The sequence below is a fragment of the Perca flavescens genome, chromosome 9 (genome assembly GCF_004354835.1).
Source record: "Perca flavescens isolate YP-PL-M2 chromosome 9, PFLA_1.0, whole genome shotgun sequence".
In the NCBI taxonomy this organism is placed as follows: Eukaryota; Metazoa; Chordata; class Actinopteri; order Perciformes; family Percidae; genus Perca; species Perca flavescens.
The window spans coordinates 4,859,524-5,145,389 of record NC_041339.1 but is presented as its reverse complement, the minus strand read 5'-3'; the positions used below and the strand labels follow the sequence as shown (position 1 = coordinate 5,145,389).

General features: G+C 43.9%; 16 protein-coding genes across 28 annotated transcripts in view; 6 read left to right on the top strand and 10 right to left on the bottom strand.

Moving 5' to 3' along the window:
• Positions 1 to 28,475, bottom strand: part of trappc8 (trafficking protein particle complex subunit 8) — a 32,556-nt gene extending 4,081 nt beyond the window's left edge. The window contains exons 1-28 of one of the 4 annotated variants that reach the window (XM_028587115.1): positions 28,186 to 28,475; positions 25,584 to 25,793; positions 23,841 to 23,942; positions 20,184 to 20,273; positions 19,838 to 20,012; positions 18,314 to 18,467; positions 18,127 to 18,226; positions 16,818 to 17,080; positions 16,084 to 16,199; positions 15,850 to 16,000; positions 14,973 to 15,073; positions 13,974 to 14,079; positions 13,449 to 13,580; positions 12,344 to 12,568; positions 12,127 to 12,232; positions 10,938 to 11,132; positions 10,185 to 10,363; positions 10,026 to 10,100; positions 8,740 to 8,845; positions 8,331 to 8,488; positions 7,383 to 7,816; positions 5,420 to 5,576; positions 5,239 to 5,335; positions 4,455 to 4,523; positions 4,309 to 4,367; positions 2,458 to 2,661; positions 2,043 to 2,144; positions 794 to 933 (exon numbers count right to left, since the gene is read on the bottom strand). In XM_028587115.1, the coding sequence (XP_028442916.1) occupies positions 794 to 933; positions 2,043 to 2,144; positions 2,458 to 2,661; positions 4,309 to 4,367; positions 4,455 to 4,523; positions 5,239 to 5,335; positions 5,420 to 5,576; positions 7,383 to 7,816; positions 8,331 to 8,488; positions 8,740 to 8,845; positions 10,026 to 10,100; positions 10,185 to 10,363; positions 10,938 to 11,132; positions 12,127 to 12,232; positions 12,344 to 12,568; positions 13,449 to 13,580; positions 13,974 to 14,079; positions 14,973 to 15,073; positions 15,850 to 16,000; positions 16,084 to 16,199; positions 16,818 to 17,080; positions 18,127 to 18,226; positions 18,314 to 18,467; positions 19,838 to 20,012; positions 20,184 to 20,273; positions 23,841 to 23,942; positions 25,584 to 25,793; positions 28,186 to 28,342 (4,163 nt within the window). In that variant the 5' untranslated portion in view covers positions 28,343 to 28,475. The remainder of the gene's footprint in view (positions 1 to 793; positions 934 to 2,042; positions 2,145 to 2,457; positions 2,662 to 4,308; positions 4,368 to 4,454; positions 4,524 to 5,238; positions 5,336 to 5,419; positions 5,577 to 7,382; positions 7,817 to 8,330; positions 8,489 to 8,739; positions 8,846 to 10,025; positions 10,101 to 10,184; positions 10,364 to 10,937; positions 11,133 to 12,126; positions 12,233 to 12,343; positions 12,569 to 13,448; positions 13,581 to 13,973; positions 14,080 to 14,972; positions 15,074 to 15,849; positions 16,001 to 16,083; positions 16,200 to 16,817; positions 17,081 to 18,126; positions 18,227 to 18,313; positions 18,468 to 19,837; positions 20,013 to 20,183; positions 20,274 to 23,840; positions 23,943 to 25,583; positions 25,794 to 28,185) is intronic. The other 3 variants (XM_028587116.1, XM_028587117.1, XM_028587118.1) reach the window with 3 other exon arrangements.
• Positions 28,476 to 32,918: 4,443 nt separating this feature from the next.
• Positions 32,919 to 37,006, bottom strand: commd2 (COMM domain containing 2). The gene is made up of 6 exons (XM_028588028.1): positions 36,692 to 37,006; positions 35,672 to 35,749; positions 35,199 to 35,281; positions 35,039 to 35,113; positions 34,805 to 34,903; positions 32,919 to 33,279 (listed from the first exon to the last, which is right to left on the bottom strand). Exons 1-6 carry the CDS (start codon positions 36,756 to 36,758, stop codon positions 33,076 to 33,078), a joined length of 606 nt encoding a protein of 201 aa, XP_028443829.1. The 5' UTR covers positions 36,759 to 37,006; the 3' UTR covers positions 32,919 to 33,075.
• Positions 37,007 to 38,149: 1,143 nt separating this feature from the next.
• On the bottom strand, positions 38,150 to 48,753 carry lmnb2 (lamin B2). Its single transcript, XM_028586968.1, has 13 exons — positions 48,314 to 48,753; positions 46,364 to 46,500; positions 46,101 to 46,257; positions 45,138 to 45,263; positions 44,757 to 44,855; positions 44,151 to 44,222; positions 43,931 to 44,056; positions 43,607 to 43,827; positions 42,599 to 42,836; positions 42,411 to 42,518; positions 41,087 to 41,206; positions 40,893 to 40,970; positions 38,150 to 40,024 (listed from the first exon to the last, which is right to left on the bottom strand). Exons 1-13 carry the CDS (start codon positions 48,527 to 48,529, stop codon positions 39,989 to 39,991), a joined length of 1,734 nt encoding a protein of 577 aa, XP_028442769.1. The 5' UTR covers positions 48,530 to 48,753; the 3' UTR covers positions 38,150 to 39,988.
• Positions 48,754 to 52,657: 3,904 nt separating this feature from the next.
• LOC114562006 (uncharacterized) lies at positions 52,658 to 53,694 on the bottom strand. The gene has a single exon (XM_028588218.1). It carries the CDS (start codon positions 53,641 to 53,643, stop codon positions 52,996 to 52,998), a length of 648 nt encoding a protein of 215 aa, XP_028444019.1. The 5' UTR covers positions 53,644 to 53,694; the 3' UTR covers positions 52,658 to 52,995.
• Positions 53,695 to 55,468: 1,774 nt separating this feature from the next.
• pde6d (phosphodiesterase 6D, cGMP-specific, rod, delta) lies at positions 55,469 to 72,916 on the bottom strand. Of its 2 annotated transcripts, none has more exons than XM_028586548.1 (5): positions 72,622 to 72,916; positions 63,527 to 63,615; positions 62,047 to 62,172; positions 59,330 to 59,435; positions 55,469 to 56,717 (listed from the first exon to the last, which is right to left on the bottom strand). In XM_028586548.1, exons 1-5 carry the CDS (start codon positions 72,669 to 72,671, stop codon positions 56,636 to 56,638), a joined length of 453 nt encoding a protein of 150 aa, XP_028442349.1. In that variant the 5' UTR covers positions 72,672 to 72,916; the 3' UTR covers positions 55,469 to 56,635. The 2 variants fall into 2 exon arrangements, 1 of the variants encoding a protein (XP_028442349.1); XR_003693280.1 differs by lacking the exon at positions 55,469 to 56,717 and adding an exon at positions 61,807 to 61,909 and having other exon boundaries at positions 59,351 to 59,435.
• Positions 72,917 to 78,029: 5,113 nt separating this feature from the next.
• On the bottom strand, positions 78,030 to 82,674 carry rpl36 (ribosomal protein L36). Its single transcript, XM_028587349.1, has 4 exons — positions 82,567 to 82,674; positions 81,534 to 81,628; positions 78,329 to 78,463; positions 78,030 to 78,157 (listed from the first exon to the last, which is right to left on the bottom strand). The coding sequence occupies exons 2-4, from the start codon at positions 81,624 to 81,626 to the stop codon at positions 78,068 to 78,070; spliced, it is 318 nt and encodes a 105-aa protein (XP_028443150.1). The 5' UTR covers positions 81,627 to 81,628; positions 82,567 to 82,674; the 3' UTR covers positions 78,030 to 78,067.
• Positions 82,675 to 85,421: 2,747 nt separating this feature from the next.
• lrrc40 (leucine rich repeat containing 40) lies at positions 85,422 to 104,078 on the bottom strand. Of its 2 annotated transcripts, none has more exons than XM_028588447.1 (15): positions 103,839 to 104,078; positions 101,335 to 101,516; positions 100,974 to 101,047; positions 100,535 to 100,664; positions 100,325 to 100,448; positions 100,093 to 100,232; positions 90,270 to 90,442; positions 90,064 to 90,154; positions 88,900 to 88,945; positions 88,361 to 88,445; positions 87,921 to 88,028; positions 87,664 to 87,771; positions 86,572 to 86,649; positions 85,681 to 85,866; positions 85,422 to 85,593 (listed from the first exon to the last, which is right to left on the bottom strand). In XM_028588447.1, exons 1-15 carry the CDS (start codon positions 103,981 to 103,983, stop codon positions 85,488 to 85,490), a joined length of 1,776 nt encoding a protein of 591 aa, XP_028444248.1. In that variant the 5' UTR covers positions 103,984 to 104,078; the 3' UTR covers positions 85,422 to 85,487. The 2 variants fall into 2 exon arrangements, with proteins under 2 accessions (XP_028444248.1, XP_028444247.1); XM_028588446.1 differs by having other exon boundaries at positions 88,361 to 88,463; positions 103,839 to 104,077.
• Positions 104,079 to 105,163: 1,085 nt separating this feature from the next.
• Positions 105,164 to 106,761, top strand: smim24 (small integral membrane protein 24). Its single transcript, XM_028587613.1, has 3 exons — positions 105,164 to 105,227; positions 105,537 to 105,645; positions 106,605 to 106,761. The coding sequence occupies exons 1-3, from the start codon at positions 105,164 to 105,166 to the stop codon at positions 106,681 to 106,683; spliced, it is 252 nt and encodes an 83-aa protein (XP_028443414.1). The 3' UTR covers positions 106,684 to 106,761.
• A 24,541-nt stretch (positions 106,762 to 131,302) lies between these two features.
• On the top strand, positions 131,303 to 167,616 carry nfic (nuclear factor I/C). 5 transcript variants are annotated; one of them, XM_028586654.1, is made up of 14 exons: positions 134,519 to 134,753; positions 134,855 to 134,910; positions 136,252 to 136,422; positions 136,531 to 136,707; positions 144,053 to 144,236; positions 147,533 to 147,607; positions 148,545 to 148,619; positions 149,461 to 149,593; positions 150,053 to 150,174; positions 154,013 to 154,126; positions 155,112 to 155,269; positions 155,796 to 155,970; positions 157,224 to 157,312; positions 160,151 to 160,261. In XM_028586654.1, the coding sequence occupies exons 1-14, from the start codon at positions 134,735 to 134,737 to the stop codon at positions 160,169 to 160,171; spliced, it is 1,569 nt and encodes a 522-aa protein (XP_028442455.1). In that variant the 5' UTR covers positions 134,519 to 134,734; the 3' UTR covers positions 160,172 to 160,261. The 5 variants fall into 5 exon arrangements, with proteins under 5 accessions (XP_028442454.1, XP_028442452.1, XP_028442453.1 ...); XM_028586653.1 differs by lacking the exons at positions 134,519 to 134,753; positions 134,855 to 134,910 and adding an exon at positions 131,303 to 131,772; XM_028586652.1 differs by lacking the exon at positions 157,224 to 157,312 and having other exon boundaries at positions 134,354 to 134,753; positions 160,151 to 167,616.
• A 1,149-nt stretch (positions 167,617 to 168,765) lies between these two features.
• Positions 168,766 to 187,361, top strand: sass6 (SAS-6 centriolar assembly protein). The gene is made up of 16 exons (XM_028587374.1): positions 168,766 to 169,063; positions 175,030 to 175,090; positions 175,227 to 175,306; positions 175,401 to 175,505; positions 176,169 to 176,337; positions 177,147 to 177,224; positions 177,382 to 177,501; positions 177,622 to 177,813; positions 180,663 to 180,857; positions 181,508 to 181,597; positions 181,895 to 182,074; positions 183,156 to 183,237; positions 184,931 to 185,034; positions 185,186 to 185,265; positions 185,362 to 185,453; positions 187,041 to 187,361. The coding sequence occupies exons 1-16, from the start codon at positions 169,002 to 169,004 to the stop codon at positions 187,091 to 187,093; spliced, it is 1,743 nt and encodes a 580-aa protein (XP_028443175.1). The 5' UTR covers positions 168,766 to 169,001; the 3' UTR covers positions 187,094 to 187,361.
• Positions 187,362 to 199,706: 12,345 nt separating this feature from the next.
• Positions 199,707 to 207,642, bottom strand: ahsg1 (alpha-2-HS-glycoprotein 1). Its single transcript, XM_028587611.1, has 7 exons — positions 207,445 to 207,642; positions 205,362 to 205,472; positions 204,778 to 204,862; positions 204,175 to 204,323; positions 203,769 to 203,873; positions 201,131 to 201,208; positions 199,707 to 200,560 (listed from the first exon to the last, which is right to left on the bottom strand). Exons 1-7 carry the CDS (start codon positions 207,640 to 207,642, stop codon positions 199,940 to 199,942), a joined length of 1,347 nt encoding a protein of 448 aa, XP_028443412.1. The 3' UTR covers positions 199,707 to 199,939.
• A 7,635-nt stretch (positions 207,643 to 215,277) lies between these two features.
• On the bottom strand, positions 215,278 to 223,573 carry LOC114561943 (leucine-rich repeat-containing protein 24). Its single transcript, XM_028588117.1, has 7 exons — positions 223,392 to 223,573; positions 221,853 to 221,939; positions 221,415 to 221,606; positions 221,070 to 221,238; positions 220,097 to 220,359; positions 217,360 to 217,935; positions 215,278 to 216,370 (listed from the first exon to the last, which is right to left on the bottom strand). Exons 1-7 carry the CDS (start codon positions 223,557 to 223,559, stop codon positions 215,951 to 215,953), a joined length of 1,875 nt encoding a protein of 624 aa, XP_028443918.1. The 5' UTR covers positions 223,560 to 223,573; the 3' UTR covers positions 215,278 to 215,950.
• Positions 223,574 to 229,389: 5,816 nt separating this feature from the next.
• Positions 229,390 to 238,717, top strand: dohh (deoxyhypusine hydroxylase/monooxygenase). Of its 2 annotated transcripts, none has more exons than XM_028587668.1 (6): positions 229,390 to 229,514; positions 230,304 to 230,410; positions 233,482 to 233,649; positions 234,034 to 234,110; positions 236,468 to 236,723; positions 237,867 to 238,717. In XM_028587668.1, the coding sequence occupies exons 2-6, from the start codon at positions 230,305 to 230,307 to the stop codon at positions 238,175 to 238,177; spliced, it is 918 nt and encodes a 305-aa protein (XP_028443469.1). In that variant the 5' UTR covers positions 229,390 to 229,514; position 230,304; the 3' UTR covers positions 238,178 to 238,717. The 2 variants fall into 2 exon arrangements, with proteins under 2 accessions (XP_028443469.1, XP_028443468.1); XM_028587667.1 differs by having other exon boundaries at positions 230,211 to 230,410.
• Positions 238,718 to 240,087: 1,370 nt separating this feature from the next.
• Positions 240,088 to 248,283, top strand: rsph4a (radial spoke head component 4A). The gene is made up of 7 exons (XM_028588112.1): positions 240,088 to 240,281; positions 241,496 to 241,718; positions 241,954 to 242,223; positions 245,192 to 245,641; positions 246,816 to 246,960; positions 247,790 to 247,907; positions 248,015 to 248,283. The coding sequence occupies exons 1-7, from the start codon at positions 240,193 to 240,195 to the stop codon at positions 248,244 to 248,246; spliced, it is 1,527 nt and encodes a 508-aa protein (XP_028443913.1). The 5' UTR covers positions 240,088 to 240,192; the 3' UTR covers positions 248,247 to 248,283.
• Positions 248,284 to 251,174: 2,891 nt separating this feature from the next.
• Positions 251,175 to 273,027, top strand: lonp1 (lon peptidase 1, mitochondrial). 3 transcript variants are annotated; one of them, XM_028587815.1, is made up of 22 exons: positions 251,175 to 251,783; positions 252,692 to 252,780; positions 253,951 to 254,070; positions 254,166 to 254,331; positions 255,939 to 256,052; positions 256,208 to 256,269; positions 258,646 to 258,775; positions 259,830 to 259,913; positions 259,995 to 260,063; positions 264,884 to 265,035; positions 265,783 to 265,921; positions 266,033 to 266,211; positions 266,625 to 266,712; positions 268,360 to 268,482; positions 268,839 to 268,955; positions 269,156 to 269,296; positions 269,479 to 269,644; positions 269,733 to 269,819; positions 270,106 to 270,233; positions 270,461 to 270,625; positions 272,430 to 272,614; positions 272,703 to 273,027. In XM_028587815.1, the coding sequence occupies exons 1-21, from the start codon at positions 251,259 to 251,261 to the stop codon at positions 272,583 to 272,585; spliced, it is 3,000 nt and encodes a 999-aa protein (XP_028443616.1). In that variant the 5' UTR covers positions 251,175 to 251,258; the 3' UTR covers positions 272,586 to 272,614; positions 272,703 to 273,027. The 3 variants fall into 3 exon arrangements, with proteins under 3 accessions (XP_028443616.1, XP_028443615.1, XP_028443617.1); XM_028587814.1 differs by having other exon boundaries at positions 272,430 to 273,027; XM_028587816.1 differs by lacking the exons at positions 251,175 to 251,783; positions 252,692 to 252,780 and adding an exon at positions 253,674 to 253,696 and having other exon boundaries at positions 272,430 to 273,027.
• A 7,733-nt stretch (positions 273,028 to 280,760) lies between these two features.
• Positions 280,761 to 285,866, bottom strand: part of LOC114562219 (tumor necrosis factor ligand superfamily member 6) — a 9,672-nt gene continuing 4,566 nt past the window's right edge. The window contains exons 3-6 of the mRNA XM_028588562.1: positions 282,510 to 282,755; positions 281,874 to 281,916; positions 281,696 to 281,755; positions 280,761 to 281,604 (exon numbers count right to left, since the gene is read on the bottom strand). Coding sequence (XP_028444363.1) covers positions 281,192 to 281,604; positions 281,696 to 281,755; positions 281,874 to 281,916; positions 282,510 to 282,755 — 762 coding nt within the window. The 3' untranslated portion in view covers positions 280,761 to 281,191. The remainder of the gene's footprint in view (positions 281,605 to 281,695; positions 281,756 to 281,873; positions 281,917 to 282,509; positions 282,756 to 285,866) is intronic.

Below are 285,866 nucleotides of genomic sequence, written 5' to 3'. Positions count from 1 at the left end.
CCCCTGTGTGGGCAGCATCCCTAACCCTCATAGATCTACGCTGCTTAGCATTACATCGAGCTGTGTCGTGTATTTTGGCTAATTGTATTCCAAGCTGGTTCGGTCACGTGTTACCTCCTCTTTCCATCTTTTCCATCTTCTAGTAAAGATGTGGACAGAACTGGAGCAGCTAACCTCTGATGGCTTGGCCCGTCAGGCCAGGAGAAAGTGTGAGAGCATTAAAGGTGCCCCTGTCACACAAAACCGTTTTTAATGGCACTTTTTGAAATAGGTTATCCATATGTCCAGATGCGTTTGTGTTATGTTGTGAATGTGAAAATGAACTGCTACCTCCTCTGTCAGCTCTAGCCACTGAAAAGAAATACATGGAGAAATCAAGCCAATTACAAAAGCTTGTCAGTCTGACATCATATTGCCTGAGCTCATTGCTATTCATGAGATCGCCCAGCAGATAACCAGGCTCTCATTGGCTAGCTGTTAGCCAATCAGAGTCAAGCAGCTTAGCTTGTTAAATATTAATGAGAACTGGCACAAATTGAGCTGAATCTTCCTGCAGGCTTTCTATACCACCTTAGAATGTCTTGAAGCAAGCTAACCAAGGCAATTTTTCCACAAAATTTTTTACAGAGTACATTGTAGAACTTCAGACATTACCACAAAGTAATGAAATACATGTGGCAGGGCACCTTTAACAAAGTCCTCTCACAGGTAAATGTAACCCTACATGAAAACTTTTGTAAATGGAGAGGGACCCTTTTTTTTCCAGAGAGACATTTCAGGGTGCGTGTCTCACCTGTCCTGGACAAACGGGTGTGTGTAGATCTCGGGGTAGTGCAGGTTAGTCTTGATGAGTTGGGACAGCTCTGCAGACTGCGGGACGGCCGGAGGAGGGAGTTCTGATTTAAACTTGAGCAACACCATCTCCTGAGCTTCCTGAAACCCACACACACTCAGAGTTACAGCCAGACAGCACATCATCCATTCATTTTTCAAAATAAAACCTGAGAGGTGCCGATAACACTCTTATTTAGAGACAGTCTCCTCTACAGGTGTGTACAGCGGTGTGTCTGACATCTCTGGGGGAAGTTATGCTGGAGATCATGTACAGACAGTCCTCTGATCTGTCACCTTATATTCACTTAAGCATTATTTATTCACCTATGGTAGCATGAACTCTTGCTTAAATGTTGAATGGAAACACTGCTGAGTTTCCTGGTTGCATGTTAATGTTAGAAAATAAAATCAAGTGGCCAGTTAGCTCAGTTGGTAGAGCAGGCGCACATATTTAGAGGTTTACTCCTCGACGCAGTGGCCGCAGGGTCGACTCCGACCTGCGGCCCTTTGCTGCATGTCATTCCCCCTCTCTCCCCCCTTTCATGTCTTCATCTGTCCTGTAAAAATAAAGTCCTAAAAATGCCCCAAAAAATAATGAAATGTCTTTTGGCGACATAAATTAGGCCAACACAACAGATTGTGCAGCCGAGCCAGAGGTTTATATCACAGACAGGCATGTATGTCTCTACACAATTTTTTGGGCTTTTCCGCCTTTCATTTTGAAAGGACAGCTAGGTGAGAAAGGGGAGAGAGAGGGGGAAGACATGCAGGGAAATCGTCACAGGTCGGATTCAAACCCTGGACCTCTGCGTCGAGGCATAAGCCTCTCAGTATATGTGCGCCTGCTCTACCCACTGAGCCAACCCGGTCACGTTCCATGAGCAGATTTGCACATATTTTAGTACGAGGCCTTCTTCTCTGAGCGGCTCCTGTTAGCCCTCATCATACTGTTGATACACGCTCCACACTTCCTGTAATTGTTTCAAATTAAAAGCCTTGTAGCGTGGCGCGGCCACACAGAGTCCGTTCAGTTCCTAACACGTGAAACATTGCAGGGACATGTTGACGGCTGCTGCCGCTGGAACGTCACTACAACATCCAGTTTGGCTGATACATGAACACACAAACACTGTCTGTGATCCACTAATCAATCTATTGTTCAATTTATGTATTTATTAGCCTTTATTTCAGCACAACTGTGCGTGTACCTCTTTAGGAGTAAGAGAGCTGGCCTCCTTGCCGATGCTCTGCAGCGCCACATGGAGCTGGCCCTCCAGGATCAGCTGTTTGTTGTCCTCCACCACGTAGGCCTGAAAACACACACACACACACACACACACACACACACACACACACACACACACACACACACACACACACACACACACACACACACACACACACACACACACACACACACACACACACACACACACACACACACACACACACACACACACACACACACACACACACACACACACACACACACACACACACACACACACACACACACGTCCCAAGACAATCTATTTAATTGTGTGGAACAAGGGTCTTGAGCCCAAACAGCAGCCTGATCAGGCTGTCCTCTGATCTGATGGGCACTGCGCTCTGGGTACGTACCTTCCAGATGACGATGATGTTGAGGTCCAGCTCGTTACACTTCCTGACAATGCTGCTGAGGTCAGCGGCTCGGTCCTCAGCGGGGACACACTGACTCTGTCTGCTGCAGGACGTCCTGGACGGCGCCTCGTCCGCTCGCTGAGACTCGGAGGGGCGACAGCCCCGGAAGAAGAAATCTCCGCAGGGCGTGGAAGAGCTGATGATCTGCCGGGAGACAGCAGGGAGCTGACAGACAGCCTTGACCATGTGCTACCATCACCTCATCTGCATTTTCTACGTCTCCCCGATTGCATCTAACCGCCCCGTCTAGACCGCCAGAGCATCTGACCGTTTTTTATTCTACGCTCTCATTTGGATCTATGCACTGGCTCTGCCAGGCTCCGCCCCTTCTAACCGGCACCGCCCACAAGCCCTGCCCTGTATTTCCGGCCCCATCCCTTCTCACGGTATAACCCCACCTGAAGCTTTTATTTACGCTTTAGGTCTATTTTTCCAACAATATACGTATATAATGTGTATATGTAATAGAAACGACGTAGATGCCCAATAAAACTACTACTTTACTACATGACTGCAATTTACTTTATTTTAGAGTTTTAGCATTTGTTTTATCACTTTAATTATTAAACTTTTATCATCTTTATTTTCGTATTATCCGACATTGCTCGGATTTTATTGTTTGCATCTTTTATCCTTTATTGCTGTTTGTTTGTCGAGTCGGTACTGTGTAGTCCTTAACGTGTAATGAGGTTTGAAGCGTATGTCCACTCTCCTTTTAAACTTTTTTAGGGAGGGGGGTCTGGACGAGGAGTAACACAAACCCTGGCTATAATCAATACTTTTATTTCAACAATGGATCCCATGATGACGTGTATGGTAAAAGGTGCATCTTGTAGTGATGACGCCACAGACAAGACAGGAAAAGCTGTAAAACCACTTTGGTCAGCAGGTAGACCCAGTTAGAGACCAGCTGGAGAACATTTAGCAGCTAAAAAGAGTGAATACTAGATGCATCAGGTAGACATAAACATGACTCCAAATGAATGCTAGTGTTGCTCCATGTCTGGCTGATGTTTTAAAGTGCTCATATTATGCTTTTTGGCTTTTTCCCTTTCCTTTATTGTGTTATATATCTTTTTTGTGCACGTTATAGGTTAACAAAGTGAAAAAGCCCAAAGTCCACCCCAAAGGGACTTCCCATCTCCAACAGAAAACACTGTTCACAAACTGCTCCAAACAGCTCTATTGAAGTCCAGCCTTTACTTCAGAGACAAACGTGGTCACTTTGTAACACACGTTATAATGCTCACCTAGCTGCTAGCATGGCACGCCCTCATACTCTGCTTCTGACTGGCTAGTAGTCCTTACTTAGCTACTGCCCATGTGCAACTCCCAACAAAGACAGGACAGAAGTGAGATGCCTCACTCTGTAGCTAAAACAGAGAGCTCAACACACAGGGTGAAAAGAGGAGCAGCAGCAATGTGCAGTACAACAAAAATATGGTGTTTTTTGAAAATGTAATGTAAACCTATTCTGATATAGCCTCTAAATACAATTATGAACCTGAAAATGAGCATAATATGAGCACGTTAATGGACCGAGAGCTCTGTTATTGCAAGATGAAATGCTTGCACAGAGAAAAGGTGAAAGCGCTTTTCGAGATAGAGTTACCTGTAATTTAGTTTGACAGAGTATGAAGGGGAACCCACAGAGACAGAGCAAACTCCGCCCTTTGTCTGATAACTGAGCTCCAAGGATCAGGTGACAAATGGCAACTAACTATAGGTATCAGAGTGAGAAATACATTCAGTCTGACAAACTAAACTGACAACCCGTCGCTTTCATCTTACCCGTTCATTTCCCAGATTCAGGTCTGCAAAGGTGTATTTCTCTACGGCGTCCGAGGTAGCTAGAAACAGACAAACGGGCGAATCAGCACTTATTCAAAAAACCTGAATCTGATCAGAGCAGAGTGATGAGCTCGTGTCTGAAGTACCTTGGTGGGGCTTGCATCGAGTGGCCCTGAAACACAGCTTGGCTCTTTCTCTGCTGGTGAGTTTACAGTCTGGAGGGGAAGAGGACAGACAGTCAGACAGACAGAGAGACAGACAGACAAACCGACCTACGTAGATCTAGATCTTTACAAGTAGCGGAACACAGGGCTCTGTGAGGGAAGACTGGCTCCTCATGTTCAACACACAGCAGAGTGACAGCAGGCAGGGGACAGGCAGACTGATCTCATTAAGTGGCGTATGTATGACACGCCAATTCGTATGCGATTTTGGAGTGTTATCAAGACGCGTAATTGTTTTGTAGCGTTTTTATCAACGCCATTTGGCCTCCATTGACCTACTTTAAATGTAAATTATCGTCATAGCGAGTAGTATGAAAGGACAGTGGTCCGCAGAGGGAGGTTGGTTAGGGTGGCGGATGGGTAAAACCCAGGACTTTCACCCAGAAAAGCCAGGATTGCGTCGCATTGCGTTGGGATTGCCGTTGTTTTGTTTTTTGTCGTTTATTAAAGCCTTTCCCAATGTTCTTTCCCTAAACCCAACTTTTTTTTTGTAAAAAACCACATACGTGGTGTGTATGTTTACATCCGCTGTATACACCGTAGACATACACGTGGAAAGCTCAAAATGCGTACAGATAACACGCCATTTGGCTTTGGGAAAGTAGCGTGCATGTTTACACAAATGCCATGTTGGGACAGGGGAAAATCAGCTGCTACCGGCAGGACTGCTGGACACACTGAAACAGACCATGACAGACTCACGCACCTTTGTCCTTGGCCGGGTTGATACACCTGTGGAGGCGCCAGTGTTGACTGCTGCTCGACACCTGGATGATGTGGAACTCGCGCACGCCAGCTTCACTCTGCCGGCCAGAGGACGCAGATTAAAACCTGACAGCAAAGCAAACAGCGGCAGACTTGTGCGTGTGGCGGGCTGCGCGTCTCACCGTGTTGATGTTCTCCACGTCGACAAAGACCAGCGTTCCAGCGCCGCCTCTGTCTTCTACGCCGTGGTGTGGAGGGACGCTGCTGCGGCAGGCCGACGCCTGCACACTCAGGGAGCGGCTGGCACAGATGAACACGGTGTGACGCAACACCCGATGACTGGACATGAAGAGAGAGGACAAAGAGTTAGAGAGGAGGTGACCAGCGGTCTACCCATGAGGGTCAGTGCAGTGTGCATGAAGAGACATGGTGTCACTACGCTCCTAGGCGTCCAAGGACCTTGTTGCGTTTCCACCGCAGGGACCAGGGTCGAAATTAAAGCTTTTCGACCCTTTTAAAGCTCTAGCCTCGCGCTGAAGTCCCGTGGGAATTCAGTTGTTGCGGGGAAATGGTAAACAGTAGTGTGCAGACAACTGAATTCCCACGGGACTTCAGCGCGAGGCTAGAGCTAGCCTTCAGTAACGCTATTACTGTGCAAGCCATAGGCATCATTTGGACCGTTTCCATGTAGTTACATAGTCACTGATATGGTCATAACCACTACAGTGCTCAATTACCTATTTTTGAGTGAACGATGGAAAAAGAGGAAGGTGACAGTACCACCTTTGAATTTAAACGGTTTCTTCACAATGTCTGAGTTGAAAACGCATCTTGTTGTCACGTAAGGGCCCTGTTCATGTTGCACAGAAATTTTAATTGCATTTTGTGTCTGTTAAGAGGCACAAAGGCACTCTTTAGAACATGCCCCCACAACTGGCATTTTAGCTAACTGGGAGCTCTGGCCATTAGCTGCAGCAACTCTAGTTTGCTAGCACTGATTTTGGTCGTTTTTTTTTCCTATTGACAGTACTCTGTGAAATCTAGCGATCGAGATTCAGGTAAAAATCGGCTGGATTTCTCCTTTAAGTTCTAGTGGCCCCCCAAAAAAGCCCCTGATCAGAGGGTAGTATTTTGTGAAAGTACAGGAACCACAGATGGCTCCTGATTGGTCAAACACACACAAAACAAGGAAGTAGTCTCATATCGACGTATGACCATTTTAGGATGAGTGTAAGGTAGTTACGACAGGCCCCAATGCAAAAGAAAATAAGAAATTATTCATTAAAGTAAACAAAAAGTTTATTTATAGTTTATGTAGAATAAGCATAGGACTGTGTTATAGATTGCTACCGACTATTTTACACCCCCAAAAAAATAATACCATCACGGAGATGGGTTTGGGTTTTCGAGGGCGCATACAGCACATCGCATCGTTTCTCATTTCTGAACACAGGCATATTGGGAGGGCCCTAACGAGGGGGGAACATTTCTCTTTGTGTGCTAACACTAACCCCTCATTTCCACCAACTGCGGACCGGCTCCGCTGCGTGACGGCTCTGTCCGGATTTGTTGCGGAATGGCTGCGGCCATGACTGACAGCTGACGTCACGAGGACCCACGAGATCTCGCAAATTCACGTAGAATAGAACCACAAAACCAACACCAGTTAGTTTCCATCCAGAGGAGTAGAGGGGAAACAACTCTGTGCCGTGTTTTCAAGGTGTAGTGCAGGGAAATGCGATCATCCGTGAGCATGGTGCATTTTATTTTATTTTGAATTAACCAGATGTTTTATTTCGTTTCTGTGCTCGACTTCCGGTCCGCACTATCTGAATTGTGCTGAATTGGTTGAAATTGGGGGTAAGAGTAAAGTTAGGCTGCTTTGTGTTCAGTGCCACTCACTATGTGTGACCCTGGTCCTCAGTGATACTCTCTGTGCTGGACCTGTGCACGAGCTGAAGCATGGGTACGTTCCTGCAAGGGAAGTGGGCTCTACGATTGGCTGAAGGCTGGTCAGGATACATACGCGTATAGATCTCCTGTTATTAAAAATGCTTTATTATGGAGGTGTTCCTCTCTGTGATCCAGGCTGCTGATGTTTAAGGTTGCTACCTGTAAACCAGCCCTCAGTTACTTCAGCGTTACCTGATTCGGATTCCTTTCTCTGTGCTTTCGTAGTAGAACAGGAAGTTGATTTCGTGGACTCCCTCCTGGTCTGGTCCTCTGAGCCAGAGAGGCAGCTGGGTGGACTGCCCCGGCTGCAGCGTGCTGCCATCCTTGGGGATGTCCATCACACCGGACGGCTGGCTGAAGTCCTCCGCTGAGACCAACATCTCGGACGCGACGGAGCCTGGCTCGAGCGCCGTGGCCAGCGTTTTGTAGGCCGAGCAGTTTTCAGCCGAGGTCGGGCTGAGGGGCGTGACGGGCGTCGTGGTCTGGCTGCCGAAGGTGAAGAAATCTGGGTGTGTGGACGCCACCCGCAGGCCGCGCAGAGCAACGCTGCTGACGTTACAGAACTCAACGTAGGCCTTCCTGATCTCACCGCACAGCAGCGCCGTGGGAAACTGCAGGAAGAAGACCTGACACACACAACACCCACAACACACAGCACACAGACACACACTTTGATTTATGTTTGGCATTTGTTTTGGTGACGTCACAGACAGAGGGTTGTAGAGAATGAAAATGAGACAAATTTTCAGTGACATCATGTGCACATTATTGTAAGAAAAAAACAATAGATAATAGTTCATAATAGACATTATGGGAAAGAGTTAAGATCATCAAGAGTTAAAATGATCTGAATGCTAAACATGAAGCTGGAGCCAGGAGATTTAATGCTTCCTACTACATTAATCATTACACATACACACTCAATGCTAAAGTCACGATCACTGCATTATTATTATTATTTCTTTCCTGATCTTGATGATCTCTGAAATCCCACGCCATTACCGGCCAGCTGGAAGCATGCTTTACTTTCTTAATGTCCGACAGCGTAGGCTAAGTGGGTACAGTTGTATTCTGTAGGAAAATATGAGTCGGAACCAGACTGGGCTCAGACTGGGTCTCTACAGTGGTGTTCAGTGGTACCTCCATCAGGGGCATGGGTGGAGTTATGATGGGATCCAGACGCAGGTCTAAGCCATGTCGAATCACCATCTTGTCCTCTTTGGTCTGGTTGAGGCGCGGGCCGCGGATCTTCAGGTCCTGTCTGCCCCGAACCACCATGAGATCCAGCATCTGCTGGCCTGGAGACAGGAGGACGTCCACACTGTGGGTTAGTGCCCTTCTTTTTAACTCGGGCTTCTCTAAAACATTTTTTTAACCCGACACAAACGAAAGAGAGTTGAAAGAACAGCAGGAAGCAAGACAACGTGAGTCAACATTTAGGAAGCAAAGCTACAAGTGAAGGACATATGACTCGTGATGTATGATGTATGGTATCGCCTGCCAGCTGAGAGCAAAGCAGCCAACAGGAAGTGACAAATGTGCGCCTGACCTTCAGTGCTGGGAGCCGTGTCTCCAGGGGACGCTGCGGCCAGGTTGTACACCACGCCCACAATGTGCAGCTGGCCAGTGGCGTGTGGTAGCAGCCGGAGTCGCGCCTGGGGTCAAAGGTCAAAGGTCACAGGACTGGTAGCAGAACAACACACCTACATGTTTGTCCAGAAACAGTCCACTTCATTAAAAAGAGATTTTTTTTTAGTCTATTTTAATGATCTTTGTGCATTTTATAACCAATGTGAGCGAACACACACACACACACACACACACAGTGCGTTTCGCTATCTTTGATAGATCAAGATTCAGGTTTTTGATGTTTGAGCTACATGTCAGTCGCCACAGCGGACCAGAGGGTGTCATGCCAAAAACTGCCACCTACTGGCCAGCAGTCATAAGTGCAACACATCTCTCAAAACCAAAAAGTGGCCGACAGACGGTCAGAAACGTTATGGTTAGAGCAAATCTAGGGTTAATTCAATACGACTCAGGAATATCTTGCCAATATTCTACAGTACAAGACCCTTGCAGGTAAATAAAATAATAAAATTGGTAATTTTCAACATTTCACACTGTTACTGCAGCTCTGTGGTTCTTGAAACTACTTTGTCTGCGCTAACTTGTGTGGCTTTAAATCTTATGTTAGTAGATGTAACTTGCAGCTTTTGTAATAGAAAAAATATTTTGTGCAGATGGGAGTCTCTATATGTTGTGTAATGACAGACAGGCCTGCAGGACCCCATCTGAGTCAATAAAGCATCAGAAGATGTTAAAATATGTGTATTAGTTTTACAACATTAAATATATATAGTATAGTTTTGACAAAAAGTAGTTTCTTTATTGGAAAACTCAAACATATGCGGTCTACCTGAGTGGAGGTTTTAAAAAGGTTTTTTTCATTCCTAGAGAGGAATAAAAAAACAGAAGTCCTGACTGAGTCATAAATACTGCCTCTAAGCCTCTAGCAATCCACTGCTGAATGTTTCCTGCAGCTCCTCTCACTGCGCCTGCAGCCCTTAAACAGGAGCCTGCGCATCGTACCACTGAAAGCCAAAAAAAAAATCTGTTCACTATGCTTCCAAAATAAGGTCAGGGTGAAGTCTCAGTACTGACCTGCTGCATGGAAATAAGTCAGACATGCCCAGACAGTTTGAGTGAACAGCTCACTAGGACATAAAGGAGCAACTGGAACGCCACTAATCAATCTATAAGAGACAACTCCTAATAACACAATGCAGTTAACATGCACACAGCCTCTGCAGACACAAACAGCCGGAGCCTCACCATCTTGGTCTCCTCTGGCCCCAGGAGAAACTCCACGATGATCTCAGTGGCGACCACGTCATCTCTTTGTGCCATCTACAACAGGAAACAGATATTGAAGGGATCATGGAAACTTTAGTTTGTTAAAGCATCTGTCCATCACAGTGGCCAGGTCCCCACCCCGACAGACACCGTCTCCTCGTTGGTGACGGCCTCTGCTGCCGACCAATCCGTGGTCCTGTCCTGCGACGGAGACGGAGACGCGCCGTCGGCAGTGAACCTCCAGAGGAGAGACAGGTTGGACAGAGCCAGAGGCACCTTCAGAGGGTTCCTGAACGTCACCTCCACAATGATTGGCTCTGCGGAGACAGAGAGGCGCAGCAGACGGTCGACATTGGTTAGTGTGCTGATGGTGCAGAGTAGCATTCAGCAGCAGGGATACACCGAATCCAGGATTCGGCTTCGGCCGAATATTGGGCTTTTTGACGGGGTTTAGTTTCTGCTCTCAGTTTCAAACCCTACGCTTGCGCTACGCTGGTCGACGTAATGACACCACCGTTGATTACGGGAAGGTGTTTTACGTAGGTGGACCGTTCAATGCAGTGGGCTGTGAGAAAGTGAAAATGGAACTTGTGATCAGAAAAAGTGTTGTTTGGCAGCACTTTCAGTCAAAAAGTCATGTTCAATTTGCAATGCCGATGTGTCTCGTGGTGGCAAGGTCACAGTTAAAAACTTGTGTTACAGTTAAAATAAAATAAAATGAAAAATACGCAGCTTTGGACATTGTTTACTTTATTAATGTGTTTACTGTGTTAATGGACTGAGGATGGGAGTAGGATTCGGCAGAATCTTAACCAGCGGATTCGGTATTCGGCCGAACCCCAAAAATCGGGATTCGGTGCATCCCTACTCAGCAGTAGTTCCACCTCTTACCCTCGGCCACAGCCAGTGGGTGGCGCAGGTTGTCTGTCTGGCTGTTCAGGCAGCACTGGGTGGGCTGGAAGTTTGCTGGGACAGTCCCCCTGTTGGCGGAGGCCACAAGCTGCTCCTCTAGGTGGCCCCACATGGCTGCCGTATCCTGGTCATACTCCTGGTCCAGGGACACGTGGGTGGCTGCCTGCTTCTCCCCTGCACACACCAGCTCATTACAATCAACAACGGAGCATTAGTGGCTCAATATCTTGTTTTTCCCCTCTGTCACACTTACACATGCACGAGTTAGAGAGACCCTTTGCTCAAAGGCCCCTCAGTAGCTCATAAATAAGGTTATCTTGGTCAGGCATTGCGTGGTATATAAACTGTACCACATTACAGGCTGTCTGCACACTTCACCACACTACATTTAACACTTGAGACCTCTTAATACCAGAGTGCAAGAAGTTTAACAATGGCCGACAGTGGGGACAATATGGCCTGATATTATTATCTTATCAAATTTCTATATAAAGTATAGCAAATGGATAGCATTATGTGTAGCAACAACTTTTGATGATGGAATTTATTACAGTAATGCCACCTGGACCAATCTAACTGCGTGTCAATCACTGCTCATGCACATGCAGGGCTTTAGCAGAAAAGGGGGAGGGACTGAGAAGTTGTCGATGTTCAAATTTATTTATTTAATTTCTACCTACAGCACCTTTAACTTGGCTGTGAATGAACTCACGGACACCGCAAAAAGGGCTTTCTTTGCCATAGTAAATCAATCATGGGACCCAGTGCATTACATGTCAGGGAGGTCAACAAGACTGGACTAACTGGGACAAACGTCCTAATGAAACCCCGGATTCAGAGTTCTATAAAAGTCTCCTCCAGATGCAGAGAAAAGCTCTGAGCTCTGCATGCAGAGCTGAATTAATACCCTTTACTAAAGAAACACGGTTCTGCCCAGAGAGGAGAGCTTGTGTTCTCAATGTGACAGAGAACAGTGGAGACAGATGTCAATGTGAACGTCTTAGAGATCAACACATGTCAGACAGCTTCACCCTTCAGGTCGGGACTCTTTGAACTTGGAGTATGTACTTTAAGCAAATGGTGGAGGTTGATATGAACTAATCAGCACTATCTTCTTTGGATGGAGTCGAGCTGGGAAGAGATCACAGATGACCGATCACCGCGTTACCTTCTGCAAGGCGGCGTTCATGTCCGAAGTAGACCCTGGTGGCTGAGCTGTGGATGCAAGGCAGAGGCAGCTCTGGGAGGCTGTCTGCATCCCCCCCCATCACACTCTGAAACACACACAGACACACAGTGCTTCTTAATCTGAGCAGGAGGAGGCGTGTAGATGCGAAGCAGAAGAGTTTTGAGAATGTTACCGACACAAAAGTAGACGTTGTTACCTTATAAACGTAGAGATACTCTCGGAGGAAGGCGCCCTGCTGCGTGGCCGTCTGCCTGCTGTCATTGGTCAGGATGTGTCTGAAGGCTGTCACCGCGTTCTCCGGCTGGGACAGGGTGAAGGACTGCCGGCCGATGGTGAAGTTGATGTGGTCCTCTGCCAGGGACCAGCCCCGCTCCTTGTACACCTGCATGGCCTGGCAGTAGCAGCGCAGCGCGTGTCTCCTCTGCATGCAGAGACAGAGGACAGGCCCAGGGACAGGACACATCAGCCAGGAGCAGAAGATGCGGAGACAGGCCCAGGGACAGGATGCATCAGCCGGGAGCAGAAGATACGGAGACAGGCCCAGGGACAGGATGCATCAGCCAGGAGCAGAAGATACGGAGACAGGCCCAGGGACAGGATGCATCAGCCGGGAGCAGAAGATACGGAGACAGGCCCAGGGACAGGATGCATCAGCCAGGAGCAGAACACACGGAGACAGGCCCAGGGACAGGATGCATCAGCCAGGAGCAGAAGACACGGAGACAGGCCCAGGGACAGGATGCATCAGTCAGGAGCAGAAGACACGGAGACAGGCCCAGGGACAGGATGCATCAGCCAGGAGCAGAAGACACGGAGACAGACCCAGGGACAGGATACATCAGCCAGGAGCAGAAGACACGGAGACACAGCAGCACAGGAGGAGACAGGACGAGAAAAGTCTTGTTAGGAGACCCCATTGGTCAGGTTAATAGCAGATGACTCCATATTTTGTCTTTGTGAGCTTTTAGCTAAAAACCGGAACTGGACCAGAGCTGTTCCAGGATTCCTCTCACGTATTGCATCTAACACTAACAGTAAATCCCAAAATCCCCAAAACTGCCCCATGACTTCTGAGTTCTTGGTTTTTCCCATAACCTTATCAATAATGTCAGGGAGATCATAAAAGCAGGAAACATTTCCCCCACTTTTAACTCCCGTAGAGTGTGGGGAGCATGGTGATTGACTCAGGAACTCAGGGTTGAATCAATAAACATAACAATATAAAGCTAACACAAACAGAGCTGGGATAGCATGGTATAGATTCACACATTCAGTAGATCAGTGACGGACCAAAGGCTCACCTGTCCCGCTTTGCTGAAACGATGACCAGCCAGGATCATATGGAAGGCAAACTTGCGCACCATAGGGTTCCGCATATTAATAAAGCAGTGGGCAGCCTGTTCCAACAGCAGAGCACTGCGCAGGTCAGAGTCCTACACAAAAAAAAAGGTCCATGCTGAATTAATCTAATGCAATTTTACTCCATAATTCTAATGTTATTGAATGATAAGGTAACATATGGAGATGCTCAGTCTTCTGGATTTACCATACTCCGGTCATTACTCTCATCTGTCTTGCAATGCATGATGGGATTTATGTCTTGGATGGCAGCCATGGATATCACACAACTTTGTACATTGCATTGTGGGATCATTTGTGTCCACTACGTGAAGGTGTAACGCCACTGTGCTACATAACGAACTGTATAGTGAAAAGTGAACTATTTATTAGTAAGACATTTCAATGGAACAGCGCATGTGTCAGTTGTGCCTGTGCACATGAGAGTACTGGAGCAAAGTGCAGTGCAGTGTGCAGCGTTTGCTTACCTCGCTGGTCATCTTGATGAGGAGCGTAGCAGCCTCCGAGTATTTGCCCTGACTCTTGAGGATCTCAGCACTGAGTAATGCACAGCGCTCAGCCAGCACCATGTTCCTGTAGAGGGCAGAGAACATACCAACACATCGCTCAACTAAAAGAATACGCTCTCTCGTGTCCGTATTACTCTGGTAGCTGTGGCGCAGTAGAGCCAATCATGTGCCTAATGTAATGCACATTCTGTCATCCAACGCTGTGTGTCCTCAGAATGCAACCTCAAGTGAGGACAGCGGGGTGAGCTCCACTCTGTTTGGATATGTGCGGCTGTCTTTTTAACTTTTCTTTATTAGCCCTCACCCCCCTCCCTCAAGAGGCTTTGCCTTTTTCCAGGCCGCCATTGTAAATAACAATGTGTTCTTAATAACTTGCCTGGTTAAATAAAGAAAAAATGTAAAACAGCATTTGGAGCCATTTTGTTTCCAGCTGGGCCCTGATGTGGTCCCCCCCAAAGTTAACTGGTCTCTGGTGAGGAGCCATACAGTACAAAGTACGGTTAAAAAATGACTAACGTGATTGGGTCAGAAATATCAGACAGAGCCGTGTATGCCACCTCTGACCCAGGACCAGGGGGGGAGGGGGAGTGGTCTTGCAAGGGTGACCTGATCAGGTACAGCCTGGAGACCGCTGTGTTTCTATTCCATTCATTCAGTAACAGTTTTAACATTGGCAGGTGCTCAGATGGGATCTATGAAGTCAAACTGTAGCTGAGCCAGGGAAACCTGCTGCCCAGTCAATGTGGTCCTGGGTAACCAATCAGGAGAAGACTAAAAGGGATTTACACTCCAAAAAGAATGCAAATAGACATATTAAACTTTCATTAAGGCGCACAAAGACAGATTCACAATGGCGAGCCTCTAAGTGCCACTGTATTATCACAGCAGCCTGTTAGACCTAACCCTAACCTTACACTGAACCAGCTGACAGAGAGACTTGGTGTAATGAGGTCATACTTGCAGACATCTCTGTACGTCTGGATGGCGGTGTCCATGTAGTGTGCTGGATACGGTCTGGGAGCTCCAGGCTGCAGGAAGGCTGACACTGCAGCCATTTCCTACACAAGATGAAGGGACACAACATGAGGACAGATGGAGGAATGAAGAAAGACGTCGTGATTCAGTCCACTTGCAGGTTTTTACAGAGCAGTAGTGTTATCTGTTAGATAACACAATGAAACTGAAGCACCACTCTGTTGCACTATGGTGCTGCTGTTGCCCTGCAGCAAGGCGTCATGTCGATGTGCTTCTGCCTCCCACGTGTAGCTGTGCTGGCTGTGTATTGTGCAGGGAGCGCAGGTAAAATGCCTTTCAGTATCGAGCAGGACTGTCGGAGAACTGCAGCTGCTGACCAGGAGACACACAAGTGCCTATTTTAAACTGGAAGGGACTCATTTGTGCAAAACGTGGTGACTACTGCGCTCTCTGTGCTAACTACACTATAAGCTAACACACTCAAACGCAGGCTATCCCATGACTGCAGAGGATGCTGCACCTGGGCTGCGGAGCACTCAATCCTCCAGCAGAGCAGGCTTCTTCTATCACATGGGATGTGCTGACACAGCTAGTGTGACAGCATCCTCTATTTTGGATTCTTCTTTAATACCTCAAGGGTTAGCACCGTCAACAAAGTTTGCGGTTGGTCAACTGCAACATTTGTGTGCCAAAGTTAGACTCTACGAAATGAGACAAAGTTTTGACACACTGGTCCCTACTCTCTGACAACTACAGGCTTCTTCCATCTGCAGATCAACTGTCTGTTAGAGAGGCCTGCTAACACGTGGTCCTCATAAGGACAGACAGAAAGGTGTGTGTGTGAGGTGTGTGTTCTCACCAGTGCTCCTGCGGCATACAGCATGGCCTGGTCCGACAGGAAGTCCTTCTTGGCAGTGTGGTAACAGCTGTAGGCCAGCTCGTAGTGCTGCACCAGGAAGCACAGGTCGGCCATCTTCCTGATCTGCAGCTCCGGGGCTTCTGGGGGATATCTGCCATCACAGACGGGAAAGATCAGCCAGCAGTGTGTACAGTGTTCACGGTGTGGAAACACAGATGGAAGTGCGATGCTTACAGAAGGCCACAGGTGCTCTTTGGCTCACTGATGCTCTTCTCTGGAACCTTCCCTCCGCCAAACCACTTCTTGGTGGCCGTGAACAGCGAGCGACTCAGCCCTTTCCTGGAGACCAGCTGGGGACAGAGAGGCAGGGGGGCTCACACACTCTACAGGCTATTACTGGAGCACTGTGCGTGGAGAGCTGTGGAATCTGGAAATCGTACGTTCATGTCCATTGCACCCTGCCGCCGCTCTCCTGGCGTAGAAAGACTTGTGAGGTGGAACTCATTCATAAAAAGCGGTTCGTACATTCAACACGTTCACATTCTTTTCCACGTGCGTGCACTAACCTGAATACGCACATACGGCTCCAGGTACAGTTTCACAACTCTCCACGTACGGTTGTAAATAATATTGCAATAATGCCGCCATAAAAGCCCTCTGTCCTCGCGGGTACTCAACGTGAGGGTTCAAGAAAGGCTACATAATGGCCACGTGGCCGAACCACACCACAAAAATAATAAACTTTCATTTGTAATTCAATGTTTTAAAAGTAGTTTTTTTTTTTTTTTTTTTTTAAATATCCTACTAACGAACAGACAAAGAAACAAAAGCAACTGAAAATATGAAAAAGGCAAAAACTGTTCAAATGTACTTTGCATAGTTCCTAAAGTTATTACACAGTTTTGTCTGCAATAAATCCTCCTTCAACTTTATGCTCGTTGTGGAGGCTGCCGTGTGGGGAGTTGCACCTGGTCGTTGAGCTGTCGGATGTTCTTCTCTACGTGTGGCAGCAGGCCTCTGAAGGTGAACTCCTGGATGAACTGTCTGATGTGGTCGTGGTCATTCAGGGTCAGACAGGCGCCGTGGCCCCCTGCGCCCACCGCCGGGCCCTCTGGCTCTCTGGCGCCTCTCTTCACCTCAGCGTTAGCAGCGGTGAGGGCGTGCAGGCTCCCCGAGCTGCTGGCTGGGTCCAGCTGCAGAGGATGGCTGTCCAGGCTGGGGGACGCTCCGTCTGCCAGGAGACAGGGAAGAAGCTAAGCTCACTCGCTCACAGAGAGAGAGAGACCTGTGGTGTTCAGCCAGCTGTCAACCCTGGGCACACGAGGTCACACTAAACAACACTGTTTGACTCAGAGTGTGTGTGTGTGTGTGTGTGTGTGTGTGTGTGTGTGTGTGTGTGTGTGTGTGTGTGTGTGTATAAAGCTCTGCTTAGAGCTGCAGCAGGTACTGCTATCATTGTTGGGCAAACATTCCATTATAATCTTTCAGCATATTGTTATTCAAGTGTTCTGAGAGAAAACTAGACTTTTTCAGGCTTCAGAAAATCTAGACGGGAAACTTTGGCCAATCATAGGTCATTTCAGAGAGAGAGAGAGAGAGAGAGAGAGAGAGAGAGAGAGAGAGAGAGAGAGAGAGAGAGAGAGAGACCAATGTGGATTTTTTAGTGCCGATACCGGTTTTTTTTCATCAGCCGATACGGGCTGCCGATTTTCTTGAGCAGATATTTGGAGCAGATACTGCTTTTGCTCCCTCAATTTACATCATAAAAATGTAAACCCTGCCACACTGGATTTGTTTTTGGAATCTGCTCTGCCATTTCTTTAAAAGATAATAATAAAATGAATTGATTTCTAATTTAAGACCATCACCGGCACTCTGCTAGTGGGGGGAGGGGCAGTGCATGGTCTGCACGTGAACTGCAGAGTCTCCAGCAACACAGAGCTGCCTGTGGATGCCTGTCTGTAAATAATGCCGGGAAAAAAAAACTAGCGGCGAACGCAACTATGTGCGTATCGGCCGATGACGGTACACGTAAAAACGCAAATATCGGCCCGATATATCGGCCGGCCGATAAAATCGTTCCATCACTAAGATAGAGCGCTCCTATTTGCTGTTCTACACGTGAAGACAGAAAGGGGAGAGGAAAAGGTCTCACTCTGCTTCAAAATTCTGCCGTTGTTTTGCTTTCTACCCACTGCAGCTTTAAATAACTTCCCCTTAACGTTTCAGTCAGCTCAGAAGTGCGAAGCAGAGAAGCCAGAGTCAGGAGTGACGGACCTTTCTCTGTTGGGTGCTGGCCATCCCCCTCAGCTGCACTGATGTTGTTCTCTACAGCAGCAGCAGCGCTCCCAGCTGCAGCTCCTTCGTCCAGCACGTCCTGCAGGCAGGGTCACCATGTTAACACACAACACGGCGGACACGGGTCAGTCTCTGCGTGTAGCAGGGAGACGCAGGGAGGGCCTACCTGGTTCTGCAGAGTGTTCCTGTGCAGGTACTGACTCCAGGGGTCTGGAATCTGTTCATCTTCTTCTGCCGAGGACGTACGAGAGTTCAGTTTCAACAGATAGCAGCCCTGATGACCGTACCTCTGTTTCATGTCCTCATACACAGAGTCAGCCCTGGAGGGGAGGGGGATGAGAAACCGACCAAGACCACAACATTAGCCTTTTTCATCCACCCTAGTTCTTTTTTTTAAACCATTAACCATTGTCGACTCATCTTTAACACTGCTTCTTTTCTTATTGACTCATATTAAAGTGTTCATATTATGCTCATTTTCAGGTTCATAATTGTATTTAGAGGTTATATCAGAATAGGTTTACATGGTTTAATTTTCAAAAAACACCATATTTTTTGTTGTGCTGCACATTGCTGCAGCTCCTCTTTTCACCCTGTGTGTTGAGCTCTCTGTTTTAGCTACAGAGTGAGGCATCGCACTTCTGTCCCATCTTTGTTGGGAGTCGCACATGCGCAGTAGCTAGATAAAGACTACTAGCCAGTCAGAAGCAGAGTATGAGGGCGTGCCACGCTAGCAGCTAGACGAGCATTATAACGTGTGTTACAAAGTGACCACGTTTGTCTCTGAAGTAAAGGCTGGACTACAGTAGAGCTGTTTGGAGCAGTTTGTGAACAGTGGTTTCTGTTGGGGACAGTAAGTCCCTTTGGGGTGGACTTTGGGCTTTTTCACTTTGTAAACCTAGAACGTGCACAAAAAAAAGATATAGCCTCCTGAGAACCGAGGAAAATCTTGTTTTTCCTAATCAGATTTTTTTGTGATTCCATACCTGTTTAAGGTTAAAAAAACATCTTACAATTTAAATTTTTTTATTTTTATTTATTTAAAGAATGTCCACTGTAGTGGACAACAGGATCATTTGAGTACGAAAAAAGACAAATTTGGTAGGGTTAGGGTTAGGGTTAGGTTCATGTATTATTTACATGAAGATAGTCCTGATGTCCACTATAATTGACATTCATAAAATGCCAATTTTTCAGAAGATACATAATGTAGTTTCTATCAGAACTCAATATATGATTCCTAACACCTTAATGAACAAGAAAATATATGATTATCATAGTAACAAAACCATAGACTAATAATATTTGACTCATCTCTTATCTTTCCATAAAATGTGCTTGTTCCTATGCTGTCCATTTTGGATTGAAAGAAAGAGGCGGTTCCCGGCCTCCCAGCCAATCAAATAACACATCACTGAAAAGCCCAGGATGTCCTCTGTAGAGTACAGCAGGAATTAAGAGACATGCACAAACGATTCCAAGGAGAGGAATGAAACTCAAATGTCCACTACAGTGGACATAAGTCAATTGGCTGGGTCTCAGGAGGATATAACACAATAAAGGAAAGGGAAAATATGAGCACTTTGAATCAAGAAGCAGCTGAAACGGAGAGTCCAGTCAGTCACGGTTCTTCGACAGAGAAAGGAACATACAACATACAACATGCACACAGTGGCGCTGCGTTCGGTACCTCTGCTCGTCGCCCTCGCTCATGTCGTGCAGTAAGACGTAGTACTTGAGCGTGTTGGGGATGAACCACTTGGGGTTGGTGTACTCTCCGCTGTGCTGGATCCTGTGCTGCTCCTGGGAGAGCTTGAGGAACTGCTCCACCGGGACGGCCTCTGTGGAGGACACCACTAGCAGGCCTGGGGCGCGGGGGGACCGCATGTCAAGGAACACACACACACTCCAATACTGGCCCTACTCCACAGGAAATGCTTCACATTATGCAACAACAAATGTCATTTTAACTCAAGAAACAAAGCCTTCATGTGGTACAATAACAGTATTTGTTTGGTGCGCTGGCGGAAGGATACAGGCGAGGTAGTGATTGAGAAACTCGTGGTCGGAGGCGGGCATCGATTGCAGGAAGTTCTCCCTGTAGGCTTCGAACCAGGGCGTGGTAGCTGCAAACACACGGACACAATGACACGGAGGACTTCACCCAGCACGCGGTCGCACATTAGCTGTGTTCAAAACCGTTCCCCATCACAGAAACAGTTCCCTACAAAGTGTGTTCGCCATTTTTGTAGTGGTGTTTGAATACTCACGAGGTTAATTTCATTCACAAAATAGTCCACTAGAAAATACCCACAATGCACAGCTAATTTGAGTGTACATACGATGGTCCCTACGTGTTACTCCCGTATCCCACAATGCAATGCGGCCGTGTTAACCCGGAGGAGAAGAAGAAGAAGCAGAAATCACCATAAAACTGAAAAGGAAAAATGGAGCGGCCTTTCATTTCTAAATAGTGGGAATGTAACATGCAACATATATACGACCTTTTACCATTCTCCTGAGAGCTCGCTTTGTTGCAGGGACGTTTTAGAAGTATTTTGGTTTCGGTTTGTTTACACGATGCCTCCGTCACACCAATAACCCGGAGCATCTCCTGACGCAACAATACTTTCAGTAGGTGTCCCAAATCTGGTTTGGTCGGTCCCTATATAGCTCACTATTTAATAAACACTATATAGGGAATAGTGAGAGAGTGAACGAGGAAACAGTTTCCAACACAGCTTTTGTGTCCTACGGCAGGTTTTCCCTGTTTAAACTTTGATTTCCCACTTTTGACGTGTGGCCACCATCTTGGCTACGGCATCATTAATGACATCACAAAGACACAGGTGCTCAAGTTGCCGGCCATCCATTCCCTGTCCTCTATCTACCATCTTACTATGCTACTACTCTACATCATGCATCCATCCATCCCTACTCTAGATTGGGGGGGCAACTATAAAACCACAATCGCCGGTTGAGCATGGTAACTTCTCCCCTTCAGCGAGCCTTTTGACCCAACCTAGCTGAACAGGACCAACTTCTTAAAGTGCTCATATTATGCTCATTTTCAGGTTCATAATTGTATTTAGAGGTTATATCAGAATAGGTTTATATGGTTTAATTTTCAAAAAACACCATATTTTTGTTGTGCTGCACATTGCTGCAGCTCCTCTTTTCACCCTGTGTGTTGAGCTCTATTTTAGCTACAGAGTGAGGCATCGCACTTCTGTAACCTTTTGTTGGGAGTCACACATGCGCAGTAGCTAGGAAAGGACTACTAGCCAGTCAGAAGCAGAGTATGAGGGCGTGCCACGCTAGCAGCTAGACGAGCATTATAACAGGAGTTACAAAGTGACCTCGTTTGTCTCTGAAGTAAAGGCTGGACTACAATAGAGCTGTTTGGAGCAGTTTGTGAACAGTGGTTTCTGTTGGGGACAGTAAGTCCCTTTGGGGTGGACTTTGGGCTTTTTCACTTTGTAAACCTATAACGTGCACAAAAAAAAAGATATATAACACAATAAAGGAAAAGGAAAAAGCCAAAAAGCCTAATATGAGCCCTTTAAACGTATTCACAGTCCTGCCCCAGTCCTTCCTGATCTGTAAAGAGCTGCAGAGAGACATAGCTTAGAGGAGGGAGTGAAACCCATACTGCACCAATGTTTGGTTTGAACTGCCTGCTTCACAGGGCTTTCTCAGCAAAAGCACAAGTTCTCAGTAGAGATGAATGATCTTCATCACAGCTCTGTAAGTCTCCTCTCCGATTCCTACAGGATCTGCAAACACCTCAATCCCTTTTTGGTCTGAAGCTGCTGTCAGGGCTATAAAATTGCTTCAAATAATCAACTCTCCAGTTAAAATGGATCTTTGTTTGAGTGATCTGATATCGATTGGTAAAATGCAGAAATGGTTCTGTTCACCATGGATACGTACGTGGGCGTCCCACGGTGTAGTTGTACAGTTGTGTAATGGTCTCTCTGCTCTCTGGCGTGTTGATGACTGCTGTACTCTGTTAATGCCTGGCATGTTAGTCCTGGTCAGTAAAAAGTCCTTCTTGATGTAAACATTAACCTGCTGCATTATATAAATATCTGAGGGTTGCTTCTTGCTTGTACAATTTACAGCAGAAGTTCTCCGACAATCTTTTATAGCCAAGAAAAAAACCTAACTGGTATCCAATCGGAAATGTAATGGAAATCGGGACCTTGTGGATTGGAATCAAATCCATCTGGAAGTCATTGGGCATACCCAGCCCGCAAGGGATCAGGTGAACCGCCATCGGTTCATGCACAGTGCAGTGCAGATACCTTACCATACGCAAATGTTTTATTAGAAACCTGTGGATATGTGCTCAATATCGGGAACTACACAGTCCTTCCAGAAAAATGCAGAGTTTTTTCGTGATTCCTTGATTATGCGGCACGTTTTCCTAAAAAATGCGATGGAATATGCGGGATATTTATGCAATTTTATGCGATGAAATTGCGGGAACTTGCAAAAACTGCGGTTTGATGAAAAAGAGAGAAAAAAAAAGTGATTCCCCCAACACCCTGCTTTTCGATGATGTTCACGTCGCCTAATTACGTCACTTCATAACGTTCCCATGGCAACAGGGGAAAATGGCTGCTCGTGTGAAGTAAACGCAACATTTTTCAACTTTCTGTTAAGATATATGACTTTTTTGCAACGAAAATGCGGGGATTATGAAAGCATGCAAGCTCCGCATATTTTGAAATCTGCAATTTATGCGGCAAAAGTGCGGAGTATTTGAAAAAAAATGCTGCCCCCGCATAAATATGCGGACTTTGGCCGATTATGTATTGAATTATGCGATTGCATAATCGCGTTTTTCTGGAGGGACTGACTACAGCTACAGGACTCTGTACAGTCAGGTGATGAGTAGAGGAAACACTGGGGAAAGTAGGTTGAGGGGCCAGATGCATAAGACTCTGCAGACCAGAATATGCATAGCTATACTTTTCCTGGTTCTGTGTTATAAATGTGAGTCACACGTGCCTCATTCCCACAGGTAGCTATGCTATAGAAAAGCCATCAGTTTGCATATCAATACTCTAGCACTCGTTGTATATACAGTATTATATTCAGGCTGTGTATAGTGTCTGTACCATCCATTTATCACACACACACACACACACACACACACACACACACACACACACACACACACACACACACACACACACACACACACACACACACACACACACACACACACACACACACACACACACACAAATAAAAACAGCAGTGAGAAGGTCAATGATTAACACAGTTCAAGATCAAATTAAGATATCATGCACCCGGGGGAAATGATGGCTCAAATGTTAAAACAAAATAAGATATTGAATCTCCTCCTGATCATTTCCCCTGCAACTGGCTGTGGTAAACGGTGTGCAGCTGGTCGGAAGTCTGCGCCAGGCGCTGCATCCTTCCTTTAGAAATACCACTTTAGGTGTGGGAAACGGTGTGCGCATGCTTTGTGTGTGCACACACGTGGTTAATACATCTGCCCCCTCCCCCCCACCCACCCCGAGGTCAGATATAAACAGTTATCATTTGATACAAGAAGCACCCACCACATTGTGACAGAAAGCGGAGAGACAGGGCAGCTAGATGGAAAACTAGTAGGAGAGACTACAGCTAATCCACACATGAGCCGGAGACAGTGGTACCTGGGATACCTGGGATACCTGTGTGGTGCTGGGAGGTGCTGACTTCCAACAGTGTTTCTCTCCAGGCACTGTACCAGGGTAGGCTAGCTTTAACAGAGTGATCTGATAGGTGGAAGCAGACAGCCAGGGCTAATGTTAGCATGGTCTCTGCATTCAAAGTGAGAGCTTACAGATAATCACCAGGGAGGAGAAGCATTAGGAAACCATGTTACATCAACTCTTACAATGTACCTTGCAGAAACGCCAATTGTGTCATTTTAATTGAAAGTAGGGACCAGAAGGAAAAGTAATGGGTCTGCAGATTTCACCTTACGCAGATTCTATTTCACATACAGTATATTCATGTCATTTTCATAAGGTCATACAATTCCATACGTGTTCATACATCTGTTTTTCTAATCTGTATTTTCATCACAGCGAAACTCCAACTGGTGTGAACATGGTGACATCACTGAAAACAAGTCCAGCTGGTAAAGAAAGACGAGCGGCGTGACCGGCTCTCACCCAGCCAACAGTCTGTCCGTCTTCATCTGGAGCTAAACAAGCTGCGTGTCACTGACTGTCTCAGAGTTACCATGCTTTCAATAAGTTGTTAATAACAGTTATTGATAAACAGGCTCCTGTACGAGAGCAGTTACCGATAAGTATTAAGAAATTGAAGGAATGGAAAGCCAAAGATATGTGCTTGAGCTGTTTTATTAGCGCTGTCACTGTAGTGCAGTTTGTCCACTAGAGAGCATAAGGATGTTCCCTGAAGGCGAGGTGACCACTGACAGAACAGTGTCAGAGTCTGTGTGTGGGTCTGTTGCGCGACTGTGTGGTACACTGCTTTTGTCTGTGTGTGTGCTTGTTTGTTTGTTTGTTTGTTTGTTTGTCTATATTCGTGGGGTCCAAAAACCGGGAGTCCAGTATACTTGTGGGGTCCCGACAGCTTTGTGGGGCCAAAATGCTGGACCCCACAAGTTTAAAGGGCTGTTTGAGGGTTAAGACTTGGTTTTAGGATTAGGGATATAATTAGGTTATGGTTAGGGTGAGGGTGAGGGTTAAGGTTAGGCCTTTAGTTGTGATGGTTAAGGTTAGGGTAAGGGGCTAGGGAATGCATTATGTCAATGACGGGTCCCCACAAAGATAGTGCACCAACCTGTGTGTGTGTGTGTGTGTGTGTGTGTGTGTGTGTGTGTGTGTGTGTGTGTGTGTGTGTGTGTGTGTGTGTGTGTGTGTGTGTGTGTGTGTGTGAGAAAGAATATCACTACGCTCATCACTCACCTCAACTACTGTAGCTGAGTGGTGTGTAAACCCTTGCTAACTAAGCTCATGTGACACTGATCGGTGAACAATTCTAGCAAGAACCACCCTATTGTTGTCTGCCTTGTTAGCAGAACACTCTAAAACAGGCCTTCTGTTAATCTGTTGCTAAATCAGTTCCCTAGCATGCCAGGAAGCGAGCTAATATCATTTTGTCTCAGATTCTCTGCAATGGAGATCAGTCTGCACGTAGCCCCTCCTTCCCGATGACATCACGCACCTTGTGAGATTGGTCAGGGACCAGCGTGTAGTCTGTCATCGTGTCAGCTAAGTCACGGCAAGAATGCATGACCATGAATCCCCTATTCATCTGATACAGTGACCATTCTAACAGACAAATACACCGCGTAGTCCTAACTGGGCATTGTGTTCTGTTAAGACATTAATATAAGCAGATTTATGGTCATCTGATGATGGTTCCAGCTTGGGGGTCCTTACCACTGAAGCTGAGGTCATAGTCTCCTGCCGTGAGGACGTTGGTGGCAGCGCCCTCCTGTGGCTGGCAGGACAGCACCACGTCGTTGAGCAGTCGCCGCAGGGCGGGGCTGGAGGCAGCGGACGCGGGGGTGGGGCTCGTCACCACGTTGTTGACACAGATGCGCAGGTTTTTCACAACCTGCACCTGGTTATTGGGGTCCCGGATGTGACCTGGAGAAGAAGAACGCAGGACATTTATTTATGCTGTCAGCAAAAGAGGTTTTAAGACATGTTTGCACACCACTTGTGTGTATTTCCCCCCCAAGCCTCCGGAAAAGACCAGAGAGAAGTGTGAAGAGGTCAAAACTGCAGTAACACACAGTAGTATACAGAACTCTGTATGTCACAAGAACCCATACTTTGTTACCAAGTCAATGCCAAAATCTCCTGAAAACGTGGACGTGCTTGTTTTCCGACAGCACCGCAGGTACAGGAAAAACCTACCTATGTCACCGGGGGATGCAATTCTTCCAGACCTGACAGGGCAGTCCATACTAGGGCTGGGCGATATGGAGAAAATCAATTACCACAATAACTTTGACCAAATACCTCAATATCGATACCGCAACGATAGTGTAGTGTTGACTATTGGTGCTTTCACAAAATAGTTACACAATGAGATTTTTAATAAATAATCATCAGTAATGTAGATATAATGACTAAGTGGGTAAAGGCAAATAATACAATAGGGACAACAGTCTGGTAAGTTCAGAAAAGTACATCACTTTACTGTAATGCAGCTTTTAAAACCAGGAAAAGGCAACACTTATGCCATATTACGATATTCAAAATCTAAGACGATATCTAGTCTAATATCACGATATCGATATAATATCGATATATTGCCCAGCTCTAGTACATACGTCTACGAGTGTTCTAGTCTTCCGTTAAATGCCGAAGAACAAGAATGTCTACCAGCACGGAATAACAGTGAATAGCGCATGCTCTCTGTGCACGCCATGGTGCACACAGACGGCTTGACCGCAGTCAGCCTCTGGCTTTATCATAATGCTACTCCGCCAACGGATTTTATGGGTTTACATGCCACTGCCACTGCTTTTCATACAGAGCCTCGTCTGTCGTCTCTCATGTCCAGCTCGATCTCCACAGAGCTGCAGAGATACCCCACCTGGCTACCCCACAGATGCATTCTGGGATAGGAGAACAAACTCTCTGGGTTGTCTGCGTTTCTTTAAACCAATCACAACGTTCGTGGTCGGCGCTAAGCTCCGGGCCATCGACGGTGGCTCTGCTAAACAGTCTCTGGAAGGAACTCGTTTTGGTGGAACATATGCGCCACATACAATATTAAATGAAGTTAACTATTGACACAATACAGTAACGTGAGCTATTTAAATTAGCTGGATACATGGTTAAACCTCATTGGCTCTTACCAGTGTATCTCCGTGTGTACTTCGTCCACAGCAATCCCACCGATCGGTCCCAAAACGTCCCAGTTAGAGAGGAAATGCCGTAAACATATTCTTTGTATATCTTTACAATCATTCCCCTAAAGAACCAAGCAGGCCTTTCTTGTTGCACCATCCAAATTTTCTTCTAGACTTGACATTTTCAGCATTTAGCCAAAGCAAAAGAGGGACATCTGGCGTGTGTCAATTATCCTGGAAATGTACTTCCGTTGATCCAGACTACATAATGCCTAATGTTAGCTATAATCGCTGATATTATCCAACATAAGTGCTCAGTTCCAGCAGACCTCTGCATAACGTCAGATAACTTGAACTAGCACGGTTCTATGTGGGATGGGATTTATTGGTTTGCTGTTTAGAGTGGCATCGAGAATCTCTTTCACTGGTATTGGTATCGACTGCTGGTATACGTGCAGTTTAGTGACCCAAATTATTTTCCAAAAACACCCAAATGATGAGGGTCTTATTTGAGACAGGTTGCCCTAACCCTAACCCAAACACATGTTAAACAGGTGGTTTAGCAGGTTCATAATTATGAGGAATTTGGGACACTAAACTGCACGTATACCTCGACGGCTAAACGTATGTTATTATGGTGACAGAACAACTGGATCGTGTGACCGGGGGTCATGGTCCTCGGGACTTCCGGACCGTGCCGCCGTGGCCTGAAAGCAGCCTGTTGTTGTTGCGGTGACACGGCGGCTGGGCACTATGGAGTCAGCCTGAAACTAGAGCCTGGTAGCCGAGTGACGGCCTGACTACTTCACCGAACAGCACAACAGCTAGTTAGCTAGTTAGCTGCCTGTGTGTCCAGAGCCAGAGGCTCAGAGGTCCGGGTGTCCGTCTTTACCTCTTCCGCTCGGTCAAGTCACACTCCAGCCTGCTCTGCTAGCTCGGCGCTAACTAACCCACCGCAGCTAAAGACCTATGCTAAAGACGCTTCCTCCCTCACTGACAGACAGTTGGGAGACAGACAGCTGAGAGACAGACAGCCCTGTGTGTGTGTGTGTGTGTGTGTGTGTGTGTGTGTGTGTGTGTGTGTGTGTGTGTGTGTGTGTGTGTGTGTGTGTGTGTGTGTGTGTGTGTGTGTGTGTCTGTGTGTGTCTCTCTCTTTCTGTCTTTTTCTCTCCTACCTTCGGACGTCAGTCTGCAGAAAGGCCGCAGCAGCTCCGCGAAGCCCAGCTTGTTCTTGCGGGTCACTCTCTCCGCCTCCTCGCTGCACAAGACGGCCACCATCGGGACGAACGAGTCCTGCACGAACTCCTGCACCGACTGAACACATTGGGCCATGATGTCGACACCAGCTAACACACCGAAACCGAGTCAACACCGCTCCTTCTCTATTCGCAGACAGCAGCCATGTTGGATTCAGCAGGCGACTTCCTGTAGAGCTGAGACGGATCAGCTGATGCTCATGCACTTCCTTTTCCTCTCTGCTCTTTTTTTTTATTAATGAAGTAGAAAATGTTCAACAGCATAAGGCCAGTAATGTGTATCATCGTCAGCAGGAGGCTCAGTAGACAGCAGACACATCAATGGGAACAAACTATAAAAGTAAATATCTATTAGCCTCCTCTGATAATCCTAAGGCATCAGTAGCCTACATCCGGTACACTTCTTTTCCATATGCTACAGTGATGCTTGCAGTGTTAGTTCTGTCATAAAGAGTCCTAATACATTTATGGTTAAAAACATTTACCCAAAATAAAAATAAATTCATTTTGTATCCTCCATTATGATTTATTTATGTATGTATTTAGCAGGGCCAGTGGCCATTATTCAGTTTGCACCTCAGTGTAAATGTAAGACAATGAGCTCATTTCCCTCTGCGGTCCCTAGGTAGGTTATTACCTGCTTATTACCCAGTTATTACCTACGGCCTTGCGTTATAGATACCACAATACAACACCATACAATACATTTATACCAAACCATCCAATATATGTAAACACCAGGAGGTATAGAATCAGAATCAGAATCCGTTTTATTGGCCAAGTATACTTACACAAGGAATTTGACTTCGGTAGGTGTTAACTCTCTATACATTCAACAGATAGACATGTAGTACTAAACATTCAGTAGACAAATAGAATATAGACACATACTGTACGATAGGGACAGCAATATACATATAGGCACACATCAACATAATATACAAAAATACAAATAGGACCTTTTTTATCAAGACAAACTACACACAGAGTGGGATGTAAGGTGCAAAAAGTAATAGTACAAAGTAGTGTGCAAGATGCATATTGGAATGATAAGTATGTAATGTGTAGAGAAGTGGGTGAGTGGCCAAAGTGGGGATGACCCCACTTATCCGCAGTTCAGTAGAGTGATGGCAGTGGGAAAGAAGCTGTTCTTATTCCTGGTTGTTTTTGTGCGTGGGGATCTGTAGCGCCTGCCAGAGGGGAGGAGGTTAAAGAGAGTGTGTGCAGGATGTGTGGGGTCTTTGGTGATGTTCTCTGCCCACTTCCTGGTTCTACCAGTGTACAAGTCCTGGAGGGAGGGCAGCACTGATGCGAGGCACCAGTGATTTTTTTTCAGCTGTCCAAATTGGGTGTTGTAGGCCTAATCTGCGTTTGTCCTGTTTTGTGGCTGCCCCAAACCAAACGGTGATGGATGTGCAGAGGCAGTGTAGTCTCATTACTCATGATAGCAGGTTTGGTTTGCTCTAAGCATCGTGTTCAGTTTCTGTGTTCGGGTTAGGTGGATGGGGCTCTGACTGAGGACACGTCTCCACTGTCCACACAGTCCCCTCAGGTCCCTCTGCATCATGAACTGACTCCTCAGAATGTTTCAAACCATCAAAATAAACTTGTTGTACTTCAGTTCTGTGTGGCAGAGCGCGGTTTGGCCTGGAGTTTCACCGAGACTCTGTTGATCTCTATTTACCCATCTGTCTAACCCAGATGCAGGCAGTCATCCACTGTCTTCCATATATTCATAGTTTTACTTAGTTTAATATCCTGTGTAACATGCACACCTCAGTATTTTGGCCATAGTTGTAATGTGCTGCCACAAGAGTGCAGTCTACAGCTCATATTTCACACTTTTTCAAGATCAGCTGTAAAGCAGATGCTTTGGGAAATAAATGAAGGATCTGGAAGCTGCTCAACACTTTCAGAACCGGAGCTGTGTCGTCTACTTGGTTCTCAAAGACAATCAAGGTCTCAATATCTCAATTTCTAATCAGGACTGAGAGACTAGACAAGTGATGGTGAAACAGGGCAGCCTTGTTTTATTCCACCTGATAAAGATATTGAGCTATAGTGTCATGATAAAAAGCACTTAATTACATTCCTGAAATTCTGAAAATAAAAAAGATGTTCTGCATGTCGAAAAACTTTATAAAATATAATATATATTCTCATTATGTATAGAAGGACTTTATTATTATTGAGTGTAGGACCAGACAACATGCTGATGTGTTGGTCAGCCATTCATAAAGCCTGAGGGAAGAATGTGCTGCCTGAAAAACTACAGTGAGCAGCTGGTTTAGGAAGTTACAGAGCCGGGTCCTCTGGTCCTTTAGGTCGCTGGACTTCTGCAGGATACTCACTGAATCTGTGTCATTATTCATTATAATTTATTATTAAGACAGAACAAATCCACTTATAGGCCACTCTTCACTCTCTAAAAGAATGTGCTCTCAGCACCTCATTTGAGATATATATATATATATATATATATATATATATATATATATATATATATATATATATATATATATATATATATATATATATATATACACACACACACATACATACATACGTATACACACTACCGGTCAAAGGTTTGGGGTCACTTGGACATTTCCATTCCACTCCATTATAGACAGAATACCAGCTGAGATCAGTTGCATTGTTTTTTTTAACCAGGGCAGCAGTTTTCAGATTACATTATGTGCTTACATAATTGCAAAAGGGTTCTCCAATGTTTTCTCAGTTAGCCTTTTAAAATGATATCAGATTAGTAAACAGAATTTGCCTGTGGAACATTGGCTGAATGGTTGCTGATAATGGGCAATGTAGATATTGCATTAAAGATCAGCCACTTCTTTCTACAACAGTCGAGAAGCCTTTTGCAATTATGTAATCTGAAAACTGCTGCCCTAATTAAAATGGCTGGTTACTAGCTGCTTTTGCACAGTCGACCTATACAATGGATTTTCTGGGTGAGCGGCAGCGTCACACACACACACACACACACACACACACACACACACACACGAGAGTGATTGGGCAGTTAGACTGGTTGGACCGAGTTCCAAGAAGCTGGGAACCAGGAAGCTCCAAAGTTTAAACCAAGGGGGTAAGCTTCGCTTCAGAACGCGAACCTCCGATGGCGCCATTTTGTTGCTACAAAGCGATCGCCTCCTGTTAGCATTACACTGACCGCCATTATTTTTTTTACGTCACTTGACTGCGAATAACTTTACATCTGAAGCGTTTAAAGACTATTTGTCCATTGTTTATTTATAAAGAAACACAACAATGTATAAAAGGCTCCATTACCTTGTACCTCACGTTATAGCGCCGTAGCAGACGCTTTTATAAAAATAGGCTAACGATTGGGTCATAACCACTAGACTTACTGTCACACAGTAGAGGAATTACCGTATAGTACAGGAGAAGCTCGCAGGCAGTTTCGACTTACATTAGCTGTTTAGGTTTAATTACTAATGTTAACTAGCATGTTATTTAGCAATAATTAGCCTGTGCTTATGTTATCTCCTTACATATACCTACACTCTCCGTCTCTGTAAGATTGGAAATGATTGAGATTTCTCTTGGCACAGCTACCAGAAGACTTACAACTTTCAGACAGGTTGCTCACGTCACATTTACGTTGTCTCTCTCAGTTGGAGGCTGCGCAGTAAAGCAAGAGATCACCGGAAAAGTGCTTCTAATAGCCTTCACTGATCTCCGTCCAGAACAACGGGGTCTATTGGTCCATTATATATATGTCAATGGTTTAAACCACAGCAGCCTCCCGCCTCAGTATTAACCAATTACAATAGCCTGCACATGTTGGACTGTGATTGTTGAAACTGCATTCTTTTGGGGCGAGGAGAGACATAGTAACAGCAAATCCGCTGACCGTGGCTTCTCAAACCTGAAGAATCCTCGTATACAAGTTTCTATTATTATTCCAGCTTTAATAAACCACCTAAAATGAGAGAAGTCGTTTGTTTTCTGTCCTAACTGACCAAGTGGACCGCGTCAGATTCCCACTGGCTTGATGTGGAACTAGGCTGGCTCCGCCCTCCTACGTACTTAAGCTAAATTGCTAATTTTCCTTCAGTACTAATTAAGTCTGGGTTCTGAATATCCAGAAGTTAAAGCCCGAGCAAGAACAATCTTTGCTGTGTTTTAGTTGGTGACCATAATGTTGTCATTATGGGTTCGGGAAAAGTTAGATTTTCCAGCTCGCTCCGTTAGTGGTGAAGGAGTTGGCTAAGGCTAACGCTAGCGATGCCAATGCTAAATATAAGCCTTGTCGGTCTCCCCTCTTGTTGCACATGCGCATGACATACGTCCCGACCAAACGTTAGTAATTGGTTACGGCAGATCCAGAGTGGCTCTGGGCACAGCCCATAGTTTTAAACTCCAACAGAGTACCCGCCTTCAAGGAAGTTAACACTTGTCAAACATCCATGTTGTCAACTGAGAGTGGCGAGAAATGTACGAGAGTCTGGTAGGACCAGGCTAATGTGGAACCACCAACACTGAATAAACGGCTCATTGTCGCGCAGTGCGCCAACATGAGTTACATAAAGGGCATGAATGACAAACATCGGTCACTGTTCATCCTCTTACGTCGGCACAGCTGGCTTCGACAAACCACAAGGATGGTGTTTGATCTTGTCTGACACTTTATTTACAACGTCAACGTTAGAAACCTTATGTACAACACAGTCAGTACCATCTGCCACATATTGGGGGGGGTTTGAAAAAAAAGCCTAGTTTAAATCAACCCTGCCTAATGTCTCCAGGTACGAAGGCAGCGATTGGTTATTTGATGTTGCGAAATATGCGGCGAGCGTGGCTGGTTTTCATGGCGGCCAGAGCGGCCTCCAGCGTGGAGATGAGGTGCAGGAGGGAGCTGGGGTCCGTCTGGAGAACGCGGCTGCTGCAGCCACCGTCACCCCCGCCCGCCAGCAGCAGACGCATCGTCACCGTGGGAACCACTTGCTGACGCAGCGGACGGCTCGCCAACTGGCAGGAAGGAGATGAGAGGAAATATCAACCCTGATAAAAACGGAAAGATAATAGCCATACCGGGGTCTAAATATGACTGACCCTGACTTCACACGTACTGATGGTTGAAAGGGATTCTTAACTTAAAGGTCCCATGACATGGTGCTCTTTGGATGCTTTTTTTATAGACATTAGTGGTCCCCTAATACTGTATCTGAAGTCTCTTTTATATAGACCTTATTTGTCCCCTAATACTGTATCTGAAGTCTCTTTTATATAGACCTTAGTGGTCCCCTAATACTGTATCTGAAATCTCTTTTATATAGACCTTATTGTTCCCCTAATACTGTATCTGAAGTCTCTTTTATATAGACCTTAGTGGTCCCCTAATACTGTATCTGAAATCTCTTTTATATAGACCTTATTGTTCCCCTAATACTGTATCTGAAGTCTCTTTTATATAGACCTTAGTGGTCCTCTAATACTGTATCTGAAGTCTCTTTTATATAGACCTTAGTGGTCCCCTAATACTGTATCTGAAGTCTCTTTTATATAGACCTTAGTGGTCCCCTAATACTGTATCTGAAGTCTCTTTTATATAGACCTTAGTGGTCCTCTAATACTGTATCTGAAGTCTCTTTTATATAGACCTTAGTGGTCCCCTAATACTGTATCTGAAGTCTCTTTTATATAGACCTTAGTGGTCCTCTAATACTGTATCTGAAGTCTCTTTTATATAGACCTTAGTGGTCCCCTAATACTGTATCTGAAGTCTCTTTTATATAGGCCTTAGTGGTCCCCTAATACTTTATCTGAAGTCTCTTTTATATAGACCTTAGTGGTCCCCTAATGCTGTATCTGAAGTCTCTTTTATATAGACCTTAGTGGTCCCCTAATACTGTATCTGAAGTCTCTTTTATATAGACCTTAGTGGTCCCCTAATACTGTATCTGAAGTCTCTTTTATATAGACCTTAGTGGTCCCCTAATACTGTATCTGAAGTCTCTTTCACGAAATTCAGCCTTGGTGCAGAATTACAGCCACTAGAGCCAGTCCCACAATGAGCTTTCCTTAGGATGTGCCATTTCTGTGTCTGTAGCTATTGAGGAGGAGAGGGGGGGGGGGCAAGGTGGAGGGTGGGGGGTGTGGCCTTGACCAACTGCCACTTTGCTCGTTTGAAAACCATGATGTCTCTCTCTCTCATGGGTGGGCCAAATTCTCTGGGCGGGCAAAGCAGAGAAAGGGGAAGTAACCTTCCTCCTTATGACCTCATAAGGAGAAGATTCCAGATCGGCCCATCTGAGCTTTCATTTTCTCAAAGGCAGAGCAGGATACCCAGGGCTCGGTTTACACCTATCGCCATTTCTAGCCACTGGGGGACCATAGGCAGGCTGGGGGAACTCATATTAATGTTAAAAAACCTCATAAAGTGACATTTTCATTCCATAGGACCTTTAAAAACAAATTAATTCACAAACACTACTATTTTTCACACGTGTACTACATTCTCCATTGAATAATAACTTTGCACACACACACACACCTGAACGTCCAGTCTCCACTCCAGGTTGTGGTAGGCCGGCAGGTTGGAGGGCAGCTGGCTCAGGATGCTGCGGATCTGAGCGTGGTGCTGCAGGTAGAGCTGCAACACACACACACACACACACACACACACACACACACACACACACACACACACACACACACACACACACACACACTGAGAACACTGTTTGCTAACACTAACAACACACACCAATGAAACAGAGTCATATACCTGTAACAGGATCTGGTTCAGCTCCTCACCGAACCCCAGAACCAGCACCGAGTCCAGGAAATCCACTTCAGAGATCTACAGGAACACACACACACATATTATAGCTTTTGGTAATTTGTGTGTGTGTGTGTGTGTGTGTGTGTGTGTGTGTGTGTCACACCATGTGTTTGGAGCTCTCGGTCATCAGGAACATCAGGCCTTCCACTCCGTGCTGCACCGTCTCCACGGGAACAGACAGCTTCCCTGAAAGCAGACGCTGGTCACATGACGGTTCCAGTGATCATCATTAGCTGCAGAGCTGACTCTGAATCAGCTGGGAGCGTCATAAAGCGTACGGTGTTCAGCTGCAGCCTTTTTGTGCTGCTGTTCAACTCTCTGCTTTATATCAAGTATATATATATATATATATATATATATATATATATATATATATATATATATATATGACTTTGGCTCCCTCTGCCTAACGATGGCCACTGAATACACACACACTGTGAAAACACTGCGGTCCTGCTGTATACGCAGTACCAAGGGTTTGACACCACATTGTCCTGACTGGTCCACCACTGCTGTCCACATATGTCCACCAGTGTGGACCAATCAGCTACTGGGGAACGAAAGCTGCGGTCTTACTGGCTGCCCCCTCGTAGATCTTTGGACTGGTCCCTCTCCTCAGAAACTCCAGCGCGATGCGACCAAACTCTCCCACCACTGAGGACAGACAACACATGTGTAGGACACATAGATCAACATCAACTTCTACTGCCTGTTTTTCATTCATTTCTCCGCTTTCGTGTTAAAAAAACAACAGACAAAAGGCAGAAATCTTTGAATTTCAACAGTAACAAAGTCAGCCTGCTAGCAAGGGTTAAAGGACTTACGTCTCAAAAATTGTCCATGCTTTTATCAGCTGATTCAGGACGCTGCTGAAAGTGGATCACATCACTCCAGTTCTGAAGTCTTTACACTGGCTACCTGTCTCTCAAAGAATTGATTTCTAAACACTACTGTTGGTTTATAGGTAGGGCTGCACAATGAATCGCAATTTTATCAAAATCGCAATATGGACTAGTGCAATATCCAAATAGCAGGGGGGGCGCAATATTTGTTAAAGGCAAAATATGAGTCAAACCATTCTAAAATTAAGTAGTGTGGTGCTGCAGAAGTATCCCGGCCTACAAATCCTATCCTACAGACTAAAGAAAAAAAGATAATGATACAAAAATGATAATTCCTTCCAATATCGTGAATCATATCGCAATATCAGTCAAAATAATCGCAAATAGATATTTTCTTGATATCAGCACTATTTAGAAGAAGCAGATCAGAAATAAACCGTTCGGTGCTGCATTCTGAACCCTCCAGACCTCTCAGGTGGTCTGGGTCAGGTCTGCTTTCTGTCCCCAGAGTCAGAACTAAACAGGGAGAAGCAGCGTTCAGTTTCTATGCACCACATATCTGGAACTAACTCCCAGATAACTGCAGGTCCGCTCCAACTCTCAGTTCTTTTAAATCATATTTTTTTTAGACTAGAACACCCGATGGACAGTGTGTGTGTGTGTGTGTGTGTGTGTGTGTGTGTGTTTAATCAGCTGACAGTCAGCTGACAGCCCACATGTGCTCCTGGTCCTGGTCCAGAACAGTTTAACTGACCTGCGGAGTCAACCTTCGGCAGGAAGGAGAGGTGCTCCTTATGGTCTTCAGACAGGACCAGCAGCATCCTCAAGGGTCCAGCACAGTCCCGAACACACCAGCACACTCCAGGACAATCCCGAACACACCCAGCACAGTCCAGCACAGTCCCGAAACACACCCAGTAGAGCCTCTGGACCCTGGTCCCGTTCAACAATAGTCAGGAGCAAACAGATCCATAAACCCGGAAACCCTCTGGAACCGTTCTTTGACCGTAGCTTTCCTCCTCCTTCTCCTTCTTCTTGTCCGGTGTCATCTTGCAGCCTGCTGCGGTGCTGCCCCCTGCTGGACCGGATCAGCAGAGCAACGGGACGTGGAGAAGATGATTTATGTATCGGTCTGTAGTCTTCAAGCCATACCGTTCTGTCACCGATAACTTTAGTCATTTTATTCTTAATATTGGTAAACAGTTTCAGTGGGTAGCCCCAATCATGTAATATAGTATCGGAATAACATTTTTACCTTTCAGGCGGCTGATTTATTACAACGCTGGTGATGCCATAGTTTTGATGGATAACGTAATAAAGTAAAAAGAAAAAAAAGAAAAATAAAGTTCTGTCTCAGAAAGTAAAGTGTGCAGTACTGTTAAGAGTCGTCCCATGACAGCAGTGGATGGAGTTCAGAGAGGATCCTGTGTCCGATGCAGGGGTATGAAGTCTAGTCAAGTATATTTCATCCATAAATGGAAATTACAGTGCTCATACCAGTCTTAATGCCCATATAAAAAAATAGAGCATAAATCCAATCCAATATACAAAACATACAGTACAGAAATTATAAAAATGTACGTTTAAAGTGCTTGTTATCCTGTTTGATAGTCTGGAGGTATAAAAGAGAGAGCATATACCGCTCAGTTGGGGTCACATGAGGCCTGGGCAGAGGATCTAAACTCTAACCTGGAATTGGAGTGGTTTTTAGTTTTACATTAATGGGACCCATAGCAGCAGATTAAGGAGGAGACAACGGACTCAACAAAGGACCTTTTAGAAAAGGGCCATCAGGGTCTCGTCCACATTAAAACTTGCCAGCTTCCTAAGGAAATACAGGCGCTGCCGGCCTTTTCTTGCAAAGCAAACTAGTATTTGGCTCAAAACTTTTCATCAATAATGTACTTAATACTACCTAAATACTTGTACACTTTAACACTTCAACACACTTTAATTAGCTGAGCTTGTATACTAGTTTGTAACAGTGTTCCAGGTTTAATGCTTTGTACCACTGTGAGCATACTGTAACACAGCAGCATGTGGATCATGGCAGCTCAACGGTCCCGTGTATTAGTATTAATAACACCACTGACATCAAATGTGTATATGTAAAACATTTATTGTGTACAAAAGTAGTTCAACAACACAATCATGAATAAAGACTCACATTTGGCATGCCGCCCTCCCACAACCACCCACCCACCCACCCACAACCCGAGCATTAACACTAGGTTAAATGAAATATCACAAACAGCCTTGTCACATTGACAGTCCCTCCAGAAACATGGGAAACTGATTTCAGTTATGTTTGCACATTTCATCTCTGCTGCAAACTCTTATTGTACTTTAGTTCCAGGGAGATTGACCCTTACTGGAGTTCCAGATCAACTTTAATTTTGCTTCGTCATTCTAAAATTGGCATTGGCTGTACGCTTTCATTCCTGGAGGGGCTGAAATGCCATCATATTTCAGTTATCAATATATAAAACGTAATAGTCAGTTTAGCGGCGGCCCACGCTGCCAGGCTGCAGGGACCCGAGCGTGGGACCACTTTGAAGCTCTCGGCAGAAGCCGCAGGAGTGTTCGGTTCAGTACTGGTTCATCAGAACCCTCGATAGATTTTTAAAAAGAGGTAATAAACACGCAACTTTTAAATCCTCCCAGAAATCCTAAAACCCTAAATAAGAAATTAATTATCTTGTGTAAACAAATTGATTACAGAGACAGACAGCCACTCTATAGAAAAATAACTAGTAATGTAAAGCACGGCAGGCAGACGCGCGCAAGAGAAAAACGGAGAGACGCAGCTCAGACACGGCTCGGGCCTCTCCGAGCATCACCGGCTCCGAGAGTTCAACATACCGGAGGCGGCGTGGAGCCGGTCTGGTGTGCGGCACGTGTTCCCGTGCCTCTCGTTACATATATAAGCACCTGATCCATGTCGGACAGAAGCAGTTAGCCCTGCCCGCTGCTCCCGAGTGGGCACCCGAGGTTTCCACTCCAACTTGCGGGTCCCGGCGCCAAGCGTGGCTCGCAGGCAGCACGGGCCTACCTCCTCGGAGAGGGGTCGGGCTGCCTGCACGAGTCGCACGCGCACACATATCGCTGATGTCAGTCAGACTTATTAACCTGTAGTGTTCCTGTTCCAGAGAGAACTTCTGCTCCTCTGCGAACCTTTGCTACAAGGTTCAAAACACGGGTCCTTCATTAAGACGGGCACCAGATGGAGCAGAGGGATTGGGATGGGGAAATGGGGAGGGGTTTGGAGTTCAGTTGTTGTGCACACATTGAGCACATTTTAGATTAAAGAAATCAGCTCTCCCACACAATAATGCATCATTATTATCACCAATCAATCTCTAATTTCGACTGTTTTTATTTTGGGGGAGGGGAGGGAGTTTGTCCTGATCTGAATGGAGGGTCAGAGGTCAGAGGATGCTGTACGGCCCTCCAACAAACCTCCTGTAAAGCACGCCCGTGGACAATTTGTAATATCGGGCTGCATAAATAAAGCCGACTCAACCTGCCCTGTCAACGGAAGACGTGAATAAATATCTGGTAAAAGCGCATAAATAAAAAAGTTTGGATTTCACTTGTTCAACACTACAGTTCTGACTTCTTCACATCTTTACGGCGATACAGCGCAGGTCCGCTGGGTACAGAACTCTAACGACAGCTTTCTTTTCAGTGGATTTCTGAGCAACGGCTCCAGATTGTGTTCTACGGTGTGTTCTACGCTGCGTCGAGGACAGGGGAACCGCAGGCGAACACGGGAGAGTAGTTTAGTTTTAGACGTCCAGCTGTCGTTGGCGTTGTGATCCACAGACCTTGGCATTGCTAGTAATATTTAGGAAAATGACTTGTTTTATATATATATATAAAAAAAAAAAAAGGTCCAGAAATGTGGAGGGCTGTAAAAAGAGTCCATCGGTCCAATAAAAAACAAACACATAATGATAGACGATGGATAGGATCATATCTGAGTGGCTCTAGAGAAATATATATTTATATATAATGGGGAAGTGAAAGCCGACACAAAAGGGGGAAGGCTTCACATGACGGCACACTCTCTGGAGGACACCTTGCCCTGTAGGAGAAACACAAAAGGTCCAGATTATCAGAAAAACATTTGATGATCAATAGATGCACTTTCAACCAAAGAAGGAACACACCATTAAGGCCTCATTACAGAATCTTGAATCTGATCTTAGTTTAGGATGACATTTCGGCTTGTTGGTATTACAGACAGTTTTTCCTCACTGCATTCAGGGAAAAAAATAAATAAAAATATCGGATCTTATTTTAGGATAGGAGTTTAGCTATCACAGAGCGGTCCTAACTCAGGGATTTTCCAAGTTAGGGACCATAAATTAGGATAATTTAGTAGTGCTGTGCTGAACTCGTAAACAACTGTCGATTCTGTATAAACGCCCCTCTATTTTAGTCCATATTATAGTAGTCCTCCTATATCAACAGTTATGTATCTGACTGTCCACTGGCACACTGCTTACACGGTTTGTTTACTGGCTATATTAGCCCATATGCACATCCCCCCCCCCCCCTCTTTCCCCCAGCCTTGACGGAGGTCTTACGTAATACTTGCACCATGGCCGTAACCCTATTACTTCAAACCTCTAATAGTGACTGTTGATTTGTGTCTATCGTACTGTCCACTTTATTCCCATATAATGCCCACATTTAATGCTGTCTTTTTGACTTTCTTTGCACTGCTATATAGCTTTTATATTACTAGGTCTACATTCCTTGCACTATTGGACCTATTTGCATTACCACCATGACAGACACTCCCATAGAGCACCTTACCTGCCCCGTCACTGTAAGAGTGTCATGCTTATACATCCCTTAGTACATTCATGTGGATTTAGTATCTTTTTTTATTGTCCATATTATTCATGAGGATGGTTTTTATTTTTTATTTTTAATTGTCTACTCACCGTCTGTGCCTCTTCCTCCTCCTCCTCTCCATTCTCCACCTCCATCTCAGTCTTGGTGACGCGTCTGGTGGCCACCTCCTGCAGGACAGGCAGTCAGCCACCATGACTCAAACACAAACGGCAAGCTGCCCCCCAGCCAAGACAACACATCAACCCGCCAAATCAAACAGACAGGGATACGTGGATATCTTTACCTCGCCATCAGCGTTGACCAAAGTGGTAATCATGTCATTTCCTGTGCCCCAGGAAGTCTGACTCTTCCACAACAGGTCAGACGGCGGACTGTGGGACACGCCAGCATCAGCGGACCAGACCTGGACACACAGAACCGGTACAGACGACATTTATTAGGCACTCACTTTCACTTGAAAACACATGGTTAATGTTTTAGGGTTCAGTCCCATTCAGCCCCACTGTACACTACTACACATCACTGTGTGTGGGTTCTGAACTGAACAGAGGCCTGTACTACGAAGCAAGATTTGGCGTTCACGAGGTAACTTCAGGTTCAACCCAGGGTTTGGTGTACCACGACGGCGGATCACTTGTTACCGGGTTAAATCGCCGTGGTAACTTATGCTGAACACCTAACCTGGTCAGGAGCAGGTTAAGTTGACGATCAGAGATCAACCGGTGTAAAAGCACCGTCTACTGACCAATCAATACTCGATTGATAACGGCATCACCGATCTTATAGAAGATCAGGCAGAGCTCGGTGCGTGTAGAGAGAGAGAGAGAGAGAGAGAGAGAGAGAGAGAGAGAGAGAGAGAGAGAGAGAGAGAGAGAGAGAGAGAGAGAGAGAGAGAGATTGTAAAAGTTAACATTTAGAGAGCAACAACCCCGTTAACATTCCCTGATGGGTATTTTTATGAAATCTATATTAATGGGGGGGAATTACATATAGGCCATTTGTCTGCTTCTTGAACTGTGTGTTACCAATGCGCACAGCGGTTTGAATTGTTTTTTGTTTTTTTTATTTGCTCTCCCGATCGCTTACCACTGCCAGGGTTGCAACTGAAATAAGAGGCTAAAGCAATGATAGTTTATGGAAAGCACAAAGTGTAATCATGGTCAGATCTTGGTCTTGACTGATGAGGGAAGTGATATTAATAAGCATTACGCATTTACAGCATCAGCTATTTTTTGCCAGCTTTCCTTCCTGGGTCAGGAAGCAACGACTGTATTGCGTTTTGCCTGTACAACCGTGTCTGTGTTCTTCCTATTTATGTAGAATTATAGTTTGCTCTTATGTAAAATATGCGGCTCTGGTAGAGGTTTGCGATTGGTCGTGCTGCGCTGGATTGGGAGACCCTGGGTTGACTGAACTAGTTGTTAACCATCGTCGTGACACAGCTTATGCGGGACCGCGGTTGTTAGGTTAGGTGAAGCCGGGTAACTGAAAGAGATCCAGGGCATGTTGATCTGGATTGGTAGTACAGGCCTCTGGTCTCCTATTATCTATTAGGTTATACAAATTATATATAAACAAAGCCTTCCTCCTCTCTTGATATTTCTCACCGTGACTGTCTGGCCCGCCTTCAGGACAAACTTTGGGGAGAACTTGTAGACCACCTCGTCCCCGTCGTCCACCTGTCTCTTCAACCTCCAGCTGCCCAGCGGCTGGTCCTGCGCAGCACAACAACAGGACATTAACCACAGAAGACTGTACCGGTCCTGGCCAGCGCGTGCCGTTAAGTCTTACACACCTGCTCAGAGTCGTTGGCCAGCGTGACGGCGTTTCCGTCCATGTCCGTGGGCGATATGGTGACGGCGCCGCTGGCCGTGGCTTCTTCAGACACGAGCAGCTGCCCCTCTCCTCTCGTCACTTCTGACAGATCCTTGGCCTCCACCTCCGCCCTCTTCCTCTTGGAGGAGCGGGAGGAGGAGGATCCTGTTGTCCTGGCAACGGTGACTCGAGCCGACGGGCTGGGAGACAGCTTCAGCCTGAAAGAAGCACAGCGCTCACCGGTCAGCTAATCCCAGCCATCCCTCCGTGACACAGCCGGGTCTGAGCTGCCAGAGGCCGGCAGGAAGGACACAAGAGCCACGCCCCTACTACAATGACCACTCTTTCTGAGAGTGTTTTTATGCATGTATGAGATATGTGTGTGTTTGTTGTGTTATGGTTGTCTAAGCTACTGGATGCCTAAAATTTCCCTCGGGATGACTAAAGTATCTATCCATCCATATATCCCTAACAAACAAGTCAGCCCATGTTTATTTGGTTTATTGTCTATTTTGTGGAACGGTGGCATTGCAGTTAAGGTCATCTTTTCTTGATTTGTGTCTGAGTGGGTCTGTCATGTTGAGAGTAGTATGTTTTGTTGAGGAAAAAAATAAATTGTTAAAATCACAAAATAACATTAGATAGGCTAGATAAGGTCTATACATTTAATTAAATTATTGCTGCCACTGCTTCGGAACTTTATGAAATGCTATAAAGTCGCAATTATTTGACTCAAAAGAGGTTTTTTTTTTGTTTTTCATTTCAACAATGTTTACTATTTTGTGTCTGTCCCATTATATAACAAAGAGCCATTTCAATAACAGGCTGCAATACAACAAAATAGTAAAAATACAGAGGGGTGAATACTTTTGCAGGGCGTTTTGTGTGTGTGTGTGTGTGTGTGTGTGTGTGTGTGTGTGTGTGTGTGTGTGTGTGTGTGTGTGTGTGTGTGTGTGTGTGTGTGTGTGTGTGTGTGTGTGTGTGGTACCTGTGCTCCTCTCCTTCCAGCAGTTTCCTGTAGGCATTGATCTCCATATCTAGGGCGAGCTTGACATCCAGCAGCTCCTGGTATTCACTGAGCTGAGCGTTCATCCTCTCTCTCAGCTCGCTCATCTCTTGTTCTTTTCCTTCCATGGCACGCCGGTGCTTGTCTCGCTCTGCAGACAGAACTTCCTCCAGCTCTCTGATGCGATCCTCGGAGGCAGCCACCTACAAACACACACCCCCGACCAGCAGAACCATCAACTCGTGAAGCTAATAATAATTAAACTAACTCTGAAGCTGAGCGGCACAGGCGGTCATGAAGCGGTACCTGTTTCTGCAGGGCACTGAGCTGATATCCCAGGCTCTCTATTCTCATACGGGACTCCTGCACCTCCTCCCTGGCTGTGCCCACTGCCTTGTCGTTGATTTCAGAGGACACCTTGGCATTGTCCAACTAGGAGGGACAACAAGACAGACTTTGCATGAGACTTTGTGGTGTGCAGAGTCGGAGCTTCCACAGATATAAGAACAAGGAATCAGCTTCTCACCTTGGCCTGGAAGGTTTGCTCCAGTTCTCCCTTATAAAGAGAGACCTGCTCATCATGTTGCCTGCGCAGGTCCTGGTGGAGCACAGACACACACAGACATTAATAATGCCAATTCTAAATTAGGCCAACTGTAATCAGCAAATTGTACAGTTTCACACAACCACAACAACAGAACCACTGATTCTCTACTTTACACAGACTATTAACTTCAGGTGACTATAAGGGGACTTTTCTCTATCAAATGTGTCAAGTTGTAGTGTTCTGTAGCACTAAGTGCTCATGAGGACAGCAGCTAATTCTGGCAACATCTGAGCCGATGGTTTTATTAAAGTTGAGACCTGCTAAACTCAAATCTGGATATGCTAAAAAGTAATTGAAATAGACATTAATTAGGCTGCTGACAACTTTCACATGAACTGTCCCATTCACTGTGGGCCCAGCCAGACATCACGGCACAGCTGCAGTACGCTCACTTCAACACACTAGTGGAAAGCCCACAGACATTTAAATTCAAAAACACTACAGGGGAAAATGTGAGTGGAACGTGACATATTCACACTGACACCATGTTTGCATTTTGTTTCCCCGACAGGTTTCTATTGGTACCTGTAAAGCTTGTGCCAGTTTGAACTCGTAGTCGTGTCTGACTCCAGAGTCCACCTCCACGATCCTCTGCTCCTGTCGACGCCGCGACTCGCGCACCTCCTGAACACCAGGAAGAAGATGAGAGCGGGACATGTCATCCATTAGAACCACGTCAATGCTTTGCATGCAGATGTGACTCTTGTTAGGAAGTGTGTTCTCTTTTAAACACAATGCAAAAATGTTTTACGGTAGAAAACGGCAAGCACCCAAAGGACAAAAAAAACAAAAATATATTGAATCAATAGTTAAACTGCAGTATTTCATGTTTTTAACTTTAGTTAGATTAACTTGAGAATGAGTCATTAATGTCTACATGAGTAGTTAGTGAAAATCAGCCCTTACCTCTTCGAACATGCTCTTCCTGAACTCCAGGTCTTCGCTCAGTGACTGGCAGCGGTTCTCCAGGTCTACACGCATCAGCGTCTCCGCCTCCAGCTGGCGCTTAGCAACAGCATGGCTGTCCTCCGCCTACAACAGATATTAGCAGATGGAAACACAAAATAGGTTTACCCGACTGACCCATGATGAGCAAGCTGTGGTAGAAAACCTGACAAGAGTTCAACAGTATAGAAGATGACCATGGGGTTTATTCTGATCTACTGATCCTGAACCTGGTCTGTGATTGTGTCCTCCCGCCCGCCCCATGTCTTTTTATGTCGCCGTCATCTTGTGGACCGTTACATTAAATAATTACTGGAGCTCTGCTACTGTAGCTGTGTAATACCTACATACCTAATCCTTAGATGCTTCACTATTAGGACTTTCTCAACCTCTTAGCCTCAGTGGGATGGAGAAAGCTTTGACACTGTCACCACTGGTTCCTCATCAGATTTTTATTGTCTCTGGAGGTAGAGCTGGGCAATATATCGATATTATATCGATATCGTGATTTGAGACTAGATATCGTCTTAGATTTTGGATATCGTAATATGACATAAGTGTTTTTCTTGGTTTTAAAGGCTGTATTACAGTAAAGTGATGTACTTTTCTGAACTTACCAGACTGTTGTAACTGTTCTATTATTTGCATTTACCCACTTAGTCATTATATCCACATTACTGATGATTATTTATCAAAAATCTCATTGTGTAAATATTTTATAGCCAACACTACAATATCGTTGCGGTATGGATATCGAGGTATTTGGTCAAAAATATTTGATTTTCTCCATATCACCCAGCCCTATCTCGAGAGTACTTAAGCACCATCTTTCATAAAAAAAAAAATAATAAAAAAACTCACTCTAGTTCTGTTCAGACCATTTAACCCTCTCTAGTGTCCTTCTTCCCTGGTTGCAGTACTCACCTTAGCCAGCAGGCCCTTGACATCAGCCAGCTCAGAGGACAGAGCAGCATTCTGGCTTAGAGCTGTAGAAAGAGAGGCCTCACTCTTGTTCAGCTGGGCTTCCAACCCACCGGCCCTGGACACGGCTGCTGCAAGGTCACTTTCCTTCTTCTTGGCACTGGGACACATGGACAGGGGAAGGAGAAACCCGTTATGGTCTCCAGATTCATCTGATCTCCAACAGTGACACCCGTGTGCTAGTTAGGTGTACTGTATCAGCTCACCTGCGTGTGGCCTCCTCCAGGTCAGCCTGAGCCTTGCCCAGGTCTATCTGCAGCCTGGCTCTCTCTCTAGCCGTTTCATCCAGAACCCGCCGAGCATCAGCTAGCTCTGCCTCGTACAGAGCCTTCAGGCCGCCCACCTGAAGAGAAGGACAGACACACACACTCATTACTACAGGGCTGGCTAGGTGGCCAAAGAAACCTTACAGTTCAGGGTTGGTCCATTCGTTGCTGTATTACTGCTGTTTAACACTTGAATTGTAAGTCCTGTTTGTTTTGATTAAGATTACAAATTTAAATTGAAATAATGATTTGTGAACCAGCAAGTTGCTGGTTCACAAATCATTATTTAAATGCCAATAGAGTAAATGTATTTGTTACATCGTAGCGGTTACAAAAGTTAAGAAATCAGTGTTTAAGTCCAGCCTGATGCAGGCTAACACATAATGACCCCAGTCACAGGGCTTATTAATTACACACTGGTATCAGAGCCTTATACAGAGCCCCGGAACTGAGAATGTCTGATCGGTGCATATCTAGAAAAATATGATAAAAATAATTTGATTGGATTAGTAATACTATGTAGAGCTGCACAATTAATTGCAATTTTATCAAAATCGCAACATTGACTAGTGCAATATCCAAATCGCAAAAAAAGGGGGAGGGGCAATATTTGTTAAAAGGCAAAATATGTATCAAACCATTCAAAAATAATGTATTGTGGCACTCCAAAGACGTCCTGGCCTACAAATCTTATCCTACAGACTATAATGAAACATTTGTTTGGTACAGATCCTTGCAAAAAAAAAAAAAAAAAAAAAACTATAAATCAATTACATTTTTTAAATGTTTTTCAATGAAAATTAGGAAAATGATCATTCCCTCCAATATCGCGAATCACATCGCAATATCAGTCAAAAATAATCGCAATTAGATACTTTCCTCATATCATGGAGCCCTGATACTAGACTAGAAGAGCCATCCAGTTATGGGATTAACGTCACACCAGCTGGGCCAGGGGCGTCAAGTGAGAGAGAGGGGGGGAGGGGCAATGGCCACTCATTACACTGAAGGAGCTGATGGGAATGCACGCAATTAGCCTCATATGATTTCATGCGATAAATAAAAGGTGATTGGATACCCCCCTACTTCCTGAACCTTTGATCTGACCACACCCATCTTCGACCTCGACCTCCATTTTGATCCCGACTACACACCTTAAAAGTCTCGTGACTGTAATTTGCAGTTATGACGCTATCGCGACAGAAATATCAACAGCTGGCAAAGTACTCAAATAGCTTCTGTGTTCCTGCTAAAGTTGGTGTCTCGTCCACATTTAGCGATAAACACACACACACACACACACACACACACACACACACACACACACACACACACACACACACACACACACACACACACAGCATGTAACTAAAGCAGAGCATCCCCAGCAAAATGATCCAAAGCATGACTACATCACAGAGTAAATGAAGAGCGGCCATCAGTGGGACTCCGCTGCAGGTCCAATTCATTTAAAGTCTGTCTAAAGCTTTACCTTTGCGTTGTTAAACCATGCAAATGCTTAAAAAAAAATAATGTAGATTCAGCAAGTTTCCGTCAAGTGAAGTTATGAACATGAACTCATAACTTGGGTAATATTTATAGATTGCCGCGCAGACCCACCCGCCCGATTTCCCGGTCCAGTTTGAATGCACGGTAGGAAATGCAGCAGCATGTGTCTTATTAACGCTAACAAAGTTACTGTAGACTAACGTTAGCGCACTGACTGTCCCGAAAGTTTTCGGCTGTTAACCCGTTTATATGGCCAGTCGGCAACCATTACTCACGCTATTATAACTTAACAGTTCAGTAACAGTATTGCTTTGTAATACTTTATTACTAACGCGAACTACATGCGGACGAGTGAGTGAACACAGGGCTCCCTTCACTCACCTCTCTGGTCGTCACCTCCTCTTTCTCGGACACTTTGACCATCAGCCGGTCGTTCTCCAGCTCCAGGGACCGGACGCGGTCGATGTACACGGCCAGCCGGTCGTTCAGGTGCTGCAGGTCCTGCTTCTCCTGCAGGCGAGAGATCCTGGTCGGGGAGAGAGGCGTGGAGGAGGCCGCCGACCGGCCAGCTTCACGGCTCGGGGTAGCGGTCGCCATGACGGTTTCTTTCAACAATCCTCCGGGAGAGCAACACACAACACTAACGTAGATATAGTAGCTACGTATAAATGTCAAACGGTGACGCGAAAACGGCTTCTCTTCTTATTTAACGACAAGAGGTCAATCAATGAGTCGCGTGCTCTCAGAATCCGAAACACACACTGAAGAGACTCCAAGATGGCCGACACCGCTATCATCACCGCGCCAAAAGCAGAGGACGCTTCCTGTCTCGCAATGGATGATGGGAGAATGGGAAAGAAAGAGAAAGAGACACACACACACGCGCACACACACACGCACACAGTCTTGTTTACTTCTTCTTCTTCTTTAGAGTTTAACGGCAGTTGGCATCCAAGTCGGTGCATTACTGCCTCCTATTTACGAGTTCTCAATATCTATTTACTCAGACCAATACACTACAATTTCTTAAAAACACCAGTATTTTTCAAAAACGCAATTAGATATTTCCTTCCAGTCATAATAACACCCCTTTCAAGGACATCTGTAAACCTGAGTTCACTTATACCTAATTTCCGTAGTCCATCAAACATAACCCCTCTTTCTCGGACATATTTCCTGCAGGACATCAATACATGCTCCACTGTCTCCATTACCTCACATACATTGCACTGGCCAGTCGGATGTTTCCCCAATATAAAAAGTGTACCATTTAATCTACTATGACCTATTCTCAGTCTACTGACAATTACTTGTTCTTGCCGGTTAAACCCACTGTAACTCATCCCTCCTTGGTCTATTTTAGCCTGAATCGAATGCAATTTCCTCCCCTTATTTCCACCATCCCAATACTGTTGTCACTGTCTGGAAATTTCTTCCCACACAATGCTTTTCCCCTCTGATTTTGATAGTTTAGTATTCAGTTCCACAGCACCCTTCTTAACCGCCTCCTTTGCCAATTTATCCACTCGCTCATTACCTAGTATACCTGCATGAGCAGGAACCCACATGAACACCACATTCATAGCCTGATCAACAAACCTTGAATTTGTAAACAAAATTTCATACACAATTTCTTGGTGATTCCTGGCTGATCCTGATTTGAGACTCGACAGCGCTGACACTGAGTCACTACAAATTAGTACATTGCGCAACATCACCTCTTCCACCCATTGTACAGCTAACAAAAGACCTAACAATTCAACAGCATACACACTTAAATAGTCTGAGGTTCTCCTACTGACTCCAGTCTGATAACTAGGAATCACCACTGCAGCCCCCGTTGCCCCTGTCAGTAAATCTTTCGATCCATCAGTAAAAACCTGTACATAACCACCATAATTTCTATCTCTATAATCGTAATATTCTTGAACTATGTCAACTATCTTATTCTTGCGCTTAATATTCAGCAACTCCAGGTCTACACAAGCAACATTCAGCATCCAGGCTGGCATCACAGGCCACAGAACAGTTGAGCAAAATTCAATTTCCTGGACTTTCATCTGCTCTGCTATTTCCTCACCTATCCATCCAAAACTTGCCTTTCGCTCTTTACCCCTCTCCTAGCAATTCTCCAATACCCTCTTTGTAGGATGCCAGTCATCATGGCCTTTTAAATTTATCCAATAATTGGCCATAAGCTGTTTCCTACGGAGCCACAACGGCATTTCACCTGCCTCAACTTGCAAAGCACAAACAGGAGCAGTTTTCCACAGTCTTGTTTACACCACATATAGCTCCTATATGCAATTATACACCGTGAAGTAAACATGAGCAGGCTTTCATGATCCTGTCGACACATTGGCCGTCCCATGGTCACGTGTTTGCCCTTTCTATCAACAGCATAGGCTACTGCATGATTGTTTGCTGTAAGCCCATATAAAAGTGCAGTAGGTTGATAGATGTAATAGAAAGAACAATAGGCTATACAAGGTTAGGTAGGTAAAAGTCAGACACGAGATCCTGATTTGACTTTTCTGATGTGTGCTTCCCACTCTGTCTACGTACTATAGATAACCAATGTTGACGAGTAGATGCTCAGAGGATGGCTTACTTGACCATAATAACATCCCAAAATATTTTGAAAATAAAATGAAACGTGTCATTTGAAAAAAAAGATAAAGGGTAGGTATTTTTGTTCCAAACAAGGACACAACACATTTCATATAAAAGTAACTGCAACAGTATAGGCCTAAACATTTTTTTTTTGTTGGCAGAACTAAAGATGTAAAGCCATTATGAATACTCTATGGCACATGTGTCAAACTCAAGGCCTGCGGGCCAAATCCGGCCCATTGCATATTTAGATCCGGCCCGTATATCAATTTGGGTTCACAATACATTTTGGCCCGCCTAGTTGTGCGCCAAACCAAAAACACAGGAAAGTGTCTTTTAAACTGCAATTACCCGACATTCAAAGCGGAATACGGCAGATTTGCTGACTCTGAGACTCAGAAATTCCCCCAGAAGCAGAGAGTTTTCATATTCAGGCTGTGAACAAGTTGTTGTTAAAAAAAATGTATCATTGTTTTGCTTGATTAGCTAAATTCTCTGATGGCTAAGGAACTCTTTTGATGACTTTTATAGGTCATCATGTCAACAAAAATGTGACAAAAAGCGTACAAAAAAGTCGGAAAAAGCAACAAATTTACAAAAAGGTGAGAAATGTCTGAGCAAGCCACAAAAAAGTCGGAAGAAAAACAACAAAAATGAGGGAAAAAGCTACCAAAATGTTTTTTAAAAAAAAGTGACATGCAGTAACAAAAGCACGTCAATAAACTCTACATGTCTGGCCCTTGGTGTGATTCTCTTTTTCCAGTGTGGCCCTCTGGGAAAATTAGTTTGACACCCCTGGTGTATGTCCATGCTGGCACATTAACTAGTGCAAAGCCATAAGAGACATCTGATTTCAAAGCTGCAGTGTCCCAGAGACATGGTGAAGGAAAGAGAGCTGTAGGCCTAATCTGTGCTGGGTTTATAGGGAGCAGCAGATGGCACGCTACCTCTCAGGTTCATCGTCTGCTAGAGGATTACTGAAGTATTCTTTAGCGCAGTCCGTTGTTGAAGAGCTCACACGCACATTTTCTCACCTGACGGCGCAGAGAGTTTCGGTTTGATGAGCTGAGCAGTGGCTGATGCTCTTCCAGCAACAGGTTCGGGAAGTTAGGAAATAGATAGGTGTGAAGGCTAATAAAATAAACAGCATGGGGTATTAATGGGCTGCATGGTTTCTGCAGGAGTGGCACGTTTACTGCATGGCCGGGCCATCTCAACCTCACTGGACTAATATGTCTTCATAGGAGATGATAAAGACAAAGAGAGAGGAACTCAAAGTACTGACAAAAACATAAAGTCATCCACAACTATCTGGTCATGGGCTACTACTCATGTACATATATATATATATATATATATATATATATATATATATATATATATATATATATATATATATATATATATATATATATATATATATAAAGAGTTCTAATGCATATTACCGATGTGGATCAAATGGAAGTCACCCCTAGCACTATAACTGGCAGAAAGGTATTTTATATTTAAATTATTTATTTATGTTTTTTTAAAAAGAATTTTTTGGGCTTTTCCACCTTTAATTTGACAGCTAGGTGAGAAATGGGGGATATGCGCGCCTGCTCTACCCACTGAACCAACCCAGCCACATTTATTTATGTTTTAACTGTTTCATGAATGGATCTATTTGAGTGAAAGGTGATTCAAGCAAACCCAAAGGGCCCAAAGTATAGGAGATTTTTATTTGACACATTTATAATAAAGCAACAATATAATATACATGAGATATGTTTGGTTTATGACCCTCTGACAGCAGCAGGTGGAGAAACCAGAGTCATGCTATATATATATATATATATATATATATAATGCTAACTTAAGGAGAAATCTACAGATACAAAAAGACAAAGTGTAGTAAAATAAATGTGTCCACCAGTCTGATGAATAGAAGACGTGTTCTGGAAGATAAAGAGCACAACACCTCTAAACTGAAAAATCAAGTTTTTGCCTGCAGTGTCGCATATTCAGATCTGACTGGAAATATATCTCTAGGCCCATTTTCTTTTTTTCAATGACAGCAACTGAATGTTATTGTTCTGTTTTTCAAGCTCAAATCAAACAACAAAGCAGAAGAACTGTTCCCTGATTTATTCCTGATAATGCACACAGGGGGGAGATATTACAGGTTGGATAACATGAATGAATGAAACGCTGAATTAAACTCTATCTCTCTCTGTGCAGGATGACACTAACATATTAATGCACAAAAACTCTCTCTCTGTGCAGGATGACACTAACATATTAATGCACAAAAACTCTCTCTCTGTGCAGGATGACACTAACATAATATTAATGCACAAACTTACAACCGTCGATGTAAACACGAACTCATGGCCCAAACATGTTAAGGTAAATATGTACAGTGTTTCCGGTGTCCTCAGTACTCCAGTGTCCCACGTGGTGTCCCGGTGTTACCAGGACCGGGACCGGGGCCCCGGCAGCATCCGCCCAGCCTCCTGCCGCTGTGCCTGCGGGCAGTAGCGGCGCGTGTGAGCGCGCTCCCCGGTGGCTTCACAGATGGGACACGTGTAGTTCCAGAGAATCGGGCACGTGACTTTCCCGTAGTCTGATTTCAGGTTGTGCGACCGGTACACCCGCGGAGACTCCCCGTTCTGCTTACAGAAGCCACAGTACCCGGAGGAGGAGGAGGAAGTCCCGGTGCAGATGGTGTCCGTCCCGGTGCAGCTGGATTCCGTCCCGGTGCAGCTGGTGTCCGTCCCGGTGCAGCTGGTGTCCGTCCCGGTGCAGCTGGAGTCAGACAGGCTGCTGACTGAGGCTGAGCTGGTCTCTAGGTTTGGAGAGGTTCGGATGTGGCTCCACGGTGCCGCCGCTGATTGTCTCTTCGGGGCCTCGATGTCTCCCTCCCCGGAGGCTCTGTGGCTGTCGGCCAGCCTCTTGAGCAGGCAGCCCAGCTTCATGTAATCATGCCACATGTCGAAGCCGCTGTTCCAGGCAGAGAGCAGCGAGCCCTGGACCCTGACCTGTCTTTCCATGGCTGCAGAGAAAATGAGCGCTGCAGTGTGTGTGTGTGTGTGTGTGTGTGTGTTGGAGCATCCCATATTTGTAGACGTCTGAGAGTCTTTAAAGTGCAACAATGTGTCGGTGCTGACCATGACCCCTGACCCGCCCCCCCCCTGCAGTTTGCGGGCAGGTGTCCGCTGCTCTTTCATCCAGATGATGGCACCTGCTGCAGGTTACACTGAGGTCACACACACACACTCACTCACACACACACACACACACACACACACACACACACACACACACACACACACACACACACACACACACACACACACACACACACACACACGCCACACACACACACACACACGCTCACTCACAAACACACACACACACACACACACACACACACACACACACACACACGGCGCACACACAAACTCTCACATACACTCACTCACTCACTCACACACACACACGCTCACTCACACAAACACACACACACACACACATGGCGCACACACAAACTCACACACACACGCTGTATAACTTAGTATGCAGAAATAATTAGAATCAGAAAGGATGATTGCCATGTAGGTACCACTTACAGGGAATGTGCATTGGTGGATGATGCATACATAAACATATTGAAGGAAATGAATAAATGTAAAAGAAACATTAACATGAATAAACAAATATGTACAATATAACTATTAAACTATATGAAAAGCCAGCTGTAGGTTGGGGGCGTAACTGATAACATCATAACATAAACTAATACTAATAAATAATGATGTGTTTGTGACCTGATGCTGACCTGAGGAGCTCTGGTGCCACAGCGTCTTCTCTGTAACAGTGTTGAAGCTGCAGGTGACCTCATATGTCTGCCTGTCTCTCTGTCTGTCTGTCTGTGTGTGTGTGTGTGTGTGTGTGTATCTCTGTCTGTGTCTGTCTTTGTGTGTGAGTGTGTCTGTGTGTGTATAGGTTTGTGTGTGTGTGCGTCTCTGTCTGTCTTTGTGTGTGTGTGTGTCTCTGTATGTGTGTGACCTGAGCTCCTTTCTGTAACAGTGTTGAAGCGGCAGGTGACCACATCTGTCTTTGTGTGTGTGTGTATGTGTCTGTAGGTTTGTGTGTGTGCGTCCGTCTCTGTCTGTCTTTGTGTGTATGTGTGTGTGTGTGTGTGTCTCTGTGTGTGTGTGACCTGAGCTCCTTTCTGTAACAGTGTTGAAGCTGCAGGTGACCACATCTGTCTTTGTGTGTGTGTGTGTGTGGGTCTGTAGGTTTGCGTGTGTGTGTGTGTGTGTGTGTGCGTGTGCGTCTCTGTCTGTCTTTGTGTGTATGTGTCTCTGTGTGTGTGTGTGTGTGTGACCTGAGCTCCTTTGAAGCTGCAGGTGACCACATGTCTGTCTGTGTGTGCGTATGTGTGTCTCTGTCTGCGTGTGTCTTTGTCTGTCTTTGTGTGTGTGTGTGTGTGTGTGTGTGTGACCCGATGCTGACCTGAGCTGCTGTAACAGTGTTGAAGCTGCTGGTGCAGACAGACATTAAGCACCTGCTGTCTGACCTCCATCTGCTCTGCTCTTTCTTCCTCTGTCTTTTTTTTAAATGTGCGGACATTAAAACACACTCCGGATTTGGATAATTTCATCAAACTCCTGGTTCTTGTTCTTATATTAGTTGTAGCAGTGCTGCAGAGCTCCCTGTGCCCTGCTGCTGTCTGCTGTCTGGTTGGGATGGCCGCCGTGTGGAACTGTGATGCGATGTGATCAATCAGCTGCTGTGCAAACCAAGTTATTAGTCTTTACTAAATGTCAGCTGGTCAGAATAAAGCTGTTTGTGTCAGACATGCCCAACACACGTTATCTAAAATCAACACAATAAGGACCACACACACACACACATACACACACACATACACACACCTCATGTTATTACAACATTGGATAACTTTAATCCACAACTTGTGTCATATTAAAACTATTTTACACAGCTCAGTTAGCTGCTAGGAAAAAAAAAACAGTGACATCCACGCAGTGAAGCCAGAATGTACAGAGCTGAGCTGAGCAGTTGTTAGCATCTGGGGCTAGCTGGGCTCAAACTGTCAACTACTAGAGAGTAAATGACGCAGGTATACACCGGATGAGGGTTTAGTTAAAAGTCAAGCATTATAAGTACAAGCATGTGAGTGGATGTAATAAAAGACGTGTCAGTGTGCAGCTTCTCATCCTAAAACATCACTGTTCTGACCAGGCTCATGTCCTCAGGAAACAGGAAACGGGTTGATGGAAGCTGTGTCCCACTTCAGAGGACTACAGTTACCACTGGACCTCGCGGAGACCGCCATCAACGATGCGTTCAGGCGGTCCTCGTCAGCTCGTAAAAGTGGACCTTCTCAGAGCTGAGTTGTTGTGTCCAAATACACGCGTACAACTTCTATTTCTCTGATATTACGGAACCATTTTCTGACTTTGCAAGTTACAGACTACAAACAGAGGCTGCGTTTGACTGGCGGAGTGGGACACAATGATCTATTCTGTCAGGGAGAGTGGACTTCACAGGATGTGGGACACAGCTGGAGGAAGTGCTATCTAGGGGGGGGTGGGGGTTCTGATGAGCAGGAGGACACGTTGAACACGCAGCTCAGCAGAGACTCTGAGTGTCCTCCCTTGTCACGCGGAGAGCAGTGTATCCAACAGAAAGGAGAAGGTCCCAGCAGACAGGTTTCACGTCTGATGTTGTGTTCCTGAGTGGCTCCCTGGCTGACTTGAGATCAGTGGAGGGTATTTACAGTGGAACAGTCTGGAGGGTTAGGGATGCAGAGAGACAGAGGAAACAGCAGAGGGCGCTCTCCTCCTCTTCCACTCTCCTCCCAAAAAAAAAAAAAGGTCTACAACAAGTTTTCAGGTGGACACGAAACATGAAAACAACCAAACACACAGCTCACGTCACTGGCTGAGGGACCACAGCTGGGTTCGTCCAGATGGGCTGATCCCAGGTCAGCGATGAGCCGTTTACTGTAGCTAACCTCGGTAATCTATAGACCTTGGCAGGACGTCGGCGGTTTGGAAGGTTAGAGTCAGCGGTCAGAGGTCAGACGTAGAAGAGTCGTACCCTGGAGGTACTGACGTGGAGGTCGTCGTCGTAGAACTTGGTCTCTATGATCACATTACCACTGGAAGACAGAGACACACGGAGACATCAGCATGAACCCATGAAGGAGCACACAAAGCTACAGAAACATTTCAGATGATTAGGTTAGATTCAACTTTATTGTCATTTAGCAGAGTACAGGTACAGAGCCAATGGAATGCAGTTGACAACCAACCAGAAGTGCAAAAGAAGCATTAACTACCAAATGTGTATGTATGACATATATATATATATATATATATATATATATATATACAGTACAGGCCAAAAGTTTGGACACACCTTCTCATTCAATGCATTTCCTTTTTATTTTCATGACTATTTACATTGTAGATTCTCACTGAAGGCATCAAAACTATGAATGAACACGTGGAATTATGTACTTAACAAAAAAGTGTGAAATAACTGAAAACATGTCTTACATTTTAGATTCTTCAAAGTAGCCACCCTTTGCTTTTTTATTAATAAGGGAAAAAATTCCACTAATTAACCCTGACAAAGCACACCTGTGAAGTGAAAACCATTTCAGGTGACTACCTCATGAAGCTCATTGAGAGAACACCAAGGGTTTGCAGAGTTATCAAAAAAAGCAAAGGGTGGCTACTTTGAAGAATCTAAAATATAAGATATGTTTTCAGTTATTTCACACTTTTTTGTTAAGTACATAATTCCATATGTGTTCATTCATAGTTTTGATGCCTTCATTGAGAATCTACAATGTAAATAGTCATGAAAATAAAGAAACACATTGAATGAGAAGGTGTGTCCAAACGTTTGGCCTGTACTGTATGTGTGTATATATATATATATATATATATATATACACACACACACACACACACACACACACACAGTATCTCACAAAAGTGAGTACACCACTCACATTTTAGTAAATATTTCATTATATCTTTTCCTGGGACAACACTGAAGAAATTACACTTTGCTACAATGTAAAGTATTAATTATACAGCTTGTATAACAGTGTAAATGTGCTGTCCCCTCAAAATAACTCAACATACAGCCATTAATGTCTAAACCACTGGCAACAAAAGTCAGTACACCCCTATGTTAAATTCCCAGAGGCAGGCAGATTTTTATTTTTAAAGGCCAGTTATTTCATGGATCCAGGATACTATGCATCCTGATAAAGTTCCCTTGGCCTTTGGAATTAAAATAGCCCCCCCCCACATCATCACATACCCTTCACCATACCTAGAGATTGGAATGGGGTACTTTCCATAAGATCATCTCTCAATGCAAATCAAACCAGCTATTAGGCTAACCAACATAAAACCATGTTTTATGTTGGTTATGTAGGTTGACCACTGTTATACAAGCTGTACACTTAACTTTACATTGTAGCAAAGTGTAATTTCTTCAGTGTTGTCCCATTAAAAGTGTGAGGGTGTATATTGCACAGGTTTATGGGCAGGTTATGGAATAAAAAAATAAATATATTGTGCAGTTTTGGGTGTTAGCAGGGCAAGGGCATTGATGAAATGAATGCAGGAGTAAATGTAAACAGGTAACCAGTGCACTGCAGTAAATGTAAACAATGCAGAATTCAGATTCAGATTATCACAACGTGAGCCGCAAAGATGAATCAATTAGCTGTCAACTATTAAACGAATCGCCAAAGGGTCACGTGACATAATGCCAGGAGAGGGCTGCAAGATTACATGTCTACATTAGAAAAACGGCGAAATGATTTATAGATCTGGACGGTTCCAAGCGAGGGACTGAGGAAACGGTCAGGTGTTTCACAAACTCCCGGGCAGTTCAGAGCTTGTTTGGCATTTTAAAACTTTCCTGTGGCAGCGATAGAGGCAGTGATGTTTCTTGTTTCCAGTTTTCCTGTACGGGACTCTCACACCACCTCAAAACACACCGACAAGTTTGACCCCCGCGCACATGACTGGCCACCGCAGTGTGACGTGGGGTTGACATTTTAGTTGACTCGGTCTCAACTTTTGGCTGCAGGCTGCTGCAGGTTTTTTCCAGCTCCTCCCTACACGCACTCCCCCCCCCATTCAAAAAGAATGGAAAGACCTTGGGCGCCCGGATAGCTCAGTTGGTGGAGCGGGCGCCCATGTAGAGGGGTTTACTCCTCTGCGCAGCGGTCCCGGGTTTGGCTCCAACCTGCGGCCCCATGCTGCATGTCATTCCCCCTCTCTCTTCCCTTTCATGTCTTCAGCTGTCCTGTCAAAGGCCTAAAAATGCCCAAAAAATAATCTTAAAGAAAAAAAAAGAATGGAAAGACCTGAGTTTTTGCCACGCCGTCTGATGGCTGATGTGAACGCAGACTAACCCGTGGCTTTGTGTTTCTGACCCATCACCCTTCAGTCTCCCCACATCTCAGCTGTATAAAATGTTATCATGACTGACAGAAATGATTGATAGAACTATGAAAATAAGATCCACGTTGTAATAAATGATCCTTTAAACTTGTACAAACGAGTGCGACGATCTTCCAAACACTGTCACCGAATGATCCGAACATCAGATCCGATTAGTCAATGCAGCACACAGGTGAGCTGGCCCGGGACGTGTGCCGTGTGCTGGGGAGTTGCAGCTGTTCAGGCTGAGCAATGTGTCAGCAGCACGACAACACACGACAGAGAAGTGGAGACTCACGTTAGAACGTTGGCTGGCATCATCTGGGACTCTGGAGCTGCTTCGATCAGAGACTGCCACGTGTTGGTGGAGTTGGGGATGACAAAACCAAACTCAAAGAACCATTCTGGACAGAGAGACAGACAGACAGAGACAGACAGACAGACAGACAGACACAGCTCATTATCATTATTGCTGTAGTTTATACTCAGTGTGTCAGGGCGCCATGACGCTCTAAAGACATTCTCAGCAACACAAACATGTTGTGTTGGTGTGTGCTGTCCCCGGGGCCCTGCTGAACACAGATGAGCTTTCCGAGGGCCCCACCGGGGGACAGCACTGCAGTGGAAACACACACAGTAACAGGGAACCAGACAGGGCTGTAACACAGCAACAGTTCAATACCGACAGATCTTATGGCACATTTTAGGAAACCCAAGCATTTTATCAAGACATTGCCTCGCCATACTCTGCTTTCTGTTGGTGTTGCTGCAGGTATTAGCCCCTCAGCTAACAGTCATGTTATTTCACCAGAAATCTCATTGAGCAGTGGCAATTTTAGACCCTTTTTAGGGGGGTTCAAGCCCCCCTAAATTTCATCCCAGCCCCCTTAAAAATGATAATAATACGTTTAAAAAATTTTTTGCTTCAAGTGAGAGTTTGGGAACTTGTCTGTTAGTGACAGAGGGCAAACAATTACAGGTTCAAAGAAACAGGTTTAATATCCTGTGTTCGCTGGCGCCAATGCTATGCACCTGTAACCCAGTCGTGGACATTTCTAGTTTTTATTTATTTATTGTTTACACCTCATTATCATTTCCTTTGATTCTAGTAGTCCATAAAGTGACTTTCGTAGTTTTTTCACATGGTTATCGGAGTGATAACTGGAAATGATGGTGGTGACTGTAACAGATGGCGATTCCGAGGATTTCAGGTTAATTGCAGCTTTATTCAAACAGTGAACAAATTCGCATGACAGTGAGACGACCGCTGTCCATACACAAGTGACTGCACAACCAAGGGTGAGTCACATGAACACCAGAATGAATCCTTTTTATACTCTTCTTTTTTTTGTCCTCACGGTCTAGTCTATCTATTTCTGTGGGCCAGTTATTTTCAAACTACTCTAATAGATTCACACATTCCAGTATATTTCTTTCTGTGTGACAATGTCACCTTGAAAATTAACCCTTATGTGGAATCTCCTTAGAATAGATGAAATACCTTTGAACACATGCATGCTAAAATATACCAAACCTATTACACATGTTCAATAGTTTGCATTTATCCTCTGTTAAAATAATAAACACATATATTCATTGTTATTGTTGTAATTGTACTGTCAGTTTGTGTTGGAGGAATGACACATCATCTGTTTGTGTGACAGCTACGGATAGTTTCAGGAGTCAGCAGGGAACATTTGTAAGGAAGCAGTTTGAGAAATATGGCCTTATAAAGAAAAATGGTTAACACTTTAGAACTAGAGAATGCAATTTCTGAAGGAACTGGATGCTGAAAAGCTGACGCTACACTGGAGTGCTGTCTGGAAATGTGTTAGAAGAAAGTGAAGCAGTAGGAATAGTTGGAAAACTGGGAACGGGATGAAAGGTGTAAAACATAGAGTAATAACAGAAGTTCAAACGGGAGTTTTACAGCGATAAGCTAAAGTGTAGGAGTTGATGTTTCCTTTAACTGCATCTTTCCTTTATTTCCTCAAAGTCAGTGGTGTAGTCTAATGTACTGTAGTGGGTATACTGTACTGTACAGTATATACATATATTGGCCTATATATACTGTATGGGCCAGAATCTGCCCATATCATAGTGGGGGGTCTGGGTGCCCTCCCACAGGGAAATTTTGAGCGTCAAAGACTTCATTTCCTGCATTCGGATACACTTTAATGCACCAATTTACGGTGGAAGGGCTATTTAGCCTATGCGAAGAAGAAAAACACAGATGACAATTCAAAATATATCAAAAATATAATAGAAAGTATGTTGTTGCGTGTCATTGGGCATTTGTAAGTGGGTATATGGAAATCCTGGAGCTTTCTTAGTGGGTATACTGGGTATACCTGCGTATCACGTAGACTACATGTCATGTGGGTCTGGCTTCTCCAGCCGATAATAATGGCTGCTCGTTCGGATAACGATCTGGTATTTTACGAAAATAGTTCACTGAAACGTCTTTCTGAAAACATTTTAAGCGAGAAATAGAATTTAAAAGATTTTCGTGAGATTTTGAGAGGCGTTCGTCAGGCTCATCCCGCTCGTTATTTCCCGGGCTAGCACGCCACCAATCAGACTGGTCATTGAGTCCGACTGCCCGCCCTGTGATATAACATGTCAAATCGGCCAAAATGAAGGCCGACGACACGGAACACACCAAACAGACTCGAGTCACTGACCTCGCCAGACTGTCCCGATGGCCGATTATCGGGTTGGTGTGTCAAGGAATTCAGACCCCCCCCCCTCTCCTGATGTCAGCCCTGCAGTTACCTGACTGTCCCTCCCTCTCCTACCGCATCTTGAGGTACAATGTGTATAAGGAGACAGCACGGGCCGGGCTAGCGGGTTAGCATGCTGATTTTAGTGGATCTCTCTGCAACACATACATACATACATACACACAGATAGATAGATAGACGTCTTTGACATAGGGTCAACACTATCACTGCTTCACATTCTGCTGCTGATGTCAGTTAGACACACACTGCAGCTTTAAGCTGCTCAGATTACCTTCTAGACACTGTCCCTTGAAGAAAACCTTCTGCTCCAGTCGGAACTTCTCCAGTTTCTCTGAGGAGGAAAAGTTCAGTTCTCTGGACACTGCTTTACATTTCAGGATCTTCTTTGGGACCCGAGCTGCAGAGACAGACCGACTGGAATTAACTGAGAGAAGCTTTGGATTCCAAACATGACCAATAGCAACCAGAGCTTTGAGGTGTAAACATTGTGTTTGTAGGAGCTCTGTCGGCTCCATTAGACTGCCTGCATTATCTGCGTTGAAATAAACACCAACAACTTACGTCGGAGTATTTTTGTAAACAGAATTACACTTGTTAATTATCTTCCTGTAGCCATATTGCCGCAAATCAGCATTCTTCAGTTAATCTATACCCTGGTGATAGTAATACTATATTTGATTTATAGATCGGTTTCAGGATACTCGGAGACACTTTACAGGAGCTCAAATGATCACAGAAAACAACACACTACAACATCAAACACACAGCATTAGTCACACATTGAAGCGGTCGTGAAAAGGTGATGGGAACATGATCTGATTGGTGAGATATCAGAGCTTTTAACAGAACTCTATATTCTGTTCATGTCTCTCCTTTAGCATGTCATCTTTTAAATATACACAGAGTCTAATGAAGCTCGGATAACTCCGAGCTTCATTATTCATTATATATATATATACCCGTGCTAAAGTTGACTAAAAAGAGGAATAAAAAAATTATCTTTTGGAAATTGATTGAATTGGCCTTTGGAATTAAAATAGCACCACTTCATCACATACCCTTCACCATATGCAACTAGGACCACAGTTGAAAATTAGCCGACTGGCTAACACAGGCGCATTTACAGAAATGTTGATTAATGTGCATTGTCCTAATCAAAATAAATAAATAAATAAATCTTAAATCATACCTAGAGATTGGCATGGGGTACTTTCCATAAGATCATCTCTCAATGCAAATCAAACCAGCTATTGCCAATTTAGCATGGATGTATTCACTTATGCTGAGCAGTATATAGTATATATATATTTTTTTTATATCTTGTTCTTATTTTCACACAACATCACTCACAACATCCTGTTTCTGTGTGCGACACATTTGAATGCTGTTTCTTCAGAGCTAGAGTCAGAATGCTGGGTGATGATGGTGGGAATAACTCTTTCTAATGATTGTAAGGAACCGGGGTAAACTGGTCTGAAAGCAGTCTGATCTGATCCCCTGGACTTCATCTAAGAGCAAATGTCACCTGGATTGAAATGAGTGCTAAACCGTGTGTAACCTTACCTATTTTCAGTACTACTACATTCACGATGCTCATTAGGCTGTGCAGTATACTGTGAATAACATTCGCACTGTATTAGTTTGGGTTGTTTTAGTTGGTTAAAAAAATGGTGCTCACGCCACTGAACAAGAAGCCCTGTGTGTGTGTGTGTGTGTGTGTGTGTGTGTGTGTGTGCGTGCGTGTGATGTACCTTCATGTTCGACTCCTGGCACAGACAGGTCCTCAGTTCCCTGCCACAGCACTTTTCCCGTCTCTGCATCTCGAAGATTCATCCAGTTTCTGTCAGGAAAAGGTTGAGTGACAACAACCAGCTACGGAACAGAACATCATGAATATTTGGGGGAACAATGCGCTTGTGTAATCCACCCACAGTACCCATCACTCGAAAAGAGTTAACCGCATATTTAATCTGGAAAGTTGCTGTGATTTCCCCTATAAAAATATGGAGCCTACCACTAGCAGCTGACAGCAGGTCAGTGAGGAGATCCTGCTGCCCCATCTCTCTGCCAGCTGTTCCCAGTTAGGGAGGTGTGTGCACGTTGGTAGTCACTACCAGCCAGGCCTGTAGTACTCGAGTCCGGTCTTGGACTCGAGTCCGGACTCAAGACGGTTTTTCTATGGTCTCGGACTTGTCTCAGCATTGCTGGTATTTGGACTTGGACTTGTCTCGGTCCTCTGCCATTGGTCTTGCCAAATATGGCTTTTGGTCTCGACCGAGTCCAGGTGTCTTTATTATGTTTATAATAATATTGGAGGGAAAGTGAAACACTGGCCACCTGATAACCAATCACACACTGCATGCCCTGCTAACGTTATTGCCATTCATTTTCATTGATTCACACACAATGTAATAAACAAAGATATCCGCCAATTCTGCCATAATCAAATTTGGTTATAGAAATCACCAGGAATTTCTCAGCACTGCGCTTAAAAAGAAACACAGGGCAGACTGCAAATTCTGCAAAGCAACAATTTCGGAAACCTGTGGGACAACGTCAAACTTCGTAAAGACACCTGCAGAGGCATCATAAGACTCTTTTTTTTTTTCTGTCTTGGACCCGGTCTTGACTCGGACTCGAACCTCTTTGGACTCGGTCTTGACTTGGTCTCCACTAGTCCTGAACTTGGACTTGTCTTGGACTCGACAAAGGTGGTCTTGACTACAGCCCTACTAACAGCTGACTCTTCTTATCAATAAAGGTCAGTTAATGTTAGAAGTAAACAAGTGCAGGCTTGGCCTGATCACCCCCACCCACCTGTGACTGGTGGAGCTTGTTGGGCCTGGGTTAAACATCCATTCAGTCACTAATGACAAGCCCACTTCCCTGCAGAGCCTTGTGCACACACTGCCAGCGAGCTATAATGTCTCAGAAGTATGTGACTACATATTCATACAGAACGCCTGGTTGGAGACCAGCCATGGTGTTTTTACGTTTGATCTTTGAGCTACTTTAGTATCCGATGTGAAGCAATAGCAGCACAGCGCCACCTTTTGGATAGTCAATGTCAAGTCCATCTAATTTAAAAAGAAAAACTAAAACGGAAATGCTTTATGTTTATTTATTTTATTCTATTGAAACTGCTCCAGTTCCTTAATTCAGATTTTTTTAGTTAGTTAGTAGTTTCAGTTTAGTTATAGTCTTTATTTTGTTTCAGTTTTATAAATATGTTTTTCACTGCTTATTTTAGTTTCCTATAATAACCCTGATACACACACAAAACAAAGCAACCCCCAAAGCAATCACATGATTAAAATTCTATTATTTTGCATTTCAGAACGGTTTTAGAGTACATAATAACATTGGAAAGCAATTCTTACCAGTGTATCTCGATTGGGAATCAAATGAATGCAAAGAAAGTGACTTTATGAACTTGACTTTAAAATTTTTATCAGTTTATTATTTATTTACTGTAAACAAAAGAAAAAAGAAAAAAAGAAGGGTACTGAACAACAGTCAGCAACTTGTTTATTGTTAAGGCCATGGTCAAAATTAAAGATTTAATAATAAAGTAATAACTATAACAATAACTTATTTCACCAGTAAATTGCTGTTGAATGACAAAAACAACCACCGAAAGGTTAACGCGTTATGCTCGGCCCTTAATCCCAACGCGATTAATGCGTTAATACAGCCCTAATATTTATAATATCATGCTTTAGAAAGCATTGTTGGTCCAAACTGAGTGCGGATGAAAGGTGGAAGAGAAGCTTCCAGGTCAGCTAAAGACAGCCGTGTGGAGGTGTGTCTGTCAGCGGGTCAGCTGGTCCTGACTGTCCACACAATACAGCTGTCAGTGGCAGAGCCTGCAGGACACTCACTGTCACTGTGGGCGGTGGTATTTGATGACTGAAGGCAAAGCCTGCGCTTGTTTAGTTCTAAGATAACTGACCATCGGCTACTGGACTGGTCAGCTGCTCAGGGTGCTGCTGCTTCCCTCTGCAGAGGAAGTCTTGGTGGCACACTTGATCTGTGAATATATCAGACTGACGGACACGCCGCCCTCTGTTCCTGAACATCCTCCACTCTGCACCCTGTCACACTCAGATACTACTTGTATGTGTCACACACACACCCACTGGACTCCACACCATCTGTGAAGCCCTCCATCCCAACTGCCTCCAAAACACACAAACAAAGGCTCTGACACACCAACCCGACAGCCGACCGTCGGCAGAAAAGGCAGTCGGACCGATCGGTCGGCTCCCCGAGGTCAAAAAAAGTGTCTCGGAACACACCGCAGCGACGCCGCCTTGAGCGTACGCGTGGGCAAGACGTAATACGTCTCCATAACAGCAGGCTAATCTGTATTGTCGCCCAAAAAATTAAAACCGGAAATGACGGAACATCTCTCTAGACCTCGTAAACACAGAGCACGCTGTCGTCAGCCATTGTTTTCATCAGAGAGCGTTGATAGTCAAGAAGGATCCTTGTTGTCATTACTCGCTGAACGGAAGGAAATACGATGGCTAGTAATAAGAAGATACTGGCGTTGTCAGCTCCGGTTTTCTCGTGCACTGATTGGCTAGTCGAGGGCTAGCACTCCACCAATCAAATCGGTCATCGAGTCCGACTGCCCAAATCGGCCAACAAGTCAAATCGGCCAAAATGGATGCCGACGGCTCGGAACACACCGAACAGACTCGAGTCACCGACCTCGCCAGACTGTCCGACGGCCGATAATCGGACTGGTGTGTCGGTGCCTTAAAAGCGCCAGTTAGCATACTGTTACACTCACAGCCCACACACTCACAGTCATCTGAGAGGACAGCATATTCCTGAGTTTGACAGTCATACATCAGTTGGTTCTCAGACGATTCCGGAGAAGACACGGAGTGTGTTTAGGAGAGGTCAGCGCCTCCATAACGATGAGCAGCGGCTTCACCAGCTTGTCATATTTAGGAGGACAGAGGGAGGCGACAGACTATAACAGGCTTTTTTAACTGGGGGAGATTTGATACAATGTGTCCTAAAGTTCAGGAGGAAGGTGAGGGTCCATCCTGAACTGAAATATTAAGAAATAGCCTAACAAGTAAAAAATAAACCTGTATTCTGCTTTTGTCATGACCCAGCATGACCCAACAGCCAGGCTGTGTATGCATGTACACATGCTTACAGTAGATATCATGATTAACCACTGTTGTTGCTGTCTCGCCTCCACCTCCACCCTCCCCCACCTCTTCCCCTGGCTTTACAGTAAATTGTGCTGAGTTGAATGGTTTCTGTAATCCTCTCAAGTCTAACTAAATCCAATCTCCCACATCAAACCCATCATCCTCCACACCTTCCAGAACAATCCTCTTTCACTCCCCTCATTTCTGAACCTGTCACTGCAGACAAAAGAACAGAAGCCTCCTTTAGCAGCCGGTTTACGATGTCAGCGGATGTCAAAGATCACAACACACGTTTACTGTTCACGTCGGATCAGGTGTGTCTTCTTTTCATCCATTCACTAATTCACACAGCTCTTCCAACAACATCGCACAAGCTTGCACCATGGCCTCCTTCCCCAGGGACACACACACACACGCGCACACACACACACACACACACACACACACACACACACACACACACACACACACACACACACACACACACACACACACACACACACACACACACACAGGCTAATGAGCCCCCAGTGAGAAGCTGCTGTCACTGTTTAGTCTTTGTTTATTTATAAAGACGCGTTAATGGTTGAGAGGACGGCCGCTGTTACGGAAAGACAACTAATTTGAAGATTCGGGAGACCTTGATGAATTACACAGGAGCATTTAATGAACACTCAATTGAGGAGGAGAGAATTTAGGCAGGCAGTAAGGCTGAGCAATTTTATCGATTCTGCGATATAAATCGATATTTTTTCCCCCAAGAAAGTATTGATTTTTATGCCGCGAGTATCGATACATAAGTCCCATTCAAATCCCCGTGTTTACCCCCGTTCACGTTGCAGGAAGAGCGATTTGGTCAGCCAGCCGCTAGTGTCGCTGTAGACCAGCCAACGTCAACTGGCGGCCCTCCGCCAAAGCTTTTAGTCTGGCCCCCAGAATAATCATGAATTCACAAAATGTAAAGAGGAAAAAATGCGTTCTGTTATTTATCATTTCAAGCATTTAGAGCAAAAACCTAGCCCCCTGTATTTACATCTCTATTCACATGCCGGGATTCTGTAGCCTACAGCGATGCCCGAGCTCCACACACACGGCTGAGCCAAGATGTGTGTGCGTAGAAAGTCAATACTTATCAATGCACTCACCTGTGTAGACCAGCATAAACATGTAGAAAGCGATATTTCAATCTGCTCAGTCCACCGCGCTGTTTTACACAAACACAGCTCTACTCTGCAAATAGCGAATTTTTACAAACAAGCTGAAACAAAAGCTGTCGGTTTGTAGTCTAACTGTTTATCTTAGGTTGCCGGGAATCTGGAAATTCTGGGTTTTCCATGTTTTTTAAGATATTGCTCACACTAATACATGTTAAAAAAATAGTAGCATTAATTCAGTAAGAAAGTGAAAATTTCGAACAAGAATAGGCGTATTAGGTATAAATTAATTTTATTTTCTTTATTTGAAAGTCCGGCCGCCAGAGTACTTAGAAAAATTCTGAAAAAAATGTAGTTGATGATCCCTGCTGTAGACTCTCTGTCCAGTCAGAGACATGTATTGTGTAATTGATGTTTTCAGTTCAATTAATTAAATCAAAGTAAATGGAACACTCACAAGATGTCACCAAAATCACTCGGCCCCCTTTAAATCTTTCAGAAAATTATGTAAGTGTTTCGAAATATATTGAATTGTATCGTCGGCTGAATATCGTGATATATATCGTATCGTGAGCTGAATATCGTGTATCGTATTATGAGATTAGTGTATCGCTACAGCCCTAGCAGGCAGTACGGTTTAACCACGCTTCTCTAACCTCTAGGCCACCACTGCCCCACTACCTCTGCAGCCCAACACACTGCTCTGGCCTGTTCAACAACAACTGTTACAGATGACCATCATCATCATCATCATCATCATCATCCAGTTCGAGGGCTCTCAGGTCAATGGACCAGGCCCGGGGGAAGTCTCTGCTCCCAATAACAATGATCTGATCTGGCAAAGTCAGAGAAGAATTCTACAGTTTGACGCTTGAATTCGGAATTTCTCTTAGAAAATAAGCATTTGAAATGGTTTGAAAATTCTATATTCTGTTCACTTTTGCAACAACGAATGAAAAGGTCGGCGCTGATTAGGTTATTGTTGGCCGTGATCATTTCTTTTTGAAAAGTTTGGGCATAACTTTCAAACAGAGGCAACTTTTTTTTTTTTTTTTTTATCAGCTAGCATTTTGGTTGGAATATGTGAGACTACCAATTGGCAGGTGAGCCTCCGTAACCAACAAAGTGAGAAAACTTCCCAAGTTGACGGCCTGTTCTCTTTGCTGTAGAGACAGTTTTATATTCCTAGTCATATTCTTAAAAAGGATTTGGACAACAAACTGTGATGGGAGCGGTGTGGAACACAAGCTCTCCGTGTAGGCTTTAATCAGCCAGCATGGACAGAAGGTAGTAAATCCCTGGTCACTAAATCGTGGATTTAGGCATTACCCCGCAACAGCAAGAGGCCACACACACACACACACACACACACACACACACACACACACACACACACACACACACACACACAGTATTGCTATTATACTAACTGAAGCTGTTCGTCCTGCTTTCACTGCGTCTCTGTTGCAGTACGAGCTGCACTGCTCGGCTGCTCGTTAGAAGGAATTACTGAGGCTATTTCGGTACTAGGTGGTCACATCCAAAGGTGTCTTCAGTAATATGGGAAGCATCAGTTTGCCCAACCTCATCCACAAAGCTGCAGTCTGTTTTCATAAAAACATATTCTACAAGCTGGGCGCTTACAGCAGCAGATGTTATCTGGCACATTTACTGTGACTCAAACAAACTAACTTTAAAAACAGCCCGCTTCAAGCAAATGGGACTACTTTTTGCGTTGTCGTTACTGTGACTGTGTGTCAAGGGCTGTAAAATAATGATGGGGGTTTAATACTATCAATAGATGAGCTGTAACATCCATCCTGCTTCCTGTTCAGCTCAGGTGGATCAGCTTAAAGGGGCCACGCACACCTGGTTCTGCTTGGACTACATCCAGTGTTTGTCGGCACATACGTATGTCTGTCTGTATGTCTGTAGTATGCGGACCGTGCAGATGTGTGTCTTTTGGGCTGTCCCAACTGAACCGCTGTCTGAATGTGGACCCTGGGATTCCGCACTGACAGCACAATAAAGTAGAGACAGGATCTAATAAACACCAGCGACAGGACGCGTCGGTCCACATGGCAGTTCAGAAAGCTTGGCTCAGATGATTATTTTTGTCATATTATTTTGCAGAGAGAGGCACAAGACTTGAATTGATGAGTGAGTGAGTGAGAGGTGGCTGCTTCAGCTTTTCTCTGGAACTTAATGTTGAGAAGCTGCTGTGGAGCAGGCAGCTGGTGTTTGGAAAGCCCCTAACGAACGCTGTGAGAGTACATGCAGTCCGATCAACCGATGTGACCACCAACACACGCAAAATAAAATGCAAAACCAGTTTACAGCACTTTCCCCTGCGCGCTTCCTAACCACGAATGATTTATCATGAGCAGACATGAATGGAAATGTTCAACAACGCTCTAGGTCAGAGATCTTCAACAGGGGGGTCCGGGGCCCCTAGGGGGTCCTCAGAGTTAGTCCAAATTATTGTTAATGTTTTGAAAGTTCTTTTCAAAAACTAATATATCTTAACATAATTCCAACCTATTTTTAGCAGATATAAATCAGCCTATTTGTGAAAAAAACATTGACGATAGGCTTACTGGCCTATAGGTAAAGTAGGCCCCAAGGCCATCTACAGATACAGTTCATCTTAAGGATTCACTTTGCCACATGTGATTTTACATTAAAACATGATTTATAAAATCATGCCAACAATTATTATTTTAATAGCTTGGTATTCTATACAAAAAAAAGGTATGTATAAAGTGTGTAGGCTGCTCACACGTTATTGTAGGCCCAGTTTAATACGCTACTTCACTTTATACAATATATGTAGTAGGGGGTCCCTGCTCCGTGTCTCTCAGTTAAGGGGTCCTTGGCTTAAAAAAAACGTTGAAGACCCCTGTTTTAGGTATTTTGTAGATGACTGGAAGTCAAACACAACCAGACAATTCCAGTAAGTGCTACAAGAGTAAAACAGAGCATTAAAAGGGGAGAATACTAACAGCATAGTTGTTTCCAAAGTCCTCTTAAAACAAGTGACTGTCTTCAGCCATGTGTGTAGATAAATTTAGAACTCAGTCAGTCACTGTGACACACACAGACAACACCACTGGAAAAATGTCCAACACGTAACATAAAGTAAAGACGTGGCTTTTGAGGAATGGACCTTGAACCACAACCAGGAAAAGAGAACACATCACAGCAGTACCAGCATCATAACACTGTGGCCTAAATGATTCCACTGGTTTAAATGCTTATTATCGTTGTTGTTATTATTATTATTATTATAATATTATTATAGGTCTCCCTCAGGTTGTCTCCTGCTGGATGATCAAACACCACCAAAGGTTTGGAACAAAGCTCCAAACCCTACTTTTATGATCTTGCTTTTAATTTAACATCACTGTTATCATTTGATTTAATTTAGTTAAAGTTAGTTTCTTTAATATTTATTATAATTGTTTTATGGCTTTTAAAAGTGTTGCTATCACTATCAACAAATTGGTTTTATTATTACCAGTATGATCCTATTTTCATTTATTAAGGGATTTTATTATTGCATCGTTTCGCTGTCTCCTGTTTGTTATACCTGTGTTATTGACTTCTCAGTAAAGCAGTTTGAGCTAGGACTGGGTGATATGAAGATAATCAAATATCACAATATTTTTGACCAAATACCTCGATATCGATACCGCAAAGATATTGTAGTGTTGACTATTGGTGCTTTTACAAAATATTTACACAATGAGATTTTTGATGAATAATCATCAGTAATGTGGATATAATGACTAAGTGGGTAAAGACAAAAAATAGAACAGTTACAACAGTCTGGTAAGTTCATAAAATGACATCACTTTACTGTAATGCAGCCTTTAAAACCAGGAAAAGACACATGCCTTATAACGATATTACGATATCCAAAATGTAACACGATATCTAGTCTCATATCACGATATTGATATAATATCGATATATTGCCCAGCTCTAGTTTGAGCTGCATTTTATGATATGAAAGGTGCTATTATAAGTGTATTATTATTATTATTATTATTACATTAAAACACATTGAAAAGACTGTTAGGCAGAGCAGCACTTAAGTGGACTGCCTTGTCTGTAGACAGGGTCCCACCTGGGGTTGACATATCCCATCTGTCACCGTTATGTAGCATCATAAAGCTAACAGCTAACAGCTACTTAAGTCTAGCAACACTAGCAGTTAGCCAGAGCCGAGGCCACCCGTGTTAGCTGGCAGGCCGTGTTTCAGATGAGAACAGCTGGTTCCTAACTACAACAACATTTAATGATGTAGCTAGCTAGTCCCATGTTCGCATTAAGACGGACATGACTGTAGCGGACAGGGAGAGGCGGGACTGGCGGCAGCTAGCCGCCGCAGCTAACGCTAACCTGCCTGTAGCTTCTCACTCAGTCACAGCATGCTAACTCCTCTGCTAACGCTAACGCTAGTTAGAGTCAGTGATGAACAGGGAGCAGAGCACCGTGTCGGAGCAGAAAGGATACAGTCTGAAGCCCTTGAGGATCTCCTTGGCCCTGTCTTCGTCTGAAGACATCTCGGAACCTGTTGTGTCTGTTGTTGTCGGTGCTCCTCACACAGAAGATCCAGCTGCTGCTAGATGTTAGCTTAGTTCCTCGGCATGAAAACACCATCAACTATACGGGTGTCCTTAACTGTAGATTGTTGCACTGCAGGTTAAATCTCATCCGATAATGCAATCAGCTAAATATACCCAGCTAACCGACAGACAGCTAGCCCAGCCAGTCAACGGCACAGAGTAGTTGCTGACAGCCAACCACAGGCCGAGAGTGAGATGCATGGGCGGGGCCTACTCTCGATAGAGACGCGTCACCAGGGGCAACGCCGCGCACACTTAGCAGTTACTGCTGGGGCCATGGCGACACCGCTCGTGCCAGGCTCGTGCATGTACCACTAATTTATCTTTTAAAGTGTAGGCCTACACATGCAGAATATCACACAATTTAAATAAAAAGAAAATATGAAAGTCAATATGAGATGGGCTATAATGTGGTAATATCAGGTCATATATATGTAATAATAGGCTACTAACAATAATTTAAAAAAAATTTACCACTTCTGGATGAACAGTTATCTGTCTGCTGTGTGTGTGTGTGTGTTTGTGTGTGTGTGTGTGTGTGTGTGTGTGTGTGTGTGTGTGTGTGTATTATTTTACAAGGCTGATACATGAGGCAGTAGTTCCCAGCAGCAGTTGACTGACTGTCAGCTGGCACAGTGACTTATAAATATTGTGTGGAAACAGTTTACGGTTATGGGAAATGTTGTGTGTGTTTTGGGAATTGGAAATGTTTAAGCAATCAACTATTTCTGCAAAACACAAAAGTGGCCAAACCAGTCCTTCCCAGCATACACATGCTCACAAAATATACAGGGACGGCGCTGTCGTCCATAAAGGAGCAACTGCCCGCGGTGCAGGGTCACCCAGACCCCCCATCACCCAGACCATCAGCAGGACGGAGCTGCCGCCCATGGAGGAGCTACAGCCAGCGGTGCTGACCTACCAAGTTACTTCTGTAACTCTAGACCAGGGTTCTTCAACGATTTTTAAACCAAGGACCCCTTAACTGAAAGAGAGACTGAGCAGGGACCCCCTACTACTAATATTGTATTGAAAAAAATGAAGTTGCATATTAAACTGAGCTTACAATAAAGTGTAGGGCGGCCTAAAGCCTTTATACATACCTTTTCTGCATAGAATACTAAGATATTAAAATAATTGTTAGCATGATTTTATAAATGATCTTTTTATGTTAAAACATACATGGGGCACAGAGGCACATAGCTTTTTCTCTGTTCTTCAATGACTGTACGCATCTGGCTCTATGTACACCAGAAGTGGTTGGAGTACCAGAAAGACATGTACCAGGGGCAGCCGAGGGAACTTAAAGGTCCCATGACATGGTGCTTTTTGGATGCTTTTATATAGGCCTTAGTGGTCCCCTAATACTGTATCTGAAGTCTCTTTTATATAGACCTTAGTAGTCCTCTAATACTGTATCTGAAGTCTCTTTTATATAGACCTTAGTAGTCCTCTAATACTGTATCTGAAGTCTCTTTTATATAGACCTTAGTAGTCCTCTAATACTGTATCAGAAGTCTCTTTTATATAGACCTTAGTAGTCCTCTAATACTGTATCTGAAGTCTCTTTTATATAGACCTTAGTGGTCCCTTAAACTGTATCTGAAGTCTCTTTTATATAGACCTTAGTGGTCCCCTAATACTGTATCTGAAGTCTCTTTTATATAGACCTTAGTGGTCCCCTAATACTGTATCTGAAGTCTCTTTTATATAGACCTTAGTAGTCCTCTAATACTGTATCTGAAGTCTCTTTTATATAGACCTTAGTGGTCCCTTAAACTGTATCTGAAGTCTCTTTTATATAGACCTTAGTGGTCCCCTAATACTGTATCTGAAGTCTCTTTTATATAGACCTTAGTGGTCCTCTAATACTGTATTTGAAGTCTCTTTTATATAGACCTTAGTGGTCCTCTAAAACTGTATCTGAAGTCTCTTTTATATAGGCCTTAGTGGTACCCTAATACTGTATCTGAAGTCTCTTTTATATAGACCTTAGTGGTACCCTAATACTGTATCTGAAGTCTCTTTTATATAGACATTAGTGGTCCCCTAATACTGTATCTGAAGTCTCTTTTATATAGACCTTAGTGGTACCCTAATACTGTATCTGAAGTCTCTTTTATATAGACCTTAGTGGTCCCCTAATACTGTATCTGAAGTCTCTTTCCCGAAATTCAGTCTTGGTGCAGAATTATAGCCACTAGAGCCAGTCCCACAATGAGCTTTTTCTCAGTACTGCCACTTTGCTTGTTTGAAAGCCACGATGTCTCTCTCTCATGGGTGGCCCAAATTCTCTGGGTGGGCAAAGCAGAGAAAGGGGAGGTAACCTTCCTCCTTATGACCTCATGAGGAGAAGATTCCAGATCGGCCCATCTGAGCTTTCATTTTCTCAAAGGCAGAGCAGGATACCCAGTGCTCGGTTTACACCTATCGCCATTTCTAGCCACTGGGGGACCATAGGCAGGCTGGGGGAACTCATATTAATGAGTTACCCCAGCCTGTGAAATTTTCATGCCATTGGACCTTTAAGCTTTTGAGTGATACAAGGTTGGCTTGTAGGCAGTCTGCTTGCTGTAATTTGCTGGCTAGACTACCTGAAGCCATGTCACCCTGTACTGAGTACCCAGGGCCCTCAAGTGAGGAGGGCCCAAAAAGATGCTAGAATGAATAGCTGTGGACGCGGGGAGGGGCCCATAAAAAATGCCTTTCTACAGGGCCCAGAATGTTGTGCAACGCCCCTGAAAAAAGAAGTTTCCGTAACACTTCACTTGAAGGTATCTACATAAGAGTGACATGACACTGTCATGAACACATGAACCCTAACCATAACCCTAACTGTTTTAACCGAAACTTAACTCTAACCATAACATGTCATGACAAAACCAAATGACACTTACTAAAAGAAGCGTTATGTCATAAACATTTATGACTTGTTTATAACGTTCATGACAGTGTCATGTCACTCTTATGTAGATACCTCCAAGTAAAGTGTAACCAAAGTTTCTCTGTACTTAAACTGATCAAGACCCCACACGAGGATAACAATGACAGACAGCCGCTTGAGCAGCTTTGGAATCCTTAGTATTAAGGGTCTGGGGGGCCAAATCTCTTGATATGGAGAAATTTGTCACACAATTTGCCACTCAGCATGGAAACAGGAGACTCGTGCTGCTGTAAATTTTGCTAATGTCGACTGTAATTAAATACAGCTAATACTCGGTTTTATGTTCAATTTATTTATAAAGCACATATTAATACAACAGAAGTTGACCACAGTGCTGTACAAGAGATAAAATAACACAATCATCAAGAGATTTAAATTCTGGACCTTGCCACTACTAAACACTACTAAATTCCTATCACACCATTAACACAGCACTCATAAATGATCAAAAGCCAGAGTGAAAAAGTAAGCTTTCAAATGTCATTTAAACTCTATAAGAGAGGAACATTCCCTGATATAATGAGGTAAACTATTCCACAGCCTGGTCTGTAAAATTAACAAATGTCTCCCTTTTAGACATGTCTATTTCCTTTACTATAGGACTATATATAATACATGCAGGAGGAGGGGAGCAAAGACACCATGCCTTTAAAATGCCCTGTATGCAATGTATGTACATCAAACCCTGCCTATGAATTCAATCATTTTTTCTTGTAAGTATATGTAATTCTATGTGAAATATGTCAATGTGTAACGAAAATAAGCAGTAACAAGTAACATCAGTGACTGCACCTCATAGTTCATAGTAGTCTGAGGCCTACACCTCTTCAGATCCTTTGTACGGACACGGAAATATGTAGGCCTAAAATTAGCTGTTCTTTGAGTCATTTTTCCATTCTTGTTCAACTGCTATTTTTTTTTTGTTTTCCGTGATTTAATGTTTTCGGTGCACAGAAAGGAAAATTGTTGTCTGGAACCGAACATGCTCGAACACTCGGCTGAATACCGAATGTGGCTTTTTGCACTTTTCTTTTAAAATGAAGACAAGGGGGGCAAAGTCTGTATATTTATTGTTGCCTAATGAAATCCTTTATTGTGAATCAATTTGAGTGTCCGGGAGAAAGTAGCATTGTCGGGTGATGCATTTTGCACAAGTATGGTAAGACCAGAACCTTTTCTCATGTTCACTTTAGATACATATATATTAAGTTATAAAATGTGAGTCAGTGTTTGTTATATATTATGTAAATGATTCAGTGCATATTCTATTTTTTATGAATGTCATTGTAAATCCATGGGTTTTTCTTCAATAACTTCCAGTTCGCGTGACCCAGTATCTCCAAATTATTAAAGTTAATAATACTACACAGGACTTAGTTGCGTACAGAGCACAGAATTAATCAGATATGGCCTCTTAATATTCCTCAGAATATTGACAGAAAAAGTTCTTCTTTGATATATTCGGTATTTGTGATCTGTCCCCTAGTAAACATATATGCATGTCATGCATATATACCTAATTACAGTTGCTGTATGTGTAAGTATACATGTATAAATAAGTGAAGAATAATGGTTTGCATATAACCAACTATATAAATAAAAGTAGAAAGAAATGCGGTAGCGTGTGACAAAATCCTACTTCGTTATGAACGTGGAAATCCTTATTTCAATCATATACAATAATCTTGAAAGATATTTTGTTGGTTTCTTGCTTGTAATGAACTTTATGTTCTTATTTATATTTTAGTTTTATCATGTTCAAAATAAACTGGGCCTGCACATCCCCACCCAGCAGAGCAGCACACTATAGTCCATCATCAACGTTGTGTGAACTCCTAGGTGGATTTCTCTTTGCTAATGTTGATCTATTTTTTCCAGACATCTTTCAACAATTCTAGTATGGACTAGAAAATTCATAATTTGGCTGCCCCCTGCAGTAACCGTTGAAGATCGCTGCTTCAGAGCTTTAGTGAATACAATAGTTAAGAGTTATGAGAGTAGTTATGGCACTGACCAACTAAAGTGATGACAAAGAAAGAATAAAAATGACACCTTTAACATCTGCATGCTGTATGGTTGGTCCGATTCAATGTCGGTAAATAAGTGGCCCGTCCTTACACCAGGCATATTTCAGACGTGATCACGTCTGTGCATTTCATTTAAAGTTGACCAATTTAGCTCAGCTACTGTCACCTCAGCCAGAGAAGGAAGAGCCAGTCTGTCCCCCCCCCTATCTATCTATCTATCTATCTATCTATCTATCTATCTATCTATATGCACTATATCCTGAACACAGAACAGAGCTCAGACCTGATGAGCAAAGCAGAGGACAAACAGACCAACAGTCTGGATTTTGTAGTTTGTAGTAAACGTTTATTAAAGCAACAGATTAGTCCTTCTTGGCGGCAGCTTTCCTCATGGCAGCCAGGACGTTGCTCAGCTCCTCTCTCTTTCTCTTAGCGCGGATGTGAGTGCCAATCTGGGGAGGAAATAAAGCAACGTTAGACTGACTCAAAAGACACTCAGCAGAGAAAAGATCACCATCAGTCTCTTTCACTCCAACAGTTCTCACAGGTGAGAAATGAGCAGGAAGTGCTAGTGAGGCCGTGCGGCAGCTTTACGTGCTCCGACAGCAGAAATCCAAACTCACCCTCTTCTTGATGAACTTGAGGGCTCTCTTGTCCTTGGACACCTTCAGCAGCTCCATGGCTCGCCTCTCGTACGGCGCAAAACCACACACTTCACGGATCATGTCCCGAACGAACTTGCTGTGTTTGGTGAGACGCTGCAGAGGAAAGAGGAGGTGTGTGAAGACAATGATCCACCTCATGTCAGCTGTGTGAACTCTCCACAGGTTCATCCATAATACAGGCTCCACTACATCTTCTGCAGCATGTCTATAACTCCCTGAAATGACTGCATACATTTACAAAAGGAACTTTTAGACTTCTTCACTTTAGATAAGTTTTTTTTGACTGTTGTGGGCAAAAATCCTTGATTATGCGGCACGTTTTCTTAAAAAAAAAAAAAAAAAAAAAAAAAAAAAAAAAAGCGATGGAATATGCGATGAAATTGTGGGAAAAAAGTGATCCCCCCCAACACCCTGCTTTTCAATGATGTAATTACGTCACTTCATAACGTTCCCATGGCAACAGGGGGAAATGGCTGTTCTTGTGTGAAGTAAATGCAACATTTTTCAACTTTCTGCTAAGATATATTATGGGACTTTATTGCACGGAAAATGCAGGGATTAGGAAATCATGCAAGCGCCGCATATTTTGCGCGGAAAATGGCAAATTATGCGACGAAAGTCTTGAAAAAAATGCACCCCTCCCAGACTTTGGCTGATTATGCATTGAATTATGCAATTGCATAAATCACGTTTTTCTGGAGGGACTGCTGAGAGCGTCACCACAGTTTACACTATGTTCTATAGAACAGTCACTAATTTGACCGTTTTCTTTCTACCGTGGATCCTACATGTCAACCAGGTCTGAAAAGAGTTTTCTAATGTTTATTTATTTTTTTGGTACTTTGACCACCACAAGCTGAGAAGGCAGACATCTCCAACACAGGGCAACTCAAACAAACTACCCAGACTGATAAATAGCACTACAGGTGAGGAGACAAATACAGGTTGGATTTCAAGGATGAGCTGTCCCTTCATCACAAAATGTGTACACAAACTGCTGAATACTTGTGAATAGGTCTGTAGCGATACACTAATCTCACGATATATATATCACGATATTCAGCCAACTATACGATTTGATACATTTCGATACACTTACATCATTTTCTGAAAGATTTAAAGGGGACCGAGTGATTTTGGTGACATCTTGTGAGTGTTCCATTTACTTGGATTAAATTAATTGAACTGAAAACATCAATTACACAATATATGTCTCTGACTGGACAGAGGGTCTACAGCAGGGATCATCAACTACATTTTTTTCAGAATTTTTTTTAAGTACTCTGGCGGCCGGACTTTCAAATAAAGAAAATAAAATGAATTTATACCTAATAGGCCTATTCTTGTTCAAAATTTTCACTTTCTTACTGAATTAATGCTACTATTCTTTAACATGTATTCCTGTGAGCAAACTCCTAAAAAACTCCATAATGATAACTGGCTCTTTAACTAGAAAAAGATCTCCGACTAGGAGGCAGTTCACTGAGGAGTGATGGTTAAAGTCTGTTTATGGAAACATTATTGTAGTATGCAGCATCCTGATTGGTGGAAAATGCTTGCAGAAAGAAAGGCTGTTGTCATGCACTCGTCATGTATGCCTCATTTGCAATGAAACGATGTTGTTGCAAAATAATACAACCATCATCATCATCACTCAAACATAACGATCGCGTCATTCACGTGCATATTAAGTAGCTCCAGATTGTCCGCTCTAGCGGAGGGTTTGGTTTGTTCAGCCAGCAGTGAGGTTTACAAGAATTTGTCAAAATTTCCAGATTCCCGGCAACCTAAGATAAACAGTTAGACTACAAACCGACAGCTTTTGTTTTAGCTTGTTTGTAAAAATTCGCTATTTGCAGAGTAGAGCTGTGTTTGCGTAAAACAGCGCGGTGGACTGAGCAGATTGAAATATCGCTTTCTACATGTTTATGCCGGTCTACACAGGTGAGTGCATTGATAAGTATTGACTTTCTACTCACGAAGGTTTAATTGTAGCCTATTTACAGAAAAGAGACCAGCGTGAGTTCATCTGCCCCAGCGGCCGTTGGTAACTCTGTATCGTTCCCAGTCAGGTGCCGCGTGTTTTAACCTTTAACACATACACACACAAACACACACATCTCGGCTCAGCCGTGTGTATGTTTTAACGCACACACATCTCGGCTCAGCCGTGTGTGTGGAGCTCGGGCATCGCTGTAGGCTACAGAATCCCGGCATGTGAATAGAGATGTAAATACAGGGGGCTGGGTTTTTGCTCTAAATGCTTGAAATGATAAATAACAGAACGCATTTTTTCCTCTTTACATTTTGTGAATTCATGATTATTCTGGGGGCCAGACTAAAAGCTTTGGCGGAGGGCCGCCAGTTGACGTTGGCTGGTCTACAGCGACACTAGCGGCTGGCTGACCAAATCGCTCTTCCTGCAACGTGAACGGGGGTAAACACGGGGGATTTGAATGGGACTTATGTATCGATACTCGCGGCATAAAAATCAATACTTTCTTGGGGGAAAAAAATATCGATTTATATCGCAGAATCGATAAAATTGCTCAGCCTTACTTGTGAAATGACAACAGAAATAAGCAACATAAACTCACTGTATTCCACTTTTGACGCAGTAAGCACAGTAAGAGATCAATGCATAGAAAGCTACGCCTGATTGGTTTACATGTCTCTGGGGGCAGGTCTTACACATATACCAAAGTTTGATTGACACAATGTGCAAATCATTTGGAAGGAATCTTTAAAAAAAATTTAAATAAAAAAACTCATTAGACATGGGGTCCGGATGACTGTGGGGGCTCACGGTATTCCTGTCGCCCTGGCTGAAAACCCTCCCCATTTTCACAACGCTCATAGGACGCACTTTGGAAACTCCCGTTGGTTTCTCCCCAACAATTGGCTCTGGAAACAGGAGGTTAGTCGGAGTCGAGAGAGGAGGAGACGAGGAGGACCTATGTATATGTTGCCCATTAAATAAAGTATTTTATAGAATTTGCGGGGAAAAGGGTCAAGTGTCTGGAATACAGTGAGCCTATGTAAAACCAACTGCTTATGGAGTATCCCAGTCTACTGATGGGAGGGGTTCACAGCTGTGAGACCAGGCGAGCCAGAGACCCAGCAGGGTCTACCTGGGTAGTCAGCGACAGGTAATGTTACTCACCCCGCGGCGGCGGCTGTGTTTGGGAGCAGTCACGTTCTTGGTGACTGGATGGCCTTTGTTCAGGCCAACGGCCATTGGGTAGCGTATAGCCATGTCTGTGGAACACAAACGTGTGTCATTAGCTGCTCAGGGACATCACAAGCTATCAGACACATGTGGACAACAGTATCAGACACAAGGGGACAGCACCAACAGCATCAGACACATGGGGACACACAAGGACAACACTGACAGCATCACACATGGGAGCATAGGGACACAATTAACATCAGACACATAGGGATGGTATACGTGCAGTTGGGTGTCCCAAATTCCCCATACAATGTTCTTGATTGATTATGAACCTGCTAAACCACCTGTGCTACCCTAACCTTACTCTGTCCCAAATAGGACCCTCATCATTTGGGACACTCAGTTTTTGGAAAATAATTTGTAACACTAAACTGCAAGTAAGAACATAGGGACACATGGGGACACCACTAACAGCATCCACAGTAACAGCAGAGAGCAAGATCACTGGAATAAGTTCCTTAAATATATACATGTGTGGGAAAACGTTCCACATTATATACACAATCCCTAAACATGCTGCACATTATTTACATATGACTGGAACGTGTTGCACATACGGGTACTTCCCCGAGCAAGATAGCTAGCGGCAGTTAAATACTAACGTTAACGGAGTATTCACACACGTAACGTTAAAAAGGTGAATTTATAGACAGTGTATCCTGTCTGACAAACAGAGGAGCTACAGTAGTCTCTGAACACTGTTGTATGCATGTGTAATAAATAATTATCAGTGTGGCTGCGAGGAGCAATATGAGCTGCTGCAGTGCAGAACGAACAGACATGGAGCTAGCTACTTTTTTCTTTTTAATCTCTTTCGACTGATTGGGGAGCTACAATACTGCCCACAGAAGTTCCGTTAGGTCAGTAGATGACTGTAGTGTCAGTTTGTTCGGTAGAGAAGGACGGATGGCAGAGATTAAAAGCGGCTTTTCTGCGATAGTTGTCAACATTAAAATCTTACCTGCTGTCTATGATGGCGGTCAAGCCGGAAGGACTGCTGGAGGGGCGCAGCGGGGAAATGAGAGGTTTGACACGGAAGACACTTCTGCGACGTTGGCAGACGGGGTCATGCAGCGCCCCCTGCCGGCCTGGAAGAGGTACTGCACCGCAATTAGCGCTCCGAGCACCTACTGTACGGTGGATTTACAGTGTGGAACGACATTTATTTACACAAACAAATGAATACATAAATTAAATTAAAGAGGCAATTGTTATAAATGTGTCAACCTACAGTACCAGTCAAAGGTTTGGACACTTTCCCATTTACTGAAATGAGAAATTGTGTCAAAACCTTTGATAAAATTCTATTTAAAAAAAACAAAAAACGTTAGGCTACTTTTATTTATTTCAGGGGATTCTTATTTTATAATTCCACATTTATTTCCCAGCTCTTTTTTTTATCTCCACGTGTTATATTCAAATGAATGGGACGTGGTGATTCATATTACATTGAACTTGTTCATTTCAACACAAACATAATTTCAGCTAAAGATTGAACCTGGATGCACTGGGATGATGTTGGCATCTGATCTCGTGGCAGAGCAGCAGCATCCTCTACTGGTTGGAAAGGGAGCTGCAGCCAGAAGCAGCATCCTCATTTTCCTGGTGATGCTCGCTTTGATTTGCTCGTGGTCAGTGTGCACTGTTAACACTTCTCTTGAGAAGCCATATTGTGCTGAGAAACCGGCCGACAACTCCAGGATCGGTTTGTTTCGGGGGTGGACCATTAAAGAAGCCTGAGGACGGGCACCCAGATAGCTCAGTTGGCAGAGCAGGTGCCCGTATGTAGAGGTATACTCCTCAACGCAGCAGGTCCGGGTTCAACTCTGACCTGCAGCCCTTTGCTGCATGTGGTTCCCCCCCACTCCCTCTGTCTCTCTCTCCCCTTTCATGTTTTCATCTGTCCTGTCAAATAAAGGCCTACAAATGCCCCAAAAATCATCTTTAAAAAAAAAAAGGATGCCTGAGGGCACAGCATAGGTGCCACTCTGTTACAGATACAACCAAATTCCCCTAAAGCACGTGTCAAACTCAAGGCCCGCGGTCCAAATCCGACCCGTTGCAGAATTTGGCCCGCCTAGTTGTGCACCAAACCAAAAACACGGGAAAGTGTTTTTTAAACTGCAATTACCCGACATTCAAAGCAGAATGTGGCAGATTTGCCGACTCTGAGACTCAGAAATTCCCTCAGAAGCAGAGTTTTCATATTTTTTTGCTGAGAATTTTTTCATATAAATGCAGAAAAAACTAAAGTCATGCTTTTTTCAAATTCAAAATTTAAATCAAATCTGCCTTCAATTCTCACTTCTCATGGTACAAAAATTGAATGTGTATCTATGTACAGATATCTTGGTATTTTAATTGATGACTATTTCTTTTACCCTTCACATTGAGCAGCTAGCTAAAAGATTAAAACTCAAACTAGGGTTTTATTTTAGAATTAAATCTTGCCTCTCGTTCGAATCTAGAAAGAGGCTGGTCGCTGCCACTTTTATGTCTGTACTTGACTATGGTGATGTTTTATACATGCATGCTTCGTCTAAAAGTCTACATGCACTGGACACTGTATACCATGGATCTCTGAGGTTCACCACTGGTATGAAAGCCCTCACTCACCACTGTGAACTATATGAACGTGTTGGATGGCCTCCTTTACCAATACGGAGACTTCAACACTGGCATACTCTCATATACAAAGCTATTTTAGGTCTCCTTCCATCCTACCTTCTGACCTATATATTCTGTCTGTTCCAAAGGTTAGAACTGAGCCGGGGAAAAAGGCCTTTAAGTTTGCTGCTCCCTCTGTATGGAACAAGTTACAGAAATCCATGAAACTTACTGAACTAGTCTCATTGGTCGCTTTTAAGAGGATGTTGTTTGACTTGGAGGCAGTCACATCTGGCTGTAGATGTTTTACCTGATTTGGTTAAGATTGTGGTTGACTTTGAGGGATTTGCTGTTTCAGTTGTTTTATGTTCTTAGTGTTTTTGTGTATTTTGTATTTGCATGTACTGTATGTGTGGTTGTACTGCTGCCTGCCTTGGCCAGGACACTCTTGAAAAAGAGATTTTTAATCTCAATGAGTTTCTTCCTGGTTAAATAAAGGTTAAATAAAAATAAAAAATAAAAATATTCAGGCTGTGAAAAAAAAAAAAAAAAAAAAAAAGTATCATTGTTTTGCTTGATTTGCTAAATTCTATGGCAAAGGAACTCTTGATGACTTTTGTAGGGCTATATGTCAACAAAAATGTGACAAAAAGCGTACAAAAATGTCGGAAAAAGCGACAAATTTACAAAAAGGTGCCAAATGTCTGAGAAAGCCATAAAAAAGGCGGAACAAAGACAACAAAAATGAGGAAGAAAGCTACCAAAATATATATATAAAAAAGTGGTTACTGCGAACCTATAATACAACTCACTCCACTCCAATTCTCAGCATCAACTTTATTATCAATCAACCAATCAAGAAAAGAGTCTTTGTCATTGGTCACGCATGCAGGCATCAGCATGTATTATGATTGTCCAAAATGACTCAACACATCCATGGACTGCAGACAGATCCACTTCAGAGGGAAGGCGCTGCCATCACGTCCCTACTTCACACGCAGCTGTGGATTATTGCAGACTTGTGTAACATGAACAATCATGTTGATGCATTTAACCCTTGTGCTGTCTTCCTGTCAACCTCATTTTTTATGCCTTTTTTCACATTTTGTTTTTGCTTTTTCCAATGTTTTAAATTGTAAAATTTTTCTTCTACACATTTTCAGCGCTTATTTCTACATCCCATATTTTCTGATATAAAACAAAAATTGAAAACGGGTCAATTTGACCCGAAATCAACACAAAGGTTAAATGCCCCACATTGATAAAAAAAAAAGGTCATGTGGGTATGCGGCTGCGCAGGTACTCCAACACGGCATCTGTCCCTCTGGCCACGATGGCGGCTCGGGGGGCGCGGAAAGGATTCCCCTCCAGACTCAGACTCCTGAGGACAACACACACATCTTACAGTTGTTGATTAAATCTATTATAATTAGCGTGTATGTGTGTGTGTGTGTGTGCATGCGTGTACCTGAGGCTGGTGCACAGGCCCAGCTCCGGAGCGATGCTCAGCAGGTCGTTGTTGGACAGGTCCAGCGTCGACAGACGAACCAGCTTCATCAGACGCTGAGGGTCCACCTTGTCCACCTGGTTGTTACCGAGCAACACCGTCTCCAAGGAAACCACGTGGTAGAGGACTTCAGGGAAGGACTTGAACCTGTGATTGGTACACACAGACAGTCGAGCTGGTTCTGCTCCTCCGGGCCTTCGCGGCGGACGCAGTAACGTCTGTGAGGCCTCATTCACATAAAAAACGCACTCAAAACGCAGCGGGCTGGGCGCCTGGATAGCTCAGTTGGTAGATATATAGAAGTTTACTCCTCGGCGCAGTGGCCCGGGTGCGACTCCGACCTGCGGTCCTTTGCTGCATGTCATCCCCCCATCTCTCTCCTTTAATGTCTTCAGCTGTCCTGTCGATAAAGGCCTAAAAATGTCGTCACGCTGCGGTGGCCAGTCATGTGCGCTTGGATCAGACTTTGTCGGTGTGTTTGGAGGCGGTGTGAGAGTCCCGTACAGGAAAACAGGAAACATCACTGCCTCTATCGTTGCCACAGGAAAGTTTTAAAATGCCAAACACAAGCTCTGAACTGCCCGGGAGTTTGTGGAACAGCTGACTGTTTCCAGCAACAACAAAGCACTCCCTATGGTCTCTTCTCTCTCTCTCTCTCTCTCTCCCTCTTTCTCGCTCTCTCTCTCCTGTGAAATGAAGCTGCCTTCAAGTGCTTTCGGAAACGTCGAGATCTATAAACGATCTGAATCATTTAGAATCTAAATAACACAAGACGTCACACAAATGGGCCATTTGTTACGTGACGTTCCCAATGCTGCACAAGAATCGTCAGATCTCCCCCCCATGACTCACCTGTTGTAACTGAGGATGATGGAGGACAGTTTAGTTAAGTTCTTCATGTCAGACGGTAGATCGCTCAGCTGGTTGTTCCTGAAACACATCGATGCCTTAGTACTATTAAAGGTCCCATGACATGGTGCTCTTTGGATGCTTTTATAGAGACCTTAGTGGTCCCCTAATACTGTATCTGAAGTCTCTTTTATATAGACCTTAGTGGTCCCCTAATACTGTATCTGAAGTCTCTTTTATATAGACCTTAGTGGTCCCCTAATACTGTATCTGAAGTCTCTTTTATATAGACCTTAGTGGTCCCCTAATACTGTATCTGAAGTCTCTTTTATATAGACCTTAGTGGTCCCCTAATACTGTATCTGAAGTCTCTTTTATATAGACCTTAGTGGTCCCCTAATACTGTATCTGAAGTCTCTTTTATATAGACCTTAGTGGTCCCCTAATACTGTATCTGAAGTCTCTTTTATATAGACCTTAGTGGTCCCCTAATACTGTATCTGAAGTCTCTTTTATATAGGCCTTAGTGGTCCCCTAATACTGTATCTGAAGTCTCTTTTATATAGGCCTTAGTGGTCCCCTAATACTGTATCTGAAGTCTCTTTTATATAGACCTTAGTGGTCCCCTAATACTGTATCTGAAGTCTCTTTTATATAGGCCTTAGTGGTCCCCTAATACTGTATCTGAAGTCTCTTTCCCGAAATTCAGCCTTGGTGCAGAATTACAGCCACTAGAGCCAGTCCCACAATGAGCTTTCCTTAGTATGTGACATTTCTGTGTCGGTAGCTATTGAGGAGGGGGGGGGCAAGGTGGAGGGTGGGGGTGTGGCATTGACCAACTACCACTTTGCTTGTTTGAAAGCCATGATGTCTCTCACACATGCTGTGTGTGAAGCATTCAGACAGCAGCAGCAGACATGAATAAAAGACTGGGGGGGGGCACTGTGCTGTCTCTGTGGGTTTCAGACTGTTGGACCCAACGAGACATTTGAAGACGTCACCGTCAACAGTCATCTGCGGTGCTCCAAGTCAACACTGTGTGTGTGTGTGTGTGTGTGTGTGTGTGTGTGTGTGTGTGTGTGTGTGTGTGTGTACCTGAGGTCGATGTGGACCAGCTGCAGGAACTTGCAGAGGTCAGAACAGCAGCTCAGTTTGTTGAAAGCCAAGTTGATATCTGACAGAGAGGACAAGAACTCCTGCAGTCTGCGCGCGCACACACACACACACACACACACACACACACACACACACACACACACACACACACACACACACACACACACAGTAAGGCATCTGGCCATATTACATTCTGTGATCTCTGTCACACAGTGATGCTGTGAGTGTGTGTGTACCTGGGAGGGGTGCAGGTGAGCTGGTTCTTGCTGAAGTTAACAGTGGTGACAGTTAGACCTGCTGCAGCGTCAAACAGCTCATCTGGAACATGAGCCACCTGCTTCTCACTGCAAACACACACACACACACACACACACACACACACACACACACACACACACACACACACACACACACACACACACACACACACACACACACACACACACACACACACACACACACACACACACACACACTGGTCACTGATAGGCTTCTAATAAGCTAATATCAGAGAATAATATCGGACATATTGGCTCCAGTCACGTCTTTATCATTGTGGGAAACGACCCTTGAGATGAAGCCTATCTGCCGCTGATTAAAAGGCGATGACCCCATTAGTTTGTGTGTATCGCCATGCCCCCGACCAAGGTTACTGCGTGATGCGTGCATCACTGACCTGTACTCCAACAACTTGAGCGTTTTAATGCTGTGCACGTTGACTCTGGCCTGGCTGGGTAACGTCATGGCCGTCGGCCCTTCGTCTGTTCTCTCAGGATCCTCTGAAACACAGACACACACACACGCACACGAACACACACAGACACACACAGAAAATAACGTCAACATGGAAACTTCAGGGTTTGCTGGTTTAGGTGCACAATGCATTTCCAAAATCCAACAGAATCTCTGTATTCTAACACTGTTTTCTATCTCTAATTCACGTAATTCAGCAGCAAGATTTCATTCATTGAAGAGATATGATTTGGTGGAACCCTGAGTCGGGTCACATGACGTCACAGTCAAAGGTCATCATCATTTCTGTTCATTGTGACTCTCACAAAGATTACATATTATGTAATATTTAATATTCACCGCGTCATAGCTGCTTCTTTTCCTATGATTGTGTATGGGGTGTATTTTGGTGACTTTTGCTGAAACAATTACAAACAAGACGATGGAAACGGGTCCGACGCGTCCCAAAAAAGTGAACTGTACCTTTAATTCTTCCTCTTAAATATGTCAGCAGCTCATTGGTTCCTTTCTGTGATGAGGACACCAGAAGAGGAGGAGTTAGAATATGAATGCGAGTGTTTGTTCTTGTGAACAGCTGATTCTCACACACACACACACACACACACACACACACACACACACACACACACACACACACACACACACACACACACACACTTTCTGTCTTACTGAAGATATCTCACTACAGAGCACTGAACGTTATCTGACTGACGTTGATTCATGGCTAGCAAAGCGTGAGCAGCTGAATGTCCACAGGCGTCTCTGGCGAAATGTGTTTTTACATGGAGGTTACCGTGACACTAACCTGACTCGGCCAGATGGATTGCTTTGCATTTGCTCGGCATATCCATCTGGGAACTTTCCGTTGGAGAAGGGGCGGAATACTGGTTATTTGATTGGATGAACCATCTGTCTATCACCTATGTTGGTGATAGACGGGCCAAATCAACCAATCAGATCCACGAAGCGTATGAAAATACAACCACAAGCCCGCCCCTCCTGCTGCAGGCAAAGCATAGCTCGTAAGCTCAGCATGCAAGCAACATGTCGGTAAAGGAGATTTGCCGTTTGTGTAACGAGAATTTAGGAATAAAAGTCACCATTTCAGGTTCCCGGACCATATTCCAAAAGAAGGATCCAAGAGACAAAAAGCATTAGCGAGCGGCTAACAGAATTAGGGCTACCGCTGGCTGATAATACTGGTTAGCTGATTGGATAAACCATCGGTTTATCACCACCTAACCCACCTCAAAACCAACGCTGATTGGCCCGGTCGTTTGGCTAACGGCTGAACGGTGAAATTCATTCTCTGCATTTAAAGGGGAACTATGCAGTTTTTTTTTTATAGCTAAACTGAACAGCTTCGGAGTCATTGGAATGGTTATATGACTTTGTTTCGGGTTGAATGGTGGTCGTCTCGCTCGCCCCTAGCGCCTGTGAGCGGTAAAAACACCGTTGCAACTTTCGGAAGGCGAGCCGCCGGCCTCAGCGTCCCGAAGTATGGCGTGATATCAGGTCTCGCCATGAACCTTCTTGCTGTGAGGCCACAGGTGCTAACCACGTGTAGACACTTGTTAGTTAAGTGTTTGCATTATGCTGTGTGTGTGTGCCAGTGTGTCCCCCCACAGTGAGCAGGTCTCTCCTGATTCCTCTTAGGGGGTTTCCCTCCAGCAGCAGCACCTTCAGGTTGGGCAGCAGGCTGACGGACGCTGGCAGACTGACACACACACACACACACACACACACAGAGATACTCAGGGTGAAAAACTCAGGCGATGACAGCGTCTACATGGATCTGAAACCTGCACGGTGTTGTCATGTGTTGGACCTACGTGGTGATGTCATTGTTGGCGACGTCGAGGCGCGTGAGCGTGCTCAGTAGGCTGATCTGCTCGGGGAGGATCTTGATCTTGTTGTCTCGCAGTTCCAGCAGAGAGATGGCTGTGAGGCAGGCCAGCTGCTCCGCCTGCAGCTGCTCAATGTGGTTGTTCCCCACGTACAGCTCCTACACACACACACACACACACACACACACACACACACACACACACACACACACACGTTATTTACTTCAGTTGCTGTATAACTGAACTACATTGTATCTATTTTAATTTAAGTAAAGTTATGTCTGTCAGTTTTTGTTGTTTATTATATATATATATATATATATATATATATATATATATATATATATATATATATATATATATATATATACTTCTCCGTGAACCATCACCTTATCGTGGTGGAGAGGTTTGTGTGTCTCTGTGAACCTGAGGGCTGTGTTGTCTGGAGCTTTGTGCTCCTGGTAGGGTCTCCCAAGGCAAAGTGGTCTCAGGTGAGGGGCCAGACAAAGAATGGTTCAAAAACCCCAATGAAGAAGCAAGGTAGAGATGGAGTGACCCTGCCCGGAGGAAGCCCGGGGCCCCGCCTGGAGCCAGGCCCAGACGGGCGGGCTCGCCGGGCGAGCGCCTGGTGGCGGGTTTGCCACGGAGCCCGGCCGGGCACAGCCCGAACAAGCTACGTGGCTCCCATCTCTCCAGCCCATGGGCCCACCACCTGTGGGAGGAACCGTTGGGGTCGGGTGCGATGCCACATGGGTGGCAGTGAAGGTCAGGGGCCTCGGCGGACCAGACCCGGGCGGCAGACGCTGGCTCTGGGGACGTGGAACGTCACCTCTCTGTGGGGAAGGAGCCGGAACTGGTGCGGGAGGTGGAGCGCTACCGTTAGATCTGGTGGGGCTTACCTCTACGCACAGTCTCGGTTCTGGAACCATACTCCTGGATAGGGGTTGGACTCTTTTCTTCTCCGGAGTTGCCCAGGGTGTGAGGCGCCGGGGCGGGTGTGGGGATACTCACAAGCCCCGGCTGAGCGCCGCTGTGTTGGAGTTTACCCCGTGGACGAGAGGGTCGCCTCCCTACGCCTGCGGGTTGTGGGGGAAAACTCTGACTGTTGTTTGTGCATATGCACCAAACAGGAGTTCGGAGTATTCGGCCTTCTTGGAGACCTTGACTGGAGTCCTGCATGGGGCTCCAGTGGGGGGACTCCATTGTTCTGCTGGGGGACTTCAACGCACACGTGGGCAATGATGGAGACACCTGGAGGCGTGATTGGGAGGAACGGCCTCCCTGATCTAAACCAGAGTGGTTGTTTGTTGTTGGACTTCTGTGCTAGTCATGGATTGTCTATAACGAACACCATGTTCGAACATAGGGATGCTCATAAGTGTACCTGGTACCAGAGCACCCTAGGCCGAAGGTCAATGATCGATTTCATAATCGTTTCATCTGATCTGAGGCCGTATGTTTTGGACACTCGGGTGAAGAGAGGGGCAGAGCTGTCAACCGATCACCATCTGGTGGTGAGTTGGGTCAGGGGTGGGGAAGACTCTGGACAGACCTGGTAAGCCCAAACGTGTAGTGCGGGTAAATTGGGAACGTCTGGAGGAGGCCCCTGTCCGACAGACTTTCAACTCACACCTCCGGGCGGAGCTTTTCGTGCATCCCTGTGGAGGCTGGGGGCATTGAACCCGAGTGGACAATGTTCAGAGTTTCCATTGCTGAAGCTGCGGCGAGGAGCTGTGGTCTTAGGATCTTAGGTGCCTCAAGGGGCGGTAACCCACGAACACCGTGGTGGACACCAGTGGTCAGGGAAGCCGTCCGACTGAAGAAGGAGTCCTTCCGGGATATGTTATCTCGGAGGACTCCGGAGGCGGTTGCAGGGTACCGAGGGGCCCGAAGGGCTGCAGCCTCTGCCGTGAAAAGAGGCAAAGCAGCGGGTGTGGGAGAAGTTTGGAGAAGACATGGAGAAGGACTTTCGGTCGGCACCAAAGTGTTTCTGGAAAACTGTTCGCCACCTCAGGAGGGGGAAGGGGAACCATCCAAGCTGTGTACAGTAAGGATGGGACACTGTTGACCTCCACTGAGGAGGTAATAGGGCGGTGGAAGGAGCACTTTGAGGAACTCCTGAATCCGACTAATACGCCCTCTATGTTAGAGGCAGAGCTGGAGGATAACGGGGATTGTCGCCGATTTCCCAGGCGGAAGTCACTGATGTAGTCAAACAACTACACAGTGGCAAAGCCCGGGGATTGATGAGATCCGTCCCAGAAATGCTCAAGGCTCTGGGTGTGGAGGGGCTGTCCTGGTTGACACGCCTCTTCAACATTGCGTGGAAGTCTGGGACGGTGCCAAAGGAGTGGCAGACTGGGGTGGTGGTTCCTCTTTTTAAAAAAGGGGACCAGAGGGTGTGTGCCAATTATAGGGGTATCACACTTCTCAGCCTCCCTGGTAAAGTCTACTCCAAGGTGCTGGAAAGGAGGGTTCGGCCGATAGTCGAACCTCGGGTTGAGGAGGAACAATGCGGATTCCGTCCCTGGTCGTGGAACAACGGACCAGCTCTTCACTCTCGCAAGGATCCTGGAGGGAGCCTGGGAGTATGCCCAACCGGGTCTACATGTGTTTTGTGGATTTGGAGAAGGCGTATGACCGGGTCCCCGGGAGATACTGTGGGAGGTGCTGCGGGAGTATGGGGTGAGGGGGTCTCTACCAGGGCCATCCAATCTCTGTATGACCAAAGTGAGAGCTGTGTCCGGGTTCTCGGTAGTAAGTCGGACTCGTTTCAGGTGAGGGTTGGCCTCCGCCAGGGCTGCGCTTTGTCACCAATCCTGTTTGTAATATTTATGGACAGGATATCGAGGCGTAGTCGGGGTGGGGAGGGGTTGCAGTTTGGTGGGCTGGGGATCTCATCGCTGCTCTTTGCAGATGATGTGGTCCTGATGGCATCATCGGCCTGCGACCTTCAGCACTCACTGGATCGGTTCGCAACCGAGTGTGAAGCGGTTGGGATGAGGATCAGCACCTCTAAATCGGAGGCCATGGTTCTCAGCAGGAAACCGATGGAATGCCTTCTCCAGGTAGGGAATGAGTCCTTACCCCAAGTGAAGGAGTTCAAGTACCTTGGGGTTTTGTTCGCGAGTGAGGGACAATGGAGCGGGAGATTGGTCGGAGAATCGGCGCAGCGGGTGCGGTATTGCATTCAATCTATCGCACCGCCAGTGGCGAAAAGAGAGCTGAGCCAGAAGGCAAAGCTCTCGATCTACCGGTCAGTTTTCGTTCCTACCCTCACCTATGGTCATGAAGGCTGGGTCATGACCGAAAGAACGAGATCCAGGGTACAAGCGGCGAAATGGGTTTCCTCAGGAGGGTGGCTGGCGTCTCCCTTAGAGATAGGGTGAGAAGCTCAGTCATCCGTGAGGAGCTCGGAGAGAGCCGCTGCTCCTTGCGCCGAAAGGAGCCAGTTGAGGTGGTTCGGGCATCTGGTAAGGATGCCCCCTGGGCGCCCCCCTAGGAGGTGTTCCAGGCACGCCCAGCTGGGAGGAGGCCTCGGGAAGACCCAGGACTAGGTGGAGGGATTATATCTCCAACCTGGCCTGGGAACGCCTCGGGATCCCCAGTCGGAGCTGGTTAATGTTGCTCGGGAAAGGGAAGTTTGGGGTCCCCTGCTGGAGCTGCTCCCCCCGCGACCCGACACCGGATAAGCGGACGAAGATGGATGGATGGATGGATGGATGGATATATATATATATATATATATATATATATATATATATATATAGTGCTGCTCATAAGTATTCATACCCATGCTAAAGTTGACTAAAAAGGAAATTGATCTTAATGCCTTAATTCAAAAAATGAGGAAAAAAATCCAACCTTTTAAGAACACCAATTTTTTTTGTGAATGAATAATGTATTGTAAATAAATAAATGTGGCATGGTTTTATTTCAGTTAGCCTAATAGCTGGTTTGATTTGCATTGATATGGATCTTATCTCGGTTAGCTATTAGGTATCCAGATATCCTGGATCCATGAAATAACTGGCCTTTAAAAATGCCTTCCTCTGTGGGAATTTAACATAGGTGTATGTATAATTATGGCCCCTGTATTGAAAGGAAGAACATTTATTTATTCACAATACATTATTCATTCACAAAAAAAATTGGTGTCCTTAAAAGGTTTGATTTTTCCTCATTTTTTAAAATTAAGGCATTAATTTCCAAAAGATGATTTTTTTTTATTCCTCTTTTTAGTCAACTTTAGAATGGGTATGAAAACTTTATATTATATATATATATATATATATATATATATATTTTTATATATTAGAGGTGGGCGATATATCATTTAGACGATATTGTTAGTTGGGACGATATGCAAAATTGGGATATCGAATATTTCATAATTTGTACAATCCGACCCCCCAAACATGAAAAGAGCTGAAGGAAGTTAAAGAGAAAACAAATAACGCACACTATAACCTTCTAAACAATTATATGTAGCGATTTTACAGTTTTTCTCAATTGTTTACACACAATTGCTGGTACTTGAGACACAATGAGCACAACATGTAACTCATGCACCAACCCCCTTAACCAATTCTGCTGAACTACAAGCACAATTCCTGCTTTACACTCAAATTGCAGTTCTAAAACACACTTTTTTCAAAACACTACACAAAATTTCTCTGCATTTGGCACAATTTTCATGCATACAATCTGTTGTTTTCACAAGAAACACACTGACATTCAAATATGAACACTCATCACATGGGCAAAACACCCATCACACAGTTTTACGATTAGCAATCAGAGCTTTAGCACAAAAGGGCAACAGGTGAGCTTTTCTGTTTTGGAGCAATGGATGCCAACATTGGAAACAGAGGCAGAGCCAGAGGAGTGAGAGTAAGATGAGGAGGACGGGGAGGACGAGGACAAGGAAGGGGAAGGCCAAGGACCGTAATCTCTGATGAGATCCGAGCCACTTTGGTTGATCATGTGGTCAACCATGGTCCAACAATGAGGGAAGCTGGGCAAAGAGTACAGCCAAATTTGAGCAGGTACACTGTAGCATCCATCATCCGGACTTTCCGAAATGAGAATAGGTAAGAAATACTCTCACTAGAAAATTGCAATACGACATATCAATACAGTACTCAGTGAGTACAGTAGTACAGTATTGCCTGTGGACTGTTCTGTAGGACTGTAAAAATAAAGTATGTTTCAAGTATTTGGGAAATGTATTCCTACTTTTTATTTACAGTATTTTACTATTTGTTTGGCAGAACTGAAAGATTACCAACACAAGGTGGTCGGGAACGTCTTCTGTCTCCTGAACAGGAAACTGAAATAATCAACATAGTCCTAGAAAATAACGCCATAACATTACGGCAAATACAAAGAAAAATACTAGAAAACAATGAGATGTTTCAAAAATATTGATAGGGTAAGCTTATCAAGACTGTGTCTTGCGTGGAAATAATCTGAGGATGAAGCAGGTCTACAGGGTGCCATTTGAACGCAATTCAGAAAGAGTCAAAGAATTGTGACATAACTATGTGCAAGTGAGTCCTATACAATCCCACAATTGATGCATACTCTCAACACTGTATAAATTATACATATTTCAGTATTGTAATCATAATGATTGTGCTCCACAATAGTGACCACTCATGTCTACTTCTGATATTGTTATGTGTGATTCAGAGAGTCCTCGAGCTAGAGGTGGCTGCAGTGGAGCACCAGTTCATCTTCACTGATGAGGTTGGATTCAATCTCACAAAAAGACGAAAGAGGGGAAGGAATATCATCGGCCAGCATGCCATTGTTGAAGTCCCTGGCCAGCGCGGAGGGAACATCCCAATGTGTGCAGCGATTACCCACCAAGGCATCATCCATCACCATGCTACCCTTGGCCCCTACAACACTGCCCATCTGATCACATTCCTGGACACCCTACACCACCCACTCATTCCACCAGATCAGGTAGATGGCCCAGAGCAGCTCAGGTAGATGGCCCAGAGCAGCTCAGGTAGATGGCCCAGAGCAGCTCAGGTAGATGGCCCAGAGCAGCTCAGGTAGATGGCCCAGAGCAGCTCAGGTAGATGGCCCAGAGCAGCTCAGGTAGATGGCCCAGAGCAGCTCAGGTGCGTTGTCATTTGGGACAACGTAAGTTTCCACAGGGCTGCTCTGGTTCATAACTGGTTCACTGCCCACCCACGCTTTTTAGTCCTTTATCTCACTGCATATTCTCCATTCCTCAATCTTATTGAGGAATTTTTTTCTGCCTGGAGATGGAAAGTTTATGACAGAAATCCACAAACGCGTAGGCGATATTTCCCCCACTGCTTGGCCAGGGAAAACATTGCTTGTGACGTGGATGAGGTGCTGTGGCCAGACCGAAACAGAAGAGAGGATGCAACATAGTTTTTTTTTTATTTTTTTATTACGGTATTATTTTATGTAACTGTATACAGTAAATTCTTCTGTTTTGTATGTAGACCACTGTATGTGAAACTTTGTGTTGGTTTGGAATGGGATGTACACGGTGTACATTGTTTTTGTGGGAAAAATAAAATATATTTGTTACCGTGTATTTGTGTTTTCTGAGTATAAGAACAATATTCTAAATTTTTTTACAACACACTTATGTACTGTCTGTAGGAAGTGTAACACTGAACCAAAAAAAAGGCCTAAGTCATTATGATGAATGGAGAAGTGTTTTCAGTGTTTTACATTGAGCACATCTGTGTTCATCTGGTTCTTATAAATGTCTATTCATATGATGCTTTGTGTGTGTCATTTGAAAACAAAATACCCTTTTGAGAAGAAATAACATTATTTTGAATGTAAAGTTTAATTTTGCAGGAGCATTGAGGACTTTTGCCCATTGTGTGTGTGTTCTTTGGAATTGTGTGTAGAGTTCTGAGAATATGAGGCATGCTTTCAGAAAATGTGTGTAAACAATCGAGAAAAACTGTAATACTGTAGGGGTTTGTTTGACTGTATTTTTTTGGAGAGTAAGCTGCTACTAGTTCTTACCTTGCGCGTTATGACGTTCACTCATGTCAACAAAGATGGCGGCACGCGATTGTGCAGCGGCTCTCCTGTCGGTGTATATTTATACAAGTACGTACAGCCACACTGAACTAATCAATACAGGACCACAATACAACACAGCCGTTACGAGAGCCTTCCAGGCGGCTCATAACATCCCGGAGGATATAGCCTGACCGAGCCCTCCAGGTTGTTGTCGGCACTAGCACGCCGAGCTAGCTCTCTACCGGCAGAATGAGAAAATAACTCCGGCACGACCAGAGGCGGAGGACTGCATTTTTGTGCACAATGAATGGAGTACCAACTGCAGGATCGTTGCCCAGCACGGCTCACCTGACCTGGAGCCCTGTCGGTAATATACTGACCATTTTATTTACTACGAAAACAGCACACTTCCGTCTACATAGCCCCCGATGCTAACGTTAGCAAAAGTACAAGGTACAAGGCATCCTTAAAGTCTGTTCCCCTACTGCTTTCTCCCAGCATGTAGATTGTGTTACTAGAGGGAAGAACACACTAGACCATGTATACTCTAACATCAAAAAAGCACACAGAACTGCACCTCTCCCTCACCTGGGCCAGTCAGGTCACATCCAACTCCTGATCCCAGCATGCATCCCGGTCAGAAGGACTATACAGCCAAGTAGAAGGACTATCAGAACCTAGTCTGACCCGGCCCTGTCCCAGCTCCAGGACTGCTTCCAATAAGGACATGGTTGTATGCAATATGTTACAGAACAGAGCCCTTTGTTTATTGTTATGATTTCATCTTGCTTGTACATTTTCCCAAGAGAACCACCGAAATAGCCTCCGAATAGGGCTTCTTTTAACTTCTAGAAGGATTTCAAAAATATCGTCTGAATATCGGAAAAAAATATTGAGATATTAATTTTTGTCAATATCTCCCACCCCTAATACAGTGGGGGAAATAAGTATTTGACCCCTTGCTGATTTTGCAGGTTTGCCCACTTACAAAGAATGCAAAAATCTACAATTTTAATCATATGTACATTCTAACAGTGAAAGACAGAATCCCAAAGAAAATTCCAGAAAATCACATCATATGAATTTATTAAAATTGATAACCATCTGATGAGGAAAAACAAGTATTTGACCCCCTGGACAAACAGCATGTTAATATTCTGTAGAAAAGCCAGCACAGATGTCAAACGGTTTTTATAGTTGGTGACAAGGTTTGTGCACATTTCGGCAGGGATGTTGGCCCACTCCTCCCTGCAGACAGCCTCCAAATCATTCAGGTTCCGAGGTTGTCGCCTGGCAACTCAATTTTAAGCTCCCTCCAAAGATTTTCAATCGGATTCAGGTCTGGAGACTGGCTAGGCCACTCCAGAACCTTGATGTGCTTCTTCTTCAGCCACTCTTTTGTTGCTTTGGCGGTGTGCTTAGGGTCGTTGTCGTGCTGAAACACCCATCCTCGACCCATCTTCAGCTCTCTCACTGAGGGAAGGAGATGTTGGTCCAGAATTCCACGATACATGGCCCCGTCCATCCTCCCCTCAATACGATGGAGTTGTCCCGTCCCCTTGGCTGAAAAGCACCCCCAAAGCATGATGTTGCCACCACCATGCTTGACGGTGGGGATGGTGTTCTTTGGGTTGTACTCGGTGTTCTTTGCCCTCCAAACACGACGAGTTGAGTTGAGGCCAAAAGTTCTATTTTTTGGTCTCATCTGACCACATCACCTTCTTCCAGGCCTCTTCTGAGTCGTCCAGGTGGTGAATGGCGAACTTCATGCGGGCCTGTACATGTTTCTTCTTGAGCAGGGGGACCTTGCGTGCGCTGCAGGATTTCAATCCATGACGGCGTAGTGTGTTACCAACCGTTTCTTTTGTAACTGTGGTCTCAGCTGCCTTCAGTTGATTCATCAGTTCCCCCCTTGTGGTTTTGGGATGATTCCTCACCGGTCGCATGATCAGGGACACCCCACGAGGCAAGATCTTGTGTGGAGGCCCAGACCGAGGGAGGTTGGCGGTGGTGTGGTGCTTCTTCCATTTCCTGATAACTGCACCGACAGTTGATCGTTTCTCTCCAAGTTGCTTTCCGATTCTCTTGTAGCCCATCCCAGCCTTGTGCAGATCAACAATCTTGTCCCTGATGTCAGTAGAAAGTTCTTTGGTCTTGCCCAGGGTGGTGATGTTGGATGCTGGTTGTTTGGGTGTTGACAGGTGTCTTTTATACAGGTAACGAGGTGAGGCAGGTGTATTTGATGTAGATAATTGGTTCGGATTGGGGCTGTGTCTTAAAGAAAGACTAACTGGCTTGTAGGAGCCAGAATACTTGCTGTTTGTCCAGGGGGTCAAATACTTGTTTTTCCTCATCAGGTGGTTATCAATTTTAATAAATTCATATGATGTGATTTTCTGGAATTTTCTTTGGGATTCTGTCTTTCACTGTTAGAATGTACATATGATTAAAAAAGTGGGCAAACCTGCAAAATCAGCAAGGGGTCAAATACTTATTTCCCCCACTGTGTGTATATATATATATATATATATATATATATATATATATATATATATATATATATATATATATATATATATATATATAGATAGTAATGTCTGATGTATAATAGACAGTGTTTTGACCAAAAGTGGTTAATTGGTCATGTTAATGATGATCAATAATCGTCACGGGTTTGTAAAATACAAACATATGACTCATAAATGAAACAAACATTTTTCATTAATTTATGAGATATTACCCATCTGCCTGCTCCTATGCATCAAACTGCTGTGGTTACCTTGAGGGCTGGTGCAAGGAGCTTTGGGAGGAGGCGGAGCTTGTTGTGTCCGAGGTAGAGCTGCTCCAGAGCGGACATCTCCGATAGGCCGGCCGGGACGTCAGTCAGCTGGTTCTTGCTGCAGTCCAGCAGCTTCACGTCTGTGGAAGCACAGCTCAGAGGTTCAGGGTTTCAGTGAGAAAGAAACTGGTTGTGCAGTTGTATTTTTCTGACGGAATAAAGAGAGTCTCACCGCAGAGCCGGGCCAGGCTGTCGGGCAGACTGCTGAGCTGGTTGTTGGACAGGTTGAGTTTCTGGAGACGGGTGAGGCAGCCCAGGCTGGACGGCAGGAGCTTCAGATGGTTGTTGGACAGGTCCTTCAGCCGATCATAACAGACAGGACACCTGGGTCAGCCAATGAAGGGCCACGGCCACAGAGGCTACAGTGTGTGAGTTAAGTTACCAGCTGGGTGAGGTTCAGCAGCTGGCCCAGCTCCTCCGGCAGGCTCTCCTGCAGGTTCTGCTGCAGGGTCAGGCTGCTCAGCTTCTTCAGGGAGCACAGCTCCACCGGCAGGGATCGCAGCTGGTTGTTACTGACGCAAGCACACACACACAAACACACACAAAATGTAGTTTAGTTTGTTACTTTATTTGACAGGGACAATGCACAGTGTTTCCTTTAGGATTTTTTTTAGCAGTGGGGGCAGGCCCGAACACCCTCCCCTTTTTCTGCAGAGTGACCGCGCTATTCTCCGACATGCACTCTAACAATGCAGCCCTATTTCTGATACCGTGGGGGGGGCACGGTCAAATCAAAATAGAGGAAACACTGATGCATCATAATACCACACACATAACGTTTTTGTGTATGTGTGTGTGTGTGTGTGTGTGTGTGTGTGCACCTGAGTCGCAGTTGCTGCAGCTCCTGCAGTTCTCCCAGAGCGCTGGGTAAATTGCTCAGCTTGTTGTCATGGAGCTGCAGAGCAAAATGTTCAAATGAATGCTACTGATTTCTCATAGAAAAACTACTTTCATCAATATTCTGCCAGTAATAAATCCATGCTCTGCTTCTTCAGTGAGTTAGCAGGCTCTATAGTGCTCTAAAGTGAACGAGTCGGGCTCGGACCACGTTTTACTCCAGCGACGCGGGAGCAGACATGCCAACAGCGGGAAGAGGAGAACGAAGCATTACCATGGCTACGACTTGGCGGAGCGGTTAGCGAGCCGGGCTTCTAACTGACAAGAGCTGCTGCGGTTACTTACATCCAGTGTAACGAGTGCAGGCAGCAGTCTGATGTCATCAGACAGGTGTGTGAGCTGATTGGATGAGAGCAGCAGCTTGGTGAGGTCAGTCTGTTCCCACCAGCGATCGGACGCTCCGAAGGACACGTTCTGCCGGGCGTCCTCTGGGGGGTCCACGTTCAAACGATACACTTCCTGAGGGACTGAGACACATTCATGTATCATCTTCACCTTTACTGCCACTCATATTCATCTCTTTCTATCAGGTGGAGTGAAAACAGGACCAGGAGACCCATGGGTGCAACCTGTTGGCACAGTCTGTCAGTTGTGGACAACAATGAGCAGAAAGCATGAGGAAGACATAGCAACCTGCAGATGTAAAAACTCCTGAGGCTCCTCTTTAACAGGAGGCATATTTATGAATTAATCTGTAAACACTGGCCTACTAATTTAAATTAATGTCTTGTTCTTTTTGTATTTCACTCCAAGCATTATATCCACATTTCACTACCATCTGGACCCTTTTTTATTATATAATCACCGGATGTTCTGTGCTGGGATAAAGCCTGACATCCTCCCCTTCCTGCAGATAGACCTACATCCACGTGATAGACCTACCTAGCTCCACCCAGGACGATTGTGATTGGTTTAAAGAAATACAAACATGCCAGAGGACCTGTAGCTGTGGGTCAGTGGGAGACTAGAGGACCTGTAGCTGTGGGCCAGTGGGAGACTAGAGGACATGTAGCTGTGGGCCAGTGTAAGACTAGAGGACCTGTAGCTGTGGGTCAGTGGGAGACTAGAGGACCTGTAACTGTGGGTCAGTGGGAGACTAGAGGACCTGTAGCGGTGGGTCAGTGGGAGACTAGAGGACCTGTAGCGGTGGGTCAGTGGGAAACTACAGGACCTGTAGCTGTGCATTAGTGAGACTAGAGGACCTGTAGCTGTGGGTCAGTGGAAGACTAGAGGACCTGGGTCAGTGTGAGACTAGAGGACATGTAGCTGTGGGTCAGTGGGAGACTAGAGGACCTGTAGCTGTGGGTCAGTGGGAGACTAGAAGACCTGTAGCTGTGGGTCAGTGAGAGACTAGAGGACCTGTAGCTGTGGGTCAGTGAGACTAGAGGACCTGTAGCTGTGGGCCAGTGTGAGACTAGAGGACCTGTAGCTGTGGGTCAGTGTGAGACTAGAGGACCTGTAACTGTGGGTCAGTGGGAGACTAGAGGACCTGTAGCTGTGCATCAGTGAGAGACTAGAGGACCTGTAGCTGTGGGTCAGTGGGAGACTAGAGGACCTGTAGTTGTGGGTCAGTGGGAGACTAAAGGACCTGTAGCTGTGGGTCAGTGGAAGACTAGAGGACCTGTAGCTGTAGGTCAGTGTTAGTCTAGAGGACCTGTAACTGTGGGTCAGTGAGAGACTAGAGGACCTGTAGCGGTGGGTCAGTGTGAGACTAGAGGACCTGGGTCAGTGTGAGACTAGAGGACCTGTAACTGTGGGTCAGTGGGAGACTAGAGGACCTGTAGCTGTGGGTCAGTGAGAGACTAGAGGACCTGTAGCTGTGGGCCAGTGGGAGACTAGAGGACCTGTAGCGGTGGGTCAGTGTGAGACTAAAGGACCTGTAACTGTGGGTCAGTGGAAGACTAGAGGACCTGGGTCAGTGGGAGACTAGAGAACCTGCAACTGTGGGTCAGTGGGAGACTAGAGGACCTGTAGCTGTGGGTCAGTGGGAGACTAGAGGACCTGTAGCTGTGGGTCAGTGAGAGACTAAAGGAACTGTAACTGTGGGTCACAGGGAGACTAGAGGACCTGTAGTGGTGGGTCAGTGGGAGACTAGAGGACCTGGGTCAGTGTGAGACTAGAGGACCTGTACCTGTAGGTCAGTGAAAGACTAGAGGACCTGTAGCTTTGGGTCAGTGGGAGACTAGAGGACCTGGGTCAGTGGGAGACTAGAGGACCTGTACCTGTGGGTCAGTGAGAGACTAGAGGACCTGTAGCTGTGGGTCAGTGAGACTAGAGGACCTGTAGCTGTGGGTCAGTGATAGACTAGAGGACCTGTAACTGTGGGTCAGTGGGAGACTAGAGGACCTGTAGCTGTGGGTCAGTGAGAGACTAGAGGACCTGTAGCTGTGGGTCAGTGAGAGACTAGAGGACCTGTAACTGTGGGTCAGTGGGAGACTAGAGGACCTGTAGCTGTGGGTCAGTGAGAGACTAGAGGACCTGTAACTGTGGGTCAGTGAGAGACTAGAGGACCTGTAACTGTGGGTCAGTGGGAGACTAGAGGACCTGTAGCTGTGAGTCAGTGGGAAACTAGAGGACCTGTAGCTGTGGGTCAGTGGGAGACTAGAGGACCTGTAACTGTGGGTCAGTGGGAGACTAGAGGACCTGTAACTGTGGGTCAGTGAGAGACTAGAGGACCTGTAACTGTGGGTCAGTGAGAGACTAGAGGACCTGTAGCTGTGGGTCAGTGGGAGACTAGAGGAACCGTGGAGCTGAAGCTAACGGTGAACCTTAACGGAACGTTAACGTACCTTCAGTGAGCCCCCGGTCAGACAGGTTGAGCTGGCCGCTCTTCCTGGCTGCCTTCAGCAGACCGGACGGGACGGCCTGCTCCTTCTTCTCCGCCCTGAAGCCCGCCAGAGAGTCCATCTGAGCCGCTCGTTTCAGCCGAGACATGTTGCTGCTGTACGGTTTACCTCCACGCCCGAACGGCTGGCTAGTCTGTCTTCTCTTTCCGCCCGCCAGCAGCAACAACAACAACGCTTCCGCCCAGAATCCTTCACAATAAAAGCGTTATCTCCACAATCCAAACAGACTTGCCACAAAACATCGCAAATCATACGTGGAAATACTCCTCACGGGCTTGTACTGTGATTTAAGAAAACCACGTAGACCCTGGTTTCAGTCACCCATCTGCCTTAAAGGTGACAATTAAAAATAAATTGAAATGCATGATTTTATTGTGAAGATAATGTGAACAAATTGGGAGCTCAGTAGAGGGAAAACTGAGTTTTTGTTTGGTTTTGATTCTTTCGTCTTGAGGAGCCTAGCTATATTTTGATCTTGTAGACTACTTTTTCTGTTTTAAATGTTAAACTTGTTTAAGAAACTAATAAAGTGCTTAAAAAAGTTAAGTTGGGTTCTGATATCCCGAACCGCTTTATTTAATATTATAGGCCTAGGCCTGCACATTGTTGTAGGACCAACATTAGATCTCTATGAACTCTGTGTGCACATCCCTCCTGTTGTAAATGTTAATATTTAACATTTGCTTGGTAGTATTTTTCACCACAACTGCCTCCAGGCCCCAGACCTCAGCGGGTCAACACGCTCCAGATTCAAAGTGCTCAATCTACGTTGTGATAATCTTTGCTGTTTGGTAAAACTGTATGCCTATGCATCACTAAAGCACGGTATATGCACTGACATGACAGGTGCCTTACACTGAGGCCTACATCATTATATAATAATGGCTTTAGATTATTATTATTGCGGCAGGCTTTTTTATCACATGTAATATGTCACGTGCCAACCATAGACTGTAAAAGTGCCAACTGACTTCTCCAGCCCCTCCCACTGACTTGTGGTGTGATCACTGTCGCTCTTGGTGGAACTGCTACAGTAGTAGACAGAGATGAGACAAGCAGAGCTTGTGACTCTCATAATCTTCATATTTATGCAGATAACACACACACACACACACAAACACACACACACACACACAGATGGCAGATTGTGACAGTGAACTTTGACCACCATCAGAGTCAAGTGTTACAGATGTACAGGTGTGTGTGTGTGTGTGTGTGTGTGTGAGAGCTGAAGGTCCAGTGTGTGTCGAGCCGTCTGTTATATCAGGATGAATGTGTGTGCTCTCGTGCTGTGTGTGCTGCTGTCTGCCTCCAGCTGCTCAGCTGACAACGGTAGGCCCACAACTTTTCTGTTCTCTTCCATCTCTCGACATACTGTGTGTGTGTATATATGGAGTTATATAGGCTACTCAAAGTGTTTGTGTTCCCTATTCAAGTAAGAAACAAATATGGCAGCTGAAAGGATGTGTGTGTTACCTGCCATGCTTTAGAATATTGTTGTCTGAAAACATTGTGACATTGATCTCAAGTCAAGTCAAATCAACTTTATTGTCAATTCTGCAATACGTTTCTCCGACCCACGGTGCAAAATTATGTCATTTTGTGTCATAACAGAATATTTTTGTGTGTGTGTGTCAGCAGGAGTGACTCTTCAGTCCTGGTTGGTGGGTCTGATAGCTGTAGTCGGTTTCCTCTTCATCGTCTTCACCATCCTGATGGCTCACAGACTCCTCAGGAAGGACAGGAACAGGTCAGACACACACACACACAAACATAGACACACACCCACACACACACGAATTATATACCATATTATTCAATGATAGTTGGGAGGTGATTACACTGATGTATATATTGCACATAAATTAGTAAATAGTATTATTCATAGATGTGTGAACAATGTGCTGCGTTTAAACATGACAGGTGGATGACCACACAAATCTCCCACTGTGATTGGCTGGCACGTGTCCAGTAAATCTGGAGACCTGTCAGCTGTTACAATATTGAGAAATCACCTTTCAAGTTAATTCAACATTTAACATTAAATATAATATTTATTCATGACAAAATATAATACACATATTACATACACAATGCACAATATCAGCACATATCAAAACTAAGGTATACAAAAAACACATGATGACCATGAAAAGTTGGATTGTAAGGACAATGACATAAAAATACAAAATCAGCTATAGTGTTCCTGTCATCTCTGTATCCATCCTCACTGCAGTACGACCCTACTACTTGACTTATAGCCTGGGGCGTCGGACTGGGGGGGTGGGGAAAGGGGACTGAGTACCCAGGACCCTCATGTGAGGAGGGCCCAAAAAGATGCTAGAATGAATAGCTGTGGATGCGGGGAGGGGTCCAGAGAAAATGCCTTTCTAACAGGGCCCAGAATGTTGTGCGACGCCCCTGCTTATAGCTGTCACATAAAAGTACCACTTAAAGCTGGGAGAGGAAAGAAGCTTTGGATTTGAAAATATAAAATTGTGAGTACTCACAGTAACAGTACTTTAATTCACTCAGTGGCGAAAGTAAAGTAAGCAGGCTGAACTGACGGAGCCTTGACATTTCACCTCCATTAAACTCCCTCATTATCAGGATCCAGGCGCGGCCATGGACTTCCTTCCCCTCCCCTGATAACCGCTGCACGTCCCAGTAAATGACTTAACGTGTGCGTGTTGCTGTCGTGTGTTGCAGGGCGGAGCGAGAGGGCCGGGGTTATGACAACAAGGCCGTCGACATGGACGAAGATGAGAACAAACTAACCAGCCTGTAGGAAACCGACGCACCCGTCAGCTGCTCCCCACTGCTTTGTGACAGCTGATAATAATGGCTCCGTTGATCTTTGGTTGCTTCTTTTAGAGATGGAAACAAATGGTTATTTGCTTTTCATTTTTAAATACAGAAATACAATACAACTATTGTTGGTTTAATTATCATACATTGTACAAGTCATGTTTATGGACCGTTCTCCCAGCAATATCATTTATGGAGTTTTTGGTTGGGATGTTCCACTGCTCCGGCCCTCTGCGGCCACCAGAGGGACCCATACTACAGAAGAATTATAAGAGCTATAATAACTCGTCACTGCTGCTCCAGTTCCTGTAATGTAGTATTTACCATGTTGTATTACTTCAATCATGTGTTGTGTCTAGTAACACACCCCCATCATTATTTATATATATATATATATATATATTTTGTAATTTCAATTTTTATCTGCAAATATGACAAACAACAGCTCACACGGTACAGCTTACAGAAGACAAAATAAGACGAAAAAGTCAGATAGTAAAATAACATTTCAGTCGAAGCGTAGGTTATCCTGGTCACAAGGAATGTGAAAAATGTACAAGCTGAGCAGACAAAAAGTACAGTAGTATTAGTTAAATATAACAATCAAACAAAATATCAGTAAATTAAATCAATATGTCATAAAAATCTGGTTACAATCTCATAATCAGGCTACTAGTTAGAGGTCAGGTGGACCATAAAGTAATCCCAGATCCCCAGTGTCCCAGGCTCTTTGCCCCTTATCCTAGCCAGCATAACCTCATATGATGCTGTCTCACTCATTGTTGGGTTTATGGGTGATTTCCAGTGTCTCAGTATAATTCTGGCAGCAGAGGCTATCCCAACCATCAGAACTGAATATGCGCTTTTTGTCAGGGTTGGCATTCCTGTTTTATCTCCCAAAAGGCATAGTCTTAGAGATATTGGCATGGTTACTCCTGCCCATGTTCCTAAGAATTCCAGTATGTTATGCCAAAATGGTTTGACCACAGAACATTCCCAAATGAGATGCAAAAAGGTGCCCATCTCAGTTTTACATTTTCAACATGTGTTGTTACTAATTAGTCCTATTTTGAAAAGCCTATTTGGTGTCCAGTAGTACCGGTGGAACATGTTATACTAAATACATTTCCTCCTAGCTTCCTTGATATATTTACCATAATTAGCCATAATCTGTTTCCATGTATCCATGTCAATTGCACACTTGACAATCAAGGTCTCTCTGCCAAACTACTCTCAAATTGTCACATATGCTACTAGTTAAATAAATTGAGTTTTTGTAAAATGTTGACACCATATCACCCCCATCATATCGACATTTCCTATACAGAACAGACCTGAATAAATTAATGAACAAACCCAGATGCTTCCATACACGTGAGTGCTGCATGAGTGCTTTGATGAGTATAAAATCTTTCTAAAAGAGTCTCTCATCTGTTCATTGGCTTATTTTTCTGCTGCTCCAGTTAAAATGAGCAGTTTGTAATTTTAACCCCCCCCAAAAAATATATATATATATAAGTTTGTTTTGGAATGTGGACATGTGCTCAGTATCAAGAGGCATCTCAAGGGACTTGAGGTAGCTCTTGCTCATTGCCTAATCTTGGAGACCTACCAATGAATCACACCTGTGGGTGCCACATCGTGCACACACACTGGGGAGGACTTCCATTCATAAAACTGTGTATACATAGGTAAAAATGTGTTTTATTCCATTTCAGTGAACCTGTAACCATATGAGACAACATACCAAATCAGTCACTTGGAGAGTGAGCTGGCTCCTGCACCTACAGGTCAACAAGCCGTACACAGGATGATTCAATCACATCTTGGTTAAACAACAGAACACAATCAAACTGAGTTGAAGCGTTTTATTGACAGCAACTGAAAGTTATGATGCGATAAAAAAAAAAAAACAGACAAACATTCTGAAACATGAGCCTATTCTGCTCAAAAGACAGGGAAACAAAATATGACAAAACTCAAGAATCAACTGCGACCCCAAGAACAACAGCAACACACACATCCTCTAAGGGGTTTTTCAGGGTGTGGTAACAGTGTGGTCAGCCTTAGTGTCTGTCAGCCCACAGAGCTAGAGGCCGAAAACAGCGGCCACAAAGAGTGTACCACAAGCCTTGAAGGGGGATCCGCTCCCGTGTGCACTTAAGCAAGGGCGATCAGATGCCTTGAAATAGGCCTGCCCATTGTACTTCCTCCATATGACACAAAAAGCTAAAGGACTTAGTGCGGTCCAGAACCTGAGGGCCCTCACAGGGCTTGAGGGTGAGGCCTCTCCGCCTCTGCACAAAGGGTTGGAGGCTAGAAAGTAATCTCTGCAGCTGGTCCAGAATGCTGCTGCTCGCTACGTCACATAGCCCATTTTACTTTGTTTTCACCGTTTTAGCAAACTACCTACATGTGTTCTACTCAGAGTTATCATCCATGGTTTTCTGTTTATTGTTCAGTACAAAAAAAACATCTGTGGCTGCTGATGTTGTGTGCCTCTCTGTATATGGATGACCGTCGTGGTTGATGTCCACCATCTCACTGCCAGGTCCTGTTGGGGGGATCGGGGTTTCGGACCCAACAACAAACACTTGCCAAGGGGCCATTAACAGAGTCCAGCCATGACTGCTTCTCATACAAAACCACTTTTCCATCCATCCATCCATCCATCCATCTTCGTCCGCTTATCCGGTGTCGGGTCGCGGGGGGAGCAGCTCCAGCAGGGGACCCCAAACTTCCCTTTCCCGAGCAACATTAACCAGCTCCGACTGGGGATCCCGAGGCGTTCCCAGGCCAGGTTGGAGATATAATCCCTCCACCTAGTCCTGGGTCTTCCCGAGGCCTCCTCCCAGCTGGATGTGCCTGGAACACCTCCCTAGGGGAGGCGCCCAGGGGCATCCTTACCAGATGCCCGAACCACCTCAACTGGCTCCTTTCGACGCAAAGGAGCAGCGGCTCTACTCCGAGCTCCTCACGGATGACTGAGCTTCTCACCCTATCTCTAAGGGAGACGCCAGCCACCCTCCTGAGGAAACCCATTTCGGCCGCTTGTACCCTGGATCTCGTTCTTTCGGTCATGACCCAGCCTTCATGACCATAGGTGAGGGTAGGAACGAAAACTGACCGGTAGATCGAGAGCTTTGCCTTCTGGCTCAGCTCTCTTTTCGTCACAACGGTGCGATAGATTGAATGCAATACCGCACCCGCTGCGCCGATTCTCCGACCAATCTCCCGCTCCATTGTCCCCTCACTCGCGAACAAAACCCCAAGGTACTTGAACTCCTTCACTTGGGGTAAGGACTCATTCCCTACCTGGAAAAAACCACTTTTCAGTCCCTTTAAATTATTCTGAACCAAATCTCTGTCTGATGAGCTTATTATTTGATAATCGACATCATGTTAAACATACATAAGAGTACAGATGGAACTCATGAGGTTTGAAGGCTGAGAGTGTTACAGCTCTGGATAAAGGCCGTGCAGTGACAGAAACAGAGAGGAGAGGAGAAGAGAGGAGAGAAGGCTGTTCTGCTCTGTCATTCAGTGAGTGTGAGGTCTGCTCAGGGGTTTGGGTAATGGAGTGTGAGTGTGAGTGTGTGTGTGTGTGTGTGTGTGTGTGTGTGTGTGTGTGTGTGTGTGTGTGTGTGTGTGTGTATTGTGTCCTGTAATTTTCTCTCTTTATGTCCTGTTGTACTTCTGGACCAGCACTGTGATTGGCTTAGGGCTGCTGTGTTTAAGCCTGATTGGCTGTATGTTTACACCTCAGAGGGAGGTTAATTGCTGATTAACTGTGGGGGTGGGAGCCGGGACATGATTGATGGGACTACTAATTACAAGTTTATGTGCATGTGTGTGGTGGGCTGTTTCACATGGCTGAAGCCTTCCTCTCCTCTCCTCTCCTCTCCTCTCCTCTCCTCTCCTCTCCTCTCCTCTCCTCTCCTCTCCTCTACTGCCACAATGCACAGCATCAGAGAGAGGCTGCCATTAAACAGAGAGTGATTTTATTGAACTTTTTGTAGGAACCGGGCTCAGGGAGCTGGTAGTGTAGAGCCAGTGGCGGTTCTGGAAGGACTGGTCAAGACCCGATTGAGGGTGGAACATTCCTACTACTAGATGATAGATGATGGTTTTCAGTCGTTTGTGGGCTGTAGGGGGGGAGGGGGGGGTGTTATGCTCTGTGGGGAGGATAGGGAGTTGGTGGTTAGTTTCTGATTGGTAAAAGCACATAGTTGTTTTGATAGTTTTTTTTGGTGGTATTTTTGTTTTTCGGTGATTATGAATCTTATCTGAAAATGGTCCAATAAAGGGACTTGAAAACTGAAAACCTCTCCTCTCCTCTCCTCTCCTCTCCTCTCCTCTTCTCCAGCGGTAAGTAATGATGGCAGTTACTGTAAAGGCGAGCCTAAAACAGCAGTGTGACATTTGGTGGAGGAGTCCTGACCTTCTCCCCAGCAGGCTGTGGTTGGTCTGATCCAGAGAGCTCAGGCCCTCAGCTGGAAGCCTCCAGCTCTGTGGGCTGACATAGACACTGAGCTGACCACACTGTTACCACACCCTGAAAAACCAGCGGTGCGCTGCCCGAGGGTTCTCTGCTCAGGGTGAAGGCACTGTGGACGGCTCGCTACTGTAGGAGCTGCTGGAATAGTTGAATGGCCCATATCACTGTTCTTTAATTCTTCTTGCTATTTATCTGAACATTAGATCAGTTGTTCTTATGACTATAGTCATTTGTAATTGGCACAAAATGCACTGAGTAAGCTTTGCAGATCAAAATAGATTGCATTCATTTTCTATTAAATTAAACGCAAGTATACACATGTTCATTGTGTAAATCCATACATGCTAAATAGAGCAACCAACCATCACAATAACTGGTCACACAATACATAATAGTTAATAATATTTAGAGAGTTTTGTTCCCACCATACTCCCCATTCCTAAATCCCATTGACTCATGATCCCCTTGACTCTTTTCTGCATGGAGATGGAAGGTATATGATCACCGTCCTCACGACCAGCTGTCCTTACTGGGTGCAATGCATGCTGGTTGTGAGGATGTCACAGCAGATTGTTGGGGGGGGGGGCTACGTCATGCCAAAGGATTTTTCCCTCATTGCATTGCCAGACAGGATATCAGGTGTGATGTTGATGCCCAGACAGAGAGGAGAGATGGATGACCCAGGAGATTTGCAGTATTTGTTCTTGCACATGTTGTACAGTAGTTCCTGATAATGTTGCTGTTTTTTTTTCTCTACTGTACAAGCTTCCTTTATGTATTTGCAGTTGGCTGGTGTGTACATACAATAACAACAGAATAGAGGTTTTGTTGAAAGTGTAGTGTATGCCATGGCTGACATCAATACTATTCAGCTGCCTAAATATACAATGGTAGCAATTTGATAATATTAAATAGTGTAACTATCACACTCTCAGAGTACACTGTCTGACTTTGACTGTCTTGGTCAAAGTAATGTTAAAGGAACCTTTTGTTTTGATGGCAATGACTTATTCATTGATGGATTTATTTAGATTGAGTAATCACCTTTTGCAGGTCACATAGAGTGATGTTCTGGTGTGAGGATTGTACCAAAGAATTTCTAATAAGTGGAGAACTTCCACTCTCTGGATACTTCCGGCATCTGAACTGGTTGCAGTTCCACTCTGGTTCAGAATGAATGGAGGTCTATGGAGCTATACCCCTCAAAATCCCCGTTTCGCAGGATATCATTTTTTGTCTAGTAATTTGAATGTTGCCTTCGAAAGGGGAGGCTAAGAAAATACACACTGCTGGGTGTGTGTTTTTAAAGTGGCTTTTTTGTTCTAAAAAGCATTTCAAAATGTCAATGACGTCATACACATTGTACGGCCAGAGATACTGCTTTACGGCAAGCTCTGAGTCGCTTCCTTTTTTCTCTCGAGGCATCGACAACACAGCTGACAGGTTAGGCTCTCCCTGTCAATACACGTGCTAGAAAGAGGTTTGCTGATGTTTTAAAGACCACGCCGAAATATTCACTCTGACATTCTGGTTCTGCTTCGGGTGCCGTCAAGCGGGATCTCCGATCGTAATCAGTCCTTCACTGACCAATCAGCATTCGTTAGCAGAATGCTAGTGTGTTATGGGCAACAACATCTCACCCTGTAAGAAATCAAAAGGACATAAGTACTCGTTCATTCAACTTTCGACCTATAATCCATGTTGAACTTGCAAAAACTACAATCAAATCTGAGGTTTCTCAACGACAATCAGGCGAAAACAGACAAATTTCGCCGTCTAGATCCATAGAGTCCCATTCATTTTGCACCTGCCTGCAATCACCCCCAGTGGAACTCTGGTGGAACTGCAACCAAATTTGGTATGGGGCTTAATAGGGAGTGAACCGTAGATGGGCTCTGATTCTACTTTTGTGATGACAAAGTTTTGACAACAAGTTTGGTTCAGTAAATGTGCCAAATCAGTTGAGAAAATTTGTAATCAGATAAGCTAGAAAAACGTTATTGTCTGACAGGGCAGGCTCAAATGACATAAAAGAAAGAAACATAAGATATAGAAACAAAATGCAGTGTTACTGTGTAGCAGCAGCTAGCTGTTTGCTAAGCTAACCAGGTCCTGACTCCAGCTGCGTACTTCACACACAGACAAGAGATTGATATCCATCTTTTCAGCTCACTCCTAAAAGGAAAGTCAATAAGCAGCAATCTCAGAATGTTGAAAAGCTTGTCAAACTGGTCTTCAAACTGTCAACAACGTTTTTTTACACTTGTGACCCTCCTTGAGTTAAAAGGGGAGATCTAAATTTAAGAGTGTATATCGTGGCTCTGCTCATTCAGAACATCCCATGCTTTCCTGAAGCGTTGTCAGCAACACGAATAAGGGTTCCTCCGGTCCAGAGTCCCAGAGGTCTGTGAGTCGCCTGTAGAACCAGGCGGTTCAGAGGGTGTGAGGAGGATGAGGGAGGGACAAACAGAAAAAGAGAAAGGTCAGTGTCATTATATCAAAATGGGCACTGAGTCACAGTGGACCCACACACACACACAAACGGGTTTGACCTTATTTGTGTTTTAACCATATATGATACTACTCTATATATTTATATATTATACAAGCTGTGGGAGTCCCTAAGAAGCATTTGAAGTGTGTGTGTGTGTGTGTGTGTGTGTGTGTGTGTGTGTGTGTGTGTGTGTGTTTACTACTTCCTAATCCGCCTCTGCAGAGTGACAGCCCACACAGTGGACTCAGGACAGGGGCTGACTGGCTGAATCGCTGGTTGGTTGGTTGGTGACTGGTGCTTTTCCCCCACTTTAAATAAGAATAGAGGGACTGGAACTTGATTGGACTTTTTAAACTGGGAGTCCCTGCCTGAAGACACTGTTGGACAGGTGCTGAGAGACGCTGGAGAAACAAGATTACAACATCTCTCCTCAGGACTCCCAGAGGACTGAGACTGCAGCACAGAGCCGTCCGCGGGGAGGATCAGAGGAGGCCTCCTGAAATCCTGCTGCATGAATCTTTTACAGCCTGCGTGGTGTGCAGAGGACTTACTTCAGGCTGTGGGAGACAGGAGGACCACAGCTTAGAGAGGCTTGCTGTATGAAGAAGGAACTGCTAGAGGTGGAGCACTGAGGGGGGGGAGGGGACTGGGACCTGTGAAAGTCTCTACCTGGTAGTGTTTTGGTGCCGTGGGAGGCCAGCAGGACTCTGAGGCAAAGTGGAGCTGGATCAGGATGGCTCTGTAGTTCAAAGGTATGTTTAGGTTGTGTGGCTCTGTGGTTAAACCTCTCTGACTGGGGTATGACTTGTTTTGGAGTTCCTGTGGTGGAGTAATGTGTCGAACCAAGAGCACAGATGCATCTTTAAATGTAACGTAACATGATCTTTGTAAATCTCTTTATTTGGGAGTGAAACAGCTGATGTTCTGGAAGCCAAATGCACCTCTAAAGAACTTTTCTTTGTGTAAGGACTCAGAGCCAAACTGGGATCTACAGGGATTGACAGGGATTTACAGGACAGGGATCTATAGGACAGGGATCTACAGGACTGGGATCTACAGGACTGGGATCTAGAGGGACTGGGATCTACAGGACTGGGACTGACTGGGATTTTCAGGGACTGGAACTGAAGTCCCGCAGGACAGAAACCGATTCCGTCCACCAAACTGAGACTACTGAGAAAAGCAGCTAAAGCCCAACACCGTACTGCTCCTCCCTTGGATTAAGCACAGATGTTCCTGTTTTTCTCCGAAGGTCATCTTTGATTGACGTTTCAACGGCTCCCCTGTGTTGTCATGGCGATGCCCGGAGGCTGCAGCGAGGCGGACAGCTCGGTGAAGTGGCAGCTCTGTTATGATGTCACTGCCAAGACGTGGTGGATGGTGAGTTTGACTTCTGTAGAATGAATCACTCTTTCTCTGGTTTTCTAATGGAATAACTATGTTTCATTAATATTAATATCAAATATAATTCAGAGGTTAGAGCACTGGGCTGCAGGGATCCTTTCGTCATCATCAGTTTGAGGATACTAACACTGAATGGACTAGCGGTCCCACTGAGATGTTGGGTCACTGCCAATGGATGTGTCAGCGTGCATTCAGATTGCACACTGCTTAATTCGCACACATTAGACATTTCTATTGTTTGTACAGTTACTACAGTTTTTATGTTGGCAGCTCTTTTCGATCAGAAATAATACGCTACTGTAGTGGCTGAGTTCTGGAAACACCGGGAATACATATCTCTGATCAACAGACAGTTTAGCCAAAGTTATCTAGAAGAGAAATGCCAAACTCTTGCTTCAACTTTAAGGACTGTACTAATTTTAAGTATTAGCGATATTTTAGATGACCTCTAAATAAAGTGCTTTAGATAATCTGGATTGACCTGTTTATAGGCTACTCTTTGCTCTTGATTCTTGCACTGTTGAACCTATTTTTAGCAATGGTAACACAAGCAATGAAACAAATGATCTAACTACAATAATGAAACCCTAGTTGTAATAAAATGTTTGCTAAAACACCAGGGATGTCAACGGTTAACCACCGAGAATGTTTTTGACCGGTTGGTCTATAGGTTATTTTTTATGTATAATGTGGGTTAATGCTAACGGCTCCGCTAGCTAGCAGTCTGAGGTCAAAGGTGCTGAGCAAACATGGAGGAGCGGCGTGTCACTAAAATGAGATGGTCCACCTTAACCCTCATGTTGTCCTCGGGTCAAATTTGACCTGTTCTCAAAACTTCTATATCAGAAATATGGGTTTCCTTTTAACCAAATTACTCAAAAAATTAAGTACAATTGCAAGTACTCGATTACTACTTTCATTGAATTGTGGCTATTCAATTTCATAGCATTTGAAAAAAATTTAAACTAAACTTTGACATACACAAGTCTGTGATTTATTTTCACCAACATATACAGTACGTTCCTCTAATATTAGTCAAAATCATTCATCATTTTAAAATTAGGTATAATCTCCTATATATGAGATTTATTGACCCTGAATTCCAAAAATACGTGTAAAACTATTGGTAATAAGTTGACCTTGGAAAACGTGGAAAGAAAGTGACAAAAACATAGAAAACGGTGACAAAAAAAGTGACAAAAACGTCAGAAAATGTGTCAAAAATATTTTAAAAAACAGTCAACAAAAGGTGTTAATTTAGACAACAAGTGCATGGTCGACCAGAAGACCACACAATGGTTAAGGTCAGTTCACCATAAAGGCCAGTCCAACATGAGCCTTGGCTGAAGATGTCGCTAACTTCGGGGCTAACGTATAAAGCGGATCTAAAGCATTTATTCACCGACAAAAGCAGTAACGTTACACACACTGCACTGATACATTCACAGCTGTAACGTTGCTTCTAACGTCATACTCACGCACCGATCCCTACTTGAATACCATCTTAAAAATCTACATCTAAATGTAAATCTAAAAAAATCCCCAATGCTTAGACCGAGCTGCAACACACTGGCAGAAACCCTGCAGCTCTGACCACCAACTGGTGGAATGTTGGTGAAAAATTGAGCGGTTAGTTATGGGTGTCAGGTTATCAAATGCAAAATGAACTAAAACTGACATCCCTAGCTAGCACACCACAGCCATATACTGTTCTTTGTCTGTCCTTGTGCCCTATGGGAGGCCAAGCGTCCCCGAAATTCTCTCGCTAATTGTTATTGGATGAAAAGCCAACATATGTCATTTGGGTGGGAGAGACAAACAGAAGCTTCTAGTTGTTGACTGTGATTCTGATTCGTTATTTTCTTCAACATCTGTGTGTAAAATGAAAGCAAACCGGACCAACAAGTAGGGCTACTCAATCAAGTGTTGCGTGTTTTGAGTGTTAAATGTGTACAGGCTGAAAGCAAATTTCCTCTATAGAGGACAATAAAGAACTCTTTCAAAAATGATGATACACCTAAATGATATACGGAAAACTAAAATACTATTCTAGCTCAATTACGTTTTCATTTCAAGTTCTGTGTAATTTATAATATTTATTTCTATACGGACATATCAGGTAGAGTTTAGGAACGCTACAGTGAGCCTCACTTTACATTAATATCACAATTCAATCTCATATTTCTCTTTGTTTTAGTCTATCATAGTAACATACGTTGGCCTACTCAACAATGAGTTTATGATTTTTCTCAGTGTAATATTACAGGGACCGTTGGTCAGCTGTTAACCCTCTCTATATCATGGCTGTGTGCTGCTTTCATCTGGGCTGGGTTTGGGCATAACTTTGCGTAGATTTAGTCAGATTAGATCATTGATTATTACGTGCTGAACTGTGCAGTGTCGGCTACGCTGTGCAACTACAGAATCGTCACTGCAGGAACCTTTTTTTGTTTGTTCATTTATTCTTTTTAAAAGTATGTGAGATGACAGCAAGAGCATGATAATTCTAGTATTTATTGTTCAGGTTTGTTGCAAACTGAAGGCCCAATGCATCGTCATTACTCCAGTCACAACTCACTGGGTGGCAAGGGATGTGTGGGAGGGCAGCAGCAGGCAGCAATGATCTTTATAATGAAGGGGGAGAGGAGGGGGCACACATACTGGGAGGAAGCCTCTCATTACCAGTACAAAGACCCAAATACACAGTTCTGCTACATGCTGCATTATTTCATATTTAGGGAAATTTACTTTTTACAACAAAATAATGTGCAAAAGAGAGTTTGAACTACCAGCAGGCAACTCTAATACATGATTTTGGAATGTCATTCTGGTTTTACATGTGTGTCTGCCTGCTAGAGAACACAACTACACTCATTTTCAAGAGCTTGTTCTCTTATGACCTCATAAGGAGAAGATTCCAGATCGGCCCATCTGAGCTTTCATTTTCTCAAAGGCAGAGCAGGATACCCAGGGCTCGGTTTACACCTATCACCATTTCTAGCCACTGGGGGACCATAGGCAGGCTGGGGGAACTCATATTAATGTTAAAAAAACCTCATAAAGTGAAATTTTCATGCCATGGGACCTTTAAGGGTATACTGAAACACAATCTCAAAACTGATATTAGGATTTGGAAAATTGTTGCATCGAAAAACCACCAGTATTGAATAGGCAGCATGTGTTTGTGCTTTTCACACAATAAATAAAAGTTACAAGCAACGCATATATTAGATAGATAGATAGATAGATAGATAGATAGATAGATAGATAGATAGATAGATAGATAGATAGATAGATAGATGGATGGATGGATGGAGGGATGGACCAGTGTAGCTACAGACTCAACTGATGTGTCCAGGTTTCCTTGTTCCAGTTAGAATATGAGCAGATTGAAGTTTTTTGGAATATACAGCCTGTAGGTGTGCAGATGTCTTCCCTAAGTGTTAAACCTGGAGCTGAGTGGATGGTGTTAGTGAGGGCCAGCTGTTTATGCTGTTATCAATGATCCTGGAGAATTGTGAGTGTCTAAAAATGTCTTTTAGTCGTAGTTAATCTTAAACCAAGAGGATCTGAAGATTGGATGGAAGCCATTTGTGCTCGGCCCTCTGCCTGCCCCCTCCTAATCCTCCACGCTGGGAGGCTGCTCGCTTGGTTTGTTTGTGTGTTAAGAGCATCAGCTATGCCAACAGTGTATTTTAGTCAGTACTTTAAGTGTTTTACCAAGGAGTTGAGGTACTGTTTGCATCGGCAGCAGTGGGGGAGAAGTATTCAGATCCCTAAATTCAATAAAAGTAGAGATATCACATTGTAATGGTAACACAATCAAGAAAACAAATGACCTAGCTACAAAAGGGAAACCCTAGTGGTAATAAAATGTTTGCTAATACTAGGGATGTCAACGATTAACCACGGGGAATATACATTTTCAGGGCATTTTCACCTTTAATCACCAGGACAGCATTAAGGGGAGAGAGAGGGGGAAGACCTGCAGGAAATTGCCACAGGTCCAATTGTCCAAGACAAGGGAAATGTTCAGAGAACTGCAGGTCCTGACTCAGGAGATGCACCAACTTCAGACAAGGAATTTAAAGCAGACGGAGAGATTTAATATCCAGTGTGTCAGTGCTGCTGCTGTTTTCAAACCTTCCGACTGTAGAAGAAGATGATCTGAAGCGGAGGACACTTTATAAATGTGCTTCATCACCACCGACTCTCTGCAGACCAATCATTTGACTGGCTGTCAGCTGATCTTTGTGAACTGGACTGTTTTCGCAACGAGACTCATTTGCATTAAAAGGGGATGTTTTTGCACCAAATGTTGCACATTGCCTCATCGTGCAAACGGCACAGGAGCCCCGAGACGCTGTTTGCTTGCCAGCGCCGTTAGGGGTGCATTAACCCTTTGAAGTGCTTTGAGTTTTTACTATTCAGTTAAAATTTTTCAGCTGATTGAATATTTATCTCACACAAGAGATCATGTAAAACAACATGGTATATGTAATTATGTGCAATATGTTTATAAGTAAAGAATGAATATTAAATCTAAATGTTAAATCTAAACCTAAATGGTGATGCAAATAGCCCACGCTGCGTTTTTCCAGCCTACTTTAGATGAAACCATGAAAGTATACTGTAGCCAGCACTGTGGCCCCTCTGCCTACTCCCCACTGATAGAAGGCTTCACCTGAAGGGAGAGCAGGCGACAGCTCGGGAGACGGACCTTCAGTTAGCAGCTGTAGCACCTTGAATTCAGCTGGCCCAAGCCCCAGCGCCGTGGGTCACAGCGGGCCAGTGGCCAGCGGCAGCCAGGGCTCTAACCGGTGTAAGAGCAGCAGCAGTTTGCTGAGCCGGCGGAGAGTCAGGGCGCTCCAGGTTCAGACCTCTGCTTCCTGTCTCAAATGGGAGGAAAGTCAGCTAAATATTCTAAATATATCAGCTAGATTCTTTATTTTTTTTTTACATTCAGCAACCCATAAATGACCTGGTTCCCTCTTGTCTTATTTGTTCAATCCTTTTGTTAATTCACCATCAGTGTGGTCAGGTTGGGGTCAGCACACAGTGACATCACTGCTGGACGTGGTCAGCACACAGTGACATCACTGCTGGGCGTGGTCAGCACACAGTGACATCACTGCTGGACGTGGTCAGCACACAGTGACATCACTGCTGGACGTGGTCAGCACACAGTGACATCACTGCTGGGTGTGGTCAACACAGTGACATCACTTGTGGAGATCTGTTTTCTATTTTGGATATCTAAAATTTAAATTATGACTTTATAATTATAACAATTGGATGGTAGATATTTCTAGTAAGAATTCTATAGCAGATATCTAGAATGAGGATAGGTTGTGGAAATCTGAAATGCTCTTCTTGACTAGGAAGAATTGAGTTGCAGATATATGCAATAAATATCCAGTCTAGCTGTTAAATGTTAAAACGGCTTGCCATAGGCGTGCAACAGATTTGAACCTTTCAAGCAGGAGTGGTCAGTGAAAAATATAGATTTTCAGCTTGGTATCCAGTTTCTTTCGGTGCATTTACTCCCTCTTCTATTGCTTTAAGTGTCCATCCCAGACCAAGACAGTGAGAAAGACCTGCAGCTGTGAGTTTATTACAGAAAGTCTCTACAACGCTGGCACTGTGGCAGAAAGAGGCTGAGCTCTGTAAGCCAAGCTGATGAGTCTTAAAGCAGATCATTACTGCACCAACATCTGTCCTCTGGATGCTTCAAGTGACACAGCTCTAACCCCCCCCCCTCCCTCCCCCCTCCCCTCCTTATCACACCCAACCCCACAAGGTTAGAGTCCCCTGCTGCTTCGTGCATTTCATTCATGGACAGTGAAAGTCTGCCCTCTAGCTGAGAATAATTCAGCCACACATGAGATCAGTCAGGACATTCAGGGACACACTGGGCACTTCAACACTACTGCCAAACTTTTCTTGATGCGCCTGCTGAACTTTATGAGGAAATGGCCCAAAGGCTGGAAGTGATAGTCATGTTTGTGTGCATGTGTTTTCATTTCTAGAAATACGTGCACTTGTGTTATCTGAAGGCCTGATTCCTCTACCAGAAGAGCATCATTTTCATGTAAGGCCCCCTTTATAGGGCTTTAAGTTGAAGTTAAAGTTTGCTCTTGACCTAGAAAACAATCTCACTATAAAGTGCATTTTGTAGTTGTTCTGGATCACATGGGCTGTGACTATATTTACCCTGTATATTACATTTGTGTCTGAATTCTGATAATGAAATGTACATAGAGCCCTCACAAACTCCCACAATGAAATGACACAAAATGATGATGATTTTGAATCATCTCACTGCTCACTATAGAGTAGCTTGTGTTACACTATAGAACTCGCGGACACAACCTGCGCGTATTTAGCGTCTGGTTCACTGAGACAGCAGCTCATTTCCCAGGATGCACTCTGACTGTGAGTCGAGTGTTCAGCAGTGGGGTTCTATGGGATTTCTTTGGCTCTGAAAAAATAAATGTTGGGGCAACGATATTGTAGTGTTGACTATTGGTGCTTTCACAAAATATTAACACAATGAGATTTTTGATAAATAATCATCAATAATGTGGATATAATGACTAAGTGGGTAAAGGCAAATAATAGAACATTTACAAAAGTCTGGTAAGTTCAGAAAATGACATCACTTATGTCACATTACGATATCCAAAATCTAGGACGATATTTAGTCTCATATCACGATATCGATATAATATTGATATATTGCCCAGCTCTAGTATGTAGTGCTCGCCAGGAGCCAATGAACACACTCAACACTTCCAGACTTCTGGCTGACATCTCTCAGTGGATGTCAGACTGACTCACCTGTTCACACTAAAACTCAGACTGAAACTCACCTGTTCACACTGAAAACTCACCTGTTCACACTAAAACTCACCTGTTCACACTAAAACTCACCTGTTCACACTGAAAACTCACCTGTTCACACTAAAACTCACCTGTTCACACTGAAAACTCACCTTTTCACACTAAAACTCACCTGTTCACACTAAAACTCAGACTGAAACTCAACCATATTGCAATGAAAAACAACCCTTTCTCTCTATAATTTCCCCACAAAACAAGACCATCACAAATTGCGTGACCTCAGTAAATACGGTGCACCATCAGCCTCAGTTAAAGAAAAGAGTGAAATTCTTTCATGTGAGCATTTTTATTTCCTAACATGCCAGTTTTTTGTTGGAAACAACAAGGAATGAAAATCAGCAGTTTGCTTCAATAGATATATTATTTCATTTTGCCTGTAGTAGTTTATGTAATGACTGGGGAAACAAGTGACAAAGAACATTGGATGTCCTGGCTTGCCATGCACCTACATCATCTCTAAATACAAATGAAATGTTGTGTTTCCATTGATTCCAACTCCATTACTTTCTGAAAAACAGTAAGTCCACAGTCTTACTATAGTAAAGATATAGTGGTTTTCACGTTGTTTTATACAGTAGCTGTATGTACTGTAACCTCAGACGTTTTACCTGGACATGTTGATATCTTTGCTCTTTAACCTGTTTACTGTTTCTCTCCAACAGTACAGTGTGTAACTGATTCAGTCTTATTTGGTGTTTCTTTATTTCCCCAAAAAAAAGCCTTTTTGAGCTTTCCCTATATGTAAACAGTATGTGTTCACTAACAAGTCTTTTAGTTGAAATTGCAATCAGCAGTGTTTGAAATGCACCAGGCTGAACTCCATTCTGTTTTGAGTGTGTGATTAACAGTTTTGACAGCAGTGTGTTAGCATTTGAACAAAGTGCTGTACGGTACGATACAGTACTACTTTACTGTCAGCCAGGGCTGAAATTCTTTTTGCATCCCTGGGTAACTGTAGATCCACAGTGTTGTGCAGGTTGTGGTTAAAGCCATCGGATAAGTGGGTAGAGTTTTGAAAACGAACTAGAGATTGGTTTGACACGTGAACTGCTGCTGTGCAGACTGTAGTTAGAGTTTTGCACACGTAGCTCCAGTTGTGCCCACTGTCGTTTAGCAATCAGAAAAAGAAAAAAAACTGCATTTAGGCACTCCACTCTCTTACAGGGAGGAGTGAAGGAGGGACTCAGCCATCATCTTCTTCAGCAGATGGAAATGCTCACCTGAGAGGTTGAAACCCTTGTACACATTACACCTGTCCCTGAGGGCAGACAGCGCGTGTACCGGGATCAGCTGGTGCACTGTTCCTGAGTGTTTACAGCGACCATGCAACAGAGATGCAACAGTAAGAGGCGAGGTTTTGATCCGCAATGTTATTTGACAGTAATTACACGACTAACGTCAGCCATCTACCTCACTTTCAGTGCTCTCAGCCTGCACCTGTTCTCCCTGCAGTTATGCAGAGCCAGCCTGAAACATCTTTCTGTCTGCTGACTCCATGGAATTATAAACTGTATTATTGTTCCTATATTCTCAGCACTGCAACTAGTTTTAACTGCCGTTTGTAGAAAGAGCTTCAGGTGAAGTGTGTGTGTGTGTGTGTGTGTGTGTGTGTGGGGAACATAAAGGCCTCCAGGGGCAGTCACTATGCAGATTGAAGAAGGCTGAGTCAGCAACTGCTCCACTTCTGTTCTAGGACACACACACACACACACACACACACACACACACACACAGTTACTGAGGAGGAGGCTGCTGTGTGAAGTTAGTTAGAGTGTGTAGGTGAGATGTTATGAAGAGAAGCTGAGTGCAATCTCTCATGTCCAGCTCTATCTCCACCGCGCTTTGGGGTAAGGTCTGGCTACCCCACCGATGCATTCTGGGATAGGAGAAAAAAAACTCTGGGTTGTTTGCATTTCTTTAAACCAATCACAATGGTCTTGGGCCTAATGCATAATCAGCCAAAGTCCGCATATTCATGCGGGGGCCGCATTTTTTCAAATATGCTGCACTTTCACCGCATAAATTGCCGATTTCCGCGCAAAATATGCGGTGATTGCATGATTTCATAATCCCCGCATTTTTGTTGCAAAAAAGTCACATATATCTTAGCAGAAAGTTGAAAAATGTTTGCGTTTACTTCATAGACAGTATATAATAGACCAAAAGACCCCGTTGCTCTGGACGGAGACCAGTGAAGGCTATTAGAGGGCACTTTTCCGGTGATCTCTTGATTTACTGCGCAGCCTCCAACTGAGAGAGACAACGTAAATGTGACGTGAGCAACCTGTCTGAAAGTTGGAAGTCTTCTGGTAGCTGTGCCAAGAGAAATCTCAATCATTCCCAATCTTGCAGAGACGGAGAGTGTAGGTATATGTAAGGAGATAACATAGACACAGGCTTATTATTGATCACTAACATGCTAGTTAACATTAGTAATTAAACTTAAACAGCTAATGGAAGTCCAAACTGCCTGAGAGCTTCTCCTGTACTATACGGTAATTCCTCTACTGTGCGACAGTAAGTCGCGTGGTTGTGACCCAATCGTTAGCCTATTTTTATAAAAGCGTCTGCTACGGAGCCGTAACGTGAGGTACAAGGTAATGGAGCCTTTTATACATTGTCGTGTTTCTTTAGAACTAAACAACGGCCAAATAGAGTTTTTAAACGCTTCAGATGTAAAGTTATTCGCAGTCAAGTGACGTAAAAATGAATGGGAGTCAATGAAATACTAACGGGAGGTGATCGCTTTGTAGCATCAAAATTGCGCCATAGGAGGTTCGAGTTCTGAAGCGAAGCTTACCCCCTTGGTTTACTTCACACAAGAGCAGCCATTTTCCCTTGTTGACGTAATTACGCAATATTATATTATTTGTATATATTTTTGAATCTTATTTTTTTACTTATTGCAATGACTGAATATAAACTGAATGTAAACTATTTTTGGAAATTAAGTTTAAAAAAAGCAGGGTGTTGGGGGAATCACTTTTTCTTCTCTTTTTCATCAAACTGCAGTTTTTGCAAGTTCCCGCAATTTCATCGCATAAAATTGCATAAATATCCCGCATATTCCATCGCATTTTTTACGATTATTTATTTTAACGTGCCGCATAATCAAGGATTTTTGCCCACAACAATCACAAAAAAACTCCACGTTTTTCTCATGTGTTGACACAATACATGAGCTATTTAAATGTCATTGTTTGTTAACAGTAAAATAACTATTACAGTTTTTAACAACTGCTTACACACGTTATCAAAACTGTCTCCTTTTTTAGAACTCTACACACACAAAATACAAAATGCCTCCCATCTCCTTTGGGGGGGTGGCAGTAGCTCAGTCTGTAGGGAGTTGGGTTGGGAACCGGAGGGTCTCTGGGTCAAGTCCCCATACGGACCAAAGTATGGTGGTGGACTCCTGGGCACTGCCAAGGTGCTCTTGAGCAAGGCATTGAACCCCCAACTGCTCTGGGCGCCTATCCATGGGCAGCTCCCTCACTCTGACATCTCTCCATTACTGCATGTAATTCAGGCCTGTGTGTAATGTGTGTTATAACAACAGAGTGAAAACATTGTAATTTCCCCTTGCGGGATTAATAAAGTATAAATTATTATTATTAGAAAAATGAAGCATTTGCATCAAAAGGCAAACACTTTTTTCATAATAGTACATTTTCAGATATACCATGAACACACTGTTCTAAATCTAAAACTCTTTTATCTTTCATAGGCTTATATCTACATTTCTATATAAGGCTCTACAGCGATAGTAATCTGCTGAGGGGTTGAAGAGTTCACTGTAAACACTAATGCAATGTTGAAACAGAAAATATTTACTGTATGCAAACCAAAAGTCATCATTCTTAGAATAAAGAACCCATCTGTGTATGTGTGTGTGTGTGTGTGTGTGTGTCTGTGTCTGTGTGTGTGTGTGTGTGTGTGTGTGTGTGGGGCACATATGGACGCCTGCTCTTCCTGGACTACAGCTCTGCCTTTACAGTTTTTTCCAACTGCTTACACACGTTCAAAACTATGTCTCCTTTTTTCAAAACTCTATACACAATTCCCAAAACTGCACACACAAAATGCAAAATGCCTCCCATCTCCTTCAAAATGAAACACTGCATTCAAAATGCCATTACAATGAACTCTTCAACCTCTCTCAGCAGATTACTATCGCTGTAGAACCTTATATAGAAATGTAGATATAAGCCTATGAAAGACAAAAGAGTTTTAGATTTAGAACAGTGTGTTCATGGTATATCTGAAAATGTACTATTATGAAAAAAGTGTTTGCCTTTTGATGCAAATGCTTCATTTTTCTAATAATAATAATTTATACTTTATTAATCCCGCAAGGGGAAATTATAATAGTAAATTTTTGGATATACCAGGTACACACTGTTGTTCTAAATCTAAAGCTCTTATATCTACATTTACAATGTTCTAGAGAGAAAGTAATCTGCCGCGAGTGGTTAAAAAGTGCATTGTAAACAGCAATGTAATGTTACAGTAAAACAGAAAATATTGATTGGGCAAAACATTACGTTTGTAAGAATAGCACAGCGTTGTATACAGTAGCATGAAACAAGAAAACAGAAGTACAAACATATCTAAACCAAAGGTATCATTTTTAGAATAAAAAATATGTGTGTGTGTGTGTGTATGTTTGTTTAACTATATTTGTGGGGTCCAAAAACCGGGAGTCCAGTATACTTGTGGGGTCCCGACAGCTTTGTGGGGCCAAAATGCTGGACCCCACAAGTTTAAAGGGCTGTTTGAGGGTTAAGACTTGGTTTTAGGATTAGGGATAGAATTAGGTTATGGTTAGGGTGAGGGTAAGGGTTAAGGTTAGGCATTTAGTTGTGATGGTTAAGGTTAGGGTAAGGGGCTAGGGAATGCATTATGTCAATGATGGGTCCCCACAAAGATAGTGCCACAAACCTGTGTGTGTGTGTGTGTGTATGTGTGTGTGTGTGTGTGTGTATCGGGGGGGGGGTGGTTGCCTGTTCTCATTTCTGAAGCTTTGAGTATGGACGCCACTGTAAAGCTACTCAAGATGGGCTTCTCTCATTGGTCAATCCGTGGTTAATCACATGATGAATAAGTGTGGCCCTGATCTCATCAGAGATGGCTCTCCTCCTTCTTCCTCTTCTTCCCTCCACCTCCTCCTCATCCTCCTCGTTGTTGTCCCGTCTCTTCCTCCTACTCCCCTTGCTCTCTATCTATTATTGGCATCCATTGTTCAAAACAGGTAATCTGACCTTTGACATATGTATAGACCTATACTAAAGCAGTGATTGGTTAGTTATGACATAATGTGTTTGCAAATGTGAGGAGTGTGTGTGTGTGCCCTAGTAAATAAGAGAAACATTTTGATTGGTTGTGTTTAGAAAAGGAAAGCAAGTCACTTCCTGTTAGATTTTGTGTCTTAGGTAGAGAATTGTGTTTAATCTTTTGAAAAAAGTGTTTTATGCAATTGAAAACTGAGTGAAAGGCTGAGAAATAGCTTATGGTTTTGGAGATTTGGTGTGTAGTTTTGAACTTTGAGTGAGAGGTTTCAAAAATCGTGTGACATGAAACGATTTGGTGTGTAAGCAGGAAAAAAACTGTAAGCACTATTTTGAAAACAGGCACCGGTTTTTCAGAACACTACACACAATTAGCACAACCACACACCCAATCAGCAGAACACCTCCGACCCTTTGCAAAATGAAACAGTCTTGCAAAAACTGTACACTAATTTATGAAAAACATATTTTGTAACCATATGAAACCATATGACTTATTTCTGTTTGAACCAGTTTACACACTGCTGTTGCCAACCTAAAACACTTCTAGCAATTCTACTAATCAGTGATTAGAGTACTGTAAATGAAGTACACAGAGAAAGTGCAAATGTACAATAAGTTCACCAAACACTACACAAGACCAATGCTGCAGACTGAGGAAAATATCATTTATTTCTCTCCATATTCCCAAATCAGTCAACATGTCAACATGGAGAAGTCAACAACAAAACATGTCCCAGTTTTCATACAGCTACTACAGTAGTGTGCATAACACTGTTAGCTCTGCTAACAACAGACAGACATAAAATACTGTATCCAGTACAGGTTACAATCACAGAAAAAAAATAAAAAAAGTACAGAAAATACTAGACATTATCTCTTCGCCTAGCTGGATCTGGCCAGAGAATTTTATCACAGGCGATATCCTCAACGTGGGAAGAACCGGCTTGAATGTCGAATCCGGTCAGTGTAACGCTTATCAGTTAAATTTTCTAAGCACAAACGAACATTTGGAAAAACAGAAAAATGGGTTCAAATTTTTCATTTTCTTCCACCTTGACAAATTAAAAAATTGGATCTTTGACCTGTTTTTCCAATTTTCTGTTTTTTATTCAGAGGATCAGAACTTGAGAAAATTACAAAATTGCGTCTGAGCTCCAATTATTCAATACTGCAATGGTATTCTCTTCCTCTACTTTGCGGAATATGCAGGTCATTAACTGCATATGGACCAAAATAAAAAACTGATAGACTTTGGGGTCAGCAGTGCAACTGATGGTTTAGAGTGGGGGGAACAAGGAGTAGCTAGGTGGAACAAGGCAGAGAATACAATTGCAGTATTGAATAATTGGAGCCCAGACACAATTTTGTAATTTTCTAAATTTCTGATCCTCTGAATAAAAACAGAAAATTGGAAAAACATTTTAAAGATCCAATTTTTTAATTTGTCAAGGCGGGAAAAAAAATGAAAAACTGGATATTGGAACCCATTTTTCTGTTTTTCCAAATGTCCGTTTGTGCTTGTCCTCTACCTCCCTCTCCTCCTCTGTGGGTTCCCCCTTTTACCCTCCTGCTGCAATTTTTATAGTACTTAAACGGGATTGGTGTGTCTACAATTAAGCCATCACGTGTTTGCGCACCTGATGGCTGTCTTTCACATATTGGCTCATAATTGTGGTAATTTGACAGTCGGTGCTTTGGAATTGCAAGGAAGTGACATCATGATATAGCTACTTCCGTGTCTAATGAATACAAGTGTGTGCAGTGTTTTGCAAATCACTGTGTATTTTTTTGCAAAAAGTGTGAGTCTGACATTGGGCTTATAGTAGTTGCATATCTGGGCCAATGTTTTGGTCCTTGAGTGTAAGGTTTTGATAATTGTGTAATACTTTTGATTTCAGTGTGTGAGCAATCGTCAAAAACTGTAACACTATAAGGCCAGTAAAGCTGACTGGAAAACTGGCAGACCTGGGAGTACCTAGTAAACCTGGGAGTACCAACACCCACCTGAGACTGGATCCTGGACTTTCTGGTAGACAGCCCACGAAGGTGAGGGTGGGAAACAAGGTCTCTGCTAAGCTCACAGCCAGCAAAGGAACCCCACAGGGCTGCTGCCTCTGCCCCAAACTCTTTTCTCTGTATACATTTGATTGTGTCTCCACCCAGGACAATGACATAATCATGAGGTATGCGGATAATACAACAGTCCTTGGCTTTATCAAAGGGAGGGATGAATCACCATACAACTCACCTTTTTGGATGTGGATCAGACCTTGTCGGTGTGTTTTGAGGTGGTGTGACAAACATCACTGCCTCTATTGCTGCCACAAGAAAGTTTTAAAAACACCAAACACAAACAATGAACTGCCCGGGACTTTTCTTTCTCTCTTCCTCCGGGAAATGAAGCTGCCTTCAAGTGCGCTCAGAAACATCCAGATCTGTAGAGCAGCTGATTGGAAAACAGTAAATATAAAATCTATTTGTGTTACGTTGGAAGGTTTAAGAACACAACAGGACGTCGTGGGAAGGACATATCAACCCCCCACACGTACAATAACAGCTGTTGGAAAATAATAACTCTGTGTGCAATAACACAACGCTTTCACTGTGCAATAAGAAGACAATGTGAAAAATCCCAGGTGCAATAATGCAAATCTTACAGTAGTTTTCTCTTGTTCTTCTACTTCATATTTTCTTTATTTTTTAATATTTATATAGCTTTGTATTTTGATTGCATTTTGATTGTATTTCTTCTTATATTTTTCTAGAGCTGACTGGAGCAACGCACAAAAATTGTACTGTATGGCCCTGTACTTGTAGCCTGGAAATCCAGACCCAAATCCGAAAGATTAATGGTCTGGCTCTCTCAGAGAGTAGAGTTCTGACAATAGGAGGTAAATGCTTTCAGAAAATGTCTAATAACTGAAATAATCTCAACTCAAGGTCCACTTTGGAGTTTCAACCGTATGTCGTGGTGTTGACCAGCGGATGGATGGAGATGAGAGTTATGCGCCCTGAGCAGGTTCAGTTTCCTGAGGAAGAAATAAGAAAAAAGTCAAAATGACGATTTAATCATCATCAAAGTTAGGTTCATCCTGCAGCGCCAGTACTGCTTACCAAAAGTGGCCCACTAGGCGGCTCTGAAAAAAAAAATCAAGTGATTGATACAGTGGATATGCATGGGAAGAAGCCAACTAGAGACAAGTCAGTGATTCAACTACATTGAACTGCCTCAGTTTGCCTTTGCAAATCATTTCATATTTCATATCCAGTCCATAGTTAATGTTGTGAACATCTCTGCTGCTCTCTCACTGATGTTCCTGCCAACATTACAAACCCCCTTTAAACGTGTCAAACTCAAGGCCTGCAGGCCAAATCTGGCCCCTCACAAGTTTTGATCCGGCCCGCATATCAATTTAGGTTCACAATAGATTTTGGCCCACCTAGTTGTGCGCAGAAACCAAAAAGACGGGAAACTATTTTCAAACTCTAATTACGAGACACTCAAAGCAGAATTTGGCAGATTTGCAAACTTTGAGATTCAGGAATTCCCCCAGAAGCAAAGAATTTTCATATTTAGGCTGTGAAACAGGTTGCTGTAAAAAAAAAAAAAAATGTAGGCCTAATCATTGTTTTGCTTGATTTGCAAAACTCTATAATGGCTTAGGAACTTTTTTTTAGGGCTTTATGTTGACATAACTGTAAGTGAGAAAGCTATATGAGACATGCAATAATACAGTCAAATATATTTGACTTAGATTAAATAAAAGCATGTCAAACTCTACATGTCTGGCCCCTGATATGATTCTTATTCCAAGTGTGGCCCTTAGTGAAGTTGAGTTTGACACCCCTTTGTCTAGTGGGTGTGATTCTACTTTGGGCTCTGTGTTTCTTATCTGTGTTGATGGATGTGGAAACTTCAATTATTGCAATAACACAACTGCGCATGGAAAGTGCCAGCATGGCACGTGCAGTATGAGAGCGAGTAGAGGGGACGCTTTGATGAAGTGATTTCCTGATTTTAGAGGAACAGAACAGCAGTAACAGGGCTTTTGATTTGGCAGGAAGTACAATTTTGGAATTCTAGGTCAGAGTTGAAGCCAGCGCGGACGTTGTGTCACATGAAATCAACAGACTGTAACTCCAGGTTTCTGTCCATCTATTGGCCAATAAACCAAGTGTTACAGTATCAGGAGAGGGAGAGTATAACGGGAGGGGGGCAGTGGGAGGAGGCCGGGGGGATGGAAAGGTGAATGTAGCACTATATTCCATTCTGCCGCAGCCTACCGGGCGGGGGGGTTACTGCCGTGGAGCCCGAAGCTTGACGCGGGACGTTTCTGGTCTCGAGCACCGCGGATTTACTCCGTCTGGCACGCGCATGATAATATAAATGAATATGGAATGATAACGACCGACGGCGTGAGATGGGCAGGCGTTGACATCAGCTTTAACTTCCCCCGGTGGCGGCTCCGCTTCGAAATGGTAGGAAAACCTGTTCCGGTACAGTAATGTAGTAGTGTCCTTCCTATCGGTGTGCTGCTTCGTGTTTTCCAAAAAAAAAAGACGCATTGCGAGGACCTGAGCGAGTAACGTTACCGTTACCGTGAGCTACGCAGCTGAAAGTGGAGCAGACATTTCTCTCGATGCCAGCGAGCCTATATGGCTCTGTTTATCCCCGTGCTCAGTTAGTAGCGGCGTCCGGACATTACAGTCCCAAAGTGACGCTTAGTCCGTGGAGAGAATCTGTCGCTGAATTCCATTCAAAAAGCTGCCGAGTAAAGCATCCCCCGCACGCCGCTCAATGCACAGCTGGCACAACACAGCTGGAGAACAAGGCTGACCTGTCAGGATCCAGGCTTACATTCGGCTCACACACGACACCAGAAACACCCCTCACTTTTACACAATCTCAACTTTTAGAGTCGATCAGACGCACTTTGCAGGGCGGATACCAGCACTAAAAAACGGTTATAAAACTTCACATTTTGCAGAGATAAAGAGAGTTTTTTAGTATTTTATGTGCGCCGAATTTACCAAAAGACCATCAAACAGGAGAGGACTGTATGTCGCACACGAGGCGACTCGTGTGTCCGATATTAAACAAGTCGATGTAAAAGTACTACAGTTATGCGTGAAGTTTGGAGCTTCCGACCCCTGGCGGCGGATTAGTTACCGGACAACATATTTTAGTGTGTGTGTGTGTGTGTGTGTGTGTGTGTGTGTGTGTTGTGTGTGTGTGTGTCTGTGTGGTTGTGTGTGTGTGTGTGCAGTCGCGGGTGAAAGTTGTTGAGTTTTGGGGATTTTGCAGAAGAGCGTGCAGCGGATGGAGGAAGGCCAAGTTGAAGTTCATCTCGAGCCTTCTTCTCCTGGTCTCTCTCTCTCTCTCTCTCTCTCTCTCTCTCTCTCTCTCTCTCTCTGTGTGTGTGTGTGTGTGTGTGTGTGTGTGCGCGCGCGTGTGTGTTAGTCAGCAGAAAATGGCCGCAGTTAGAGCCAGCGGGCTGAGTTATAATGACATGCCAACAGAGGGCCTCCGGTCCCGGCACATAGTGAGGCAGAGAGCCGCTGGGACGGATCAACACAGAGCTGCAGTCCCGCTGGAAACATCCGCGGCAGATTCCGCTCTGTGCCGCTGTAGAGCCTCCACTCCACCAGCTCCATTAGACAGGACACAGATAGAGAATAATCTGTATTTAACTGACTTTAACTGACTAACTGAACACAGCACAATAAAAACACACTGCTGAGGTCTTGATGTGACTGTTTGCTATTTATTAATGAATTCATGAATTAATTTAGCAACAGCCTTAAATGACAATGAGACTGATATAGCCTTAAAAGTGAAACGGTGTGTGGTTTTTATTAAGCATATGGGCAAATCAGTTTAAAGATGAAATATGTGTTATTGTAACACTGCAAACCTGTGTGAGATTCACTTTAACACCCACAGCCTCAGTCAGACAGAGTGGTCTGTACTTCAGCAACACAGCGTCACCGAGGAAACAGCCAGCAGTAGGCCAAGAGACTACAATAATACCGACTGTTCACATGATGAACCATAACAATGATGCACTCATTGATCTAGTGACAGGGTTCAAGTAGGATAATCCCATTCTCAATAAAGTATTTATTAGTATTAGTCAGCTGCATTCCCTCATACTGCATATTGCATGTATTGATGGTTTGGCACACATTGGTCATTTGGTCACAGTCACATACCCTTAATATATATATAATATGTGTATTACCCCATTGGTCTTCATATCTATAGCCATATACTGGACTGCTGCATTCTATCCTAATGGTGCTGACTGTGTGGTTGAATTTGATCTCATGTAGAAACAAAAGATCAGTTATAGCAGAGGGTGGAGGAAGTAGCCTACTCTGGGACTTCAGTAAAATACTCCCGATACAAGACAAACAACAGGAAAAGTATTAAAATACCAAAATAAGTTTCTATATTATTATATTCAGAGTGGTAGCTACACTACTGTTTTTATTATTAGCATAGGCTATTATTACAGATGAATTGAATGATGAGGAGCATTTGGGTGTTTCAGTTGGTAAGGAGGAGCTCATTTGAAATAGCCTACTTTAAATACAGTGCATCATATTTAATAAACTGATCATATTGTACATGTAGCATATAATCTAGTTTTTGTTTTACTAACTATGTCTGCCCAAATACTGTAGTTCTGTAAAAAACTACAATACTTCCCTCTGAGCATAGGAGAAAGTACAGGAACATGGAAATGCTCCAGTTAAGTACAAGTACCTCAAATGTGTTCCTAAGTACTACAGTAGGCTACTTGAGTAAATACTTAAGCACATTGTAGGCTATACGTGGAGATGTGTAAAGGTGGAAATGACGTGTTGCTTTGGTTTTTGGGATGGGTTCAGAAGAAAACACTTTAAATAATGAAGACGTTCTGAGTCACTAGGCTACTGAAGATGTGAACAGCTGACTGTCTTTGTGTTTGTGTGTGTGTGTGTGTGTGTGAGAGAGAGAGAGAGAGAGAGAGAGAGAGAGAGAGAGAGAGAGTGTGTGTGTGTGTGTGTGTGTGTGTGTGAGACAGATAGTCTGTGTGTGCAGGCTATAGAGACTGTAGCCTACTCTGGGTCCTGAGCTGACCTGGAGCTCCGGTGTTGATGTCGGGCCGGCCCAGTGCAGCAGAGCTGCTGCGGCTTTAAGCCCGGGCTTTGGGATGGGCTGGACTCATAACGTCATTTCACTTCTCTTTCTTTTTATTCTTCGCCCCCTCATATACTTCCCTCTCGACATGACGCTCCGCTACACCCCGGGCCATAGTGATGAACTTTCTCTGGCGTTTCTCCCTGCGGAGCCTTTTTTTCCCTTCTTTTTCCGGAGCCTCAACTTTTCTGGCGTGTCATCATTTGTGGAGTTAGCGCGGCAGAGTCATCCGAGGCGAGCAGAGCTGCCTGATATATGGATCCTGTGAAACAGCGGCAGCAGCAGCCCAGGAAATGCAGCGTTTCTCCACCGACTTAGCGGGACCGAGCGAGTAGAAATGAGCAGGAGCAAACGGCGAGCCTCGGGACGTTTGCGGGCTAATTCAGCTACTTCTCATCAGCATGATGCTTTCTCCTCTCTCTCTGTCTCAGGTAACACGGCTCTGTGCCTGCTCAGTGGAGGAGACAAGCTATCATTTCGTAATGCTGAAAACTATTTAACGGCCAACGTTAACCCTCCCTAGCTGCAGCTGCTGTGGCTGTGTGGGAGCAGGCAGTTCAGGCCTGTGCTGTTTATCAGCTGCTGACACTCTGTTTAGCCAGCCTGTGTGCTCACACTTTACAGCTCCTCTAGCTGTGTGCTGGGATGCGTGTTCTCTCTGGAGACTGACAGAAGCCTCTGATAGCTGCAGAGTCCTCCCACGGTGCAACTAGTTGTAGGCCTAACCTTATTCACACACACACACACACACACACACACACACACACACACACACACACACACACACACACACACACACACACACACACACACATACACACAGGTTTGTGGCACTATCTTTGTGGGGACCTGTCATTGACATAATGCATTCCCTGGCCCCTTACCCTAACCTTAACCATCACAACTAAATGCCTAACCTTAACCCTTACCCTAACCCTAACCATAACACGCAAGTATACTGGACTCTCTGTTTTTGGACCCCACAAATATAGTTAAACAAGAACACACACACACACACACACACACACACACACACACATTGTATTAACCATTACCATCAGAACATTACCATCTTTTAATCTCAAACCAATCCCAGTACTAAATTTAACAATTGCTGTGTTACACGAGTAATCTCAGGCAGGTTTTACCATAACTTATACCAAGCTTAGTTGGACCCAGGTTTGGACCCTCGAGCAGCCTTTGAAGGAAGGCAGACGCACACCCCCTCCCCCTTCTTCAGAGTCTGATTCTAAACCAAATATAACAAGTTGACAAGGTGGGTCTATTCCAAAGGCTCCACAAATGCAGCCTGGTTTTTCCCAAATGTGGAGGACATTATTGGTGTATCCTTTACTGTCTTTACGATCTCAAATCTGCTGTGTGCCGGTCCCTTAACCCTAAGAGTGGGGAGGGACTGCAGAGGATGCTAGTGAATCCTCAACAGTGTGTAGGAAGATGCCCTACACACAAACACACACACACACACACACACACACACACACACACACACACACACACACACACACACACACAGTCAGAGGTTCAGGGCACTTTGACATGAGTACAGGAGGAGCCAGGCCAGCGAGCCTCACTTCCTCCGGAGCCACAGCCATGAACATGTTACCACTGGAGAGTATGTACACTGATGTGTGTCAGGTATACTGTACATGTCAGAGCTGAGGATGAAGTTGGTTTGGTTATAATTGTGTACTTACATTCATCTGTCTGTCTGTCTATCTGTCTGTCTGTCTGTGTGTCTGTCTGTCCTGTAGGATGAGTTCCATCCGTTCATTGAGGCTCTGCTGCCCCAGGTCCGTGCCTTTGCCTACACATGGTTCAACCTCCAGGCCAGGAAGAGGAAGTACTTCAAAAAACATGAGAAAAGGATGACCAAAGAAGAAGAGAGAGCCGTCAAAGACGAGCTGTTGGGGGAAAAGGCAGAGGTGGGATGGGTTAGTTGAGTAGAGAGTAGAGAGTAGTAGAGATAATGAAAGAAGCTGAAGACACATACAGGATTGTTCTGACCCTTTGCGATATCCTTCTGTTCCCAGGTGAAGCAGAAGTGGGCCAGCCGCCTTCTGGCCAAGCTCAGAAAGGACATCAGACCTGAATGCAGAGAAGACTTTGTCCTGTCCATCACTGGGAAGAAAGCTGCGTGCTGTGTCCTGTCAAACCCGGACCAGAAAGGCAAAATGAGACGCATAGACTGTCTCCGACAAGCTGACAAGGTAAATTAATGGCCAGTCGCCGTGCATGTGATCAGACTTTGTCGGTGTGTTTTGAGACAGTGTGAGAGTCCTGGACGGGAATCAGGAAACATCACTGCCTCTATTGCTGCCACAGGAAGGTTTTAAAACACCAAACGCAAGCAGTGAACTGCCCGGGAGTTTGTGGAACAGCTGACCGTTTCCTCAGTCCCTCCTTCTCTTTTCTTTCGGTCTTTCTCCGGGAAATGAAGCTGCCTTCAAGTGCGATTGGGAACGTCCGGAGCTATAAACCATCTGACGGAAAACAGGAACTGTGAAGTCTACTTGTGCTACGTTGGAGGGTTAAAGAACGCAACAGGACGTCACACAGATGGGCCCCCCCGCCGCACAACCCTGCGGAGAATCAGCGGAGCAACTGATCGGGTCTGAATGACGCCTTAGTGCAGCTCCTACCTTCACACTAGGCTCGTTGGAGATGAGCCAGGTCTGCGCAGAATCGATCACCGGCGATCGCCGCCCAATTGCCTGCTGGGTAGATTTGTGTCCGACTTGATCCCGACTTGCTCTAACGTCATGAACGCGTGGGCGACGATAACCTCACAAGATCAAGGCGGCCGCAGTTCTGAGGGGCAGGCAGCGCAGTTGCTTTTAATCGACTGCAAGACCCAGGCGGACCCAGGGCATGCTGGCAAACGCCTGGCTCTCAGCTGATTACAGCTAACAGCTGATTGGTTCAGAATCGACTCAACATGATGACGTTTTATATAAACTTTTTGTTGATTTTGAATTGGAGGGATTTTAACTGCCATCTGTCTGATTTAAAGGCTTATTCTGTACAGAACACAAGCTGTGTGGCTGGTAGTTATGTTTAGAAGTCAGAGAGATTAAATCTGTTCTAAAATCAGCAACAGATTGCATGTAAGGGCATTTTGACTAGCCTGACAAGCCAGACCCACATCAAGAACTCACCATTGGCAGGGCTCAATCCTAGGGGCGGGTTGTCTTTCAAATTCCCTCTGCACGTAATAGGATAGCGCTACGACCAGGCAGAGCAACGAAGAAGGTAGCAAAGCTAGTTGATAGATTCAACTTTTGCTGTATCTAGTCGGCAAAACTCTGAACACATCTGCCTTTTTTAAGAATGATTTCTGTGCCGTTCTTTGTTCTTTTCTCAAAGAAAAGCTGAACTCCAAGTCTTCCAGAAGACCGCTGTTCCCAGCAGCAGCAACCATAAGCCCGCCCACCGACTCTATAAATGATGTGATTGGCCTGACCAAAATTTGTTTTTGCCAGCTTGCAAGCCAACAGAGAATGCCTAGACTGAACCTGGCTGCAAAATAAATTTGCTGCCACTAGGGTGCGTTTAGATTTCTAGGCTACAGTTTGTCAGCTACGCTGTCATAATAAAAAGTTGATATATGGGTCTGATAACATTTTATTAAATTGGAATTGGACCTTACAGGATGTGAGTGTGTCTGTGACTACCTGTTCAGCCTGAAGGCTGCTGGATACGGTGTAAACTGTCCGACTTGACAGCGGATTTTTGTCACCGTGTGTTTCGGCTGTCGTGGCTGTTTACACGTTTGTAGTCCTGCACACACATGTTCTGTAGTCCACAAACCAATCCGAACCCACACTTTATCCTAACTTTTACCGAAACGTTTAGAGCTTTGTTTGCACTGACTATAGAGTAGGCCTACACGATAAATCGTTATAAAATCACAATCTCGATTCACCCCTGTTCATGATTTAAAAAAAAAAATGTCTCCTTTAATAAATTTATTGAAAGCATTTGACATTGACATTAACATGTTTTAATTATGTAAAGACATACTCAAGGAGTTCAGATAGAGCCTGTATCAGGGCCATATTTAGTTCAGTGTGTTATGTGTCACTACTTTTGGTAGCCTACTCTACTTAAATGGCCAGTATGTACTTTATTTTCTTTATTCATTGAAGCCTCTATGTTTACAGGCTTGTGGTGATGCGCACTGTGCTATAGCTGCCAAAACAAAATCTATGTTTGGTACTGCCACTTACACTTCGTGAGAAAAACATTGTGGCAGAGAATCCTGATATCAATTCTAACCTAAAAAAAAATCGTGATTCATATTTTTCCCCCGAATCGTGCAGACCTACTATGGAGTGTGTATTGAAAGCAGTGTTGATGATGGTGATCGACGTGTGTTTTTGATTTTTAACTGTGTCCTTCGGAGTCTCCATCACCCCCCATGGCATCGGTTTAGTTATGAAGGAGAGACACTTTTAAAAGCATGCATACACCTTTATTTCTAAAAGAAGGGCGTGTCGCCTCACACAAACTTCAGTGTTCTGAAGCCCACCGCGGGTCACATGATAAGGAGGACATGAAATACGAGGTGAAAGAGGTTGTTCCGGTCTACACAGTGTTCTGTATAATGTCCGTAAGAGCCATGTTGTATTGTTAGCAGTTTTTGGTATTTTATTCCCATTGCAGAAGTAAATTGTTTTATACCATTTAAAAATATGCAATATACATTAGAGTTCAGGTAACTGCTTATGTTGTAGAATGTGCTGTGATGTGTGTTTTGCCCTATCAGTCTGGCGCTCCACTAGTAAGTGGTGTAAGTGCAAGTTTAGTCTCTCATGTCCAGCTCTATCTCCACAGAGCTGTGGAGTAAGGTCTGATGACAGATGCATTCTGGGATAGGAGAAAAAAAATTGGGCGATGCTAAGCTTCGGTCTCAGGAAGGAACTTGTTTTGGTGGAACGTTTGCACCCCCCGCAAAAGAAAACACCACATAACAATATTAAATGAAGTTAACAGTTGACACAATACGGTAACATTTTCCTCTAAGCTTGATATTTTCAGCGTGTAGCTTGGAAATGTACTATGGTCCAGACTAGGGCAAGAAAGTGCTCATATTATGCTTTTTGGCTTTTCCCCTTTCTTTTATTGTGTTATATATCTTTTTTGTGCACGTTATAGGTTTACAAAGTGAAAAATCCCAAAGTCCACCCCAAAGGGACTTACCATCTCCAACAGAAACCACTGTTCACAAACTGCTCCAAACAGCTCTATTGTAGTCCAGCCTTTACTTCCGTGATGAACGTGTGTTACAAAATGACGTTATAATGCTCGCTTAGCTATGGAGTTATATTACTGCCATTAGTCAAGAGCGCATTATTTCAATTTGAGAGCATTTCTCACTGATATTACGTTCAGATTTCTTGCTCTCACACTCAAATAGTCACTGCTCGTGCTTAGATTTGCTCTGCTTGTGCTCAAACTTTCTGCTTAGACTCAGATATGTTGTTGTTTGGACAGATTTCCTGCTCTCAGCTTTGAACCTTCTCCTCGCACAAAAAATATACTAATATAATATAGTGTGTGATGCAGTATGGAGAACAACCAAGTCCCATAAGAACCCAAGAGACTTTTAGTGCAGCTGTTGATGTTCACTACAAACAAAACTTGCAGATGGTTGTAGTCTGTAGTCAGCCATACAGTAGGTAGATCTGGACCAGATGGTTGTAGTCTGTAGCCAGCCATACAGTAGGTAGATCTGGACCAGATGGTTGTAGTCTGTAGCCAGCCATACAGTAGGTAGATCTGGACCAGATGGTTGTAGTCTGTAGTCAGCCATACAGTAGGTAGATCTGGAGCAGATGGTTGTAGTCTGTAGTCAGCCATACAGTAGGTAGATCTGGACCAGATGGTTGTAGTCTGTAGTCAGTCATACAGTAGGTAGATCTGGACCAGATGGTTGTAGTCTGTAGTCAGCAATACAGTAGGTAGATCTGGACCAGATGGTTGTAGTCTGTAGTCAGTCATACAGTAGGTAGATCTGGACCAGATGGTTGTAGTCTGTAGTCAGCCATACAGTAGGTAGATCTGGACCAGATGGTTGTAGTCTGTAGTCAGCCATACAGTAGGTAGATCTGGACCAGATGGTTGTAGTCTGTAGTCAGTCATACAGTAGGTAGTCTGGACCAGATGGTTGTAGTCTGTAGCCAGTCATACAGTAGGTAGATCTGGACCAGATGGTTGTAGTCTGTAGTCAGCCATACAGTAGGTAGATCTGGACCAGATGGTTGTAGTCTGTAGTCAGCCATACAGTAGGTAGATCTGGACCAGATGGTTGTAGTCTGTAGTCAGTCATACAGTAGGTAGATCTGGACCAGATGGTTGTAGTCTGTAGCCAGTCATACAGTAGGTAGATCTGGAGCAGCAGGGTGAATTCTAGCTATCATGGGTTGGTGATATGACACACACAGATCAACAGGGGTCGAGCCCATCAGCCCCACCTGGATGAAAAGAACGTAGGGCTGGGCGATATATCGATATTAAAAATATATCGATATATTTTTAAATGAGATATGGAATTAGACCATATCGCATATATCGATATAGTTCAAATGTGATCCTTGCTCCCATAGATATATACACAGATGTCGCCTTGAGGTTCTAAACATACGTCAAAACCGCCGCCATCTTGGAACAGGGGTGCGAAGCATTCAGATCAACGCTAAAGATGCCGGACTTTTGTACTGCTTAATTATGTTTGATAGAGGAAATGAAAAGAACAAACAGCAATGAATAACATTTAACAGGTGACAATGTGTTTTATGATTATGTATGCCGCCTTGACCAGCAACCTGAGCTCCGGCGGCAGCGGGAGGCGGAGAGCTCCGTGGCCGCCCGCAGCGTCTCTTCCCCGGGAAAAACACAGCTTTGCCTCGCTGCTGCGCGGGTCCCCGCTGATCCAAATCGGACCAGCCAAAGACAGAGTGGTGATCGGTAGGATCTTACACGTAGTCCAGGACGACCTGTATGTCGATATCGGGGGAAAGTTCCAATAAGTTTGCGGCGGCAGGCGGACGGAGAGAAGCTACAGCGGGGGCAGCAGAGACCGTCTGCAGCTGCAGGATCTGGAGCTCAGTGCCCGTTAAAATGACATGTAACGCATAAATACATACAGAAATAAATAGTGGAGGAATGAGCCTGGACATTTCAGTCTGTTTTAAACTTCACCTTGAAGCAGAAACTCTTAGTTCAGAAGGGTGAAGTTTCCGTTTGAACTCAGATCTGTGAACCGATCATAATAAATATTCTTTGTATTAACACATTAATTAGTTTCTTTGTTTTGTAGTCGATAGTTCATCTTTTAGTTTACTTAAGTGGAAGCAGTATCAAGTGGAAGAATGGGACTATAAACCTAGGCTTACAGGCATGAGGCATTACATTTTGAACAAAGTAGATTATATTAATATCAAAAGCTTAATTGACCTTTGGAACGAATCACAAATATGGAGCTTTGATTTCAAAAAAGGTACTCCTGTTATACAGTATTTAGGTTTACATTTTATTGTTATTTGAACAGCTGAGCATTTAATCATGAACCAGGTGAAGAAACCGGTTTATTATTTATTTGATTTTGCAACTGTCTCTATGAAACTACTTGTGACATGTCATATTTGATTTTGGCTTTGACTGAACATTTGCTCTCACTTTGCGGAAAAAAATATCGGGATATATATCGTATATCGATATTCAGCCAAAATATATCGGGATATGACTTTTGGTCCATATCGCCCAGCCCTAAAAGAACGTGAAACAAAATACTTGTTTTTTCAGTTCAGTTTGCTTTTTATTAATTAAACAAATAACTGCTATTTAAGGAGCAAATAAGAAAGCATATCATTTCTAGATTTGTTTTTATTATAGTGGTGAAATTGTACTTAATGTTACAACTTTTTAAACAGACTGATATGAATTCATCATTTTCAGACTAATGTTATATGAAGGAATGAAGACTAAATTCTGATGAACAACACAACAGTGATGCAAAAGCTGACACAAACAATCCAGTTTCTGGTGTTCTTTCAGTTATATTACAGTTTAGGTTTTACTACTGGCTCTAACATGAAATCAGCCAAATCCCAGGAACATGGTTAACCAAACGAGGAAAAAATACATATACACTTACAGTCCGTCATATGTCGTTCAATCTAGCTATAGAATAAAGAAAATCTATTTGTTTATGGACATCAAGCTAGGCTATATGCTAGCGACATATGTTAGTTAGCTAGCTAGGTGCTTAAGTTATGTTACTCACCCTCGTAGTTGTGGACATAACTTCATATGTCCCACTTCAAAGCTTTCTCCCGTTTCCTGATGGGTGCAGGTGAAAGTGCGTCGACCATTCTGTGCACATTGTTGACATATACTTATAATAAAGCAATGAACGGCGCGGGGGTATATAAACTTGGTTACAGTTATCGGTTACAGTGCAGCCGCCCTCAACAGACGTTCTAACGTAAAGTGAACGCACCCTCAACGGGGCAGGGATCATTTCATTGGTCAACACTACAGCTGACATTCTATTGGTTGTTGACTTTTGGCAGGGTTATAACACAAAAAAATCCAAGCGCGCAGGAGAGATCCGAGAGCAGAAAATTTGCAAGCGAGCAGAATCAGCCTGAGTGCGAGGAGAAGGTTCAAAGCTGAGAGCAGGAAATCTGTCCAAACAACAACATATCTGAGTCTAAGCAGAAAGTTTGAGCACAAGCAGAGCAAATCTAAGCACGAGCAGTGACTATTTGAGTGTGAGAGCAAGGTTTTGAGCGCGAGCAGTGACTATTTGAGTGTGAGAGCAAGAAATCTAAACGTAATATCAGTGAGAAATGCATCAAATTTAAATAATGCGCTCTTGACTAATGGCAGTAATATAACTCCATACTTAGCTGCTAGCGTGGCACCCCCTCATACTGTGCTTCTGACTGGCTAGTAGTCCTTACCTAGCTACTGCGCATGTGCGACTCCCAACAAAGATGAGACAGAAGTGTGATGCCTCACTCTGTAGCTAAAACAGAGAGCTCAACACACAGGGTGAAAAAAGGAGCTGCAGCAATGTGCAGTACAACAAAAATATGGTGTTTTTTGAAAATTAAACCATGTAAACCTATTCTGATATAACCTCTAAATACAATTATGGACCTGAAAATGAGCATAATATGAGCACTTTAAGCTTCAACGGCGAAAGTCAATTTCAGCTATGAGGTTAATTTTTGATAATCCAGCATTGCATACAGTAATGGATACTTTATTTTTGATCATAGCTGTACAACAAACTGTTTTAAACTCGCTACGAGCCTCGTCATCACTGGATAGCTGTGCACATTGATGTCTACATGAGTCAGAAGCCTTTACATCCGGGAGGAAGTGGCGAGGAAGCTGCCACTACAATATCATCAAAGCGTTATTGAAATGTGTGGACGACTTGAGAGTGTTGAGTGAAGCAGTGGGGTACACACGAGTCCACATGGTTTGATGGTAGCTTGATGCTGCTTTCTGTCAATAATGGTTGGGTTTGTCTTTCGCCAGGTGTGGCGGCTGGATCTGGTGATGGTCATCCTGTTCAAAGGAATCCCGTTGGAGAGCACCGACGGAGAGCGGCTGGTGAAGGGAGGCCAGTGCTCCAACCCAGTGCTCTGTGTCCAGCCGCGACACATCTCGGTCTCCGTCAAAGAGCTCGACCTCTACCTCGCTTACTACGTACAGGAGAGAGGTACACACACACACACACACACACACACACACACACACACTCACACACACGCATGCACACAGAGACACACAGAGAAGGGGACTCACACACGCATGCACACAGAGACACACAGAGAAGGGGACACACACACACACACACACAGAAAGACACACGCACGCACACAGAGACACACAGAGAGGGACACACACACACAAACACACACAGACACACACACGCACGCACACACAGACTCACGCACGCACACACGCACGCACACAAACGTTACAAGCTGAAGCTGCACATTATTCAAAGCTCAAGTGGATTTTTTGGTTACTATTCACAGGGCATTTGTCATAATCTCCATAAACTTTAAAAACTTGCGTGAAGGCTGAAGAGCTTTCCCTCTCTTTCAAAAAAAAAGAAAGAAAAGTTTATTTAGGCTCTATCACCAGAGGGGCAGCTAAGCCAATCAGGGCAAACGGGCAGTTCCCCGGACAACAATAGCCCATACCTGTGCACGTCCCTGATCAGGAGTCTCCACATTAAACTCCACTGGATTCCAGCCTTTAGTTTGATTTACATTGGATCAGTCAAAGTGGGGACCAAAGGTCAGAGGGTCACTGGGAATCCTTTTGGAGCTCCGATCATCCATATCTGATTTAATATAAAATAAGAGGATTTCTGAGAAGCTACTTGCTGTCATAGCAAGAGCTTTATTTATCTTTCTTTATTTATACAACATTCAAAGACAGACACACAAAAAAAAACGTACACACAAAAACATATATTATGCCAGGGGATTGCACTTCAGTAACAATTAACAAATACAGTAAATCAGTTTATGAAGATCTTATAGTGGGTACATAGATTGATGGTTTTAATAGCTTTTTTTGTTTTAGAATATTGAATAGATGAAATGCAATGTTTGAGTTCATTTTCCAAAATGAAAAAAGATGGTTGGCAAATTTCGACTTATGAATATGAAATTTAGCCAGTAACAGTATCAAATGAACGATGTAGTATTTATTGGTCTAAGTGAAAGCATTGGAAAAGAACCCCAACAATAGAGTTTGACGTGACAGGGCAGGAGCCTCTCCAGGGGGCTGTGGATGTTACTGACTCACAGGTCATCTGGGAACTTCTGAACTGAGCTCTTCCTTCTCATTGGTCGGCTGAAACCATTTATATAAATAGGTTTCATGCAGCTACGAGTCGAGTCCAAAAACAACTGAAAGAAGGCATTGTGCACATCTGGTTTTGATATTGTGGCTCGAGGAGCTGTGGGAGGCTGACTCCCAGACACGGAGAGGTAGCAGTGGGATGGGACGGAACAGCTCAAACTCAACAGTGACACCAGGAGTAAAATATCAACCGACTGCAGAATAAAGGGATCAGCAGCCAGCCAGGGGCACATAGAGGCTTCCCAGCAGCATGTGTGACTCCCAGTGGGTTCCCCTGGGCCTGGCTGTGGTTTGAGCACCGTGCTTGTAGAGACTCTCTTAGAGAGTGCTCTAAATGCTGCTTCTAGCGCAACCATTGCGCCACACTCAAGTGTAATTAATTAATTAATGTAATTAAGTTTCCTACGATACAGCAACAAAGTAATTCTAGTAACAGTTGTGTTGATATTAGTAACAGTCAGCACTACTTGACCTGAAAGTATACTGGAGACACTAGCTATGTTTCCATCCACACGTTTTTATCCGAATTAAGTGATAGCGAATGAACAATGCCTTATGGGAACAGTAAAATTTGACAGAATTTCGTGAATATCGACTCAAAGGAAATACGTTCGGTCTCATCGGATTTTCTCTTGATCGATATACGGCATGAGTAAATAATGAATTAAGTTTTAGGTCATTTTATGGTTGCAACCCGCCACAAAACAAAGAAGAAGTTTTAGTTCATTTCCGCCCAGTATTTCCGCTCTGTTTGCACACATGGCGGGCGTCAACAAAGACAGATGGAAGTGGACGAACGAGGAGACGAGAGACTTTTTGAAATTTAATTTACGAGCAAAATATAACGACTATTTTAGACAACAAAATTCTAAGAAATGTGCATCTGCAGCTGCATCATCATAGCAATGTGTTGATAGCCTCGTTTTCTTATTATAGCGTGATATGTCGCTATCAGCTGGCACATAAGCACTGTTACAACTTTCATTTGTTGGTAGATGGCGTGATCCATTTTGTCTAGCAAAACTTTGTTCGCAAATGTTTGCTTGAATGTTGTGCGTGAAATGTTGAAATGTCTCAAATCAATTCGATATACCAATTTCACCGCAAAACAGCATGTGACGACATTACGCACAGGTTTTTATTCGCTTTAAAGCCGTTGGATGGAAACACACTTTCACCAGCTTTATTCGCATGAGTTTTTTTTTTACCAAACGTCAGATAATTCGATTGACAAGTGGATGGAAACTTAGCTACTGTTGGATTGTCTATCTGAAAGCCTGCTCGCGTGGTCGTCCTGGTCACGGTCCAGATGAAGAAGACTCTGGATGTGTTTGACATCATCTTTGTCCATCTGGCTGAGCAACCGGTTGTTATACATGTAGAGCTACACAATCCCAAATACTTCACTGGTTTCCTGAATAATAAACTAATGGAAAGGTCTCCCTCTGTAGTTTAACAGCACTGTAACGTTGCACAGCCACAAGTCCAGCTCCAATGACTGGGACCGTACTGATGCAAAGGATTCAGCACATTCCCCCCCAACGCTTGCTCTACACCTCTATCTCTACCATCTATCTGTAGTCTGGTGTTTCCCGTGGAAACCAGTGTACTCAACGCTGGGCTCATGACAGTGTGCACATACTGTGTCTGCAGGATGTGTGAGTTTCCTGCTTGGTTGGTAGTTAGACTTCTTGTTATGGCCAACTGGTGACCCTAACTACCAACACACTAATACTGCTGGAGACACACATTGATTTGGTTCACATCTTCTCAGTAAGCGTTTCTTACAGGAGACGTCATAACAGGGTACAAGTGAAACTAGTCAACCCCCCCATCAGCGTAGTCTTTGTAATCTTAAAACTGCTGCTGCTACCCTTCCTAACCAACCAGGAAGCTGCATGATGATGTCAGAGGGCACCAGATGGACTCACACTGGGACACTGTGGTCCTTCTGACACCTAAATGTCCCAGCAGACACACTGTCTTAACATCGTGACCAGCTAACAGAAACCCTGATGGATTTCTCAGTAACCATCAGCTGAAATCATCTCTCTCTCTCTCTCTCTCTCTCTGTCCCTCTCTGTCTCTCTCTCTCTCTCTCTGTCTCCCTGTCTCTCTCTGTCTCTGTCTGTCCAGAGGCAGAGCAGAGCAGCAGTCCCAGTCGTACAGGAGTGGGTTCTGATCAGGAGGACAGTCGCACCGCCACCATGGGTAATGTACAGGATCTTCCATTCTAGAGGAACATTGTGTTTTTCAGTCTGTGGAAACATGACAAGATTCTGTAAGGCACGTGCACATTCATAATGTTGATCATTTTGGTGTCTGTGCATAAGCCAGGTTTCCTTTTTTAATCGGTTTGGTCAGTAACACGAACAAATACAATAACTGCCTCATACATACAGTAAATAGGCCTTCAACTTGGTTGGATGTAGAGATGAGAATGTTAGAACCATTTCCTTCTTTTCACATCCAATATCCAACTAAAAAAATGTGATTCTGGTTTTTGGTGTCGTCCCTCCACGCCCTACTTTTTCCTTGCAGATGTTGCATATTGCAAACTTGTTATCTTCTGCACACACACAGAAGAATTTCCAAATAGCTGACATGTTGCAGGTTAATTCACAAGGTTCCCTACATGTGCGAGAATAGCACGGTCACGCGCTTCACACGGCGGAAAAGGTGAGAGAAAGGAAAAAGAGACTGTGCTGTCGCGTCCATGTGTCCTTGAGAACTGTAACTCGTATAACTTATGTTTTCAGTTAATTGTAGCATTGCCCGGCGTGAAATCGGCATATGTCAGACTGACCTGCCGGTCGCTGGTCACGGCCCAGCACGTGAAAACCGGCCAATTCCGGTCACCGGTCGGTCTATCGGTGCATCTCTAGTTTGATGTAATGGACAAAGTGAATACTAGGTCCCAAAGGATGTTCCAACCATTTGGAAGAGAAGAAGGATTGTGAAACTAGAGAGCTCACTGAGCAGCAGTAATGCACACACTGGTCCAGGGATGTTGGATTATGACATAAGGCTTTCTAACTATGAATACTGTGCATGGTGAGATACTGGAGAGACTCTTGATCATAATGTGACCCACACACACACACAAACACACACACTCCTGGTGTCTAAATGCTGTGTGTTTCTACAGATGGTCCAGAGTTCCAGGAGAGTTTTGTGACTTCAGGAGTTTTCAGTGTCACTGAGCTGGTCCAGGTCTCAAGAAGTAAGTCTCATTTACTGTTAGCTTTTGCCCCGTTAGCTTTAGCCTTTTGCCAGCCTACTGCCACCAACTCTCTACTTGTGACGTTGTCACGTTGTATGACTGTGCGTTGGAATACTGTACATTGACATGACGGCGCCATATTCCATCATAATTATGACTTGGATGTTGATGTCGGTGTCAGTAGGTGACAGAGGTACTTAATGCCGTATGAAATGAACACGCCTCGACATTCATGGTATATTTTGGAGGGAAATTGCTTTTCTTTCTTGTGTGGAAAATACAAGTGATGCCAAAAGGAGAGCAGTGATATGAATGAACACATATATTCAGCACTACCTTAGCTGTGCTTCCCCAAATGCACCAAATAAAAATGGCATTGCAACAAAACCAGTGATACCATTGCATTATGAAATGTGAAGCCAAGTCAAGGCCTTTTGACTGACAAGCCGTTGTGCGCCCTTCACCAGCTGTAATGGGATGTGAAATGTTTAGACAGTTATACAGTGAACCTACAGACATAATAAAGGCTGTTTCAAATAAACCTCATGACATTTAACAGAAAAGTAATCAGGTGTGTGTCAGTGTGTTCTGAGCTGAGTGTTTGACATCTGAATGTTATCATCTAACCCTGTGATAATGAACATTTGATTTGCTTCACACATCTACCAAAAAGAGAGAAAATGCAATACAAAGCTAGTTAGGATATCTGATCAGCATAATGTGCTGCGTGACATTTTGTATTCAATTGCCTGAAAGATAGAAAACTTTTGGTATTGAGAGGCTAATATCAATTGTGTGTGTGTTTGTGTGTGTGTGTGTGTGTGTGTGTGTGTGTGTGTAGCTCCAGTCGTCACAGGAGTAGGACCCAGTTTCTCCATGGGGGAGCTCCAGGGTCATCTGGCCTACGACCTCAACCAGTCTGCCAACCAGCCAGTCAGCTTGAGACGATCACTGGCCAGCACCTCATCCAGCGGGTAACACACACACACACACACACACACACACACACACACACACACACACCACATGGTTAATATCAGGTTTTACTATGACTTACACCAAGTTTAGTTGGACCCAGGATTGGACACAAGATGTGTTGTGATTGAAAGAGGTTGACATTGTGGGAAATGTTTTTCTGAATGTTTGGCCTCACCTGCTTCAATTTCAACTACTGTTTAAAATTACGGAAGTGTAATGCGGAAGTGCTGGAGTACTCCTTTAAAAAGAAATGTAATAGGTTAAACAATTCTGAAGCTCCATTTATGGACAACAATCTCTCTGCAAAGATGCCAGCTATTATTCATAAAAAACATCTGTATTTACTGAAGGCCTTACATTTAGCCATTGACCCCCAGCAAAAGTACTTGAAAAGTCACACAGAGCACCATGAAACATGGTCCATGATGTCTGAGTGTGTGTATATGTGTCTGCAGGAGTAAGCGACATAAGTCTGGCTCTATGGAGGAGGAGGCAGACAGTCCAGGAGGGGAGTATTACCACTCACCGTCCTCTCCTGCCAGCAGCTCCAGGAACTGGACTGATGACATGGAAGGAGGTAACAGAATAAGAATAAAGTGTCCAGTGTCTGTACAATGTCATTTCTCATTAAAGCATGAGCACAGCTGAATACTTCCATACTGGAATCATTGTCTGCCAGCTCCGTTTATCCCTCTCTCCACGCTACGAGGGTCCCAGGACAGAAGGGGTCCTAAAAAGCCCTGTTAGGAATGAGGAATGATATGAGGAAAATATCTAATTGCGATTATTTTGACTGATATTGTGATTGCAATATGATTCACGATATTGAAGGTAATGATCATGTTTGTATCGTTATTCCCATTTTCATTGACTAATATTAAATCAGAAAAAATTAAAATAATTATAGTGTGATTTTGATCTGTACCAAACAAAGATTATTTTCTTTACTCTGTAGGATAGGATTTGTAGGCCGGGACGTCTCTGCAGCACCACACTACTTAATTTTAGAATGGTTTGACATTTTGCCTTTAACAAATATTGCGCCCCTCTGCGATTTGGATATTGCACTAGTCCATATTGCCATCCATCCATCCATCCATCGCTTATCCGGTGTCGGGTCGCGGGGGGAGCAGCTCCAGCAGGGGACCCCAAACTTCCCTTTCCCGAGCAACATTAACCAGCTCCGACTGGGGGATCCCGAGGCGTTCCCAGGCCAGGTTGGAGATATAATCCCTCCACCTAGTCCTGGGTCTTCCCCGAGGCCTCCTCCCAGCTGGACGTGCCTGGAACACCTCCCTAGGGAGGTGCTCAGGGGGCATCCTTACCAGATGCCGGAACCACCTCAACTGGCTCCTTTCGACGCAAAGGAGCAGCGGCTCTACTCCGAGCTCCTCACGGATGACTGAGCTTCTCACCCTATCTCTAAGGGAGACGCCAGCCACCCTCCTGAGGAAACCCATTTCGCCGCTTGTACCCTGGATCTCGTTCTTTCGGTCATGACCCAGCCTTCATGACCATAGGTGAGGGTAGGAACGAAAACTGACCCCGGTAGATCGAGAGCTTTGCCTTCTGGCTAAGCTCTCTTTTTTCGTCTAACGGTGCGATAGATTGAATGCAATACCGCACCGCTGCGCCGATTCTCCGACCAATCTCCCGCTCCATTGTCCCTCACTCGCGAACACAACCCCAAGGTACTTGAACTCCTTCACTTGGGGTAAGGACTCATTCCCTACCTGGAGAAGGCATTCCATCGGTTTCCTGCTGAGAACCATGGCCTCAGATTTAGAGGTGCTGATCCTCATCCCAACCGCTTCACACTCGGTTGCGAACCGATCCAGTGAGTGCTGAAGGTCGCAGGCCGATGATGCCATCAGGACCACATCATCTGCAAAGAGCAGCGATGAGATCCCCAGCCCACCAAACTGCAACCCCTCCCCACCCCGACTACGCCTCGATATCCTGTCCATAAATATTACAAACAGGATTGGTGACAAAGCGCAGCCCTGGCGGAGGCCAACCCTCACCTGAAACGAGTCCGACTTACTACCGAGAACCCGGACACACCTCTCACGTTGGTCATACAGAGATTGGATGGCTCTGAGTAGAGACCCCCTCACCCCATACTCCCGCAGCACCTCCCACAGTATCTCCCGGGGGACCCGGTCATACGCCTTCTCCAAATCCACAAAACACATGTAGACCGGTTGGGCATACTCCCAGGCTCCCTCCAGGATCCTTGCGAGAGTAAAGAGCTGGTCCGTTGTTCCACGACCAGGACGGAATCCGCATTGTTCCTCCTCAACCCGAGGTTCGACTATCGGCCGAATCCTCCTTTCCAGCACCTTGGAGTAGACTTTACCAGGGAGGCTGAGAAGTGTGATACCCCTATAATTGGCACACACCCTCTGGTCCCCCTTTTTAAAAAGGGGAACCACCACCCCAGTCTGCCACTCCTTTGGCACCGTCCCAGACTTCCACGGAATGTTGAAGAGGCGTGTCAACCAGGACAGCCCCTCCACACCCAGAGCTTTGAGCATTTCTGGACGGATCTCATCAATCCCCGGGGCTCTGCCACTGTGTAGTTGTTTGACTACATCAGTGACTTCCGCCTGGGAAATCGACGACAATCCCCCATTATCCTCCAGCTCTGCCTCTAACATAGAGGGCGTATTAGTCGGATTCAGGAGTTCCTCAAAGTGCTCCTTCCACCGCCCTATTACCTCCTCAGTTGAGGTCAACAGTGTCCCATCCTTACTGTACACAGCTTGGATGGTTCCCCGCTTCCCCCTCCTGAGGTAGCGAACAGTTTTCCAGAAGCACTTTGGTGCCGACCGAAAGTCCTTCTCCATGTCTTCTCCGAACTTCTCCCACACCCGCTGCTTTGCCTCTTTCACGGCAGAGGCTGCAGCCCTTCGGGCCCTTCGGTACCCTGCAACTGCCTCCGAGTCCTCCGGGATAACATATCCCGGAAAGACTCCTTCTTCAGTCGGACGGCTTCCCTGACCACCGGTGTCCACCACGGTGTTACCGGGTTACCGCCCCTTGAGGCACCTAAGACCCTAAGACCTCAGCTCCTCGCCGCAGCTTCAGCAATGGAAACTTTGAACATTGTCCACTCGGGTTCAATGCCCCCAGCCTCCACAGGGATGCACGAAAAGCTCCGCCGGAGGTGTGAGTTGAAAGTCTGTTGGACAGGGGCCTCCTCCAGACGTTCCCAATTTACCCGCACTACACGCTTTGGGCTTACCAGGTCTGTCCAGAGTCTTCCCCCACCCTCTGACCCAACTCACCACCAGATGGTGATCGGTTGACAGCTCTGCCCCTCTCTTCACCTGAGTGTCCAAAACATACGGCCTCAGATCAGATGAAACGATTATGAAATCGATCATTGACCTTCGGCCTAGGGTGCTCTGGTACCAGGTACACTTATGAGCATCCCTATGTTCGAACATGGTGTTCGTTATAGACAATCCATGACTAGCACAGAAGTCCAACAACAAACAACCACTCTGGTTTAGATCAGGGAGGCCGTTCCTCCCAATCACGCCTCTCCAGGTGTCTCCATCATTGCCCACGTGTGCGTTGAAGTCCCCCAGCAGAACAATGGAGTCCCCCACTGGAGCCCCATGCAGGACTCCAGTCAAGGTCTCCAAGAAGGCCGAATACTCCGAACTCCTGTTTGGTGCATATGCACAAACAACAGTCAGAGTTTTCCCCCCCACAACCCGCAGGCGTAGGGAGGCGACCCTCTCGTCCACCGGGGTAAACTCCAACACAGCGGCGCTCAGCCGGGGGCTTGTGAGTATCCCCACACCCGCCCGGCGCCTCACACCCTGGGCAACTCAGGCAAACTTCTTTATCCTGTTTATTCCTTTAGATCCATTGTGAAAGACCATACCAGTGTTCTGTGATAGTCTGTTTTTTATTAGATGATGTATATCACCTTTATACAAATATACAAATATGAACTCACACATTCTTTCTTTATAAATATTTTATTTACAACATGAAAAACTGCCAGTTCACAGAAAGAGTTCACATGTGCATGTCCTGGTGTGTTGTCAGCAGTCATGTAGGTGTTGACTTCTACACAGTGACCAGTCAGCTGCTGTGCACGTATACACGTGCACCCAATATCCAAATGCATCGGCTCCGCCATTAACAGCTCAGTGTTAGTGTATCTACTGTAGATGTGTAATATTAGTTCAAATGGACTCTGTGTGCATCATATGAACTAAACTGATCTGGATCAAGAGGCAGAGTGGCTCAGGCTCAGCGTTGTTAGCAGAGTGCAGAGTGAAAGGTGGACCTGCAGGAGTCCTCTGTCAGAGCGCTAACACAGGAAATGCAGGAGTCCTCTAATAATAATAATATATACCAATAATAGTGGTAATATGTGTGCACGTGTGTTTTAGGTCTGTCTCCTCCAGTGAAGAAGGCAGAGCTGGACAGTCCCTCTCCCCAGGAAGACTCACCAAGACTGGGCTCCTTCACTCAGCACCACCGGCCAGTCATAGCTGTTCACAGTGGTCAGTAACACACACACACACACACACACACACACACACACACACACACACACACACACACACACACAAAGACATGCATGCACGGGCACGCGAGCACACACACACACACACACACACACACACACACAGTCTCACACACACACACACAAACACACAGACACACACAAAGGGCCGTTACAGAGTCAACGCATCGGTACGCATACGCATACGCAAGTCTATGCATCGCTACACTTTGGCTGCCATTATGCGTCGGTGGGTGACACTGCACGTATTTTACATTACCCAAAAATATTGAATCAACTTAGCTGAGCAAATTCATCAAACATAGGACTACTGAGTCAAATTTTTCGGTATGTATCAACGTTGTGTGTGTGTGTGTGTGCGTAGTCTATGCGTGTGCGTAGTCTATGCTGTGTGCCCTCCTCAAGAGGCTGAAATAGCCTACAGCAGGAGAGAGAGAGAGAGACCCAAATGTATTTATATATTTTTAAAACCTGCTAAACCATGTTTAAGCAACCTTTTATCAATGTATTGGTCAGTGCTACCCAATAGTAGCACACTGTACTGGTGGGGAAACACGCCAGCATCTGATAAAAAGAAGTCAGCCAGCCAGCTGCTCCCTGACAAGAGCCACTCTCCGGGAGGGTCTGGCTCTGCCGACCGAACACCGTGGAGCACTCTGCTGCCCCCTGTTGCGTAGGCGGTGTATTGCATTTCACGCATCGCCCGTGACGCTTGCGTCTACTTGCGTCCGCTGTTTAGACTATGAAAGGGAGCGCGTTGCTTGTTCGCGTTGCTCGCGTTGACTTTGTAAGGGCCCAAAGACACGCATGCACGGCACGCATACATAGTCTCACACACACACACACACACACACTTATCTTATGTTATCATCCCATAAGGATAACACCAAGAACAAAATGTCATTCACTGTGTCATGTCTTTCCTCCTCCCCCTGTGGTGTCTCGTCCTTCTCTCTGTCCAGGTCTGTCTCGGAGTCCCCACCCTTCCTCATCTATTCATTTCCCGCCTTCGTCCTACTTCCCCCACGGAGCAATCCGCTACCCTCCTCACCTGGCCCAGGACCCCCTGAAAGATCTGGTTTCATTGGCCGGTGCCCCTGCCAATCAAAGCCCCAGCTCGGTGAGTACATCCAGGTCAAAGGTCATCTCACAAGAACACGTGACTGAGCTCGCCTCAGGTGGTGCAGCTTGGTTTTTATACAGCTGCTCAAACTGGAGTTTCTATAGGGTAGTAGTAGTCTCTCATGTCCAGACCAGAGGAGGGTCTGGCTAGTCCACACAGCATTCTGGGATAGGAGAAAAACGTGCTCTGGTTTATTGGCATTTCTTTAAACCAATCACAATCGTTTAGGGCAGATATAGACTAGGGTATAAGTGTTAACGCCGGTTAACTTTGGACAGTTAAAGTGCGATGCATGTTAGTTCCTGCCCACACAAAAAGGGAATCATAGTTTAAGTCTACGTGGAAAACTGCTGCAAAAAGGATTTTAGCTTCAGAGTGCAAATTAATAAACTAAAACAATGTTTGGGATCTATATTTTAGGACTACCATGGCCGACTGTAAGGTTTATAAAGTAAAGCAGCGTTCTAACACATAGAAACACAATGTGACTACATTTGTCTGTTTGTCTTTCTGGTGTTTCCAGCTGAATGGCAGCAACCAGGTCAAAGTGCTCAACCACTACATCTCCTCTCAGATGTTGGCACCGCCAGGACCAGCATCCTCCCTGGCCCCTCCCCCGTCCCCCCTCCCCAGGCCTGCAGAGTCAAAGGCCACTCCCACCTCCTCTGATGGGGGAGCAAACTCGCCCACATCACCCAGTAAGTGGTCCAAACTAACTTCTGCTCACCGTGTTGATGTATAGTCCTAACCTTCCAATAGACAGAACATTTATAGTCCAGGAACATGTAGAGACAGAGAACCCAGAGGGTCTGCTGGTGTTAAGAACATGTTGGAGAGAACCTTTTATTTCTGTTATGAGTTTGTAAGGGACTCATTTTATATGGAAATAAACGTGTATGCTAATATTAAATATAGTACATATTGTAGGCCAGATTAGAAAATGTACTCATGCCAACTCATGGGAAATTAAAGAAAGAGATGCAATGAAATACCTTTAAATAAATCGACCAACCTAGCTGTTATACAAACCACTGTGAACCTATCTCACCATGCGTTTAGAGAGGGGGGGGAAGGTAACCTGGCCCCTGTGTTGTTCCTGTTGACTTCCAGCGTAATGCTCCTCTGACAAACTGAACAGAGCTCAGAGGAACGATCAGCAGCATTATTAGGTTCCATAGATAAACTCAGGGTCTGTCGGCGCTTTATCTTTACTAAAATTAAAAAATCTGGAGCTTCCCACTCCAGTTTTGGTAGATGGAGTTATGAGAACATGAGATAGCAGTGTGTACTGTGAAGGATGAGGATCCAGGTCCCTGCTGAGCTGAGCTGGGGTGGGGTGGGTTGGGAGGGGTTCAGCTAGTCCAGCAGCAGAGTGCTCTGTGATCCTTTGTGTTCCCTATAAAGCCTGCTCCCCACATGAGATGGTGGGTCCTGTTGTGTTTGTTAGAGCCGTCCTTATTGTGATGTGATGTCACAGCCGCTTGACCAATCACTGCTGGCAGCCCCTGGCAGTACCTGGGAGTCGGTATCACCTAGCGAGTGTAGTGTAGTGTAGTCCAGGAACTGGTCCCCACAGCTGAGACCAGAGCAGCAGAGCCTGGGACATTCTAGAAGTTCCTGCAGCAGAAAAATGGGCTAATGGTACGAGCGGCTGGAGCTCCACAATCTGGAACACCACCCCCCAGGTCAGCTGGGTGGAGCTCGTCTTCCTGCCTGCAAGAGACAGACCATAAAGGAAGAGGAAGAAAGTTGAGATCTGCTGCCTGATGGTAGAAACAAGCACAGACTAGAGATAGACAGTGTTTGAATCAGTCGATTCTCTGTTGTAGCTCCTCTGTGACATGGACAGATTTAGTTCAAAGTAATGCCTCATTAAACTTTACAAGTGCCATGGAGTTATGGGTTATGGGGTTACATTATGAGACTGATGTTGTTGCACAAACACCCTCAGCATACTCGGCCCCTGGGACCCCCCCTGCCAATCGCACCTCCTTCGTTGGAGTCACCCCCCGAGACCCAGGTGGACTCTACCAAGCCCAGGTTAGTACGCATCATTTGACATTGGCAAGCTCACTTTAGCATGGACTCAGTCGACCCTAGAGAACCTGATTGTTGGAGGGTTAGGGAGCCTCCAGGAATCAGTTCCCACTCACTGGTGCTGGCACGTTTATCAGTGTTTTAAGCCCCCAACGTCTCCTCCCAGGCAGCGCTGCCTGGAAGGCACTAGGATTAGGCAGTGGTTATGGTTAGGGTTAGGGTTAAGGTTAGGGTTAGGTGCCTTGAAGTCAACAGTCATAGCACTGCCTGGAAGGAGAAATTGGGGGCTTAAAACACCATCGAGCTGCTGGCACCTGGCCATGCAGAAGATGCTTCTGTATGCTGAGACCCCTGCCACTGCCAACACACAGAGAGGTTAGACTGTAGTTTAAGACCAGCTACGTGTTGTCTCTACCTTTGTCCTAGAACTAGGATGTGTCCTCGCCAGACTTCCTAAGCTGCTCTTTCATTCACGTCTCGAGTTTTCCTCTGAAAGTGACATTTCTGAACTCATCCACGCTGTCTCTTTCTGCCGCTGACTCTCTCTGGTGTTAGCGTAAGAGCTTTCAATACAAACTCAGTGCTCTGTGGTCGAAATACAATAGGCCGTTGGTAAAAGAGGGACTATTTGCAGCTTTCCGTTCAAACATACCGTGCAAGTGTGGGAGAAGTCCGTGTATGAGTCAGCCAGCTGTAAGGTAGGTGAGGTGAGTGGGTCAGTAGGCGCCAGCTGCAGCTGTGTGCGTGCAGTGTGCTGCTACTGTAGCTACAGAGGCAGCTCTCCAGAATCATTTACAGAGTGTGTGTTGAGCTGCTGCTGCTGCATTGCAGTGCCTCTGCTCCACCAACAGCTCAGCTGATTCTGCTCTCTGTCTCTCCCTCTCTCTGCGTATCTCTAAAGTCTGCCGCTGCTGAATACGTGACATACGCTCTCAGTGGTTTTGTCATTCGGTTGTTGTGATTGAAATTTGATCAGTGAAAGGTGTGCGTGTGTGTGTTTAAGTGAGTGGGGAGAGGAGTTGTTGCAGGTTAACAGCCTGCAGTAAATACTACAGAGAAGCTTCACCACACTCAGTCTGACAAAAAAGACAAATGGACAGTTTGTCTGAGCCGACAGATGTAAATACTGCACGTCAGAGGCACACTGTGCCATGAACGGAGGCCCAACAGGGTACCTCAAGGGATCCAACTTCGTATCTTTCCTTCTTATCTGCTCTGCTCTGAAAGAGAACTAGCTGTAGTTATGAAATAGGTGTTAATCCAGAGACGGTGCTTAAAATACTAAAGACAGTGACATTGACAAGTGGTATCTGTAAAGTATGGTATCTGAAAAGTATGTGTATTCTGCGTCAACACAAGCTCTATTCTCTTTGTTGACATGTGGTCCCGTGTGTACAGTAAGTCAGCTGTCTCTCAGTGAGATGTAAGAGGACAGCTGCACAGTGGACCAGATGTCCAGACAGGACACACAGTCCTCAGGTTCATGTTGTCATTTGACTGATTGACTTGATTTGATTGGATGGTTACAGTTTGCGTTGAGGGGTGAACATCAGGAATAGTTTTAGATGAAACATCAGTTATTGTGCCACCAGAGAGCCAGAGTGATAGGACCGACCTGCTGATGGTGTCGGACCATGGACCTGGATGGTGATCATAGGGCTGCAGCTGATTTATCGTAGTGCTACTGACAGAAGTAAAGTTCTGTTTTTTTTTATTTTTTCTCAAATGTTCCATGAAGTGAGTCAACACTGCTCATAAATGAACCAATCAGTTAAATAAGATCTTTATTTGTATGAACAATAACTTCACAGTCTGTACAAAATCATAGAAAATGGTAACGTGTCACTTACACATGCTTCAATAGGGATTTGTTTATTAAAGGTCCCATGGTATGAAAATGTCACTTTATGAGGTTTTTTAACATTAATATGCGTTCCCCCAGCCTGCCTATGGTCACCCAGTGGCTAGAAAAGGTGATAGGTGTAAACCGAGCCCTGGGTATCCTGCTCTGCCGTAGAGAAAATGAAAGCTCAGATGGGCCGATCTTGAATCTTCCCTTTATGACGTCATAAGGGGAAAGGTTACCTTCCCTTTCTCTGCTTTGCCCGCCCAGAGAATTGGCCCGCCCATAAGAAAGAGAGAGACATCATGGCTTTCAAACAAGCAAAGTGGCAGTTGGTCAAGGCCACACCCCCACCCTCCACCTTGCCCCCCCCTCTATCCTCCTCAATAGCTACAGACACAGAAATGGCACATCCTAAGGCAAGCTCATTGTGGGACTGGCTCTAGTGGCTGTAATTCTGCACCAAGGCTGAATTTCGGGAAAGAGACTTCAGATACAGTATTAGGGGACCACTAAGGTCTATATAAAAGAGACTTCAGATACAGTATTAGGGGACCACTAAGGTCTATATAAAAGAGACTTCAGATACAGTATTAGGGGACCACTAAGGTCTATATAAAAGAGACTTCAGATACAGTATTAGGGGACCACTAAGGCCTATATAAAAGCATCCAAAAAGCACCATGTCATGGGACCTTTAATATCTAAATAAAAGACACAATAAAAGTTAAAGTGTGAACCTTTAAAGTGTGTAACGAAGCACTGAATGATGTCACACATGTACATTTGCTGATCTGTTTAAAGTTGTTCATAATATATATACAGTATATGTTATATACATGTTTAATGTGAGATGTTGATAGTGTCTGTCTGTCTGTCTGTATGTCTGTCTTTGTGTGAGTGTGTGTGTGTCTGTCTGTCTGTGTGTGTGTGTGTGTGTGTGTGTGTGTGTGTGTCTGTGTGTGTGAATATTAACTGTGTGTTTGTCTCTGTTACAGTCTTGGTATCTGGGCAACTGAGCGACCTGTGGAGGAGGGCTGACTGTCATGGCAGTATTGTGCTGGAGGACAGGAAGCAGTGTGGTCCAGACATTGCCAGAGGGAAAATCTATTCATCTTTGTAGAAGTGTGCGCATACATCTATATAAATATCCAGTGGGATATATTTCTATATTTGTATGAACCCAGAAGAGACAGCGATACGGTGGACAAAAAGAGCTTTGCTGCGAGACACTAAATGCTTCTTCCAAATGTCCTCTGACGTGAGCTGTGATGTTCCAGTGAGCTGATGAGTCTGGTTGGTCCCGATGAACTGCAGACCAGAACCAGAACCAGAACCAGGCCTCAGCACCCCGTTCCTACGGTAACCCTAGTGTATTCCCTGGGATGGATATACCTGGGTCTCTACCCTACATCCAGTAAAGGCCTCCTCCCTGGGACAGACACAGACCTCACACCTCTCCCCCCCGCCCCAACACCCAGAATGCCCCTCTCCGCTGCAGGTGCTGCTTATAATATATGCAAATAAGCCTCCCTTTTTTTCTGAAGCGACTAGAAAGAGATCCTGTTGTTGATTTGTACTGTTTCTTTGCACTTTTGAATGTGTTATGGATCGTCTGAAGAATTCTTTTCTCTCTTCCCACCAAAAAGACAGAGGCTTTGTCTTTTTTTATTGACAATCATCAGCCTGAAACAATTACGTTGCTTTGCTAAGCTCATGTTTTTAAGACTGTTTGATTGTGCTTTTTTAATCCGAAAAACAATGAGTCATAGTGGAATATAAGAGCTATATTCATGTCCCTCCAACACAACACACAATGCTACAGCTGGACACCAGGCAAGAGTTGGGACATCTTTTTAATATCCTGTTGCATCCTTCCCTTCAGATAGCACTTATCCAAGCAGCCAGAGGCACCTGTAGCATGGTGTGTGTGTGTGTGTGTGTGTGTGTGTGTGTGTGTGTGTCCCCTGCTCTGTTCTGAGGAGATTGTGTTTGGGGGTTTGTACTTGTATGTAGGTAGATTAGAGAGAGATTTAGCAGCGTTGCACTATGAGAAGGTAACGATGTTACCCAGCTGGCAGGCTGTGGTGTGTTGGCGGTTGCTATGACAGCAGGTCATGTGCACGCTGACTTGAACTGAGCACAAAATCCAGGTTTCTTGTCCAGAAGGCGTCCCTGACCAGTCTGTGGAGTAGCGTTGGTTTCAAGTCCAACCTTGATGGTTCACCACAAGTCAATGATTTCAAACCAGTCGGTTGCTTTTCTGCGTCAACCTCGTATGTGACAGTTCTTTAGTGAGGAAACAATATTCTGGCTTTTCACAGCTTCATTTACTCAATAATCTTTTAAAATACATTTAATAGCTTAGACATGCTGCATTTTAACTTTTGACAAGGTTAGCATTTAATATGAATCCCTGTCTGCACGTTCAAAGCAAGGAAGACACAGCGAGATGTCAGTTCGGGGCATAGCAACAATTCAGTCTGCGTGCATTGGTCAAAGATCTGAAGGCAGAATCAAATTATCAAATATATCATTTATTCGTACTTCTCTGTGAAATGCAACAGTAGTAAAACATGTCCTTGACCTTTTGCTATTTCATACGCCATCTCTTTAGAGATGAAAACTCTGAATATAAATTAGAATTTTAGGAACTCATATTTTATAATGTGTGCCATATTTGAATCTCCAAGGCTTTGCAGCTGTAAAGCAGACTGGTGACATGTGTTGCCTGGGGATGTGGATAGGTGTTTCTGTGTTGAGGTGCAATCAGAATGAACGGCAAGCAAATGTTCACCTCCGCGTTATTCACATGAATTTGTTTCTGCAGTCTGAAGACGTTGCTCCGTGATCCAAACAGCAGTTTAGGGCCGTGGTCCCACAGCTGTCTTCTGGAAAGATCCAATGTTTTCTGAGGGTGAAACTAATATTTCCAACCGCTGCCGCAGTGAACTTTGTCACTAAATGCCGGAGCTCCACAAGGGCGTGTGCTTAGCCCACTGCTGTTCTCAATGTACTGTATACTGCTGTTAGAAGTCTGAGCAGCAGACCTAGTGTACGTCCGGCAAAGCCGAGTGGAGCAGTGCTGCACGGTCAGTGGAAATATTGGATTCATTCACTGTTTTTTATTGCTCCGGGCAGAAAGCAGACATCTGTGGGATCACAAAAAGCCTTTGCAGATGTAACCTGCTGTAGTAAAAGATAACTACGGTAGTGACATTCAGAGTAAAGTGTGAACCCACTGTAGAGAGCGGCTGTGTGTGTTTGAAATCATCTCATATTTTCCTCCAGTCCTTTGTCCTTTAAAACGTTGTTTTCCATTCACACAGAAGCGTCTTTCTGTTGACTGCCGTGTCTAAAGTTGGGTTTGCGTTCGGTCTGATCACAGGGGTCTTTTCTGTTCCTTTTCCCCGGGTTAGGGTTAGCGTCAGCGTCTGCAAGGCTTCAGAGTTCACACTGAAGGTGCCGATAGGAGCTGGGCTTTGGTTAAAGTTGGCTTCCAGCTGATGTACAGTGCATGGTGCTGCCCTGGTCGCTGTGGCGACCAAATGAATGCATGGCTCAAACTGATGATACCTCTCCCTCTCTATCCTGCTCTCTCTATCCTCAGTGGATTGGAGGGCTGTCTCTTTCTTTAGATTTGTATAATAGCCCTGTTATTAAACTTCTATTTTGCACGATACGTCATAAAACACATTATGTGCCTTGCCTTTAGTTAGACAACAATAATACATTAAGGAAAAGTGGTCACACTTTTCATGGTACAGCTGGTAGCACTTAAAAAACAGCAACAACAAAAAAGCTGCATGTGTGATGGCTCGACATGAAGCGGTGTAGCAGGTACACAGTGTTGGCTTAAACAGTGCAGTGTATGAAGCAGAGGCTGGGGGGGCATTGCTTATCCTCTGCTACCATCACGCTGGACACAGTGGGAGGGGAAAGTCTGACATTTTGGGGGAATGACACTTGAGAGTCACATGGAAGGACACACAGTGTGGACCTGTTGTATACGTAGTCCAGAGCTCTGCACGGAGCTGAGCTAACACATCCCAACCCTGACCTCCAGGTCATCAGCTGATAGGGTAGGTGTGGGGATTGGCCCTCCACATAGATACTGTTTCACATGACCAAGTGAATCATCGCCATGACGACAGAGCGCTCAGAAACATGGAGTCAAAGTGCTGAGAGACTAAAACTGGAAAATCGCTATAACAGCAGATCTCGGACGTCCCTCCACTGTAAGCAGCTGATGTGGCTCAGATCGGTGTGTGTGTGTGTGTGTGTGTGTGTGTGTGACACACTGACAGTGGTGAAATGTTGCGAACCAAACACTATGGAAGGTCCTCCCAACACAAACCTCAGCTCTGCCTGCATCCTGTTCTCATATGAAGTGTTAAATACACGATTGACAGTATTTATTGCAGGGAAAAGTCTTATTGTGAATATTTTGTCAGGCATTTAGCCAAAGTGGCCAAGCCACTCAACCCCATCTAATGGAGAGATGTTAAGCAGCTCTGTGATTGGCCACTGGAACACCGTCCACAAGATGACTCTGACCACGTGACCAATCACGGCACGAGATACTACTAAGGCCATAGATGAGTTTGACTTTTATATGGGTGCATGCACGTAACACTATTCTTACCCTGCTTGGCATTCATGTTAGTCTTGAGTTATTTCTTGTGTTGTTTTTATTGTGTTGCTTGTAGTATTATAGTTTTAAACACTGCAGTGTGTGTGTAAAATGTGTACAACATGAACTTATCAGTCATAAAAAAGGATGTATAGATGTTTGAGATGCTGGCCAAGTAGCAGAGGAAGACCCATGAGATGGGAGGAGTTAAGCTCAGCCGCGTGAGTGAGGATGGACCATGAAAGGCAAACACTGTTTATGGAGAGAGACAATGTTGGAAGTCGGGGTGAAGGGAACTAGAATGCTTAATATCTGACACTGGATCAGTGATGGACACTGAACACCGGTCAGTGGAAAGCCAGCAGACCTGGCTGACTCAGGTCCTGGGGCAGCTCTTGGATGGTAGTGGACCTCTCGTTAAGTGAAGAGCGCTTTAGAAATGAGCACAGGATAAAGATACAGACACACGCCTAAAACTAAATAAAATGTGCTCAGTAGTGACGATCAGAAAGCTCAGAACTCGGAGCTTTGTGTCTACTGAAGAGCTCGAGTCACAGATACCAGGCCGTTGTTTGCACTCCCTCTTTGAATCAAAGATATGTTGGCGGTAATAATGCCCTAAATAAGACAACTGTGGTGATCTGTGTCTCCAGCAGCACCAGGTATGAAGCTGGACTGTCACATGGTTGTTTCTGCCTGTGATGCACAACAGGAACCTGAGTGCAGGCCAACTAAAGTCTCTCTAGTTCAAATTGAAGATAACAGCGAAACCAGCGTAATTCTTTCTTGTAAATCAGCTGTCTCCCGCAGCACATGGTAGCACTGCTCCGTATGCTCTACCTGGAGCCAAGATCAACAGGGATGGAACTTGCGAGATGATGTACGCTCTATTTAAGCCGAGTCTGTAGGTTTCCAGGCTGTCAGGAGAGGTTTGCTTGTGTGTTGGAGCAGGTTTATGATTTGTGATTCTTTTTCTCTCTCGCTGACAGTAGAACATGCACAAAAGCGAGCCAAAATGTGTGAATAATGTGTTCATCACATGCATTCAGCTTCTCACGCGAAGCTTTCTATTCAAATATACCAGCAGGTCAGCAACAAACAGAAGCAGTGCCGATCATTTGGCTGCTTTGTTCAGTGTCTACTGGGACATCACCAGACCTGGCCAGTGGAGATGGGCTGTGCAGGTAACAAGCCATAAAACAACCCAAAGAGTGGAAGGAACGTTTAGAGGAAACACTGACAGACTATAAATAAGGTTCTTCATTTAGGTCGGATTGACAGATGTGACCTATTTTCACCTCGGTGAAAAAAATAAGGTTACCAAAGACGGGAACTAATCAGCAACGTCATGCTAACCAATGACTAGCTAACAAGTATCTCCTGAATCTCTCAGCATACTGAGCTCACCAGGCTTTCCAAAAAGGAGACGCCTTGATCCCTCTAGGTGCTCCTGCTGCAGTGAATGGATGCGTGTCGGCTCAGTGTCACGGCCTGCTGGGACACTTGAAGAACAGAGCCATTGCTCGTGTTGTTAGCAACAAAGCTTGTGCCGTCATCGTACTGAGTTGTTACTTGGTCATCAATGGCCGTCAATGAGAGGCCCCATTAGATCCTGACTGAAACGCATCACTCCCTCCGTTAGTTACTGTTGAACAGCCTTCAGTCAACACTCTTCTTCTCCACCTCCTGACAGGTTCAGCTTTTGGAGATGGAGTGCGTCTCCCACTCCCCCTTGTCAGGAGACCGTTATTATATTCTCCAGGCACATGTGATGTTGGCAGTCGAAGCATTGGACCAGAAAGATGCTGCGCTGGGGAAAGTTGGGAAATAGACGTGTATCGGTCATTTTACTTCCATTATATCATATTAACTCATACACAATAATGTGTGCCAAATAACAACTCAGTATAATGCACTATATAACTTGAGGGACTTGAATAAGAAAGATGCAGTGTTTAGTTTATTTGAGGTATTCAGGCACAGTTTGTTAACGTAAGCATCTACAGGAGCAAATCATTACGTACTGCCTCTTTAACATCTATCGTCTACTTTACAGTCCTTGATTTATTCAGGAGCTATTGGTTAACTATGCATTCATTAGCACTTAGCATCCATCGGTTTAATGTTACTACCTTCTTTGCGTTGCCTCAGTTCGGAGCCGGAGTGTCCCATTTAGCAGTTGTCAGGATCCCCAGTGTTCCTGAAGTAAGCACTGGATCCACTTGCTGTGTGTTAAACTTGGTCGAAGCTGGTGAGCTGACATGATTGGCAGGATGAAAAGTCACAAATCCTGCTTACTCTTATGGAAACATCCACTGTGGGAATGGTCCGTTTCTACTTAAGCGAGTTGGCTGCGTGTTGTTAACGTGTTGGTGTTATAAGTTCCCTCTAGATTTTGTCTTCACTCTGCGGTACAAACCTGACCGCTGTCAGCACTGTTAGCAGAGAATAACCAAATGGTTAGGATTCATCATATCAGAATCAGAAGTGTTTTAGGATCAGGATTGTCAGGTTAGGGTTAGTATGGTGGGCAGTTCTAACTGCAGGTGAACAGAAGATCAGTTCTGCAGAAAGGTTTCTATCTAACAATTGAACTTTGGGTTGGGGGCATTTTTCATAGAGGGCTCTTTTCTACAAACGACTAATGCCATGTCACATTCTACCTTGCTGTTGCCTGAAAACCTTGTAACCTTGTAAGTTTCTTTTTGCTGTTTCTTACTTGAAATGTATTTGTTAGTGGCCCTTCAAAGCCTTTCTGTAGTTCAGACTGGCAGCAGTTGGAAACCTCTGATCAGATTTTATAGAGCTGCAGGTTTTTCCTGTGACGGTGATGCCATATTGATTCCTTTCTGTATGTGCGGGTACGTTGCTTCTGCACACCGCATAATCCATGTGCTGAAGACAGTTTGTAACCAACGAAGAGTTGTTTCTCAGAGAACATTTTTATGCAGTCTCATACTTTAAGGATTTTTCTTCTCATAACTTTTCAGATATTATAGTAAAGGACTGCTTTGCTTGCTTCCAGATATATATCCCTTACATCAGAGAGAGCATAGGCATGAACAGCTTCCATCAGTTATTGCATGACTCCAGTCCACACAGGCCACAGTCCTTTTCACTCTCACTGAACGTCAGGACGATTGGTAATCAATGATAGATGATGGTTCCCCCAAGGCCCAGGTCACAAGTCTATTCTTTTCTAAATTGGAACATCTCAGAGTGCATTGTCACACCATGGTCCCTTCCCAAAGAACCCATTCTGTACCAGACGTTTCTCATCTAACTTGACTAACTAACTTGATATTAACTTGACAGCCAATCAGAAGACAAAGCATGACTTGCTATGCCAGTATAAGATAATAATAGTCTTTCTTGTGTTCTGACATTGACCTGGCCGGAGACGCTCACTGTGGAAAGGGCTCTGCTCTGGACTGGATGTAGTTTGTAGCAGCTTCAACGCCAGCTTTGAGTACTTTTCCTTTGGATGTTTTTCAGCTGAAGCTAAATTCAATAATCGACCTTTATTTGCATGATGTAAAGTGTTCCTCTAAGACTGCATTGAGACAGGGACAGGACAGGATGTCTGAAGCAACACCTGTCTGTCCAGGGTCTGTCTTTTCTGTCCCTGTTTGAATGAGTGACAGCTGTCCGAACCAGTGTTTCTGACCTAATGTTGTTCTGCTGTGGGGGATATTAACATCTTTGATAATATGTCATTATAACCATATTTAGCCATTGCTATCAGCAAATGCTGATGAATTCATTACTGGAAATGAGTATGTTTCCCTATGCAAAAATATACCATCAATAAACAAGCTATACCACAACTGACTGTTCGTGTTATTCATATCTGCTCATATCATGAGGACTGTGGAGGCCAGTCTGCAGTCTTAGCCGGTGCCCCGACAGGAAACAGAAACAGCCCTGCATTTAAAAAACACCGCAGAGGATTAGAGGTGGCCATGTTGTTCGGGTACAGGTGAAAAATGAAAATCCATCCAGCAAGGATCCATGAAGGTGTAAAGATTACACTCATGTGGAGGACATTATTGGTAAGAGTGTTCCCCAATCACACACATCGGTCTGTAGTAGCAGTAATACCAAACAGGAGACTGCATTAACAACAGGCCTGCCCTCGTCATGGCTTCATCATGTCTGCAGGAAAATAAAGCCACACATGGAAAACTAACTGAAGACCTGACCCTTTATTTAATACACTTGTTTGAGCACAGGGCCTTGGCTGGGTTTTTTTTACTGAAAGCGAAACAGTGCAGCCTCATTACAAGAAGGGCCAGCAGCCAGACACACACACACACAGACACACACACACAGACAGACAGACAGACAGACAGACAGACAGACAGACAGACAGACAGACAGACACACACACACACACACACACACACACACACACACACATAGCCTTCTGCTGCTCTCTAAAGTGTTAAAATCATCATCAGGCTCTCTCATTCAGGATATATTGATTGTTTACATTGTAAGAGTGAAATTGTGTTATGTAAACATAGGTTTAGTTTAGGTGTTGGACAGATATGTATATTTCCCTGTGACGTCCCAGAAAAGAAAATCTGGAAAATTCAGAAACGTTCCATGAGACGACAGACACAAGCAACGTCCCCGAGCACTGTGGCTGTAATAGCCCCGATGTCCACGTGAGCACAGCGTCTCCATCACACGTGGTATAAAAATGATGTATATTCATGATGTATAATTGTGCCAGAGCAGCTTTTGTTTCTGAAGCAGGAGATGTAGCCTACTTGTGAATGAATCCAACCACTCAGAACTAGTGAAGCATACTTAAAGACTGACCCATATGAGGAACGAAGGGAATCAATATCAGGACTGATTGATTGATCAACACAGTGTTACTTTGGGACATCTGCTGGGAAAGACCAAAGGGAAAGTACATCATCATTTGATTAGTAATAGGAATCATTTATTTCCCCTTTGGTTTGGTTTGCTGCTGCTCTCCTGCTCAAACTCCGCTCCACCAGCAGGGGGCGGGAACGCGCCCACAAGCTGCTGCCAACCGCCATTAGGAGGAAGAAGAAGAAGAGAATTCCTGTTCCGTTTCCAGGACGATAGTTGGCGGCTCAAAGCGCCAAATCCAAACACGGAGAACGATAGAGCAACATGTCCGAGTGAAGGAGCACTAGCCGGGCTACTGACGGACATTCTGCCGCTCCCTCTGGTCCGACATGGAGACACTGTATAGCAAGACGCTGCACGTCCACGTCAGGGCCAGGGACTGCGAGGACAGGTCAGAGCCACTTTGTTTGACTGCGGGGACAGGTCAGAGACACTTGGTTAATTAACTGCGGGGACAGGTCAGAGACACTTGGTTAATTAACTGCGGGGACAGGTCAGAGACAGTTGGTTAATTAACTGCGGGGACAGGTCAGAGACACTTGTGTTTCGGCTTACGTGCAGTTTAGTGTCCCAAATGATGAGGGTCTTATTTGAGACAGGTTGGGGTTAAGGGTAGGGTTAGGGTAGCACAGGTGGTTTAGCAGGTTCATAATGAATTAAGGACATCGTAATGTATGGGGAATTTGGGACAATAAACTGCACGTATACCATTCACAAGACCGACGTCTTTCCGAGCAGCAGCTAATGTTAAAGCCATAGACTGTTAATATTAATAATATACAGTCTATGGTTAAAGCAGAAGAAACGTTAGCGTCATCAGGTGTAACGTTAGCGCCACGTGATGAGCACCTGCGGGCTATTGCACAAAACCAGGATAAGGGATTAAGCCGGGATATTCCAGTTATCCTGGATGAATTTAGCCATGACTCGGTTGCACAAAAGCAGAGGCACCTAAGTTACCATGGAGATTTATTCTGTGCAGCTAGCCTGCTCCTGACCAGGCTAACAGCCAGGATGTATTAACTCTGAAGCCTTTTCTGTTCACTCAGCAGTGGTTTTACATTATTATTATTATTATTATTATTATTATTAAGATACAACAGGTGCATGTTGCTATTGAGTAAAACGCTGTTATTATTTAAAGTTGTGACAGTCATTGTTACTGTTATATTGCTGTATGAAAACTGCTTGTTTGGTTTGGTGAATATATTACGGAGAGAAAAGGCTGATTTAAATGAAGTCAATGATGGACAGTATATAAAGTGCTAAACACATGTCCGTGGTTCTAACAATGGCAGACTGGTCAGGGACAAATACACTTTTCAATTATTTTAGTATTCTTTAACAATGGAGCATGTACGTTCCTCTTCCATGCGCACTGTATTTGGCATTCTTAGCACACACTGTGTGTTGTCTCCAGTGAACTGGGACTACAATTTGGGAGGATTGAACAATTATAATAGGTTTTTATAATTGTAAAATCCTCCCTTATTATAGTCTTAGTTCACTAGACCAGTAACTATATCCTCCTGAAAACCGAGGAAAATGTTGTTTTTCCTAATCAGATTTTTTTGTGATTCCATACCTGTTTAAGGTTAAAAAAAACATCTTACAATTTAAATTTTTTTATTTTTATTTATTTAAAGAATGTCCACTGTAGTAGACAACAGGATCATTTGAGTACGAAAAAAGACAAATTTGGTAGATGTGGAGTCATTATTTACATAAAGATAGTCCTGATGTCCACTATAATTGACATTCATAAAATGGCAAATTTTTCAAAAGATACATAATGTAGTTTCTATCAGAACTCAATATATGATTCCTAACACCTTAATGAACAAGAAAATATATGATTATCATAGTAACAAAACCATAGACAAATATTTAATATTTAATATTTGACTCATCTCTTATCTTTCCATAAAATGTGCTTGTTCCTATGCTGTCCATTTTGGATTGAAAGAAAGAGGCGGTTCCCGGCCTCCCAGCCAATCAAATAACACATCACTGAAAAGCCCAGGATGTCCTCTGTACAGTACAGCAGGAATTAAGAGACTTGCACAAAAGATTCCAAAGAGAGGAATGAAACTCAAATGTCCACTACAGTGGACATAAGTCAATGGGCTGGGTCTCAGGAGGATATAGTGTAGACTACTGTACATTCATAAAACAACAGGGAGAGGACACCTCAATGGTTTTTGACCTTATATTTAGCGGGGGGATAACTGATGACATCTCTGCTACATTAATTGTTTACAGTGTGCATTAAATTGATCACTTAACATATCATAATTCCATATGAAGCTGCTGCTCACTCTGTGTAAAGAATAAACAATGCATATCAGGGCTCGACATTAAGGCTTGTCCGGGACAAGTGGATTTTTTGTAGGGCAAGTGGAAGAGAAATTGACTTGCCGCACTGGACAAGTTAAAACTCAAACAAAATAAAATGCCATGTTACGTCTATGTTACCGATTTGAAACAATACATTTTTTCCCCCGCAATCCCGGGCAGCGGACCCAGCGGTAGTCGGTCAGCGGGCCGCTAACGTTAGACCCAGCCCACTGTTCAGCTCATTCTCTGTAAGCAATGCAGCATGAAAGCACGGTGAACCTGCCGGTGTTAGTTAGCTAACGTTAGCTTGCTAACTCCGCCTTAACGTTACCACATCGTTGACAGAAAACGAGAGACCCGGTGCTAATACGACACCGGTGCCTTAACGACCGTTATCTACCGGACCGAATTGCAACGCAGATTTCGCTGCCACTGAAATGCCTGCGCTTCTCTCTGATGCTCCGAAAACGGACGAGGGAACCTAAACATCGCCGCATGTCACTCTAGTTAACACTACACTTGGCAGCAGGTAACGTTAGCCTACCGTTAACTAGCAGCTAGAGTAAACACGGTTAAATGCTGACAGCTACCCGGTGTAAAAGTGTGTCTGTATTTTACTGGAGAGGAACGTATGACGTTGTAGCTGCTGCTGTTGTCGGAAAAACACAGATGTTGCGTTCAATTGAAATTGGCCTTGCCGTACTCGTGCTGCATTCAAATTTGTTGTAAAATACCCTTTTCCCATCCAGTGGTCGTTTTTACCGTTCTATAGCCTAATGTCGTTTTTTGTGCTCCTTTTTGAAACAAATAAATAACATGTGGATTAAATATCAGGTAATAAAAGCTACAGCTTTTAAAGGATCTCTAAATCAGCCTCTGCTGGGTAGAAATTAGTGAAATTGTATAAAAAAAATAGTTAACACCAACATTTAGTGGCAAAATCCATTGTTATGTCTACAAAATTATTTTAAATATAGTTTAAGTCACCACTACGTCTGGTCAAAATATTGACTTAGTATCTCAGAATATAAACTAAGAATCTCAAAGTAATGAGAAAATGTAAAATATTGCTTTAGAATCTCAATATATTGACTTAGTATCTCAATATATTGACTTATCTCAAAATATTGACTTATCCCAAAATATTGACTTAGTATCTCAATATACTGACTTAGTAACTCAGAATATTGACTAAGAATCTCAAACCAATGAGAACATTTAAAATATTGACTTACAATCTCAATAAATTGACTCAACATCTCAAAGTATCGACTTAGTATCTCAATATATTGACTTAGTAACTTAGAATATTGACTAGGAATCTGAAAGTAATGACAAACTTTAAAATACTGACTTAGAATCTCAATATATTAACTTCTGCACACCGGCATGCAACGTATTACTTTGTACTATGGAGTCTGGAGATCCTTTTTTCTTGTTGAATGGGAAATCTATTGTTGGGACTCGTTTGTTTCTACCGTTTCAACTGAAATTTATTAATGCTTATAGTGTTTGGATGCTTTCAACGGTTTGTTCGAATTCTGCATTAGCAAAACAATTTTTTTTTATAAAATGATGACTCTTTACCCGGACAAGTGACTTTTGTGCATGGACAAGTGAAACGTAAATTTACTTGTACGAAGGACAAGTGCCTCAAAAAGTTAATGTCAAGCCCTGCATATTGTAAATCAGTAAATCAGAAATCTGAAATCAGAAATCTGTGATCGTCATCACGGTCTGTCAAAGAAAGCCGTGAACACTCATCTATCTAAATTATTTCATCCTGGCTGGACCTAGTCGCTCCTCCTCAGCCTGGCTTGGCCTTCGTGAAACGCACCAAGCCAGGATGCACAGATTAGACTGGGTCAAGCTAGGGCTGGGCAGTATATCGATATTATATCGATATTGTGATATGAGACTAGATATCGTCTTAGATTTTGGATATCGTAATATGGCAAGTGTTGGCTTTTTAAGGTTTTAAAGGCCGCATTACAGTAAAGTGATGTCATTTTCTGAACTTACCAGACTGTTGTAACTGTTCTATTATTGGCCTTTACCCACTTATTCATTATATCCACATTTACTGATGATTATTTATCAAAAATCTCATTGTGTAAATATTTTGTGAAATCACCAATAGTCAACACTACAATATTGCTGCGGTATTGATATCGAGGTATTTAGTCAAAAATATCGTGATATTTGATTTTCTCCGTGTCGCCCAGCCCTAGGTCAAGCCTCACTTTATTGGTTATCCTGGATTTATAAATTCTACTTTTGTGCAATACCCTCCCGATACATGGGTCACGATTCAATATATTGCGATATATTTTGATACTGTGCGTAAGGTGATATATTGGGATTTTTTTATAGTATAATTTAAGAAAAACTAATATTTTAAAAAGAGACCTCTTTTCTCAGGTTCTTAGTGAGCTAATGTTTCTATGCTAAAGTAGGCCAAAGTTCAGCCATAGCTACGTTGTTAGCTTCTAGCTAAAAGTCAGGCACTGTTAGGCACTGGTAGGTGAGGACACTAGTGGTGTGTCTCAGCATAGCCATCTAGCGGTAGGGGGTTTAAACACAACATAAACGTGAACCACTGTCTTACATGAATATTTTTACACATAAACTAAAAAATAAATCGATATTGTGTTTTTGAAAATCGATACAGTATTGCAAAATAAAATATCGCGATACTCAAGTGTATCGATTTTTTTTTTTTTTTTTTTTTTTTTTTCTTACACCCCTAAGGGAAGTTTAACAGCACTGTGCTTTCAATTGCTGTGAAACTCAGATTAAGTACTTTTTAGCTGCACAAAATGTACGTTCCGTAGTCTTACAGTTCGGATGTTACAGCACCTTCAAAATAAGAGGAGAATAAGCATGAGCGTGTCAAATGCCATGGTGGGCCGAAACAAAGGGAGAATGGGCCAAACCTGGCCCTCGGGCAGCTTTGCTATAATGTGTAACCAAAAACGACAGGGCACAACGTAGAGCTGTGAGGTGTGCTTATGTCTGAAGCTGAGTAACGTGAAGCAGATGGTAGTCCTCAGGAAGTGCTGTGCAGTACACAGAGAAGCTGGGCGAGCCAGGATACACGGTAACAGATAAGTAAATAAGAACCCCACCTGTTCAAGACACCTAGTGGTGGAATCACAGAGCCGGTCCGTGGTGGCGTTACAGAGCCGGTCCGTGGTGGTCCTCGCTGACCAGGGGCGGGTCATGTGAGTCCATGATGCTCCTCTGGTTCCAGCGCAGAGAGAGACAGCTGCTCATCCTGCCATCAGCTGTGCTCTTCGCGCGCTGTTATGGAGAAAAAGGCCTGAGTTCGAATAAAGTTCTTGATATTAATTTTGTTGCTATTGGAAACATGATACAGTACAGTTACATGATACAGTATATCACCAATAATATATTTTAAAGGTCCTATGACATGCTGCTTTTTTGATGCTTTTATATAGACCTTAGTGGTCCCCTAATACTGTATCTGAAGTCTCTTTTATATAGACCTTAGTGGTCCCCTAATACTGTATCTGAAGTCTCTTTCCCGAAATTCAGCCTTGTTGCAGAATTGCAGCCACTAGAGCCAGTTCCACAATGAGCTTTCCTTAGGATGTGCCATTTCTGTGTCTGTGGCTATTGGGGGGGGCAAGGTGGAGGGTGGGGGTGTGGCCTTGACCAACTGCCACTTTGCTTATTTGCAAGCCACGATGTCTCTCTCTCTCTCATGGGTGGGCCAAATTCTCTGGGTGGGCAAAGCAGAGAAAGGGGAGGTAACTTTGCTCCTTATGACCTCATAAGGAGAAGATTCCAGATCGGCCCATCTGAGCTTTCATTTTCTCAAAGGCAGAGCAGGATACCCAGGGCTCTGTTTATACCTATCACCATTTCTAGCCCCTGGGGGACCATAGGCAGGCTGGGGCAAAGTGAAATTTTCATGCCATGGGACCTTTTTAAATAATCCATGTGATACAGACTGCATGCAGCCAATTTTATCAGTTTGAACTGTTTATTTTACAGGAAAGCTAATATCCGTGTCACCATTGACCTCCAGTTGACAACCAGTCCAGTTCACAAAAGGGTGAGTTTGGCATAAAAAGTTGGTAGTTTTAATGAAATGGTAATTGTAAGAGAATAACGAGCTCTCGCCTCTTTGAGGCTGCGGTTTTCAGTGTAACCAATGTGCTATTAAAGGCTTTCTTCTTTGTTGGTATTAGGATCTTCTAGTAAGACTCACCGATGATGTGGATCCATACTTTCTCTTCAACCTGTCCATATCGGAAGAGGATTTCCAAAGGTGAGTAGGTGATCAGTGTTTGACTGTAGGATGTCAGAAAGCAGCTGTGTTTCCCTCTCTCTGACCTCTCCTGTCTGTCTTACTGTCTGTGTAGTCTGAAGGTGCAGCAGGGGCTCCTCATAGACTTTGCATCATTTCCTCAGAAGTTTATCGACCTGCTGAATCTGTGCTGTTCCGAGCAGGAATCAGACAATCCCAGGTACCCCCACACCACTCTGTCTGACCAGATACATTCAGCTGCACATTACATGATTGCTGTCAGTTGATTGTTTGTTTTATTTTCTTTTTCGTAAATATTGTGATCATGAATATTGTGATCATTACCTAAGAACGAGATCCAGGTTACAAGCAGCAGCAATTTCCTCAGGAGAGTGTTTGGCGTCTCCCTTAGAGATAGGGTGAGAAGCTCAGTCATCCGTGAGGAACTCGGGAGTACGGCTGCAAGTTGAGGTGGTTTGGGCATCTGGTAAGGATGCCCCCTGGGCGCCTCCCTAGGGAGGTGGTCCAGGCACGTCCAGCTAGGAGGAGGCCTCGGGGAAGACCCAGGACTAGGTGGAGGGATTATTTCTCCATCCTGGCCTGGGAACGCCTCGGGATCCCCCAGTTGGAGCTGGTTAATGTGGCTTGGGAAAGGGAAGTTTGGGGTCCCCTGCTGAAGCTGCTGCCCGCACGACCCGACCCAGGATAAGCAGATGAAGATGGATGGATATTGTGTTGTGGTACAGACAAAAGTGCAAATGCTGAGATCAGTTGGTTAGATAGTTTCAGACTCCCAGAGAGAACATGGCATGCTTTCATCAGCTGATGGACCAAATACTAGCGATGCGTGTCATGTAAACATGACCTCTGACCTTTCCCACAGGTTCCTCCTGCACCTGTCCAGTCCGTCTGCAGTGCTCGATGGGCCGGCCAGCTTCAGTGTTGTAGAGACCAATGCATTCAAACACCTGAACCACTTGTCTCTGCGGCTGGTCCCAGGCTCTGACAAAGAAGTTAAAGACTATCTGGCAGTGTGTCTGTCCTCTCTCAAGGTTGGCTCATTCATCATCATCATCATCATTATCCTCATCATCATGCTGTCTGGCCTTTTTAAACAGAGCTGCTGCTGAGGGGAAATGTCTTCTAATTGGCAAATCTACAGATAACCGTGGTGCTCATAAGTTTATGAACCCATGCTAAAGTTGACTAAAAAGTAAAAAGAAATAATAATAAAAAATCTTTTGGAAATTGATCTTAATGGCTTAATTAAAAAAAAAATAGGAAAAATCCAACCTTTAAGGACACCAATTTTCAAGGTGAATGAATAATGTATTGTAAATAAATGTTCTTCTTTAAAATACAGGGGGCATATGTATAAACCCTGTGTTCAATTCCCATAGAGGCAGGCAGATTTTTACTTTTAAAGGCCAGTTATTTCATGGATCCAGGATACTATGCATCCTGATAAAGTTCCCTTGGCCTTTGGAATTACAATAGCCCCCCATTATCACATACCCTTCACCATACCTAGAGATTTTATTTCAGTTAGCCTAATAGCTGGTTTGATTTGCATTGAGAGATGATTTTATGGAAAGTACCCCATGCCAATATCTAGGTATGGTGAAGGGTATGTGATGATGTGGGTAAAAGTTTTTTTTCCAAAAGATGATTTTTTTTTTTTTTTTATTCCTCTTTTTAGTCAACTTTAGCATGGGTTCCTAAACTCATGAGCAGCACTGTATGCAAACCTTCACATGGACATGTTAGGGAATTACAGGCCTCCGTTGATGAACCTTAAAGTAAAAGTTTCAGTGGAATCCTCTGATCAGCCCTTCAAAGACATGTCCTCTCAATGTTTCAGGCAGAGAAGCAGGCCCTGGAGATGAAGCTGAAGAAGACTGAAGACGATCTGTCCAGGCAGCTGAGTTACGCTCAGCAGGTGTGCTTTCTGTGCACGTTCAGCTGCTATCTAATAAGAGGCCAGCTGTAACGCTCTTTGTCTGTTAATCCCTGTGTTAGGTGTAGTCCACTTATTACGGTGGTTAAAAAAAAAAAGAACCGGAACTTATCTCAACACGTCTGTTTTTCCCTTGCAGACTCTCTCCGAGAAGACTAAAGAGTTGGACAAACTGCGTTCAGAGTGGACGAGTCAGAGCAGCTCTCTGTCCAGCCGCCATTCTCAGGAGTTACAGTCGGAGCGAGAGAAGGCTGCGGAGGTAAGACGCCTCATCTTCCCGTCTCTCTGCCACATGTAGGGATTTATTGGGTTAGGAACACACCGAGCAGCATGGCGCTGGACTTGTGAGAGCCGTTTGTGTCTTCCCGCTGTGTTTCAGTACCAGAGCAGGCTTCAGCAGCAGACGGATCAGCTCCGCCACGAGCTGGAGACCGATCATAAGCAGAGCAGCCAGCAGCTTCAGAGCCGCGTGTCGGAGCTGGAGGCCTCCAGCAGAGAGCTGACCGAGAGGAAGTACAAGAACGAGGCGCTCATCAGGGACCTGAAGATCAAATTAGTGGGCGCCGAGGAGGTGAGTGCACCGGGAATGACTGCTGGGCCCATACTGGGGCTGCACAATATATATATATATATATATATATATATATATATATATATATATATATATATTTTTTTTTTTTTTGGAGAAATATCATTATTTTTTTTAGTGGTGCCTTTTATATTCAATTAAATGTTTTTAATACATCTGTTTAATGAAAGAATGTTAGAAAATATTTCCTTTTTTATTAGTTTTAAATTCAACAAGCTGTTTGTATTGCGGCAGAATACTGAAAGCAGCTGAAATGCAACAATTTAATATCTGTTTGTAATTGCAATATTCAACAATGTTAGCGCTTATGGGATATTTTCCTCCATATGGTGCTGCCCTAGCCCATAACCTCACCAACCATATGTTGAACTTTATTTCCACGTCCAGCAGGTACAGAGCAACATAAGGGTTGATCAGGAGTCTGTGTGTTTGTGGAGGGAAATCTCTGTCTCTGTAGCTCCACTGTGTTCCCAGCTTGTCTCTGACTGTCAGTCTGCTGCTGGCCAGCTACACTACAGCAGCCTGTTGCAGCAGCTGTGTGTACAGGAAGTTCTCTCTTAGGAAAGGGCTTAAAGTCCACACTAAGGGGCCATCCACACAGAAACGCTTTTTGGTGTAAATGCACTGCCTGAAGACCAGTGTTGCCACAGTTACTTTGAAAAAGTAACTTCGTTACTTTACAGATTACTTGATTGTAAAAGTAGTTTAGTTACTTTACAGATTACTTGATTTTAAAAGTAACGAAGTTAGATTACAAGTTACTTTATTAGTTACGTGCAGCAGCTGCCGACAACACCCCTACAGCCTCAACATAAAAATGACAACCGGTTTACTGTGAGGCAGCTCGGCGTTGCCAGTAGCAGGATCTGGTTTATTATGGCACGAAAGAGAGCGAGTCAACCGTGTTTAAGGGCAGCATTTCCGCTACAACATACTGCCCGACCAACTTCTTCAACTGTCCCCCACTTACTGGTTTTGCACCGAAGTCCAGCTTTTGTTGTTTGGGTGGTGGGGGACCTCCTCTCTGCTTCGCTCCACCTGCTGGGACTTGCTCTGTAAGTTTGACTGCAGCGCTGCGACTCCAATTGTTTCTTCAAATTTGACGTAGTCGCCACCAGCACAGATTGTACAACAAACCTTAATATTGCCATCTTTGGCTGACACAAACTCTAAATAGTGACTGTATTTCCAGCTAGAAAACGCGCAGCTCTCTCGTCCCTCCATTGTTGTTTATGTTTGTGTCGCTGCGTGGTACACGTGAACTGTCCACATGCTGAAAACGTGACTTGTCGCATACGTGACTTCACTCCCCGAGACGCAAGAAGAAAGCAAAAATATATATTTTTACTAAGGAAAATGACAAATAGTAACGCACAGTGACTTGGATAAGTAACTTTAATCCGATTACTGGTTTGGAAATAGTAACGTGTTAGATTACTCGTTACTGAAAAAAAAGGGCTCTGATTAGAGTAACGCGTTACGTGGCATCACTGCTGAAGACGCACTTTTTTGAAACCTGGTCCCAGGGTGAAAACATTCGAAAACGGCGCCCTTGTGGCTTCGTTTGGATGGCGAAGCCGCATAATTGCGTATGTCATCGCCACACCCCTGGACCTTTAGCCTTCCACCTCTCATCCCGCGACAATGTCTCACCACAACAAAAAACAACAACAACAATAATTGCGGACTACATGCTTGTGTTCCTGCTGGAGAAGATATTGAGCCTATTAGGGTTACTAGGGCAACATATTATGCTCCTGTGCCAACACGCTGAGCAAAAAAGGCTTCTTCTTGTTTGGTTTCTTCTTCTACTGTCTGTTTGTATACAGCGATCAAGCTTTATGCGCATGCTCCGCCTCTTCTTCTCCGTTTTTGGTAAATTTTTGTAGCAGAAACGGCACCACCTTTTTATAGGCCTGGAATATGAAGTAGCGAGTTGAGTCATTAACAAATGGATCCGTTTGGATGCAAATATTCTTGAAACGATGGGGGATTGTTTTGGTACGTGTGGACGTGGCCTAAACCATACGTTGAAACCAGCTACTTTGATACTAAAGTTGTGTTGATGTTTGGTTGCAAGGTATAAGGTTCATCTTAGTTACAGTGACGTAAAGTCCACACTAAACAGAATATTGTCACGGAAATAATGTTTCACTCCCCGCAGCCAATCGGTGAAAAGCCCTTTTCTTGATTTATTATTATTATTATTATTACTGTGTTGTCTATAGTTCCCAATTGTCTTTGAACATTTTGCTCTGCAATTGCTAAGAAGCTAACAGCTAGTCAGCAATCCTCTGTATCTCCGAGAGAACACATTGCTGATACAAATCAGCCGGTCACTCTTCCTTATCCTCCATGTTATCCCACCTGTCAAAAGGATGCCGCCATGACAACCGCTTTTTAACACCTACTGAGGGCTTAAGATTTAAGTTGTAAGTTATGCCTATGTCAGAACTATTTCAGCAGGTGCAACCAACATGTTAGTAGCCTGTAAACTCTGACCTAAGTTAAAACTTATGTTCAAACTAGTCTACGTTTGAACTTCCACACAGCTGGAGCACCTCAGTGCTGAGGCTTTTGACAGCAAAACAGCTGATAAACAGACAGATCAACTCTGAGCTGAAAGTCTGTATAAAGCTGCAGAATCAGCTGGTATCACTATGTAGTTTGATACATTGTGTGTGTGTGTGTGTGTGTGTGTGTGTGTGTGTGTGTGTGTGTGTGTGTGTGTGTGTGTGTGTGTGTGTGTGTGTGTGTGTGTGTGTGTGTGTGTGTGTGTGTGTGTGTGTGTGTGTGTGTGTGTGTGTGTGTGTGTGTGTGTGTGTGTGTAGGAGTGCCAGCGGTCCAAGCAGCAGCTGCTGTCTCTGCGGAGGGAGAACGGCGCTCTGGACTCGGCGGTCCATGACGGCGAGCGAGCGCTGAGCCAGCTGCAGATGAGAGTGGCCGTTCTGGAGCAGGAGGTCAAAGACAAGGATCAGCTGATGCGCCGCACCAAAGAGGTGCTGGAAGCCACGCAGCAGCAGAAGGTACAGCAGCTCGCCCCGCCACAGCAAAACGGGCACAGGAAGTCCAAAATCAAATCATTTTGAACGTGGTTTTTATTCTTCAGTGCTAGCACACACACACACGAACAACTCCGCACCAACTCATGCATTCAGTTCACTCTGATTAGTTGGTCTGGAAGAACAAAAGACTCATTCTTAAAGGCTCTTTGTGGTGATCACATACTGCACAGGTGCTCTTTGGATATTTCCGGTGTTTTTATTATTATTATTATTATTATTATTATTATTATTATTATTATTTAAGTGTGTTGTGCGTCTTCCATCTTGTGAAGAGCTCACTGCATGGCTAGAATCTGCTCTCACATCCAAAAAATCAACCAAGGCACTCTGGAGGCTTTGTGCCCTGATGAAAAGTTCTTTATTTGACATGGCAGTATGCATTTACAATGGCTTACGGGTCTTCTTCAGGGTCTTTGTTGGCTGTTGCTTGCACACCTGTACTGTGTTACACTAATCTGTGGAGTTCTGTATCAGTGTGCTACGGTCAACAACAAGGAAGTGATATATCATCCATAGAAGGGAGAAAGAAGGAGGGGAGGGGAGGGGGAGGGGGAGGAGGAGTATTGTTAGTTATTCAGTCTGATCTTAACCTCTATGTCTTTTGTCTTTAGGAATCAATGGAAGAAAATGCTGAAAGTAAAGAAGGTCAGATCAAAAAGCTCGAGGCCACGGTGAAATCCCTGTCTGAGGAGCTGATAAAGGTTTGTGAAGCTGTATGCAGGCTGCCCCTCTGCTACAGTATACACAAACATATACATGTAAATACACAATATCAGGATCAGGCCATGTTTGTCAGTCCATCTCCACCCGCCTGGGTCCACCACAAACACACCTGCTATGTGGATCACATCAAAGATAATAATAATAATAATAATAATAATTATTATTATTATTATTATTATTATTATTATTATATCAACACCTGGTGGTTTACCTAATAAATTGAGTGTATAACTGCACCGTCTGTTTCTTCCTCCTCATGTTTGTTTTGAGTCCAGGCTAACGGCATCATTAAGAAGCTGCAGGGCGACGTTCGAGGCCTGGTTGGAAAAATCAAAGTCAAGAACACGGTGACCGTGTCCCAGGAGAAGGTCCTCCAAGAAACCTCAGAAAAACTGGAGAATGTTGAAAAGGATCTGCAGAGCGCTCGGCAGCAGCTCAGCACCAAGGAGGAGCAGGTAGGTCTTCACACACACATACACACGTCTTCCCCACGAGATCTCGCGAGATTAAATGTGGGTAAACAAGGTAAAAAGTGTCTTGCGATATTTCGTAGAGAGCGGTGCAGAGCGGCAGCTTCGAAATTAGCATAGAAAATCCCCCGCCCGTTCCCCAAAGTTGACTCTGAGTTTACTTTTGCAGAGCGATGGCGGAAGAAAAAAAGCTGCCTGGAAAAACCAGCGTTAGAATGTTTCGGTCTTCACAAAAATCATCCATTGAGTGTGCAATGTCAAACAATAGTAAAATAAGCTTTATTTCTCTCGGTCTACTGTACAATGACACATTCAAGTACAAAACCTTTGGTCTCAACTACTGCCGGAAACCGCTTAGTTATGTTGTAACCTTGGTTCTCTGAGTGAAGAGACTCTCTCCACCGTACATATGGAATAAGTAACGGTGTAACTGTTAGTTATACAGGAGAGAAGCCAGTCATTTGAGTTTATGGCTAAACCTCTCAGTGCTTGGTTTTCATTTTGTGACTTTCGATTGAATAAAGGAAATTTATTTCTTCATTGAAGTTTTCTATAAAATGGTCTTTAAATCTCGCCTCGATCTCGTGAACCCAATCTCATGTCTCGTCTCACCCCTAATACACACATACACACACACACACTTATACATGCTGTCAAAAAGAACATACGGTCTGCTCTAATAAGTCTTCATACATATTTAAAAGTTTTCAGTATACTTTATTCTAGAGATGGTGAAGGATTTCCAAACACACAACTAGAAAAATAAGTGTCCAAGTAAAACCACAGCCTTTGTTTACATTAATATGATCCGTTTTATCGTATCGGCCTCAGCAATCCTACAGATGTTTGTGCAGGCTAACCTGTTCTTCCCAGCCGACCGCGTTGAACTCAAAGCGCAGCGCCTGCGGTGGGCGCGTAGACCACGCGCCACGACAGCTTGCGGGGCCTTCACACTGGAAACATAGCTTGACGTGTCTTGACTTGCATCTGCCAACACCAGCACACATGAACACAACATAACTGATTTTGATATGAAGTGGATGAAAACGTAGTTTGTATGTTGCAGGCGTCCAGGCTGAAGGAGCAGCTGGAGACGACTGTACAGAAGCTAAATGAAAGCAGAGAGGTGCTAAAAACCAACGAGAATGGTGAGGAAGCGTGTCGCTCTCATTTAACCCTTGTGTTGTTCTCGGGTCTATTTGACCCATTTTAAAGTTGTTTTTTTTATGATTTAGAATTTTAGGTGTTTATTCAATTTCATAGCATTTACATTTTTTTAATGGTTTTAAAACAGTCTCCTGACTAAACTTTGACATACACCATTGTGTGATCCACTCAACAACCTTTTGATCTCTAATATTAGTCAAAATAACTCATAATTTCTGTGTTTTTTTTTTTTTTTTTTAACAAAAGAAATTGCTATATCTATACCTTGGCATGTATAGAGATATATTGAGATTGGTATGGTTTTATTTCAGTTAGCCTAATAGCTGGTTTGATTTGCATTGAGAGATGATTTTATGGAAAGTACCCCATGCCAATCTCTAGGTACGGTGAAGGGTATGTGATGATGTGGGGGGGCTATTTTAATTCCAAAGGCCAAGGGAACTTTATCAGGATGCATAGTATCCTGGATCCATGAAATAACTGGCCTTTAAAATAAAATAAAAAACTACCTGCCTCTATGGGAATTTAACATAGGGGTGTACTGACTTATGCCCCCTGTATTTTAAGGAAGAATATGTATTTATTTTATTTATTTATGATACATTATCCATTCACAAAGAAAATTGGTGTCCTTAAAGGTTGGATTTTGCCTCATTTTTTTTTTTTTAATTAAGGCATTTAGATCAATTTCCAAAAGATCATTTTTTTAATTTCTATTTTTAGTCAACTTTAGCATGAGTGTATTCAGTTATGCTTAGCACTGTACATACAAATTTAAAATACATGTTGTATATTGATACGTTAAAAATAAACCATAAACATGAAATCCCAAATGAAATGGACAGCAATCCCCTCTGTAGACAGACAGAATACTGTGGCTGTGCTGCCGTCTGCTGGCAGAGAGGGTGAACCACAGCTTGACCTACTTCCACTCAGACTGCGCCTCATCAGTCTTTACCCAATCAGATGTGAGCAACTGCACAGTCTCAGTGAGAACTGGTACACAGTTAAAACTGAGATGAAACTTTATTACAGGTTACTGTACTCTTGACTACTACTACTGTACTCTGGACTCTTGCTGCGCACACGGACAGATGTGCAATGTGTAACTCCGGTGTAACCCCACTCATCAGTTAGCCTGCTGATGCTAACATATTCACGGATGCTACATAACGACGTCCGTTCCACCAGAGTTCAGACTGACTTTTTGATGCCTGCAAACACAACCTTTATCCAGCCGTTACAGGAGTGTCCCCCCTGCTTTCTCTGTCGAGGCCGCTGTGATCGGACCAATGAGGGTGGAGCGTTCGCTGCCTCACTGCACGCTGATTAGTTATTATTCTAGGGGGAGACAGGGAGACGAGCCACTCCTGACATGTTTTGAAGACTCACAAAAATACTCCCTTGAATAATAGTTTGTCTCATAGTTTGTTTTGTTTTTTACACAAATTACGCATTTTCAGCCTTTATTTGGACAGGACGGCAGAAGACATGAAAGGGGAGAGAGAGGGTGAACGAACATGCAGTAAAGGGAACCTGGGCCCGCTGCGTCAAGGCGTAAACCCTCTATACAGTATATGGGCACCCGCTCTAGCCAACTGAGCTATCCAGATGCCCGACCTGGTCTGTTTTTGACCACGACTCATCTTCTGTTGTGTTTGTCTTTAACCACAGTTATCAATTGGCTTAACAAGCAGCTGAATGAGAAGCAGCTGTCCAGGAAGTCTCAGGAATCTGTGGACAGTCCTTCACTTCTGTCCACAACAACTGGACTGAGGGTAGGAGAAACGGAACCACACACACATGATATACCTTACATCAGTTATGTTAACAGGACGTGATCTAGAAATGTCCTAAGTGTTAATGCTGTGGCCAGTTACAGATGTGGTGTATTTTTTTTGTTTTTTTTTTGTCAAACCCCCTCCCCAGGCCCAGTTCTATCCTCAGACAGCCAGACTTGATGGGACTCCTGCTGAACAGAGATCAGCACAGCTGCCCGCCAGACACACGTGAGTTGAGTTGTTGACGGGCAGCCAGTTGTCGTGTCAGATTGAGAAACACTTTTATTTTATTACCTAACTCTGTGTCTTTGTGTGTGTTCTCAGGGGAGACTCTGCAGGTCTGGATTCAAAGTACTTTGAGAGGAGAGATGATAGCATCCCAATCTATGGTCTGTCGTCTAATCTGCTTAGCAAAGGTAACATCATTACAATATCCATCAAACGGTGAATACTGGTTTTATTTGGCCGCTGTGTCAGAGAAAATCACGTCTTCCAGCGTCCGTATTTCAAAGTGTTTGGTGTGAGAGCAGAGGTCGGCCATTTGGCAGAAAGATCGTTCTTTCAGGCAGGACTAGATCCACGACCTTTTCATGATTCGGTTTCATGTTGTTTGTAAGACTATTTCCAAGTTACTGTACAATACAACTAAACTAGCTTCCCTATTTAATAAAGAACAGCCCTACAAGGTAACGACAAATTTAACACTTCTTTAAAGGAGAAATCTGGCCAATTTTTGTGTGAATCTTGAACGCTATAAATATGCGTGTACTTTTAGATTGAGAAAAAAAACAAAAAATACTGAATTAGTGCAGGCAACACAGAGTTGCTGCAGCTACGTGTACAAGCTTCCACTGAGCTTAAACGGCAGTTGTCGGGGCAGGTTTTAGAGTGCCTTTGTGCCTCTTAACAGACATGAAATGCAATTAAAATGTCTGCAACATGAACAGGGCCCTACCGTGACAACAAGATGCGTTTTCAACTCCGACGTTGTTTTAATTCACCTACCCTGTCTCTATCCTGCTGGTAGCTAGCTCGCCCTGTTAGCTGCTAGCTGCTAGCTGCCGTCTGTGATAAGTGTGTTCAGCCAAAATATCACGCAGCAGTTCCGTGTGTATTTGTAGCTCATCCATTTTGTGTGTGATCAATGATCAATCATGTGAGTAGGAGGCTTGGCAGTGTCGATCGGTGTGGTAGTTCCCTTAGCCGCGCTAGCAGGCACGAGCAAGCTACTCCGTGTTGCCTTTTTTAAGAAGCCTCTTCAAGGGTTCTGTAATCGAAATTCAGACAATTAATATAGCAACAAACTAATATTAGCTCTGTAAACATATAGCCTAGTGAAGTAATGGCGCTCTGAGCAGAAAATAAAGTCCCACTTCCTCTGTGTGTGTTGTAATTAGAGCGTCTCTGTTCTTTGTTTTGGTCATTTATATAATGTTCCTGTCTATGTTAGTGCATGTGTAGTCTGGATCAACGGAAGTACGTTTCCAGGATAAAGCCTGACATCCTTCCTCTCTCTGTGCTTCCGTTCTCAAACTCTGTTCTCTTCGGGAAACGACAACAAGCTTCAAGCTTGTAAGCTACACGCTGAAAATGTCAAGTTTAGAAGAAATTTGGATGATGCAACAAGACAGGCCTGCTTGTTTCTTTTAAGGAATGATTGTAAAGATATACAAAGAATATGTTTAGGGCGTTTCCTCGAATTGGGACGTTTTGGTAGCGATTGGTGGGAATGCTGTGGACGAAGTACACACGGAGATACACTGGTAAGAGCTAATGAAGTTTAACCATGTATCCAGCTAATTTAAATAGCTCATGTTACTGTATTGTGTTCTTCATTTAATATTGTTTGTGGCATTTTCTTTTGCGGGGTGCAGATGTACCACCAAAACAAGTTCCTTCCTGAGACTGTGTCTATTCACCCAAGACCATTGTGATTGGTTTAAAGAAATGCAGACAAAGTGTTGTAATAATGTGGATGTCAACAACTTAATTTTCTTTTTCAGAGTTCCCTCAGCCAGCAAAGCCCTCCGTAGTGTCTGCTTACTTTTCTGCATGAGTAGAATGGAAGGACCCACCCCCTCCCCCCATCCGTCATGGCTTCTGTTCAGAACTCACTTGTCCTTAAGTATATGTTTTAATTTTTGTGTGCTGATGTTATACGCATACAGGAAATGCTGTTAAAACCTTCTGTATGCTGGATTCCAGTGATCATGGAGAATGTGTCAAAGTTTTCAAATTAATATCTTAAGTTTGTTACTGTTTATATTCTTTGTTGTCTGTATTTCATTTAAGTGTAGTCTTTAATAAACAGTTTTTCCATCCCATCTGTATCTCCTGGTTTTACATCTACATTTCATTTAATTTGTCTCCCTTCAAGTCCCCATCAAAGATTGAAAATGTGTAAAATGTAAATATTTGTGCTGTTCAATATTTGTTAAGGTTAGTATTTCATTCTAGTCATCTGTTGTCATTGCAACACCTCAAAATGAAATGGAGCCCCACACATGGAGCAGCTGCAGGGGCTGTGATTGGCCAGACTCCTTGTGACTCTTGTTCTCGTACAAACCTGTTAATTTCTGGCTCCAAAATACCAAGATGGCCAAAATGCAAACTCCCGTCTCCCAGTCCACAAACCACTGGATGACATCACTTATGCTGCCTCTACTTTGGTAGGCAATGGGTGACATACAAACATGTTCTTAGATAGCTCTTTTAAAAAAAACACTTCAGTACACTGAGATGTATGATAGAGACACAGGTATGTGGAATAACAAGTACAATTCCATTGACTACAATCATGACTACGTACCCAATTTGTATAATTTGATATTATTTTTGTTAGTTTTAAAGCTGATTTAATTCGTCAGTTTATAGTAGTTTTTTGGATTTATCGATTTATTGATGATTACACTTTAACATGGAAAAAAGTCTAATACTCTTATGGTACAATCGAGCTCTGGGTTGCACCAGCTGTGTGTACGTTCAAACTTGGACTAGTTTTAATGTTGGCCTGACGAGGACACTGTTGGAGGACAAGGAGCAACGGACCTGGAGCGGAGGTCTCAAGATGGCGTGGTCACCGAAGCAAGCAGCCATCTTCAGACGCTAACAAAACAGAGGCTGGGTGAGTCAGTTTAACAAAGCACAACCCCTCTAGAAGTAGGAAAGACATACACTCATCCTGGCCAGTTTACGTCTCACGTTAAATGCAACATGCAGAGAAAGGAGACAATACCATTAATGAGCTAGGTTAGCCTTTAGTAGCTATGTGTCTTTGTTATACCAGCACCGCTTAGCTTTTAGCCTTGTAGCAGTTAATATAATAATGATGATAATAATAAAAACTGCATCAAGAATTGTGCTTTTTACGGATTGGATTCCTGACAATATTCTGGTTAGTTGACTTTACGTCACTGTAACTAAGATGAATCTCACGTCTCTGTGGTGCAACCAAACACTGATACAGCTTTAGTGTCAAACTAGCTGGTTTCATCGTTGATCGTTTAGTGTGGACTTTACCTTAAAAGAGAACTTCCTGTATAGTATTATATTAAGAAAGCTTTATGTATGAGCTGATCAAATTCAAGCCATTCTGAGCCATGATGTTTGCACAAGGCAGGTCAATGAAAGAAGTTCCATCACATAAATTTACACCATGACTGTTTATTTGACATGTTTAGTAATATGTTCCATTTCTCGTATACATTAGAGACTGTTACAGAACTTTTCTGGTAGACTGTCGTACAGCGTTGTGTGGTGTATCTCAGTCCTCGCCGGTGCCGAGTACGAGGCCAGGGGCAAATGGGATGGAGAGCTGGGTCCGATCCACGGCAGTGATGGAAGGCATGGAAGTGGTGCTTGGAACCGAATGGGGGCCTATGATGCTGCTTTTCTTGGTCAGGATGGCCATCGCCGGCATGGCCACCGCCTACACGGTGAGGATGGCCATCGCCACCATGGTAAGGAGGGCCACAGGGACGGGATGGATGGCCATCACCTCCGTGGGGAGGGGGGCTATGGCCAACATGGGGAGGATCGCCATCGCCACTGGTGCACAGCAGAATATATTACAACTCTCCAAATTTTGGAGAACACAGATGGAGGAGGTTTATTTTGAATGTGCACAAAGTTGTAAAAAAATCTGATGTAACACATCTGAGCTATTGAAGTCCAGGGGTTTATAAATTAATTAAAATGACTTAATGTATGATTCACATGAATAAGTGCCACATGCACATTTAAATAGATTTACTTCCCCAGAAAAAGACGCAAAAGAGGGAAGAGTAAATTATTGACTCAGCAGACATGACGTTAAATTAGAAAAAGTTGATCTACTAGACTAGAGAATAGTTGAAGTAATACAGAATGCCTGAGGGCCTTTTTTTTTTTATATTTGCGATTGTTTCCAGCATTAATTGATGTAGAAAAGGGTAGAAATAGGTGTTAAAAATCCAGTGTCAAAATTATATCTCCTCACAAAATCTGGAAACAAAACCGATGCCATTTGGTTGCCAGGCCATGCAGCTGTGACTGGTCCAGATGTTTGTGCCAGCTCACCTCTGTGCATCTCTAAATGTAACTGTAAATAATACATTAAATGTTTCATAAAATGAAAAAATAGTCTTTCTTTTTCCAAAAGAATTACATTAAGTGGGGCACAGAGGACAAGGGCCAAACATTACTGGGCCTTGGCACAAAAAAAGTTTGAGAAAGGCTATAACACATGCACAAAAGGAGCCATGCTGTGTCTTTTGTCTTGCTGTTGGTATTTTTCAGTCTAGTTTCTGATGGGGAGAGGCCTTGTTTGAAGAATGATTTTCCCTCACTGCCTAATCTAATGAGATTTGGTCTTTGGCCACCAGTCCCCTTGGTACCCAAAAAATGGTTATTTTTATTTATTTAGTTTTAAAGAATTAGAATGTAAAACAGTGGTTCTCATTCTTTAGAATTTCAGTGGTCCTAGTAGATCCCTTTGGTAGACCAATGTTAATTTAACTTTGGGTCCCTGGTCCCTACACTGAGAAGTGTGTGTGTGTGTGTGTGTGTGTGTGTGTGTGTGTGTGTGTGTGTGTGTGTGTTGTAGTAGTAGTAAAGAGAGAGAAGGGGAGAAGGAAGTTTGTGTGAGGTGGACCTGGTCACCACAGACCCAAATCTTCTCAGCTGTTGCTACTGTCATATGCTGCTGTCTCTTCATGTAGCAAATTATGTTTGGAACATTGTATGGGTCACTTCTTATATCATAACAAGGTAATACAATGTGTATCATCAAGTGATGACTGATTAACAGTAATGTAAATGCTAAATGCCCTAATACCTGTTGAGACTACAACAATGCAAATTTAGCTGTTTTGCACATATCATGTAAGACTCGATTTCTCCATTTCTTTGCACAAAACTCTCCAGAAAGTGCCATTTAATGGTTTATTTTCAAAAGAATATAGTCCAAAAAATACAGTAGCTGTTCATTCAGTAATTGACACTATCATGGTATAGGATGCAGTGCTTTTGAGACATTTTTACTCTCAGTCCAATCAGAGGAGCTCTACCTGACTTTGTCAGGAATCATCTGGGAGGAGGGAAAACAGCATGACAGCAGTTATATACAATAGGTTATTTTTTCTGAGTAGCTGGATTTTCCATGTCATCTAAATGCATCACAGCTCCGTGGACCAGGGACCAGCACTAGTAGCATTGCTAGCCTTTCGTTGAAACTGCCATTTCCCATTTGATTATAACTTTGACTGACGTGTGTCATCAGCCAATCAAATTTTGATGTGTAGTGACAGAACGCCCCATGGGGCCAGCGTTGTGTCGACGCTAGTCCCCGCTGATGTCATCAACGAAGTTTGAACCTTTTAGCGGGTTGTGAGTGAACTATGGCCGTTGCCTTCACACCTCCTAACGATCCTGTTTCCGATCTCCTTCATGTGCCTTTTTCAAGGCGATCGTTTGGAGAGAAGAAAGAAATAATTTTAAGAGGAAGACCTACACCTACGCTGGATGGGCTGACCAAGGCTGGCAAAGGTTTTGTGCGGCACTTCACTGAGGGTAACTACGACCGCTATGACTGGCTAACAGCTAGCACCGAGCGGAACAAGCTATTTTGCTGGCCGTGTTTACTTTTTAATACCAGGGAGGGAACATGGAACACCACAGGTTTTAACAGCCTTAATAGCTTCACCAAGGCAGCTATCAAACATCAGGCATCCGAGCGACACCTCACAGCGGTGGTACATTTGAAGACCTCTGGTGAGTCCAGGGTGGATTTGCAACTGGATGAGCAGCGGAGACGAGAGACAAGCCTGCACAATGAGAGAGTGAGAAAAAACCGGGACATACTGAAGCGCCTCGTTGATTGTGTCATCTTTTTGGGACAGCAAGAATTGTCTTTCAGGGGACATGACGAGGGGAAAGAGTCCCTGAATCGAGGTAATTATTTGGAGCTATTATCTCTATCAGAATATGATGCTGACTTGCGACACCACCTTGCCACGGCCACCGTTTTTACGGGAACATCTGGAAAAATTCAAAATGATCTCATAAATGCTGTTGCTGAGGTGCTAAATGATGCCATCAAAAAAGAGATCAACAACACCAAGTTTGTCGCAGTTATGGTGGATGAGACCACAGATTGCAGCAACACTGCACAGCTGTCATTTGTACTTCGGTACGTTACTGACACCGCAGTAAAAGAGAGATTTTTAAAGTTTGAGGATGTCACAGAAAGAAAACGAGCTCATGATCTAGCAGCTTCAGTACTTGAAGTGTTGGGCAGCTACGATTGCAAAACAAAGTTAGTGGCCCAGTGTTATGACGGAGCCGCTGTAATGGCATCGGGACTTAATGGCGTACAGGCGCGCGTAAAAGAAGAAATCCCTCAGGCTCTGTTTGTGCACTGTTACGCACACACATTAAATCTGGTGATGTCTCAGGGAGCAATCAATTTATATAGTACCTACCTGGACTCATCTACTGTTCAAATGTGTCCCGTGATTGGTCAGTGTGAGGAAAGCTGCTCCGAGTAAAATGTTACATGTCACAGTGTAAGTTTTATCTTCCTTTTATCAATACGTGTTTTGATCCGTGCTCCTAATTAAAGAACTAGCAGTCCCCAGCAGATAGCAGTGTTCCTCACACAGCGACAGAGACCTACACTGCCATGAAGAACAGATGTTTGAAAATGTCTAATCACATGGAAAAGATCCAGGGTCAATCCCAGTACCCACACTACCTACACATGGTGGAACATGTCATCAAGGAATTGTCATGTTTGATTACGTGTGAATATAATATTGCTCAGATGGCATTATTTATAACGTACATACAAACCACATACAAACAACTTATAATGAACCATTTAATGACAAATATGACAATAATGCTTAGTAGCAGTACAAGGTTTAATCACACACACTTCAGTGTGTGTGTGTGTGTGTGTGTGTGTGTGTGTGTGTGTGTGTGTGTGTGTGTGTGTGTGTGTGAGCAGAGGTCGGCCATTTGGCAGAAAGATCATTCTTTCAGGCAGGACTAGATCCACGACCTTTTCATGATTCTGTTTCATGTTTTTTGTAAGACTATTTCCAAGTTACTGTACAATACAACTGAACTAGTTTCCCTATTTAATAAAGAACAGCCCTACAAGGTAACGGCACACCACACCAAATTCGGTCGCAAATTTAACACTTCTTTAAAAAGCCTCTCCAAGGGTTCTGTACTCGAAATTCAGACAATTAATATAGCAGCAAACTAATATTAGCTGTGTAAACACATAGTGAAGTAATGGCGCTCTGAGCAGAGAATAAAGTCCCACTTCCTCTGTGTGTGTTGTAATTCGAGCGTCTTTTATGCTAGCCTCAAAATAGCTATTTTTAAAACACTACGAAGGCTCGACACAACATTAAACTTTGCTCCAAGTATCACCAGGAGCTCTACACCTTAACAAAAGCGTTGACAACATTGTTTGTGTAAGGCAAGGCAAGGCAGCTTTATTTGTATAGCACATTTCAGCAACAGGGCAATTCAAAGTGTACCCAGAGTTTACCAAAAAAGGTTTTGAACAACTCACCGTAGCTCTTGCTGTTTCCGGCCGCTACCACCTCGGCAGTCAAAATGAGTCGATATCCGAATGCGAATGAACGGACTCCATATGAGGCTCCTTTTTTCAACTACGTTTTGTCGTTATTTTCAATAACGACAAAAACGACAATAAATAATCCGTGCATTTATATGGAACTAAGCTTTAGGAGCTTTCCATCTTTACTCTCCTCCCTGTTATGTTGCATTTGGAAATCGATTGTTTTTGACTGATATAATGGCTGCGGCCGCAAACAACAAGAGCTACGGTGAGTTGTTCAAATCCTTTCTTTTTAGTAAACTCTGGGTACACAAACAATGTTCTCAACGCTTTCGTTAAGGTGTAGAGCCCCTGGTGATACTTGGAGCATAGTTTCATGTTGTGTCGAGCCTTCTCTGTTTTAAAAATAGCTATTTTGAGGCTAGCATAAAAGTGCCCCTAGCACTCCCATTCAAAAGGCCATTTGACCGAAAATACGGTAAATCTTAAAAGTGGCAATTCGATTCTAAATATGCTTTTACAGTTTTTTTGATAGCTTACACACTAAAATTAAAAGTAGTACACTATTAGCAAAACCTTACACTCAAGAAGCAAAACATCAGCCCATATTTGCACAACTATAAGCACATTGTCAACCTCAAACTTGTTGCAAAACTCTACACACAGTGATTTGCAAAACACTAAACACACTTAACATACATTACACACAAAAATCTATCATGAAGTCACTTCCTTGCAATACCAAAGCACTGACTGTCAAATTACTGCACCGTCCAACCAATTGGTTCAACACAGTCATCAGGTGTGCAAACACTTGTTTGCATAATTGTAGACACACCAATCAGGTGTATAAGCACTATAAAAAGCAGCAGGTGAGTTCATCGGTCTTCAAGCACAATGGATAGAGTAAGACGAGGAGGAGAACGAGGAGGAGGACAAGGAGGAGGAGGAAGGGGAGGAAGAGGAATCAACAGAGGAAGAGGAAGAGATGGAGGCCATGCTGGAGGTAGAGGTAGAGGTAGAGGAAGAGGAAGACAAGAAGGTGCTCAAAGAGGACCGAATCTGACAAATGAGATCCGCGCAACACTGGTTGACCACGTTGTCAACCACGGCCTGACGCTGAGGGAGGCTGTGAGTACACAGTGGCAAGTGTGATAAGAACATTTCGACTGGAAAATAGGTATTGTAAAAATATCATCATATCAAACACATCTGCACGGTTTCAGTAACTGCTTACAGTACTGTATTCTATGCACTATCAGCACTTCTGTTACCTTTTCCTGTGAAATTACTGAACTGTTGTATACTGGGTCTTTTTCTACATAGGATTGAGGGTCAGGAACAACAAGGGGGAAGGCCTCCTATGTTCACAGAACAGCAAGAGAGGGAGATAGTAAACATGGTTTTGGCCAACAATGCTCTAACACTCAATCAGCTCCAAACTAACATTGTCAATAACCACGCCAGTTTCAACGATATCCATCAGGTCTCAACACTGGCACGCATCCTAAAAAAAAACATATTCAAATGAAGCAAATTTATCGAGTGCCTTTCGAGCGCAATTCCGACAGGGTGAAACGACTGCGGCACGATTATGCAGAGGTATGTATTCACTTTAGCAGTGTGATCTTGCATACTGTCTCATAATCTTTTACTGTACTGTAATATGTATACTACATCTACACTGAACTACACAATTTTGCCTGACACTGTTCTTCAGAGAGTTTTACGAATGGATGGAGAGGAGATCCAGCATGAGTTCATTTACGTAGATGAGGCTGGGGTCAACCTGACGAGAGCACGAAGGAGGGGAAGAAACATCATTGGCCACAGGGCTATAGTCAATGTCCCAGGGCAACGTGGGGGTAATATAACACTCTGTGCAGCCATTACACAGAATGGGGTCCTCCACCGCCATGCCCATATGGGCCCTTACAACACAGCACTCATACTTACATTCTTGGACCAATTGCACAACATAACAGCAGCAAATCAAATCGAACATATGCAATACATTGTTGTCTGGGACAATGTGTCTTTCCACCGCTCTGCTCTGGTTCAGAACTGGTTTCAGCAACATCCACATTTCACCGTCCTATATCTTCCACCATACTCTCCATTCCTCAACCCTATAGAAGAGTTTTCTCGGCATGGCGGTGGAAGATATATGATCTCCGTCTCCAGGCTGAGGTAGCCCTCATCTAAGCCATGGAGGAGGCCTGTGACCAGATGGAGGTAGCAGCAATGCAAGGATGGACTCGTCATTCAAGACGTTTCTTTCCAAGGTGTCTTGGTAATGACAACATTGCCTGTGATGTTGATGAAATTCTCTGGCCAGATTCAGCTAGGCAAAGAGACAATGTCTAGTTTTTTTTTTTTACAGTAAACTTACAGTACAATACGTAAAGTGACATTTTGTTACAGTATTATGAATCTCCATGTCAACATTTTGGGCGTGTTGAGAAATAAATGAGTTTCTTCAGTCTGCAACATTGGTCTTGTGTAGTGTTTGGTTTGGTGAATTGACATTATATTTGTACTTTGTTGATGGTAGCCTACTCTAATCATAGGGAAGTAGAAGTGCTAAAAGTGTTTTAGGTTTATCACAAGAGTGTAATTTGTGCAAACAGAGTATAGTAATGTGAAACGTGTGTGTTTCATATGGTAACAAAGTGTGGTTTTTAAACAAAAGTGTATAGTTTTTACAAGAGTGTTTAATTATGCAAAGGATCTGTAGTGTTTTGCTAATTGGGTGTGTGGTTGTGCTAATTGTGTGTAGTGTTTTGAAAACACGGGCCCTGTTTTGAACATCGTGCTTAAGCAATCCAAAAAAACTGTAAACAAAAGTTTGACTAGGGTACGTTCACAAAAAGACCCTAGGTTGCATTTTGGCAAGAGTTACGCTTTAATATTGTTATGTGGCGTTTTCTTTTGCGGGGTGCAACTGTTCCACCAAAACAAGTTCCTTCCTGAGACTGCGTCTGCAGCTTAGCATCACCCGAGACCATTGTGATTGGTTTAAAGAAATGCAAACAAAGTGTTCTAATACAGTTTTTTCCAACTGCTTACACATGTTTTCAAAACTATGTCTCCTTTTTTCAAAACTCTACACACAATCCCTAAAACTGCACACACAAAATGCTAAATGCCTCACATCTCCTTCAAACTGAAACACTGCATTCAAAATGCCATAAACACATTTGAATCAAATGGCAAACACTTTTTTCCTAATAGTAAATATATGGATATACCATGTACACACTGTTCTAAATCTAAAGCTCTTTGGTCTTTCATAGGTTTATATCTACATTTACAATGTTCTAGAGTGAAAGTAAATCTGCTGAAAGTGGTTGAAAAGTGCACCTGTAAAAAACAATGTAATGTTACAGTAAAACAGAAAATATTTATTGGGCAAAACATCACGTTAGTAAGAGTAGCACAGGGTTGTATACAGTAGCATGAAACAAGAAAACAAAAGTATAAACATATGTAAACCAAAGGTATAATTTTTAGAATAAAGAATATGTGTGTGTGTGTGTGTGTGTTTGTGTGTGTGCGTGTGTGCGTGTGTGTGTTGTGAGTGTTTGTGCATGCTTGTGTGTCAGGGCAGGGGGGTGTGTGGGGCGGGGGGACAGAATTGTATGCACTTTGTGCAAAACAAAGTCTGATTGATTAGTAATGCTGAAACAGTAGATATTTGCATGCAGTATGTTTGTTTGTTTGTTTGTTTATTTTTATTGTCCCCGTGGGGAAATTAGGTTGCAGCAGATATCACATCATAAGGCATTTTAACAACAGTATGGACGCCACTGTAAAGCTACTCAAGATGGGCTTCTCTCCCTGATCTCATCAGAGAAGGCTCTCCTTCTTACTCTTCTTCCCTCCTCCTCCTCCTCCTCCTCGTTGTTATCCCCTGTCTCTTTCTCCTACTCCTCTTACTCTCTGTCTATTGTTGGCATCCATTGTTCAAAACAGGTAATCTGACCTGTGTATAGGCCTATACTAAAGCAATGATTGGTTAGTGTTCAGCTACCAGGCTCCTCTCCTATGGAACCAGCTCCCGATCTGGGTTCGGGGGGCAGAAACTGTAATCGCTTTCAAGAATGAACTTAAAACTCTTCTATTTGAAAAAGCTACCTCTCCTTATGACCTGTCTCTCTTAGTTACGCTGTTATAGTTACGCTGTTATAGTTCTAGACTGCCGGGGGACTTCCTTCCTCTGACACACTGAGCTGCTCTCTCCTCTCCCTTTCTATTTTCTATTTACTATTTACTTTTACTATTACTATTTGTGTGTATCCAGTCCCAGAAATGCTTGTTACTAATCCTAGCTTCTGGGGAGTTTACTCCCCGGAGTCCTTATGTTTTTTTCCCCAGCGTATTTCCTTGGAGAACGTTGGCACCAAGATCCTGGTTCCAGCTGTCGCCGTGGTCCTGCTGCACTCCCTGCCGAGCTCAGCGGTGCCCTGCAATGTCATGCTGCTTCCGGCTGAACCCTGCAGCTTCCTGCTGAACCCTGCAGCTCCCCGCTACATCCAGTCACTGTTCCACTATTAATGTGACTATTATTGCCACTGTTCATCACACCCCCAACCGGCCCGTCAGACACCGCCTACCAAGAGCCTGGGTCTGTCCGAGGTTTCTTCCCAAGAGGGAGTTTTTCCTCGCCACTGTCGCACTGCTTGCTCTTGAGGGAATTACTGTAATTGTTGGAAATAGTTGGGGCTTTGTAAATTATAGAGTGTGGTCTAGACCTACTCTATCTGTAAAGTGTCTCGAGATAACTCTTGTTATGATTTGATACTATAAATAAAATTGAATTGAATTATGACATAATGTGTTTGCAAATGTGAGGAGTGTGTGTGTGCCCTGGTAAATAAGTGTAGCATTTTGATTGGTTGTGTTTAGAAATGGATAGCAAGTCACTTCCTGTTAAATGTTTGTGTTTTAGGTAGAGAATTTTGTGTAATGTTTTGAAAAAAGTGTTTTATGCAATTGAAAGCTGAGTGAAAAGCTGAGAAATAGCTTATGGTTTTGGAGATTTGCTGTGTAGTTTTGCACTTTGAGTGAGAGGTTTCAAAAATCGTGTGACATGAAAAGATTTTGTGTGTAAGCAGTTGGAAAAAACTGTAACACACATCTCAAAACAGGCTCAGTGCAGCCAAACACTATGCACAATCCTCACTGAGACAACACACACTGTCACTCAGAACACACTGAGGGTAAAAACACTATGATCAAACACCAATACAGAAATTACAAACTTTTTCATCTTTACAGTTTGAACAATTTGAGTGACTTGACACTACTCAATAGTTTATTTAAGGAAAAAATATAGATTGTATAACATACCAATTTTGACATAAGGTAAACAAGAAGGAATGAAAATCAGCAGTTTTCTTCAATAAAGTATTTTGTCTCCAGTAATTTATGGAATTACTGGGGAAAAAAACTAAAGATACATAACAGTACCAAAGAATAGTGTGACTAATCCTGCCTCTCTCCAGCATCATGTGGCAGGTTTTCTTCATCACGTTGGATGTCAGTTTTCTAAATACTAATGAATGTGGTGTTTCTATTGCTTTCATTAGGTGAAAAACAGTAAGAAAGTTTTACTATCAAAGATATAGTGTTTTTCATTTTTTTATAGCTGTTACATTTCAGACATCTTACCTGGACATATTGGTATCTTTGCTCTTTTACCTGTTTCTCTCAAACGGTACGAAGAAAACCTTTAATTCTTATTTGGTGTTTGTATAGACTTTCTGAACTTTCTCTGTATAAATACCGACTAACTAGTCTAAAATAAGACACCTATTTAGGCTTTCAGCTAAAATTGCAATCAGCAGTGTTTGATGGCACCACACTGAAATTATTCTGTTTTGAATGTGTTTAACAGTTTTGACAGCAGTGTGTTAATTTGAACAAAGTGCTGTAAATTTGTGCACGTTGTGGTTAAAGTCATGGGATACGTGTGTAGAGACAAAACTGTGTTCAAGCAATGAAAAATGAACTAGAGTTTGGTCCAATGAACTGCTGCTGTGGAGACTGTAAAGTTTTGCACATGTGACTCCAAATTGTTCAAAAAAACTGTAAAACTGCGTTCTTATGTTTTTCAGAAAGTTTGGAGGTAATTTCACCACATTCATTGGTGTTTGATCATAGTGTTTTTAGAGATGATGCAGACATCCAATGTGATGAAAAAAACCTGCCACATGATGGTGGAGAGAGGCAGGATTAGTCACACTATTCTTTGTTACGGTTATGTACCTTTAGTTTTTTTCCCAGTAATTCCATAAATTACTAGAGACAAAATACTGTCTCAAACTGAAAGGAAAGTTTGTAATTTCTGTATTGGTGTTTGATCATAGTGTTTTTACCCTCAGTGTGTTCTGAGTGACAGTGTGTGTTGTCTCAGTGAGGATTGTGCATAGTGTTTGGTTGCACTGAGCCTGTTTTTAGACGCGTGTTAAGAGTTGTGTTGCTTGGAATGAGTTTTGCAGGTGATGTGAACTGTTTAGCTCAGGTGACAGTTGGTAGTGCAGACTGTAGTTTGAGTTTTGCACATGGGACTCCAGTTGTGCCCACTGTCGTTTAGCAATCGAAAAAGAAAACTGTAAGAAAGCTTTATGTATGATCAAATTCAAGCCATTCTGAGCCGTGATGTCTGCACAAGGCAGGTTAATGAAAGAAGTTTCATCACAGAAGTTTACACCATGACTGTTTATTTGACATGTTTAGTAATACGTTCTATTTCTCGTAGACTGTTAAAGAATTTTTCTGGTACTGTCAAGCAATTATGGTTGCCTAAGCGCTGTGTGGTGTATCTCAGTCCTTGCCTCTAGGGCCGGGGTGGCGCCAAAGACGAGGCCATGAGCAAATGGGGTGGAGAGCTGGGTCCGATCCAAGGCAGTGGTGGAAGTGATGGAAGGCATGGAAGTGGTGCTTGGAACCGAATGGGGGCCTATGATGGCCATCGCCTGCATGATGGTGGTCACCGTGGCCATCGCCGGCATGATGGCGGTCACCGTGGCCATCGCCGGCATGGGGAGGAGGGCCACCATGGCCACCGCCTACACGGGGAGGATGGCCATCGCCACCATGGTGAGGAGGGCCACAGGGACGAAATTGATGGCCATCACCTCCGTGGGGAGGGGGGCCTCGGCCAACATGGGGAGGATTGCCACCGCCACCACGGGGAGGCAATATGCATCCAAGGGGAGGTCTGCCACCGCCTTCAATGGTAGGATGGCCATCGCCACCATGGTGGGGAGGGCCACAGGGACGGGATGGATGGCCATCGCCTCCAGTGGGAGGGGGGCCATCGCCACCAAGGGGAGGCAATATGCATCCAAGGAGAGGTCTGCCACGGCCTCCATGGGGATGATGGCCACCCACATGATGCCTGCATACGGGCTCTTGCTCACCAGGGCCAAGGGCAGTCGTGTTCTGTTCAGAACAGAGACAACAGAGTTAGTTGAAGCATTAGTTAGTTGCATATAACATAGAGCTGGGCAATATATTGATATTATATCGATATTGTGATATGAGACTAGATATCGTCTTAGATTTTGGATATCGTAATATCGTAATATGGCACAAATGTTGTCTTTTCCTGGTTTTAAAGGCTGCATTACAGTAAAGTGATTTTTCTGAACTCACCAGACTGTTGTAACTGTTCTATTATTTGCCTTTAACCACTTAGTCATGATATCCACATTACTGATGCTTATTTATCAAAAATCTCATTTTGTAAGTATTTTGTGAAAGCACCAATAGTCAACCATTGCGGTATCGATATCGAGGTATTTGGTCAAAAATATCGTGATATTTGATTTTCTCCATATTGCCCAGCCCTAATATAACAGCACATTTTGAAAATATGGGTACAGGACTAATGAACAATGTAAAGTATAGCAAGACATTCCAAAAGAAGAACTGGAGTTTAGGAAAGATAACTACATCAGTCTCAGCATGAAGTAGATTACGTGAACGCATATGATTAGGATGTGGACTCACCGATGGGGGATAGAATTCACACTCGACTGACTGGAGGCCGGTGGCATTCAAGTAAGTTGACTTGCAGAAAGCATGATGCTTTGAAGAGAGGAGAGAGAGAAACCGATGAACTCAAATTCACACTCAGTCATATTCTTACCTGTCCTTCAAAACAATGGACTACCTAGCTCTGATCCTGGACTCATACTACTGTACAGATCAGTCAGACTTTGTAACGATAAATAACATGATGAATGTTAAGTAAGAAAAAACATGATTGTCAATGTTTATTTGTGAAATTGTGAATAGTACTTTGACAAAAACAACTCAACTCAAGGTCCACATTCTAGCTTTCTACGTCATCAGCTGATGGAGAGTTCACATGACGAAAGTATAGGTGACATGATAATGTTTGGAGATGGTCACCTCTGTCTCTGTTCAGAGATGGTCTCTGGTATCAGACTGGCCGAGCAGCTTCGCCTCTACCAACATCTGTATGATTCTTCATTTACAGATCACAGAGAGTCAAACAGCCTTAAATAAGTGGTCCGAGAGCATTTTTGCTTTGTGTGGAAAAACCTGAGCTATTGTTTTGTCAAAGCTAACTCATCAAATCTCTCCATGAAAGTAAAGTTCAACTTACATATCATAGTCTCTTTTAAATTCAGTAAATAACCTGTCAAAATGTGTCTGTGAATTTTTCCGAAGCTTTTGTGTGTGTGTGTCTGTGTCTGTGTGTGTGTCTGTGTCTGTGTGTCTGTGTCAGAGATGTTCACAAGTCATTTTTTGGAAGTCCAAGTCGAGTCTCAAGTTTTTGAGCTCGAGTCCAAGTCAAGTCTCAAGTCTTTGCGGGGCAAGTTCAAGTCAAGTCTCAAGTCTTTTGCCACGAGTCCATTCAAGTCTCAAGTCTCTGGCCATCTGATCTGTCCCTAACACTGTATTGTTAAATCTTATGAATTCAAAGCATGTCCTGTAGCTACCATCCCAACACGGTCTCACGGCAGTTCATGAAATGGTCACGTTATTTTTAATCTATTGATACGTGTTCACGTGGAAGTTTTTGTCGTTTTTTTTCGTGGTGGTCAGCACGAAATGGTCTATACGGAGATTAACGGGGAAAGCAAATTCCACACCCCGGGGGAGGAACGCCTCACACGCCGGGACACGGCTGCGGGGGAGGCGCAACATTTTGGTATCTGCACCAGCGAATACATGTTTGTCTGTTTTACTGTTTTCAGTGTTCAAAGTGTGAGGGAAACATCTGTATTGAAAGTTAATACACCAACCATGGTGCAAACATGTGAGAACTTATACTTGTAACATCATATGGATACAACTATAAAGATACAATTTGCCTGTTCCCAGCATTAGCACACTTTGCGATGGTTAGCTTGTTACCTGTGACGATATATGCTAATGGTGCGTTTTTTTTGTCCACTAAAGTCGATTTACGAGTTGTTTTCCGGAGTTACGAACCGGAAGTTGCTAAAAGAACGCCACCTCGTATATACGACTTGTCAAGTCGTCTGAACTCAGAGGACCCCGAGTTCACTTTCAAAGATGGCTACGTCGTGCATCACACGTAGTAAACATTGTGGTTTTCTACAATTTTAAGCACTTTTGTCTTTGTTGTAACCAAATGAAGTGGTACACATGGTACTGTATACTGCTACCTATAGGCATGTCTCTACAGTCTTATTAGGAGTTAAATACCGCCTGATTAGTTACTTTGTAGCTTGTGCAGCTGAAATTGGCTAAAGACGCTCGGTTGCTATATGACAACAACGACTTTAAGCCGAGTCTTGAGCAGAAAGCAGAACAGTAGCCGAACGTTAATGTTAATCAAAACATATTTTTCATGTATCAAACTGTGAAATATATTTGTGTAATATGTCAATAACTGGGTGAATAGAATCCTAAATGTTACTACAGATTTTACAAAAATCCAGCTTTTCTCCAACTCGTAGTATTGTGTGACAAAAAACAACCCACGGTTACTCGTTTTCCGACATGGATGTGACGTCATACTCGAGCTACTAGTCGCGATTACAAGACAAAAAGAACGACCATAAATGTAACTTCTCTTTCACATTGGCAAGTGACTGACCTATCTGGGTGCGTTTTGAGATGCCTGATGAAGTTCGACGTTGTTGATCCGGTGTTGATCCATGTACAGCTACATGCACAACAGTGCATGTAGCTGTTGGCTTACTGCCACTGTTTACGAAGTTATTGAAAGCAAAACTAATGACAAAAGGCACAACTCCGGGAGGACTTATGTGAGTGCACGCACATAAGGCATAGCGCATGCATTACGTTGCACATTATGGTAAAGGGCAGGGGACATGCAGCTCGTCATACCCCAACCTATATGCGCCAATAAAAGAAAATATAAATACATGAATGAATTTAGATTTAAAAAGCAATCATTGCATGAAAACAGGTTGTTGACGAGTCTCGAAGCTCAAGTCCGAGACAAGTCTGAAGTCTTTTGGGTCGAGATGCAAGTCACGTCTGAAGTCAGCTGTTTGTGTGACTTAAGTGCGACTTGAGTCCGAGTCTCAGACTCGAGTCCCCATCTCTGGCGTGTGTGTGTGTGTGTGTGTGTGTGTGTGTGTGTGTGTGTGTGTGTGTGTGTGTGTGTGTGAGTTGTACTTACAGCTCTGTCAGGGCAGAGGGGTTTGCATGCCTCAGGATTGATTCTGCTTCCCATTGGACAATGAGTCTCCACAAGGGCAAACTCAGCATAGTAGTCCTTCCCAGACTGAGCCAGAATGAGAAAGAGAAGGTGAGATGCGAGATTACAGACATTACTGAGCAGCATTAATTCACAAACATATATACAAACTAGGGCTGGCAACGCACATCACAGCCCATGACTGTGATTAACTTGATTACATTTTTTTTTTCTTTCTTAATTGACAGCCCTAATACAAACATTTATTTGGTTATGTTTAGGCTGCTAGAACCCGTCTCTCTGTCATATAATGACACAAAACAGAAGAGTGTGTGTGTGTGTGTGTGTGTGTGTGTGTGTGTGTGTGTGAGAAAGAGATTCTCTCTACCCCAAGTCTGATCCGTCCCACTTCCTTCAGGATGTAGTGGTGCTTGTTGGTGGCGTTCAGGTTGAACTTGCTCACAGCTTCATTAACAGACTTGAGACCTTCAGTGCTGTTCAGTGGGACCAGCACGGGAACGTCCAGGTTGGTTTTTACTACACACACAAATACACACACACACACACACACACACACACACACACACACAGTTCTTGTTATGACAGAGCCTGCTAGTTTTAGTGATTATTATTTAAATCATGACATCCCTGTACAGAACATTGCTCTCACTGTACACCAGATGCATATATATATATATATATATGCAGCCAGGTATGGTTTAAGACACTGCAAACAAGCTTTCTTCCCTCAGGAGTAGGGCGGGCCGTAGAGGAAATACTAGTTTTGATAGACTCATGTTGTCAGCTCAACAAAAAGATCAGATTGATTCTAAAAGCCTCCATCTAACAAAACATCCAAGTATGTCATTGGCTGCTTTAACCACATTTTTGACCATGAAGATCTCTGTTAGACCGAGGTGGAAAGAAAAACCCCATCCAAGGTCCAGGGTTTCAAAGTTATTAAAGTCTGATAAATGACAGAGAAGCCCACCTTGTCGCGTGTCACACTCATACTTGGTGACGTTGGCGTCAGTATTCTTAACGCTCATCTTTACGGTGCAGTTAGCCGTCACCGCCTACAGAGAAACAGAGACAGACAACATTTCACTGTAGATACCTCACTTCTTCTCTATTACAGACAAGATGTCAGAATCAGTTTGTCCACCATCAGGCTGGAGATGAATGTGACACAGGGCATTGACTTGTATTGCATGAAGGTTTCCTGTGGTGGGATGAAATACGTGAGGAATCAGCAGGGACAACGGGGAGACTGGGGGATCCTGACACTAATCTAACGTTATGTCCGACCTTACATTCTCAGCAAGCATGTCAAATATCCCAATGTCAGTTTTAGGCTAACTATATTATGTCTGTAAGTTAAACTAAAACTCGTAACAGTGGACATATTGTAAGCTATAGTGTCTCCCCATTCTCCCTGCTGATTCCTCACGTCTGTATCCACTGTTGTCTTCATAAAAGCTCAGTTTGATGATGTCAGCAGCGTATAACAACTTAAGTAATGGGCTCTGACTGTATAAAAGAAATGGATTAAGGAAATATTTGTTTAGCATTTACCCGCTCACCCTCTCCACGGATCTGACACTCCTCAAAGTGTTTGGGGTTGACGACGTGGCACACTGTCTCCTGAAGGTTCAACTGCAGCTCAAGGTTACAGCCGTCGTTCTTCTGCAAACAACAGAGTAAGAGTGTAGTCACATTTATTGAGGCGTTATGATTAGCCTCTTAATTTCCCCACACCTCCCTGCTGCAAGCATCTGTCCTGTCGGGAAAAACATATGTTTTTTCTGCCAGATTTAAGACCAGATAATAAAACGAGGCATCTGGAAATGACTTTATTACATTTAAATGCTGACAATTGTTTACTGAAAAGAAACCTGTATTAGCAGTAGAGCCTGACTACATTGCTATGTCCGATTGCCTTTGTGTTTATTCAGATGTCATATGCTTTTCGTACACTGGGTGGCAATCACCTGTAACGGGACTGCATTTCTACAGGAAGGCTGCTGCGGCCAGGTGTGTTGCGTGCTAGAAGTTAGAATACCGTTTTTTTGACCGTGATCATGGCGTCTGCTAGAAGCTCAGGCTGGAAACCTGTACGTTTATCTATCCTGCTTCTGTTTTTTGCGGGGACCAATCACAAACTGGCTTATGGCTTATCCACCTGGCGTACTATTGGCGGGTTTAACACGATGACGATAGAGAAGCGACCAAGGCTTCTTGTTTACATTCAACATGGCGGCCACCGAAGCACAGCAACCCGTTGATGCCGCTGTCGCTGCTCGCTGATCGTTGGTCCGATTGGTTGAAGGACTATCCAATTGTGTACAGAGTCATTTGAACTATGCCCTCTTGTGCAGTATAAAATACAGAGCAGACTCCCCAGACTAATGTTCAATCTTAAAAGATTGAGCTTGGTCTGGTGATGGCCAGACTAGGTGTCTGCAGGTAGCGGTGACTAAAATAGGGATGGCGATATCCAGTCAATTTACAAAAGACCACCCCCCACAAAATATTGTATACATTTCCTCTACAACACCACGGAAGACGAGAGATTCATCTTGGAGGTGGACAACATAATACCACATCACAGATCTTCGCTATGAAGACAAGGCCAGAAAAGAGAAGGCATGGAGTTTAACTGTAGGAGTGCTTGGACTGGAAGATAGATACTAGCTTCATAAACACCTGATTGTTCTGTAAAGTTCTTGTAGAGACAATATAATCTGCATGTTGGGCATCAAGACGCTCCACTTCTGAGACGCTCCCGTGGTGGTATGGTGCGTGGCGGAGGACGGAACAAAACCGGAACGCAGCACAGACGCGCCTGGCGGGAAATCATGGTTACAGGTATTAACTAACGAAGCTGCTTTGTGGAAGGTGGCCACTAGATGTCGCTGAAGAACATGAGTGTGTTGAATCAAAGAGTCAACTCGGGACACGAGCATTATTCTCTCCTCTTAAACTGTTGATAAAATTACAAATTGGAAAAATCTGCATTTGTATGCATGGCAGGATAACTGCCTACACGCCCTGCTTAAAACACATCGGTGAGGGCAAAATATTTGTCTGTCATCACTGATGAACCTGGTTTTATCTCTGATTAACGGCACTTTTGCTACACGTTTGTTCGAATTCCTTAGAATTGACCTTTATTTCAAATTTGCTTAAAGAACTTTTGCTTTGTCTCAGCGGACAAACAGTACAAAACAAAATAAGACAAAAACAGAGATATGACTTGTTTTCTGGTTGTTGTTTTATGATTACCCATTTCAATTATATATTTGCTATATATTATACTATTTTTATTAAATATTATTCTACATTCATACTGTACTATATTTAATTTGACATTTTACATATCATTTACACACACAGATATTTCCCTGTGAGCTGTATTTTAAGAATATGAATGAAGTCTTCCAAAATGGAAATACTCAGTTGGACTAAAATAACAAAAGATTTGCCGGTGCAACACAGATGTCTTCTTACTTAATGGTTTTATTTCTTAAGGTGCATAACAGTGATTAACGTTTCGATGTAAGCTTACATCTTCATCAGAGTCCTTGGACCTAGGACCTGATTAAGATGTAACCTAAGAAAATAGTGCTCAGTCACTGCTCTTTTCTGGTTCCCATACCTTTTCCACTTTGTTGCCTTGGATCTCTTGGAGTTTGAACTTGTAGCCGTGGCGATGGTTCTCGTTGATGCGATGCATAGCCAGCCGTGCAGCCGCAGCTCCACTCTCCGCGGTGCATGTCACCAGCTGCAGAGCCGGAGCAGCGCTGACCAGCAGCACGGCCGAGGACAGCAGCACCACGATGTGAAAGCCCTTCATGGTGCAGAATAGAGAGGTAGAGGATGGGGACAGGTTTATGTAGACCTGAACAGGTTAACACACCAGTGAGGGGGGGGGGGTGCAAAATAAACAGGTTAACACACCAGTGAGGGGGGGTGCAAAACAAGAAGAGGGATAAAGGATAAATGTGATAAGAGACTGAAGAGGCGTAGCATGAGGACAGAACCGTAGAGCTGCCAGAGTAAAGAACAAACAGAGACTTTAACCAGAGCAGTGCATCTGATTTTCCACTGAAACACTCTTTTTTTATCCTGTCAAACATTTTCTGACGCTATAAAAACAGCAAGCTTAGTTAAAGGACATGTCAGCTTCATCCCAGCTTCATTTCATGAACATGGTCTACATAAGAGCACCATTACAATCACATGATGGGACAAGATTGTAAGATTTAAACAAATAGAAAAAATTAAAGATATTTAAATTTGAAAAAATGTGTAATATCTTTCTGAGCCATTTCTCTTGTGTTGCTCTTTCACATAACTAAGACTATAGAAATGTGAGGCTACGTCCCATTATTCCAAGGCCCATGCATGAGAGGGTTCCTGGTATATATTTTATATCTTGTAAGGGTCTCTATTACGTCCTTAACCATCCTGACTGCCTTCAAGTTGCAGCTTCATTATCAAATCTTATTAACCCTTGTGTCGTCTTTAACCCTTGAGAGAGATTATCTATTGATTGATGGAATAGCTGACAGTATAGCGCCTTGGCATCTTGAGCAAAGTCACACTTGGCTATTGGCTGCATCCCTTTGTTTTATTCAGAATAGATGCAAGTAACAGCTGCATGTTTTTTAATTTCACATTTTAATAGCAAAGTATATCATGTGTTGTTCACTCATGCATTTGTAAATGATGTACGACTGAAATTGTATGTATTAGGTAACCATAGTTCAGGTGTAGGTAGGTGTTCATTCAGTAATTGACACTATCATGGTATAGGATGCAGTGCTTTTGAGACATTTTTACTCTCAGTCCAATCAGAGGAGCTCTACCTGACTTTGTCAGGAATCATCTGGGAGGAGGGAAAACAGCATGACAGCAGTTACAGTTTAATGGTTAAGAAAATTGGCCATTTTGTTTAAAGATGAGAGGAAAATAAGCTTGGACACATCTACACATGATTGTGTTGAGTATTTCAGCCCTCTCACTCTCAAAAGAATTGACTGTTTACTGTCCACAAAATACATAATTATATAAATGCCTTGTCAGAAAGGGGTACTCTGGTTCATAACTATTGTAAACGGACTGCATAGCGCTTTTCTAGTCTTAACAACTACTCAGAGACGTACAGGCACCATTCACACACCGGAGGCCGAGGCTGCCATACACGGTGACACCTGCTCGTCAGATAAACATCACTCACATTCACACAGCGATGGAGCAACACAGGAGCCTGAGATATGGGTCCAGGTCTATAGGACTGCCTAGTTGATTCTAATCAAGTAGATGGCATGTAGCCAGTGTGTTCACACTACACAAAAACTACACAAACACACTAACCCACACAGTGGGGGCACATGCACATATACTTTAGTAATCTTAGCAGTTATTTGTTTTTTGAAATGTCCATGTAAGCAGAAAACCCTGGTTAGTTGTTCTGGGTAAGGGGTTACAGATTAGGCACATGTCAACAGAGAGCAGACAGCAGCAGCAGCAGCACACTGCCAGCCAGCATGTCTGCAGCAATAAAGACACTGTGTTTGTGTTGAACCTGAAGGAATACAACAATTTATATTCTATTTCTATTGAGACAGGCAGGAACTCTGAGCAGACTTTTAAAACATTGTGTGTAGAGTGCTGGAGGGTTGAATGCAGCTGTTAGTGACCCTGAAAGGTTTTCTGGGACATGGAGCCATGGCATCCTTTGAGGACTTTGATGTTGATTTTTGCGGCTGCCTTATCAAGGTCCATTTGGTTAAACATTTGATTTTGCGTGCAGGCCTTTGGCCAAAACTAATATGAACCTGGATCTTTACACAAAAAAAAATATAATTAGGAAAGTTAGCAGTAGGGCAAGGATCAGCACGTCAAAACAAAAAGCCTTCACACCAAAATGACAAAACAGTTACTTGTTAGTGTCTTTCAAAATGACCCATATGTTCTACCATCTGCTACGTTTATGGTTAAGGTTTGGTTTGGTTAAGGCAACTAAACTACAATGTTAAGTACAAACAGAGACCTACACTGCCATGAAGAACAGATGTTTGAAAATGTCTAATCACATGGAAAAGATCCAGGGTCAATCCCAGTACCCACACTACATACACATGGTGGAACATGTCATCAAGGAATTGTCATGTTTGATTAAGTGTGAATATAATATTGCTCAGATGGCATTATTTATAACGTACATACAAACCACATACAAACAACTTATAATGAACCATTTAATGACAAATATGACAATAATGCTTAGTAGCAGTACAAGGTTTAATCACACACACTTCAGGTACATGGTAACATATGTTAGTTCACCCAAGTTCACGTGATGACAGCGACAGCTCCTCTACTTTAAACATAGTAAATGTAGTGGTGTGTGTGTGTGTGTGTGTGTGTGTGTGCGTGTGTGTGTGCACGCGTGCATGCGTGGGTGTGAGTGCAGGTCTACAGGTGCTCAGCCTTGGACTCTGTTGGCTCTTGAACGTTCCTCTCCACCCGGACCATTTTTGTTATTATTTCAACCAGTCACAGGCTTTACACAGACTTACGTTAAGCTGCTACGCTTCCACATCAGTAGATGGTGCTGATGTGGATCCATTAGGCCGGAGATCTTCGACAGGGGGTCCGGGACGCCTAGGGTTACTGCAGGGGGGGACCTCCAAATTATTGTTAATTCTTTTGAAAGATTTTTCAAACATTAAAATGTGAATCCAACGTATTATTAGTAAATATGAAAAACCCACTGATGCTAGGCTTACTGGCCTATAGGTGTGGTAGTAACTAACACATGTATCCACAGATACAGTTCATCCTAAGGATTCACTGGGCCACATTTAACAATAAAAGATGATTTATAAAATCATGCCAACAATTATTACCGACTAATAAGGGGTCCTTGGCTTAAAAAGACCCCAGCATTAGGGAGATCGTAGCCATCAGGTCTGTTCATGCGCAGCTCAGAAATAAACAAGCTTTGCCATGAGCAAGACGCTAACTTTGGTTTTTTCTCTATCGATTTACGATTTACAGAGTCCCAGTTTCCTGTCTTATATCTGGCTACGCAGTTTGTTAGCCTGTGTTACCATTGCTGTCGGTCCAGATTTCCCCTAGGTCTACTGACGGCATCATCACCTGCAGCCTATAAAGCACAGAATGGCCAAATGGACCAAATTACATGCCAGATTTATGAGTTCCCTATGAAGCTTCCAGACCCCTCAGGTCTTCTGGGACAGGTGGTCTGTTGTGTGTTCCCAGAACTAGGACCAAACAAAGTGAAGCAGCGTTTAGTTCTTCTGCAACCTCACCTGTGGCACTAGTGACGGTTCTCTCTGACCAGTCAGTTGTCTGCAGTGAACTCCACCTTCTAGTATCGGCTCAGCCCACTTGGAACCTTGGCCGAGGTGATACCAAAAAAAAAGGACCACAACTTTTGCTATTTGAAAAGTGAGCTGTACCATGCAGTGGAAGCGGGGCAAAAGTGTGAAGTGGAGCCTGACGTCGTATCATTCCTTTAGTCTGATAGGTGCTAATTTATCATTATGTAACTTAAGACTGCAACATCCAATCCTGTGCATTTGAAAAATGCCCACATGTCTGACAGTAACAGGGACTTCTACCAGGGGCCTGTATAACGGTGCAAGATTAGTGTTATAGTCAGCTCATCTTTGATCTTAACTCACGTTTTCCGATATCATGACGTTGGCTCACTTTAAACTGGGGTAGATCACCATGGTAACCAGGTAATGTTACCCTATGCTTAGGGGCATCGGACTGGGGGTAAAAGGGGGACTGATCATACAGTGCCCTTATGTGTTAAAAGTGAATAGCTGTGAATGTGTGGAGGGGCCTATGTAAAGGGTCCAGAATGTTGTGCTACACCACTGCCTATGCTGCACGGCTCCAGAACATGTTGAGATCATAGAATCATGCACCAAAAGAATATGCAGTGGTTTTGATTCTTTGCCAAGAGGTGTAGAAATATAGTACAGGGGGTGGCTCTTCCCCCAGGGAGAGATTGTTGGGGGTTCCCTGTACGGGGAAGTGAACTGGCATATAATATGGTTGGCTGCTGATAAATATTGTTTTAATAACAAGGTAAAGAAGGTGTCTTTAGGATTTTGCACTTGATACACTCAGTAAAACATGTGCTGGAGGAGTTTAGACTGGATTTATTTATTTTTTGGGCTTTTCTGCCTTATTTGACAGGACAGCAAGGTGAGAAAGGGTGAGAGAGAGAGAGAGAGAGAGAGAGAGAGAGAGATGCAGGAAATCGTTAGAGGTCGGATTCAAATCCTGGACCTCTGCGTCGAGGCATGAACCTCCAAGTATATGTGCGCCTGCTCTACCCACTGATCCAACCCGGCCACGGGTTTAGACTGGATATTGATATCCTTGTGATTTATGGGGAATGTATTCACACAAAAATATCCTGGCTGGCGGCTGGGTTGGCTCGGTGGGTAGAGCAGGCGCACATATATTGAGAGGCTTATGCCTCGATGCAGGGGTCCAGGGTTTGAGTCTGACCTGTGGCGGTTTCCTGCATGTCTTCCATGTCTTTCTCTCTCCCCTTTCTCACCTAGCTGTCCTATCAAATAAGGCAGAAAAGCCCAAAAAATAAATAAATCCAGTCTAAACTCCTCCAGCACGTTTTACTGAGTGTATCAGGTGCAAAATCCTAAAGACACCTTCTTTACCTTGTTATTAAAACAATATTTATCAGCAGCCAAAGGTGGAAAAGCCCAAAGCCCATATATTATTTAAGGAGGATCCATTTGAAGGAAAAAAGACATCCTTCTTAGACAATGAGATGGACAAAGATTTTATTTTCTGTGTACAATTGGTTAAAAATGGGAAAATGTCACTTACACAAAAAGAAATGGACTAACTCCAATCTGAACTTTGGACACTTTTGTCATGGGCTGTCTGAAATGGGATAAAAATACAAAGGAAAATAAATATATTTTAGTTAAATATGGTATATGCACATAGTTTAATTACTTAGTTTAATTAAAACAATGTGTGCATTTATATATCTATAAATTACTTGACAACCATATCCCTGGTACAATCTGAGAAAATAAAAAGTTGAGTCGTCATTCAGGATCCTGACAGGGACAGAAGCTAACCTGGTAGTTAAGGGAAGGGCGACATTTAGAATATAAATATTGAATATTTGTATGCTCAATGTTTGTGATTCTGAATGAAACATATGCCCGATGTAGCCTTTTTGTTTAGATATAAACATCCATGCACTTGATTTGTTATTGCGGTTCAGTTGGCTATACCTTATTAGGCATTCATTTTTCTTCTATTCTTCAAGCCTTAATTTCAGTCTGGTTTGAAGTGAATTGAGTTTAATCATCTTGACGCACAAGAAATCAGATCATGTTGCTGAGTATTTAATAAGTCCTATGGCGGCACTGAGAGCACTGCAAATAAAAAAAAAACATGTTCTCCTGTTCGACTACACTTGCACAGCATTTAAAAAAAACTCTCCAAATACAGAAAACACAACCATAACAGAAACACACTGCAAGTAGCACACATGTGATGCACATGGCTGGGATCGGTCAGTGGTATTGGAAAATTAGCTGAAATGTAGTTACATTGTTTGGTTTGTTGTAACATTGTGATCGCATAATTCAGATATTACGAAAGGTTTTAGGGCCCTATTTTAACGATCTAAGCGCACGCCGTGAAGATCTTGGCGCAGGCGCGTTTAGGGTGTGTACGAATCCACTTTTGCTAGTTTAACGGTGGAAAAAAAGGGTCAGTCCGCCAGGTTCAAAAATATGTTGTACTTAGTGTCTTAATTAATCATAGGTGTTTTTTGGGCGTTGCATGCAATAAACCTGTATATATGGGGGTGGTGCAGTGCATATGACACATGCCTGTATATATGGTGATGGCGCAGTGGATATGACACATGCCTTTGGTGTGGGAGACCTGGGTTCAATTTTCACTGTGATACATCAACCAATGTGTCCCTGAGCAAGACACTTAACCCATAGTTGCTCCAGAGGCGTGCAGCCTCTGACACATATAGCAATTGTAAGTCGCTTTGTATAAAAGTGTCAACTAAAATGACATGTAATACCTGTGGTGTGGGAGATTCCCACTGCAATACATCAGCAAATGTGTCCCGGAGCAAGACACTTAAAGGAGAATTCTGGGTGATTTCAACACGTAGCTCTGTTGTTTTTTTTGGTAAATTTGGCGTGCTGTCAGTAGCGAGAAAAACGAAGAAAATCGGTGTTGCCTTCGCCGTGTTATCCTCCTGCTAGCGTTAGCACCCAGGAGGCTAAAACCGGGCAAGTTTTAAACGTGCTTTTAGCCTCTTAACATGTTCGAAATGTCATTCCATGTGAAGTGATTCCTTCCGAGTGAACACAGTGAATCTGACTGCAGTAGATGGGAAAGAAATGCATAAAAGTTGTGCTAATTCAGCTTTGTTTAGTTCTGGTGTTGAGACGGCAAGACAAGTGTGCTTAGGGACCGTCTACAAAGTACAACACTGAAAAGAGATACAAAAATATTTACAAAAATAGGCATATGCTTATTTTTTAAAGGTAAGTACTGTATTACAACTAGCATGAGAGTGCAAGTTATAATTGAGGTAAGTTTGGAGACACTACCTTATTTAATTATTAAATTAATAAATAATTTTGTATCTCTTTTTGGTGTTGTAGTTTGTCATGTAAATATGAATGAGGATGAATCAAATTGTTATTGTTGTTCTTATTATTATTTAGGGGGGCTTAGGAATATTTTGGGGTAGTTTCAGCCCCCCTAAAATAGGCCTAACGACGTCCCTGATTGGCAGGCAAATAATAATGGTGCGTTCTTTTTGTCTCGTAATCTCGACTAGTAACTCGCGTGTGACGTCACATCCATGTCGAAAAACGAGTAACCATGGGTTGTTGCGTTCTTTTTGTCACACAATACTACGAGTTGGAGAAAAGCTGGATTTTTGTAACAACAAAAGTGCTTAAAATGGTAGAAAACCACAATGTTTACTACGTGCGATGCATGACGTAGTTATCTTTGAAAGTGAACTCGGGGTCCTCTGAATTCAGACGACTTGACGAGTCGTATATATACGACCTCGGTGGCGTTCTTTTTGCAACTTCCGGTTCGTAACTCCGGAAAACAACTCGTAAATCGACTTCGGTGGACAAAAAAAACGCACCATAAGCAAAAGGGTAACGCTAGGTTAATGTCAGCTGTTAGCATGACTTTTTAGCGTCCCCTAGAAACAGTGCTACTTGCATTACATTTCTGTATTTGCAGTGTGTGTTCTGTATTTGCAGTGTGTGTTCTGTATTTGCAGTGTGTTCTGTATTTGCAGTGTGTTTCTTTCTACAGTTTCTTATCTTTTTCAGGTGTGGGACTATAATCTATACTGTTGACCGTGCTGAATCCTTTCTGCCACTGCAACAGTCCCACTGTGTTAACAGTTTCATGATTTTGAGATTAAGAAAACAGAATTTTCAGAAAGTTCCATTCTCTGTGATGATTTAACCCATTACCTAAAACATTTAAATAAGTAATTACAAAATTCAGCTGTTGCTGTCACATCCCCCACTGTACTGCCTTCAGATGCTCAACAGCCTGTCCAGACATTAACAACAACAGTTGTAAAACACACTTTGGTTCCTACATGCTCATGAAATGGAAGGTTCCATGATGTCCCCCTTGCGTTATGCTCACCCTGCCAACTGGAGCTTTCAGAGTTCTTGAGAGGACAGATGTTAACTCTTGCACAGCAATGATGCTGAAAAGGTTTCTGGTGTGAAAGTAGCTCTGATAAATGCTGAGCCAGATGTTCATGTACAGGACGGTTCTGTTGTGTGCAGCTCAGCTTCTACCTGAGCCCAGTTAAATGGCTCTTTGACTGTAGGGCATTTGAATTGCAGTCTACCCACCAGCCTACTAACCACTGCTGTTGTAGCGTGCAAAGGTCAAAGTATGTTCATTCCAAAGTCTAAAGTGCCGTTGATGTAGTAAACCCGATTGTGAGCTGCGCCAGGTATGTAACCCTTCTCCAATAAGAGTCCGTCACTGTGGGGGAGTAATAGAAAGGATTCACACACAGAGCCTCTGTGTTGCAGTGGATTCTCTCCGCTTCAGCAGTGGATCTCATAGGCGATCTGAGAGTCCATGAACAGACCTGTGTGATTAAGAAACATCCCTTCTGCCTCTGAAGTAATCACGGGCTCAGCTTCCCCTCCCTCCCCCGCCATTCTCCTCATGGTCCGTATGTCGCCCTCCTGCTGCTGCTGTTGCTGCTGCTGCTTTTTGTTGGGGGCCAGAGTGGGGCTGGTGGTCTGGCCCAGCCCCGAGGACAGGGTGTGGCTGGAGGTGTCAGATGGAGCCGAGCAGCCCAGGTTAGTGGTGGAGACAGCCGTGGGGGGGGCAGGAGGCAGCACGGGCTTGGCCCTGTTGAGGACGTACATCTCATGGCCGCGCTCGTCCCGGTACTCCTCCAGCTGGGCGAAGGTGGTGGGGCCGTCCGAGTAGTCATTCACGTACAGGATGCTCTCCTCCTGCAGGTTACAGTTCACCTTCATCACCTTTACAGTACAGCAATATACAATACAATGGAAGAATTAGAGGTTTTAATACTTTACAACTGCAGTGAATGGCACACATTTTCAATGTTATCAGTGTAATTCGTGGACCAAGATGGTGCTGTGGATGGCAGCCTCTGTGTGGTGCTCTCTGGTACTTTTCTGCTCTCCCTCTCTGATTACATTCAACAGGGAGGAACCTTTGAACATCCGACAAGTAACTTGTCAAACTTTTTCACTCACTGTGAAAGTTCTACAGAGATTTTAGAGGGAGGAGCAGCAGCTGTTTATGGGATTTGCACATTTCACAGAGCGCTGGCTAAAGGTCCCATGCCATGAAAATTTCACTTTATGAGTTTTTTTTAACATTAATATGAGTTCCCCCAGCCTGCCTATGGTCCCCCAGTGGCTAGAAATGGTGATAGGTGTAAACCGAGCCCTGGGTATCCTGCTCTGCCTTTGAGAAAATGAAAGCTCAGATGGGCCGATCTGGAATCTTCTCCTTATGGGGTCATAAGGACTAAGGTTACCTCCCCTTTCTCTGCTTTGCCCACCCAGAGAATTTGGCCCAACATGAGAGGGATGCATCATGGCTTTTAAACGAGCAAAGTGGCAGTTGGTCAAGGCCACAACCCCCCTACGTAGGCTGCCATCACATGCTACTAAAGGCTCCATATTACTGACTTAGTTTTTTTACTTTAAGGACTCCTACTTTACAGCAGTTTATTATCAGATAATAATTAATACATCAGTTCCAAAGGAAAGGTTTAGAGTTTTAACTTGCCTAACCTGCTTTCATCTGTGTAGTGTGTCAGAAAACAATTTGTCATGTATCAAATTCTGTGTTGTTCCAAAAATAAGTCTACCTTAAGCAGTTTCTCTCGTTTACCAGGTTGGATAATAAAACACTGTTGCTAATTATATAAAAAAAAGTACCATTTACTCTAGTCCAGACTGACACACACCTTCTCGGCTCCATCAGCGTCCTTGTCTGGCTGCTGCTGGCGGCTGTAGATCATGGCGAGCAGTAGCAGAGCGGTCAGGGCGAGCAGCGAGATGCCCACAGCGATGGCCGTCTGCGTGGCAGCTCCCAGAGCGCTGAAGGCCATGCTGCCCAGAGCGTAGAGCGGCTCGCGGCTCACCTCGGAGCCCACAGCGGGGCCGTGGCTCCTTAGCCGGGGCCAGGCCGGCGAGTACGGGGACGACACCTGGGACCACGAGGCCCAGATGGAGGAGGAAGAGGACGAAGAGGAAGTGGAAGAGTTGATGGCGAGCTGAAAGGTCACTCTGGCCACACCGCCCGCGTTCCAGGCTTCACACTCGTAGAAACCTGCGTGAGCCACAGTCACGTTGCTGAGGAACAGCATGCCGCTGCCGGTGTCGGGGTCGAAGCGCTCGCCGGCAGCCTTCTGCAGACTGACCCGGCCTTCCTCGGACGGCTCCTCTGCCCCCCCCACTGCCCCTCCTCCAGCACCCAGCTCCTGCACCAGGCCTCTGGGAGAGAGCACCACCTTCCCCTGGGACGCCTTTCTCCACGTCACCTGGAAGAGCATTCAGAGTTTCATGATCAGCTGTCTTGCTTCTCATCACATAAAGAATCCTAAAGTAGACATGACATGACATGACATCTGCTACCAACCTGATTAAACATAGCATCATGGTTTTACTGTTGAATCTACTTTCATCATCTGTTTTTGAATTCACATTTGCTGAAATTTATGGACATTGTTTAAAGTTAAAGAAAATAATTGACCATGTAACATACGCGCAATGTTTAATGAAAGAGACGGGCGATATCATCTAAGAGGACATTCTATGTTCAAACAACCTCTTGTGCGAAATGCTGTTAAAGGGATACGCCACCGTTTGTTTAAATAGGGCTTATCACGGTCTCCCTTAGCTGTAGATAGGTGGGCCAACGCATTTCTTGGGCATGCATTGTTTTAGTCCGGTGCAACACCGGCAGCGCTGCCGCTAGTTAGCTTAGTGTAGTGAATGGAATCCTATGTTGCCGGCATAGACTGTTAATATTAATGGACACTATTAATGGACAGAGCATGTGTGACGTCACCCATTGGTTTGTGGCATGGTTGCCGGTTAGCATGTTGTGATTAAAAGTGAGCCAACAAAAGACAAAAAAACAACCTAATTACTTACACTGAGACAAAAAATGCGTTGGCCCACCTATCTACAGCCAGGGTAGACCGTAATAAGCCCTATTTCAACAAACGGTGGCATATTCCTTTAAAAGCATGTGTGTTTCTGTTTGCGGGGTGACCTTATGGAATGGACTGAACAATGACATCAAACAGAGCCATAATATCATTCAGTTCAAAAATACATTAAACAAATCAATACTTGACCAACACAGAAAAGAACATACCGAAACATAGGAATGGAATTGTAATGTAAAGGTATTGTTGTATATTGTTGTAAGTTGTAAGTTATTGTAAGGCCTGAAAGATTGTATGCTGTATTTGCATATCTATTTGTTTTGTAATAATATATTGTGAAGTAGGGGCAGGACCTAATAAGCTATTTGCTTCTGCCTGCTCCTTCTAGAACTTGCTTGTTGCTTACTATTATAATCTATAATCTATAATATAATTCCTTCTGTCCATACTGACTATTACTAATCCTTCATATGTACTTACAGTGAGACAAAATTCACAGTCCTTGTTCTGTGTAACAATGTATTCAATGTTTATGTTAAGGCTCAGTAGTCTAAGTCAGTCAAATCAAGTGGAGCTCTCTCACAGTTCCTGATGATTGTCTCTTTTTGTCTTTCCCTGCTGAGCTACAGCGGAGGGATGGTAACACTTCAGAGAAGCTTTAACGTAGGGCGGCACGATTCAGAAAATGTCACAATTCGATATTGATTCTCGATTAAAAAAACAAATCACAGTATGTACATGTAGTTACTTTTCCCATGTGATTGCAGTAGACCTAGACTTTAAAAAATTAAAAATATTAACCGATTTTTGGAATTCTATGAATCGATTTTGAATCGGTAGAGCTTGAATCGCGATACGAATGTGAATCGATTTTTTTTGCACACCCCTACTTTGAAGTATATTTCTGAACAGAACGATGACTTTGGATTTAGTGTGAACAGAAGAAATGGTAACAGCAACAACAACGAAAAAGTGTTTCCATGTTCATAAGGGCGTCTGACTTTTGTTTTAAGACCGACTCAAACAGTTGTGGACCTATGCTTTAGGCCCGAGTGTGTGTATGAACGTCTCTTGTTGAAAAGTCAAAATGCTCAGTCAAAAGTTTGGATGATGTGGGCGGGCGCACATATACTGAGAGGCTTATGCCTCGACGCAGAGGTCCAGGGTTCGAGTCCGACCTGTGACGATTCCCTGCATGTCTTTCTCTCTCCCCTTTCTCACCTGGCTGTCCTATCGATTAAAGGCGGAAAAGCCCAAAAAATGATACTGATGCAAGTCCTTTCGTTTTCTTTATTTCAGTATTCAGAAGTCCGTGCAATATAAGCAAGAAGCTTTGACAGTGCCCCTAATTTCGGAATTTCTGAAATAAATTTCATATAAAGTAAAGTTCTTTTGCACCCATTGCATCCTGAGCGAGTGAGTATTCTTCAGGCGACGACATGCAAACTGCTGCTGGACTATTTTGGAGGCTGAACCAGTGTTGTGGAAACTGCTGGAAGTTCTCCTTATTGACTCTACGTATCCCTACCTGTGGCCGAGGGTAGCCCGAGGCATGGCAGGACACCCTGAGGCTCTCTCCCAGGCGCACAGCGAGCCTCCTGGGCTCCAGCTGCACCAGTGGAGGGATACACACCAGGCTATTGAGGGGGACCTCCACCAGGCTGAGGTGGGAGAGGCGCGGTGGCTCGGTGCAGACCAGGCGACGCTCTGCAGAGCTGAGCAGCCGCTGGCCCTCCTCATCGATCCAGCTCCGCAGCCAGTGCAGAGCGCAGTCACAGCGCCACGGGTTGTCTGTCAGAGAGAGGACAGGAAGTCAGACAGGAGGCCTCAACGCTGAGCCAGTCCAGGTCCCAGTCACTGGAAGAAGACTTTTCAGAGTACTGAAAGACAGTGTTTGTTTTGTGATGAGTACATAAGACCATAGACATAATATATTATGTCAATGCATAAGATGATCATAAGGAACGTATATGTATTTGGCAGGAGGGTTATGAATGGTTTTGGACTGACCTATGGAAAACCAGGAAACTTTACCTTAAAGCAACACTCGAGAACTTTTCCCGCTTCGGTCCCCCTACAGGTTGGAAGCAGAATTACATTACATTATGCAAGTTTGCCAGATCGGGTAGAGGGTCTTTAGTTCGAATGAACTGGACAATGTACTGTAATGGACAATACCGCTTCCAACCTGTAGGGGGAACGAAGCGGGAAAAGTTCTCGAGTGTTGCTTTAAGGCTTTGGGAGTAACCATAAAAAGAGAGAGGAATGCATTGACTGCATAAGGAATAACTGCAGGAAGAATGTGAAATATAAAGGATTCAATAAAATGAATTTAGAAAAAATAAATAACCCTTGTTCAGTGGAGAGGGGTCAGTCTGCCTGGTTCAGTCTACATCACCCACATTGCTTTAACTTAACCCTTAAATTGGTAGGACACTCAATCCAAAAACAGCAGTTTTAGTAGAAAAGTAGAAGAGAGGCAACATGTAGTCCAGTCTCACCTGTGATGCGCAACACCTGCAGGCTGACCAGAGGGCGCAGGGACGCAGGGCCAATGGTGTGAAGATTATTCCTGCTCAGGTCCAGTAGAGCCAGAGAAGTCAAACCAACGAGAGCCTGGTCTGCTAACATCTCTATACTGTTGTGCTGCAAATGGAGCTCCTGCAGGCGCTGCACATGGTTAGCATGGTTAGCAGGGTTAGCAGAGGCTAACAGATGGAACACTACGTATCACTGAGGGAGACTCATACAGGTAGGAAGATTTTCTGTGCTGAGCATAGCTCTAAATTGAGTTTACTGTTGAAATGTGTGAAAGTGAAATGGAATGGACATACATGTGCTCTTACCTGTAAGCCACGGAAAGTGTAGTCCAGCAGACGTGTGATGTCATTTCCTGCCAGGTAAAGAATGCGGAGATGTTCGAGTCCCTGGAACATGTCAGCCGTCACCAGGTGGACCCGGTTCCCATTCAGAGCCAGCTCCAACAGTTGTCCCTGGTTCTGGAAGGAGCCCGGCTCCACTGCTGAGATGCTGTTGTTCTGTAGACAGAGGAACGCAGCAGGCTAAATGCTTCTGCTGCTGATACTGCTGGTCGCTTCATTAAAACCAGTCACTTTACTGCTTTGGTACTGTTTCTTCTGTTTGTTCCATTCCTGATGGAAAAGACATCTGACAGTGGTCACAGTTACAGTTTGAGTTCCAAAAAAATCTTGTGTGCGTGCATGTGCGTGTGTGTGTGTGTGTGTGTGTGTGTGTGTGTGTGTGTGTGTGTGTGTGTGTGTTACCTGCAGGTATAGGTAGTGCAGGTGCCTCAGCAGAGTGAAGTCATGTCGACGGATCTGACCAATCACATTGTCCTGGAGGAAGACGGTCTGGACAGAGACAAGACACGATGAAGATGGACAAAGGCAGAGTGTTGGTCGGCACCGGTGAATGTTTCAAAGAAGTCTGACTTGCTGGTGAACTGTTTATCTTTGGTTCTTTCATTCTGATGTCTGTCAATTGATGTACCTGTGTAGACGGAGGGACGTATAATGGACGTACCTGTGTGGACCGAGGGACGTGTAATGGGCGTACCTGTGTGGACAGAGGGACGTGTAATGGGCGTACCTGTGTAGACGGAGGGACGTGTAATGGGCCTACCTGTGTGGACAGAGGGACGTGTAATGGGCGTACCTGTGTAGACGGAGGGACGTGTAATGGGCCTACCTGTGTGGACAGAGGGACGTGTAATGGGCGTACCTGTGTAGACGGAGGGACGTGTAATGGGCCTACCTGTGTGGACAGAGGGACGTGTAATGGGCGTACCTGTGTAGACAGAGGGACGTGTAATGGGCCTACCTGTGTAGACAGAGGGACGTGTAATGGGCGTACCTGTGTAGACGGAGGGACGTGTAATGGGCCTACCTGTGTGGACAGAGGGACGTGTAATGGGCGTACCTGTGTGGACAGAGGGACGTGTAATGGGCGTACCTGTCTGGATCGAGGGACGTGTAATGGGCCTGTCTGTGTGGACGGAGGGACGTGTAATGGACCTACCTGTGTGGACGTGTAATGGGCGTACCTGTGTGGACAGAGGGACGTGTAATGGGCGTACCTGTGTGGACCGAGGGACGTGTAATGGGCGTACCTGTGTGGACCGAGGGACGTGTAATGGGCGTACCTGTGTGGACAGAGGGATGTGTAATGGGCGTACCTGTGTGGACAGAGGGACGTGTAATGGGCGTACCTGTGTAGACGGAGGGACGTGTAATTGGCCTACCTGTGTGGACAGAGGGACGTGTAATGGGCCTGTCTGTGTGGACGGAGGGACGTGCAATGGGCCTACCTGTGTGGGGGCGTACCTGTGTAGATGGGCGCCTACCTGTGTGGACAGAGGGACGTGTAATGGGCGTACCTGTGTGGACGGAGGGACGTGTAATGGGCGTACCTGTGTGGACAGAGAGACGTGTAATTGGCCTACCTGTGTGGACAGAGGGACGTGTAATGGGCCTACCTGTGTGGACGGAGGGACGTGTAATGGGCGTACCTGTGTGGACAGAGAGACGTGTAATTGGCCTACCTGTGTGGACAGAGGGACGTGTAATGGGCGTACCTGTGTGGACGGAGGGACGTGTAATGGGCCTACCTGTGTGGACGGAGGGGCGTGTAATGGGCCTACCTGTGTGGACGGAGGGACGTGTAATGGGCCTACCTGTGTGGACAGAGGGACGTGTAATGGGCCTACCTGTGTGGACAGAGGGACGTGTAATGGGCGTACCTGTGTGAGTAAGAACGTGTAATGGACATACCTGTGTGGACCAAGGGACGTGTGATGGACGTACCTGTGTGGACGGAGGGACGTGTTTAGGGATGTCCCTAAGCCCGGTCGAACCGCACTCCACAGTGAGGCTGTAGCAGCGACAGCTCACAGGGCAGGACGGAGACGCTGTGCTGCGAGTGTGGAGGGACAGGAGAAGCAGGGACAGAGGAAGCACCGGGGACACAGCCATCACACCAACACAGAGGGCTGAGGACAAGGAGGACGAGAGAACACACGGCTCAGACAGTACTCATCAACACAACCCAACCCAAATAGTCTCATTCTCTTGCCCTAAAGATCATACTATTGCATGTAATGGGGACTTTGATATCATCCAAACAGCAGGTCCCTGAAAACGCATCATGTTAATTTAAGTTTAAATCAGGAATGCCATTAAATATGAAGCCCAAAAGCACTTATTTAGAGATGATAAACATTTTAAGTGGTCCCCAACAGGAGGGTTAATGGAATTTAGTTTGTTATGCAAACTACTATCTGTGTCAGCTTGTGTCTGCTTATCACAGATATCTATCACTATCATGTCAGCTGATAAAGAAGAAGAAACCAGAAATGTTAATATGTTAATATGTTTGAGGTCGTAGAGAAACAGAAACCTGACACATGTCAGTGTGAAATGATCCAAAACCTACATATCTTGGTTACAGTTTTTCTTTTTCTTTATTTTATGCCAGACTGATCTGCGAGTAGAAAACTGGAGCTCGCGAGATCAGGACAGTCTCACAAGGCTATTAGATAACCTCCATCCTACTGTAAATTCACACAGACATATCTGGAGAAGTCATGTGGAAATCAATCAAATATAATATAAATATATAAATAAATCTGATTGACTGGACATGTAGCTACTGAACCTTGGATCTGTTTATGCCAGGTGTAGGTGTCAGGTAAGTGCTGGGACTGTTGACTTTGTCCAAATGTCAGCATGGCATGTATTTCCCAGCCGTCCTCCCTCTGTGAGGTGAGTAAAGCATCAAGGTGCAGAGAATAGCTCAGTGACAGCGAAAGCGTACTGTCACAGCAGCTCTAAGGGATTATCGGTTTATAGAGGAACACTGAGGACACCACCACAGATTAAAGCTCTTTTGGATATATTCATATCAGCTGGTGAATCACTGTCACCATAGCAACCATCCGTGCCATATAAGGAGCCATCATCAAGGCCTTTCTTTGTTTCTCCTGGAGCTGAAAGGACAGCAGTGGATGCTGACAGGAGCAGCAGAGGAAAGGTCTGGAGTGAAATCATATATGGAAATATGAGAGAAATATGAGGAAATATGAGGATGATAATCCACGAGAAAACACAAAACATGTATTAGAAGCACGGGCACAATGAATAACTTTCTTATTTGATTATATCTTTATTTGTTTTCATTTTACTCTTCCTATTCTGATCATTGTTTATCTGCGTGTTAAATACACTCAGTGGCCACTTTATTAGGGTCACTTGTACAGTCTAATGCAAGCGCTGAAGGAGGGTCTGGCTTCTCCACACTGCATTCGGCGATGGGAGGAAAACGTGCTCTGGTTTAATGGCATTTCTTTAAACCAATCAGAATATTCATGGGCAGTGCTAAACTCCGCACAGAAAGCTGCAAAATAGTTGTGCGAGAGAAAACTCAGATTGGACAGATAGTCTAGCTAGTGTTAGGTTTAAAAAAGTTAAAGCCAGGCTATGTTTGGAAAACAATGTTTAATGGGGCCTGCAGCTAAATTGAATCAAGTAACTACACTAATCAGCATTTGACTGCCTCACCCAAAACCTAGCTTCTAAAGAATTAATCAGGTCATGCCTGACATTTAGCATATGAAGAAGACTCATTGTCCCCACAGGAAAGGTAACTATTGTTGTCTCTTTTTGGGGAGCCATCCCCTGTTGAGCCAGACGTGATTAAGACAAAGAACGAGTATTGCTGTAGATTGGAAACAATTGACACCGTCTCAGTAAGATCCTGTGACCGGGTGTAGCCTCAAGACACTGATTGGGAACGTACACCTTTTCTTTTGAGAGACATCTGACCAATAGGGAAAGATTTAATTTGAAGAACCACCCAGGTGTAGGGGAATAAATGTGTGATCCGGGGAATGTCTCAGCACTTCAATCTGTGACCCCGCAAGGGAAGCAGTTGGAGTCCGCTGTTTACAGTGTATTTGTTTGTCATGTCACATGACTGTTTTTATGTGATTCCACAAGGAGAGCATGAGATCAATCCGCTGTCAGCTGCAGTGTAACATTTGTGTTTTGACTGTCGTTTTCACCGTGTTGTTTTATTAAACCTTTTAGTTAACTTTCAATTCCCCCAGCCTCTCCTTCCTCCTCCAGAAATCAGAACGAACACGTCTTTTAGAGATTTCTTAACACTAGCTGTCTCAATTTACCATAGACAGTTAAAGAAGTGGACAAAGTGACGCCGTTGTTTTCTACGGAGACCAGTGAAAGATATTAGAAGCACTTTTCCGTTGAGCGCTGAGCGTTACTGAGCAGCCTCCAACTGAGCTTGAAGACGTAGATGTGACGTGAGCAACGTGTCTGAAAGTTGTAAGTCTTCTGGTAGCTGTGCCGAGAGAAATCTCAATCATTCCCAATCTTACAGATACGGAGAGCGTAGGTATATGTAAGGAGATAACATGGGCACAGGCTAATTATTGATCACTAACATGCTATTTAACATTAGTAATTAAACTTAAACTGCTAATGTAAGTTGAAACTGCCTGCAAGCTTCTCCTGTACTGTACGGTAATTCATCTACTATACGACAGTGGTTATGACACAATCGTTAGCCTATTTTTACAAAAACGTCTGCTACGGAGCCATAACGTGAGGTACAAGGTAATGGAGCCTTTTATACATTGTCGTGTTTCTTTAGAAATAAACAAAAGGACAAACAGAGTCTTTAAACTCTTCAAATGTAAAGTTATTCGCTGTCAAAGTGGCGCCAAAATGAATGGCAGTCAATGGGATGCTAACGGCGGGTGATGGCTTGATAGCAACAAAATGGCTCCATAGGAGGTACGCTTTGTGGACGCTCGCTTACCCCCTTGGGATTTACCCTGCAAAGATCTGAGGAGCAGTTAACCATAGGCTAGTCCTCATAAATCCACCAAATTTAAAATTCCAACACAAAGAAAGCGGAAAGAAACGAAAAATTCATGCATCGGGCAGACTGCACCAAGACTCTGGAATGCCCTCCCCTCCCACATTCGACGGGCAGACACAGTCAATTCAGAAAAAAAGAAGGTTAAAGACCTACCTTTTTAAGAAAGCTTTTAATCTTTAAGTCTTCACAGTACTGCATCGCCATAGAAACCCTCCCAACACACTTTTTTTCCGCTTTTCTGACGTCTCTTAGCACTTTTCAGATGTTGTCTATGAAGCTAAATGTATTCTATTATTTTCTTCTTTTATGCCCTCTTAAACATGTAAGATGTCCTTGTGTATCTAGAAAGGTGTCCGCCAAATAAAATGTACTATTATTATTATTATTATTATTATTATTATAATTTCCTGCGGCAATGGAGCAATCCAGGAAGTGGACAGAAGGATATAGACTAAATGCAACCCAACAGTTATTCATGTTGCGTGATGTTTGAGATCATATTTAGTGCTGTGTAATCCAGCACAACACCTCCATTCAATAATATACTTCTGACTAAACTTACACCTCTCTAACAATGTTCAAGACTCAACATTACCCCCCCACACACACACACACACACACACACACACACACACTCGCTTTTTATATTTATTTTTTGTAAATAGTTATGCTTGAGCTCTCTACAGCAAGGATAAACAAAACCAAATCATAGACTATCAACCTATGGAAAAACGCAGGAGCACAAATATCAGACCTAATGTCCTCAACGCCACAAGAACTAGAAGAGAGCAACTAGGCAAAGTGGGATTTCTGTTTGTTTCTTTTGTTTTCCCAGAGACCGCAGAGGGTGGGGGGTGGGAGAGGGTTTTTGTTCTTGTTCAATGTGTTTATCTGTTCAATGCACCACCTGACATTACCTGGCACATATTGTGGAATTTGCTCTGTATGTCTGAATGATAAATGGTGCAAAAAAAAAAAAAAAAAAAAAAATCAACATTATAAACTTGGTAATGGAAGAATTTATGGCAGAGCTGTAGGGCTGAGTTGCAATAGTGATGTTACAAAATGTTACTGGTGTACCTAATAAAGAGGCCATTGAGCGTATATGTAGTTTCCATGTCAATCAGAATATTAACTCTGTTCAGGATGTCAGTTATTATGTTATTAACTATAATAAGTGACTCTATTTATATTTGAATGTATCCTACAGTGTTTCCAGATGTTGACAGCTGGGGTGGTGTAGCCTAGTGGGTGCAGCCGTGCAGGTGGAGCTGTGATGGACGGAGCAGTGATGGAGCCATGTGTCCAGTGGGGCTGCAGGCTTAGCCCAACACAGACCATAATATGTGCTCCCAGCAGCTTTGAACATGCAAACAGTGTAGAGCCGAGCACAGCCTTCCAGATGTTTCTGTCTAACACATCAGGACTCCTATTGTTGTTTCATACCTGGCAGAGAGAGGATGGAGGGGTGTCCGACACCGACGCTGCCTGCACGACGCCTTATTCCCCCTGACTTATATAATAATAATACTAATAATATAAATGATACTAGCGTAGTCTATATATGATCCGATTAGTCCGATCGATTCTGGTTGTTGACGCTCCAGCTGATCGATGTTTTCACAGTGCGCAGAGCACCGCGGGCCCGTCGCATCCTCCAGCACAGGTTCCGACACAAACAGGATCGAGGGGATCAAGCGGCGGGGCGGAGCGTCGAACAGCGGTGGGCCGGGCCGTGCCGGGCCGGGCGGTAGACCGTGCAGCACCGAGGGTACACCGATGTAACGGATCAGTTAGATCCAGCACTGGCTCCTCTCATCCTATCAGTTCCGCTGCTGCTGCTGCTGCTGCTGCTCCAGAGGACCACAGTCAAGTCACAGATCCGCCAGCAGCAGCAGCAAGAAAAACACTTCCGCCCAGAAAAATGCACAATAAAAGCCTTATCCCAGGGGCAAAACTGCTTTTAAGTGTATGCAGGGGCGGATTAAGGTGGTCAGGGGCCCCTAGGCTGCAGCCTCAAAAGCCTGTGCATTAATCCGCGCCTGGGCCTATGTGCACATTGGCTGCTATTCAGTGTCAAAATACTCCTCTTACACTCAGAAAAAAACTGTTGAGTGCAGAATCAGCCTATCACATACAACATACCATGGATAATAATTTATGTAGCCTATATTTAGCATATTTTGTGCTTGTAATTTGTGTGATTTATGTTATTAAATATATATATATCAGTGAAGAGAAACTGGTGGCAAGCTGACTGCGTGCGATGCTGGGAAGCGGGGCAATCCCATCCGTGAAAACAACGCGTCATGGACACGTACCTCTACTCCATCATTCTTCCCCGCTCATGTATACAGGGAGAACCAGTTATTCACTGAACCCTGGTTACTACTGTGCATGTAAACACACTCAGTGACTCTGGAGAATATCTCATACAACCACACTGAAAAAATATTTCAACTGCCCCTTTAAAGGGGATGCTGCATACTCCGCTAACAGTTACACATGTTAGTGGACTTGTGTGATTTAAAGCGTAGATAATACAAGTATTAACATAGGGGTGAGGAAAAGAAATATGAGTTACCTGTCTAACTCATGATTATCACGAACGTGGCTTACAATAGAACTTGTCCCTCACTTTTAAGAATTTAAAATGGTCATTATATTGTCTTTAGTCTGTTATCTAACCCATAGTCAGATGAACTGATGCTGTGATGCATTCTGGGTAGTTTTCCCTATCTCCTTGTTTAAAAGATGACTAGAACATGAGGCATTTCATTTTATGTTGGCTGATAAACAACAACGAGTCCTCTTATTCATTTGTTCTTAGTAACATTTATTTGTTACTAAGACTTTTTAAATGTTGTGTTTTTCAGTATTTTATTCCGAAAGGTCATCCCGGAACCTGGTCCTGCGAGCGGAAGTTGCAACAGGACTTATACGCGCAACCGCGGCACCGAACACACCGCGAACACACCACACCGGTGGTCCCGCAGCAGCTGTTTCTAACGTCACCTGTGGACCCAAAGGTTAGCCAGAGCCCCGCGCGCGTGTATGTGTGTGTGTGTGTGTTACGTCAGCTAGCTGTGAGGGAGGGTTGTTAGGAGACGGAAGCTAACAGTTAGCTTCACCCGGGCTACCGTTTTCTGGTTTAATAAACTCTATTATCGGTTCTGCGCATGCCCACATAGCTACGCTTACAGTACACATGGATTGAGTCGTGGTGCAGCTAGTGATTTGGGGTCTCAGCGTTCTGTAACCACGTTCTGTAACCCCTATGACGTCAGCCTGAAACGTGGCTGGTAGCCCAGATCGATGACACTCGGCCTGTGTGGCTCTCCCATCAATAGACCTGGATCAGTAGTTTGATGAACTAGCTAGGCGATGATTTCATATTATCTCTGAGCAACTTTTTGTCTGATGACATTTATCTTATTCTACTGTGGTCTCTCAGCTCGATAACCACGCAGACCTGCCACTTTACCCACCTGGTTCCCAATGGAGTTAAACTGTGATTCCTAGTGATGTCGTCAAATGTATTGTTCTGTTCAACAGTCCAAAACCCACCTATTATCAATAATAATAATAATAATAATAATAATAATAATGTAATGTTAGGATGAGGAAAAGTAGCACAACAAGGTAATGTTTTTGAACTTTTTCTTAGAAGTGACAACCGAATGAATGGACTCTGATTTTCCTTTGATCCATTCAACTGTCTGCAGTGTCACATCGCTAATCAGCTCAGCAGTTTGAGACATTTAGGAGTGTTCCAGACTGAAGACACCCCCCCGGCTGTGTGTCTCCCTGTGCGGCAGAATGGCCAGTGTGGACCAGGTGGCGGCGGTGGGACAGGTTCTGGTGGACCCTGGAGTGGACCTGACCCGGCGCTTCAGAGCCTTATTCACCCTGAAGAACCTGGGAGGTAACACACGTCCAACAATTCAACACACATCCATGAACAGGCTGAGCATTTACAAATAAGAACTAGAATGAAGGTAGTCCAATCAGAGTCCTTAGATCATTTATGGGGCTTGAAATGTTGAATATCCTGTAAACAAAAAATGTTCACTCAAATGAAACGTATTAATAGTGAACGTTTTTTACAGTTGTTGCAACAACTAGTAATGTTAGAAAAACTACAACACCACACCAAGGTTATTATAGTTTTGCATTTTTCATTAGTTTTTATTTTTATTTCATTTTGACTTTTTGTTTTCAAATTCAGTTTAGTTTTAATTAGTTTTTAAAGCGGTTTTGCTAGTTTAGTTTAGTTTTTATTTTTTGAAAATGCTTGGTTTTAGTTTAGTTTTTATTAGTTTTAGTCTTAGTTTTAGTCTTTTTTTCTAATATGGGTTATTTATTGGGGGCAAGATTCACAAAGGTCAGAAAAAAGTATTGTGTAATAATAACTCAACAAAAACATCATACAATTTTAGAAATATGTATTCACAATGTATTCAACAATAACACCAGTACATAAAATGTACATATGATGATGAGCACAAATACAGTATCTCACAAAAGTGAGTACACCCCTCACATTTTAGTAAATATTTCATTATATCTTTTAATGGGACAACACTGAAGAAATTACAGTGTACAGCTTGTATAACAGTGTTAATGTGCTGTCCTCTCAAAATAACTCAACACACAGCCATTAATGTCTAAACCGCTGGCAACAAAAGTGAGTACACCCCTATGTTAAATTAAAATAGCCCCACATCATCACATGCCCTTCACCATAGATTGGCATGGTTTTATGTCAGTTAGCCTAATAGCTGGTTTGATTTGCAGTGAGAGATGATTTTATGGAAAGTACCCCATGCCACTCTGTAGGTATGGTGAAGGTATGTGATGATGTGGGGGGCTATTTTAATTCCAAAGGCCAAGGGAACTTTATCAGGATGCATAGTATCCTGGATCAATGAAATAACTGGCCTTTAAAAATAACCATCTGCCTGCCTCTATGGGAATTAAACATAGGGGTGTACTGACTTTTGTTGCCAGCGGTTTAGACATTAATGGCTGTGTGTTGAGTTATTTTGAGGGGACAGTGCATTTACACTGTTATACAAGCTGTACACTTCATACTTTATTGTAGCAAAGTGTAGTTTCTTCAGTGTTGTCCCATTAAAAGATATAATGAAATATTTAGTAAAATGTAAAAAACACTTTTGTGAGATACTGTATGTAAACAGTCTACACAAGACGCAGCAGTAATTGCAAAATGTGTTAGTAACTGTGTCAGGAAAAAACCTAAATAGCCAACAGACTAAAGAAGACATACATAAACAGGTGTTTTGAACTTTGGTTCGAGTAAAGTGGCGAACTTTTTGAAGTCAGTCGACTCCCATAGTTGTGTAGCTAGACATCCCAGTATCAACACACACATATTAACCCACGCTTCCTCACGCTTTTGGTGTTCATGCATATTTACTAACCAGCAGCTATCGGGTCACCGGTGAAAGCCCTCCTGTAGTGTTCTCTGTCCTGCGGTTGTCTCCGTCATGCTCCCTGGCCCTGGCCCCATACATCCATGCCCTGTACCGGGGTTATATTAGCTTCTGTTTCGGGGGAAGGGGGCTTTGCGTTCTCCTTGCCCTGTCCCTGCTTGTTAAGGTAAGCTAGGTTAGCCTCCTTGAGCGCGCTTCTCAAATGTACTTTCAAATTCGTGTGAATTGTCCACTGATTTTACCACCTTCCACTGCGAGGCACTTGCTTTTATCTGACACAGTCATAATCAGATTCTGCCGCTTTCTTCAGACTTTTGGTACCGCTATGATGCCAGGCGAAGGGCACGGACATGTTGTGTTCAATTTGACGTGGAATGTCGGAATTTCTGGGTTCCCAGTCGGAACCTTTATGTCTACGGCATAGACTGAATAAAACAGGTCGAAAATGTCAACTCTGAAAGATATAACGTTATTTTCTCTGTGAAAGACATTGACAAAGACGAAAACTTATGACATTTACTCGATAATTTTATTTCATTTTAGTTAGTTTTGCAAACAGACATTACAGTTTTAGTTTAGTTATCGTTTTTTTGTAATGCCTCGTTTTTATTTTTATTTCAGTTAACGACAATGTTTTTTCCCATTTAGTTTTCGTTATTTTGTTCGTTTTAGTTAACGATTATAACCTTGCACCACACCGGATCAAGCTAGACCGGAAACAAAACAACAGGCACGCCGCACACACTTGTTTGGGCATGCGAGCCGGCCAAAGAGTAGCAGGCTAACGTTACGTTTTGAGTGGATGGCGAGCACGAGATGCCGAAATGGATGGCAATAAGATTCTGAATGGAAAGTTTACTTTTAAAAAGTTGCCAAATGGTTCCATGGACAAGACCAAATCGATCTGTGTTTTGTCGTTGTGAACTGGCCGAGCACACAGCTGATGGCCGAGCACACAGCTGATGGCCGAGCACCCAGTTGATGCAAATTCTCCGCCCCCTCGTCAAAGCCAGGCGACAAAAGCACAAAGCAAGCCGATCCACTGTTCCATGTTGATAAGAGCATTAGAATGAGAAAAAATAATGGGACAAAAAGAAATCAAGGGACATTTAGAATAGATGAAAATGTGCGATTAATTGGGAGTTAACTATGACATTAATGCGATTAATCGTGATTAAATATTTCAATCGTTTGACAGCACTAGTTGTGACATGTTCTCAAATCAACCAAACCGAGAACAGGGAGGGTCTGTGATGCATTGTGTTGTGTGAACTGATTGGTGCTGTAACCTGTGTTGGCTGACTGTTGTGAACTGATTGGTGCTGTAACCTGTGTTGGCTGACTGCTGTGAGCTGATTGGTGCTGTAACCTGTGTTGGCTGACTGCTGTGAGCTGATTGGTGCTGTAACCTGTGTTGGCTGACTGCTGTGAGCTGATTGGTGCTGTAACCTGTGTTGGCTGACTGCTGTGAGCTGATTGGTGCTGTAACCTGTGTTGGCTGACTGCTGTGAGCTGATTGGTGCTGTAACCTGTGACTCAGGAGCTGAAGCTGTAGACTGGATCAGTAAAGCCTTCACTGATGACTCGGCCCTGCTGAAGCACGAGCTGGCTTACTGCCTGGGACAGATGCAGGACACCCGGGCCATACCCCCTTTGACTGCAGTCCTCAGAGACACACAGCAGGAACCCATGGTCCGCCACGAAGCAGGTAAACATGTGCACTAATGGCGTTTTTCCACTACATGGTACCTGCTCGGCTCGACTCGACTCGGCCACGGTGCCCCGTCCTCATTTTTCCATTGCAGATTTAGTACCGCCTCATGCGTGAGGCAAGCGTGGCTGGTCGTCCATAACACACATACGTTCATCACACATGGTACATAATAACACTGAACACACATGTATGCAGAAATAGGGTTGGGCATCGAAACTCGGTTCCACTATGCAACCGGTAGGAATCGGACGGGATTAGAACGCAAATTTCAGTTCCTTATTTCGGTTCCACTTAATGTGTCGACTGAAATATTTTCCCTCTGTCGCTCCGAAACGGATGTAAAAATATCACACATTGTGTGTGTCTGTGTGTCTGCAGGGGAGGCTCTGGGAGCAATCGGTGATCCTGTGGTTCTGGACCTCCTGAAAGAGTACAGTCAGGATCCTGTCATAGAGGTAGGACATCATACTGAGCCTGGAACTAGCGAGGCAGCGTTGTCAGCCAATAAAGCAATTAAAGGTGCTCTAAGTGATGTCACGCATTTTTTAGCCTACAACTTTTTTTGTCACATACAGCAAACATCTCCTCACTATCCGCTAGCTGCTGGTCCCCTGAACACACTGTACAAAAACATGGTCTCTGTAGACAGCCCAGACTCCACAAACTGAAAAATAACATACTGCGCCAACCTGCACCACCAAACATAACAAACCAGCCAATAACCGACAAGAAGGATTTGGGGGAATGGAGGGGGAGGGGATGGGATGAGGAGGAGGAGGAGGAGGAGGAGGAGGGAGGGGCGAGCTAGCCAGCCTCCGTTTTGTTTGACAATACTTCCAACATCGCTTGGAGCACCTTTTAATAAAGCCTTGCTGAGCGTGGGCCAGACTGGCTCTGGATTTTACAGTGACCTCAGAACGGCTCATAGGGGAAAGGGTTCACTTCTGTGTGCCCTCGGTCCGGTACTTTAATGTGTAAAGATGGAAATAGGGCTGGGCGATATGGATCAAAAGTCATATCCCGATATATTTTGGCTGAATATCGATATACGATATATATCCCGATATTTTTTCCGCAAAGTGAGAGCAAATGTTCAGTCAAAGCCAAAATCAAATATGACATGTCACATGTAGTTTCATAGAAACAGTTGCAAAATCAAATAAATAATAAACCGGTTTCTTCACCTGGTTCATGATTAAATGCTCAGCTGTTCAAATAACAATAAAATGTAAACCTAAATACTGTATAACAGGAGTACCTTTTTTGAAATCAAAGCTCCATATTTGTGATTCGTTCCAAAGGTCAATTAAGCTTTTGATATTAATATAATCTACTTTGTTCAAAATGTAATGCCTCATGCCTGTAAGCCTAGGTTTATAGTCCCATTCTTCCACTTGATACTGCTTCCACTTAAGTAAACTAAAAGATGAACTATCGACTACAAAACAAAGAAACTAATTAATGTGTTAATACAAAGAATATTTATTATGATCGGTTCACAGATCTGAGTCCAAATGGAAACTTCACCCTTCTGAACTAAGAGTTTCTGCTTCAAGGTGAAGTTTAAAACAGACTGAAATGTCCAGGCTCATTCCTCCACTATTTATTTCTGTATGTATTTATTCGTTACATGTAATTTTAACGGGCACTGAGCTCCAGATCCTGCAGCTGCAGACGGTCTCTGCTGCCCCGCTGTAGCTTCTCTCCGTCCGCCTGCCGCCGGCAAACTTAGTGGAACTTTCCGCCGATATCGACATACAGGTCGTCCTGGACTACGTGTAAGATCCTACCGATCACCACTCTGTCTTTGGCTGGTCCGATCTGGATCAGCGGGGACCGGCGCAGCAGCGAGGCAAAGCTGTGTTTTCCCGGGTGAAGAGACGCTGCGGCCGGCCACGGAGCTCTCCGCCTCCCGCTGCCGCCGGAGCTCAGGTTGCTGGTCGACGGCGGCATACATAATCATAAAACACATTGTCACCTGTTAAATGTTATTCATTGCCGTTTGTTCTTTTCATTTCCTCTATCGAACATAATTAAGCAGTACAAAAGTCCGGCATCTTTAGCGTTGATCTGAATGCTTCGCACCCCTGTTCCAAGATGGCGGCGGTTTTGACGTATATTTAGAACCTCAAGGCGACATCTGTGTATATATCTATGGGAGCAAGGATCACATTTGAACTATATCGATATATGCGATATGGTCTAATTCCATATCTCATTTAAAAATATATCGATATATTTTTTATATCGATATATCGCCCAGCCCTAGATGGAAACAAACTTGGAAGGCTGCGGAAAGTTTCAAAGCTTCAGACTTCATTCAAACCAGAGGGAAACCGTATGGCCGGCACCAAAAGATGTGTGGTTATCAATGTCAAAAAATATCAGTTCTGTCACATAGGGTTTATGAGCACCACCAGGCTTTTTGTGTTACCTGAGTAGTGGGGAGACTTCTGATTGTCTGTAGGTGTTTCTGAGCTCCAAATACTTTCAGAGCTGAAGTCTAATAATTATGATGATGATAATAATAATAATAATAATAATAATAATAATAATAATAATAATAATAATAATAATAACATCAGTAGTCCGGACAATTACAACCTGCTTGGAACCCTGTGTAATTTGTGTCTGTCTGTCTGTCCCTCCCTGTGTGTGTGTGTGTGTGTGTGTGTGTGTGTGTGTGTGTGTGTGTGTGTCCCTGTGTGTGTCCCTGTGTGTGTCCGTGTGTGTCCCTGTGTGTGACCCTGTGTGTGACCCTGTGTGTGACCCTGTGTGTGACCCTGTGTGTGTGTGTGTGTTCTCTCTGCAGGTGGCGGAGACATGTCAGCTGGCTGTGCGGAGGCTGGAGTGGCTGCAGGCTGGAGGAGACACACAGCTGGACGATGGCAGCACCGATAAGAACCCGTACTGCTCCGTGGACCCGGCCCCTCCAGCCCTGAGGAGGAGTGTGCCTGAGCTGCGCTCCATCCTGTTGGACGAAAGCCTGCCACTGTTTGAGCGCTACCGTGCCATGTTTGCCCTGCGTAACCTGGGCAACGAGGAGGCGGTGCTGGCACTGGGAGACGGTAGGATACGGCACCATCCGCGCAGCACAATTCATTTCATGATCACACTATGAATTTGAATCCTGGGCCACCATTTCAAGGAGCTCAGACATTTTAGTTGCTGAGCAGCTCATGGCTTTATTGGAAGGGCATTTTCATGGTCTGAAATAAAGGTTTCCGTGTTACTTTGCACACACCTGACAAAGCTGGTGCTGTTCTTAAACTAAGACCAGTGCCCAAATTCGACTTCCCCTGAGTCTTTCCTCATGAATGTGACCCAGGACTAGGGCTGCCACCTCTTAGTCAATTAGTTGACTAATCGGTCATTTTGGTCTTAGTCGACTAAGATTTCATGTTTAATTACTCATTTCCAATAAACTTCTGAGCACATTTATGGTAAACACAAGATTTAAAGTGGTGCTTTTGCAGGATTAATTGTGGAGAAACTCAGTTTTACAGATGGTTAATTAATTACATTTATATTGTGCTTTTCTAGTCTTAACCACCTCTCAAAGCGCACAGCTCTGTCAATTAAATCAACTAATCGATTAGTCGACAAAATCCTATAAGTGTTTACGACTAAGAATTTCTTTAGTCGAGGACAGCCCTACCCAGGACCATGATCAATAGTAGTCCAGGGGCCCAGTTCACAAAAGCCATATGTGAGCACTACTTCAAAATGTTACTCATAAAATGCATATTAATGCGAGAACTCTCCAGCAGGCTTTAGCGTTTGTCTGTATTCAATTAAAATGGGAAGAGGTCCAGTAACTGAAATGTCCTCCCAGCAAGGGTCCCAGCCTCATAATGTCTAATTTGTGTCCTGTGGCCAAAGAGATAGGCTATAGGACACAGTCTTGACATTATTAGGTCTATCAAATAAAATCCACAATGTGCATTTCCATATCATTTCAACAATTGTTAATTTTCAAAGTAGGATACTTTTAACATACAGACACATTAAACTTGTATGACACTCTGTGTGTCTGTGTCCTCTGTGTCTCTTTGTGTCTGTGTCCTCTGTGTGTCTGTCTCCTCTGTGTCTCTGTGTGTCTCTGTGTCCTTGTCCTCTGTGTGTCTGTCTCCTCTGTGTGTCTGTCTCCTCTGTGTCTCTGTGTGTCTGTCTCCTCTGTGTCCTCTGTGTCTCCGTGTGTCTGTGTCCAGGCCTGCAGTGCTCCAGCGCTCTGTTCCGTCATGAAATCGGCTACGTCCTGGGGCAGATGCAGCACCCGGCGGCCTTCCCGGCCCTGCGCGCCGCTCTGGAGCGCTCCGGAGAGAACCCCATGGTCCGCCACGAGGCAGCAGAGGCCCTCGGCTCCATCGGTAGAGAGGACTGTCTGGCCGTTCTGCAGCGTTACCGCGGAGACGGCGAACGCGTGGTCAAGGAGAGCTGCGAGGTGGCTCTGGATATGCTCGAGTACGAAAACAGCGAGCAGTTCCAGTATGCGGACGGACTGGTCCGGTTACAGGGCTAAAAGGCTCCGGCAACACGGTCACTACCCCAGCCCGGCAGAGAGAAGAGCTGCGGTATAAAAGATACTCAGCACACAAACGTGCGGCAGGCGGTGAGAGCATAGCATCTACGTCCTCAAATCTAGCATCATCACTGCTCACTTTCTCTGCTCCGATTCAGGCTGGAGGTAGGAGGAGTGACGGATCAACTCACAGGCTTTTCCTCTGAAGGCGTGTTTCTGTCTTGTGTTTGCATCTGAGCTAAGTGTGATCCTACAGTCCTACAGAGTGGACTCAGAGAGAACTAAAGGTTCTGATCCAGGCCGCTCCACAGCTGATCACTTCTTTCTGCTCTCACCCATAGATACAAGCCAAAGATCTATCTGGATGTTGTTCCTTTCTAAACGTTTAACTGCTACAGAGATCAACAGCGTAAAACATTAGTAAAATCTCGTTCCCTCATGCTCCTCCGATTGCTTGGTTACTGGATTACTGCAGGTTTTTGTATCTTGTATTCAAATTTTTCCTGTTTGTTGAATTAAAGATGATGCTGTATACATTCATTTTATCGTCAAGTCTTTTTAGCTCTTCCTGTCCTGTAGCTCAGGTTCTCTGAGCAGCGTGATGTGACAATCTCAAAAAAACAGAGACACACCCACCAAACGAGAGAAAACATATCTCAAAGCAGTTGCACACCGTTTCACACCGTTCTGAGGAAATATGTTGTTCAACCAGGAAACCGTAGCAAAACGGTACACACCGTTTTGAGATTGAACGTGCCCCACATGAGAAGGTAAAGGTGAAAAGGTCATGTGGTCAAAGTAGACCTTTCAGCAAAGTTGAGTAATAATAATAATACGTTTTATTTAAAGGCTCCTTTCTCGGCACTCAAGGACACCGTCTAGGCAGAGGAAAGGATTGTGGGACAGTCTTGGACAGTGTACTTGTCAGTAGTTTTTAACCTTAAAGATACACATCTATTTGTAATACAGAAAATAACGCTCTTGCATATTTGATTTCATTATTGACACACATCATATGCTAGATTTTGTATTCACAAACCGACATTTTCTAATTCAATGGCTAAAGTACATTTCTTCATAGAACAACATTCTTTCCTCAAGTCCCACAGTTTGTAAAACAACAAAAAAATATTTCGGAAACTGCAGCGCTTCTCCCCAGAATCTGGATATGATTTTATTTGTGTGTAATAATATATATTTTATATTTTAATATATATATATATATATATATATATATATATATATATATATATACACATTTTAATATATATAATGTATCTTTTATATTCATCAATTTGTTTGTGTGAATTATTTTTATATATTTTTATATATATATATATATATATATATATATATATATATATATATATATATATATATATATATATATATATATATATATTGGAAATTGATTTATTTGAAACAGGGACAATGCACGAATAAACATTAAACTTGTTAAACAAGATAATATGTCTTGGGCCAGGTTATAGCAACAATTGCTAATTTCCACCTGTAGTCCCTGGGCAGGTACAACAAATTTAAAAAAAACAAATTACAATTTTAAATAGAAATATCACAAAACTATATATAAATGACATGATGTGCATAGTAATTAAGAACAAAGTTTATATATATATATATATTTTTTCTATATATATTTTAATAAATATATACTGTATATATTTTATATACACTGTACATAAAAAAGTATATAAATTACATATTTTATATATATATAATTTATCCTTTATATTCATCAATTTGTTTGCGTTAATTTTTGATTTGTATGTGTTAATGTTCATTTTTATCAAATGACAAACAAAAACCCTCCAGGCAGGGGCTCGCGGTGCTCTTGAAGCCTAGCAACCGTTGTATTCCCGTGACCATAGCAACGGTGCAGTTTGCGTGCTAACAGAAGTTGTTGTGGCTGCCGTTAGCCGGTGTGTGTGTGTGTGTGTGTGTGTGTCGAAGCTGCTGGAAGACAAGAGAAGAGAAAGAAACGGAGGAGAAGAAAGATGGAGTCCGAGGACAGCCTGCGGCTGCAGTCAGCGGCCTCGTTCAAGGCCTTCTTGCTGAAGAGCAGCACGGAGAGCCACCTGAACCTGTGAGTAGCTGGGCTAGCTCTACTCAGCTAACGCTAGCTCGATCGGCTGGCTTCGGCACATTCCGTGATCCCCGCTGTAGACTGCGGTCAAGCCGCCAGTTGGGTTTCTTTGCCCGTCTACTCAAGAAATTACGGTACCGGTGCCGGCGCATGTAAAGAACCTCAAACCGCAACAAACTGCTACATGTCACAGACCGACCTAATATGATAGCCTATATTAGAACAGGATTATTTTTAAAGCTGTTTTATAGAAAGACATTTTACTAAAAAATAAGTATCATCTATCCAATTTATATGGAATGCAATAGGCTACATGAGAATTAAACCTAGTGTATTTTTTTTTTTTTACCTAGGTTATAACAAAATAATTAAACATTTCCATAAGAAGTTTGCTGGGAATCCCATGGATTTCTGCTTAGAATATATTCTCAACTGTGCTAAAATCAGAAAATAGGAGGACAAGATCAAATTGTGTAATTTAATTTAATGTTTCATTCCTGTTGAAATTGATTTATTCAAAATAATATTTAGTGCTCTTAGCGTTTTTTTTAGGCTACAACATTTTTTGCCACATACAGCAAACATCTCCTCGCTATCCGCTCTAGCTGCCTGTCCCCTGAACACACTGTAAAAAAAACGTGGGACAGCCCTGGCTCTACAAACGGCAACAAAAACAAACTGCGCCAACCTGTACCACGAAACATAGCAAACAGTGTTCCAGCCAATGACTGACAAGAAGGATTTGTGGGTGGGGGTTGGGGGGGTAGTGCACAGAAGCACGGAAGGGAGGGAGAGGGGACGGGATGGGGAGGAGGGAGGGGCGAGCTAGCCTCCGTTTTGTTTGACAATACTTCGAACGTCAACAAGAACATCGCTTAGAGCACCTTTAAAGGTTTGCTGAAATGTTCAAAGGATTCCTGTTGACCGTGACTTGTCAATGAATTGACTAAGCTATTCATTTCATGTAAAAAGCAGGAAACCTCATGATTTTCATCAGTGAGGGAAAACGTTTCAGTTCCATGTGTCTGTGAAGAAAGCTCTCAGTGGGTCTCAGGTTTATATTGAGACCAGAGAAAGAGTCCTAAACAGGAGAAAGCCATGCTGCCTCTCAGTGAGGAGAGTCATATTTGTATATGTGTTTATGGGTCACGTTATGTTTATGTATCAGTGTCTGAGATGATGGATGGTCCAGACGTTCTTCTTCCTGCTTCCAGCTATGACCACCTGACCGGGCTGCTGCTGAAGGTGATGGATGAGCATCCTCCCAACGCGGTGGATGTGATTGAGGACATGAGCCGCGATGTGAAGCGGGCCGTGTTGGAGGAGCAGCAGAGCAGCCTGAGAGAGCTCCCAGAGACCAGCGCCGCTGAGCTGCTGGCGGAGCAGCAGCGCTCGCTCTTCAGCCGGCCGGAGGACGCCGACCAGGAGGACGAACTGGTACTGTCGCATGCATGCACACACAAGCATGCACACACACACAAACACACACATGCACAGAAACACACACATGCACTAGGGGTGCAGCACAGGTCTGACTGTTAGCATCACATGTCTCATTACCTGGACATGTACTGAACCAACATGGTGTGGCTATTACTCCTAGAGAATTTAACAGTGTTAGCTCATAGAGAATATGAATAATACTCATAAGACTGTTGCTTGGTGTGGTCAGATGGAGACGCCCCTTCCTAATGTGAGCGAGCTGGGCTTCTACCTGGAGCAGGCCGGGGTGGGGCTGGGCCGCGAGGAGACACAGAGGGTCTTCCTGGCTCTCAAGCAGCTGGTGGAGTCGCAGGCACTGCTGCGCTGCCGCTTGTGGGGCAAAGTTCTGGGCACAGAGAGCAGCTACATCGTAGCTGAGGCAGAGTACAGAGAGGGGGAGGAAGAGGAGGAGCCCAGCCTCAACGAAGACGAGACAGAGCCGGAGATGGAAGACACCGAGGTGAGCACACACTTCATCTGCTTTATTTCCCCTCCAGCTTCAGACACAACCAGGCTCCTGCTCTTTGATTGGCTCCTGTTTTAATGAGCAAACTCAGCACTTCCTCAGGGCCTTTCTCCTTTCCCAAATTTGTACCTCCTCGACTCCTCGATCCTCGGGCTTGTGACCCGGAAATTATTCTCAGTGCGCCGCGTTAAAGGACGTCCCAATTCCTAAAAGTTCTGTTTCCTCTGTCCAGTTTATAACTACGGATAGTTTTGATGCTTAAATGTCCGATGATGTCAGCTGTAGTGACATTACTGCATCATGGAAAGGTTTAAGTAAATCGTTATAGAAAACAATCATACATCATTACAATACATCATTTAAAACACAACGCAGCCTACAGGGACTGTAGAGAAGTATGCATGCGGGTCTGATATAAGACCTCCCTACATTTTTATTACACTGTCACGTTGTGAGCTGAATTCAATGTAAATATAGAAGTTTTCATGAACACTGTTCTTCTCATCTGACAGAAATCATAAAATACAGTATATGACAAAACAATAACAGCCGATGCAGCTGTTCTGCACGTCAAATATTTAATATCCTGTGGGCGGGACTAAAACGCCAGGAGAGGAATTGAGGGGAGGTGTTGAGGAGAGGAATCGAGCATGTACAATTTGGGAAATGAAAAAGGCCTTCAGTCTGATGTTCGTGTCTACTGCATTACTGCCATCAGTGTAAAAGCCAAGACACACCAGCCAGACGGCCGAACGTCGACAGAAAAGCCAGTCGAAATGATCAGTTGGGTCCCCGAGGTCCAAAAAACTTCCTCGGGACACACTGAGGCGACTTGAGAAACGTAATATGTTTCCATAGCAGCAGTATCTGTATTTTTGCCCAAGAAATGAAAACCGGCAGCTGATTGGACAAACGCGTCACATGGGTTTGTTTTCTCCGGAAATTCAAAGCCAGACTGTCATGACGGCCGTTCAGAATACGATCTCATATTGTACTAAAATTAGGGTGACCAGATTTCCTGCAGCTAAAACCGGGACACTTTGCGCGTGACCGTAGTGTGTTTGTGCACGCACACGCTTTTTAGCGTGAACATGTGCCAGCCCTGTTCAGACACAGACACAGACAGTAACTTCATTATTTTGATCATAGGCTCCTCGTCTAATAATAAGTGTTTTTTCCTGTGAAATTAACAAAATTGCAACAACATTTTTTCTAAAAAAGTTTTTAAGTGTTATTTATTCCAATAACAGCAAATTAATTAAAATGATTTATTGAAAATTTTGAGCATTAAACACTTAATTTCCTGCATTCTGGTGAATTTTTATGCACCTATTTCTATCTTTTTCTGAATCAATGTATGCTGCAAATATCTTTATTTAAAGAGAAACAGATTACAATACAAATATAAAAACATAATGGAATATATTGCAGTAAGGCTGTCAGGCATTCTGTATTGCTTTCAACTATTTATTCTCCTTTGGATGGACTTTTCTAATTAGAGGTTTATTTAGAATTAGAAGAATAAAATCACAAGCTATATTTCAGAAAATAATCTATACCTGCACCATAGTCTGCTGTGCATTACGTGATTGCTCTGCTGATACGGTAGATCTCAGACCTTCTGACAGACACAGAGCCCCGTTTGGGTCTCTGGTCTCTGAATGAGACAAATTGTTTAGCTATGGTGGCTGTACGCTGCTCTACGTCGGCGGTGGAAACCCGAAACTAAAGAATACACGGAGCACAAACGCAACACATCTGCCGCAGCATGGCCACAGCTGAGCGCATCCATGAACCTGAAGCTGCGCTGCATTTTACAGAGAGAGTGGACACTAAGAGACCCACAGGTCTGCTTCAGAGCTCCGTGTGTCTGAGTCTGAACCGTAGACTGGAAACGTCACGTCACGGGAACTTCAAACTAAATCAGCAGTATTGCGCTCCTAAACTTTGTGTTGATGGCATCACTGTATTAAACTGATTTGGCTACGATTCCTCCGAAAACTTTCCCATTTCACAGCTTTCCTCACGGAGAGACGGTTGCTAGGTGATAGCAACAAATACAGCATGGTCGGACCCCGCACGTAGCTGCCCGTTCTATTCGCCTCGGAAAAATAAACTGGACAAAGTTACATTCGGGGCTACGCTCAAAACATTCGGGGCTGAAGACACGGCAAAATCGGCTGACGCCGCTCCTGGTGTAAACCGGGACATTTTAGCGTCCCGACAGGCTTTTGACGGGACTCGGGACAAGCAATTAAAAATCGGGACTGTCCCGGTCAAACCGGGACGTCTGATCACCCTAACTAAAATAGTTCACTGAAACATGTTTCTGAAAACATTTTAAGCGAGAAATCGGCCATGCAGTTGCTGAATCTGTCTTCATTTCAGCTCAATAAAGGTCAGTTTAAAAGATTTTCGTCCGATTTTTAGAGACTCTAGTGATGCTCATTCCGCTCCCCATTTCCGGGTGAGTCCCGACTGCCCTGCCTCCGACTGAACATGTCAGGTCGGCCAAAATGAACACCGAACAGACTCAGTCACTGACCTTCACCAGACTGTCTAACGGCCGATTATCGGCCCTGTGTGTCCCGGCCTTAACACAACACTGATCTCACCCAATCACATCTACTCTGCTGTTTTTTTATAGAGCTGTTAGCTACCGTCAATGAAACCCAGCACTTCCTGTGGGTGGTTCACATTAAAAGTATAGTGCTCCCCTTTCCTGGGAGGCTTTTAATGTGAACTATTTATTTACTGTCCCTTGTGATTTGTATTTCCTGTCCTATAATTTCATCGTACCTCTCATTTACGATGTTTAACACAAACTGTGATGAAATGGAATTTAGTTTGAAGTCTTGTGAAACAAAAGAAAGAAAGCTTCATCCAGAGTGTCCCTTAATCTCTTGGAGGGACAGGAGTGACGTTAATTATGTTTCTGGTCTTGTGCTGGCTTTGCTTTCAGACGGACCCTCTCCCTCTGTCGACCTATAAACCCCTCCCAGATGTGCCGAAGGAGGCCCTGGGAACAGGGGCTAACAAGTATGTTTATTACGTGTGCAAAGAGCCGGGCCTTCCCTGGGTGAAGCTCCCGTCAGTCAGTCCGGCACAGATCACCGCTGCTCGCCAAATCCGTAAATTCTTCACGGGGCGGCTGGACAACCCGGTGGCCAGCTACCCGCCCTTCCCCGGGAATGAAGCCAACTACCTGAGAGCACAGATCGCTCGCATCTCCGCCGGAACACAGGTCAGCCCACAGGGCTTCTTCCAGGCCGGGGAGGAGGAGGGCGATGAGGAAGACACGTCTCCCCGGGACAGCTACGAAGCCAATCCTGACTTTGAGGGCCTTCCGGTTACTGAGATGGCGGAGAGTCTGTCCAGCTGGGTGCATCATGTTCAGCACATCCTGCAGCAGGTATGGTCTGATGGAAGCATGCAGCCATCTCTCAGCTCAGGGCTTTGTTAAAGGGGCGCTATGCAGTTTTGGCAATTTCTTTGCTGTTGGCTTGCTTTTTGCTCGCTTTCTGCTCGCAGGTTTCTCTATAAAGCTCCCCCCTACAGCTTCGGAATAAATATTTGGCAACACTGTCGTAAAAGCTCGTTGGCGACTCTCCCCCCTCCCATCTTCTCCCTCTGGCCGCGTGCATTTGTTTTCAAAGAAGCCGATGAACGCACGGAGCCACTGTCCACTGAGGTAGACAGCATACCGTAGCAACATTTGGTTTTCAAAATCCGGGAGATTTGTGCGTGGGGGCATGGCGGCGCGACCGGGGGTGGGGTGGGGTGGTGGTGGGGGTTGGATTGTGTGAATAGGATGCGTTTCATACAAGATCTGGCAACTGGTCAACATTAGACCAACATATTGGTCCAAATATTTATAAAGGAGATTGGGCCATGCAAATTACGGGAGTTTCCCGGGAGATAGGGCTAAAAAACGTGTTGGCAGGTATGGTAGACAGCTAGCTAGTAAGCCCGTAACAAACACGTAACGATCATAATAAAAACCTTTACAGACGATAGCAGACATCCTGAGGTCACAATAACAAGAAAAACAAAGATTATGCAGATTTTATCCCAAAGAGACTTACAAGTGCAACAGCAAGAATGCCAGGTCAGCATCGGATTGGCAGGCTTGTTTGTCTCGGTTCTCGCCATTCTGAAAACGCAGCTCCTATGTTTACTCGGGTCTGACTCGTCTCTCGGTCAGTCTGCTGTTTCCTCTCTCTCTGTTCCTCCGACAATGCTTTCCTAGCTTTCTGCTTCTTTTTTGCCGGCTCAGCCATGACGATAGTGTGAAAAACTCCATCGCTACCTTGTTAGCCGGTTCCTGGATGTGTGCAGTGCTGTGTTACACGGCGAGACCTGATATCACACCATACTTCCTGACGCTGAGGCCGGCGGCCCGCGGGCCCAAAATTGCAAGGATGTTTTTTCCGCTCACAGGCGCTAGGGGGAAGCGAGATGGCCACCATTCAACCCGAAAAAGTCATACAGCCATTCCAATGACTCCAAATCTGTTCAGTTAAGGTAAATTAAGCTAAAATAAACTGCCTAGTTCCCCTTTAATGTGTGAATGTGGACTGCTTTAGGGCCGCTGTACCTGGGTGAACCTGGCTGTGAAGCCAGGAGAAGACACTAATGATGAAGGAGAGGCGGAGGAGAAAGAAGAGGAGCCTGATGAGCCCGAGCCAGAAGTCGGACCCCCTCTGCTCACCCCCCTCTCCCAGGATGCAGGTCAGTCTTTGACTTTACAAACCAGTGACGGCTTCAAAAGGTTTTCATTTCCACTGGGGATCATCGGGTGGCTTGTTGTCTTCACTTTTTTAGATTAGATTTTAGATTAGATTAGTTAGATTTACTCCCTAAAATCTCTCAAACAGTGTCCTCTGACTGTCCAGCTGCCAAAATCCAGCAAAGAGTCAGGAGGTGATACAAATGTTGATAGGCTACAGTCAAGATTTTAGAATTGAACAACAATCAAGGCAGTTCAGATTCTTTGAGGCGCCATCTTCGCCCATCGCCCACACCAGTCTGATCCTCCGCAGGCCTCTCAAGCTCACCAATACTTGCTGTGATATGTTAGGATAGAATTCATCTTAATATCATAAACATTGTTTATTGGAACTTTGAACTGGACTTTGAAGCTGATCTGAGCCCAGAGATCGTTATTCTGTAATGATCTGTCTGTTCTCTGCTCATCCACGATTCTTTTTTTATCAGCTGCTGGTTTTCCTCCATGTCGTTTCTATGGTTACCTGCGCACAAAGCGAGTTTAACATTTTATAAAAGGCAACTATCAGTGGAAAATAGTGGCAGTGACCTCTTCCCCTTGCTGCCATCATCTCTATGTTCCAGACTGTTTGCTGAAAGCAGACAGTGTTTTTTGTAGGAAAGATACAGTTGTGTTAGTGCACCAAAACAACAATACAACAGTTGACATTATCTCATTTGTTTTTGGAAAGCAAGATAACCACTTATTGATATAAACCTATACGTTTCTAAATAAAATAGCATACCATAGGCTCCTTGTCCTTGAAGTCTTTTTAACATTTGTGTGTCTCAGAAATGTTTGGCACTCCTCCCTGGACCTCCAAGGTGTCCTCCACTCTCACCTCCCAACATGCAGTAGCTGTGCTGCGCTCTAACCTTTGGCCGGGCTCATGTGCATATGCTTGTGGAAAGTAAGTCAACTGATCAGAATACTCTGACTTCTTCTGTTGGATCTCTCACGGTATCCTGAAGGCAATGTTGCAATTTACAAACAACCCTTTCCTGTCTCTTCATTCAGGAAGTTTGAGAACATTTATGTCGGCTGGGGTCTGAAGTATGCAGGGGAAGGCTACAGCCCGCCTGTCCCCCCGCTGCCACAGAAAGAATACCCCAGCGGGCCCGAAATCACCGAGGCCCTGGACCCGTCGCTGGAGGAGGAGCAGGTGCTGAAAGAAGCTTTGGAGGAACAGCAAGCTGCCCAAGAAGAGCTGCAGGACTCGGGAGACGAGGCTGAGGATGATGACGACTGAGAAAACACATTTTATATTTCAAGTATTTATTTGTGAGTCAGTGGCCAATAAATCAGTTTACTCAGCAACATGGCTTGGTGTTGTGAGCACAGGTAAATCTATTTCCGTATGTCTGAACAGGCTGCAGTGCAAAGATGAGGCATTGATTGTTCTCTAAAAGGTGTCCTGTGGAGTTTCGGACCACGAGCATCACCATGGAACCATGGAACCGTGTTTTACGTTTGGTTTGCTCACTGATCTGCAGCTGCTGTTCATGTGCAACACACACAGTGAAGAAGAAGACTGCTAGCAAGTTCACATAGACATTCATAATGCAGGGTTCAAACCTTTAAAGGTCCCACAACATGGTGCTCTTTGGATGCTTTTATATAGACCTTAGTGGTCCCCTAATACTGTATCTGAAGTCTCTTTTATATAGACCTTAGTGGTTCCCTAATACTGTATCTGAAGTCTCTTTTATATAGACCTTAGTGGTCCCCTAATACTGTATCTGAAGTCTCTTTTATGTAGACCTTAGTGGTCCCCTAATACTGTATCTGAAGTCTCTTTTATATAGACCTTAGTGGTCCCCTAATACTGTATCTGAAGTCTCTTTTATATAGACCTTAGTGGTCCCCTAATACTGTATCAGAAGTCTCTTTCCCGAAATTCAGCCTTGGTGCAGAATTACAGCTAGAGCCAGTCCCACAGTGAGCTTTCCTTAGTATGTGCTAGGGGTGGTACGGTTCACAAAACCCACGGTTCGGTTCGTATCACGGTTTTAGGGTCACGGTTTTCGGTTCTGTACGGCTCTTGTTATTTTTTCTTTTAAACTTTATCACTCCAGAAATATACTTATGCATATTATATATACAAATGTTCCCACACACCAGACTTATATGACGCTGGCGCATCCTCCAACTCCGGGCAGCCTTCCTTATCTCTCCCACTTGCCATTCATACACGTGCCGTGACCTGCAGCACTGCACACTCCACCGTTCTCTTAATACATCCATGCATTCCACTTGAGGAGCGGTCGGCTCGGCGCCTCTCAAAATCGGACGAAAATATTTTAAACTGACCTTTGTTGATCTGAAATGAAGACAGATTCAGCAACTGCACGGCCTATTTCTTGCTTAAAATGTTTTCAGAAACACGTTTTCGGTGAACTATTTTCGTAAAATACGAAATTGTATTCTGAACGAGCCGCCATTAGAGTCTGTTGAAATTGGCCTTGACCAACTGTAACTTTGCTCGTTTTAAAGCCATGATGTCTCTCTCTCTCTCTCATGGGTGGGCCAAATTCTCTGGGTGGGCAAAGCAGAGAAAGGGGAGGTAACCTTGCTCCTTATGACCTTATAAGGAAAAGATTCCAGATTGGCCCATCTGAGCTTTCATTTTCTCAAAGGCAGAGCAGGATACCCAGGGCTCGCCATTTCTAGCCACTGGGGGACGATAGGCAGGCTGGGGGAATTCATATTAATGTTAAAAAACAACTCATAAAGTGAAATTTTCATTCCATGGGACCTTTAAGAAAGTGTTTCATGAGGAGGGAAATGCACTCATGCACATCACACACAATGCTGGCTGTAACCAGAAGGACATTTATGACATCACAGAAAGAGATGTGAGGTACACTAGTCTCAACAACATTACACAATACTTTATTTTCTGTTCACAGTGAAAAGATTTTGGTTTAACATGCATACCAAATATGCATAATATTCTGCAGAACAGTGTCTTGGACGACTTTCCTCAGTCCTTATTGTGTGACGTCTGATAATTGAAAATTACAGTTGTAGCAACAGCCCTTACAGATATACAAACTCAGCAAAGAACTACAGTAGGTATGAGTTAGGCTTAAAGGTGCACTATGAGTTCTTGCATGGTTTCAGCACGATTTCATTTTTGTCTCAAATTGTAGGCATCTCGCCTTGATCCGCTAGCTACCTGCCCCCTGAATACACTGTGAAAAAGCCCGGTCTCGGGAGACAACACAGGGGTCGTAAATGTCAAACAAACACTAGGGGCACAGGCTGTGCACCAAAATACAACAAACCACGTTCCAGCCAATCACGACAAGATGGTTGGGGGAGTGGGTGGGGGTTAGTGACAGTTAGTCAGTTAGTAGTAGTAGTTAGCAGGAACTAAGACAATAATATCTACACAAACACGCACACACACAATTTGTTGTGTGCAATAAATTTATGTATTATTGTTTTTTTTTTTGTGATTGCTGGAAGTTTACAAAAACGTTATGTTTATAACATAGATGATATGTTTTCATTATGAGGAATAGAATTAGAATTTAAACATTCAATAGATAAAGGAACAGCATGAAATGTAGAAAGAACAACTTTCATGTCATGTAACACGAAGAAGCAGGTAAACAGCAGAACATTAGATTTCTGTGGTTCTTTGCAGAATATTAATCTACACTGTGTTTATGTTTTTGTTGTGAGGAACCAGAAAGATTTAATTAATTCTTAACAGTTTTTCATTTCATCACAACGAAAGTGTTAAATAGGAGAAAGGACAATAAAGAAGAAAATAAATGAATAAAATATCGTAAATAAAAAAGAAGATAAACGTTTATTGTGCATACACTTTGTTTGTTTTTTGAATTAAATGTTAGTTAAAATATCACGTTAAAATAAAATCAATCTGCAGAATATATGACGACATATCTAACAGAAGGTTCATAATATTGGAAAGATTCTCCAACCCTAACCAAAGATAGCCTAAGGTTAAACCGTATCTGCCCTAACCTCTGGGGCATGTGTTATAATCATGTGTTATAATGTGTTATATAGACAGTATGGACCCCACGTAACTTCTAGGCAAGTCCCGCCTACGAAGCAGCTCGATTGGTTGGTTGGTTAGGCATTGACCTCGGGTTACGACGCCTGACCAATAGTGTGTGAATGCTATTGAAGGGCGGGTCTTGCCTAGAAGTTGCTTGGGTTCCATAGTACGTCATCAGACGTTGACGGAAGAAGGTCGGTCACGCTGTGTAGAAAGCTCCAGATCAACATGGCGACCTGCGTGAAGATGCTCTGCGCTGCTCGGCAGCTGCACAGAAACTCGGCTCTGCTCGCAAAAGTGAAGTGTTCCTCCATGGTGCTGAGGACCGGCAGCAGCCGGCCCCTCCCGCCCGACACAGCGGCGGCGCTGAGCCGCCTCCAGACGCCACGCTTCTACACCAGCACCGCGGTGACAGCTGGCTGCCAGCTGACCGCCAGACCTCACCGCTGGATGCGGGTCGGAGCCGCCGCTCTCCGGGGCCGAACCGAGCTCCTTACACCGACCTCTCGACCCTACATGGTTCAGGACAGGATGTTCGGGAACCGGGCCAGCGGTGCGGGCTTCTCCGGGGAGGACGGCGGGGACAGTGCGGGCTCTGGGGGAGAAGAGTCTGGGGGAGATGGGGGAGCTCCGTACAGTGGACCGCAGATGACGGCTCTCACCCCCATGATGGTTCCGGAGGTGTTCCCCAATGTGCCGCTGATCGCTGTGAGCAGGAACCCGGTGTTCCCCCGCTTCATCAAGATTATAGAGGTGAGGAAGATGAAGGACACGGGATGATGCAATCACACAGCAACACTGGGTTGTCTCATCAGACACTCTGAGAGACCCTACTGTCTCTTTAGAGACACTCTGAGAGACACTACTGTCTCTTTAGACACTTTGAGAGACATTACTGTCCTTTTGGACACTGAGAGACACTACTGTCCCTTTGGACTCTGAGAGACATTACTGTCTTTAGAGAGACTCTGAGAGACACTACTGTCTCTTTGGACACTCTGAGATACACTACTGTCTCTTTAGAGACACTACTGTCTCTTTAGAGACACTCTGAGAGACATTACTGTCTTTAGAGACACTCTGAGAGACACTACTGTCTCTTTGGACACTCTGAGATACACTACTGTCTCTTTAGAGACACTACTGTCTCTTTAGAGACACTCTGAGAGACATCACTGTCTCTTTACAGACACTCTGAGAGACACTACTGTCCCTTTAGAGACACTGTGGAGCTCGTTAGCTGTGTTAGCACTAAAGCTGCTCCAACACATGTTGTCCTCTGTGGCTCTGGACGAGCTGGTCAATAACCCTGATGATGTCACAGTGATGTCGCCAGAGTTAATTTGGCTCACGCTCACGTTTTGAAGTCAGAATGTTTTTAAATTCCACACAGAGTTTCTCTAAATACAGACACTGACAGCAGATAAAATATAACTGTGTATTAGGTAACCTACCCTAGGTAACCTAGGTAACATCTGTCCCCACGTCTTCTGCTGCACTGATAGCTGATTGGTGAAGTGTCCAAACTCTGTTTCTATTTCTCCTTCCTTTGGAGAGCCCTTGCAGGGAAGGAATGATTCCGGGACATTTTTCTAGCGGGGTGAATGTGATATTTCAGGACAAAGAGCAGAGCTCAACCTGTCTGTCCTTGTTCCTGTCAGGTGAAGAACAAAGCGCTGATGGAGCTGTTGAGGAGGAAGGTTCGTCTGGCTCAGCCGTACGCTGGAGTCTTCCTGAAGAGAGATGATAAGTGAGTGGTTTACACGCCTGAGGTCTAACACTGCTAACACTCTCCTTCGCTGTATGGAGCACAAACTCAACGTTGGTTGTTGCTGCTGCTGCTTCACATTAAAAGCCTTCCACCGGTGTGACAGTGGGAGACTTTTATTTTGAAGCAGCCTCAGGAAATGAACGTAATTGTCACTGAGATTGGTGGGGCTTTATTAGAGGTCTTATTTTTTTCCCTTGACGTGGGTCTACACAACAGAATGTGAACGGATGAGTTTAAACTCGGTCAGCCATAGGGGGTGGCACGGTTCACAAAACCCAATGTTCGGTTCGTATCATATATATATATATATATATATATATATATATATATATATATATATATATATATATATATATATATATATATATATAGCTAAAATTAGCATATTGAATGCATGTTGCACAATACTTGCACATAGTGGCAGTTCTATCTATTGTTTTATTTCCGCTGTCATCATAGGTAATCCAAAATGTTGTTCCCACACACCAGACTTATACGACACTAGCGCATCCTCTAACTCCGGGCAGCTTTCCTTCTCTCTCCCAGAGGACATTTCTACATGTGACGTAACCTGCAGCACTCCACGCTCCACTTGAGGAGCGGTCGGCTCGGCTCGCCGCCTCTCATAAATCTGACGAAAATCTTTTAAGCTGACCTTTGTCGATCAAAAAAACCAGACCGATTCAGCAACTGTTATGGCATATTTCTCGCTTAAAATGTTTTCAGAAACACGTTTTCGGTGAACTATTTTCGTAAAATACGAGATCGTATTCAGAACGAGACGCCATTGGAGTCTGTTTTGAAATTCGGGAGCAGCAAGACCCACGCGACGTGTTCATCCAATCAGCTGCCATGTGTTGCGTTCGTCACATGCTCATCCCGCTCGTCATTTCCGGTAAGTGTTTTAACGTAGGTGTTGAAAGTGGGCACTACGGCAGTAAGTGGTTAGTGCACATTAACCGTGTACTGACAAACCGTGCGACACACACACGCTCCGAACCGAGACAAGGGAACCGAGCGGTTCGGATGTTTTTTCATGAACCGTACCCATCCTAGTCAGCCATCGTGTGTATCTGCTGATGAGCTTTATATGAGCGCAGTGAAGTCATCTGGAAATGACCTGCTGCCTGCCGTCCCCGTCTCCCGCAGCAATGAGTCCGATGTGGTGGAGTCTCTGGATGCCGTCTACTCTACAGGGACCTTTGTCCAGATCCATGAGATGCAGGACCTGGGGGACAAGCTGAGGATGATCGTCATGGGACACCGCAGGTTAGAGCCGCTGAGAGAAAGAGGAAGAAGACGCTGCTGTCCATGCCGCCCCGCGGCCCGCTGTTACCTCTGCTCTGTGTCCTCTGCTCTGTCAGGATCCGGATCACCAGGCAGCTGGAGGTGGAGCCTGAGGAGGCGGCGCCGTCCCCTGTGTGGTCCGAGTCGGAGTCCGAGTCCCAACAAAAACCGCCACAGAGACGCAAGGCCAAACGCAGCCGCAAGGACCAGCCGGGGTCGGTGACGGAGCAGCTGGAGGACAAGGTGTGTTACATGTCATGTAGACCATTACACACACGCACACACACGCACACACACACACACACACACACACACACACACACACACACACACACACACACACACACACACACACACACACACACACACACACACACACACACACACACACACACAAGCACTCCAAATGGCCCCAAGTTGATGTCCTGTTGCAGTGTATGTGAATGACATCAACTGACTGGAAGTTAACAAGGGGCCAGGCTGATGCCTAGCAATGGCATTCCATTGAAAAGGTCTATATCACTCTCAGACAAACGCACACACAGACCCCGTTCATACGGCCAAGCAGCACTCACACCTTCTTCTAGGCTGTGTGGTCGTTAGTCTCCTTTTCTGGGCTGATAGTGAGTCAGCACATACTGATACTGCTCAACTATATTTATTCAAACACTGGGACACTGAGGGAATGAGCTGCAACACAGCTCTTAGGCAGAGCAGGAACCCTAACCCACCGGGGCCTCATAGAAAGAAAAAGACCCAGGTCGACTGATGTCAGCTGCTTCAGGTAAGCTGAAAGATAGCTGAAGAGTTTCACCACTGAAGTACATTAACTGCGGCCATGCCCTGCATGGATAGCTGATACTGTGGCCCCGTTCTATAGAGGGGCCCATGTGCTCTAGGGATCGACCGATATGGATTTTTTTAGTGCCGATACCGATTTATTTTCCATCAGCCTTAGCCGATGACCGATACGGGCTGCCGATTTTCTTGACCCGATATTTGGAGCCGATGCTGCTTTTGCTCCCTCAATTTACATCATAAAAATGTAAACCCTGCCACACTGGATTTGTTCGGAATCTGCTCTGCCATTTCTTTAAAACTAATAAACAAAAACACAGATCAGTGTCACTTCTGCAATCATCTTACATTCATATTACCCAAATTATGTGTGCAATGTGCATCATATGGATGGGTGCCCTGCATATGGTTAACTGTGCAAGGGTACAAGGCTTTCATCAACATCTACAACACAGCCTTGATGATGCATTGCTTGCTGACCTTTTATAAGACATATATATAATCAGGTCATCACAAAATGTCCTTTGTCAACACATATAAATAATTTAATGTAAAAAATAAACCTGAAAAGTGAATTGAATAAAGTGCTTGATTTGTAATTTAAGACTGCCAGCCCTCTGCTAGTGGGGGAGGGGCAGTGCATGGTCTGTACGTGAACTGCAGCGTCTCCAGCAACACAGAGCTGCCTGTGGACGCCTGTCTGTAAATAATGCCGGGAAAAAAACTATCGGCAAACGCAGCAGCCGCGTATAAAGTCGGCCTATCACTAAATGTGCTCACGTGGAGGATATTTCTAAGTGAAGTTGTGTGTAAAGTGACTCAGAACACCTGCAGCCAGGTAGGACTGCTGGGCTCAGAGTCAAAAACGAAGCTGCACAGCTGCTGTGTGTATTTACAGCTACATACAAAATGCAATGTTTTAGCAGGTTCATCCAGATCTGGCTGAATCCAGTCATTCTATGTGCCCCGAGGTATTTGAGCTCACAGTAAAGACACACAATGAAGAACAAACGAGAGAAGTTAATGACGTTTGTGTCGTTGCTGTTGGTCAGGTGTCCGAAGCAGACCTGAGTCCAGAGCTGCAGCCGCTGTCCTCCTCCAACATCCTGATGGTGGAAGTGGACAACATCCAGCATGAACAGTTCACCGTCACAGAGGAGGTCAAGGTACAAACACCCAGTGCTGAAGGAACAGTAGGGGGCAGTAGGACACTGACGAACACAGAAAGATCTAAACGTGTGTGTGTGTGTGTGTGTGTGTGTGTGTGTGTGTGTGTGTGTGTGTGTGTGTGTGTGTGTGTGTGTGTGTGTGTGTTGAGCAGGCGCTGACAGCAGAGATAGTGAAGACCATCCGAGACATCATCGCTCTGAACCCCCTCTACAGGTCAGTCCCAGTCGGTCGTCCCATCATCCCACACTCCTTCTGCTCTTTATGATGCAGCGCACACAGAGCCTTTAGGCCCGCATTAACAGTCAGATGACTGCTCGCTCTGTCTTACAATCAGGTTCCCTGTAATATTTTACATGGTGTTCTATAGTGTTGACATCCTTAATCTCGCTTTAATTTCAAGGATTTGAGCTCTTTTTTTTGTCTTCAAGTAGTTACACCACATGACTCAAGTTCAGGAAGCAGTATCGCTTTTTTATTCATGTATATTAACCTATTTTTTGATTTTGTGCTCAATTGAAGAAATTCTTAGTCAACTAACACTCAATCAATTGTATCGATTAGTTGATTTCATCGACAGATCTGTAAATCTCAGTTTCTCCGCAAAGAGTCATGCAAAAGCACCACTTTAATTCTTGTGTTTACCAGAGATGTGCTCGTACGTTTCTTGGAAATAAATCATTCAGCGTAGGGCTGGGCGATATGGACCAAAAGTCATATCCCGATATATTTTGGCTGAATATCGATATACGATATATATCCCGATATTTTTTCCGCAAAGTGAGAGCAAATGTTCAGTCGAAGCCAAAATCAAATATGACATGTCACATGTAGTTTCATAGAAACAGTTGCAAAATCAAATAAATAATAAACCGGTTTCTTCACCTGGTTCATGATTAAATGCTCAGCTGTTCAAATAACAATAAAATGTAAACCTAAATACTGTATAACAGGAGTACCTTTTTTGAAATCAAAGCTCCATATTTGTGATTCGTTCCAAAGGTCAATTAAGCTTTTGATATTAATATAATCTACTTTGTTCAAAATGTAATGCCTCATGCCTGTAAGCCTAGGTTTATAGTCCCATTCTTCCACTTGATACTGCTTCCACTTAAGTAAACTAAAAGATGAACTATCGACTACAAAACAAAGAAACTAATTAATGTGTTAATACAAAGAATATTTATTATGATCGGTTCACAGATCTGAGTCCAAACGGAAACTTCACCCTTCTGAACTAAGAGTTTCTGCTTCAAGGTGAAGTTTAAAACAGACTGAAATGTCCAGGCTCATTCCTCCACTATTTATTTCTGTATGTATTTATTCGTTACATGTAATTTTAACGGGCACTGAGCTCCAGATCCTGGAGCCGCAGACGGTCTCTGCTGCCCGCTGTAGCTTCTCTCCGTCCGCCTGCCGCCGGCAAACTTAGTGGAACTTTCCGCCCGATATCGACATACAGGTCGTCCTGGACTACGTGTAAGATCCTACCGATCACCACTCTGTCTTTGGCTGGTCCGATTTGGATCAGCGGGGGACCCCATGCAGCAGCGAGGCAAAGCTGTGTTTTTCCCGGGGAAGAGACGCTGCGGCCGGCCACGGAGCTCTCCGCCTCCCGCTGCCGCCGGAGCTCAGGTTGCTGGTCGGGGCGGCATACATAATCATAAAACACATTGTCACCTGTTAAATGTTATTCATTGCCGTTTGTTCTTTTCATTTCCTCTATCGAACATAATTAAGCAGTACAAAAGTCCGGCATCTTTAGCGTTGATCTGAATGCTTGGACCCCTGTTCCAAGATGGCGGCGGTTTTTGACGTATGTTTAGAACCTCAAGGCGACATCTGTGTATATATCTATGGGAGCAAGGATCACATTTGAACTATATCGATATATGCGATATGGTCTAATTCCATATCTCATTTAAAAATATATCGATATATTTTTTATATCGATATATCGCCCAGCCCTAATTCAGCGTGAAAAAAGCATCAAACATGACTAATCGACTAAAGAAATCTAAGTTGACTAAGACCAAAAGGACCGATTAGTCGACTAATCGACTAAGAGGGAGCAGCCCTACTATTTTCAATTTTTCCAAAGCAAACTCTGGAAAAAAAGGCGTTGAAGGTTGACGGGAAGACAACACAAGGGTTAAATTAGGGGTGTTGTAGAAATTTACAGTGGAAGAAATTCTCCCTGTTGTCTTAAACATCACAAAGTCACTGGTGTGAAGAATCAGGTCTTTATGTCTCGCTGCATGGAGGGGGGGCATCTGAATGCAGTCCTCTCTAGACATTCAGAATCTTTTGACCTTAAACATCCTCAAGTCAAACAAAGGAACAAATGCTCAACTCGAGACCATGTTGATTGAGTCTGTGCAATGCAACATGTATTTCCTGAGGCCTTCCTAAAATCAAAAGTCATGTTAATGTATTTCACAATACCCTTTTTATATGTGTTGGTGTTATATCCTAACCATCCACCAGGAAAACATTATCCTTTGAGACTTTTGAATCTCAGCTGACTGTTTTATACATATCTAACATCAAACTCAGTACACGAAATAATGTGTGTGTCTGTGTGTCTCTCAGAGAGTCGGTCCTCCAGATGATGCAGGCTGGTCAGAGAGTGGTTGATAATCCCATCTACCTCAGCGACATGGGAGCAGCTCTGACAGGAGCAGAGTCGCAGGAGCTCCAGGACGTCCTGGAGGAGACCAATGTGAGCAGCCTGTGTGGGATGGCGGCGGGGGGAGGGGGCGCGGGGGGCTCAGGAACTGGCGGTGGGGAAGTCGATCAGACATCCAGTTAGTCCTCATCCTTCAGGGCTCTTCTTTGAACTGAAACCAACTTATTCAGATGAAGCTCACGTTGCACTGCGTCTCCTTCGCCTCATTCTGATGTGCAAAGCCAGAATGGGATTATTGGCGCCCGCTGAGGCAGACGGCCCACAGGGACTAGGGTCGGTGTGACCCACAGTCATAGTGGGTCTTATTTACCCTAGCCTCGTGAGAGCGTCCTGATCTGGCGAGCTCCAGTTTTCCACTCGCAGATCAGTCTGGCATCTTGAGATAGAGAACATTTGGAGCCGTTCGCCAAACAACCAATCGGCGTTGGTTTTGAGGCGGGTTTATGTGTGACGCAACGAGAAGCGACTGTTAGTCTAAACAACATGGCAGCTTCCACGGATGAGATGAGCGTAGCTATCGCGCAAGTTTTATTCGAATCAGAAAGTATTCCTTCATTGAAAGAAGAGCAAAAAACGGCACTGGAGGCTTTTCTCGGAGGAAAAGATGTTTTTGCTCTTCTCCCGACTGGTTTCGGCAAGAGTTTGATCTGATTGGTTGATTTGGCCCGTCTATCACCAACATAGGTGGTGATAAACGGATGGTTTATCCAATCAGCTAACCTGGATTTTTGCCCCCTTCCCAAAAGTTCTCCAAAGGAAAGTTCCCAGATGGATATGCCGAGCAAATGCGAAGCGATCCATCTGGCGGAGTCAGGTTATATTTACCCCATCAGTCGTACCGGAAAGTAAAAAGTGATGCCACAAAGCAGGTTTGGCAACATGAAGGTTGGAGTTATTGCTGGTGTTTTCAGACAGTATGTCAGATACCAAGATGAGGACTAAGTGTGTGATTTGGCAAATGGACGTCTGGTCCCCTGATAAGGATGGGCACACAGACGCGTCGCCATATATATCTTCATATAGGTTGCGGCAGTGATGAGTCGAAAGTGTTCCGGCCTTTGAAACGCGCTGCTGTCTCTCTCTGCAGATCCCGAAGCGTCTCTACAAGGCTCTGTCTCTGCTGAAGAAGGAGTACGAGCTCAGCAAGCTGCAGCAGCGACTGGGCCGAGAGGTCAGAGGTCATCTCCACACGTAGCAGCTTTAGCCGCTCATCACGCTCCGTCACTGATCCCTGTCCCTGCTCTGCTCACAGGTGGAAGAGAAGATCAAGCAGACCCACAGGAAGTACCTGCTCCAGGAGCAGCTCAAGATCATCAAGAAGGTACGACACACTGACTGACTGACTGACTGACATACCGTATTTTCCGGACTATAAGTCGCTCCGGAGTATAAGTCGCATCAGTCAAAAAATGCGTCTTGAAGAGGAAAAAAAACATATATAAGTCGCACCGGACTATAAGTCGCATTTATTTAGAATTTTTTTTTTTCTTCATCTGTCAACTACACAATAGCACACAGAACAACAGGCTGAATACGGTAGGTGTCCGATTTGTTAACGTAACACATTAACAGTTATTCAACTATACCAGTGGTTTTCAACCTTTTTTGAACCACGGCACAGTTTTTACATTCAAAAAATCCCACGGCACACCACCAACCAAAAATGACACATTGTAGCCTAATAATCAGAATCTGCATTTTTCTTTTTTTTAAATGTATCCATCGCTTTTGCAGGCTTACATCGATGATCTCGGCCCTACTGCTTACATCCTGTCACTACGGGATGCGCGCGAAAGGTGGCAGCAGGGCTCCAGACTAACTTTTGTCATTAGGAGCACAGTGGCCCCCAACTAAAAATTTTAGGGGCACAACCAAAAGGAGCTGTAGAAATAAAGAACCTCAGCCTATCAGTCAGTCACCAGGGCACAGAAACCACTGCTGTGCCTGCTCGGCTCCGAGGAAGTGTAACGTCAACAGCACTGCGACCGCTTTCGGCTCGCCATTAATATCCGATCACAGCAAACGCTGTCTGCTTGAAGTTATGAAAAACTGTAACCACACTTGAAACCACTTTATTGGCATCGCCGTGACTCACTGTGACTTTAACACAACTGCAGAGCCGACGTAGTTTGCATCGTCTGCAGCTCTGCGTGTGTGTGCCAGAGTCTGTGTCAGAGCTCTGCTCTCTGTCTCTGTGTTTCAGAGAGGACAGATAAGCTTGCGCTTACGCGGTACCTGAGAGGTACCGAAACGTCAACTTTAACGTGTAAAAAAAGGGGGCAAATTTACTGGTCGCACATGTGCGACTGGATGTAAAATTCAGTCGCACACTCTCAAATTTTGGTCGCAAAATTACTGCCCTGCTGGCAGTAATTCTATTGTCTTAAATCAACAAGGTCATTATTGCGCTATACTGCCACCTACTCACACAGAATAGTATTTAATTTCTCTGCCAGTCATCATATTGAGGCACAGATGCGCAACAATGGAAAATTATTTGCAATAACTCAATTAAAAAAAATGTTGGACCAATTAAGTAAAATCGAATAATTTTCCACGGCACACAGGACGATCTCTCACGGCACACTAGTGTGCCGTGGCACAGTGGTTGGAAATCACTGAACTACTACTAGCACACAGAACAACTAGCTACCAGGGCGTGGAGTATGGAGTTAGAATCATGCCAAAACCTCATACACACACAAAACGTGTTTTAGTCACGCCCAACGATTTACAAACAAACTCAGTGTGGTTTGCAAATACAAAACATCATTCACAAACTAATGCATTTTGTTCTGCAAATAAGAAACCTACCTATCAAACAAATACAGTATGTTTTACACATACAAAAACGTATTTCTTCAATGACAAAAAATATCCTGCAAGTACAAACTAAAATCTTTCAAGTACAAAAAAAAATCCTACAAGTACAAAACAAATTCTACAAGTACAAAAAACTGTCACGTGACTTTTGGCACTAACTTTCCGCCTTGCTGATCCACACACAAATGCCCTCAGATCCACACGCAAATGCAGGTACATTTTCTAACAAATGTCCTGTAATTCGCACTCCACAACAGCAGGTGGCGCTGTTAAGTCAATTTAAGCCTACCAGGACCATAGATATATACACGCGGATTTTTTAAAACTTTATTATGGTGCATAACTTACTGGAACAAAACTGAGCAACGTGTTGTTGCTGATGACAAAACCACTGATTTTTATATATATATATATATATATATATATATATATATATATATATATATATATATATATATATATATATATGTATGTATATTGAAGCGATGCTGGCGTTAAAGACCCGCTGATTGTTGTCTGATTCTCTGAAATGAATGCCGGCATTGCATTGTGGGAAATCGGCTTTGCATGCGCCCAACTCTAATCATATCGTGTTCTGTCTTGCATACTATGATAATATCTACATATATGTTGCTAGATGTAGTATTATAGTTTAAAAAATATCAAAACAACAAAGCAGCTTCCCTGGCCGAAATAGACCGAAATAATAACATTAAAAGAAATACAATTAAACCATGATAAGATCTGGTGAATAAATGTTGATTAAAACAGCGGTTATTGGGCTAAAAATACCAATAACAGCAAAGCTGTATACAGCTTCTCTGTACAGAAATAAACGTGCTGTGATCAGGGAATCTGTGCGTAGACCACGGATGATGATGTCATTGACCTACTGTACATGCATCGCATCCGTGGGCCCGTCTCAGAATTTTCGGCGAATCTGTGAAACTGCCACAGTTTTTGAGTTAAGGGGCCATGTTCATTTCGCAGAATTCTGTGAGACCGGCAGCCTGTAGGCTACTACGAAGCAAGATCATGCGGTGCTTTTACATCGGTTGATCTCTGATCTCCAACTTAACGTGCTCCCGACCAGGTTAGGTGTTCAGAATAAGTTACCACGGTGATTGTACCCGGTAACAACTGATCCACCGTTACTATCACTGTGTCACTATAACCAGCGTCGTGACACAGGTTATGCAGGACCCCGGTTGTTAGGTTAGGTGAAGCCGGGTAACTGAAGAAATCCAGCATGTTGATCTTGCTTCGTAGTAGCCTACAGGCTGCCGGTCTCACAGAATTCTGCGAAATGAACATGGCCCCTTAACTCAAAAACTGTGGCAGTTTCACAGATTCGCCAAAAATTCTGAGACGGGCCCACGGATGCGATGCATGTAGGTCAATGACATCATCATCCGTGGTCTACGCACAGATTCCCTGATCACAGCACGTTTATTTCTGTACAGAGAAGCTGTATACAGCTTTGCTGTTATTGGTATTTTTAGCCCAATAACCGCTGTTTTAATCAACATTTATTCACCAGATCTTATCACGGTTTAATTGTATTTCTTTTAATGTTATTATTTCGGTCTATTTCGGCCAGGGAAGCTGCTTTGTTGTTTTGATATTTTTTAAACTATAATACTACATCTAGCAACATATATGTAGATATTATCATAGTATGCAAGACAGAACACGATATGATCAGAGTTGGGCGCATGCAAAGCCGATTTCCCACAATGCAATGCCGGCATTCATTTCAGAGAATCAGACAACAATCAGCGGGTCTTTAACGCCAGCATCGCTTCAATATACATATATATATATATATATATATATATATATATATATAAAAATCAGTGGTTTTGTCATCAGCAACAACACGTTGCTCAGTTTTGTTCCAGTAAGTTATGCACCATAATAACGTTTAAAAAAATCCGCGTGTATATATCTATGGTCCTGGTAGGCTTAAATTGACTTAACAGCGCCACCTGCTGTTGTGGAGTGCGAATTACAGGACATTTGTTAGAAAATGTACCTGCATTTGCGTGTGGATCTGAGGGCATTTGTGTGTGGATCAGCAAGGCAGAAAGTTAGTGCCAAAAGTCACGTGACAGTTTTTTGTACTTGTAGAATTTGTTTTGTACTTGTAGGATTTTTTTTTGTACTTGAAGGATTTTTTTTTGTACTTGAAAGATTTTAGTTTGTACTTGCAGGATATTTTTTGTCATTGAAGAAATACGTTTTTGTATGTGTAAAACATACTGTATTTGTTTGATAGGTAGGTTTCTTATTTGCAGAACAAAATGCATTAGTTTGTGAATGATGTTTTGTATTTGCAAACCACACTGAGTTTGTTTGTGAATCGTTGGGCGTGAGTAAAACACGTTTTGTGTGTGTGTGTGAGGTTTTGGCATGATTCTAACTCCACAGTGGAGCATGGATGTATTAAAAGGCGTGGAGACGTAACTGCACCGTTGACCAGCCCCTCCAGACTCGTTCCTCCAGCTCTGGCCATCTCGCTTTCAGCCCGAGATTAGCCGATTAGCTTTCTTTGGTTTCTTCATTGCAGTAAGAGTCACCTTTTCGCCAGTCCCTCACACGTTTCTCCCTCATTTCAAACTTTCTTTCTGCTGCTCGATTAACGTTTTCGGCTGCATATTTTACTACCTGCATTGTTATCTCTTTTCTTTCTCAGTTGTCTTTAGCAGGAGCATTCTAGTTGTCACAAGCCTAGAGCGCCCTCTCGCGGGTGTAGAGGGTAACGTTTTCAGTATCAATTAACATTTAAAAACATTACAAATTATATATATTTTGATATATAAGTCGCACCTGACTATAAGTCGCAGGACCAGCCAAAGTAGGAAAAAAAGTGCGACTTATAGTCCGGAAAATACGGTACACACACACACACACACTGACCGACACACAGACACACGCACAGACACACACTGACAGACACACAGACAGACACACACACACTGAAGGACCGCCTGTCGGTCACTGTGTCTGTCAATGTGCGTTGTGTCTGCGTTGTGTCTGTTGTTTCTGTTGTAGTATGTGTGTCTGTCTGTGTCTGTCTGTGGGTCTATCACACCAGTGTGACCCCGACAGCAGACGTGGAGCTTTTATTTATCGCAGCCTGGCTGTCGTACTGGATTAGCACGATGTATCCAGCAGCTGCAGCATATCACAGAATATCAGTATTATACAGCATACAGTTAGAGATAGTATCTTTACAGGAGTGCAGGCTGTGCTTCTATGTCCATCACTGTGTGTGTGTGTGTGTGTGTGTGTGTGTGTGTGTGTGTGTGTTTTCAGGAGCTGGGTCTGGAAAAAGAGGACAAAGACGCCATCGAGGAGAAGTTTAGAGAGCGTCTGAAAGAGAGGACTGTCCCGCAGCACATCATGGACGTCATCAACGAAGAACTGAACAAACTGGGACTGCTGGACAACCATTCGTCAGAGTTCAAGTTGGTCTTGTGTATTTCCTGTCCCACTAGCCTGAGAAGGCCTTTGAGTTATGATCTGTTGACAAATGCTAAACACAGTGGCATGACATTTATCATATGTACATATATACAATTTAATATGCAGCATCTGTGGGAAATGATCCCTGATGTCACAATGAACCCTGAGCTTTTTCTTTATAGTGCTATATTCAAGATCTAATGCAACAACATTTAGGACATTCATGCCTTCCATTGTGGATACGCAGCAGCTCTAGTTAAAGAGACAGTTGAGCTGTTCGGTGTGCTTGTATGAGCTACGCCTCCACAGTCAGGAGTGTGTGAGCTACAGTAGATGGCGGTCGGCACGCCCCCAGTAGTACCCACACAGAAGCCAAGCAGTGTCCTGCTGCGGACGGGGCAGCAGCTAAACGCATTTTAGACATGTAAAAACATCTGCTGACCACCATCTACTGTAGCTGACACACTGACTGCAACCTTATTGCTAAACTTCTAAACTGTCCCTTTAATTGCAACACTCATCGCCTGCAGGTGGCACTAATGTCAGGATGGCAGCAGCGTGTGCGTTCTCTGCCTGTAAACACACAAACCGAACCTGAGTGAACGTAAAGAGACTTTGTTCAGAAGAGAAGCTCCACAGGAATGCTGTGATGGTCCTCTTTCTGTTCTGTTGATATATCAGACCCACTTCACACTGAGGATACTGAAATAATTTTATTTTACAATGCAACAAACCCCTGTGTGTTTCAGCGTGACCCGTAACTACCTGGACTGGCTAACCAGCATGCCCTGGGGTGTCAACAGTGAAGAGAACCTGCTGCTGGACAGAGCCAAAGAGGTTCTGGAAGAAGACCATTATGGGATGGATGACGTTAAGAAGCGCATATTGGTTAGCACACAGACACACACAGACACACACACACACACACACACACACACACACACACACACACACACACACACAGTTACTGTATCCTTGACTTCCTCTGTGTCTCTGCAGGAGTTCATCGCAGTGAGCCAGCTGCGTGGCTCCACCCAGGGGAAGATCCTGTGTTTCTACGGTCCTCCGGGCGTAGGGAAGACCTCCATTGCCCGCTCCATTGCCAGAGCCCTCAACAGAGAGTACTTCAGGTTTAGCGTGGGAGGCATGACCGACGTGGCGGAGATTAAAGGACACAGGTGTGGAAGTGTATACTGCCGTTATCACAGAGGGGCCTTATGATAGTTCCCAGCGTCAGTAGCACATCCAGGGCTGGTACTAGAATCATCTCTGGTACTAGAATCAACTGCACCCCAGTGTGCTGGGTTACATTATAACCAATGTGAAGAGAACAAATAAGGTTTATACTTTTTGCTTTTCTAATTTAGAGAGACTTGGCCATCCCTATAATAAAGAATTTCATTATTGTTAACTTGTTTGTAATAACCTTATTCTATGTTTCAATATATAGACTAATGAACACCAGGCTTTGCATTTATAGGCTCAGAAACTCATAAAATGTGGGATAAATGTGCATCACACAAACAATCAATCTACAAACTATCAATTAATCAATCACTCAATGTCTGTGTGTGTGTGTCTCTCTCTCCAGGAGGACGTATGTTGGAGCAATGCCGGGGAAGATTATCCAGTGCCTGAAGAAAACCAAGACGGAGAACCCTCTGGTGCTGATCGACGAGGTCAGTACGGTGCTAGTCTCGTATTTCTAGATCTTCCTCCACGGCGCTGCAGAGGAAGATTTGGCTAGTCCACACCGCATACCTGGATGGGAGAAAAACGTGCTCTGGTTTATTGGTATTTCTTTAAACCAGTCACAATCGTCTTGGGTGGCACTAAGTGCCGGATGGAGCTACGGTGCCTCTGCTAAATAGCCTCGGGAAGGAACTTGTTTTGGTGGAACGTGTGTACGTTCGAAAGTAGTTTTAGTCGTGCAAGAGAAAACTCAGATTGGACAGATAGTCTAGCTAGCTGTCTGGATTTACCCTGCATAGTCCTCCAGAAATCCACCGGAGTTTAGAACGCCAGCACAAAGAAAGATGAACGTAACGAACATCCGGACGAAAAGAGGGACATCCGGTGGAAATTCGGTTTTGGGGGAGAGTAGTTAGTAGAACTGTTTAGAAGTGGACTGTTCCTTTTTAACTACGTTCCTGTAACTACTTGGTCGGAAAGAGGCTATAGACTAGTATTGTGCTAACATGCTCACATTAGCATGTTAACAAGCTAGCATGTTGATGTTTAGGAGGTACAATGTTTACCATGTTAGTTTAGCCTGTTAGCATGCTAACATTTGCTAAGCAATAAAGAGAAAGTACAGCTGAGGAAATATTTTCTGAATGAAATGATTTCAGACTTCATTCATTGGATGTCCCCACAGTGTTGCATGCTGGGAGAATCCCGTGTGTAAACTTGTTGGATGTTAAATTAGTTTTCCAGTCCAGAACAGCGTCTGTGAGCCTGGATCATTATGTCTGGTTAGGGTTAGTCAGGTTGTTGCCCTGTGCAGTCTCCTCAGTGGTTAGATGAAGAGGTTTAAACTGGGATGTGTCCGTCCACAGTATGTTCAGCAGATATTCCAACAGTACTAACTTTCTGTGTCTATTGTGAAGTTTGAAGAAGCTACATGTTAATTCCAGCTTGTTAGATGCTGACCTTACACTGAAACAGCTTCCAGTTTGTTTACCAGTGACTGCTGATTAGGGTTGGGTACCGAAACCTGGGTGCCTCATTTCGGTGCCAATTAAATGCCTTCTGCGCCGCTCGCTGATGCTCTGAAACAGACGTTAGAGGCAACAGAAGCATCGCTGCACGTGACGCTAGTTAACACTTCACTTGACAGAAGGTAACATTAGCCTACCGTTAGCTAGCAGCTGGATTAAAGACGGTTAAAAATGCTGACAGCTAAACTGTGTAAAGGGTGACTGTATTTCACTGTAGAGGATTCCAACAGCGGGACGTTAAGCAGTGTGCAGCTGCCTTTGTCGGAAAAACAACACAGACGGTGCGTTCACTTGAAACTAGTAAGCCTCGTGGTGCATTCAAAGTTATTGTAAAATACCCTATTTCCTATTACCCTGTTTTTTTAAAGTATTGGTTCAGGCACAGTTTAGACACCGGCACCGTTTTAAAAGTATCGTTTTAGCACACCGGTATCGGAAAAAAACCAAACGATTTCTTCTCTTCTTCTACTGCCTCAGAGGGATCTCTGTCTGGACACAATTAAGCTCTGTGGCAGCAGATTGCAAACTTTTCAACATGAGTTTATGTATAGGTGTATATATTTAAATATGATTCTAATGTGTCTTTCTGTAACCTGCCATTACCAGGTAGATAAGATGGGTCGCGGTTACCAGGGCGACCCATCGTCTGCTCTGCTGGAGCTTCTGGACCCTGAACAGAACGCCAACTTCCTGGACCACTACCTGGACGTTCCTGTGGATCTGTCAAAGGTGCGTTATTATGGATGCCACCTAACTTCTAGGCAAGTCCCGCCATACGAAGCAGGCCGTTAGGATAGCAGATTGGTCCGGGGATAGGACCTGAAAAAATCAGGTTACGTTACCTAGCGTAAGCATGGACGCCTGGCCAATAGTAGTGTGTGAATGCTATTGAAGGGCGGGTCTTGCCTAGAAGTTGCGTGGGTTCCATAGTAACGCGTCAAAGGTAGGAGAGTGGTTGTGCTCTTTATGAACATTTCCACAGGCCTCTACCGCTTCCTGTGGCGTTCTCTTCTAAACAAAGTGAACACTGACATGTAAACTGCAGTGTATTTAAGCCCCGCCCATCTCCTTCTGCTCCAATAAAGGTTTTGTTCATCTGCACGGCCAATGTGATTGACACGATCCCAGAGCCTCTCCGAGACAGGATGGAGATGATTAATGTGTCTGGATATGTGGCCCAGGAGAAACTGGCTATAGCTCAGGTAACACCACGTCTACCTCTGCACTTCTTCTATCATATCCTGAAATACCTTACATTGTGTTGTTTATTTTGCATAGTTTTTGAAATTGTGCTGTAGAAGTGTTGTTTTTATGAATGTTCCATATTTGTAAAGCTGTTTTTATTTTTTTTTATTTTTTTCTCAAACTGAATGTGCCTTGCTCTCCATGGTCTGCGTATCAGAATTACCTAGTCCCTCAGCTGCGCTCCCGCTGTGGTCTGACGGAGGAGAAGGCCTCAATCTCCTCTGACGCCCTCAGTCTGCTCATCAGGCAGTACTGCAGGGAGTCTGGAGTCAGGAACCTGCAGAAACAAGTGGAGAAGGTAAAATACTGCACTGACTGGACTGACTGGACTGACTTTAGACCGTCACTTTATTCATTTGGAAACCAATAACTCTGATGAAAACAGTGTCATTTCTCATTTTGATGGCATGCTGCAGCAGAAAGGAGCACATTCTCCGCAGTTTGTTTTTGTGCGTTAATCCCTTTTCCGTCTGGCGTCAGGTTTTTCGCAAGGTGGCGTTCTGTATCGTCAGCGGTGAACAAACCGCAGTGACTGTTACGCCTGACAACCTGCAGCTCTACGTGGGTAAACCTATTTTCACAGTGGATCGAATGTATGATGTCACCCCTCCAGGAGTGGTTATGGGGCTGGCATGGACTTCTATGGGTAAGACACACACACACGCACACAGAAACTAGTATGGATAAAAGATGCAACCTGCTGAAGGCCTGTCTGCCTTGTGTCCTCTGTGTAGGAGGGTCCACGCTGTTTATCGAGACTTCACTGCGGCGTCCTCCTGCAGGAGCAGAGACTAAAGGAGAGGGCTCACTGGAGGTGACAGGTCAGTCTGAGTCAGTCAACAGAGCGTGGTAAAGGTGTTGGTGTAGTCAGTCTGACATCTCCTCCAGATAGTGAACACAGAGCGTGGTAAAGGTGTTAGTGTAGTCAGTCTGACATCTTCTCCAGTCAGTGAACACAGAGCGTGGTAAAGGTGTTGGTGTAGTCATTATGACATCTCCTCCAGATAGTGAACACAGAGCGTGGTAAAGGTGTTGGTGTAGTCATTATGACATCTCCTCCAGATAGTGAACACAGAGCGTGGTAAAGGTGTTGGTGCTCCTCTGCAGGTCAGCTCGGCGATGTGATGAAGGAAAGTGCAAAGATCGCTTCAACCTTTGCCAAAGCCTTCCTGATGACGCAGGAACCAGATAATCACCTACTGGTCAACTCCCACCTGCACCTGCATGTCCCTGAGGTAACCATTGCGATACAGTGCTGTATCTTAATGGCATACTAGTTACCATTGCGTCATCTTTTTAAAATTCTTTTTACTTATTCTTCCCTAAGCTACTAAACGCTATGCAAGAGAAAGTACGTTTTCATTTGTGTAGCATTTTTCCAAACTGAAGAGCTCAGAGCCATTCTGCATCGATCTGAAAATGTCCTGCTGGCTTTGTCGTCCGTAACGTCGCTTGTTTCTAGGGGGCGACTCCCAAGGACGGACCAAGCGCTGGCTGCACCATTGTCACAGCACTGTTGTCCCTGGCAACCAACCGACCGGTGCGCCAGAACGTAGCCATGACTGGAGAAGTGTCACTGACGGGAAAAATACTGCCAGTAGGAGGAATCAAAGAGAAAACCATTGCTGTAAGTACAAGACACACACACACACACACACACACACACACACACACACACACACACACACACACACACACACACACACACACACACACACACACACACACACAGGGATGATGATGTAGAGCGAGTGTAGAGGGTGATTCAGGACCTGGAGGTGGTAGGATGATTTAGTAATTCCGTTGATGTGGCTTTTGAAATTTAAAGCAACACTATGTAACTTTGGGCAAACAAAATATGAAGATTTAAAACACAAAACATAAAAACATAATATATACTGATTTGATTACAGCAAAGACAACGTCGGCAGTATTGACGGCAAAATGACATTTCTATCTGCATTTATATCAAAACCTAGAGACATTCAAACATCAACATGTCGTTTATTAATATGTATTAGTGTCTAAACGACATACAAACATCTTTTCCTATTCTATTTTGCCTGGAAATGCTTCCAAAGCTTCTATTTCTAGCAGGCACGAGTTTTCGGCGCGGCGCGCAGTGTGTAAGCTCTAACCTGTTAAATCCGAAATATAAACGGACACGCCACGCAGCTGACACATCCAGTGTGTAACCGGCCCTAAATCAGAGAAGCTACAGGTAAAGAATCTGGGTTCAGAAGGTGGCATTGGAGCAAATAACAATTTCAAATGTGGCATCTCTTTTTTTTTTTTTTTTTTTTTTAGGCCTTTATTGACAGGACAGCTGAAGAAATGAAAGGGGGGAGAGAGAGAGGGGGGGAATGACATGCTCTATATATGGGCGCCTGCTCTACCTACTGAGCTATCCGGGCGCCCCAAATGTGCCATCTCTTAATAAAGCTAAACAATTTGGAGTTTGTCTTTAGAGGAAAGGCCAAGAAGTAACTACAAGTATAAGTGTGTATGCTCAACAGTTTTCATTTTAGGTTGCCTTTTAAATCTTCATATTTTTTTTGCCCAAAGATCTTTTTCTCCATGGCTCCACTAGAGGAAAGCTTATCGAAACTTTTAGGAACCATTTCCTGGGGACCAGAAAATGTACTGACAATCTGGCCGCTAGTTGTTTAGATGCTTCTGTTGGATGATGTTTCTCATTAACAGGAACTTCATATAGTAGCTGGTGTTGGTTTGATAGTTTAGGATGAGGATAGGTATCATAACATCAAGCAAAGAAAAATATTGAAAATATTAATGCAGTCATTTGTTGAAGTAAAACGTTGTTACTTCAACAATTTAATTTCCAGTGAAAAGAAATTTCTTAGAAATGTGGGAACATGGGAACACTCCCATCTGGCTGACTCACGTTAAACAGGGACAGGAAGTTGTCTCTGTTGCTTGAAGTTTGCGGACATATTAGCTAAATCCATCCATTAAAAAAATATTATTTTTTAAAGCAGTTATCTGAGTAACAACCAGATTGAGCTAGCAAAGCAGTTTTGTGTTTATAAGTGTTGTATTTATTGAGTTGAGGGAAATACTACCATCTCTACAAAGCTAACGTTAGCTTAAGTTAGCATCCTGACTGAACAGGGACCAGAAAGCATAGTCTAGTGTTGCTTGAAGTTGGTAGGCAAACTTTCTCCTTTTGGGATGGAATAAGATTGTAGACTGATTGTAGATTGTATACGACTGTTACTACGGCCAAATGCACAGCATAACGGGACGCCAGGCAGGTTGTACTAGCGTGATTTGCGAATCTTCTCGTTTGTATCGTGTATCAGTCTTATGGGTTGCTATGCTGTGACCGAACACAAACATGGAGGCGCCAAGGTACCGTGACCTCAGGTGGTCTAAATGTCTAATTAATGGGATTTTCTTGTATCCATTAGGCCCGTCGTGCTGGTGTGACGTGCATCATCCTGCCCAATGAGAACAGGAAGGACTTCTCTGACCTGCCCGACTACATCACCGAGGGCCTGGAGGTCCACTTTGTGGATCACTACAGACAAATGTACCCCATTGTCTTCCCACAGGACCAGTCTTAACCAGCTTTAACTACAGAGCTAAAGCCAAGGCAAGGTGGACCAAGACTTGTTTTTTACACTACTTCAGAACCTGTATAGTTACCACATTCTGTTGTAACATGCACTTTGGACTCCAAGGTCCTGCTGTGGAGATTGGCGCTACATTATCTGTTCCAAAATCCTACCGAGGAACAGCTGGACATAGAACGCAGTTTCAGCCGCTGTAGGAGGACCGACGTGTGCCAATGATGTCATACATAATGAAGTCAGGTGATTATGAACAATGGCCGCTCGTCACAGGATAAGACGTCATGGATGAGCAGAGGTAGAGGTGGCAGCTCTCTTTTATAAAGGGCTGTGGACAGACTCTTTCACAGATTTCTTTTATTATTATATATTGTTATTGGCCAGATGTGATGATGATGTCGAAATAAATTAAATAATAAACACAACTCTACCTTTACTAATCAATGGTTCTCAACCTGGCAACCCCCGTGAACCTGGAGTCAGGGGAGGGGGGTGTGTTTTGAATTTGGACTGCAGTTACCATTGTAAACGCTAGCTGTGTCGGTATTATATATATTGCATCTTAACAAAGTTGTATAATACCTAAAGTAAACTAAACCTAAATAGAAGAAAAGGTCAGTAGGCTATATACAGCACTCAAAAACACACTGAAATATGAAGTTATTAATTTCCAAATACACAACACACTTGACTGAAAGCAAAAAGCCCTAAAGCCCCGCCCATGCAAATGACAACTTAAACTTTTTCAACTTGTATCGTGCAGTAGCTTTGTTTTATTTACAGTTTATAACATGCACTGTTAATGTTTCACTGTGAGTCAGAGACAAGAGTTAAGTTCTCACATTAACCGGTTGATTAAACCACTCAAACTGTGCCATATTATTATTATTATTATTATTATTATTATTATTATTAGATGTGTTTCAATGTCTCACAGAAAATCAAATGTACGCACGCTGTGTACAGGATTACTGGGGAATGAAGTTTGCATTGGCTATTTGCTGGTGCAGTGTAAACCCCTGAGTCACCGTGTCACAATATAAAATTTAAAAAAGTCATAGTGTAGTATGTCGAAAAAGGTAATAGTATAGTTTGTAAGTTCTAGTATAGTATGCCGAGAAATGTCGTAAAAAGTCTGGAAAAACATGCAAACGCCACACAAAAGTCCCAGCCCAGACTGGGGATCGAACGGAGGAACGAATCTGCACTGCCTACTTTGCTGGTGCAGAGCAAACCCCTGAGCCGCCATGCCACAATATAAAGTTAGTTGGAAAAAGTCCAAAAGTCTTAGTATAGTATGTCAAAAAAGTATGTATAACATGTCAAAGAAGTCATAGTATGGTATGCTGAAAAAAGTGATAAAAAGTCATGGTATAGCATGTCGATAAAAATCAGTATAGCATGTCAAAAAAAGTGATGAAAATGGCATTGTATAGTATGTTGAAAAAAGTCATAGAAAATAGTATGTAAAAAGTCTGGAAAAACATGCAAACTCCACACAAAAGTCCCAGCCCAGACAGGGGAATTGAACCAAGGGTCAGGGGCTGCACTGGCTACTTGCTGGTGCAGTGCAAACACTTGAGCCACCGTGCTACACTATAAAAAATAGTTGAAAACAGTCATAGCATAGTATATCGAAAAAAGTCCTAGTATTCTATGTCAATAAAAAAAGGTGATTAAAAAGTCATAGTATAGTATGTCGAAAATAGTCATAGTATAGTATGTTTAAAAAAATAAAAGTACGTAGTTAAATTCAAAAGGTGTTGTTTTGCATTGGAGTTTGGATCTACAAATTTGACCCAGCTGGATTTGATTTTCAAAGGTGAAAAAAAGCATGTCCTCACCTGATTGGTCCAAATCTATCACAATTTACAAAACAAGGACTTTGTATGCTTTGTAGTAAACACTGTAATTTGAATGTAGTGTGATGTTAATACATATGTTTTGTTATTGTTGACAGAAGATCACTGCAGTGCCCAGGAATAATTGATATTTTATATCTTGTTGCAGTCACATTAAATGCAATTCATTGAATATTTGATAGATGGAGCTAAAGACAAGATGAGAATGATACTCAGCATTTTGTTTCAGTTTCCTACTTAGTCTACTTAGCTTTTCCCTGTCACAGAGGCAGAACATGGGTCAGTATCATCTGCAGCTTGTCAGACTGGGGGACTCTCATCACAGCGCACAGTCACCTATTCTGGGGTAACTAGGCCACCAACTACCGCTGACCTAATGAGCACCACGACCGTGCGCTGTATCTAGCGCGCAGTAACCGATTCTGGGTTATCAACCGCGATCAGCTTCGTGGGAAATTAAGAACTCTCTGCACTGGTGGTGGATGTCGTTGATGCACTTGCATCATTAGCTTTGCTTTTTTTAATAACAAATGTGTCCATTTAATTCTCACTCTGATTACCTAACACACATGATTGGTGGATAGGATATGGAGCAGGGGACTGACAGCGACATAACCAATCACACTATGACAGATGCTCCACTTAGCACCAATTGCAATTTTTAATTTTAAATGAATGTAGCCTACTGGCAGTCTGGCACACGTGGGTGCTCAGTGGGTGCTCGGTATTTTTAGTGGGTGCTCGAGCTCCAGAGCACCCACGGTATCGGCGCCTATGACTCTCATACAGTGGTGGAAAGTAACTAAGTACACTACATTTTAGAGGAACTAAAAGGGCACTCGGAGACAGCTGACCTCCACCAAGGCATGCCGTATCTCACAATGTTAATGCAGTGTGAATTTTCCCTGTCGGGACGTCATTTTGTTTTCGACTGAATTCAGCACCGATACCCAATCTCGCAATGTTAACAAAAGTAGAAAATAATTTGTGCATTTGTCCCATGATTTGGATCCAAAATGTAATGGGGACTTTCTTGGCCCGTGTTAAGGCAGATTCGTGCTTCTGCGTCGAATCGACAGCGTACCCCCGCAGACCCCACTGCGTCGGCGTGAACCCCCCCTAAGAGCCCTCCGCCGTAGCTCGACGTGCACCTCCAAAAAATTTTAACTTTGCGGCGAGGCTACGCAGACCGCAAGGACTGTGATTGGTCAACTGGTCCTGTGTGTTGATAGTCGGTGTTTCAAGCAGCCTACTGTGGAGAGTAGCAACATGCTAGGTCACTGACATCAGCTTTGCAAATAAACTCAGACATATTTTGGTTACAATGACGGGGTTATCAGTTTGTAAAGGGTCTATATGTCAGTAACGTTTTGAAATTAGCATTTTGTGGGCTATTGTGCTAAAGTTTGATTGCTAACATCACATAAATTGGCTGGCAGACACCTTGCAAATAACCTCCGACTTATTTTCTGGTTACACTAACTAGGTCAATGGATTTTACTGTGTCTATTTCCAGATATTTTTTACAAAATCTGAGCAAGAAAAGGCCAAGCAAATAAGATTAATATTTTAGCACGACAGTCTATGGTGTTTGCCATTCTGAGTACCGTTTCGGTGGTGAGCGACACAGACACAGAAAAAATCTCTTTCTTCTTTTCCTAAACCCAACCGGTTCTTCTTTTCCTAAACTCAACAGTAGCTTTCTTCTTAACCGGCAAGATGGCGATAACTCGCCACGTGGTGTGTATGTTTGCGTCCGCTGTATACAGCGTTGACATATACGCAGATAGCTCAAAATGCGTACAGATAACACGCCACTTGGCTTAAGAAAGTCGGCGTGTATGTTTACGTGGAGTCACGATACCACGTTGCAATGGAGGCCAAATGGCGTTGATAAACACGCTAAAAAGCAAGTATGGCTCTTTATAACACGCCAATAATGGCATACGAATTGGCGTGTCATACATACGCCATTTCATGAGATCAGTCTGGCCAGTTAACATTAAAATGCATCTTAGATATAATAATGTAACAACTAAAGAGCCCTTTTGGCTGCATAGTGATTAGTTTTACTTTTATACTTACAAGTACATGTTCTTGATTATACTTATTAACTTAAGTACAATTTTAAATGCAGACTTTTACTTGTAACAAAGTGTTTTTTTAAGTCATGGTATTAGTACCTTTACTAAAATGTCTTACCACTTCTTCCTCCACTCTTACACACATACGTATTTGGACATTCGTACATTACACCCATGTGACGGCTCATTCTAAGACCATGTGCGTTGATCTGCCTCCACTACAAATGAACATAGGTGAGGGCCACCACTGATGTTCAGGGGTTAATATGGTCTGCCTCTACAGAAAGTCTGTGTTCCAGTTCATCCTGAAGGTGTTGGATGGGGGTCAGGCTTCTGTACAGGCCAGTCCCACACCAAACTCGGAAACACAATTTGGTAACACTTTACTTGAAGGTACCTACATAAGAGTGACATGACACTGTCATGAACACATGACACTGTAATGACACATGAACCCTAACTCTAACTCTAACCCTAACCATAACTTGACTTGACAAAACCGAATGACACTTACTGACAGAATCGTTATGTCATAAACAATTATGACTTGTTTATAATGTTTATGACACGTTCATGACAGTGTCATGTCACTCTTATGTAGATACCTTAAAGTAAAGTGTAACCCACAATTCTTTGTGTACAGGGGCATTTTCATGTTGAAACAGAATAAGGATCTTTCCCAAACCAAAAAGTTGGAGGTATACCATTGTCTAAAATAGGACCGTATAATGTAGCATAAGATTCCCTTAGAAGGTCCTGACCATTTATTTTCTCAATCACCTTCTTACTACGAGTGATCGGATACTACACAAAAACACTATTTTCAATCACATTTAGATCCGTTTTTCTAATTTACTATCAGAGAATTCTGGGTTTCTGTTTTTTTTTTCCTCTGAGCTGGGTTAGGGGTTGGGTGGTGTCAAGTGGGCTGAGCGCCATTGGAAAAAGGTTGTGTGACGTACTTCTTGAGTCAGAATGTGATGACAGTTGGTGGTTTGCTTGGTCACTGTCAATCAAATCTGATCGACAAATCTGAAACCATAACCCACACAGTCCTGATGATCGCAAGAACTGGCTTCTTGAATGTGAAACTTTTCATAAATAATATCATGATGTTTTTTTAGAGAAATACTTCCAATTTTAACTTCAAAGGATAAGTTAAAGATGTTCAAGTCTGCCTTATAACAATACTCACATGTCCTAATACCCCCACCACTTTGCATAAATTGCATTGGACTGTGGATGCTGTGACATGTCTCCTTTAGCTTTAGCTCTTTCTTACACACTATCCAACGCTACCAGATGATCAGCAAACTCCACCATCTCACGTGTCATGACGTTTTGACGTCATGATGGCGCGCGCCACCTTGGATGCGGCTAGTATAATTCACCTTTAAGCTGTCAGGGTGTGCACCACTACTTCACCCAGCGTCATCCCCAACACTGGTGCCCCCCAAAGCCTCCAGGACAGGAGAGGGGAACAGTTGTCCCGGGCCTGTGACTTTATTATGTTCCTTGTGGCTATGTTTTTTGTGATTAATTCCTTTAATTTGTACAGGCTGAGAAAACTAATTTCTTCTAACAGAGGACAATAAATAAATGATCTATTAGCTGTCTAATGAAATTCCAATGTAAGAAGTAGAGGACTAAATCTGCGGTCCTCATTATGTGCAAAAGTTTAAAAGCTTTGTTTAATAGACCTTGATCTCTTACATTGGATTTGCATTAGGAAGGGATGCTTCAGGGCCAGTACGAACATGAGCAACAATTACAGTAACCAATAACCCTTTGAATGTATACATGGGCAGGCATGTCTGTGTTGTTTTAAGATAGACTGACAATAAATGCAAAATGACCCTTTATATGAGTGCTTCAACTTCAGGTTTATGGTTAAACAAAAATGAGCATTTCTAACATGATTCACGGGCCAAAGGGTTTTCTGTGAGCCAACTTTCAATTTTTTTTTTACTGTTGCATGAGCTCGTGCATGACTGTGGTGAGCAAACTTAAATTTCATGTTCAGATGCTTGATGTGATTAATTTGCGAGATAGGAAACAGGAAACAGAACAGAAGACATGTCACATGATAAATTAACCATTGATTTGATTTGTAAAGTTTTGCTTCTTCTTATTTGCTCATTTGCAGGTGGAAGAAGTATCCAAATAGAAAGTAGCAATATACATGGTAAAAAAATACTCTGTTACAAGACTCTGTTCAAACTTCTGCATTCAAAATCAGTGTAAGTATAAAAGCGTTAGCATCAAAATATACTTACCTATTTCAGAATCATATACATTATATCACTGAATTATAATTAGTGAGGCATTAATTGTGTTGATAGCTTTAATGCTGAAGCTGGTAAAGGTGGGGCTTATTTTAATTATCTTATATACTGCTCGGCAGCTCATTTGTTAGTGCAGTGGTTCCCAAACTTTTTCACATCAAGGACCCCTAAATTTACACAAATTAGACCACGGACCCCCATTTGATAAGGTTGTGTCCCAGCGTCTCCCATCTGATTTTTTTTTTTTGGTATGAAACCCATGACCAAAATAGTCATACATTATGTCATTGTGTTACTTATGGATGGAATTATAGTGAAAATGATTCCTTTTTGCTGGGGACCCCTATGGAGTCCCCCGGCCCCACTTTGGGAACCACTGTATTAGTTGATTCTATTATTTTGTTTTAATAATCTAAATCTGCAAAGTAGCTAGAGCAGAGTGAAGTAAAGACTACAATATTTGACTCTGAGATGTAGTAGAGTAGAAATATAAAGTAATAGCATAAAATAGAAATACCCCAGAGTACAAGTACCTCAATGTACTTAGTGTTAGTAACATTCCACCACTGCCTGGAGGTCCACAGAAATAAGAAACATGAATGGATACACAATATCCCTCATCAATCAACTCGTTGCACTGACATGCTGATGGGCACCAGTACACAAAGGTCAATTTCTGCTTCTGCTGATTCTGTGATTAACTTGGGGGTTTAGCCCAAAATGACAGAAACATAGAAGTTTGTTCACTTTAAAGAGGATTATTAGGCTCTTATTTCGAGGCACACCAGGTCTGGAGACAGTCATTAACACCAGTTTAAAGTTAGTCACATGGATAAAAGGAAGCGCAAACTCACAAAAATCGACCTGCACAGAAGCGAGACCCTCGTGATATTCACACAGGAAGGAAACGAGCGTCAAACCTGCCACTGTTCGGTCCTCTCATCTGTGCCCAACCCGCATATCTTGTCACACTGCACTGACATGAATGTTTGTGGTGTACTGAAAAAGAACCGTGCAAAGAGGGTGTTAAACTGCAACAAAAAAAAGAAACTAGCATTGCAATGATGCAGTGCACCGTATAGTGGTCTGTAAGCTAAATGTTAAACTTAACCAGGAGAAGTATTTCTTCCCATATTTCTGCTACTTTTGGAGTGTTTAACTGCATCTTTAAAAAAAAAATACAAACCTGCTTGTCTCAGACTTCTGCTCTACCTCAGTGGAATATATGGAAATCTAGTTCATTATCAGAAGTAAGACCACATTCGAGTTGGTGTTTTATCTAAATACTTTCCAGTGGTCATAAACAAAACTCATGTGGGTGTTCATAACATGGCAGACGATCACTTTTTTCTTTTTCTTTCATTTATTAAAGCATTTCTCTATTTCACCAAATGAAAATCAACTTAAATTATATGTTTATTTACTTCCAAACAACCATTATATCACACATTTAGACACCATCCATGTCAGATCCACACTAAAATAAATATTTAAGTGTGCGGGTTTGCTCAGTCGGCAGAGCAGGCGCACATATATAGAAGAGGTTTACTCCTCGACGCAGCCGCGGGTTCGACTCCGACCCTCTATCTCCCCTTTCATCTCTTCATCTGTCCGGTGGAATTAAAGGCCTAAAATGCCCCAAAAATATTCTTCAAAATAAATATATTAAAAAAAAATGCTACCACTAAATCAGCATGTTAGTGTTAACAGATTCAACATTTATAAAAAGGCACAACATTTGTACATGTGTGGAAATTGCTTCAATTAATCTCACTGCCAACTTTAAAGCTGGCAATAAAGACAATGTGCAATATTCTCTGGGTTTTAACATTGCAAATCATTTCATATTATGCTATTCAGTGCAGTTATTATAGGCTATAGCCAGTCCTTCCAGAAAAAAAAAAAAAAAAAACTGCGGTTTAATGAAAGAGGGGAAAAAAAAGTGATTCCCCCAACACCCTGTTTTTCGATGATGTTCATGTCGCGTAATTACATCACTTCATAACTTTCCCATGGCAATAGTGGAAAAGGCTGCTCTTGTGTGAAGTAAACATTTTTCAACTTTCTGCTAAGATATATGTGACTTTTTTGCAACGAAAATGTGGTGATTATGAAATCATGCAAGTCCTGCATATTTTGCGTGGAAATCGGCAATTTATGTGGCAAAAGTACGGCGTATTTGAAAGAAATGCAGCCCCCGCATAAATATGCAGACTTTGGCTGATTATGCATTGAATTCGCATGATCGCGTTTTTCTGGAGGGACTGTATAGTGATCACATTCAACATAGGAACCAAAGTGATGAGTAAGATTCAGAGACATTCAGGTTTCCATTCTTTCAGTGGAGTAAAATCATTACACTAAAGCCTTCAGATCTTGTAGAGACCAAAGAAATTGGCATAATAAGCATGACTAAGATAAGTAGGGTGTGATACATTCACAAAAACTCTGTCGGATTTCTGCAGCTGCAGGGCGGAGCCGAGGTAACTGTCTGTGGTCCAGGGGTGGCCCTGCTGCTGAGAGCAGAAACCCTCCCTGTGGGCCTCCATCAGGGTCATTGGGGAGGGGCGCCCCGCTCTCCTCACAAACACCGAGTGAATGAACGAGGACGAACAGTCCTTAAAGATCAACTCCACTCGTGAGTAAATGTGGTAGAGTCCAGTCTCATTGACTTGCAGGGCACCATCTTCAGACCTGTAAGCCACGGCCCCGGATATGAACGCCCGGCCTGTCTTCGACTCCCATCGCAAAGTCTTAGGGAAGTGTTCTTTTTCAATCCGCCCTGCAACAGAAGAGAATGGATGTTAGACCTCTTTCAGTCCTATTTAGGATAGAGAATCAAAGTATTGGTTAGATTTTGATCATTATGTTACCTATCACGTGTGCTGCAGGTCTGTTGTCTTTGTCTTTTCCATTGAACTCGGGTTTATGACCTGAAACAACCGTCAGATTAGAGTCTTTTTTGATCCCTTTTTTTTTTTTACCTTTATTGGGAACATTTTCACTTTGTTTGGGAATCATTCACATGTGGTGAGAGTTGTTTATATTTACCAATTTGCTTCTGGGGTGTATTAAACTCAGTCACGGGTTGAACCTTATTAGCGAGGCAAAAGAGAAACAGAGAAATGTCAATACCACATCACACAGAGACAGAGTGCTTTCTTCTAGAAGCCCTCTCGGAGCTGAAGTCAGAGAGAGAGGAAATCCTGTCTGAGTGGACCGGTGACCACAGATGGAACAATTACATCCATGGTTTGCACTTTTTAAATGTCAAAAGCAGAGCTGAGATGCATTAACTCTTCAAATGATGGCACCAAAGTGAATATATTATTAAACTTTGCAGTGTTAACTTTCCAGATGTGTTCCACTCTCCCACCTTACGCCTCTCCATCACCCCCTCTCTATGAAAAGGTGAGGGAAGTCACACCTTTTTATATTTGCAGCTTTTCCCCCATTAAAACAGCATAAGAAGCAATATTCGACACAATCAAATACTAATAATATTGACATTATTTCTTGACAATTGCCCAATTACTTACTTTGCGGTCACATTCTACAACCTCAAAGCTATTTATTTCCACACACTGCTGCAGTCATCATTACCAATATTAATACAGTAAAAGCTCGCTCTTTCTTTCTCTCTCTCCATGTTCACTTCCACATCCATCACATCTTGCAGCCCCTTACCGTTCTCAACTCTTTCAGTTCTTGCTGCATGTGGTTAATCTGGTAGGCTTCGAACCCCAGGGCTGCAAACACGAGCAGGAAAAGAAACAGTACGACCAGGGCCAGCCCGGGGCTGACTCCCATGCAGCCCCGACTCTTCTCACGGCTCCGCGCCCTCTCCTGGGCAGGCGGGAAGGACCAGCAGGGTACCAGATTGGGTGGATGGACAGAGTGCTGCGTACCTCCACCTCCATCTACAAGGAACACCTGTGGGAACGGATAGCTCTGGTCATGGCTCATGGTGCAGGTCCTGTGGGGAGACAAACTGTGTGCATCTATTGCCTCTGCACAAAAGAGGTGTGTACTTTTGTCTGAGCTCTTCGGTCTTTAAAAAAAAATCATGGTTCAGCTGTCAAGGCATTCACCACCCACAAATCCCTCCTACACGTATGAAGACAAGTGCACATGACTTCTCATTAACTTACACAAGCCAAGACACTATCAAACCATCCCTTTATCCCTCCCCTCTGGTCTGTATGGCTGCTTACTATGTGTTTAGTACTTGTTGCATAATTACTGACTTCATTGAGCTTTTATCACACAGTTTGGGTTATTTATTTTCTTACTAGTTCAACCTTGTCTTTACACTTAGCATGTAGAAAAGTGTAGCTCAGTCTGAAGCGAAAGGAAGCTAGAGGTTTCTGACCCCCACCTCACTAACCAACCACAAGTCATCATCAGAAAGATACGTTTCTCACAAATTCCACGAAAGGAAAGATTGAGCAACCAGGGCCAGTTACCTGCCCAGCATTTTATATGCAACGCAACAGGTCTTTTGGCCTAGGGTAACATCTATCTAATAAAGTGGGATGCCTCTGTGTCTGTGTGTGTGTGTGTGTGTGTGTGTCTCTGAAATATCTCATGAACCATTCATCCAATCTACTCCACACTTGGTTTCCTGGGTACCCAATTAACTTGGGGCTACATAACGCTGGCTTTTCCGTGTCTATTATTTGGCTAACAGGAAACTCAATAAAAAGCCATTTGCCAACACTAAATATCAAACAAAAACCAGACACTATATCAATTCAATTTTATTTATAGTATCAAATCATAACAAGAGTTATCTCAGGACACTTTACGGATAGAGTAGGTCTAGACCACACTATAATTTACAGAGACCCAACAATTCCAGTAATTCCCCCAAGAGCAAGCATTCAGTGCGACAGTGGTGAGGAAAAACTCCCTTTTAGGAAGAAACCTGGGACAGACCCAGGCTTTTGGTAGGTGGTGTCTGACGGTGCCAGTTGGGGGTGTGATGAACAGTGGCATTAATAGTCACAATAAAGATATGGAACTATGACAGCTGCAACCAGGCCTGTCGCGATAGTCAATATATGGACTTATTGCACAAAAAAATGGAAATGAGCTTGGTAGCTTTTGGTGACGCAATATATTGCAATTGCTAATTTTTTATAATTGAAAATGAAGAGTATATTCATTTTGACATACAAATGAATGTTACCAACATTTTTGTCAATTCCGCCTCAGTCATCTCATCTGCTTTCTGTGTCGGAGGCAGAGGCGGGGCTCAGGCAGCTTTTACTCTACTTTTTACTCTGCCACTACAGCACCTTCTGTTAAAAAAAGGTGTATTTATTATTTATTTATGTTTTATTTATTTTGAAAATATTTTTTGACATTCCGATTCCAATGTCTAAATATTCTAAGAATAACATAAGAAGAATAATAAGAATTAAAAGTTCTTTGATCTTGGAAAGAGTGTGCTTGCATTACTTTGCTATAATATTGTCATTATGTGGCATAAAATGGTCTTAAAATGACAATATCGTTTATCGCAATTCATTTTGGGACAATATATCGCACAACAAAAAGGAGTTATCGTGACAGCCCTAGCTGCAACCGTGATATAGGTGCCACCCTAATCCAAGGAAAACTGCTGGGCGAAAAAACATAGAGGACTCCGGGGAAAAAGCTCCCCAGAGCTAAGTTAGTAACAAGCATTTCTGACATGGATGCACACAGATGGAAAGAGAGAGGAGCTGAGTGTGTCAAAGGAGGTACCCCGGCAGTCTAAAACTATAACAGGGTTGGTAGATGAATCTGACGACTGTGAAGAGAAGCAGAGAAGAGAAGGGGTGCCCTGTCTGCGGCTATACACCCTCCCCCGCCAGTCTAGGCGAACGCTGCAACTCCTCACTCCCTAACTATCAACTATAAGCTTTATCAAAGAGGAGAGTTTTAAGTTTACTCTTAAATGTGGTGACGGTGTCTGCCAACGACAATACGATATGGTTGACGAAAAAATGTTTTCGCCCCCCCTCTCTCTCTCTCTCTCTCTCTTTCTCTCTCTCTCTCTGTGTGTACGCACGAACGCAAGAAGTAGCCTACACTGTAAGTCAGCAGTAGGCTATACAGTGGAGTTTCATATTACAGTTTTTTTCTTATTTGGTGTTTGTATACAAAAAAAGGCTTTCTGAGCTTTCTCTATATAAATACCGTATATGTTCACTAACTAGTCTAAAACAAGACACCTGCTTAGGCTTTCAGCTAAAATTCCAATCAGCAGTGTTTGAAATGCACCAGACTGAAATCTATTCTGTTTTGAATGTGTGGTTAACAGTTTTGACAGCAGTGTGTTAGCATTTGAACAACGTGCTGTAAATCTACAGCGTTGTGCACGTTGTGGTTAAAGGCATGGGATACGTGTGTATAGTTTTGGAAACTTTCAAGCGATGAAAAACAATCTAGAGATTGAACTGCTGCTGTGCAGACTGTAGTTAGAGTTTTGCACATCGTTTAGCAATCGAAAAAAAAACTGTAAGTAGTTCGGGGTCCTTCTGTAAGTCATTTTGGGGGTACAAATTGCTTTTGGAGAATTCTACAACCAGCAATACCACAGGCCAAGCAATCGGCCCGTTCCAAACAGGCACATTTTCAACTGGCACTGTACTAGTACTTATAACATAGGTGGGGATTCCTTTTTTTCCCCTTTTTCACATCTAAACCATGTCCTGAATATTTATCTTTGGTATTCAACGCGTTTAAAATGCATTGTTAATTACTATTAAAGTTGTATTACTTTATCAGTCTTTATGACACACAGTGTGTAAGTAAACAGTGATACAGCAGTTTCAGTAGCACACAGTGTATTCTTGGTGGGAAGACACTGCTGCCACATGAAAAGGCCATATGTCTCTGCATTGGCTTTCCTGCATGTGAAAAGCTGGTAGCGAGAGACAGTGATACTTTAATGGGGGTGAGAATTAACCCCAACCATTACCTCAGAGATGAACTTACAGGAAAGTTACATACACCGCCCTTATTTCTCTCCGCTCAGTGAAGAGTTAATACCAT

Bases quoted from the DNA above. Each gene is read 5' to 3' on its own strand.
- commd2 (XM_028588028.1), bottom strand. From the start codon at position 36,758: ATGCTGCTGGTCCTGTCTGAAGACCATAAGGAGCACCTCTCCTTCCTG. The intron at 35,750-36,691 runs GTCAGTTAAACT...GTCTGTCCTCAG, and splicing joins GCCGAAGGTTGACTCCGCAG to TGGTGGGAGAGTTTGGTCGC. The intron at 33,280-34,804 runs GTGTGTGTGTGT...CCTTCCTGCCAG, and splicing joins AGTGGAGACTGGACGTTCAG to TTGGCGAGCCGTCCGCTGCG.
- lmnb2 (XM_028586968.1), bottom strand. From the start codon at position 48,529: ATGGCGACCGCTACCCCGAGCCGTGAAGCTGGCCGGTCGGCGGCCTCC. The intron at 44,223-44,756 runs GTACCAATAGAA...GTGCTCCACCAG, and splicing joins AACTGGCACAAGCTTTACAG to GACCTGCGCAGGCAACATGA. The intron at 41,207-42,410 runs GTGAGAAATATC...CTGTGTGTCCAG, and splicing joins AGGCGGGCCAGACAGTCACG to GTCTGGTCCGCTGATGCTGG.
- LOC114562006 (XM_028588218.1), bottom strand. From the start codon at position 53,643: ATGGGATGCTCCAACACACACACACACACACACACACACACTGCAGCG.
- pde6d (XM_028586548.1), bottom strand. From the start codon at position 72,671: ATGTCTTCAGACGAAGACAGGGCCAAGGAGATCCTCAAGGGCTTCAGA. The intron at 62,173-63,526 runs GTACATCACACG...CTGTCTCTGCAG, and splicing joins GCCAGGAGTCGAACATGAAG to CTCGGGTCCCAAAGAAGATC. The intron at 56,718-59,329 runs GTGAGTCTCCAC...TCTGTCTTCCAG, and splicing joins ATGCCAGCCAACGTTCTAAC to TGGTAATGTGATCATAGAGA.
- rpl36 (XM_028587349.1), bottom strand. From the start codon at position 81,626: ATGGCTATACGCTACCCAATGGCCGTTGGCCTGAACAAAGGCCATCCA. The intron at 78,464-81,533 runs GTGAGTAACATT...TTTCCTCTGCAG, and splicing joins AACACAGCCGCCGCCGCGGG to CGTCTCACCAAACACAGCAA. The intron at 78,158-78,328 runs GTGAGTTTGGAT...TTTCCTCCCCAG, and splicing joins TCAAGTTCATCAAGAAGAGG to ATTGGCACTCACATCCGCGC.
- lrrc40 (XM_028588446.1), bottom strand. From the start codon at position 103,983: ATGTCTCGGCTGAAACGAGCGGCTCAGATGGACTCTCTGGCGGGCTTC. The intron at 101,517-103,838 runs GTACGTTAACGT...AATGTGTCTCAG, and splicing joins TGACCGGGGGCTCACTGAAG to TCCCTCAGGAAGTGTATCGT. The intron at 100,233-100,324 runs GTGAGACTCTCT...GTGCTTCCACAG, and splicing joins CAGCCTGGCCCGGCTCTGCG to ACGTGAAGCTGCTGGACTGC.
- smim24 (XM_028587613.1), top strand. From the start codon at position 105,164: ATGAATGTGTGTGCTCTCGTGCTGTGTGTGCTGCTGTCTGCCTCCAGC. The intron at 105,228-105,536 runs GTAGGCCCACAA...GTGTGTCAGCAG, and splicing joins CAGCTGCTCAGCTGACAACG to GAGTGACTCTTCAGTCCTGG. The intron at 105,646-106,604 runs GTCAGACACACA...CGTGTGTTGCAG, and splicing joins CTCAGGAAGGACAGGAACAG to GGCGGAGCGAGAGGGCCGGG.
- nfic (XM_028586651.1), top strand. From the start codon at position 131,692: ATGATAACGACCGACGGCGTGAGATGGGCAGGCGTTGACATCAGCTTT. The intron at 136,708-144,052 runs GTAAATTAATGG...GTCTTTCGCCAG, and splicing joins GTCTCCGACAAGCTGACAAG to GTGTGGCGGCTGGATCTGGT. The intron at 149,594-150,052 runs GTAACACACACA...ATGTGTCTGCAG, and splicing joins GCCAGCACCTCATCCAGCGG to GAGTAAGCGACATAAGTCTG.
- sass6 (XM_028587374.1), top strand. From the start codon at position 169,002: ATGGAGACACTGTATAGCAAGACGCTGCACGTCCACGTCAGGGCCAGG. The intron at 177,814-180,662 runs GTGAGTGCACCG...GTGTGTGTGTAG, and splicing joins AATTAGTGGGCGCCGAGGAG to GAGTGCCAGCGGTCCAAGCA. The intron at 182,075-183,155 runs GTAGGTCTTCAC...TGTATGTTGCAG, and splicing joins TCAGCACCAAGGAGGAGCAG to GCGTCCAGGCTGAAGGAGCA.
- ahsg1 (XM_028587611.1), bottom strand. From the start codon at position 207,642: ATGAAGGGCTTTCACATCGTGGTGCTGCTGTCCTCGGCCGTGCTGCTG. The intron at 205,473-207,444 runs GTATGGGAACCA...TGTTGTTTGCAG, and splicing joins AAGGCAACAAAGTGGAAAAG to AAGAACGACGGCTGTAACCT. The intron at 201,209-203,768 runs GTAAGTACAACT...CTCTCTTCAAAG, and splicing joins CCCTCTGCCCTGACAGAGCT to CATCATGCTTTCTGCAAGTC.
- LOC114561943 (XM_028588117.1), bottom strand. From the start codon at position 223,559: ATGGCTGTGTCCCCGGTGCTTCCTCTGTCCCTGCTTCTCCTGTCCCTC. The intron at 221,607-221,852 runs GTAACACACACA...CTCTGTCTACAG, and splicing joins TGCACTACCTATACCTGCAG to AACAACAGCATCTCAGCAGT. The intron at 216,371-217,359 runs GTGTGTGTCAGT...TGTAACCTGCAG, and splicing joins ACGCTGATGGAGCCGAGAAG to GAGGAGAGCATCCTGTACGT.
- dohh (XM_028587668.1), top strand. From the start codon at position 230,305: ATGGCCAGTGTGGACCAGGTGGCGGCGGTGGGACAGGTTCTGGTGGAC. The intron at 230,411-233,481 runs GTAACACACGTC...CCTGTGACTCAG, and splicing joins CACCCTGAAGAACCTGGGAG to GAGCTGAAGCTGTAGACTGG. The intron at 236,724-237,866 runs GTAGGATACGGC...GTCTGTGTCCAG, and splicing joins GGTGCTGGCACTGGGAGACG to GCCTGCAGTGCTCCAGCGCT.
- rsph4a (XM_028588112.1), top strand. From the start codon at position 240,193: ATGGAGTCCGAGGACAGCCTGCGGCTGCAGTCAGCGGCCTCGTTCAAG. The intron at 240,282-241,495 runs GTGAGTAGCTGG...TCCTGCTTCCAG, and splicing joins ACGGAGAGCCACCTGAACCT to CTATGACCACCTGACCGGGC. The intron at 242,224-245,191 runs GTGAGCACACAC...CTTTGCTTTCAG, and splicing joins CGGAGATGGAAGACACCGAG to ACGGACCCTCTCCCTCTGTC.
- lonp1 (XM_028587815.1), top strand. From the start codon at position 251,259: ATGGCGACCTGCGTGAAGATGCTCTGCGCTGCTCGGCAGCTGCACAGA. The intron at 251,784-252,691 runs GTGAGGAAGATG...TGTTCCTGTCAG, and splicing joins GCTTCATCAAGATTATAGAG to GTGAAGAACAAAGCGCTGAT. The intron at 269,297-269,478 runs GTAAAATACTGC...GTCTGGCGTCAG, and splicing joins TGCAGAAACAAGTGGAGAAG to GTTTTTCGCAAGGTGGCGTT.